Genomic DNA, 288,358 nt, shown 5'->3' with positions numbered 1-288,358 from the left:
AATGGCTGATTGCTGAGTCAGCTGCGCATTAGGCTGACGGTGCAAGCGGAGCAAGGCAGGGTGTGTGTGGGCGTGTGTAGGAGGCCGCTGTTTGTTATATTTGTCCGTTGGTGTGCGTGGGAGTTAGTCGGCGGCTGATTGAGCATTCATTAGGGGTGATGGATGTGTGTGTGTGTGAGCGGACAGATACATGTGTAGGCAGTGGCGAATGTGTGTGTGTGGGAGGAATTTTGTGGCGTTCGCAGAGGTTGTTAGTGTAGGTGGCTGTGGGCTGAGGAGCCAATATGGAAATTGCCTATAGATCATTTAATATTTTCTGCGTGCCCCACAAGTCGAAACAGATCATTCTGATGTACTCATTCACTGCCATTGACGGCCATAGAGGTCAAATATTCATTTGAACTATTTCTATTAGTTTAACATTTTTCCCACTTTTGTAAACAAAAGTATGAAAACCTATAATTTTTTAGAATTTAGAACAGATATAAATTTTTTGATTAATCATGAGTTAACTAGTGAAGTCATGCTATTAATTATGATTTTAAAAATTTAATCGCCTAACGCCCTTAATTTTTAATAATCTTTTCTTAAAAAAAAAAATTGTTATTACTTTTTTTAAATAAAAAAAGAAAGAAGAAAATATTTTTTTTAAATATGGCATTTTTCCTAATTAATCCCATGACTTTACTAGTTAACTCACGATTAATCACAAATTTGATATCCTTTCTAAATAAATAAATACATTCTAGCTTTTCATACTCTTGTTGACGTCTATAGCCGCCAATGGCAGTGAATGAGTTAGTATTGCATTTGTGGAATATGAGTTATTTTGATCTATCTCAGGGGGCGGTCATTTTGCTAAATTGCTGTCGACAGAAAATGACATCACAGTGCCTAAGGGCTCAAGTAACGACAATCACGGCTCACCTGTTTCTGGGTTTGGTCATGTGACATTTGTAAGCTGAGCTCTTAGGCACTACGATGTCATTTTCAGTCAACGGTAAGTGGCAAAATGGCCGCCCCCTGAGGTAGATCAAAACTGCTTAACTCATATTTGCCAAATGCAGTATTAAACAGAATGTCGTTTTTAGACTCGTGGGAGCGATTTGAACATATTTTTGTCAAGAAAATGCTTGACTTACTTCCCTTTTTTTACCTTTTGTAAAGTTAATCACAATTCCAGTAGATCTAATAATTCAGTGGTTTTCAAATGGGGGTACATGAAGGCATTCCAGGGGTACGCAAGATTTTAAAATACATTTGTAAAGCAGCATCCATGCAAAAATCCTTTAAACAAAATTATTAAATTATGTAAATATTTCAGGAAAATTTAAGTTCATATAATGATGCTATTCAATTTAATTGTCTTTGACGGTTCGACCCAAACTGTCATATGCCACCTAAGATCTCCTGTCAATTATTTGAAAATTGTATTTAAAATTGTATGAATTCTTTTTCAGAATAGATCTTTTACACTGATCCCGGAGGAGGATATTTTTCTTGGGTACAAATTTTTATTGGTAATTAAGTTCCTTTTACAGTATTTTTTTAGTCTTTTGATTTCCAAATAGTTCGAGAGACTACAGTGCAAAATGAAGTTCCAAAGTTTAATAAGTCAGACAATGATGTCACAGCACTCTTTTTTAAAGTTTTTTTTTTCAAACAAAAATGTTTTTCATTGGTTCGGGCGTACTTGGCTGAAAAAAGGTTGAGAACCCCTGCAATGATTAGCCTGGTGCATGTAAGTGTAATGGTCCCCCTATTTCTGTGTATTAATGTAAAACAATATGAATATTGATCAGGAGATATTTTGACCCAAGATGATCCATCCATGAAAATTTCATGCTCGCCCGTTTGTTTTTTCTCGCAACATGGTCTTCTTTCTTGAAGAAAGGTCGCAGGTTATTCCCATAAGTGGCTCTGTAGGAACAGCCACACTGTGACCTTCATCCCCGCATGCTCGGCCCATTAGTCCAATTTAATCAGTTGTCAAAACTCCAAATGCACTAAATCTAAGCCGTTTGGAGAGCGGTAGGTTAAAAGAAGGCGTGATGGATTCATCTCACCCTCCTGTTTTTAAATCTTATCCTTTTCACAGAAATTTGCGGAATAAACCTCCTCTATACGAGGAAGGATAAACTTCACCCCCTCGTCTCCCTAAGTGGGAGGATGGCTGTCGATGTGAAGCTATTCTGGCAAGCAGGCATGCCGCCGGCTGCACACACACGAGGCCTGCAGGCGTGGGAAAGACCCGACTGATTATAAGCAGCATTTGGTCCGGTTCTAACCTTTGCAGGCTTTGGCTCGGGTTAGAGCCCCCCCCCCCCCCCCCCCTCCCTCCGACTTGTTTTCCCTCATACTCCATGTGTGAGTGGAGGAGACACAGCCTCACAGGAGAGGAGGTTAGCCAGGGAGAGGCCCACAGCTGCGGCCGCAGGGTCCTGGCTTGTTTATTTTAGCAAGCCAAACCAAAATAAGCTCCGGCCAAGAGTTGCTCCTGAGGACTCGGGCCACTGCAGCACTTTTCGTCCCCAGTGACGGCAAAAAGGCTCTGATTGTGGATGCGGCACGGCAAAGTTCACAAAGTGTAACAGCTGCCTAATCTGTGGAGGAGGAAGTGAAGAGCAGATGTGGACATGTTGGATGGGTCATGTTCCCGCACCTATTCCCGTTGTACGCTTCATCACACGTGCTCAGCGGTCACTGAATGAGTTGCATTGTTTCATGTGACAGTGTTAGCTTGCCAAATGGAAACGCCTCAAGGAGGAGATACAGAAATATTGTTTTCCTTTTAATGCAAAAAGAAAGCGCTGTTGTAGGGTAAGACATTGCTCATCCTAAAACTGTACAGGCAATGTTAATTAAAATGTTTTTTCCCCCCACGATTGTTAGCTAAGCTAAGGCCGGTATATTTCAATGATTTGATTTATATAGAGTTCTCTGTATATTCCGAACATGCCCAATAATGTAGGGTGAACAGATTTCCAAAATGACAAAAACCGGGACACTACAATTTCACTGGAAATCAAATAATACAATACATTTTCACCAAAATCGATTTGAAACGAATTTAATCGCTAGTCAATCTGGTGACCGCTGGTTGTGTAATTGCTTTAGCTAATGCTAAATGCTATCTTGGTTGACAGTTCAAAGAACTCACCATTATTCATACTTTTCATAGGTTTCCACATACCCCTTGCAATGTCCTCACTTGCTAATCATTGCGGTTTAGTGCATTGAATGAGTTATTTCTATGTGAGTGGTCTGAACGCACCTCGAGTCAACTGACAAATTAACGCTGGTGGCTGACTTTCTTTTGCTTTTGCACACAGCTATCATTCATGGAATGCAGGCACTTTTTTTTTTTTATTGGATATAATTTTCTTCACAGTCCCATATTGTAGCATTGGAAACGCAATAAATACTCAGCTCATATTGGGTCTGACTACGTTTCCCATAATTCTTTAACACGTAAGCAGGAAGTAGTTCGAGTTCCGGTATGACGTGAATGTGAATGTAAATAGGAAGTAATTTAACAGTTATTTTCCTTTTTAATTGGGTTTATCTTATGAATCGCTATGACAACAGTCTGATTGACACACACATGGCTAAAACAATTAGCTTTCTGACTGAACTAAAAAAAAAAAAGAGGTTTGAATGTCAGTGTGAATGGTTGTTTGTTTTTGCTTGTATGTACACTATGTGTCCTGCGATTGGCCTGAATGAGTCCAGGTTGTACTAAGGATATAACGATAACGGCAGTATCGTGATATCACGATATCAAAACTGCCACAATATCGTCGTCGTCATGTCACGATATTAAAAGCAGCGCATCTTTTAAAAAAGGTCAAGTTGATTTACATTTGTGCAGTTCTAGCACCCTCTGGCGGATAGTTTTTTATTTAGTGCAGTTTAATTTTTACAAGGCATGTTTTGGCCCTTCTATGTTTAAAATCGGCTCTATCGTAGTATGCTTGTGAACCGAGTCAATTTGTGGTGAAACTGTGTGTGCATGCATTAGCAAGTAAGTGCCTCAATATTACATGCAATTGGAGATTGTAGGTTGTTTATATGCATTGCTGTTATTGTACAAAAGTACCATATTGTGTTTTTTTTTAACATGAGCAAAACATTTTTTTTTACAATATTATGACTTTTTTTTATATCGCCAACCTCCCCACAATATTGTGATTATTATCATATCATGACTTTTATATCCTATTGGATATTTGTTACATCCCTAGGTTGTACCCCAGCTCTCGCTCAAAGTCAGCCGGGATGGGCTCCAGCACTGCCGGGACATTTGGCTGTCTATTTTTCCTTTCACGACGTCATCCAATGAATGAGCTTCATCCTTTCCAGTAAGTGTTGCATAAAGAACAAAAAAAAAGCAAGACAGCCAGAATGACTTATGAATTTCATCATCAATGAATCTGATACTTGCTGAGTTGACGTCCTACAAGATTCGCTAAGAATGCATGACAGTTGTTTCGTGCACATTGAGATGCCTATTTTTTCATTTGACTTTATTTGATGTCCATGCTTTGTCTCATGATGCTAATGAGAGGTGTAGCCTCTCATTGAGCTATTAAAAGCTGGCGAGCCTAAAGGCACATTTGGAAGGCCCATAAAATGCGTAGGGTCACAAAAAAAGTCTTTGAGTTACCCACCTGTGCTGCTATCGCTCAGGTGATCTATATTGGGGGGGGGCCAACGGTCCTTTTCATATGCGGAATAACAATATCCCCATCCTGCTTTAGTCATAACATTGCTGCTGTCCCCCTCAATTTAAAAGGTCAGCAGCCTCAAAGGTGAGCAGGTGTGCCCCAGGCCTCGCTCAGCTGCCTGATTGACAACTGCCCGCCCACGTTCCCTCCAGCCGCCAATCAAGCCGCCTTGCCCGGGCCACCTCCTCTCTGCATGTCTGTTGCTGGCTGTAAAGTTGACAGCTGACTACTTGTCCCGCTTATCTTATTTTCCACACCCATCCCACCCACTCCTTCCCTGCCGTGAAAGTCAGCATCTTGCTTTTTTCTCTCTTTTGCCGTTTCAATCTTTGCTCAAGGTCTTACCTGCCGTAGCTTCTCCTTTTGACCTACGCACGGCCCCTGCAAGAGTAAACGCTTCCCAAGTCCTTCCGTCGGTCAGTCAGCACCTCGGGTAAAAGCCCACCAAGTGTTTTTGCGCCTTGTGGCTCTATGCGGCCCACAAGAGCGGACATGTGTCAGTGGATCCCACGGACAAAGCCGGTGCTGTTGCTGGGGTTAAAGGAGGGGCAGCTGTCCATCAGACATGCTCCACCCAAACATTGACCACCGCCACATACGACCCTCACGTCAACTTCTGGCTGATTGATAGCCTCGGTAGTGGTGGAGAGTCGCAGACTCCTGCTGGAAACGGTTGCTTTCTTAAACTGAATGGAATCGATACTCGACATGTTTTATTGTATTGATCTCTTTGGAAATGTCTGTACTGGTTATGTCTACCAGCAAACTGCCGCATGCTCCAATCCATTGCCCACCTGCAGGGGGCTCCTGATTCTTAACCATTACCCCCCCCCCCCCCACTTCTACTGAAATGAAAATGCAAAACTGCTCCATGAGATTCCTCGCTGTTATTTGCTGGCCTCCGCCTCCCCCAACCCAATCGCCCCTGACTCGTCATTCTGAAGTCTGACAGCAAGTGGGTGACTTTAGACAGGTCACATTGATCTCTGGGCAGGAAAGGAGTTGGCTTAACAATAGAGAACGTGTGTCTGTTGGAGGGCAAGCCTCAACTTGTCCGTCCATAACAACCAGCCGCCACAACAATCACCCCACCACTTTGGTGCATCCTTTGCTTACATATGTGACAGTTGTTCTGTATAGCGCCATTTTGATTTTGTGATGTCATTAACAAAGTATGTTACACTTCTACAGCTTCTTTGATACCATTAGAGGCATTGTAGCTCTTACCAAGTTGTTGATCAATTAAGTTGCCAGGTTACTGCACAGAAAATGTCCATATCTTTTAACCCTGTAAAGCCTGAACCATGAAGTATATGAGAGAAAATTCAGATTCTTTGTAAATAGAGTGTTTATTGGTCCTTTTGTAAGCGTATTGCATTCACATGAAAAAAAAACTGCATATATATATATATATATATATACTTTTTTTGGGGGGGGGTCGGGGGTATTTTTTTTGTTCTTTTTAGTATTTTTGCTGTTTTATTGAATATTTTCCCCCAATTTATCTGAGTATTATTTTCAGTGTTTTACAAAATATTTTATTCCCTGTTTTTCTGAATATTTTTTCTGAGTATTTTTTCCCTGTTTTATATTTTAAAAAAATACTCAGAAAAACAGAGCATCAGCCTGTTTTTCGGAGTATTTCAACAACAAAAATATATATATATATTTATTTATAATTTTTTATTGATTTGATTATTTGTTCCACCTGTTTTTCTGAATATTTTTTTATGACAGAAAAAAATATTCAGAAAAACAGAAGAAAATAATCTACACAAAAAAAAACAAAGCTCACCCAAAAATGTGCAAAAAGTTGTTTTTTTTTTTCAAATGAATGCGATACGCTTCCGTATTGAGCAAACAAACAAAAAAAGGTTGTTGTTTTTTTAAATCAACTTCCACATATGACTTTTGATTTGTGTCATATTTGATACATCCAGTCACAATGTTTTAAATTCGTACATTTATAACTGTCAAAAATATAATAATAAACAGACATATCAAACATATTAGTATTTCCAAAAATCTGAAAGAATTTCTCACTATTACTATTAATAAGTATAGGTGTCTCTCCTTTCTCAATTGGGGCAACGTTGCAAGGTCGCTGGAAAAGCCATCAGCCTGGTGATACTGCCCTCTAATGGATTAGCCGTGCAATGCATGCGTCAGATCATATACGTCAGGATTTTAACGGCAGAAAATATTATATTCATGAGGGCTTAAAATGTCTTGTATTTAATATGATACGTTTGGCGTTATAGGGTTACTTAGTATAATATTTACAGTAGAATACTAGTATACAGAACCAGTATGGTATTGTAGACAAACAGGTTTTGTGCATAGTTTTGAGAGATTCAAGGTGGCGACTTATACCGCCAGCCTTCAAACTTTGCATTGTTTACTCCTCCAGCTGACTCGAAGTGTGTGCCGTAAGTTGACCTGGAGGTCACCTACGGTTTATTATTCACGTCAGTCATCCGTCTTTGTGTAAATATCTTCTGTCATCCTCCCTTCCTTTCAAGAGGTCACTGTTATTTGATGACGTTCTTTCCTGCGTCACTCACGATGCTATGCGCTGAGGTGGTGGTGAGCGTGTGTGAAAACAACAGGAAGTGTTTGAGCACATCGTAGGAGGTGCTGATAGTGCCCTTAATACTGATGAATATGTCACCGTTCAGCACATACAACAACCTGTTGGGAACACAATATTATCAAATGTATTAACTTGCTATATATCTCTAACAAACTCCTTTTTGGCGAGTTTCAAAACGTCATGTGTTTACACAAATTAAACACACCCTGTCCACCTTGTGTTTTCAGCTTTGAAAAAAACGTGTCGTCTCCATCTGTGACCAGTGATAAGCAGAACGCATTAAGCAATCGTTGTCTGACACTCTCCTGCATTGAAGAGGCCAAAAAAGAAAAATCAATATTCTGTGTTGCTGAGTCACTATCTCCACAGTCAGAAGTGCCTCATTGTTCCAGGAGGATCGTGTGATCATCCGGTGATGCTAATTACCAGCCTGTCCGTTTTCAATACACAAAACAGTGAAATACTAATTGTTTGTTATTGACCCTGTTTAGATGTTGTGATTGGTTATATAAGAATGTTTTAGTCTTGTTTTTGTGACATAGTGGGGACAATATGTCGGTATTGAGTTGTGGGGCCCACCCGTCCTTGTGGGGCCATTTTGCTGCGCCCCACAAGTTTAGACCTCTTTTTGAGGGTCAAGACATGGTTTTAGAGCTTAGGTTTGAATTGGGTTATGATTGAGGTTAGGGTAAGGAATAGGGGTAGGCAATCATTTTTGGGGCTAGGAAATGCATCATGTCAATGAGATGGCCCCACAAATATAGTAAATCAAACTTGTGTGCGTGTGTGTTTGTACTATTTGAGTTGATCCTGTCTGTTAGCTGACAAATGTCCTGCATGGAAGTCTAGTATTTCAAGCTTGCTTGTGAGATATCACCTTGGAATTTACACATCTCATACATTTCATAAGTTCTTCTCCTGTTCTTAAAGATAGACTGGATCCGTGATCATCATAGATGGTAAGCATCAAGCTTGCTACTTCCTGTATAGGAACCCAGGGATGACAAACGGGTGGCGCTGTCCACTTCTCTCTTCCGTGGATAAACACGGAACTTTTACCTGCAAGAGAAAAATTCACATGATTCACCGCTTATGTGTCTGTAGAGGCTTTGATGGGTCTCACGTTGGGTCCGCCCCTCTACATCTTTGCTGTGACCTGCAGGGCTGCACTGAATAGCTTCCCCTGTCTGTGGTGCTTCCTCGGGGAAAACACACACATTCTTATTACAACAGGCTCTGTGTGAAGACATTCCCACCTGTGAGTTGGACGACTGTGAAATCAACGGGCGTAGGGGTATGTGAAATATCAAATGAGATTACCTCATAAAGGCAATTTGATTTCATTTTAAATTCATTGTAGTTTTTCTTGAAAAGTCACCCTTGAAAATGAATTTGTGTCCAACATTATTCTTCTCAGTCACCCAATGTGTAAATGGCAAGACTTTTATCAACCAATCAGAAGACAGAACAATGCAGATGTCACTCAAAGTCTTCTTAAAGGCCAAGTTTTGTGAATCTGATATCTAATTTGTTGTTTTTGATTTTTCGTTTTTGGGGGGGGGGGGGGGCAAAACAACATTGCTAATAGTGTTTATGGGTTATGGGCCAGCACTCCTCATTCAGAAGGTCATGGCAGACTACACTGAAATGGCTCACACAGAAACTGAAATCTGATTGGACCAAAAATAATAAAAAATATATAATAATAATAATAATAATAATAATAATAATAATCCAACATCCTTACTACTGGCAGCTGGGCATCTAAGACACACAATATGAAAAGAAAAAATAAATAAAATAAATTTGTATAATTTTTAAATAGTCAATAATGACTATTTCTTGCTGGTCCTCACTAGCACACCCCTGATGTAATGTAAATAAAGATATGCCTTTCTATTAAAGTGGAAATCAACCCCCATTTGTTTTTTTTGTTTTTTACATTAATATGTTCTATGCAGCCCCACTAGTCTAAATGCGGTATTCTGGTTAATATTGCGTGAGTTAAGAAGCAAAATCCAGCCGCTTTTATCCATTTTGCCACTTGCTGTCGACTGAAGATGACATTAATGTTGCTCAGGTCTCGGGTAACAACCAATCACAGCGCAGCTCCAGCAAACAGGTGAGCTGTGATTGGTCGTTGCCTGGGCCCTGAGCAACCATAATGTCATCTCCAGTCGACAGAAAGTGGCAAAATGGCCGCCCCTGAGATGGATAAAAACGGCCGGATTTTGCTTCATAACAAATGTAATATTATTCCGAATGTGAGGTCACATATAACATATTGTCGATAAATGTTTAAGGTTGAATTCCACTTTAAAGTTCTCTTTAACTCTAATTGACTCTCCAGAGCTAATTGATCGACTGTTGCACCTGAGCAGATGTGCCAGAAAAGAACAGTGCCTTTGATTTCAATCCACCATGAGCGTTTACAGCGTTACCCTGGCTGACACCCGTGAGCCTTCCATGGAAGTGGAGCAGTATGGAGAGCACATTAAGGCTTTCCTTAGTGTCTTAGTTGATAATACCGGCCGGACTAGCTTGGATTCCTCCATATCCCTAAAACAGCGACCGGAATAGCCAGGCTTTGATGGCTTGTAATTAATTACCAATTTAGAGAGTCCACAACTTTTTATTCAACTCTGGTGTAAGCTGTATGCTGCGATCCACTGTCAGTTTAGTACATCATCAACTCGTTTTTTTAGGTAAGTAAGAGAATGGTGCGGGGCCAATTAGGGAAAATAAGTGAAAGATAGACCAGCCAGCTTGGGTGATAAATCCTCAAATAAAATCCACATAATTAAGACTTTCTCATCCAGTGCTCTTAATTGGTCATTTCTCTTTGGTTTGCACTCCTCCGGTGTCTATAGTTCAATTATTTAAAAGATAGTGATTCTTTGCTTGGGTGAGTGAACTGCTCCATTGTGGCTGGGAGACTGATTACCATCGGCTCAGCAAGGGCTTTCGCAGCCACAGGCGCGGCTCGCGCAGAATGCCGCTCTCCCAAGGAGAGGTTAAGGAGAGGAGTCGGCGGCTCCCTGGGAGCGACAGACTTGCTCTTTGCCACCATGTCATCCATTCTGCGCCCTAATCGAGTTATCATATCAACAAATCTCCCATCAGGGGCACCGCAGCTGACAGTCTGAGAAAGACAATCCACAGGAGCAACAAATTTCCAGCAGCAGGGCATTGCTAAGAAGAGCCGAGGCACCTGTAAAGGTCTCCTCTCCTGCCCACGGACAAGGCACTCCCGCTGGGCATCACGCTGCTCTCTGGCCCCCGGTCAGCCGCAGAGCACAAGACCAGGCAAGCAGGAGCCATAGTTAATGTCGTTCACAAAAGGCTAGGGACACAATAGAAGCACTATATCACCAAGACTGTCAATACATTTAAACACAACCCACAAACAATTAGCTGAAAGGGCAACATAGCTCCATGGCCATAGGCGTCGGCTTTGCAGAGGACGGGAGACAAACTGTCCACCCACGCGCCAATGGCAGCTGGTGATTGTGCCAAGAGAATATGATCACAGACTCCCATAGATTACCACATGACCTCGAAGTGTGCCCTGCCAAAATGAAGCACATGCTAGGCCGGTCCTCTGGTCATGAGATTATGATTTATTTTTGTGTGTTTTTTTTTTCATTCGAAATTCTTTCATTTGTTGTTGTGGTCTCGAATGTAGTTTCCTTGTTGCATGATTTGCATTTTTGACAATATTAAAAACTCATTCACTCCCAGCCATTTTCACTGAAGCAACCCCCCTTTGCTCCCAGCTGTTTTACTGAATTTTGACTGATATTGCAAGGGCCACAAAATATTCTGTTCTATTGCTATAAAAACATGGAACCTACCCAAGGAAACATTACAGTCTCTTCTTTCATCAGGAAAAAAAAGTATATTTGTCTCTGTGTCCGTTTTGCAGCAATTAGCATTAGAATATAGCTAAGTTGCAAACACTGGCAAAAAGAGCTTTTTTGCAACATGGCCCTGGCTGATCTCTTATACTCTGCTGCCACCTGCTGGCCGTTTTTTTGTAATAACCACCATTGCTTTAAGCCACCTATTCCTGTCAGAAGCTGCATCAAAGCCTTGTTTGCTCTTGCATTAAAAAAACAACAAATAAAAAACATATAAATGCGTTTTTGGGAGTGAAGAACAAAGTATTAAAAGAACGTGTTTCCATGTTTTTGGGTTTGAATGAATTAAGCAGCTGGCAGCAGTAAATGAGCTTGCAACAACTTATTTACTCGGCATTTTCTTGCTATTCACAAATTAATCTGTACACACTATTTCAACTTTTATCAGTTTATTTTCTTCTTCTTTATTCTTGCTTCTGAACTTCTTCCTTTCCTTTTGTTGCCTGAAACCAACCAAGAACAATCTTTTATTTAGGTTAGCTTTTTAATTGCCCCAGTTTTGACACACTTTGACAAGGGTCAGTGAAATTATTTCCATAAGATATCAAGAAATCTTGTAAATTTCAGAAAAGTCCCATGGACTGTGACCTCTAGTGATGATCACTTTTCCAAAAGGATATCACATCTAATCATTTTACTTTTGCCAACGGACGGCTAGTTTTGAAACGCGTTTCAGATGAAAGAAGGCTTAACAAGTCAGCCAGATTTAAGGGCGGCCTCTTTGCATTCTCTTCCTCCAGCACCCTCCATAAATCATACATCTGCCCACCGCTGCACAGCTTGATCCCTTGGCCGGTAGCCAAGCCTGTGTCCGAACAAGGCCCTGACCCGTGAACCTTGGCCAGAGCTCTCAGGCCAATGGGGCGAGGCCATCAGAACTGCGACCCCAGCAGCCGGGGCTACCTGCTGCTCCGGCACAATGCGATTGGACACAGACATCAGAATGATGGAGTACGGGGAATTCTCCACGCTGACCATTCCGATGGCTGCTGACCGCTACAACGAAGCCATTTCACAATTCAAAAGGCTTGTGAAAAATATTATTGACTTTTCTTTTTTTTATAAGTTAGTTAAAATAGCCTAGTACTTAGCTAATGCTTTTCAGGAGAGGAAGAGGAATACTTTTTGCTATTCTTTTTGTCTTAGTCTTGCAGTTTGTGCAATAAATACACAGCTTATTTCCTGTATAATTATATACTATATTTGCTAAATTGCTAGCCACCACTTCATTTAAATATAATGGTTCGTTTTTTTGCCCGAGGTGTTGTCTTTTCGGGCACATTGTCTTAGGTGGTTAGCTCCTGCTGACATTTATTCCGTCTGTCTCCACCTCTGTTTTGTTAATGACACAAAGTTCACACTGGTAGCGTAATTCCCGACATTAGACCGAGATAAGAAAGACTCTGCAGGACGCTCACCCCATGAAGCCCCGGCCTGCTGTTTGCCTATCAAGAGAGACGGCGTGCCAGTGATTCCCTGCTTGGCTCTGTGTAAACTGAGGGCATACCTGGGTATTCACACACCTCCATCTAAAACACACACCTGAGTGACCTCCTCCATAGCAACACAATTACCATCCTCCATGAACCTGCCGAGTTAAACTCTTCGTGCAAACAAATTCACTTAACTGACAGGCAGCTTAGGCAAATGGTTTGTTTGGGCAGAGGGTTGAGTCGCTTTGGATTTTCAGAAAGGCTGAGTGAATTGTAGCTTGGGGCATTTGCATGACAGAACCATGTGAGAAAGAACCACCTGGGTACAGTTCACCTGAATTGATAGGGGAGATCGGGTTGAGAGTGCATTCAACTATATACATATATATATATATATATATATATATATATATATATATATATATATATATATATATATATATATATATATATATATATATACATATATATATATGCTTAAACTACACAGATGCAAACAATATTTTCAGATGGTGGTCACCAGTGTTGGGAATAACGGCGTTGGTGATTCCGTCCTTTTTTCATAAACTGAGTAATCTAACAAATTAAATTCCTCATATTTGAAACATCGTTATTGTACGTAAAATGCATTACGTTACAATTGATTTATTAGTTTCAAGGCTCAAAATAGGCTTACAGTAGGCACTGTCGTTGTCGCACCTCGTCACAATAAAGGAGTCTAGACAGTTGGAATGCGTAGCGATATTTATTTTGTAGGTGTCGAGGAAAGCGTGTCACAGCGTGTCTTCCTTCATAATGAACATGTTAGCATTGTTAGCAAGAGTCACGTCCCTAGCCTGCAACTGATTCGGGGTTAATTTTACAAGACTGACATTGGTCGAAATAACATTGTTAGAAATCTAAGATGAGGAGCGATTTACTGACAATCCTCTTCCACCAAAAACTATTGCGGATCTTTGTACCATGATGACTCTAAAGCAAAGTTAAGTCATAGCGATACACACTATTCGTGACACACTAGCCTAGTAGTGTCATTACCATAAAAGCGTCTGTGCAAGGACTGTCCGCATATGACATATATTAGGCTGTCATATGTGCCACAAATCACCATATATCCAATATATTTTTTTAAATACTAATAGTAATACTTTTTTATTTAAATGTATTTATGTATTTATTTATTTATTTATTTTTAATTCAGATTGCTGTAGTAATTCGCAGTGGTAGAACATAGTATGATATCTGTCATTATTGAGACAGACATTTGTGTGACATAAATACTCACAAAAATCAATGAAGACACCCTTTATAGCCTGGACATAAAGCAATTGTTTTTTTATTAAATAAATAAATTAATAAATAATAATAACATGTAAAAAAAAAACTACATTATTTGATATAAAACTTTTTTTTAAGTTGTGAAAATAGTAACTTAAAGTAATGATTACTTTTATTATGAAGTATTTCAATTACTAAATCAGTTACTTTTTTGAGCAAGTAAGGAGTAACTGTAACTAATTACTTAGACTGGTGGTCACTGGATTTATCACAGTCTTGACATGCACTCTGATTTCTTAATGTTATTTATTACTCCAGTCAAAACCACATATGTACTTTTAACTATTGCTTCATGCAGTACTTGGTAATAACTCATCTCCTCAAAACTTTACGAACTTAGTTGTTCAAATTTTTATTTCATTAATAAAAGCGCATACCCCTCTGACCTCAGGAGTGTGAAATCTAATCAGTCCCCAGCTTGACCACACTTTGAAATTATCTTTTGTGCTATTCTTAAAAAGCGCGAGAGTTGTCTTCAAAGCATTTTCAATGCGGGCCAGTAGATCCCATTACTCATCTCTAGAAAAGTCTGGCTCGGGGTCTTGACACTATGAAAGGGATTGTGGACATTCTGCCTCCTAAAAGTCTTTACCCAGCGAGGTGAACATAGAGGGGACGTGGGCGTGATATCGTCCTCTAAATGGGCCAAGCTGGACATACAATCCGATAGCAGCATCTGCCTGCTTTGTCAAACGAGAAGAACGAAGCACCAAATGCCCAACCGGACCAGATGTGGACAGAGATGGATGGTTGGGAGATCACAGGCTTCAACTTGGCCAGTGGTCATTTCTTATCTCGGACCCTTACTAGCCAATTGATTGGTCGTGGGCCGTCAAATGTCCTCAGGTCTCTAATTGTATTTCTCTCGCAGGTGGGATATGTAACGATGTCAATGTTACAGGTAAACATTCAGGCAACCAAAATTGTGTTTTCTCCAACATGCAGGCTTGGGATGTTTCAGACAAACATCATATGTGGTATTCTCTGAGCCGTGAAATGAAGCAGCCCAGGAGGATGTCGGCACTCCAGGGATCTAATTTGGTACTTGGGTATTTGCCATGGGGGGTGTGTGGGGGGGGGGGGGCAGTTCTTCCTGATCTCCTTCGGGTTCTAGCAGGTGTTTGAGTCAACCAGCAATTAGTCAACTTCATAGTTTAGCCAAACTAAGCCCACCGGAGCCTTACTTCTGTTCACAAGAAATCAAATGGAAAAGCCAGCAGGGACTCTCATTTTCAGGTTGGTTAACTTTATTGTTTCACTTTAGTTTTTGGGGATGTTAATAACATCCAAATCCCGACTTAGTCCCAAGGATCTTTTCATACAATGTCAACAAAAAGACTGGATCATGCATGTGCGGACAAATTGCTTCCCCGCGTGGCCAGTCAGCCAGTTGTGAGTCCTTTGGGGAGCGTTACGCCAGTTGATGCTCTAATGATGTGAAGGGCAACTATTTGACTCCAGCCCGACTCGTGTATATACTTTTGATCATCATTATACACTCAGTTCTTTAGTCAACGGCCATCTGTTGAAGAATCTTTCCTCCCTCACCTTTTAATCTTGGTTTCAGAATTGGTCCTCCTCTTGTCGGGGAGCTTTGAGCTCCGGGATGAGAGTGAAATTAATTGTGTGTTCAGCAGAGTGGAATTAATAGCTCGGACTGAAACCTGTTGCCAATGCTGGCTTAGCCCTTGCCGATCCTCCTGATCCTGCTTGTTACAGGAGCTTGGCCATTGTAGACGGTGAGATGATTGTGTGGTTTCAGCCTCTTGTCTCTGGTTCTTTTGTTTTGGAGGGAGCGCAGGGATCCCCCCTTTTGTCTGTGCTCATGTTCCTTTCAGGCAGTATCACAGCTGGCCCCTTTAATTCACTGAAGACACCGGGTGACCCTACCCCCCAGGAGGCTACTGTAAACACACCCACCCTCACATAAAAATGCTACCAACCATATCGACACATCATTAAAAGAAAAGGAAAAAAACGTCGTGGTGTTTTTAGCCAAAGACTGCAGTAGATTTTGACTTCAAACATTAAATATCCTTTATTTTACATTTCTTATATTGTATCACATTAATTAACGTAACTCCTTTGAGCGTTTCCAAATGTACACGGTTGTTCCTGGGAATCCCCTGCATGTGTTGTCGAGCCATCTGCCAACTCTAAAGACGCCGGCTCATTGAGTACCACAAATGGTACTAGTATACGGTCGAACAATTACCCTAAGCAGCCTGGTAATGGTTTTACAGTGTCTAGAGTGATGGCCTGCAAAATAAAACTACAGGATCCCCTCAAAAACCTTACATGGCTGTAAATATGTATTAACCAGAAAATAGGCCTTGTGAGGGATCATTTAGGAGAGACAAAGGCAGGCCTTCAGACAAAGAGACAAGTTATGGTAAGAAAGAGGGAATTCTACTTAGCTAATGAGTTTCCCTATAGAAATGTAAAGGATGGGGTTTTAGGAGGCGCGGATGGCCCCACTGGTCAAGCCTGACAGTTGCAGAGGTTCCGGCCACTTTCCGCAATAACCATTGTGGCCGTGGTCATTCTCTCGGCCCCAGTCATTGCTTTTATACATCGTTCAGAGAATAAAGTAATAAGCCACGGAATTCTCATTAACAAGAACGGAGTCTTCTTCAACTCACAAATAAAAATAAAAGATGAACTGTCGAATAGAAGCCAGTTGAGCTCCGGGTCCTTCAACGGCAAGGGCCATGTCACTGAGTGCCTACTTCAACTCATAAGAACGGTCATGAAGAGCAATTGACATAGGAACCCTTGTGTTCAAATGACTTCAAACATACAGATGAGTATTGCTCTTTGGTTAGCTTTGCCGAGTACCCGGCGATTCGATTCGTATCACGATTTATAGGTCGCGATTCGATTCGATGCCGATTAATCCCGATACGAATCTATGAATTTTTAAAACTCAAATTTAGAAAATACTTATCAGTAAACTTGTACATGTACACTGTAAGATTTGTACACTGAAAATGTGTTTTTATTTATCTGAATATTCAAGTTGCAGTCTGTTTTCATGTTTGAACATCATTGAAATCAAGTAAGTAAGTAAGATGTTTTGTTGAATATTCCCATAAAAAAAAAAATTATGTCGGCCGCATTTCGAATCTATTCGAGAATTACGCGCTGTAATATCGCGATATAATGCTGAATCGATTTTTTCTAACACCCCTAGTTAGCTTCATAGTCAACACTTTGTGGAAGCGATTTCTAGTTTAGGCTGTTTTGTATAGAACCTAAAGACAGTAACAAATAGTGATGGCAAAATGAAGCTTCATGAAGCACTTGTAATATTTTTTGACTCCCCTAGATGGTGCTCTTGATTTAAATATAAAGGCAAAGGAAATTGATTCCATTTCCACTGCATCTTTCAACCAAGAGTGGCATCTAGAGGAGTCAAAAAATATTACAAGTGCTTCATGAAGCTTCATTTTGCCATCACTAGTAACAAACATATATACCCTACTTCTCGGTTACTGTTTTTTTTTAAACCAAAGGCAATGGTTTACGTTTCATGGTGAAAAAAATGACTCGTGAATTCTGAGAACTTCACTATGCTATGGAAAGCAACAAATAAAGCACAAAGTTGAAGAATAGTGGAACTGTTGACTGATCCCTTAATTATCTCATCTAAATGGTTGAATTAAGGGGGTATCGGTGTTTTTGTGTTGGTAAAATGGAGACTTAGAGATTATAGCATCGATTGAAATGTAAAACAGCTTTCTCCATTACCCATAACCTCAGTGCGAACCTTGCCTGAAACAATGCACCGAGTTTCAAAGGCAGGCACATCTCGAACAGGAAAAGATAGAAAATAGTAAGGAATCGTTAAAGGTAAACGAACTGAATATGGTCAAATTTCAACAACAAAAACAATCATTTGAGGCTTAATTTCTGTGTTTTCTTAATAGAGGAAGGTCTTGGGATTGACTGCATCACTTAGAAGGTATTTTACTAGTAATTAAAAAAAAAAAAAAACATTTGTTATTGCAGACTTTGGCGACGTTTTTGTCTTTTTAGTGAAAGCCCACCCAACAGTGTTCTGCCATTTTGTTGGCTTGTGAAAGGCATCGAACAGAGCTTAGAGTAGCTTAGATATTTGCATGTTAATGTCTACAATTCATCCTGAAATTTAGAAGCCATATAATTAGAACTGATGAAACTGCTACCGTTCACTGTCCGTTTTCATGGAGGTCTTTGGACTGCTGTGAATGCAACGTGAACCGTTTCAGAACACACCTAATCTCATCTCGCTGCTTTCTTTCGGTAGTCTTGTGTTTTTGGCTGCCCCCCCCCCCCCCCTTAATTCCAGCCTTTAATCGCACACTGATTAGAGGTCACACAGGCTACAGCTTGCCCTTAACCCACTTGAGCACAACCCCGATCCCTCATTCAATCTGTTGCACTGGCAGTCCCGGTGTGATGGGCAGATGCTCCGCTCCATCCTCTCCGTCAACACACTCACTGCTTTCTCCGCCAGTCGGTGTCTCTCACAATAAGAAGCAGAGCTCTTTTGTTGAGGATGAGTTTAGACGGCGAGGACGAACTCGGGACATTTCAAAGGGGGTTGTCTGATCTTCGCTGGCTGTTCAAATTTCTGCTTTAAGGGTTGGCCGTGTGGGTCATAAAATGAGCTTCAACAAAATGTGTGATTTCTATTTTTACGTTGAGAACTGTTGCCGTTTGCTTCAAAGAGTTGAAACTGTAGCTCTCCGATCATGTGAAACTTTGTCAAGTAAAGGCATTGTCCTTGTAGTGCATATATAAATTAGAAATTAGGGGTGTCAGGCGATTTTTTTTTTATTGTAATTAATCGCATTACTTCAATAGTTAACTCACGATTAATCGCAAATTTAATATATTTTCTAAATGTACAATAAAATATTTTTTTCTAAGATTTCATACTAATGTAAAGATAAAAATGGAAATTATGCAGTAGTTAAAATAAATAGAGGTACTGTACTGTAAAAATACGAGTGTGATAATGATTTGTGTTAAGGGCATTTTTCTGCCACTAGATGGCATAACTGCATTTGTAAGAGGTTGGTGACAGCTCAATGCATTTTTCTTTTCATATTTCACATTTTTAAAATTGTAAAATACAACTTGACCCCAGTCTCCACAAATATATGCATTATTATTATTAAATGTATTGCTGCTCAATTTTGACGTGGAGGTGTCTGCTGCATTGCGGCTGGAATTCAAGGTCATTAATCACGCCTTAAAATAACTTTAAATTCACTCAAAATTAACGCACTCATTTTGACACCCCTCTTAGAAATATATATTGATTAAGATGCATTACATCCTCCATGTTTGACCAGGTGCACTGTTTGTTTTGGAAATTGCATGTTAGCTGAAAATGATTAGCAGAACACATTATGACTTCACTGCACATGTCACGTTACGAAAAGGTATCTGACTCATGCATGTCCTTTAGACCTGCGAGTGTAAAAGGCATTAACACCTCTTTAGTGCAGTCACACTCGATTATGCATATGGTAGCCTCACAAAGTAGACGCCGGGCATTCCCTGTTCACGGGGTGTCGATGCATCAGCTGACCTACATTACAACGTGACGTGACAAGCAGAGGCTTGTCTGCAATAAAGAGGATTGCTCCAGTCCTGTGACTGTCCCCTGGCGATGTTCCACTTGATGGTTTTGTTTGGTTTAGTTTAGTAGGCTTTCATGTGGCTTTGTGTTTTTGGGGCAAGGGTTTGATGGTTAGTATCGCCATTGATGGTTACACTGATGGTCAAGTCGTGGAAGCCATGACTAATGAGAAAGATGAAGCTGATTAGCAGATGTCCAACAACTAGTGGCAACTTCTTTTGTCCGTGGTTGGACTCAAAGCGTGACTATCCTGAGGGATGAGATTTTTTTTCTTCCCTTCTCCCAGACCTCTCAGAATTGTCACTAAAATATGTATTTTTCTGCATATGTTAACATGCAGTCAAGAACCCTTTCCTTCTTTTTTTTTTAAAGTATTGTTCATTCGGTAATGTCGGTAATGTCATCATCATTGCTCTTTTTTATTTTTTTTTGTTTTTTTAGTATGTGGGTGAGTATGTGTATGTGTATGGGGGGGGGGTGCGTGTGTGCGTGCGTGCGTGCGTGCGAGTGTGTGTGTATTCGTTAGTTCACCAAAAACCTATTAAAAAAATCCCATACCGTTCACCTAAACCGAACACCGCCGTCAGGAGACCCGAGGAAGGACCAAAGAAAACAAAGGAAAGTGAAATCCAGCACAGACCAGAACCCTTTCAAAACCCCAATACTGGCAATATTCGGGTTTTAAAAGGCCATGTAAACGCACACAAAAGCCCGGATATGCTCTTAGACCTCTATGTTACCCCTTTTCTAACCCGAATTTTGGAATTTGGAAACCCATGATTCTATTGAACACATTAGAATATGTTCTGTACATGCTCCATTGCAAGGAATCTTGGTCAGCGCAGGGGCCATTTTACGTTGCCACTCACTAAGCGAGCCTAACTTCAAGACAATGATTTCTCCACAATCAGGTTATTTTCTTGTCTCTGTGACGAAAATGGCTCCGTGTGTATATATTCGCACATATGCGTATGCGTTCATATAAGCAATATGGAAATTGGAGTGAGGAATAAATGGATTTTATTAGTTTTAGTTTTAGTTTTTTAAAGTTATTTTATTATTTTTATTTATTAATATTGCACTTTATTAGTGTGGTGAATGACTTAAATATAATGTATTTTTTTTTACTGTAGAAAGGTAGCAGCTTCAGACCCGCATTTTTGTTTGCCTGGCAAAATTTCCTTTTTTTTTTTTTAATTGTTAAAACTAATTTTGACTGTTTTCTCACATAAGAACAATATGGAACAAAATTGTGTGTGTGTGTGTGGGGGGGGGGTTATCTCGTGTTTTTAGTTGTCCTAATGGACGCCAGGATAATATGGCTGTTGTAAATTTACTAAGCTTACATGCAACATTTTTAACATGAACAATGTGCAAATCAACTTGCGATTGTGATTGGTTACTTAAGATCCAATCATGAACCAGAAGTGTTGACATAATCCAAATTATGCATTTTATTGGTTTAGACACGTGAACGGGTCCACTGGGACCATCTATGGGTCTGAAGGGGTTAAAAGCGGAAATGACGTCTATTTGCGGAATGATGTTATTGAGTAACTCTGTCCGTGCACGCATGTAAATGGATTATCCTGAATGTTTCAGAAACCGGAATTTTGACCTTTACCCAAATATGGTCTGTTCAGTTACTGATCAGAAAATTAGAATATCGAGGAAAAGTCCATTTATTTCAATAATTTGTTTCAAAAAGTGAAATGTGCATGTCGCATTAGTTCACCACTCACAAAGTGAAAGGATTTCAAGTCTTTATTTGTTTCAATTTTGATGATTATGCAGAATTGCACCATCATGGCGGCGTGGGATGGAGGCCATCATCAACAGTTTAGGTGTTATTGCAGTCCAAGTTTCTTTGATATCGGCCTTCAGATCGTCTGCATTTCAGATTTTCTGTTCCCTCGCCTTCCTCTTGACTAGACATCAATTTTCAATCAGGCGAGTTTGCTGTCCAATCAAGTACTGTTATTCCTTTGATCCTTCCTCTGGTCTCCTGACAACCTCACGACTCTAGCTGGATTCTGAAGTATTCGGTTTAAGTGAACGGTATGGGATTTTTAAATAGGTTTTAGGTGAATTAATGAGCACACACTCACACGCACGCACATACTCACGCACATACAAAAAAATGAAAAAAGAGAGAGAGAGAGCAAGTAAGATTTGGTTATTCCATGGCTGTTCGAACAGGTATTGGTAGTTTTGGCTTTGTGGGCAGGTGCCAAATCCTGCGGGAAAGTCAAATCATCACATCCGAAAAGCTTGTCGGTGTTCTATAATTTCCTGGTCGACAGCTCCGTTGAATGTGGTCTTGATGAAAGACAATGGAGCCACAACAGCAAAAATGGCTTCCGAAGGCATGACTAACTGTGGAAACTTCACACTGGACTGAAAGCAGTTTGACTTTTGTGCTTCTCCAGACACTGGCAGACTTTGATTTCCAACTGAAAAGCAAAATTGACTCCCAGAAATACTTCATGATGCTGGATGGTCTCTTTTTGTTTTTATGACAGGTGGTCTAATAAATGTGTTAAGCATGCTCTTAACTATGTTCTATTTCTGCGTTTGCCCGTAGCGGGGAAGTAAAATTGATCTAGAGCTGCTATGGTTATGGTTGGCCGTAAAGCGGACAAGTACGCCTCTAAGGTGCATCCAATCCGTACTACGGATGTGTAATGACTGTTTGATATCTGCATTTGCTTTTGGTTTAGCGTCTGATTACCGGCCACATTTGACCTCCTTTGCACTGTTATTCTCGTTATCCAATGATAATGCGCTATGACGGTAGTTTGGGTGTGTGGCGGGCGGTCTCATCGCAAGGATGGAGCTAAGTGTGCCATCGATCAGCCAGCCTTCCCCGGCTGTCTCCTAATGATGATATCATTGGAGCCAGACAAGCAGAATACACACAGACCCACACAAATCTTGGCGCCGGGCCTCAGGCTGCACAGGTGACTCACCGTGGCCCCGCTGGAAGTGTGTCATCTCAAGAGTCTGCCTGCGAGTGGCGTCAGTGTGTGCGTTTATGAGCGAGTGTTGTTGAAACGGACGGTGATTTAGCCAGTGACCCCCTGGAGTGCGCCTCTCTTATGAACTCATCTGTGACTCAACTAATAGCCAAACCTGCCACCGATTTAGCCGTGACCTCATCACCTCACAGCCGCACCGCAACTTTATGGACGTCACCGTCTGCATCACTCCGCTGGGGATAAGTGGATGTGTACATAACGTCGCCTTTAGTCATTTTCTCACCTCATCGCTGTAGGATCAGGTCCAGACATGGTCAAGTGAGTTGTGTTTACACAAAAGTAGCGCAAATCTTGATTTTGTCTCCCTGGCTGCTTTGGGAAAGGTATGTTGCTACAAATCACAACTTATATGATCAGACAGGTGCCCGGTGGGTCGGCGTCTTTTGGAGCCGATGCAGTGCTTTTTATTTATTTCTTCCCTCTATTTTAAGAGACTGGCCCACAATTTAAAGGGACTAGTACATTAATTCATTTGGAATATAGACAAACTGAACCAACATCAGTCAATATCAGCGGCAGAACTACTCTATGTGTTAGACAGCGGTGGTCAGGAGTCAGGCTGGGCCGGGCCAGGCCGGGCCGGGCCGAGCTGGCGGGCTTAAGTTGAAATGCCAGGGCCCATTTTTTTGTGCCGGTCAAAGATCACTTAAATAGTTTCTCAATTGGTCAGACGAGGTAGTGAAGTGAATTCGCATCAGATCCGATCGTTTTTTGGATCAGCAAAAAACAATAAAAAAATGTAAATAAAAAAAGATGAATCCAACTTTGTCATCTTTTATTTTATTAAACAATTTTGCCCAATAAAAATACCCCAAAAAGCATTCAACTCAAAATGTCAAATATGGCCGTTTAGAATTTTGGAAGACTTCTATTATTATTATTATTATTATTATTATTATTATTATTATTATTATTATTATTATTATTATTATTATTATTATTATTATTATTATTATTATTATTATTATTTTATACATGGGCCAAATAAAAAGGTACCCTGGGCAAAAGTGTTTTCTAAAATAAATGAAGACAAAGTTAACTAAAATATTCAAAAATCCTTGAGATTAAAAAAAATACCTCGAAGTGCAATTTAAGGCACACCCTTTTCCTTTAAACATGGAGAGTGAATTGCAAACTAGCCTATACCCACAGCTGGGCACTCATTGGTAGCAGCTAGCTAGTGGCTAGCTGCTGGACGCTAATAACGGAGACTTGTGACACAGCATACAGTGACAGCTAGCGGTTTCTTAGCATCATTAGCGATCGAATATGATTTGGGGATGGTGTTGCGTTGACGTTGGTAACAACTATGTAATGGCAATAAAAAGTGTGATAAGGAAAGTCGCAATGTCAAAAAGACAAGTCAAGCTAGCCATCATGCGGGCTAAAAGTTGTGTTATTTGGTTAGCTATATTTTGAAGTTAGCCTTAGCTTTGGCGGCGTGTTACGTTATGAGTATGTTACCTATGTTACGTCAGTTACCTTGATGTGGCTTGATGACAATTTTCACACCAAATAAATTGTTTCTTGAGAGAAATGTATTTATTTATTATTTTAGGTACCCGAATCACTCAAGGACTCGTTTCACCCCTAGTTGCCAAAATGCTCCCATACATGTGCCTTACAGGATCCACGAGGGTTTTCAAGTTCCTCTGCTGCTATTATAGTGAATGAGGACTGATCATGTTGCCTTCACGGGAAGATGCACAATTTTTAATTTTTTAATTTTAGTTTAAAGCGATGGAATGACACTGACGCTCGATTTCATTGCGGCACACAGAAGTGTCTTTTATGGCATCCGATCAACACAACATGAGAATAAAGTCGGTTAGGGTCAAAGCAGTTTTATCATCTCATGTGGCTGAACCTGCCCGCCTGCTGTTGGATGATGTTTATAGTTCTTATCAGGCTCCACAGCAGCCATGCATACTCGTGCGCGCACACACACACACACACACTCTTGTCTAAACATACAATGCTCTGCCCTCTTGATTGCTTTACTGGGAGAAACTGCACACAAACCAAACAAACATGCGCACAGACACACTCATTCTTAAGCACAGTTCCTGTGGCCTTGCAGTCTTTTCCCACACTGATAGCGATCTGGAGTATGCCATAAAACGCCGTCTTGGATCACGGGGCACAACAGAGGCACTCCTCTTGTCTCTTAGATCGCTCGCGGCTTGCACGCCTGATAAGGTGACCGTGGTGCTTTTCTTAACACTCGCATGCTGCACCTCCTTCTTGCTCATGCAGTCACATTGGCTTTTTTAGTCAGTATTTTATACAGTCTACCATAATAGAGGATATACTTTTGAAATTCACACCAAATGCTGTCTGCTATGCCAACTAACATGAATGGGGTGGGGATCTTTGAACGTCTCACGATTCGATTCGATTCCGATTTTTGGGTCTGCGATTCCATTCAGAATCGATTTTGGTTTTAGAACGATTTTTGATTCATAATGATTTGATTGACAATGATTTTTGCTTCAATCTATAGATGAGCAAGGAATTGTAATTATCTAGTCCAGTCTGACTCGCTAATGCTAATTAGCGCGCTACTCGCAGCACTTTTATCACTCAAAAGAACGGCTCCACGCTGCAAAAAAACAACTTTTATTGGAATAACTTGATCGTGACTTTTTCCTTCTACTCTCTAATTGTGGCTACAACTTAACAGTGTATTAGACCGCGTGGAACCACACTGCCCCTAAGTGGCCAAATCGGGTACAACATGAACAGCGCTCTAAATAAAGGCACACACAGACAAAGGCAAGACAGTATAAAATATTTTAAATAAAATAGATTTTGAGACATTTAAAATCGATTCTGAATCATACTAAATGAGAATCGCGATTCTTATGAGAATCGATTTTTTGGGCACACCCCTAATGAATAGTATAAAATTAGGCTTTGGGCCATAGTCTCCTTGACCTCACCGGCATATAAGAACCTCACCTGACTCCCACACATAGATAAGGTTAAATATCTGAGCTCTTTCTATGATGTCATGATTTAATGTCCAATTAAAAGAGACAGAGGAACCTGAGATAGTTTAAACTGTGCACTTCCGAATATTTACTAGTGTTCGGGCATGTCCAGCCTTTTGCCAAATATAAATCATCTGACCTCTGTTGAACCACACTGTGCCATAAAGCAAAGCCTCTTCGACAGGACCATTAAGTGGGCTTTAATGGAGCTCCGAAGGTTTATCCTTTATATGGTTGATTGTTTGAAGATGTATGTAAAATATGTCATGTCAAGGAAATAATAGTCGTCTCCAAGCAAAAGGAAAAGGCATGCTTTGTCTGTAAGTGGATGAAGGTGATCTGGCGCTTGGCTCGAACTGCTGTGTGTGTTTGTATGTGTCGGCATGTGATGGAGGGGGTTTGTCCTCAGAGGAGTTGAGGAAAGCATTCAAATTGTTGTTGTCAATATGTGATTCCTTGTACGGCTGGACGATTAATCGGAATGTAACTGTAGATTTTGATTTTGGCTTCTCGTGATCTTAAAAATGTTCGAATTGAAGAATAAAGAACAGTATGGTGCGTTTACAAGTTCCTGATGTTGTGAAAGTGACCCTGAATGCACCATGTGAATTGATTGTGATTTAGCTGTCGCTAAGCATCCTTTACGCTGTTTAACTCTTTCACTGCCATTGACGGCTATAAACGTCAAAAATTCATTTGAACTATTTCTATTAGTTTAACTTTTTTTTTCTTCACTTTTGTTAACAAGAGTATGAAAACCTAGCATTTTTTATTGTACATTTAGAACAAATATGAAACTTGTGATTAATCGCGAGTTAACTAGTGAAGTCATGTGATTCATTACGATTAAAAACTTTAATCGCCCGACGCCCCGAATTTTTAATAATCTTTTCTTTTCTTTTTGATTATATATTCACTGATAATATTCACTGCCATTGACGACTATAAAGGTCAAAAATTCATTTGAACTATTTATATTAGTTTAACATGTGATTAATTGTGAGTTAACTAGTAAAGTCATGCGATTAATTACAATATAAAAAATTAAAAAAAATCTAATTTATTTTCTCGTTTTCCTATCAAGTTATAAAGGGTGACACAAGAAAAATGGGAACTTTTAACAATCCAATAAAACCAAGAGTGATGGAAGAAAAATATTTTATTCATAGTAATTGAAACCTTAAAACATGCCATTTAAGAAACAATGTTGGAATACAAAGAGCATTTTTAAGATGTCGTGCCAGCACACGGTTGCTCGTGACATGGAATGAAATTAGAGCTGTCGATTAAATTTTTAAATCAGATTAATCACATCTTAGAATTTTGATGAATCACGATTAATCGCTTAATAAAAAAAATATTTTTAATCAACATTTTTTCCCTGCCAAATTTGAAGAGCACCAGGTTATGTGTTAATTATTTTGACATTTAACTCATTCACTGCCATTGTCGGCTATAGACTTCAAAAATTTATTTTAACTATTTCTATTAGTTTACATTTTTTTTACCACTTTTGTTAACAGAGTATGAAAACCTAGAATTTTTTTATTGTATTAGAACAGATATAAAATTTGTGATTAATCGTGAGTTAACTAGTGAAGTCATGCGATTAATTACGATAACATTTTTATTTAACTGACGCCCTTAATTTTTTACTAATCTTTTCTTTCAATAAATTAAAAAAACAAGATTATTAAAAATATATATTTTTATTTATTTAATTTTTTTAAAGAAAAGATTATTAAAAATTTAAAATTTGTCATCCTAATTAATCGCACGAATTCACTAGTTAAATCACGATTAATCACAAATTTGATATCTGTTCTAAATGTACAACAAAAAAAATCTAGGTTTTCATACTCTTGTTAACAAAAATGAAAAAAAATAGTTAAACTAATAGAAATTGTTCAAATGAATTTTTGACGTCTATAGCCGTCAATGGCAGTGAATGAGTTAATGTTACGAGGACGTCTTCAACATTTTTTGATCCACTGCACACGCTCATCCTCCTCTTTTTCTAATCAGTTAATTACATGCATAATTCAAAATGGGGAAAAAATGACCCCGATAGTTTGACATGAACAAATATTCAAAATGTGATACGTAAACATTCATTAAATGCTTACTTTAATGCATGCAATTATGTTTATTGCTCAAACACAACCTGTGCTACCTTTAACGTAACCATCTGCTGTCAGTTAAAGGATAGTGGTCAAAATTAATAGTGCGATTAATCTGCGTTAATTCATGATTAATGCGATAATTAATTAATCCCAAAGATCCCAGGTTACTTCAGTGAATCCCAAGACTTGTGAAAATAACCTGAGATAAAATAATTGATAAAGAAATAAGGGAGATGCTTAGTTACAGCTTGAATGTGTGCAAAGATGCAAGGCAGCAAAAGCGTGGATGCATGACTTTCACATGAAGTGTTCAAGAATAGTGTTCAACCTGCAGAGATGAGTATTGAAATCGATGAATAATCATAAACATAATCATGATTATTCTTTTTTTCCATAATTGTGTTGTTGACAAGATGATTCCGAGCTGGATACTCATATTTGACGTATCCGTATTACAGCCGTTGAGAGAGAGAGAGAGAGAGAGAGAGAGAGAGAGAGAGAGAGAGAGAGAGAGAGAGAGAGAGAGAGAGAGAGAGAGAGAGAGAGAGAGAGAGAGAGAGTGAACGTGCCTCGGCAGACATGTTTTATGACGTGGGTAGGCCGGCAGACGTGTGGCAGGTGGACGTGTATTTTTAGACCTTGGTGTAACGTATCATTGGGGAGGTGACAGAAACGGTCTGCTGGATTCTGCATAATTGTCGGTGTGCATATTTGTGACTTGGACAGAAATGTGTTGGATTTGCTCAAATCATTGTGATTCGTGATTGTTTTCTCTCTCTCTCTCCTGGAAACAGGAAAAACATCTTATGAAAAGCAAGCAAGCAGCATTTACACAAAGAGACGATGTCAATGTTTGTGGTGGAAAGGAGGAATGGGCCGCCTCCATGTCTCTTACGGCTGATTCTGACAAGCGCTTTGTGTAGTTTGGCCGAGTGTGTGTGTGTGTGTGTGTGTGTGTGAGCTTGTGTGTGTGTGTGTTGTGGAGAGTCTAATGTTGGCATAGAAACTGTCTGCAGGAAAAAGCAGTTCAGGCGGCGCTCCGCTGGCAGACGCTCTCCGCTCACTTCCTGTGTGCTGCGAGGCAGGCAGGCAGGCAGGCAGGCACACGCACAAACACGCGCGCGCACGCGCGCGTACGCGCGCGCACAAGGTTGGAGCGGGGCTGGACGCTCGCCTGGAGAGCGGTCAAACGGAATGAGAGAGCGAGGGAGGAGGGAGTTCAGCAGAGAGCAGCACTTTCCCACAGTCGAGGGATTTGACACATGGCTCTCACACATTCCTCAGCCCTGCGGCCGACCAAGCGGAGGCTCTCAGGGAAAAAGTAGGGAGGGAAGAGAGACGGGGAGGAGGAGGAGGAAGGTTCCACCCTTGGCACTTGAAAACAATATGGAGATAGCGTGCGCCTGTTTTTGTACATCTTCACATATATTTAACTGATTTTTTTTCTTTTTTTTTTACACATTCAATGAGAATCAGAGACAAGTGTGAGTAGAGAGATAAGGATCAGCAATATACAAGGTCAGACAAGCTTTGAGGAAAATGTTACTTTCAACACAGTAAGAGTGAGGAACTTTTAAAAAAAAATCTAACATTAGCGCATTAACATTGCATTGTTAAATGTGGTTTTAGTTGTTCAGGCAGCAATACAAGTCACTAAACCACATATGTCAACTCAGAAATGTAATATCTTCTATTCGATTCTGATTTGGCTACCATTGTTTGTGGCAGACGAATTAAGCAGAACATCAAATATACAAACCTCACATGACCAAACCCAGAAAACTGCCGATCCATGATTGTTGTTATCTCAGCCAATATGCACTGTGATGTCATTTTCAGTCACCAGTAAGGGGCAAAATGGCCGCCCCCTAAGGTAGATTAAAAATAAATGGATATTTTTTTCCGTTATTAACTTATTCACTGCCATTGACGCCTATAAACGTCAAAAATTAGTTTGAACTATTTCTATTAGTTTAATATTTTTTTCCACTTTTGTTAACAAGATTATGAAAACCTAGACATGACTTCAATAGTTAACTCATGATTGATCACAAATTTTATATCTGTTCTAAATGTACAATAATTGTTTTAGGTTTTCATACTATTGTTAACAAAAGTGGGGAAAAAATGTTAAACTAACAGAAATAGTTCAAATGATTTTTTGACGTCAATGGCAGTGAATGAGTTAATATTCTAAAAGCGCAATATTATTCAGAATGCTGTGTTTAGGCTGGTATAGGTCAATATATTGCAAAGACCATTTTTGGCTTAACTTCCCCTTTAAAAGACTTATGGCGTCCATTTTTCACTAATAAGTAAAATTGCAAAGCATTTTTTTTTTTTGCTCAAGAAAATAAAAGTGGCAGGTATTATTAATAAATCAATCCATTTTTGAGCAATCTGTGACAAACTAATTGTCCCTGGAACGCTCATTTTACATTGCCAAAATAAATTTGCTCATGTCTTGGGGTGACGTCAGCGACAGAACTGGATGCCAAATTCCTTGCATAGATGGCGTGGACAAAGGAATGTAGTGTGCAATAAAGTGTCAATATTTACTCATATTTGATATGTTTGAACGTGCCACGTCACATGACCCAACGCAGAAAACGGGTGAGCCGTGATTGGTTGTTACCTGAGCCCTCACAACTGTGATGTCAGTTGACAGTAGAAAGGTCAACTTTAACGAAACATTTTCTGACCCCATTTCAGATGGTGTACAATTGCTAATCAATTTGCCAAATGAGCGCAGAGGCAAATTCACATGTTGGGTTGAGATTTGTTATAAAACAGTCACACGACTTGATCCATTTTTCTCGTCTGTCCGTTGACTTAATCAAGCTCATTGTGTAAAAGAAGAAGCATGACATTCATATTTAAAAAGACGTCAGGTCACACCGAACTCCGTGAAATGTAGTACGGTATAATAATCCAGAACAGAGCGAAATCTGGAATGTGGTCTTGTGGTTGTGAATGTCACTGTGGGCTCATTGATGTGTGACCTGCGGGTCCGTCTTGTCGCTCTTCACCCTCAGCGCTTCCTTAAATAAATGTTCTGCTTGGCAGCGTTTTAAAAGGAAGCCAAGGTCAAGCCCTCCTTGACAGTTAGCACGTAGCGTGCCCCCAGACCACCCATATGATGGAGCGTGTGCATGTTGGTTCATGTGCGAGCACCCACACTTAAGACCTGACAAGACCGGCAAAAGGCTTGCCGAGTCGAGTTAAAAGTAATCAGACCCGGTCTTTTTTTTTTTTCCCCTTTTTTTTTTTTACTTGAGTGTCTCGCCACCGTGGACGTTACTAAATTGCCAATTAAAATGTCCCATCTCCTTCTTCCCACTTGGAAGCATGACATTTAGAACATTTTGTTTGCGTGTTAATTTACAAGGTATCCATAGAGAGAAGTTAACTCATTCGCTGCCATTGACGGCTATAGACGTCAACAATTCATTTAAACTATTTCTAGTAGTTTAACATTTTTGTTCCACTTTTGTTAACAAGAGTATGAAAACCTAGAAAAAAATATTGTACATTTAGAACAGATGTAAAATTTGTGATTAATCGTGAGTTAACTATTGAAGTCATGCGATTAATTACAATTAAACATTTTAACTGCCTGACGGGATTAAAAAAATTTTTTTTTTACATTTTTTTAATCGTAATTAATCGCATGACTTCACTAGTGAACTCTTGATTAATTACAAATGTTATATCTGTTCTAAATGTACAATTTTTTATTTTTTTTTAACACAGAAGCGTATTGGATTCAATGGAAGAAAAAACCCCTCCTGTTTTACTGACAAATTTTTGGGGAGAGTTTTTTTGAGTATTTTTTTTCTTTTTCTGTTTTTCTGAATATTTTTTTTTATCTGTTTTACAGAATTTATTTCTGTCCAAAAAATATATTCAGAAAAACAGGCTGAAAAAAATATTCAGAAAAATAGGAGGAAAATTACTTTAAAAAACTATTTAAAAAAAACAGGAAAAAAATTATTCCGAAAAACAGAGCTGGTGTTCTGTTTTTTGGAGTCTTTTTTTTTTTTTTTTTACCTCTGAACTTCAAGTGACTTGTTGTAGACTCGCTAATAGGACACTTTCCCGCATACATATGCAATAAGATGGTCATGTTTACTTACTGGCTCTCAATAAAGGAATGAATGTGTATACTGTATTGTGGTTTGTTATCTAATCTCTGAGGGAAAAAAACCCCTCTAAAAAAATATTCTGAAAAACGGAAAAAAAATATTCTGGAAAACAGAGGAAAATATTTTGGGGAAAATCAGAAAAAGAATTACTAAAAAAATAGGGAAAAAATATTCAATAAAACAGAAAAAAAATACTCCCAAAAAACAAATCTCCCCCCCCAAAATTAGTCAAGAAAAGAGGACTTGAAGAGGAAGTGAATGAAATACGTGAATGAAATACGCTTCCGTAGTTTTCATACTCTTGTTAACAAAAGTGGGGAATTTTTTTTTTAACTAATAGAAATAGTTCAAATGAATTTTTGACGTCTATAGCCGTCAATGGGAGTGAATGAGTTAAAGAATATGGTCAGTGTTGATAAAAAGAAAAAAACAACAACAAAGCTTTGCTGGAGGGAATCGATAGTGGGACAGAACTGCGCTGTTATTCCGCCCTGCATGCCTGTGACACCTTGACACTGCAACTTCCTGCTAATTAAGAGTCAGCAGTCATTTCCTCGTCAGCACATCCTCGTGTGTTCGTGGGTGCAATGTGTGCATGATGGCCCGAGAGGTCAGCTGGACTGATGAGCGGGGTGAACAGAAATAGGAAGGGATGGGTGGGAATGAACATGAGGCGTTTGTGTGTGATGGTAGGTGCGGTTCATCGGCCTCATGCCTCTTATCTTCTGCCAGTTGTTTTGCTTTCAATGGAGGCTCGAGGGAGGCGGCTGCTGAGGAGCTTAGTGTGCTCATTGAGGCAATTGTTGAATGATATCATCGATAGAGAAATGGCTAAATATTGGTGAATCGTCAAAATATGAGTTACAGAACATTTGGCTTTTTTTTTTTTACTATACAATACTTTGTTTTAAAGTATTTGTGAAGCTTCACAACTGAGTTACAAATCAGAAGAAAAAAAAATGGCAGAAGATTTTTTTTCTTTTTTTTTCACATCAATCTTGGGGAATGTTTCACTGTCATTAATAATAATAATAATAATAACAATAATAATAATAATAATAATAAGCGTTATTTGTACAGCACCTTTAAAACAAGTGTTTACAAGGTGCTTTGACAACCCCCCCCAAAAAAAATCCAGATCATAAAATGCAAACAACTATAAAAGAAAATAGACAAATCCTTACGTGCACGCACATAAATACATAAGAAGTAGAAAAACCCAGAGGCAAGGGTAATCCGAGGCATTACAGAAATCCCACGACCCAACTGAGACCAGGAGGTGGTATAGTGCAAGCGATATAAAACGAGTAATTCCAAAATGTCCATAAAAAATAAAATTTATTTAAAAAATTTAAAATATAAGTTAATAAGAACCACATGATTAAGAAACGACATAAAAAAACCCCATCAACAATTAAAAGCTAATCTATAAAAAAGAAAAGAAAAAAGTCTTAAGATTTAAAAGAGAGAACAGAATTAGCATTAATTACCTTTATCTTATGTTGTAATGTATTGTGCAATTGTAAATATCGGCCAATTAAATTGGCCGACTGATTAATTGGTCAAGCCCTAGTTGACACTAAATGTGAGGGATTATCCACCGCCACTTTTGGGTACTGACTGTTTGTTAAATTTTGACTTCTTGTAAAAAAGGTGTTAAAAACAAACAACAAAGTTCTCTTCTGATTGAAATGATGGTAGACATTTAATTCTTTAATCCACAAAGTCACAACTACCCATAAATAAAAATAACAACATAAACGTCAAAGTTCAAGACAGCACCTTCGAAATATATATGTTTTGCTTCTCCCAATCAGTAACACCTGCCCATGGCTCAGATAAGCAAACCAAAACACATTGCCCCCTAGTGGACGGAGGTAAATACAACTCAAACATGGGGTTCCTATCCTAAATTCATTAAAACAAAGTAAGAGCTGTCGCAGATCTTTGCCGTGTTGTTGTCATTCGTCTCCGACACAAAGTCAATGGAGGAGGTTGTGATCTAAAGCAGAACTTGTTGACACGAAAAGAAAAGGAGAACAGTATTTTTCATCGCAAACCGGTGTAACAAAGACAAGGATGGTGTCGAAATTAAACAGGCATGGGATCTTAGCGTCTGCCCATCAATTAAAGGTGGGTAACAAATAACAACACGCTACTTTTACTCTGTTACATTTACTTTATTACATTTTTGGATCGATAATGTGTACTTGTTTTATCACAATATACTTTTTACCTTTACTTGAGTTCTTTTTTTTTTAAACACTACTTTTACTCCATTACATTTTGTTTGCTACTTTTATTTGTGTTTATTATTTCTTGTGCGACCTATTTGTTTTGACTTATCTGAGAGCCTTTTTTTCCACCAATCCAATTGACCTCTGCTGATGGCTGACTGCATTTAACCAATCAAATTGAGCCACACGGTCACATGACTCATTTGAGTGAAGCCTTGCATGGTAAAAAGAGTGAAGGGTTTCCCTGGCATGCAACTTGCGGTCAGAAGAGATAAAACACTCAAAATCTGTTTACCTTACAGACCACAGGAAAAAAAAATGCTTTCATGTCATTTGTGTCTGCCTAAAAATGTCCACATTTCAGCCAACAAGAAGGCTAAAATACTGATTACAGTGGAACCTCAAGGTTCGAACGTCTCGGAACTCGTACAAATCGGATCTTCAATTTTCCCACGACAATTTTCTTGGCCATGGGCCCAAAGAAAGACAGCAGTGCCAGTCGCAGCCAAGAAAATCGTACAGTGCTACGAACCACAGTTGATTTAGGAAGGAGATGATCGCACCGACCGTGACTACTTCCGTGATTACTGCCACAAGGACCCCCCTTAGCTGTTCAACAACGTGCCTGACGATAAACAGCGCACAAGGACCCCTTAATAGTCTAACAATATGCCCAATGTAAAATACGCTAACTCAGCACTGAACATACATTAACACGGCATTTTTCATCCACTGATGCCGTCACACCACAACAAAAAAGGTAAGATATTTTTTATTATTTAAATACTGTACATGTTTTTTACATAAATAGAAATTAAAATGAGAATTTTTCATTTTTGGAGATTGGGAACGGATTAATTGCATTTACATTATTTCCTATGGGAAAAAAATGTTTCAGAGGTTGAACAATTTCGACTTTGAACACCTCACAGGAACGAATTGTGTTCAAACTCCGAGCTACCACTGTACTTATTTTTCTTACACAAATAAGTATTTGGAGGATTTTTTTTATTTTTATTTTTTATATTTTTTTTACTGAATACTTGTGTAATGTTATTCTAAGAGCAACAGGATTTGATTATGAGTTTTTGGCTACACTACCCACCTACGCTTTTACAGTAGTACCAAAGTGACAACTGCTTCCCACTCATGTCTGATTTTTTTCAAGGCAGACAAAATGATCTTTTGTCTCCAGATGACTTGGCGGCGAAAAAAAAAATATTTGGCCCATTTTCTCCATGAACAGATTGCCGCGCCATACCACACCGACGCACACACACGCACACGCACACACACGCGCACGCAAGTCCTCGTTTGGGGACGCGCATGACGAGCGCTTTGATGTTTCCTCCAGACGTTTTGTTCAGCATGGCAGACACCGAGTAGTACAAAAGCGTTGGGTGAGCCTGTGTGTGAAGGCAGCGGATTAGAGGCTTTCCAACCAAGCCTTTTTTTGATGTGAGGGCCCCAATTACCGCACGGGGGCCTCGAGGAAGAGGGGGACGCAATGGGGAGAGAGGGCTTTCGCGTTTGGGGATACTCAGAGTCCATCTATTGCGACAGCTGAGATGACCTCGCCTTTCACCCCTCCACTCTACATTACTCTTCTCCTTTTAATGAAAATGATTAAATATACGACTCAAATTGAACTCATGTAGATCAACATTGGAATAAAAATTGTCTATTGACGAGTTGTTGGCAGTCACCGTTGGCCTGCGGTGCTTCCATTGAAATGATTGAAGAGTTTTTGCCTTTAAGCGCAGTCCACGCGCCAAATTTTGATCGTATGAGAATAAAAGAGATGAAGGACAGGAATGAAACTGCTGTAATATTGCCCCGTCATTCAAGTTTGTATCTTAACGTAAGTAAATATTTAGCTTGTAAGCAGGGAAGAGGTTGTAGGTCTTGGTATGTACGACATCTTAGCTCATGTTTCCGTGTACATGTAATTGTGAGGTTTATGTTGTACAAGCAATGTGTGTTGTCACCACTGAATAAACTTAAAATATTTCCTTGTATTAGCTTTTTTTACACACAATAAATATCCTATCATTTATAAGGTCTCAATTATGAACAGAATTGTTGTGATTCAATGTGTGTCGTATATGTTTGTATCTTATGCCGTTTTTAATTGCCTCGCTTGTGTTTGCGGTGCGCTTAATTGCCTTGTTAACGTCTTCGAGCTGCGGTGCTTAAAATAGAGCGGTGCCGTTTACGACCCTCGCAGACATGAATTTTAGCTCTTATACATGCTACATTATATTTGTAATGAACGGAGAACGTGAAACAGGAAATGGAAATACAGAGCAGCCTTCCAAGCATGGAGTTCAAAACAAGATATAATTAAACATCAAATACACGAAACAGCTTGAGGAATTCTTAACATGGTAGATATTTCTAAATTACTTAAAGCCCTTTTCTATTGAATTTAATACTTTGCACTTCACTGAATTCCTTAAAAAGAAGTTGTAAAACCACATATTTTGATTGGACTTTTTTTTTCTGGCCTACTGGATTATTTGTTTAATCTTATTTATTGATTTTAATTTTTTATTTTATTGTGTGCTCAATGCAAAATGATTTTTAAGGGCAAATTGAAAAATATATAATTGCCATTAATTTTAGGGGTGTGCCAAAAAAATCAATTCTCATAAGAATCGCAATTCTCATTTAGTACGATTCAGAATCAATTTTATTTCAATTATTTTATACTGTCTTGCCTTTGTCTGTGTGTGCCTTTATTTGGAGCGCTGTTCATGTTGTAACCGATTTGGCCACTTAGGGGCAGTGTGATTCCACGCGGTCTAATATATTGTTAAGTTGTAACCACATCGGAGCAAAAAGTCATGAGCAAGTTATTCCAATAAAAGTTGTTGTTTTTTTGCAGTGTGGAGCCGCTCTTTTGAGTGATAAAAGTGCCGCGAGTAGCACGCTAATTGCTAGATCATTACAAGTCCTTGCACATCTATAAATTGAAGCAAAAATCATTGTCAATCACATCATTTTGAATCGAAAATCATTCTTAATCGAAAATCGATTCTGAATCGGATCGCAGGGCCACAAATCGGAATCGAATCGTGAGACATTCAAAGATTACCACCCCTAATTCATTTCATTCATTTTTAAGGAAATTTATTGTAGTTGGGATATATATATATATTTTTTAACGATTTGTCATTGTTTTTTGGGAAATGTTATGTATCATAAGTACTAATGGTAAAGGTACTTGGTATCGGTGAGTACTGAAGATTTGAGTATCAGTATCAGTCTAAAAAAAAGTGATATCGAACATCCCTAGTTGTGAGAATGTCACGCACGCGACGGGAGAATGGCCGTTTGCTTTTACCATGGAACCTTCAAATTTGAACACCTCAAACTCAAAACGTCCTGGAAAAATATGCCGTTAACACAAAATCCTGAGGTGGAACCGAGTTCAGCATTTCTCACTAGACTTACTAAATGGAAGTTATGCTAATAGTATGCTGACACTAAGCACATTACAATGATTCAACAACCTCCGAGTCATATCGTCATAAAATAAAAATAAATGTGTGAACTTACTTTTGCCCTTTTGTCCTGCACAGGATGCACATGATGCAACTTTCTGTGGACCATGTGACAATATTCCTTTTTTTTTCTTTTTTGAGAAGGTCAATGTGTTAGGGTAGCCACTGATTGGATAGCTACTCAATTAGTGTTGCGGAACGTCACATGACCAAACTTGGAAAATAGGTTAGTGGATTTCCTGTGTATGCTGCATTATAGAGATAGACCGATTTTTTTTTTAGTAGTCAAGGATGCCGATAACCGATATGTGGAGCCGATATTAATTTTCACTAAAAGGGGAACTATTGGCATAAAAACAAAAAACAAACTCCAGTTCATATTTGGGAGGGATTTTTAAAGCATATGTTTATTGAACAACTTTTAGGGTTCGTCAAATAATGGAGTTAAAAAAAAAATCTTTGTCAATAGACATATTTGTTTTAAAAAATCTAACAAAAAGTTCTGGGATTTATTGACCAACTTTTAGGGTTCGTCAAATAATGGAGTTAAAAAAAATAATCTTTGTCAATAGACATATTTGTTTTAAAAAATCTAACAAAAAGTTCTGGGATCTCTCTCTATTTTCAAAAGTTAAATAAAAAGGTAAACAATTGTTTGCTACAGTGAATAAAGTATTCCAAAATTTCAAAATATCTGAAGTATTTTTTATTTTTTTTATTATATTAGTTTTCAAACAAAAACAGAAGGTGCAGAGAGTTCCCAGGGTCAGCAGCATCTCTGAAAATTAAAAAAATAAATAATAATAATTACATTAGTTCCCTGAAGTTAACACTTTTTTAAAAATGGATCTATCATTGGCCATATGATTCTTCAAAATGACTAATGCCAATATTCGTCAAAATGCTGAATATCGGCCCGGCCGATAATTGGTTTATCCCTACTATGTTAACTAGCATAAAAATGGGTTGATGACATGATGATTTGAAACCCAAATTTGCTAAAAATGGTTCTTTCTTTTATTGCTGGTGTCTCCAAACAGAAGTTAAATACACAAAGTTGTCCAGGGCAATCACCGATCCTTTTAGTGTGTGTGACCCCCCCCCCCCCACCTCAAATTTTCCACTATTTTCCATGGAAAAACATCCCAATAAATAAATGTTACAGATTATGTTTAACATTTAAAGTTCAACTGTTCAATTTTGAATTCACAATAATCGTGCAAGCTTTGAATGACAACAACATTATTGCGGGTCACTTTGGAATCTTCAGAACTTCCCTAGACAACCAGTATAAAATTCAAATAAACTACCACACTTAGCATTATCAGAATGAGTGTTTTTTTCTCTCTCTCTACTATGTACACTTATTACAAATAAAACCCTGTTCGCGTAGCCTATTACAATTCATTGTTGGTTCGAGTGGGTGGCCCAGATGGCCGATGGTAACATTCTGTAGGATGGATGATGTCATAAACAAAGGCAAGACAGGAAGTAGATGACATGTACCCTAATGTATGGCCCTCCACGGTCAGCAGGGGTGAGGCTGGTCACAGAGGATGTGTTTGTGTCCGTATGTTTACGTGTATGGGGGGGGGGGGGGGGGGTTAGATGCGGGAGGGGCGGGCTACTGCGTGCCACTGAGGTCCTGTTTGCATCTGCTGAGAGGCCCGGAGAGGCAAGATCTTATCTGGCGCGTGCCTGTGCCGCTCTTTCCCACACTCTGCATGCTTCACTGCCAGGAGGGGGTTCGAGGTAGGAGGGGAGGGAGACTTATGATTATGGGTCCCGTCCTGTCAACTTTACGCTGTTTTGACTGCCATGACATAATGTGCTTCAATACAGTGACCCCACCCCCCCCTACCTCCACGCTCACACACACTCTCTTGCTTTCAGCTTCTTCTTTTTTTTCCTTCTTCAAAGGTTCCGCGCAGCAACAAGGGCCCCCTTTTCTGTGAATGTGGCATATTTGGCTTTTCATCAGACTCCCCCTTTTTTCTTTTGCTTAAAAGCTGCCCAAACTCTCCCTTTCCACTATGTTTTTCACTTTGATTTGCACCCCCCCCCCCTCTTCACTAAATCTCCTGCTATTACCACCTTAGCCTGCTTTTCTTCTCATGAATTAGAAGTGGTGGAACCTTACAGCACATATTGCATAGATTAAACGATGGCCTTGCTCTTGTCTGGTTCAATGACGCATTGACAGGGACACACAAAGACCGTCGATTACTTTACAGAACTAAAAATACTACTTTTTTTGTGAGTAGTTGAATTTTTTAAGTTGAGCTTGTTAGGTTTCGAATATTTCTGTTTCAAGCCTGATGTGGTAGAAGGCGCAATTTGTTTGAAAAATGTAAATGTGTATTGTCATCTCTTTTATATGATGGTGTATGAGGGCCACGTATAAATAGATATTTTTTCTTAGGGCGGGGCCAATATTCAGAGAAAAAAAAAAAAAAACTCATAAATTTGCGAGTTTATAAAGTGGCAGATTTGCGAGAAAATACACGTAGCGTAGCTATAGTCTAATCATGTGAGGATTCGTTGGTGGTTAATGGGACACTGTTTATAATTTCAAAAAGCAGGATGGAGACATATTAATTCTTAAATTTAAACTTTACTCGTCATTCACCCGCAGTTAGAGCGACAACACTTCCTGATCCCTTAACAGCTGACTAACGCTAACCAATCAGATGCTAGCATACTTAAGGTAAATGCTAGCGAATGACGGAGAGCAGCAGATTCGACACATCAACTTAGATAAATACCAAAATGTATGAACGTGTAAATATTAATTCTGAAAACATGAATTTACAAGTAAATATACATTTTACCAATTTAAATGCTTGATGATCGTCCGGGTGTGGACCTTCGCAAAGTGAGGCGTGTTTGTCGCTAGCCAGTGATCGTACACAACGCTTCAAAGAGCGAATGCTCAACATGATATGGTTAATTTCTGCTAAAGCAATTAATATCTCCTTATTTGGAAACGCGACCGAAAAGTATTAGCACAAACAGTTGAGTAGTACGGTACGTGTATTTCTTGTCACTTTCTGAGTTTTTTTCTCGCAAATCTGCCACTTTATAAACTCGAAAATTTGCGAGTTTTTTCTCAAAATATTGCCCCCGCCCTCTAAAAAAAAATACACTTTTATGCGGCCCTAATACACCGTAGTACTTAAAAGTAGACCTGAGGGGAATTTTTTTTTTGGTGTATCCCTCCTCGGGCTCGTACACGTTTAAATTTACTTAAGTACTCTATTTTACATTGTAACTTGTATATTCAGTACATTTGTCATGAGGCTATACAGTGTATAGCGAACACGCCCATGCTTAAATATCAGGCTTGTCTGATTCTGACAGCTGCCTACAAAATGGCAACACGACTCACTTTGCTTCACAACCATCCACTTGACAATCTCTGATCTAATGACTTAACTGCACGTGTGTGTGCGTGTGTTTTTGGCAGACATGCAGTAAATTCTAGCCGTGCTCATGTAGGTGACTATTGCATTGCAAACAACTTATTTTCTCTTTCTATATGTCTGGCATCACAACAGGATGAGTACTTTGGTTCAATTCTATTTTTATTTTGTTATACAGTGGATAGGTTTTACGCAGGTATCATGTTCCTTAAAGCTATAGAGATACTAAAGGTTTTATGATGGTGACAGTTTGAGTTGAGAACAAATGCATTTTCCAACATGCGTCATTGAAGGTTCCACTATATTTGTTTTGGCGTGTACATGTATGCAAACCTCAATTTGATCTCTCGACAGAATATTTTTGACAAATATTTGTGTAGATAGTCTCATTTTTGCATAACACAAAACTATTTTAACGGGGTTGGGTCTTCAGTGTAGACTTAGCATGATGAAGTGGGCGTGTGTGCGGTTGATGGCATATAAATAAATAATTAATAAAGGTTTTCGGTAAGGTGCAGGACTTACAGTGAATATAAAATGTCAAACTCCAAGTTAACTCTGCCAGCCCATTTAAAATAGATTTTTGACGTCTATAGTCTTCAATGGCACTGAATGAGTTAATTGTCAGCTTATGTGATAAAAAAAAAATTAGACCAAGCTAATAATTTCTAACTTTTCCCACCATTCGTCTAACATATAATCGGAACTCATTTTTTTCATCGCTGAAAAAAAAGGAAGTGTTTTTTAGAGTGGTAGTGTTAGCACAATTACCATAAAAGTAACTTAGTAACCTTATTGACTACTTGGTTTAAAAAAAAAAACACACACAACTTAATTATATTGCTGATGACTTGATTTTAAAAGCAGTGTAGCCACAGTTGCTGTACCTTAAAAAGTAATTTAGCTAATTTAATGATTACTTCATTTAAAAGTAACTTATTACTTTCCTGATTCATTGATTTTAAAAGCAGTGTTGTCACACTTACCTTAAAAAGTAACTTAGCTACTTTACTGATTACTTGATTTGTAAAGTATCTAAATTAGATTACACGTTACTTTAATTGTCATTCTGTATACAGTAGATGCATAAAAATAAAAACCACACCCAGTTTTGCCACTTAATTGGAAGATCTATTTTAACATTTAAGAATAAAGTGTATTTACAAATAAATTAAAGACTATCTGTCTGACATGTCAAAATAAAGAGTCTTTTATGAATTGAATTTAACATAAATGGGCTGCTTGTTTTTAACTAAAAAAAGGTTAGTTTTTCTTCTAGTCTTCACTTAACATAAATAAATTTTAAAATAAAATCTAAAATGAAGACAGTCTTTTTTATTAGACAGTGGGAAAGTGACTGTACTCCGATTACTTGACTGGAAAACGCTAGAGATGTCCGCAACTACTTTTTTACAGATTATGCAAGCATTTTGAAGTTACACAACACTTTGTGTGTGTTGCCAGCTTCACTGGAGCGGAGAAAGAACAAACAAGTGAGACAACGTGGTTGTAGTCTCCTTTTTATGTCACAAAAACCTGGTGAACAGGGGTGTGTTGACTTTTTATACCCACTGTAGCTAATTTTATAAAACAGTTCTTCCTTTCCTCAGTCTCTCCTTTGGTCTCTTGAGGTCTCCTTCATTTGTTGGAATTTAGATGTTTCTGGGGTTGGTGAAAGACTCTGGTTGGTAACCCGGTGGGTAATGTCTGGTCGGTGGTGGATTTCACTTTCCTTTCTTTTCTTTGATCCTTCCTCGGTTCTCCTGACAACCTCACGACTCTAGTTGGATTCTGAAGTATTCGGTTTAGGTGAACGGTATGGGATTTTTAATAGGTTTTAGGTGAACTAATGAGTACACGCTCACACACACGCACGCACACATGCACACACACATGCATACGCACAAACAAAATAAAAAAATAAAAATAAAAATATGACATGTCGAATCTGTAAAATTACAGAATGAACAATACTGAGCTCTCTCCAAAAAAAAGGGGGGGGAGGATTTTTTTAAGTAAAATCTCTGAATCTGATGTGTGTTTTGCAGCCGCCTCCACAACTGTAAAAAAAACAAAAAAAAACATATATATATATATATATATATATATATATATATATATATATATCGATGCATCCTCCGCCAGCAGGCTCCCAGCTGCTACTGTCTGAGAATGAGAGGCGGGAGGATGCGAGTGCAGTCAGGAGCGTGCATGGAAGAATGGAAGGAATGAGCATGTAGCGAAGGGCGCGATGAGGGAGAGGGCCTGATAGGAGACAAAATAGTCTCGGGCTGGCTGACTCACTCTCTCTGCACCTTTCCTCCCTTCCTCAGAGACAAGATAGATGCTCTGTCTCTGTCTCTCTCTCTCTCTCTCTCTCTCTCGCTTTCCCCTGGCTGCGCACAAACATGTACGTGCACAACACAACACACCCATGAGCGCACTCCTCTCAGCTTTCTGCCAAACCCTCCTGTGCCCCTGCTCATCTGCGTGGGGGGCCCTGCAGGCAGTCTGGGCCCTTACGTGCCCTGGCTCTACGCACACGCGCACACACATTCACGCAGAGGAGCTGATGTGTAAGACACGCTCTGATCCTGCATGCTGATGATGAAAGACAGGCAGCCGGGCTGCCAGAGGGTGGCACCTCAGAGAAGCCCGTTGATTCATGATCCCCCTCCTCCATCTTCATCACAATTGAGCAAATCATTTGAATTTCATCACTATCTCATTTGGGTTCCTGTATGATAGTTGAGGTCACCAATCAGGGTTGACAATTTGAGCTCGTTGCATGGAAACAAGTAGGAAGTTGTTCTGCGTTGCTGCGTGTGCTGCAGTACTTCATGTTTTTACCTGCATAGCCCCCAGCCTCACACCTGGCCTGGCAGCAGTTCTGGCCCCGCCCTTCCTCGACTGGTTCCTCCATTCAACACCCCCACCTTCCTGTCCGCCTCCTGACACTCATTAACAGGAAGGATGGTGCGAGACCCTTACTGTACTCAGAGGTTTGAATAAAAGCAGTATTTTTATGTGCATTTAACTCCCATAATGTTAAATGTAACCTAATCTCAACAGTTCCGAGTTCACTCTTGGGTAGAGTGAAATTACATCACCCATAGTGTTATTCTTTGACACATAAAAGTGAGCCTTTTACACTTTTAAGTCTTATCTACTTACACTCAAGAAATGCAAAATAAAACTGAATGGAAACACTGCAAATTTGAAAAAGGGCTCAAAATTCACAAAAAATTAGTTTTTACGCTTAGAGGGGGTGGATTTTGAAGCGTGTCAAAAAAAGGAAAATGCTAATTTTGGCGTTGGAAACAGGCAAGACCAGATACACGTCGCACGTTTTGACAGGATATTGCGTCACACGTATATTTGTAGTTCCAAAGCAATGGCGGACGATAAAGTCAGGTATGTTTGGGAGGACGACGAAACAGAAATCTTTTTGGAATTAATTAAAGAAGCCAATATTCATGCAATTTTAGCTGGAAAACAGCAAAAAAAACAACACTATGGTTTATCAAGAAGAAACTCATACGACGTCATCGCACGGCGCAGTCACTTCCTGGTCTTCTTCTTTTAAATTACTGGTGGATCCCATCTCTATGGTGTATACCGCCACCTACAGCCGCGGAGTCCCATCTCAATATTTGCAAAAGAAAAACAGACGGAAACGGGCATTCTGCGCATTTTCAGTAAATTTGCTTAAAAAAATTGAAACTACTTAATGGAAACCTGACTATTGTCAGTATTATTTCTCTTCATTTTTTGGTGTTTCACAGTTTTGTTGTTACTTTTGACCACAAAGTGTTATTTTCATTCCTTTTTGGGGGGGTTAATTTCTTAGTTTTAATGTTACCTCTTGACAAGTTCTTATTTTCCAACCGAAATGGAGACAGTGGGACTCAAACCTGCCACTTGGGGCGCAACAACACTAACAAGTACGCCACGAGATTGCCGCAAAATTCTTTCTCGTAGGCTCGCACGACTCCCGGTAAATACGAATTGCCGATACGGCAAAATATCCGCTTCATTTATTGTTTTACAGAAAAATAATGAACATAAATTACACTACTCATGAACATCCGGAAACTTTTTGTTTTATGTTTCACACGCTTTTTCTCCCTTAACTCATGAACAAAATAATTCATGAACTGCAAAATTTCATACATTATAAAACCGAATAATCCAGTTGTCCTTCAAATCCATCATAAAGACAGGGTGTAGCACCTGTGTGTGTGTGTGTGTGTGTGTGTGTGTCTGCTGCAGCTGGTGGAGGTGATGAAGGCACGAATTAGCCTGCGTAAGGGCGAGAGAAGCCCGATTATTCCGACTGATTGCACGCATACGCTTGCACACCAGCCTCGCAAACCAGAAGATCGCGTACTGTCTGTCACCGCCTCTCAGATCAGCGCTACCCGGAGCTTCCTCTAAATCTCCTCTCTAACATGAATTATGAACCGGCGCTTTGTGGGCCAGCTGTGGCTTCCACGGGGCAATTAACATTACTCAGAAAAAGAAGGGAGAATTTAGTGGGAAAGAAGTGGGAAGGGAACAGTCATCTCTGGTTTGAGCACCACGGAAATGAGTGCAAGATTGAAGTGAGGTGTACACTCAGTAAATACCATGTAAATAAACATGACATTGTGATTAACATTACATTTGTGAAATATAATGTTATGCAGCAAAATCCAGCCATTTTTAGCCATCCCAGCGGGCGGCCATTTTGCCACTTGCTGTCGACTGAAGATGACATCACAGTTGCTCAGGCTCAGGTAACTACCAATCACAGCTCACCTGTTTTCTGAAGCTGAGCTGTGATTGGTTGTTACCTGAGACCTGAGCAACTGTGATGTCATTTTCACTCAACAGCAAATGGCAAAATGGCCGCCTTCTGATACTGATAAAAACTGCTGGATTTTGCTGCTTAACTCATATCCTACTAACGCAATATTAACCAGAATAGCATATTTTGACTAGTGGAGCTGCATAAAACATATTATTCTCAATAATTTTTCGAGGGGTTGACTTCCCTTTTAATAATATGATATCTATTTTCATAGCCTGGCACCCATATGCTCGGTGCAAAAACGGGCACAACTTCATTTTGGTGCTGAGGCAAGACTCATCTGATCTGTTTGGAGCCATGTTGTGCCTTATTGGGCGTTCCGGCGCACGCAGCTGCCTGCCCCACGGCGCAGCTGCAAATTTGGTCACAAAAAGTTAGACTCGATTTTAGACTCACTAAAAGCAGGTCTAAATGGTAGCGCAAGTGGTGTAATGTGATTTTGGTGGATTTCATCGAGACGCAGGTAGACAGATTTGACGCTCCGTGGATGTGTGTAGTGAATGTTCATCTATTTTGACCACAAATATGACAACAACGTGGGGCAATCCCTTTGAATCATTGTCGAAAATGATTAATTTGACAAATTATTAGCATGATCATCTTAATAGCACCACCCTGACCGCACGGCACAACTATTTGATAATGAATACGTTTCTGGTGGTACTGTCTCAAAGTTTAAAATGACCATTCCAAACAGACAAGTAAAGCTGAGTTTGTAAAGTTGAAAAGCAACATAAGTGATGTAAAAACGGAACAAATTGAGATATCCTGTAACTATGCTGCACACTTTTCCCTGCATGCAGTTATTGACTTCCAATCTGGTTTTTGACCTTCAATAGGCCACTCAATCACTAATCTTTTCAACTCTAGCATGCCACCGTTTAAGATGTCTACTTGTTGCAATGTTATGTTTCTAAAAAGTTTGAACACGTCATCGTTTACAGCATCACTGTCCCGACCTTGCCCTTTGCCTCCTGCATAGCATTAAGATGTCTCCACTGCAGCATCCCACAGAGCCCAGGGCAAATCCTCTCAGTTGCTCCCGATCCGTTTGCAGCAAGGGGGCTGATTTTGAGATAAACCAAGGCAGGATGATTCCCAGGCAAAGCAGTCAAGTGGCTCATTTGACAGATGTTGTTATCCCTGCTGCATCGGCTCGGCCATTGTTTAATCCTGTTAAGTCACCTTGCTCCAGGACACGAGAGCAACTTCCTCAGTGATGCCCTTTCTTTGAACCCTGAACACGTCGATGGATCTTGCGAGAGGAGTTCCATATGTTCCATATGCATTTTATCTATGTTAACAGTGGTACTATAAACCTTTGGACTATGGGCGTGTTATTGGAAGCGTCCGCTGAATCATAATTTTTCAAAGTTGTGGTTTCAACCTCCTTTATTTTTCAAGACAGCAGCAAGAGAGCTGAAGACCATTTGCCACCTACAATCCATGTTGCATGTGCCACAGGCAAAGTAACAGAATACAAATAAGCAGAGGGCTGGATAGAGCAAGGACACGGAGTGCCTCTGTAAATAAGAATCACTCATAATTCTAAATATGTCCTTGGCATATTGCTTTCATAACTACTTTTGTTCGTCTTAACGTAAGTCCAAGAAACAGCTTGCGGACAGTGGCCAGTCTTCGGACAACCTTTTGTGCAGGAAATCTATGAAGGGAAACAAGTGGTTGATTGAATCATTGTTTTTAAATCGAACCAGCCAGCTGATCTTACAGTTGATAAGTAATATTTTGTAAATTCATGGTTCAGGGAATGATAAACAACGATGACTTACCTGACCTTTGAACATGTTCTCTTTGAAAACATCAACCTTGGCACAATCAGTTAACGTTACTTATGCCCACTTTGCATGTATTTGCATTTCTTCTTATCAATTGAAGGTGTAGGGTTGGGGTCTTGTACTGACACACGTGACTTTAACAACCGGGTATTGGTACGTTCACACGTAATCAATTCAATACACCTTTCACAATCTGAATACCGTATTGCCATTATTCGTCAGACCATGTCAATTAGTGCAAAAAACAAACAAAACATACAACATGTGCTTATTCGGGTTATTAAAAGCGTGAATAAGATCCCCGTGTTACCCATTTTCTGATCCAAATATTTCACCATATAGACATGCATCTGCGTACCTCCTTTGGTTTGCGTTCTGCACATGCTCTCCTCGCAAGGAATCTTGGTCTGAAAGGCAGCCATCTTACGTTGCCACTCACTAAGTGAGTCTACCGTTAATACATTCATTTCGCTGCGGCGTTTTCACATTATTTTCTGTGTCTACCGCTAAATTGCCACAGTGGGCAGATATACCCGAGGTACGCAAGCAGAGGTAAACAAATATGGCAACGCAGCACAGAACCATACTTTTGGAATAAGGAGGAAACATGAATATAATGTGTTTTATTGACCATACACTCTGAAAACAGTTGGGTGGAAAATATTTTGACCGATCCTCTACTTGGGTCGATTTGACCCAACTTTGAGTCAAGAAATGGGTCTTTCAGCGTAAAACAACTCATAAATATTGGTCAGATCATTTACTTGGGTCAAAAAATTGGGTAATTTTGTATAAAACAACTCAAAAAGTTGGGTCAAATTGACCCATAAAGTGGATCGGTCCATTTTTTATCCATAATTGGGTTACTTTTGGCCCAACTGTTTTTAGAGTGTACACTCTAAAAACAGCCCTCTGCTTTAGTGTACACTCTAAAAACAGCACTGTTTTTAGAGTGCACACTCTTAAAACAGTTGGGCCAAAAGTAACCCAATTATGGATAAAAAATGGACCGATCCACTTTATGGGTCAATTTGACCCAACTGTTTTTAGAGTGTACACTGTTTTTAGAGTATACACTCTAAAAACTACACTGTTTTTAGAGTGCACACTTAAAACATTTGAGCCAAAAGTAACCCAATTATGGATCAAAAATGGACCGATCCACTTTATGGGTCAATTCGACCCAACTTTCTGGGTTGTTTTATACAAAATGACCCATTTTTTTGGCCCAAGTAAAGGATCTGATCAATATTTATTAGTTGTTTTACGCTGAAAGACCCATTTCTTGACTCAAAGTTGGGTCAAATCAAACCAAGTAGAGGATTGGTCCGTTTGTGACCCGTCTGTTTTTAGAGTGTAGACATTTAAAAGCGGAAATGACATTTCTTAGCGTAATGGCGTCCGTGTACTGCGGTTTAGATCAGGATTTCTATTCGGGAGTAACTCTGTCTGCTCATGCATGTAAACGAGTTATCCGAATGTTTCAGAAACCGGAATTTTCCCGTAACCTGAATATTGGTGGCATGTAAATGTAGTCTGTGTTGATGCTGGAAGCGAAACTGATTGCTGAAACTAACGAGCTAACATGTCTGCCATTCTCGCACTTCTCCTGGTTGAAAGGTGACGCTCTCTGATGGCGAACAATGGAGTCTGAGATGGGTGTGGCTGCAAGAGGAGGGGAAGGGTGAGACAAGGACTTAACTAAACTGAATCTGGTTTGTTGGGGGTGTAGGAAGGTGAAACCTGCAATGCCCTGGTGATGAGGTCATACCGGTGTGCGTGTCTGTGTGTGTGCGCATTTGTACGAGGATTCATTTCTCAGTCCCTCGTGGCTCCATCAGTGTAGTTATGTCATGTGAAAGGATTACAAACACCATCCTGGTTGTGTGCAGACATTCTCGATTTCCTTGTCCAAACCTAAGGGCCACATTAAAGCCTCCGTTTTGAAATGTGGTCTCAAAATAAAGCACGTTTGAAGGCAGTGCGCTGCGATATTACCGCAGTTGGTTGAAAAATATTCCCCCACTTGGACAAGATGTAAATCAGTGCTACGCTTTGAAGCTCTTCCCATCCATTCCTCCCGGCCTCCCGCTCGTCTCCATTACTTATCGTCACTCGTAAGCATAAACATTGGGAGCCGAACCCCGCTGCTATCCCGCACCAAAACGGGGCCCCTCGTCGCGGCGCGCTGAAAACAGATCAACTTGGGGAAGCCGGGAGCATGAAAGGAGGGCGCTAACTACTGGGGGATCAACGCATTCCTGCTACTGCTGCTGCCACCCCTGCTGGCTGGTGGCAGTGCAGGGGAGCTCGCAGCCAGGAGCTTTGTTGCCACAAAGCAGGCGGCTGAATATTCCTGAGCTGGCTCAGATCTCACAGGCAGTGAGCAGCACTTGACCTTTGCGGCGCTAAAGGAATATGACAGCCGTGAAAGCGACTGAGAGAATAGCGAGAGGGCAAACGAAGGGGTGTGAGAGACTGAAGACAAAAGCCACGCAAAGTGCAGGCTGCCACCAAAACAGTTAGTTTGCAATCAACGTCAGTCATCAAACCCCCCACCCCCCGCCCCGTCCCCCCCTGTCGGGACAGTTTGATTTCCACTTTTCAAATAAGGCGTCTATTTTTGGCCTGATAACAGGGCAGGCTAAATTGAAATTGGCAGCTCGACATTCTACAAATAATAGTCATCTTTGCTGGAGATCATGTGAACAGCCCCTGCTTTCACTTTGCTCGAGCCCCCGCCCTCTTCTGTCGAAGACGAGAAAGAAGGAAATGAGGGAGGGAAAGAGAGAGAGAAAGGGCTAATCTTAGTGACAATTGGAGGAGGCTGAGAAGGCAAAAAAAGGTCCAAAATTGAAAGGAGGAGGGGGAGTAGTGCAACGGGGAAGAAAAAAAAAATCGTAATGTCCCAGTGATCAGGAGGAGGCCTTGAGGGGTGGTGGAATGGGGGTGCACCAGAGAGGTGAGGATAGAAAGACAAAAGGAGGGAAGGAGGGAATTTCTTTAATGTTTCTGGCAGCCGACCAGCTGAGGTCTCAAGGTTATCCTGGCTTTGCAAACTCCCACGGGAAAGGTGGAGTGCTGAGGGCCGCAATCGGGGGAGGGTGGGGTGAGGGGGGGCACTTGATGAGGGCTGGAGGTGAAAGAGAGGAGGGAGAGATCTCCAGGAAAGAGGCTAATGCTCACAGGGAGGGTAATCCTCAAGCCCTCTCGTCTGATAAGGTTGGCCTTGGACCAGGTAGGAGGAAGAAAAAAGGCTGCGGGGCCTCCCGTGGCTTCCTCGCAGACTGCGGCGCCCTGTGCTAGTTTAGCGCGGGAGGACGACTGTGAATTATTGTTCGAGCAATTAGCTGGATCACTCTTCAGTGATAACAGTCATACTTCACAGATTCCCATGTTGACTTGTGTTTTAGCATTCTTGCCTCCAGGGAGGTCAGAGGTCAGGGCCAATTGCTGTACCGAACAGCTGCTCTTGATGTAAGAAGACTTCCACTTCTTGCTTAAGGACACTTTTCAAGCCTAATTATATGCTGCTGACGTGATGATTTATTCATAAAGGGTGTCAAAATGAAATTCTATCGAAGAGCCAAGACTTTTGCTTTTTTTTTTACAGAGTGGTCCCGGGAAGTACAACCACAATCTGTTCCTTGACACTGGTTGATAATTTGTTCCTGAAGCCAAACTGTCTCCATCACTTTATTTATTGTACAGGCAATGTTTAAAGTCACATTTTAAGATTTGTAAAAGCCATTAACCAAACTAAACACTCTTTAATGATGAATGAGGAGGATAATAAACGCACCGTCACTGATGCGCCTCATTTTTCATTTTGAATCATAAGCTTGTCATAGAAGGATCAAATGAAATCAAGCATGAATGTCATGTAAAAACAAACTGCTGCTCCTTTCAGACAGCATCAACGGACTGACTCAAATTCAGAACACCTGCAATGGGGGAGTCATTTATTGACATTAATCTGTGAGTTACGGCTGGCTGGATGTATATACTGTATATATATATATATATGTCTATGCTGGATATACTACCCGGCCAATTGAGCAAAAAAAGGAAGTAGCAACCAACCAAAAGGAAATATAAATATCACAAGACCAGCACTGCAAACAGAACCAGTCAATACATAGTTGACACATGACCATTCAAATATATGTGTTTTTTAACTTAAGCAAAACAAATTGTGTATTTGTACTTCAACAAACTGCTGCACAACTTGTCTTACGCTTATGCTTATGCATTGCTTTTGACGCTGCTGCAATATTTGGCAGGAGGAAGTTCAGAAAGACATTAAGCAAAATCGCCTTTTTTTTAGGCTTTCAGGCCTGTATTCAAAATCAACACCTTTATGCAAATGTGACCCTTATTGTGACGTTATGAATGGTTGGGGGGGGGGGGGGATCAGTGAGTGCATGGGAAGAGATCTACATTGATGCTTTGAGTATTTGTTTACACTAAACGAGGCTTACCAGAGATAATGATTCATAGCATCAAGCTGTCAATGTGTGCATGTGTGTTTTACACACTGACCTGATGGTTACTGAATACAAAACTGTAGAGTCTGAATCTTTGGAATTTCTCTTTTTTCTAATCCGAGAACAGGCTTTAAAGTGGAAGTCAACCTTAAACATTTTGTGACAATATTATGTTATATGTGACCTCATTCTGATTAATATTACATTTGTGGAATATGAGTTATGCAGCAAAATCAAATCCAATCAGGGGGCGGCCATTTTGTCACTTGCTGTCGACTGAAGATGACATCACAGTTGCCGAGGGCTCGGGCAACGACCATTCACAGCTTACCTGTTTTATGAAGCTGGGCTGTGATAATATCAACCAGAATGCCATATTTTGACTCATGGGGTTGCATTGTCAATAAATTGTTTTGGGTTGACTTCTCATTTAAGACAAAACAAAGGTTTATTTAAAACAAGCTGTTATAGATTCTAACACCATATTACGCCCATAGATGCATATCTTAATAAATAAATCCAGTGGAACGGCCTAGGTTCAAGACATTTTACCAAATTCTGAATCATATGACTAGAAACACATCTTTTTTTCTTTTTCTTTTTATCAATCAATTGATGCTCATGGACTGAATTCCTGTAAGATACGCTGAGTTTTTGGCTGATGTCATTCAAACTCGGAACTCTGGAAGATTTTGACCATATTTGGAATTACACGACGTCGGGTGTGCGTGTGCGTGCGTGTGGGTGTGTGTGTGAGAGAGAGAGAGAGCGAGTGTAAGTCAGTGTAATGAGAAATATATTTCAGTGTTATTGATACATAAAGTGTCGCAAATGCGTCACTGTTAGCCTTTCGTCTTTTTTCCGGTTTGGCAGCGGTGCTTAGCTTGTATTTGCATGAGTGGCCCTTAGCCCCACCCACCCCACTACCTGCAGCACCAGCTCCAGCCGTATTCCCAGTGTACTCCAGCCTCAGGCATCCTAAGCACAGACCCAGGCCAGCTCGTGGGTCTTCTCCCCAACCGCTTCCTCTCCACTGCTGCTGGCTTTGACTCACCGTCACCCCTGACCTACAGTGTTAGGCTGCCTCCCCCACACATGCAAATGCCGCTCATCTCCTCCGTGAGGCATCAGAGGAAAGGCGAGCCTCTGATAGAGCTGGCGGGAAGGAAGAGAGATGTAGGAGTGACGTGGATGGAGGGAAGCTGTGGGGGCCGAACACGAGGAAAACAAAGCAACGGGGAGAGAGAGACCCCTAAAGGAAGTACAAACATCAGTGGCAGCCGCTTGGGGAGCCTCGAGCCCACAGCCCAGCGTTCAGGCCTTAAAACATTTTTCTGTGTTTTAGCCAGCCAAGTAAAGCCCCGATCCACTGACTGCAGGCTTGCAGTGACCTTCGCTGATCTCACTTTGTGCTCGAGTGCGAGAAAGCTATCATGAGTGCGTTCACTTTACTTGTTGTTTTCCTTGCTTGCAGGCTGCTCCGGGCACCTCTGTTTGTGTGTGCACGAGGAGAGGTAAGCGATGTGTGCAGCTGTATCTGGAGAGCTTCCAATACCCACCCCGCCAACCTCCTCTTCTCCTCGCTGCTCCGAGGATCTGTCAGTTCTCCTCTTGTCTATCTCTTTGTCGCTGCTTTCATCCTGCTCCCCGAGCCTTGGCTGGCCTCGCTAACAGCAGCGGAGCACAGGTTCTACTCCACTCCCACTAATAACACACAATCAAGCTGTGCTGGGATGTTGTGTATGAAGGTACACACCGTTCGCAGTCGGCGCACACCAACGCACGCTCTGTTTTGTCTACAGCTTTCAGAATTTAAGATGGAATGCAGTGGACTCTCAATGTTGTACTATAGCGGGATCAACATAAGTCTTACCGTAAAATCCCGTGTATAATAGGCACCGGTTAACAGTAATATGATCCCCTGATTTGCTTGAATCCTGTACACCGGCCACCTTTTTTTATTCGAGTGCTAAAAATGTTTTAATGACTTGAGTAATTCTGGGCCGCTGAGTCCGAAAATTACCGATTGGCTCTAGTTTTCGAGATATTGGTATTTTTGAAAATACACTTAAAGGGATACTTGACTCATTGAGCTATTTTCAGCAGTAAAAAGTTAATATTTTGTCTATAATTAATGTGGTAACTTCATTAATTTTCATGTACAATTAATACCTTTACAAAAAAAATTTGTACTTGCTGTCGACTGAAGATGGCATCACCTGTGCTGAGGAAGTAGGTAACGACCAATCATGACTCAGTTTACTGACCAAACCCAGAAAACAGGTGAGCCATGATTTGTCGTTACCTGCTTCCTCAGCACAGATGATGTCATCATCAGTCGACAGCAAGTACAAAAAATTGTTTGTAAAGGTATTAATTGTTCATGAAAAATAATGAAGTCATCAAATTAATTCTGGACAAAATATTACATTTTTACTGCTGAAAATAGCTCAATGGGTCAAGTATCCCTTTAGTGTCATTTATTCTCTAATAAAAGTGAAACAAGCGTGTTGTTTACTGCTAATATTACCAAATGTTCTGAAATGTTGCTTGATTTACACATAAAACATGATTTGCATATTAAATAATATTGTATGGACATGCTTAAAAAGACAGATGCAGCCTCAAAGTTGTAACGTAAAGAGAATGCCAATGTCAAAATTTGCATATTTTTAACACTTTTATTAAACAAAAATATATTGATTATCTAAAAAATTTGAGCAAATTCAGAAAAACAAATGGTGACATCAAAATAACCTAAAACCATTTAAACGTTTTTCAGTGTCAGAGTGAATAATATGAATGTGTAAAGATCCAAAAGTGCAAATGCTTTTAAATCCAGGTTAACAACTACCTTTAACTTTCCCAAACAAGTAATTAAGGTCGTTCAAAGTAATTTGTTTTCTTGGACTAAAATCCTAGATTTAAAGTTGACTAAAAATAGACTAAATAAAAACAGGATGAGGTTGACTGACTGTCTCATTATCATCATCAACCTTTTCGTTTAAATTTCAACTCTGCTTAGCAGCACACTGTTTTCCTCTCTTAGAAAGATTAGTAGACAAGATTTTTTAGACTAATAGACCAAGTGACGTCAGAACCACTGAAGTGATTTTGCCATCGTCAACAGCACTTTTGAGTAAGCCTGGTTTGTTTTAAAAGTGATGAGTAGAAACGGCAACTGTGTCAGACTGTTAGCATCAAAGTCCGCAGAGCTACTTCGACAACTCTTACCATCTTTCTTGCTAAGCGGCTAACAGCCGGCCGCTAATGCTCCAGTCGCTAACAGTGGAGTGGCAACAGGCGCCGTGTAATACAATGTCAACGTAATTAGGCAGGTTTTATTAGCAGGTTTTATTAGCACCCTTATTTAGCGATTGAACTTGATTTCAGGACGACGACGTGTTGTTGACGTTGGTGGCAACAGTTAGTGAGACGTCACAACGACAGTGACTCGCTGCCAAGTACAACTTGAAAATAAAAGCATCCAAAGGCACTAATGTTTGTGTATTACTGCATTTGGAAAGATTTTATTTTGACCACGTTAGATGTGTGTTCCATCATAGATAGCAAGAACTATTGTTGCTGGTCCTAGCTTGACTAGTTTGCCAGTGTACACGTGAGCAATTTTTTTAAACAAGGTACTTTATATCAAATAAATTTGCAACTTTAGACATAAAACTTCTTGTTGGAATGAAAGTACATATTTTTCTACAAAGAATGCGATAAATGTCTATAAAATGTTACTGTTTCTTTTTTATATACATATATATTTATTTATTTTAACGATGGGAAGATTTTGGATCACTTTATATGGAACAAATGTCTTATTCACGGAATGTTATGGTATGTAATCTTTGAGCTTAAAACATTAAGTGATAAGTGATGAGGATATCATTTGAACCTCTGGCGACTTCTTGAACATGCTTATCGCAAGTGTACTGGATTAGCCACTGTGTAAAGGCAGATGGTGTCAACGCAGTGCCTCTCTCAGTTGGGCCATGGCAGCCGCACAACACCCTACGGTTGGCTTTCATTCACTGCCCGTCTGTCCGCTTCCCGCCCGCTCCTCCTGCCAGCCTTAATGAGGCTTAAATGCTAGTGTAATAATCTGTGAAGTCACGCAGCAGTGTTACTGTCGTGGCACCGGAGCCGCCTTTTGGCAGCAAAACCTGGTCACTAATGGTTTACACATTAAGGAATGAGCAATGCACGGGCGAGGATGAGCCAAATTGTTTTGTGAGCCTGCTATCTCACACTTTCTCACGCACTCATCCCACAATTCCGCTGTCTAATGGTGTTATTGCAGTGTGTGAAGGTGCGTGGTTGTGAGGACCTTATAAAGATTGTTACCTTGGGAGTTGTGGAATAAGGAAAGGGGGGGGGGGGAGATTGGAGGGGGATTAAAAAAAAGAAAGTCAGAGGTTTGAGGGTAAGATGAAGAGGGATGAGTTTTGATCACAGGTAGAGTACTAAGCAGTGTAGACTTCTGCCGAGGCTGAACAATCCTAATTTTGGCTAGCACCGAGATATACAATTTAATTTCCTTCATTTTCCTTTGCCATTGAGATTGAGTACAGGTTATACAGCTACAGTAATCATCTTCTACATGGTAAACCTACAGTATTTGGTGAAGTTACCAAACTTGTTCTTGTCCCCTTAACAACACTTTACACAGGTCTGATTGGCTGGATCGGATCAGCCACTATTTTGCATTTTATGCTAAATCTCTGAGTGGCTGTAATTTCATAATTTGCCAATCGATCAATTGCATCATTTACGGGATCCACGAAATAAGTAAGACATTACAGCAGGCAAAATCTCGTTCTCTCCAGGCAAATCCTCTGTTGCCGTTCTGTATGTTTGAGCCTGAAAGCGAATCTATTTTTAACATTGTCACGTGAGCGAAACGTTTTTGCGCTAGCAGGCAGGAGTTCCACCTCTGCATCCTCAACCATCCAATTGCAAAGTAAAATTGTTCGCAATTCATAATAATAATCATAATTGTAAAAATGTTTTAAACATTTTATTTACATTTAAAAAAAAATACAGTATGTGTGTTATTGGATTTTAGCATCTCTTTAACTCAATGACTGCCAGCCTAGTTAAAATAGATTTTTGACGTCTATAGCCGTCAATGGCACTGAATGACTTAAGACCATGAATGGTGAATGTTGCTGTTATCACGCCTCCATCTAGCCGGAAGTTCCATTGAAGTTCTGGCTTTGCACATTCAATAAATCACAAATGCAACCATTAGGCAGGCATCTTGTTATATGGAAGTAAGCATGTTGTTGGCGTTGCAAAAACGTTCGCTAAATGAGGATGTGAATTATTCCCCGTAATTGCCCCATGTCATTGTGAGAACCAATTAAATGAATAATCCAAAATTGTTGACATTTTTTTTAACTCACTGATCGGCCCCAAAATCCTGATGTTGTAAAGCCTACTCTCAATTGACAGATGTCTTCTCCTAGCATATGCGGTTCCCACGGTTTCCATACGATGAAGAAGCCCTCTAGTAGTAACAGGTAACACTTGAGGGGACAGACAGCAGCCAGGTGCGGCCTGAAAAACCTCAGAAGGGGGCGGGCTGACGTAGTTCACCGCCGGAGACCTTTTTTGCAACATGAGCGTGAGAAAGTTATTCAGGCAGAGAGTGTCTCAGAACGCGCGCTCTGTCTGATCCACATGGCTTCATTTGTTTTGGGGGCCTTTGTGCAGGTGTGCGGTCTCCAACAATGAGACCTGCTGATGATGTGTTTGACAGAGGCGGCATTGTTGGGCATAAAAGATATGTTGGGTTTACAGCCGTTTTGGACACCTGGACATAAGACACGCAGCAATTCATATGCGTACTGTATGACACATGTCACTTCTGGTGTTTTCTGTAGCCTTTTTTTTAACGGCATCAGAGCCCAACGATAAGAACGAAGACGGTACTTTATTTTTATTTTTTCCTGTTCACATAGCCTCATCAAAGGCATCAGTGATGGTTTGCTTCATGTTACGAGCACTAATGCATTTGTTAAAGTGTTTTGTTTTGGGGGGGGGGGGGGGGGTTATTTCCGCAAGTCAACATCCATGCAGGCAGCACGGAGATCTACTGGGTGAGGTGCGCTGTAAAATTAAGAACAAGAAGAGGCAGAGATCGTCCCATGACTCTCAAGTCGTTCCCACAGAAGATACAATATATGTACACACACACACACACCGGTGTGTACATTATTGTTGTAGTCCCTACATATGTTTCTGCTCTGTGTGTGTGAAAGTATCTGTACTTGGATTTTTTACAATAAAAACATATGCTAATTTCTGTTATCCCATCTTTGTTTTTTTTTTGCATATGTTAGCATTAAGCTAACAGACATTCATTAGCTGAAGTTATAGGATGTGTTTGAACATGTGAGTGAATGTTTAATTCTAATAGTGTTTCTGTTCCCTCAAAGTGATCTCTTACAATAGTGTCCCATTTTTTGACATTGACAGAATGAGAACAAGTACTGAGGAATACTTATAGAAGTACAAACCCAATTCCAAAAAAGTTGGGACACTATACTAATTGTGAATAAAAACTGAATGCAATTATGTGGAAGTGACAAATTTCAATATTTTGTTCAGAATAGAACATAGATGGTCAAAAGTTTAAACTGAGAAAATGTATCATTTTAAGGGAAAAATATGTTGATTGTAAATGTCATGGTGCCAACAAATTAAAAAAAAAGTTGAGACAAGTAGCAATAAGCGGCTAAGTCAATTGCACTTAAAACAGCCGGAAGACCAGTTACCACTAATTAGTTCCATTGGCAACTTGATTGGAATATAAAAAGAGCTTCTCGGAGTGGCAGTGTCTCTCAGAAGCGAAGATGGGTAGAGAATCACCAATTCCTCCAATGTTGCGCAGAAAGATAATGGAGAAATATCAGAAAGGTGTTTGCCAGCGAAAAATTGCAAAAAGGTTGAAGTAATCGTCATCCACAGTGCAGAACATCATCCAAAGATTCAGAGAATCTGGAACAATCTCTGCGTGTCAGGGTCAAGGCCGAAAAATCCTACTGGATGCCCATGATCTTCGGGTTCTTAAACGGCAGGAATGCTTACTGTAAGGGAAATCACAGAAAGGGTTAAGCAATACTTCCAGAAAACATTGTGGGTGAACACAATCCACCGTGCCAGCCGGCGTTGCCAGATGAAACTCGACAGTACAAAGAAGAAGCCATTTCTAAAGCAGACCAAGAAGCGCGGGCGTTTCTCTGGGCCAGGGGTTATTTAAAACGGAGTGTGGCAAATTGGAAACCTGTTTTTTGGTCAGACCAATCACGATTGGAACTTCTTTGTGGAAAACTGGGGCGCTCTATCATACTGACTAAAGAGGACAAGGACAACCCAAGTTGTTATCAGCACTCAGTTTATAAGCCTGCATCTGTGATGGTATAGGGTTGCATGAGTGCGTATGGCGTGAGCAGCTTCCACATCTGGAAAGGCATCGTCAATGCAGAAAGGTAAATTCAGATTGGAGAACAACATATGCTCCCATCCCTCCAGGAATCATCACTTTCAGAGAAGATCTTGCATTTCTCAACACCATAAAGCCAGACCACATGCAGCACCAATTACAACATCATGGCTGCGTAGGAAAAGGATCCGGGTATTGAAACTTCTTTCACTTCTAGAGCACATATGGCGCATCATAAAGAGGAAGATGCAACAAAGAAAGCCCAAGACAGAGAGACGCGTGTTAGACAAGAATGGGACAGCATTCCTATTTCTAAACTTGAGAAACGTGTTTCCTCGATCCCCAGACGTTTGCAGACTGTTGTAAGAAGAAGAGGGGATGCCTCACAGTGGTGAAAATGGCCTTTTCTCATTTTAAACTTTTGACCTGTTCTCTATGTTCTATTCTGAATAAAATATTAAAATTTGGCACTTCCGCATAATTCTATTCAGTTTTTATTCACAATTTGTATAGTGTCCCAACTTTTTAGGAATTGGGTTTGTATGTTTTAATGAGAAGCTCGGTCATCCGGAAGGGACTCAGTGTCGAGCCGCTACTCCTCCGCGTTGAGAGGAACCAGTTGAGGTGGCTCAGGCATCTGGTTCGGATGCCTCCTGGACGCCTCCCTGGAGAAGTGTTCCGGGCATGTCCCACCGGCGGGAGACCCCGGGGACAACCCAGGACACGCTGGAGAAACTACGTCTCTCGGCTGGCCTGTCGGAGAGCTGGCTGAAGTGGCTGGGGAGAGGGAAGTCTGGGAGTCCCTGCTAAAGCTGCGGCACACGCGACACGACCACGGTTAAGCGGTAGATGATGGATGGATGTTTTAATATGTTTAACATATGTGAAAATTATTTTTATTATTTTTTTAATTATACGGAGTCACTCTCCTTGGTTTCTCTGTGCCCCACCATATCCTTTTTAATTATAGTTTATCAGCTTGCGTGCATGGGTGATGGGGGAAGCAGGCAGCATTTGTTTTTACCTTGAGTCTTTTAATTAATTACCCAGCACTTTGAGTTGCATTTTTAAGTATGAAAAGTGATATACAGTATAAATAAAGTTTGATTTGATTTGGAACTTATCCCCATGATGAATTGGAATTCACTATAAACCTTGATGGGCAATTTGCCTTTTCTGGAGATGTTTTCTAGGATTGTATTTAGCATAACCTATTTCATCAACAGGGTTGTATGAAACTTTTAATATCCACTTATTACAATGAAACAGTGATAATTTCGTCGACGAAAAATTGTCATCACATTTTTCAGACGAAAACTAAAATAGAAGCCATTCACGAGAACTAAAATTGACTGACAATTTCGTCAATGACTAAAACGAAAATGAAAACAACAGAGTGTCCATCTATCCAACCATTTTTTTTATTAGTACTTCATCATGAAACCTATCCAAGTAAATGTTTGAAACTGCCATTAGCGGGAACATATGACAAGCAACATTCACGTACACATCTACTAGTATGCCTCTACGGACATGCAATTACTTCAATGAACTGCATCTTTTTGAGATGTTGGAGGAAGATCATAGACTAGGAGAAAAACATGCACGAAAAAAAGAAGAATTTAACCCATAATCTCTTGATTAAGTGGTCAATCGTAAAGGGGATGTGTGGACGCCCATGCAGTCACGCCCTGAATAATCATGTAATGTGGCTGAACATGTTAAAATCACATCTTCAATTCAGATTTACGGTGTATGTATTCATTTAATCACTCAACAATAATTGCACAGACTTCTCTAGCTTCAAAAGTCTGGAATGATCCCCCCCCCCCCCCCTCTCAATGTTTGTGGTGGCAGAACAAACAGCGATAATTCACCCTATTAGCAGAGTGAATGTTAGTGCAGGGGCGATGCTGTCAGTTGTCCCCCTCCCCTACGCATGCACTCACAGCCCGTGTGCGCCTGCTGATCAAATCGGCGCGGCGGCGGGCCGGCCGTCGGCGACGCCCCGCGGACGGAGGCGGCAAGCCGGCGAGAGGCGCGCCTTCCCCCCGGTCGCCTGCGCGCCACGTGTCGCGGTCTCTGTGGCGAATGGAGGTGGGCTGAGGAAGGGAGCGGGGAGAAGAACCGTGTTTTCAGTCGTTTTTATTTCAGTGGAGATTATAATGTGCGCGTTTGGAGACAAAAGTACACGAAGGAACCCTGAGAACGCCGCCATAAAGATAAGCAAACGGAATTATTAGGAAGCCTGCCTTGACGGGTGGCTGTGTGCTGGCCACAGGCGGGGAGGAAGGCGGCATCTGCGAGCAACAAATCTCTCTGCTTGCTCTGGCTCGCATTCCGATAAGGAAGCCCGGGTCCAGCTCGCTCGGGAGGCGTGGTTTTCCCAGGCTTTTAAAACAGCAGCTGCTATTTACCTTCCCCTCTAATGTAAACCACCGCAGCCGACGCCGCCGCCCGCCACCGCTGCTGCCTCAGCCACGCACCCCACACCCTCTCTCACCTCTCCCCTCCTCGCCCCCCCCACCCCCCTCCTCACCTCACCTCCCTCCCCTCGTCTACGGCCCGGCGGCCAAATCTCCACTATAACCGTGCTCGTAAAAACAGCCTGGCACGTGCTCCACATAGACGACTCCACGCGTGATTAAATGACAAACATCTGTACAGGCGAGCTAGCACACTTGATTTGATTCCAGATCAGGAATAAAGAAAGCACTTGTTGTGCAGACCTGCTGATTTCACGTGTTCTTCACCTACAGAATAGACGCATTCTTTTCATTTTTAGGATGTCCTTGTTTGTTTGTCATCCTCCCGTTTTGTTATGTTCTCACATGGGGGGAAAATGACTATAGACTACACTCACGAACATCAAACAGACACCTACTTTCTTGGCAAATTGGCTTTTGATTTTATTTATAATGTAGCCTTATCCCAATATGGTAGCACGATAGATAGACCGATAGACCGATAGATAGATAGATAGATAGATAGATAGATAGATAGATAGATAGATAGATAGATAGATAGATAGATAGATAGATAGATAGATAGATAGATAGATAGATAGATAGATAGATAGATAGATAGATAGATAGATAGATAGATAGATAGATAGATAGATAGATAGATAGATAGATAGATAGATAGATAGATAGATAGACGGACGCGAGCATTTGTATTCTAAAATTAAAGACAATTAGTTTTCAATTGTTGAGTTGTGTTTGCAAATGGGGAAAAAACAACCTTTTCTGTTAAAAAGTTGGGAAAACGTAATGAATCTACTTTTTTGTATCATTTTTATTGCAGTTATCGATAGCCGTTTCACTTCGGTCGTGTTGCGTTTAAATGAGTTAGACAAAATACAACTTTTCAATGTGTTGGCAAGATGGTTGCCATTTTAATGGTTTGGCTGTGTTGCGTTTGGTTGGTTGCACAAATGACAACTTTCAATGTTTTTTTAAATGAGTTAGACAAAATACAACTTTTCAATGTGTTGACAAGATGGTTGCCATTTTAATGGTTTGGCTGTGTTGCGTTTGGTTGGTTGCACAAATGACAACTTTTCAATGTTTTTTTAAAAAGTACATTAAAATATATTTGTTAATCCCTTGATAAAAATGAAATACGTATCAAGTTTAGTTGAGCGTGTCGGCGTGTTTTCTAAAGTCAAGGTGCAAGTAACACGCAGCGTGGGTGCGTTCGCGTAAGTGTGCCGCAATTGTTTATCTTGCCGCTCCGGGAGCGAAAGGGTGCATCGCCGCTCGCGCCTGCTCCCGGTGCGGGTGCCCGCCGTGTGATGATTGAAGACTGGAAGGCGGTTTCCCGGCTGCGCCCTCAGCCCGGGCAGCGCGCCATTGGCCGCCAGCTGCGGGCCGCCACGCAGCCAATGGGAGGGCGCCGACCACGAGCCGTCCTCCCTCGGGCCGCGTGCGCCTCGTCCTGATTGGTGGGAAGTTAGTGTGGGAAAGAAAGTTTGGGAAGTTTCACACGAGCCGTTCGCGTGCGGGGCAAGATATAAATACACGCCACACGCAGACGCGCCGACACACACAGACTCACACTTCCAGCGGCACGTCGCCCTCTCGGATTCTAACTTGGTGCGGTGACGCGGGACTGTTTCCACCACTTCTTCTGGATCATATTTTGCTGCATTTTGAGGGATAATTGATTTTGCCATTAAGATGCCTTCCGACATGATGGAAAAATCGTCCTCTTCTCCGGTCGCTGCCACCCCGGCAAGCATGAACTCGACCCCCGATAAACCCAAAACAGCCTCCGAGCACAGAAAGGTGAGTTAAATGACACGAACCACTTCCATGTTGGGACACTTTAACGCGCCTTTTACGCGCGCGCGCTTTGACGTTTATTAACACCTCACTCGTTATTTTCTAAAGTCTTCCAAACCAATAATGGAGAAGCGGAGAAGAGCCCGAATCAACGAGAGTTTGGGCCAGCTGAAAACTCTCATCTTGGATGCGCTCAAAAAAGATGTAAGTTCTCGCACGTGAAGTCGATTTGGGAATAAATCTAAAAATAGCTGTCAAATGTGCGACTGGATTCTAACTGTGTGTTTGTTTCTCTTCTGCAGAGCTCTAGACACTCCAAGCTGGAGAAAGCAGACATCCTGGAGATGACAGTGAAACATCTACGGAACCTCCAGAGAGCTCAAATGACCGGTGAGTTTCGTTTCCAAGGCAGATGCACAGTCCCCAAAGATACATTTAAAAAAACACCCGGAGTTTAAATTAATCGTCGCCGTCTTTCTGCGCAGCTGCTCTCAACACCGACCCCACCGTGTTGGGCAAGTATCGCGCCGGTTTCAGCGAGTGCATGAACGAAGTCACCCGCTTTCTGTCCACCTGCGAGGGCGTCAACACGGAGGTCCGAACGCGGCTCCTCGGCCACCTCGCCAGCTGCATGACGCAGATCAACGCCATGAACTACCCCACCCAGCACCAGATCGCCTCCGCGGCCGGGCCGACGCACCCCTCGTTCGGCCAGCCCATGGTGCAAATCCCCGGGTCCGCTCCGCAGGTGCTGCCCATGAGCGGCGTGCCGTGTAAGGGAGCCCCCTCACCGGCCACTTTACCCAGTTCGGACGCCACCAAAGTGTACGGCGGCTTCCAGATTGTGCCTGCCACGGACGGACAGTTTGCCTTCCTTATACCCAACGCGGCGTTCGCCCCCAACGGTCCCGTCATTCCCGTGTACGCCAACAGCCCCGGGACGCCGGTTCCGGTGCCGGCTGCCGTCTCTCCCGGAGCTCCGTCGGGAAACGCGGACTCGGTGTGGCGACCCTGGTGAACGTAGCCAAGGAGCGTAAAGACTCTCAAATGACACTTATTAGTTCTTCTCTTTTGTTGCTCCATGTTATTTTTCTTTATCAAATGGAAAAAGAGTATGCACTATATTTGTACAGCTAACAAAGCGAGTAAAGTTCATATTGAAATGAGATTTGTATTGTGGAAGTCCGTTCACTGCATTTTTAAAAATATATATATACGGTTTTCTTTCCTACTTTTTTGAAGCCAAAGATGTTTAATGCGCTTATGCCGTTCTTCGTTTTGGAAGACAAATAAATTTGTTACTTCATGGACCTTGTTTGTTTTGAAGGTTATTTTTCTTACTTAAACAACATTATTAATCGTTCATTTGGAACTGACAGAAATGCTAATTTTGGTCAAATACTACACATTTACAAATGTGAGCTGCAGAGAAAATATTAATTAAATAATAAACAACTTTAGCACTCATATTTTGCACAATATCTTCACGAGGTGACGTTTTACTTTAGAACCAAACGGATGCTGACACAAAACCACACCAACTTAGTGAATGATCCAAATAAGAAAAGTCTTTGGAAATCTTAAAAGATCAGTCTGACTTTTGAGTGTGAGCCAGTTTGATACCTGAGATGTCTTTCAATGGTCACGTACGCCATCTAGCAGCGTAAATGCGCATTGCATCCTGGTTATTGTTGTTGGTCTTAGTGAGCTTCAAGTAGAGAGAGAGAGAGAGATGCGTTTTCTCCCTCTCTCTGGTTTTACACCGAGCAGCACAGTCACATCTGCCGCACGTTTTTGGGGTTCAAGGTTCGTCTCTGGACTTTTGTATGCTCTCCTTATGGTACTCTGTCTGGCTCCCTCTCAGATTGTCAAAACATGCATGTTTGGTTCATTGAAGACTCTAAACGTTAAATATGAATGTGAGTATGAATGTTACCTACTATTATCTGTTGATCAGTCTCTTAAGGTGCACTCCGCCTCTCACCCAGGCTCACACAAGACCTTAATGAGGACTGTGCTATAGAAAATGAATTGATTTTAAGTGGCTAAAGAACACTTAATGTTAATGCTCAAATCTTGGCAAGTGTCTTGATATGACAACATTTATCTGTCATGGTCAGATGACATCATTCTTTTCATTTCATGTTGATGGGGGTTTATTAGTTAATTGTACAATAGAGAATAGTGGTATTTTTGGAAATCGTTCCACAACAAAAGGGGTGTAAATGGGTTGCACAGTGAACTAGTGGTTAGCATGTCTTCCTCGCAGTTGCAAAGTTTACGGTTTGAAACTCGGCTCTGGCCATTCAGTGTGGAAATTTCATGTGCTTGCGTGGGGTTTCTTCATGTGGCCTGCCTTCCTCCCACAGTCCAAAAGCACACATGCTAAGTTAATTGAACTGAAGACTGTACATAGGTGTGAATGAGTGTGATTGTTATCTCAATGTGCTTTTCTGGCGGGTGACCTGCATGCTTTATATATATGCTGAAATCTTGGCCTATGACTTGATATGAAAACATTTTGCTGTCATGGTCAGATGACATAATTTTCAGTTCATGTTGATGGAGATGTATTAGCTAATAGTATATAATTGACGCTATGATGTGGATTTTTTTGCAGCAAAAGAAAAAAAGCTCATCGTCTTCCAAGACTTCAAATCTGTCTCCTCTGGATAGTCTATATGGAGAAAAGTACTTTTAATGTCATGAGATTGGCTTAAACTCATTATTCCTGATGTTTGTGGGGGGGGGGAAGTAGGGGAGGTCCTTTCTTTTTTGCTCCAGCAAGTTGTCAAAGTAAAGTCCACAAAGACATACTTGGATGGGTTTGGTTTGGAAGAACCCAATAGGACACCTTTGTGATGCGCCACAACAGTAAAAAGTTTGTAGGACTCAGAAATCTCTAGGACAGTGGTGTCCAAACTACGGCCTGGGGGCCATTTGCGGCCTACCATCCATTTTGCAGTGGTCTGCGGCATATGCTAAAAATGACATTTGACAAGAGGTTTGCGAGGTTTGTTGCAACAACAAAAAAATGGAGGTGGGCAGAGTGAGACGGGAGGGTGTTGAAAACATAGATGCCAATACTTGTAATAAATTGGTTTATATTTTCTATATAGGCAAATTTTAAATAAACTAGGGATGGGTGAGTCCCACTACCAGCTACTGGTATCAGCCACTCCAAAATCTCAAAAATCCTTAACAAATAGAAACAATATATAATTGCTTGATTGATTTCAATGTGTTTAAAAATGGCAATTCCATTTTTACGCGACCCTCCAATGAAAAAGTTTGGACACCCCTGCTCTAAAATGTCTTCCAAGATATGACTGAGAGGACTTTACAGTAAATGTTCTGACACGTTCACTTCCTGTCGGTCGGATGTGTCCCTATACTTTTGTGAGTGGCATTGAGCTAAGAGAACAAAGCGGCGAAATTGTACCACTTTTGGGCCGTTCCACTGTGATCCACCCGAATGTGAAGGCAGACAGAAGTATGAATTATGTTACTATGGCTATCCTATTAGAGAGGCATTCTTCAGCCTTCATGTGGCTGACAGCATCCTGACGTCGTATTGAATCAGAGCTGCGGCTGCTGCGTAATGCCAGGAGGTTTCATGTTTAACATCCAGCCATGTGGTAGCGCTCTGCTTTGCCCAGGTGTGTGTGCCCCCTCCAGCTATCCCAGTGTGGCCCTTCTTCTTTGAAGCCTGTTTGTGTGTGTGCGTGCAGGTGTTAGCAATTATCAACGCGCTAAGAGGCACAAAGTGTGGATAAGTGCCATCATTTTGAATTTCCATCACACCTTTATGCGGGAGGCCATGCATCCCTGTTTGATTGTAGCCATGTGTATGCGCTGGTGTCTTGTGCCGCGTTTGAGGACGTGCCTGGCCAAAGGGCACTGTGAGGAAGGCAGTGGGGAGTTAAGTGGAGGGTGGGGTGGGGTTGGGGGGGTGGTTTGAGCAACAGGCCTCCTGTGAGTGTGAGCATCTCCACACAGACACTGACACACATAACACGGCAAACACTGGCGAGTTAGAATTTCAGGGTTACATTTTTGGAAGTTGATTTTAACTCCTATAGTGTAATTGTAACATTAAATGGTGACCAGAGTAGGTGTTATTTTTATAGAGTTGATCACATAGTGTTAGATTAACTCTTTAGGGATGCAATCAGGGCTGGACTGGCCATCTGGCATAAAGGGCAGATGCCCGGTTGGCTGGCATCTTTTGGGGCCGATGCAGTGCTTTTAGTTATTATTTTCTTCCATTTTACCCTAAGAGTCTGGCCCACAATTTAGAGGGACTAGCCCATTAATCCATTTTGAATATAGACAGCAAACTGAATCAACATCAGTCAAAATATCAGTGGCACAACAATGTGTTAGACAGGTATGGTCAGGAGTCATTTTGGATAAAACAGCCCAGAAAGTTGGGTCAAATTGACCCATTAAGTTGATTGGTCCATTTTTGATCCATAATTGGGTTACTTTTGACCTAACTGTTTTTAGAGTGTGTGGGAAATAATTGGGGGTTTAAATTGACACTACGTTTTTTGACTCCCTCCCAGAGTTAAGTATTAACATTTCTAGTGTTGAAAGCAACTCGTTTTGAGTGTTAAAAAGTACAACACTAGATGGTGTAATATTTTAACACTACATACTTGTGCAGTGTAAAATCAAGACTGACCAATGTTGGCTACTAATTTTAAATTTCAACCAGTTTTTTTTAACTCCATCTCAGTGAAAAAAAACCCAACACTTTCAAAGGTGTTGTTTTAACTATATTTAGTGTGTACCAATGCAGACACTTTTGCAGTGTTAAATTCAACTCTATAGGTGTTGAATGGACACTGGCAATTTTGCTGTGTACGCACACACACACACATTCAAAACCGTTTCCCACTGCGGTCCAGCTGCGCTCAAACGCAGCAGCGTCGGGCTTCCTGCCCCATGAGCCCCGAGGCCACAGCTGGACGCAGGACGTCTGGGAGGCACGTGGTGTGACCCGAACAACACCCAGCTGCTGAGCCCTCCCACCCGCCTCTCTCAACATCTTCATGATTCCTTCCCGTCCGCAGAACAGCTTTATGAGCCTCTCCAATTACCCGGCGCAGTGGCCGAGCTGCCGCACTGACCGCACACATGTCACAACACGACCGGGGGGTTAGCCGCCATGCGTGTCCATTAACTTTTCCCACACTCCGCGTGCGTGCAGGGAGCAAAGGGAGAGGGGGGGGGGGGCAGTGGGGGGAAACTCCTCTGCTTCCTCTTTGGCTGCTAAGTGCTACCATATGGTTCTCTCTCTCGCTCGCTAACTCATGCTTAGGCTCCCTCTCTCGCTCTCTCTCTCTCTCTCTCTCTATTGGCCCGTCACTGGGGCTGTCTTTGATTGCGGCCCAGACAAGCGAGAGCTTTATGATTTAAGCCCTGGGCTTGCTGTACCAAGCCCTGGACTCATTTCGAAGACAAGCCCCCTTCCCCCCGCACTCTCCCTCCCTCCTCCTGCAGTTGCAGAGGAAGGCTGTTTTCTGGCAGGAAATGAATAGCTCCCAGATGAGCGCAGGAACCTGAGAGGTCGTGAGAAAGAGGCGAACCCCCACCCTCCGCAAGGCCCGGCCTGCTGCCAGCCGCCAGGGGAATGTGGGAGAGCGCCTCTCTGACACACGCATCAACCCCTCTGCCGTCCACCGCACCGCCTGACTGACTGGCTGGCTGCCTCCGCGCCGGGCCTCGCGCCCACAATAGACTCCAAGGCAGGCTGAGCGCCACCGAGGCCGGCCGGCCGGCAGCTCGGCTCGTCGGCCAGCCAGCCGGCGTGGAAAACTGTGGGAACGGGGAGACGGGAGTCAAAGCTGCGTGGGTGGAGGTGCAGGATCAGCGTTTCAATCCCGCCCCGTGGCGGAAAAGTCGAGTTAACGTTCGCCTCGCGTATGACCCCGCGTGCACACTTACACGGTCACTCACAAGCCTTCCTCCCACTCTCCCAAAGGCAAACACTCAGTCACTGGCGCAGGTGTTCCTTCTCAGGAGCAAAGGGTTTTTCCCTTCAACCTCCTCGTGTGCTAGACTAACATTTATCCCTCGTGATGTTGACACTGTTATGCTTGGATGTGCTATGATGTTTAGCTGCAGCTGTACGGGAATACTTTAGGCCAGGGTCTTTTTTTAAATCAGCTTTTCGCTTGACGTGTGGAGGTAAACTAATTGCACAGTCAGTGACTTTTGATTCTGCGACCAAATTTTCTGAAAATTTTAGTCATTTCGGACTATGGTGGCGAAAACAAGTCAGTTGGGATTTGCTCCACATCACCCACAACTTTAATTCATGTCCCCATTAAGCCATATAGAACAGTTTAGCTCAAAGTTGTAAAAAAAAAATTACCATTGGAGCTTATCACGTCTGACTCACAATTCACAACAAAACACAATAGTTTCTGGGTTCAAATTTCAATTCCAGTCTTCCTGTATATCCTTTGCATGTTTTCCTTACGCTTTCATGTTTCTTCTCCAGGTAGTCGTGCTTCCTCACACATTACAGAAATCATGTTCAATACTCTTTTTTTTTCAGACTGATACCAGTATGAGTACCAATACAGAGTACAGTTACCTCTAGTCATTTTGATATGTACATTTTCATTATGACAAAAACATTGTGAGCAAAGAACTTTCATTCTGACGCAGATGATGATTTGCCTATGTGTCAGTCTGCCGCAGTATAGCGCCAATTAGCGCAGTATTACCCGATACCCTATAACGGCAAACATATCATTAAAAAAAAAAAGAAGACATTTTGAGCCCTTTATTTCATGAGTATAGTATTTTTAAAACCCTGATGTATACGATCTGACACATGCATTGCACGGATAATCCAGTAGAGGGCAGCATCACCCAGCGGATGGCTTTTTCAGCAAGATCGCCCCAATTGAGAAAGGAGAGACACCTATACTTATTAATAGTGGTAAATGTTCTTTCTGATTTTTGGAAACACTAATATGTTTGATATGTCTGTTTATTGTTATATTTTAGGCACAAATTTAAAGCACTGTGACCGGATGTATCATATATGACACACATCGAAAGCCATATGTGGAAGTTGACTTTCAAAAGTTGTTTGTTCAAAAGGACCAATAAATACTCTATTTGTAAATAATCAGAATTTTCTCTCATGTATTTCATGGTTCACATGGTAAAAATAAGTCCGATATTGTCCCAATACTGATACCTGGTACTTGCTTATCCCGATTGAAGGTTCTAAATTGTCCATATATTTGTTAATACGAGTGTGGATGTTTGTTTGTATACGAAACATGTGCCTTGAGATTCTGTAGCGACCAGTCCAGGGTGTATTTTTCCTCTCACCCAAAGTTGGCTGGGGTAGGCTTCAGTTCAACCGCAATCCTAATAGGCACGCGCTATAGATAATTGATTGATCCAACCCTTGGTAGTAGTGAACAAAGCACACGCCAATCCCAAGATCATAACCCTCTGCAAGTTAATAGACTTGAACTTGGGGCTCAGCCATGTACCACAAACGTAACCACTGCGCCACCATGGCTGCCCTTTTATTATATACTCAGCCCCTTTTTTAAGTGTGCACTATGTTGGCTTTAGTATTTTAAGATTATGGGAAATTATGTTTATCGGTCTTGTGGGATGACGTTCTGCATGGTTGTTGGAGTATCAGAATTTTTAGAAGGATTTTGCGAGGTCTTTGTGAAGGCCTGCTGGCTCACAATCTTTGCTCCGCTTCAGGGCTCACTAACCTTTTTGAAACGGAGAGATACTTTTTGGTTACAGTTTAATATGTCTATGTCCACTAGGGCGCAGTCACGCTGGAACCGAAAGGGCCTTTCCCAAACTGTTCCCACAAAGAAGTCCAAAACTGTCTGGCCCAATGGATTGATCATGATTTACTGATTAAGAGGTTTTCCCTTACATGTATAATGTGCCTTTCAAATTAACGCTTGCATCCACCCAAAAAAAAGTTAATTCATGATGCTAACAATACCCTGTCCGTCTTCTCTTAGCAGCGGTCCGAATGACTCATTGCCTAAGTGCGTCTTTTTCCCACTACTCCCAGTCTCACACACACTCTTCCTTTGTCTCGCACACACATACGCTGTTTGTGCGACGCTCCTATGGTAACCTGTCGAGTCAGTAAACAGGGCAAGCTGTCTATACTCCAATCCCACAAGTCGGCTTGCCCATTTTCCTTGGCTCACCCTGCAAGGCGACAAAAAGCCCAGCAGAGGCTCCCACCACCAGCAGCCCATTCAAATGTCAGCCACCTCGTTTGAAGTCGCACACTGCTATGTAAATCCACTGTTTTTCTCACCAGCACAGCCGCTCACGCACTCGCACTTAGACGGAGGTGGTCATGTGACGTCCGCGGATTGCGTCTTTATAGTCAGCAGCCTTGACAAGTAGTGTGTATAGATTATCCCACCCTCCACCCCAGGTTCGTGCTGCGTAAACATGTCGATGCGGACATGGCAACTTGAGCAGATCACGACATGGCAACCATACCAAGCTGTCATTTACCAAGTTGGCACAGCCCCCAACTCTGAGCAGTGACAGTGATGACCCCATCACACTGCGCCTTTGTATGACCTGTCCTCTGGCAACTCTGAAACCCGGGGCCAATTGAGTGGGAGGGTCCCCTCTATACCTCCCCTCCGAGACCTTCACAACAAACAAATAACCAGGCAAATAAGTTCTCAGCATACCAACATCCAAACTGATGAGCTGAGCAACAGGAATTTGTTTGTGAAACAGGCTAGCTTTCATCATATTTAATGTCTCCTTTCTACAATCTGGCAATAACACACACACACACACGCACGCACACGCACGCACACACACGCATAAATAAACACATTTTGTGACCTATAGCATTAAATGGATACTTGACTCAATGAGCCATTTTCAGCAGTAAAAAGTTAATATTTTGTCCAGAATTTATTTGATAACATCATAATTTTTCATGTAAAATGAATACCTTTAAAAACTAGTTTTTACACTTGATTGAAGATGACATCACCTGTGCTGAGGAATGAGAATTTTTTTTTTAAAGGTATTAATTGCAAATGAAAAATAATGAAGTCATCAAATTCATTCTATACAAATGATTAACTTTTTACTGCTGAAAATGGCTCAATGAGTCAAGTAACCCTTTAATGAGGACAAGCGGTCTTGAAAAAGGATGGATGGATGGATGGATGGATGGATGGATGGATGGATGGATGGACGGACGGATGGACAGACAATTTGATATATTTTTTTTCACTTCACAAAAACTAAGAATATGTCATTTGCAGGTTGTCAGTTACATGCAAAAGAAACAAGGGGCACCAATGTAGCCTATCACTTAAATTTATAAAAATAAAAAAAATAAAAAATAAACTCATAAAAAGGACAATGAATAATAAATATACATAAGGGCAACAAAAGTTTGGTCACCACTGAGGCAAATAACCAGACGAGTCACCTCCCCAATACCAGATGTCCGTTGCAGTTCCGAGAATGACAAGTGGGAGGCAGCAAACTGTGGAAAAATACAATGACAAAGAACTAGAAGAAGCTAGGCTAACTGTTAGCTTACCTGGTAACTTCATTGTGGTTTTATACTCTTCTCCTTGACATTTTATTTTTGATGAAAGGCTTGGGAGACATGTTAAACACTCAACACTTTCAGTTGCTCTTCTGTGTGAGCTTCAGCTTCCGCCAGTCAACCTGCTGCTAGAAGTGGCAGCTAACGTCAGCCGTTGACTTCAATGTTGCGTCATCTCCGCCATCTAACATATTGAACTTTTGAATTTGGAGGTTGTGTTGTATTTCCCGTGTGTGAGTACTGCATGTGGACTCATGTGGGAGTACGTTAGGTCTGCCGAGGTCATGCGCGCTCTCCTGGCTGGCTTGACAGTAATGTTTTAAGTGTGTTTGGTGTTTGTTTGCACATACACGCAGGGCTGAGATCAATTACCATGGCCTAGGGGAGCAACACACTCAACTTACCGCGTTTGGCTGTATGATCTATGAAGCCTGCTCTCGCGTGGCCGCTTTTATTTCCCTCCGAGGGCCCCTTTGAGATGAAGGGAAAGGGAAAGCAGATTTTTCTCGTGAATACATCAGAAGGATCTGATGTTCGGCATTCTTCTTTTGGAAATGAGCTGGAACGCAGCCAGCGATGTCAGTAAATCAAAAACGAACTTGTAAAATCAGAATGGTGGTGTTTAAGGTGTAACGTCGACCGCCCACTCACGCACACACACACATCCATCCATCATCTACCGCTTATCCGGCGTCGGGTCGCGGGGGCAGCAGCTTTAGCAGGGAAGCCCAGACTTCCCTCTCCCCAGCCACTTCAGCCAGCTCCTCCGATGGGATCCCAAGGCGTTCCCAGGCCAGCCGGGAGACATAGTCTCTCCAGCGTGTCCTGGGTGGTCCCCGCAGCCTCCCGCCGGTGTTACATGCCCGGAAGACCTCTCCAGGGAGTTTTCAGGAGGCATCCGAACCAGATGCCCGAGCCACCTCAACTGGTTCCTCTCAACGCGGAAGAGTAGCGGCTCGACAGTTAATCCCTCCCGGATGAGCGAGCTTCTTACTCAATCTCTAAGGGAGATCCATGATCTTGGATTTGGAGGTGCTGATTTTCATCCCAACCGCTTCACACACGGCAGCGAAACCGCTCCAGTGAGAGTTGGAGATCACGGCTTGAAGAAGCCAACAGCACCACATCATCTGCAAAAAGCAGAGATGCAATGTTGAGGCCACCAAACCGGACCCCCTCAACACATCAGCTGCGCCTAGAAATTCTGTCCATAAAAGTTATGAACAGAAGAAGTGTGATCCCTCTATAGTTGGAACACACCCTCCGGTTCCCCTTCTTAAAAAGGGGGATCACCATCCCGGTCTGATCACACACACACAAAAATATGTAAATAATTCAACGATATGAAAACTTCAACCAGTACAGGGTGTACCCCGCCTACTGCCCGAAGCCAGCTGGGATAGTCTCCAGCAACCCCCGCGACCCTTGTGAGGACAAGCGGTACAGAAAATGGATGGATGGATGGATGGATATGAAAACTTGTCTCAATGGGAAGTGGTACTCTCAAAGATGTCTAAATACATAGTCCGACTTTGAGGTACCATCGTCCTCAATTGTCAGTTTCATCCAAAAATCCACTCGATGGTGTGCATCTTTTGTTTCACTTCTTGGCTTTACCGCTGTGTGGTTCACATCAGACATTTGTTGCATCACTCGAGTGTTCAGAGACTCAAAATGGAATTATCCCACCTCCTTTGGGTCCGTCCACGCAAACGCTGCCGAAAATGTGGCGCGGACCTGCGCTTAATCCTCTTTTAGGTGTCGGAGCCACAGTGGAGCTGGTCGTAGAGATACGACCACTGTGTGCAAGCTGCCGGTGCTCAGATTGTGTGAGGCTAAACAATATAGTCTGTCCGTGTCGTTTAGCATTCAGAAAAAAAGCTCAAGCGTGGCTTTATACTATCCTGTTTCTATTTTATGCCTCCCACCTCATGACTCTGTGTTGCCTCACCTTTGTGGTCTGTGTTTCCAAACACTCCCACAACACCCTGTTGTTACACTTTGCGTCAGAAACGTGTGTTGTGCTGCAAGCACAGTTTTTTTGGTAAATATAGGTCTCGTGAAATAAGCTCCAAGGTTTTAAAAAAAAGACACCAAGTGTGGGTAAAGAAAGCAGAAGAACAATGCTCTGCTGTGTGGTCAATTCTTTTCACTTTCTTTGCCATAAGTAAAATTGGAATCTTTCCTCCCTTTTCAAAATCAAAAGTAGTACACAGTTAAATAATTTGTGACATTTTAAGGTTTTTTTTGATAACAAAGAAATAAAATGTTTCCAACTTTCCTACTCAATTTTTTTTCTCTATCGTCCCTGCTGCCCGCCAGAAATGTTGCCTAAAAACATGGATTTTATAATTATGACAATTTTTGGGGGACAATATCATTCGTAAGATGAACTACAGGAAGTCCTCTTTATATACAGGAGTGACATGCCCAAATTTGTACGTAAACCGGAACGTGCCAAAGTCTATCACTAATCTAGTAAAGTAATAATTGCATGAAATATTTGTATGAAAATCACACCGTACAAGATGGCACACTTAGTTTTCGCCATAATTACAGTTTGTTTCCTATTTGTGACCAGCAAGTGTTTTTCACATGAATATTTGCCATAATAATGACTTGACAACATCATTTGCCTAGATTAATGCGAGGCTAGATTTTAAGTACAAATTCAGGGTATATTTCTACTGTAGGATCGGAATGTCATCGTGAACTGAGGACCCGCTGTAATACTGTATGCATGACCTGTGGTTGGCAATGGCGCTTGATAAAAGGAAACACATGCACACCAACTGCTTATCCTCAAGCGCTAAACCGCATGTTGAATGCTACTCGTGGTTTTTGTAATATGTGTTTGAGGAGTTTGCTAATTAATGTGACTCCACTTGTATACAGTGAACCACTGTTTACCACGGGATGTCAATTTGTAGTAAAGAGACCATGTAAAAACCTTGTTGTGTATACTTTCACCCTTCCTGCACACTGCAACCACAAAGTTTGAGCTTCTCTGCCAAGCCATTACAGTATAATGTACTGTAGCCGAACAAGCTAACACCTAATGTTAGGCTAACGTTTTCGCTAGCTAGCAACAATGTAACTTTTAATCAAACAAGCACCCATTGAAACAGGCTCGGGGACCTGACAGCACACTTTTAGTGGTGTAGCCCAGGGGTGCTCAAGTTCGGTCCTCGAGAGCCCCTTTCCAGCCTGTTTTCCATGTTTCTCTCCACTAACACACCTGATTCATAGTTATCAGGCTGGCTTGCTGATTAGCTGATCATTAGATTCAGCTGTGCTGCAGGAGGGAAACATGGAAAAACAGGCTGGATAGGGGCTCTCGAGGACCGAACTTGAGCACCCCTGGTGTAGCCTATATATTTAATTGCATAATTACTTATTAATTCTAATATCAATATCCACAATTATTCCTATTGATTGAAATCAATTTCAATTCAATTAAACTGAGTTTTAGTAAACTGAGATACATTTTAAATGGTGCAATAAAGCTGTGCTTAATTTTTAAACTGGATTAACTCAGTTTAAACCTAGTATCTACCTATCTTGTATCAGGCTAAAGATAATCTTAGATCAAATTAAACCTTAAAATGCAACCCAACATTAAATTTATTCCTAGTGCCTGTTCTCTCACTCTCTCACTTGCACATTTTCTATTATTATATAACTGACACATAAAACACAAGAAAGTGAAACTGTGTGTATGCAAACACCAGAATGGTTAACCAATCCATATGAATTTTGATTCACGAAGGTCTCCGGTCGTAATGTATCAAATGTGTTAGTGGAAATTAGCATGGATATTTCAATAATTCTAAACTGTCAGGCAACTGCCACTTACTTACATGGACAATGATAATTTCTGCATCATTAGTTGGGGATCTTCTCTGCCTCGTTTTCTTGCTCTTAATTACACTACATCTCTTCTATAGTAGACATCAGTGTGTGACGACATCACGCAACTCAAAATTTGAACATGCCACTTCCACATGCACGTCCAGACTAAACATTTCAACTGCATTTCCTCCGTTTTTACAAATTAGATGGAGACTATAATTTTTTTTTCTATTTTCAACCGTTTTCAGTGAAAGCAATCTTGTGCAAATGGATGCAAACTCGTGTGATTGTGATGAGCATGTGGCATCTTTTCTCCCATGCCAGCAGTTTCTGAGCGGTCCGGCTCGGCCCCCGAAGCCGTGCCTGTGCCTGACCCTCCACACGCGATATCAGAGTAATTGACAGTGACTGGAAATATGCGGCATCATTGAGCGGCGACCTGTGTGACTAACAGGGTTAGGGCCTCCCTCTTTGAGACTGACCCCTCCTCTGAAGCCATCAGTGATATTCAATTTGTGTTAAAGCTCCCTTTGAGGAGCCCCCAGGGGCCCGATTTGATTAACATATTTTATGGAGAACCCTCAGATGCCGGGTGTGTCTCGCTGCCTGTATTAATAATAGTCAGAAATCATTTCGGGTGACTCGGTGGCGACGGTGACAACCTGGCAGAGGTTTACGAACGCTTCTGTCGAGAAACTCAAGCGGGCAAAACTGAGGTTGATCCCGATTTGGCTGGCGCGCGACGACGCCGCTTCATTGGCGGCCGGACCGTGCCCGCTTGAGGCTAATCAGAAGTGATTCATGTCGGCGAGTCACAATACTGCAGAGAATTGAATTTGTTTCATCTACGCTTCTCTCCATCACTTATCAGCGGAATGAGCCACACTGCAAATAAATGGAGGCCAGACAATGGGCGCCGTTTGTAAGGGCACTTTTCCCACAGCCCTATCTGTCAGTGAAAGGGACACACACTGACACAAGGACAAAGCGGCAGACAGACGCACACTCAACCGCGACTTCCGAGAGCCTCTACTGTAAGGGCATTCCTGTTGGCCTCACGCCTCCGTTATTGTCTGCTGCAACCGTGCCGCTAACAAAAGACGCGTCCTCACGCTCTCGTTGCCTCAGCACCACACAGTAATAAAACGTAACCATGTTACCCCCGTAAAGGAGAACACTTTTTATAGCCGGTTGGTGGGATCTATATGTGTAAGGTGTCTCTTTCACTGTCTCTTGTTAAAAGCCCAAATTTATTCACTACTTGCTTCCGTTAAATCTCGGCTTTTGTCTCCGGAAAAATACTCAACCAATATTATTCAGATGAAGCAACTGTAAGATCTTTAAATTCCCTCACATGAAGGCAGACATAAAAGTGGCCTTGTGAAAAAGGAATGTATAGACACACATAGTATATGGGGAAGCAAGGGTAACATTTGAAAAGTTAAGGTTTGGCCCCTGGCCCGGAACGGTTTGAAAGACATTCATGACAAAAGCGAGCACAAGGAGAAAACGAGAACAGGTGCTACCATCCTGCATTGCCTCACTCCCGCTCCCAGACGTGAAATCAAACAGAGGGTTTTAGATTTCAGTGATAAAGAGCACAGGTTTGTTTGCTCTGTTTATCTGCAAGATGTGTGAAAAGATGCCCAACCTCCAACCCGTCACCAAGTCTGACTCTTGCTCATTAAATAAAGCATGCAGGAATTAGTTGTCTGGGAAGAACATACTAGTGAGAGACCTGTTTTTTATTGTTGTTGGTAGAGATCTATTTAATGACAGTCCTCTCTTACCCAGTCAGCAAACTTCCCCGTGACCTTGAACAGTATACGCAGTTTAGAGGATGGATAAATGTATGGATATTTGAAGACAGGAAATTAATTAAGAAAACAAAGTAATGTTGCCTTTTCCTGTTCCATGCTAAATCTGTATAACTTTTTTTTGCCGGAACAGCTCGGCATTTCAACTAGAGAGTTTGATATACTTTTTCTGTGGTTATTTGTATTTTGATGAATATTTCTTGGTAATGATGTCAGACAGAATGGGGTTTGAGAAAGGATAGACGGAAAGAAAAGCAAGAGAGCAGAGCAAAAACAACAGAGTCCAGAAGCATTGAACTGCCAATGTTGAGTCAACATTTTTGACCGGCATATTTTCAAACAAAAATATTTGATATTTAAATACGTTTGTAATATCAAATACCAGGGGTGGGAACTTCCGTCAATCATCAATTCCCATCAATAATTATGCCGACCTAAAATACATGGACGGCGGTCCTTCTCATTCCGTATACAGTTGTGCTTGAAAGTTTACATACTGTTGGGTATGTAAACTGTAAAGGTACACAAGTTAAATCAACACCAAAATTCTCTACTCATGTCAACTTCAACCTCTGAAAATATCAAAACAATTGCTACAGTATTTTGGAGTTTATGGGCATGAAACCTTTTGCTCACCATACAGTGCGCTCATAAGCTTTCAAGCACAACTTTATGTTCCTGAGGCGTTGCGTCATAAAGCATTCGTCAAAAATGCGAAAATACTCAGCGAAAGGCGGGCATCGTCACTGATGGGAATTCATGTTAAATACATTCAAATGTATTTGAAAGTGTGTTGGAACGTAAACTAAGAACTTACATTATGGGGAATAAATGAACGGAAATCATGCCCAGCAGACATAAAGCATTACAATTGACTTACCTAATTTTTGACCGTGTTGGTATAATGTTGGCCGAATGCTTTTTTTTTTTTTTTTACTTGTGCATGTGCAAAAAATTCAGTTTTGGTACTTAGCCTACAAGTAGTGATGGCAAAATGAAGCTTCATGAAGCATTTGCGATATTTTTTGACTCCTCTAGATGGCACTCATGATTCAAAGATGCAATGCAAATGTAATCCATTTTCATTGCACTTGCCTTTATCTTTAAACCAAGAGCACCATCTAGAGGAGTCAAAAATATCGCAAATGCTTCATGAAGCTTCATTTTGCCATCACTACCTACAAGTACGTCCAACCGTACTTGCAAATTGAAACGTAACCATGCCTGCAAATACGTTCAACTAGGGCTGTACACGGTGAGGCATAATATGGCGTTCACTCTCTAATTTATTAACACCGTTCATATCATTTCTTTTATTGACATTTTTGACTGGCAAATATGTTTGAACTTCAAAAGTATTTGCCAGTCAAAAATGTTTATTCCACTTTGGCAGTTCTGCGCTTCCGTAGATTAGCAACAGCACGTGACAACAACAGTATTACATCGGAGCTGGATTTCATTTGTATGTGGGCTGTCTAGCTATTGTATTGTTTATATTTATGGGTTAATGATAATAGTGACTTTATCGCTGCTTTAGCTTAAGCTAGCGATAAACTATGGTGCATTCCGACTTACCATACTTAAAAATGTGGGTTACATTACCACCGTAGGAATGAATGGAACCTTTGTAATATTTGTATTGTATTGGAACATACAGGTATTGCACCAGCATGAAGTAAATTGGAAAGAGAAAATGGAGTTGGTCCCATTCGGCTACTATAATAGCTTCCACTCTTCTGGCAACTTCACAATGTCACAGCCCAAAAGTATTTGGTGCGGTTGAGGTCAGGGCTCTCAGGTTCTTGTATACCAACTCATCTTAGCCGCCTTGCTTTGTGCAATAGAGATCCTGACGTCACTGAACACGCCCTGCGACAGGAAAGTATTGGCATCGTGTTAATAGGCTACAACGGCGTGGAGGGCGGAAACTAGCGTTTATCCGTCAACATTCCTCCCAAGAGCATTGACAGTCACTTTGATGAAAAGGACATGATATAGCGCGAGGTGGACATGTTGGATTGGCGATGAAGTGTCAGGAGTTTTTTTTTTTCAATTTGGTGATGCTGCTAACATGGAATGACCTCCTCTCTTCAAATCTGATCATACAAAGGCTTTACAAGTTTGTACAATCCAGATTTATGTGTGGTTAAAATGCCATCAAAGTTGGCAGTTTCAAGTCTTGGCAGTAGGGTGGCCACTTCCATAAGGTCAAAAAGGAGGACATATTTTAAAAAAAATTAATAAGTGTTCCCTCGCTATAACGCGGTTCACTTTTCACTGCCTTTTTTTTGTGTGTAAATTTGCATGCATTTTATTTTATTTTTTACAGTACCTGTTTTATGAAATGTATGAAGGTTTGAACATTGAGAATGTTTAAACAAGAGAGATATGTGAGAAAATGTAAATGTCTTGATGAGAAAAGTGTATAAACTGTATGGTGAGGGGTTTTAGAGCCTTAAAACATTTATAATAAATGTCAAATGTAAAACATAAAGCTATAATTACTTTACGGATTTCAATTATTCCGAGTATTTTTTGGAACCTAACCCCAGCGGGAAACGAGGGAACACTATATATCAGAATCAACAATAAAGTTCTGTATTGTTTATAGATCATGTTTGTGTAACTAAATGGTAAAAAAAAAATGTCACTAAAAAGTCCAACTTCTTTTTAACAATTTATTTTGTTTACAGTATCATGTTTTTAAGGCCGGGAGCGCTCCAGCACTCTTCTCCCTGTAATGGGTTAAAACACTAAGCAGTGACATGCTTCTGTAAAAGTGCAACGTGCCACAAAACATATCTTATTTTGAAGAGCAAATAACAAGGAAAAAATGTCTTCAATAATGACGCACCTGTTGCTCGCCTCTTGCTTTTAAGCTGACATTTTGACTGCTTTGCCCTGACTGCTCTCGTCCACATCACACCGGCAAAGCGTGCAGATACCATGAAACCAGTCTGGACAGCTTTTGGCCAGGAAGTTGTGCTCCTTCGTCCATTCAATGTTGAAAGATGTCCAGCGTTTTTTTGTTGTTGTTTTTTGCTTGCTAGCGGGCTACAGTCAAAGAACACGGGGATAAAATGACGTAATCAGATAGCCACACGTGGAGCTTTGTTTACATTTATTGAACCAATTATATAGAGATGTTCTCATTCTTGGCCACATAACTGAAAATTAGGACTGTCCGCCCTAAATCCAGACGTCTGGCCACCCTACTTGGCAGCGTTATTTAGGTACGTTAACAACTTAGCAGCTGCTAAATCGGCCCGTGGCTGCCGTCATTTATACCGTAAAAAGTCTTTTTTATGGTGTTGGTCAGTTATTAAGTTCAACTGTGTAATATAACTGTAGCAGCACAAATGAATGAAACAGATTATTTCCCCCACATTTTGCATGTGGTAACAATTAGCATCTGCTGATTTAGCCACCATGTACAAAGTGCAACAAAGTCCGCTTTTGGTAGCCTGGAGCATGCTCGATCCTTTTTTTTTGCCTCTTTTCGTTGTGGCAGCTGGTCCACAACAACTGTCAATCATTGTTCAAGTGTGGCGTTCAAGAGTGGTAGACGCGTTTTCTATGCTGCCAAAATGGTTGCACGAACGGCCATTTTGGGACGCGTGACGTCAACGCCAGGATCTCTATAGGGTGCAGACTTGATGGTTGCAGTTAAGTCACACTGTGCATCCCTCCTGTGTGCGAAACAATTTGTTCATTTGACCACATCTGTGTTTTGGGGAAATTGGTTTAGTTCTCGCCAACTTTGTTAATGAAGTTTACTGGAAATCTTTCTTCAGTGCGTCACTGTGGGCTGCACACAGGGAGAACAGTGAGACAATGAATAATGGTGAGCTAGAAAGAGAAAGTGAATGCAGGCGAACAGATTGAGGCAAAATAGTCTACTGGGGTCACATGGTGTTGACCTGAGTGAGCGTGTGTGTCATATCCTTATCTGACTGTGTAACCGTAGGCACACGATGACAGATGAATGAGGGGGGAGATGAGGATAGCAAATCAGGTAGTAAGCAGGCATGATGCTCCTGATGTGGGTTGTACATATGAGTGACGGTTATTAAATTGTGTGTGTTTGTTGGAGTTCTACTTGGGCGAGCTTGAAGAATGCCCATGTGGCGGTAAAAAAAATGGAGCCCCTTTCATCACGCGCAGCCCCTATCACTCCCATCTTCCGAGGGCCTTCCAGTTTATTCCCCCGCCTCATTTCCTTCATTATTTGCAGGAAACATTCTTTACAAGAAAGTGCTCACGCACTTGCCAGTTATTTTCAAATTCACCTCCACCGGACACCCCCTCCCATCCCCTGCTTTAACATTACAGCTGTCAGCGGCATTTCACTGACGCACTCGAGACCCCCGGCAGCAGGCAAGTCCTGCTGCTTTAAAGGCCAGCGGCTAATTAGGCCTAATGACTTCCATTTTGTCCTGGCCTTGCGTCACATCTTTGATGCCAAGCGCTTGGGGGGGAATACCGAACAATTTTCCCCATGGATTTCTTTGAAGGGATGGTGGGCGGGATAATAGAATTAAGTATTTTAGTTTGTTCCCATTGAGTGATAGGGGCATGATCTTGTATTCCTGACACAAGCACAGGAAATTGAAAGTTATTCACTGTCAATTTGTTGGTGTTGACTTTATCCTGGAAAGGTTCAATGTATGTACTATTGTAGTACATTGAAACCACTTTTATGTTATAGACCCCCCTGTGTGTATAGATGTGTTTGCAGTTTAACCCCTTCCACAATCCTTAAACACATTTGAACTGATTAAAACGTTTTTTAAAATTCATTCACTTGCACAAGTCTCCAAATAAGACGCAAAGCATGCTTGCTTGAAGTTATTTGTCACTCAAAGTTGCATTTTACCGTAAAATTGACACATGCAATTTAACATTGTATATTTAAATACCAAATAATTGAATAACAAAAGTCAGCTAGCTTAATGCTAACAAACAATGGCTTAACAGAAATGGGCATCACTGTCATAGTTTGTCTCATTTGCTACTTTAACACGCACGAAGCAGTATAAAACAAAAGAGAATTATGTTCAATATGTCAGATCTGAACTAGCATGCACAGGAGGAATTTTTGGTAGAGTAAAACATATGATAAGTTATCAAACATTACATACCTTCTATTGTACTCGTCTTACCATATTTGACTTACCGTGCTGAAGTTTTGGTAACTAGTACCCTGCAAATGATATGCACTATGCAAAAATAAAGTTTGAAGATCTGGTTAAATATAAAATAATACAACTACAAACTATGCATAAAACAATTGAGACATGATTTGCCTCCAGGAAATATCCCAAAAATGTTTGAAGAAAAAGTGGGTGACTATAATTTAAGGATGAATGGGAATTTTAAGCAAACAAGATTTCGTACCACATTGAAAAGCAGTTGCATATCAATCTAACAATTGATATTAAAGGTAGTAAAGTTCAAGTTAAAGAATCAAATATTTGGAAAATGCTTATCATTATAAATTTGATATTTTTGTACTCGCAAGAAGTACAACACATGTACATAAAGTGAGATTGATCTTTTTTAATCCAGAAGTTCGGTGATGATTGAAATTGTATGTATGAGATGGTATTGGCAAATGTGTATATGCTGTCACGTGAAGTGTGAGAATTAGGACCCAAACGCAGACAAGACACAGAAGTTGAAAAATAGATCATCTTTACATACAAAAATACAAAGTATCAACAGAGAGCACAGCTGGATTCCAATGGCAAAGAAATCTTAACTAAGAACCGTGATTGAGAGAGAAACCTTGGCGTACTGACAAAAGGGTTGTTCAGTAACTCTCGCTGGGGCAGTGAACAATTCTATATGACAAAATAAGAGTGACTAGGCAAACAAAAAGTGTCTAATACAGTATCATAGCAACTGCATAACAACTGATATCATCATAATAAGGGACATAATCAACTGCATAGCAACTACAAATATTACAAGGGACACAGCAAACATAACAACTACCTCATGACCCAACCCAAAACAGATCACAAATCAGAACACCTTCTTTGCCTTCTCTTATCTTTTGCCTACACTTTAACTTTCACTTGTATACTTACTACACTAAAGCTAATATATAAACCAAAATAAAATTCATGTAAAAAAACAAAACAATCCATCCATCCAGTTTCTCAACTGTGTGTATATATATATATATATATATATATATATATATATATATATATATATATATATATATATATATATATATATATATATATATATATAAAATGTACAATAGCATAATTATAAACAATAAAACAATCTAATTACAATGCAAAATTATTATTAAAATAAGATTAATATTTTTCTATTTCTATATGTGACCTATGATTGACCGGCGACCAGTCTGGCATGCAGTCTGCCTTTTTCCCAACGTCAACCTCGATAGGCACCATGTTGTGACCCTAAACTGGATAAGCACGATAGAAAATGAATGGATGATGGATGAATGGATGTGTATAAAAATGAAAATAAATAACATAAAATTTAAAATGTACATTTTTGAATTGACATTTTAATCTATGGAAGAGAATAGCGCATGATTTCCTCACGTGGTTTGATTCTTATTGCGTGGCATATTCTTACCTGGTTTCACTATCTTGCGCCATTTTCTGAGGTTAACAACATTACCACCATTTAAACTATCTCTTAATGTCACCCTTGACCCCCCCTGTGTCCCCTGAGGATTGGATGGATGCGGTTCACTGGTGGACTAAAGAGGTAGAGCCCTTTTAAACCTGTGGCCACGCACACACACTTCTCCCCAAGAGGGGAAGGTGGAGCCGAGGAAAGACGAGGCAAGAGGTAAAAGGTTGCTGGGTTTCAGGGTCCCCCTTCCAGCATCCCTCAAATGGGTTTATCTCTGCCAGGGAGGTGTCTTTTTGTGTTGAGGAGGGAGAGGATGCAGGCAGAGAAAATAAGATAGATGATGGATTCCGGGGAGGCGGGTGGGGGGTGTAAGGACCACCTGCGTCGCCTCTTTGCCGGGAGATTATGCGGGCACACAAAGCGGCACAGGGAGGAGGGCAGGGGCTTCGGGGGAGCCCGGCCTTGGGAGTGAACAGCGTGGAAAGTGGAGGTGATGTGTGCGCCAGGGGTCTGCCACATACTGTAACCACAAGCCTCCCCTTTACCTAACCTCTTCCACCCCCATGCCTGCTGCATCTGCATGTTGCTGCCTCCCATTCTGCAATGGCTTTTGGGTGCACAAAAAGCCTAAAGAAAAAGAAAAAGACACTTGCAGAGAGTTTGTTTCTTTTAGATGCTTACTCGGACATATCTCTCATCTCTCGCGATGTTATCGTGTGACATCATGCAGTGAGTTAGTGAACTTTCCTCAAGACTGAAGTGTATGACTTCTACTAATAATGTCTATGTATCAGTTTATTTTTAATACATATTTCTTGTGGTTTAAAAAAAAAAATCTATTTTGTTCCGTTTCCCATACTGATTTTGATGATCAGAACCAAGTCTGCCAATCTGAAAAATGTCGTACTTCCCCTAAAAGCTTCACATGTTGAAGTCATCTTACACAGGGTGTCCCCCAAAAACATTACTCAGTATTTAAAAGTGTATTCAAGGTTCTTTTGTCGCTGCGTCTTCAGGGTTGATCATCTTAACGATTAGTTCTCAATCCCATCAATCAATCTGCCGTAAAGAGGTTGTGCGTGTCGCCGGTGAGCTTCGGACTCAGCCATTCATCGTTGTAGCTCCACCCACCTCACCGCATACTTTGAAAATGGCTGCGAGCCGCAAGAGGACATCCAGTCTATGAAGTGAGGCTGGCTGAAGAGACTGATGAAGATGAGGATGAAGATGAGCTTGCACGTTCTCGACATTTGCTAGGCGACGAGCAGGGGAGCTGCTAGGATGGTCTTCCACATGCGTATTTTTTTTAAAGTGACAAACAGACGTTTGGCTTCGACTTTTCGAAAAGATCCCTGGATACACCTTTAATCATATATTTCATTTGGATTTTGGTGTTTGTTGACATAGATACATGTCTAATGAGACAAAGAGTGTAAAAGTTGTACTCTACTGTAAAAAACTAGTGTGATATTAATTTGTGTTAAGGTCATTTTTCTGCCACTAGATGGCATAATTGCATTTGTAAGACGTTGGTGAAAGCTCAGTGCATTTTTCTTTTCATATTAAGAGCTGACTAATCTTTAACATGAAGTCAATTGTGAAATTCTGCACATTTTTTAAATTTTAAAATACAACTTGACCCCAATCTCCACAAATATATGCATTATTATTAAATTTGTTACTCCTAATTGTTGACTGTAATTAATCATTCGTTAAAAAAATTAGTGGAGTTACAGGAACTTAAAAGTAACTCAAAACTTTTGACACCCATAATATATATATACAGTGTAAAGTCAGTGACTTTTTGCAGATGCTATTAACCTTTTTTTTTTAAGGAAGAGTGAAATTGCATTGTCAGCAAAAATGTTCTCACTAGACTGATGTGTTACTTGATCTGGCATTCAGTCACCTTCCTCATCCGTCAGTGTACTGTGTAAAGTTGATGCATTGTGGTTAAACCACCATGTCCCTCCTTCTCTGTGTTGGGTGCAGTCCCACAGCTGTGGCTCGTGGTCCCCAGAGTGATGTTACCATCAATGATCGGTCAGGCGCCTTTGTCTTCAGCACTGTCATTGGTCAAGATAAATGGCAGTCTCTGGTTAATTATTCCATAGCTGGACATTGGACTGCATCTGAACCTCAGCTAACCGCTAACTTCTCGATCAGCGTACAATGACTCCTTCTAGACGTCCCCATTTACTGCAGCCAGTCCTGCAGTCTAATAATTGACAAGTTGCTTTTGTCTTTCTGCTGATGCGGGCTATTAGCAGAGCAACATGAGCATCTTTGGCCAGGTCTGGGCCACGCCAATTCTGATGGAGCTTTTAGGTGAAAGTCCCCACCACCAACACCATTTTGTCGCTTTACATCGCCCTCCTCTGGGATCTGTGAGGAATCTGCTTTCCTCAGCAAATTGACAAGGTAGATAAGGAAACAGGTGAAAGAACAGAAAGGAGTGACCAGGCAAGCTGTGCTTGTCAAGTTATTGTTATTTGAATATTATTTTGACAATATCATGGTTAGGTTCTCAGGTAAGAATGTTAAAATGGCAGGTAAAACATTACCTGAGCTGTTAATAAAGGTTTTATAATGGCAACATCTAAACCTGGAAAACCTTACATTTATATGAGAATGTTTGTTTTAAAGTTAGTAAGGAGGGGCTTGTTGTCACATGGGTAGGTTGTCACATTGCAATTGTCTTCTTCACCAGAGGGCACATCAAAAAAGGTCAATACAAGTTTTCTTCTTTTGTCATGACTATAAAGAGAATAGCGCCTTGTAAACCGAGATCAGCAAAAAATGCAATATTTTTGCACAACCACAAGTAAAAAAATTTACCTTTATAGTATTTTGAAACAAGCGTTTTCCAGAGAAGAAAAAAAAATCCCAGCAGTGATACACATGGACTTGTTAGAAGAGAGATTAAGGCATCTTGTCATACCTCAGTCATTGTTCTGTTTTAAGTAAACTAATGTGAGTGTTCGTTGGTGGTTAATGGAACACTCTTTATAAGATGAGAAAGCCGGATGGAGACGGATTTCTTTTGGAACAGCGCTGTTTACTCGTCACACACGCAGCTACAGCGGCAACACTTACTGAGAACTCATCAGATAACCGATCAGGAGCTAGCAAACTTTAGGTACATGCAAGTGAATGAGAACAGCAGATTCAACACGTCAATTTAGCTACTTGTAAAAAAAATAATATATATTTTTTAATTTATAAATGTGTAAATAATAATTCTGGAAAAATAAATATAAGTAAATATATATTTTAACAAACTAACTTAAATCGAACTCATTTCTGAACCTTACATAACTTTAAACTACAGTAGAACTAGTATCACAAACATGGAAATTTAGGGTTAGTCATTTTGGGGTTAGTTGTCACGTGACCTATACAAAGAATGAACCGATGAGAAATGTACCCCCGCAAACTGGTTCAGTATGCTGGAATTGTCATTCAGATGATGAGCCTGACTAATGAAGAAATGTGTTTTTCAGGTTTATTTATTTATTTATTTTTGAGTGTTAAAATGGATCTTCCAGTTGTTATTGTCCGCATATCAGGTCTGGTTTAAGTTTCATGATGTTTTTTTTTTTTAATTAAATTTAATCTTGAATTTTCATGAGAAAAGGTATAACAGGCCATCTGAGGCTGCGCGTCATGGCCTACATTCCAGCAGTTTCTCAGGACTTTCATCCAGTGTTTGTTGTATAATATTTTCTGTTAAAGTTTGCTAAATATAAATGTTGAATGAAATTTCCATGTTTCATTGATGTATTTTTTTCAAACTCAAAGATAAACCTTTTCTTTGGTTGACTTCAATGCTCACTTTCAAGTGAAAAAAAAGTAGTTCAAAAAGGAGAATTGCAAAATCCAGTGTGACATCTTACCCCAATGAGTGAAACAACTTAGCCGATGGTGGGGCAACATGTCACATATTCACACTTTCTATTTGATTGTTTATAACTCACAAAATATGAAATATGAAAATAGCATGTATACAAAATGTTTACCTCAGAATGTGGTCTTTCATCTAGTACACATTTTGTTTATACATTATGTATTGATTCCACGAAATATAGGATTAGTGAGTACTGTGGTAAGTGTAAGTGTGACATCAAGCACCGCTCTCCCCTACAACTCGGAAGTCCAAGAGCATCATGGAATAGCTTGTTGTTGGAGAGACTTAATATTCCATTTCACGAGTAAGGCTGCAGTATATAGTATGTCCCACAAGGGGAAATGTCCAGTATGCACATGAAAAGCCAAAAAACAACAACAACCAAAAGCCTATGAAGGAGGCAGAAAATGTAATGACCCAGACCTACAATAACACATTTCCTAGGCTGTTAAAGCTTTGGATTTGGTCCAGGTTTGCTTCCCACAGACAAAATAGATATATCCTGTACTATCACTGCATACAGTTGCCAATAAAAAAATCAAATCAAATCAAAAACATTGACATTGACATGAATGTCTCTATGAACCAACACTAGAAACTGATGAATGCATAAGATGTTTACAGTCAAATACATTGTGCTTAAAAAGAAACTGTGATAAAGGTATGATTACGATCGGCTATATCTAATAATATTCGCAATGTTTGTGAATTTTACACGACATTTGCCAGTCACGCAACTTAGCCTTTAAAAAGTCCATCCATCCATCCATCCATCCATTTTCTGTACCGCTTGTCCTCACAAGGGTCACAGGGGTTGCTGGAGCCTATCCCAGCTGGCTTCGGGCAGTAGGCTGGGTACACCCTGAACTGGTTGCCAGCCAATCGCAGGGCACACAGAGACGAACAATCATACTCACAATCACACCTGTGGACAATTTGGAGTGTCCAATTCACCTGCCATGCATGTTTTTGGAATGTGGGAGGAAACCGGAGTACCCGGAGAAAACCCACGCAAGCACGGGGAGAACATGCAAACTCCACCCAGGAAGGCCGAAGCCCGGACTTGATCTCACAACCTTTGCACTGGGAGGCGGTCGTGCTAACCAGTCAGCCACCGTGCCGCCCCCTTTAAAAAGTCCTATAGTGTATTTCAGCTCCACATGTAATGTAATTACATATAATCCCCATTGAAGTGTGAGCATGAAAATGACCAAATTGGTTGTTAACACCACTGTGATGCCAGTAGATCTCCGTTCCTAATGCTCCGAGTGAGTTATCTTCATAGCATGTCCTCATTTTAGCTCGCATGCATGCATGTGTGTGTGTGTGTGTGTGTGTTGCTGTGACACTGACAAAGTGTGTGATCATAATGATGAGGATGCGCCCGCATTCCTCTCCCCAGCACGCTTCCCTCTCTTTCACATCGCCGCCACGCAGACCCCCTGCTGTCATGTAATAAATATTTAGGGCCATAATCGATTTGCAATGCTTGGGGAGCCGCTCTCATCATTTGGCCTATAAAGAAGAAGGCTTCCTGTGAATGTAGGCAAAGATGGGAGAACAGGGGGGCTATTAGGGGGAGAAAAGGAAAGTGGCTTCCCGCGGCGTAAATAGTATTCATGGATTGACAGAGTGGTCATGGGGGATAGACGAGGGTCCTCTGCTCTGTTGAGCCGAAGCGCCGTCATTCTCCGGCTGGCTTTTCTTCCCGCCGAGCCGCGCCGAGGGGCTCCTTTGTGGCCGAGCAGCAGGTAGCGCCGGAGTGGCAGGTCAACTGTTGGGCCAAGCCAGCAACCCCCTTCTCTTGCTGACTCCTGCTGAGTGTTGCTGTCAGCGCGCTGGGCACAAACGTGGGAGCAGGAAATTCTCCACTGGCCAACTTGTGACTCTTTAATTTGATTTTGTCTGTCTCTCTTTGGTGAAGTGGCACAATTTCTCCTTAGCATTTAAGAAATAATGACAATTTGATGGCCCTTTCAATCCACTGTCCTTTATAAACCATCAGCATATGCTAACACTTCTCCATTTTCAACAATTACCACCTTTTCTTTGCAGCGCTTTTCTCAGTGGGTGGCTAGCAGGGCCACCAGGGCTAGCCGGATAGTTTTGCCCACATAACTGGAAGCCTAATTGAATAACGCCCACAGCGTGGTGCCCAGCGTGAGTGTCACTCCCAGAGGGGAGCTTGACCGAAGGCCGCAGGTACCTTTCATTGGCGCCTGGCAGGCCAGCGCCTTTCTCTCAGTGTCCTGCTGCTCGAAATTTGTTATCCCCCTCGGAGTTTCTTTCTCGCCGGTGTCAGCCGCTGGGGCCCTGGCAAGGCGATTTGTTGATATGATAACTTGATTAGACCACAAGATGGATGATGCAGCGGCCGTCGGCAGCACCCGGGAAGGAAATCAGTCAGCCTGTTTGGATGCTGAGAATGAGACTTGTTGCTCTGCAGCCCCGAGTCAGCCGAACAACTTTTACTCAGATGTGTTTTTAATTCTCTCAATTAAAGTAAACCACAAGGTTTTCATTTAATTTGATCAGCCGCTTTCAGTCTTCAGGTTGAATTCTTTCTGTAACCAAGCTTGTAACTCAATTTTCATATGTCAAATCGAGTTTCCTCGAGGAAATGTATTAAAAATGCCATTAATTTGATCCAGCCCTCGCCACAAAAAAAAAAGCACCGCATAAAAAATTAACGCTGTACTGTCAAAAACATCCATTCATTATCTTAACTGCTTAACCTAACTAAGGCAATACTGAAAAACATAATAAAATAAAATATAAAGGAATACAGTAAAGTGTAATTACAGTGTGTCCCATAGTAGTTGGTTGTGTGCTTTTAAAGTGAGTGACATCAAGAGCGGTGACCACGTTGGCCGGTTAGCAGAGGTGAGCATTCCATCAATTTTGATGGAAAGCTTGTTAACAACAAACGCCCATTTTGTTGACAATGAATGATGACAAACTTTTAAAAAAAAATGACATGCTAAGCATTGACGAAAGGGGCTTTTCATCCGTCAATGTAGTATTGTAGACAAGACCACACCAACCGAGACCAAGACATTATCAAGACGAGAAACTCGTACACAAGGTAGGGTCAGTGACTACGTTTACATGCAGGCAATGAAACTTTTTTTTTCACAATGGCATGCGCAACAACACAAGAATTAGTCCCCTGGGTTAACCCCTTCATATCCTAAATTCTTGTACATATGAACGCATTTGGAATTCCTCGATTGAACGGGTGCGATGTTTTTCGTTGCGCGCATGCTCTATTCTTCTTCTTCGACATCTTTTCTTCTTTGCTTATTTGTGTTTGCAAGGAATCTTGGTCTTTGTAGTACAGGAGCGACTTGTATGCGCAGCGTTGTTCTCCGTCCCACTCGTTACACGGGCCTCGCTTGAATATATTGACTTTTCACGTTATTTTGTGTTTCTACCGGGACAATGCCACAGTTTGTGTCGATACACACATAGTAACAAGTCCGTGCTTCTGGCGTGTGACCCACCGGAAATACAAACAGGACAACGCATCAAAGAATCACACTTCTGGGGCGAGGAGGAAACCGACGTAAATGGCGCCTATGTACATAATGACGTCCGCTTGTCACGCTTCCGAACGGAGTATTCCAATCGAGCTCAAATAACCATGTATATGGGAATAAGTCTGTCCGCCACACATGTAAACGGGTTATCTGGAATGTTTCAGAAACTGGAATTCTGACCTTAGCCCGAATATTGACGGCATATAATCGTAGTCGGTGCCCCGCTGTAGTTTGTTCCCATTCACTGCCCAAGAATCCAATGCTCATGCTGTGTGCTATCTTTCTACAATGGTGTTTGCTGTCACGTAATGATGCTATTTCAACAACTGTTCACATGTAATCTCAAATTCTCCAGGGATTCATTAGCAGCCGTCGACCTGTTCCTCGCAGGCTCTCATCATCCTCGCTCGGGACGGGTAAAAACACTTGAGATCACACAATACTTTCTCTGTGTCTCATCCAGGTTATTGGTTACACGGAGCACTGGGGCCACTCAAGTCAATTAAGTTCACATCTCCACTTTGGCCAAACAAGGGATTGTAGCGATATGAGCAGCGCTAAAGACCAACAGTATCCTCCCCTTTCCAGCCCAGGCATTGAGGAGCAGAAGAAAGGACACCAAACAAAGGGCGGCTCCTCTGTGTCTCAATGACTCCTCTCTTTGTTGCCTCCTTCAGCTCCATAAAGGAAGAAGGACGCTCTTGTTTGCCCAGGAGGTGGTTTAATGGCTGCGCAAAGAACAATGATGCCACATTCAAGCCATGCAGAAGGGCTCATTATATCGGGCCGTCCCAAAGCGCGGGGTCTCCGAACGTTCCCACTGGAGCACTGCGTGAATGGTTGCGATGGGCGGATCGGGCCACGGAGGCCATGCAGGGGGGTAAAAAGGAGACCATTGAGGTGACAAGCAGGTTCCATCTGCCCCCAGTGCCTCCTCACCTTGTATCACGAGCGCTAGGGGCCTCCCCGTGCACAAAGGCTAAATTTAGTGTGTCGGGCCGGCTTAAAGCGCTCACTTTAGAAGAAACCATTGAGGCAAATATCAACACTGTAGACAACGCTGTGGAGCATTCAGCCTTTCCTGCCCCCTTCCCATTGACTGAGTTCCTTTTCCTTTCAGCCCTTTTCTCTATTGGGCTCCATTCACATTCCACTTCTCTCATCTCTCAAACTCTTCTATCGGGACCATTTTTCCCATACCTTGCAAAGGGGCGGACGACAAGAATTAAGTTAGTTCTGGCCCGGCCCAGTGGTTTTGTCCTTTCTGAACTGTGGCAGGTAACTGCAGCCGCCATGAGATGGATCATCAATCTTTGCTCAGTCCTCATCTCCAATGTTGGCATCAGGGATAACGAGAACGGTTTACCCTTAAGAGGCCCTTAGCACCCAAGACATTTTGAACAGAAACAGAAACACCAAAGTGCGCAAAACAAGCAGACTGACTATGTTTATATGCCGTCACTATCGGGTTAAGGTCAAAATTCTGGTTTCTGGAAACATTTGAGATGACCCGTTTACATGCATGAGCAGACAGAGTTACTCCCGTTTACATGGCAATTGGAATATCCCAATCTAAGACCAAGAACTGCAGAACACAAACCAATGTTCCGTTCAATGGAGTTAACTCAATTGCATTTATATTACCAAACGTTTGGATTAGAAAAGGGGTAACCCAGGAGTCTTATTCAGGTCATTCGGGTTTAAAAAACCTGAATAAGAGCGGAAGATTTGGGCTTTTGCTCATTTTTACATGACCTTTCATTCAGAGTTTCAAAGGGTTATTGACTGCTTGCAAACGTAGTCAATGATAACAAGTGAGAAGCTGCAATATCCCAAACCAGGAGTGCCTGATCAGTAAGTAATAGAGCAATTAAATCATAATCATGTTAATCAGATTATAGTGATTCTTGTTTTCCTTTTACACAAGGAATCCAGTCATGAATTAGAACGTCTTTCCAAGTAGTCATTATTAAGTCAGGGCTTTTACATTTGATCAGTGCTTGTTTTCAGTTATGGTTAACCAAAATGTTTGGTTGGTTTTGACTTCAGGAATGAGAGGCAGCTGTCTCTGAGGCTTAAGTGCAATAACCTCTCAACTCTTATCACAAACGACACATTTGGCTTTGAAATCTGTTGCTCGTCAATTTTTAGTCATGGGCCTTTAGCGATCCCAATGATGACTAAGCTGTCTGAAAAAAAATTCTCAGGACCCTTCGGGTTGAGGCCATGGGAACATCGTTTGCAAAGGAATGGATACAATAAGTCCATGTCTAAGATCATATGGCCCGGTCCTGATAAATGCTGGCTTTTTTGGGGGCCTGTTTGAGGCACAAGGCCTTCATGGTCACCACACTGCCCTTATGCTTATAGTCTCCTGGACCGCATCTCCCGGGCACCCCGCTGAGCAGCTAGCCGCTAGCAGCCGAGCTCCCACTGGGCAGGCTCAGCAGGAGCCGTGGGCGGCGGGCAGGCTCCCATGGGACCACGTGGCAGCCATTTTCCAGACTTTTGTTCGTCTGAGAGCGGGGTCTGTAACAAACCAATACGACTTGACTTGGGCATCTGCATGTCTTCCTACTTGGCCCAAGTATGAGAAGGAAGACGTCATGCACCAGATGCTTCCGCTCCCAGAATTGGTAGCGGGGTGCCAGGGGATTCCCGCTGGGCCCTCACAGTGGGAACATACATCTCGCCGCGGGGGAAGCCCGGCAGCCTTTAATGACGAGACGCATCAGTCTTCCTCTCAAGCACTGTCTGACATGCCCGAGTGTCTTGGTCATGGTGGCATATCCACGGCGAAAGAATGCATATGGCGGGGGTGCTTTATAAAGCCCTGTGGGACCCTGTGTTCAAGCTCAGCAGTGAGAGTATTAAAGATTGTTCAGCACAGTTGGTGCAGTTTGTTCGCCTTGCAGGAGGTTGTGATCTCGTTTGCCTGCTACCGACTTTACTCTTTTGCTTCTGAACACTAAAAATGTCATTCTAAATGAAAGGAAGGTGTTTTAACTTGCATGGTGGACTTGTGGTTAGCAGGCCTACCTCGCATTTCTGAGGTTTGGAGTTCGAATCTGAGCTATGGAATTCTTGTCTTGAGTTTGCATGTTTTTCTTGAAATTGGCTTTTTTTGACGCTCTCTCTTCGTGGCAGGTTTTCAAAAAGAAATGACTGGGACTGGGTAACAGGATATCTTTTCCTCGATTTGATTTCACTTCAGAATTACGTTTAGCTGTCACAAGCCTGAGCTGTTGGGGCCGCGCTAACACAGAATTTTCATTTTTGGCTCAATAGTAAAACATCCGCTTCATTTGCTGAGTCAAGCCCTTCTGAGCAAGCGACCGTGCCGAGCGGTCTTTTTCCTGAATGCCCAAGATGTTAACATTTCCAGAGAATTGGGAGACAATAGCTCAAAGGAAATTGAACATATAACAACCAGAATGTACAATTTACAATGAATACAGTATGCCGTATGTTTGGCGGTTTCAGCATGTGAACTCTGCCTATTGCCCAAAAGGGATCCAAACTTATTTTTTTGCTATTTCAGTGAAGATACCAGTAGAGGCTTTCCAAAAATGAGAGGAGCATATCAGAGGTGACTCGTATCTGCCTCTCTGGATCACATCTCCTTCCTTGTTTTGCTTAAGGAGGTCTTCATCACTGGAAGCGATCCACAGCTGAAGATTATATAACAACAAGTGGTTTACTTGTGGCGCTAAAGCACATCAGAACATGAGGAGGAGGAGGAGGAGGAGGGCACACAGTGAAGAGACCGTGGACAAGTCCAGAGGTGTTTTTGCATGAAAGCCTACCTCACATTCTTTGTCTCAGCTCTCCTTTGTTTTTCATGTGTTCCATGTGAAGAGCAAGCAGTGCTTGGCTTGCCTCAAGCCCGGAGGTAGACGTGAACAGTAGAGCCAGGCTGCCAAGTGATGAAAGACTCTGGCATCCAGGGACACCGTGGGCCTGGACCAAAAGCTCAGAGCAAGAGAGAAAATACTCGCTCTTAAACTTAATGCTTTTTTTCCTGCCGCGTTCATTCTCCGGCGCTTTTTTTTTTTGTATGTGTCCTTTTTCTATCACTGGTTTGAGCGATTGCTGCTTTATTTTTATTTTTTTGTGTGAGCGATTGTACCAGAGGCTTGGAGCAAGAGTTCCTCGTGGGAGATCTGTGGATGTGAATAGTGAGGAAGAGGAGCAGGAGGAGGAGAAGGCCAAAAAGATGCTATTGAGTTTTGGTGTGGGAGTGTGTATGTGTGGATGCGTTTTGAACGTGGGCGTGCAATTCTTTTTACTGGCAATCATTACCACCACAACCATCATCACCAGTATCCAGAGAAGAAATTATGAATTCTTTACTGACACTCGGTTGTAATCGTCCCATCCTGTCAAGTCCTTGCTAAGGGTTTACTGTATTGGTACATCTGGTCAATACCTCTACAAGAGGTGAATATGTAAGAACACCCCGCACCCAACTTCCAGCTTTTACAGCTTCCACTCCTCTCGGGAGACTTTCTACAATATGTTGTCGTGCGTGTCTATTTTCATCCAGAAAATAGACAAGCAGTGGAGTGAATGGATCGATGGATGGGGAAATAAAGTCAAGTCGCTCCTATATGTAGTTACCGGCACCTCATTTAACAGGTCAAATAAATCAGATGAACTCTGGATTTAAGAACAGCATTGCGAAGTCTAGAGGATTTATGTGAAAAATGTTAGCTAACTAGCTAGCTAGCTACTATTTGTCTGTTAAGAAAAGTTGCACGTTGTCTATTAAATGTAAATGTTACCTCCTTTCCCGATTGAGGAGCCCTCAGGTGTTTTTCTCAACTGTTTTCAATAATTAGCCACTGATCTATTACTGCAATCGCTAGCCGGGTTTACATGGAGCCATGTAATCCAATTCGAATGAATCCGAACGGTGAAACGGAATCAAAATAGTCCATATAAACACCTCAATCGGAATGAAAAGGCTGAATCCAATTGGAATTTCAATCGGAATGGCGAAGCTGCGTCGTTTCTGCCCATTAAGATGGCGGCGTCTTGATACGAACTCCTCTGCAAGGTTGAGAACTTATTTTAGCACTTGGAACTTTTTTTAATCAAGATTTAACTTCAATAAAAGTGATACAACGATACAACTATGTGCTAAATGAAAAATCAACTCCCATCTTGATAAATCACGTACTCGATGTCCGCGTGTCGCACAGCTGCTGCGGGGCTGATCAGATTAACGGAGCAGAAGACTGTAACAATCTGCAATGTGGCACCGCGCCACAGGGTGGCGCCTCTTTGTTTTTGTTGTGCATGTGCAGCGCTTTATCGTTTTGTGTTTGACGCTGTAGAAACATACGATTATTGTGACGCTTGGTGGCGCCGAGCACACTGTTTTTGTTTATTTTTCATAAAGTGAACCTGTGGACTTCCAGTTCTTTTGTTGCTCTCCCATTTTTTGCTGTCCTGTTGTGCCGTCCACGGTCGATCAGCCACCGTGTGTTACAAGACGTAAAGTAACATCACGTCACATCGTAACTATTTCAATCGGAATTACAAAAAAAGTGTGTAAACTGTGTATAAACATATTTGGAATAATCGCAACAAAATATTTGTGGCTAGAGAGCCCGGGTGATTAATTTACAATCACTATCAATAATTATTTTTTGAAGAATTGTACCATTTCAGGTGGTTAAAAAAAAGCTGAGCTAAATATAAAGTACTGAACATAAGCAACTCACTAATGTGGTCCAATCATTTTCTCACTTTTTGTTTCTACTGTGTGGGGTTTTGGTTTGATGAAATATTTGGAACGATAAGCAAATAGCACTTTTTGTGCCCACTTATTGTGTGCCTTTTTTTTTCCATTTAATTTGTCCCAGCCAGTCTACCTAATACGGCTTTAGACTGCAGTTAGTACTTGAAACAAGTAAATTTAATTCATGTAACGCCCATTGACAGCAGAGGTTCTATCAAGATATTTAAAACCGGCCCTAAAAAAAAAAGACACCAATTGAACCCCGCATGAGCTATACAATTGTATTACTATACCGCATTAAATATAGCCGATACAAAATTGTTTCAGTTGCAGTTGTTGACTGCACTTCTGGAACCCCAGGCATCTATTCGAGGTGAAAGTGTACTAGCTGTGTTGCAGTCTGTGGGACAGGGGGAGGAAAGAGAGAGGTTGGTGGCATGCATGGCAGCCGAACTAAGTCATGGGGCATGACATTAAAACACAACAACATAATTGTCCATCATCAGAGAGACAAGTCAAGTCCTTATGCAATAGAGGACTTGAATGAAAGTGACAAAAGCTACAAGCTTTATCGGAATTTGCCAAAGCTTTGTATGTTTGAGCTTTATTCCGGTTTGTGGCGACGATGTGCTCGAGACAATGCTGAATTCAAACACACAAGACCCAATCCCCCAATTCTCAGGTCAGGCTATGAGCGCCCTGCCAAGACTTTGCTTTCCTGACATAATCCCGTCTCATACGGCATGAAACTGTGATGCAAGGTGTCAGCAACACCATCAAGATTGTGTGTGCCCCCCCCCCCCCCCCTCCCCCCATTAAACAGTACAGCTTTTCCGAATTCCATCTAGGGGTGTAATCCACCATCTTCCACTGTTCTGTCTATTCATCACACTCCGTTTTTTCATACGGGTGTAAAGAAGCCAAGGTGAGGAAACTGCAGGAAAGATTTCACAGTGTCTATATCCGAAAGAGAACACACAATCAGAGAGGAGACTCGGAGGAGGAGTTGGATCAGAACTCAGCGTCTGCTTTTGTGTTCCTGCTGCTGGAGACGTGAACACCTATAGACACACGCATTCGGTCTGTGCGTTATGTGTGTGTGTGTGTGTGTGTGTGAGTCATCTTTGTTTGGATGCTTCCTTGCTCTCATGTAGTCCGCTGCCTTCGGTCATGCACACATTCTACCTTGTGTGTGGCGGGGGGGGAAGTCTTGGAAAAAGTCCAAAATCAAATCAATCTCACATGTGGAGGCCGAGTGCGTTGGCGGCGCTGATGTTGATAGAGACTGTGTATATGGATGTGTGTTTGCTTGGGTGTGTTTTTGTACCTTCAATTGGAGCCATGCTGCAGGGGATTAGGACTACGATGCAAAAAAAAAAAGAAAAAAGAAGAAAAATCTGACCTTTCCTCTGCAGCTAAACTTTTTTATTGTAGGTCCATGAGTCTTCAGGACTTCGGAATCAGAAATCTGGGCGGCAGTAGCTCATCTGTAAGGACTTTGGGGCCAGACGGGGCATGTGTGATGTCTGCTTGTGTGTGCGTGGTGCAACGAAAACACCATAACCAGGATTAAAGAAAGCAAAATAAAAAGAAATAGAAATACTGAAAGGACATAAATAATGTTTTTACTATTCCGTGTACAAGTAAGTTACAGCCACAATGAAAAGGGTAAAAAAGTATATGAGGGGGAGGGGGGGGGGGTTCTGCTTCACCAGAATGTATTTAATAATAACATGATAATACATGTGTAGTATGATGAACCAAACGTTTCCTATCATTGCAAAAATTTCACAAAAAAATTCAACCATTCTTCTTTACAAAATATTTTATTTTTAAATGTTGCCCTTGAGGTCATGTTCCTGCATCTCAGAGTTCAGGTCTCTGACTGGGCCACTCCAGAAGGTGAATTTTCTTCTTTTGAAACCATTTGATTGTTGATTTTCTTCTGTCCGATGGCCATCGGGACTTAAGTTGTCCTGTAAAACGTCATGATAAACTTGGGAATTCCTTTTTGTGTTGGTAATAGCAAAGCACCTTCAAACCATGACCCTTCGCCATCTTGTTTCTTGTCAAATAATCTAACTTTCATCTTGTCCTCACAATAGTTCGCCAGTAATTAACCTTGTAGCCTGATTTGAGGGGACAGCAATGACTTCATCCATTGACATATTCAGGCCCGGCCTGGGCCATCTGGCGGGGCGGGACAATTCCCGGTGGGCCGCCAGAGGGCACTATTTATTTCAAAATCACGCAGGCAGCAGTAGCCCACACATTCATTTTGAAATCAGTCCATAAATAAATCGTGTCCACATCATCATAATTAGACTGCCTCATTGTCAATCAACTGTAACACCAATGCTCCTTACAAAGGCCATTATATTACTTATAGCACCAAGGGGAAAGCCAAAAGGAAAAGAAGAAGAAGACTGACTGCCTGCCTGTGTGTCACCAAGTTCAAATTGTTCATCTATGAATAGAAACAATAAGACTGTAACAATATTAAACCTTGTCTGTACCAATGTTGTTTTAGTTAACGAAAACTAATGAAAAAACTAAAACTAAAATTTTAAAAACTATTTTGTTAACGAAATAAAATAAAAAGGAAAATGCTTTTTAAAAAACGAAAACTAACTGAAACTACATTTTATGTTTACAAAACTAACTAAAACTAACTCTAATTATAGCAAAAATGTAGCCTTTCGGGATTATTTTAAATGTGATTTTAAGTATATATTTTTTCAATATTAACTGGGATAAGGACATTTGAAAGTGTGTCACACAAAAGTGACGTAATCTAGCAGCAGCCAATAGAAAAGCACCTTCAAATGAGTCATATACTTTTTTTTTAAACTAAAACTAAGACTGAAAATAACTCAAACTAAACTAAAACTAAACATTTATTAAATAACAAAAACTAATAAAACTAACAGAACCACCCTGAAACCTAATAAAAATTAAGAAATAAAAATAAACTCTAACGAAAAATAAAAACTAACTAAAATGAAAATTTCAAAACTATAATAAACCTGATCTGTACAAAAATAACACATAAAAGAGTCAAAACACAATCATGAGTGTTACTAGTAACAGCAACAAAGCATGATGGGAAAGCCTCCTACGATTACCGTTGCGCTCTTCAAGTTAGCATCAGTCAGCTCAGTAGTGCACCAGAAGTGGTGAGAACACATTTCAAATTAAGAGTCCTTACAGGAAGTACAGTGTTAGCTGCCTTGAGCATCCTGGCTTAACTTCATTTAGTAAGTGTGTCTTGTGAAGTGTAAAATGTCGTATCCCTTTTAATGTACCGGTACATGTGAATATTGGTTCCTTTTTGCCCTTTTTGTTATTATTATTATTTTATTCTGTGACCTTTTCCAGCCTCATGCAAGTTAACACGTCGTAGTTGAAGATATTCTAAGTTTATTTTTTATTTTTATTGCAAGGCATGGTTAAAATCGGGCAATGCTTTTTGTGAATAGATAACTTAAAACTCGTGTAACCAGATGAACTCCATACAGTATATTTATTTTCATTTATTTTTTATTCCAATTCAGTCATCAATTCCAATTTTAGCAGCATCATTACGATAGATACCACAAAGTTAGCGAAGCAGTCAAAATACAGATCCTTTCTCACTTGTAGCCTCAAGTAAAATTTTGAGAAGTGCAAAAACATCTGAGCTATGCTCTCAAGCAAGACATAATTAATCGTTCACCTACCGCAGTCAACTGGCTCCAGGCCAAAATTCCTCGTTTGGTGGGCTTAATGCAAACCTTCCACGTGTTTGTGAGTGGAGTGTGTCTCTCCCTAATCACTTCTGACGAGGTGTGAGAATGGCTTCACATGAATAAAAAGCATTCAGCACATGAAAAAAAAAGGTGTCCTTTGTGCACCTTTACTTGTTAGTGGGGGTAAGCAGTATGTAAAAATTTAAAATAAATAAATAAAATCATAGCGTAGCCAAAAAGTACTGTATGTTATTTGTAATCTGGCAAAACCATTTTATTTGGAATAAATTCACATACTGTGTGTTAATAGCATTCAATTAAGTGTTAAAATGTCAGCGTTAAATTTCCGGGAGTTGATTTTCAATTAAATGGTGTCCCGAGTAGGTGTTATTTTACAGAGTTGATCGACTAGTGTTAGATTAACTCTGCAGAGATGTAATCAGGCTCCCCCTTCACACCTGCACTCCGCCCGGTTGAGAGAGATGAGTCAGCGCCATTGTCTTTCTCCTCGCTAATATCACTGGGAAACATTGATGATGATGAAAAAATATATATATTGTACCACATTGTCATATTGTGTAGCCTGCGCTTGAGGACTGGTTGTTGTTATTGTAAAGTCAATAAACTGTTATAAGTGGTGGAATTGTTAATTTTTCACTTCAACTACAAATGTGTTTTTTATGGAATGTAATAAAATATTATTACATAAAATAATTAAAATTCACACTAGCATTTTTTTTTACACTTTTTAACAGAATTAAAAAAAACATAAATTTGAAAAATACAACACTAGATGGTTTAATATTTTAATACTACATACTAGTGTAGAGTACAATCAACACTGATGTGACCAGTGTTCGCTTATGTTAAAATTAAACGACCATCAGAGCTGTTTTGACTCCATCTCAGTGTTAAAAAAAAAAGCATTTTTTAATTTTGTATGGACCATTACAGATTAAACACATATATGTGTTAAAATAATTATTAATTTAAACTCTATAGGTATTGAATTAACGCTTGCTTTGTAAGCTTGTAACCTGCTTGCAACATTAACTCATTCACTGACATTGACAGCTATAGACGTCAACAATTCATTTGAACTATTTCTATTAGTTTAGTTTTTTTAATTTTTGTTAACAAGAGTATGAAAACCTAGATTATTTTTGTACATTTAGAACAGATATAAAATTTGTGATTAATCGTGAGTTATCGGTCGATTAAAATTTATAATCGTAATTATTCGCATTACTTCACTAGTTAACTCACGATTAATCACACATTTTATATCTGTTCTAATACAATATAAAAAAAACACTAGGTTTTCATACTCTTGTTAACAAAAGTGGGAAAAAATGTTAAACTAATAGAAATAGTTCAAATAAATTTTTGACGTCTATAGCCGTCAATGGCAGTGAATGAGTTAATTTTGGATCCTAATAAAGACCCTGATTGCTTTTACTTTACATGTCCATAATATATCACAATGAATTGTATTATGACTGCTGGGATACATTGTGGTGGCAGTGTTGTTGTTGTTTTTGATCAAGTAATGTGGACAAAAAAAAGCGTGCGTTGTGGAGGTGTGTATCAGATGCAGACGTCAAAAACAAAACCAGGAAGAAAAAAAAAATTCAAAAGGCCGAGAGGCAGCCAGTAAACCCAGGCTGAAAAAATCCCAGTGCAGCCCGCCATGTGTGGCGGATGTTTTCCACACGCTGATCAGCCAGCTTGGCCACAGCTGTCCAAACCGCAGACCCCGGGAGAAGTGTGTGGGGGGGGGGGGGCAGCACAGGAGTGGGCTGGGGGCGGAGGGGCGGCGGGTTTGGCAAAGGTCAGACAGGCTGAGGCAGCCGGGAGTGTGGGAACTGTCCGGGAAGGCATGTGTGAAATGCTCCGAGATGAGGTATCATCTTACAGCCAAAACCACCTTAGGGAAAGTACGCTGCGCCTGCATGTGTAAGTGTTTTTGCGCGTATGCCTTGTGTGTGCATGCGTGTGCGCTCGCATTTGGGAGGGGGCTGCTTTTGGGAAATGACGCTGAGCGGGGAGGGGAAATGCTGTGAAAGATGAAAAGAAAAGGAAGTCATTTTATGAATGCTGAGAGACAAGCATTCACACTAACGCTGTAGTGTACCGTGTGGCAAAAGGTGTCATATATATATATATATATATATAATGTTATTTTTATTATTTGCATATCAACAGATTCCAGCTCAGTCTAAGATAAGGTGTCTTTTCTTTTTGTCTTTTTTCTTAATTGATTTAAATCACCATTGCTTTTGAAATGTTGAGTTCAGGGCAGTGCGGTGCACTAGTGGTGTATGTGTCTGCCTCACAAGGTCCTGCTCAATGGAGTTTTGCTTCATTGCAAAGGTAAAAAGAAAAAGAAAAAAAAAAATAATTTTATGAGGGGAAAAAATATTGTAATATTATTATCATGAGATTAAATTTCTAGTATTAAAAGAACATTTGGGGGAATTTTATGACAGTAAAATATGAAGATAACTTGAAGGATTGCAATCAAAGATGTTCGATACCACTTTCTTTCAATTCAAGTTTCAGTAGTCACAGATACCGATACAAAGTACAGATACCACTAGCACTTTAGACACTTAAACTTTCCCACCCCCAAAATATGACAGATAATTTTACAGAAATATATAAAATATAATCCAATTGTTGCATTTTTCCTTAAAATCACATGAAATTAATGGCACTTTTCTGTTTTTCTCATTCAAATATCAATTTCTTGATCGTTTAACAGCCACAAGAGGGTGTTACTCAAGTGTTACTATTAATTAGCATTAGGGGTGGGAATCTTTGAATGTCTCACGATTCAATCCGATTCCGATTTTTGGGTGTGCAATTCGATTCAGAATCGATTTACGATCAGCACCGATTTTTTATTCAAAATTATTTGATTCAAAATGATTTTTGCTTCAATTTATAGATGTTCAAGGAATCGTAATGATCTACTCCAGTCTGACTCGCTAATGCTAATTAGCGCTCTATCTAGTGCGGCACTTTTAGCACTCAAAAGCTCCACGCTGCAAAAAAAAACAACTTTTATTGGAATAACTTGATCGTCACTGTTTCCTTTTACTCTTTAATGTGGCTACAACTTAACAGTGTATGAGACCGCGTGGAACCGCACTGCCCCTAAGTGGCCAAATCGGGTACAACATGAACAGCGCTCCCAATAAAGGCACACACAAACAAAAGGGAAGACCGTATAAAATAATTTGAATAAAATCGATTTTGGGACATTTAAAATCTATTCTGAATGGTACTACAGGATAATCGCGATTTTTGGGGGCACACCCCTAATTAGCATGTTAGGCAGAACAGTGAGGTCGTGGTAAGCATGTCAAAAGGCTCTGAGTTCGCATTGTAGCTTTGTCCTTCCTGTGTAGATTTTGCAAGTTCTCCTTAATTACACTCCCGCATTCCCAAAATCATTGGACCCTAACCCTAACCGTGGCCCCAAACATTTTTGCACTGTCGGGATATTTTGTATTCAGCCTCTGTCAACTCATACACACGTCAAGTTATGGAGTACTTCATGTGTGTGCGTATGCATAATTTATGCCAATCTAAACTGCCTCACGTCTTAGAAATTAGCCCAATTGACTGTTATTATGGTTGCGGTTGGAGGTCACGTGCGGCGTGTGCTTCCCGACCCTGCGTTGTGCGTGCGCGTACTCCTTCGCATTTCTGGGGAAGCGGTCTTCCCAGTAATCCATGTTTGTCTGCTGCTGATGCTTTTAACGAGTCGCAGACATCCTCGCTTGAACTTTTTGTGCACTCAAACTTGCGATGCCTCGACATGTTATCTTCCTCCTTCCTGATCCACCTGAGGCCCACGCCTCACTAGCGCGGCTGTTCCATACATCATCCGAGCTTTCCGTGTGTACCTTAGTGTCATAACAGATAAGATATGTATGTGTTGCTAACCCCCACCTTTGTCTGCTCCTCCCGCTTCCATCTTTCTTATGGCCGACCCTTTGAAGACGCCTAATCCGCATTATTTGCTTTCCCAGGCTTGTGTCGGGTCCCGCTGTGAATTGACTGTGGAAAATACACTCCAGCGTGCCGGCCGCTCCCCGTGTCCTTGATTTATCCGAATAGGATGTGGCTGATGGGCGCACATAAAGCCGTCTGAATGGTGGGTAAATATGATCTCTCCGGCGCTCTTTTAGTGCGGAGGGCGACACTGCGGCTGCCGGTCAAAAAGCTTTATGTAGCCTGACGAGCATTCAGAGCGTTTTTCATTCAACGTCGCTACATTTGAGGTCTCCAAAGAGCACTTTTGCTCACAATGGGGCCCCACTTCATTACAGTAAATAACAGTGGCAGTCGCCGCATTGTCTCCATGGTGCACGTTGATTCAGCACGCTTTAAATGGGGGATTGTTTCAGCGCCAGTGCAGCTTCCTCTCCCAGGGGAGGAGGTGGGGGGGGGGGGGGTGAGTCATTTTTAACGAAGAAAGGTAAGTCCTGATGTGGACAAAAAAGGGAAGCGAGTGCATGAGATGAGTATGTTGTGTGCCAACGTACAGTCCAATGTTACAAAAACAATATATTTAACAACGGATAGAATTTATTTATTTATATATTTTGCAACGGGTGGCACCAAAGCCTCATCCCACTTCTTTGTCACAAAAGAAATTTTGAACATGAAAAAACATTAAAACTTTTTCGAGAAAAACGAACCCTGACGAGGAATCACTTTGAACATTTTTAAAAAAATTGCAAAAATCGCAACATGAAAACATCATTTAAACTGTTAAGATAACAATTAAAACTGTTTAAAGAATGTTGCAGCCTTGAAAAAAAAAAAGAGAATCGATTTTTTGGCACACCCCTGAAAAAAAAAAATGAACTTTAGCAAACCATTAAATTGTTTAAAGAATGTTTGGAGAATGTTACAGAATGTTGCAACCTTGAACGATTCCCAACAAGGAATCATTTAGAAAATGATCTAAAAATTCCTTGCGACATGAAAATATCATTTAAACTGTTTAGAGAAATTTTAGGGAATGTTTAGAGAATGTTTCAACCTTGAACAAATCTCGACGAAAAATCTTTTTTGAACTTGCGACATTAATTTGAAAAAAGTTTAAAGAATGTTTGGAGAGCGTTACAGAATGTTGAGATTTTGAACGAACACCAACAAGAAATCATCTTGATCATGTTCAAAGTTTCCTTGCTACATGAAAAAACAAAAGTTTAGAAAACCATTAAATTGTTTAAATGTTTGGAGAATGTTACGAACCCCAATGAGGAATCATTTTGAACATTTTCAAAAAATTTCTTGCGACATGAAAACATCATTTAATTAAACTGTTTAGATAACAATTAAAATTGCTTAGAGAATGTTTAGAGAAGATTTAGAGAATGTTGCGACCTTGAACGACCCGTGACGAGAAATCAACATTTGCTACCTTTGCAAATGTTGACCCCTCAGCGGGATACGGGCTTAAATGTTGAAGCTTTGTGAGTGAAATTCTTTCCCATTCTAGCTGGATGAACAACTTGAGTTGCTCAACAGTCTGGGGTCTCTGTTTTGCATTTCATAACATTTTCAACATAAGACGGGTCTGGACTGCAGGCAGGAGAGTACTGACACACTTTTACTACAAAGTCGCTGTTGTGGAACATCCAGAACGTGCTTTGGCATTGTCTTGCTGAAATAAACAGGGATGTCCCGGAAAAAGACACGGCTGGTTTAGCAGTGTACGCATATGTTGCTCGAAAACCTGTATGTGGGCACTAACACGCCCACATACCATCACATACGCAGACTTTTGAACATTGGCGCTGATAACAATCCGGATGGTCCTTTTCCTCTTTGGCCCATCCATCCATGATTTCCCAAAAACAATTTGAAATGTGGACTCATCAGACCACAGCATGCTTTTCCACTTTGCGTCAGTCCATTTCAGATGAGCTCAGGCCAAGAGAAGCCGGCAATGTTTCTCGATGATATACGGCCATGTGCAGAGATTTATCCAGATTGTCTAAATTTCTGAATTCCTTGCACTTTTATGTTGAGAAACTTTCTTAAACTGATGGATTAGTTAACCTCGCCCCATCCTTGTGAACAATTGAGCCTTTGGAGGTTGCTTCTTTTATACCCAATTATGACACTCGGCCAAAGTGATGTGGAAACGCTATAATAAATTGCACAATCCCTTTAAAAAGTTTCTTTTTTATGCTCATCCAACTAACTGTATGTGTCCTACTATTTACTGTTATTGACTGCTGTGGAAAATATCATTAAAAGAACCCAAGTGATGACATCAGACTCTTGCACAAGACAATCCAGTTGGACGTAACGATGGGCGTGTTCCTCGGACACTCGCCCTCATTCAGCGTTACGCTCCGGCCACCCTGCCTCAGTCACGCAAAGGCCGTCCGTGGGCGCCTGCCAAAACCTCAGCGGCCTCCGCAATGTGCCATTTTGTGTTCCCGGGGGCTTTCAGAGCTCCAGCCCGGCCCCCGCTCACTGTGTTTATGTCCTGCGTAATTGCAGACCTCATCCCGAGCGGGAGGCCGGCGTCTGTGGAAATAGCTGTGTGTTCACTTCAAGTGAGACCTCAATCACATCGACTCAAATCTCCCATAACCCCCCGCCTGGCGAGGCTGGCGGGCTCCGCCCCACCCCCACCCAGGCGGCCTGATTGGATCGAGGTGGAAGAACGGCGTGAGGTTTCACTGTGGCGGCCGCCTCTTGTCCACACGCACACACAATCCAAACATCATTTTTCTCAGCTGCTGTGGGGCCCACGCCGGGTCCCACACCTTGAGCACGCAGCCGTGAAATGGGGCCCGTGCGTGGGAGCTGTTGGCAAGCCGCTCGGAAAACAGCAACAGCACGCTGCTCGTTAGCGACGATGACGCCAGCCGTCCTCCGGGGAGCGTACCGCGCCGCCGCTGCCAGACAATGAAACCTTCACACACACACACACACATGATTGGATTTTGAATGTGACCTCAAACTGTACCACAACATCAGCAGTCATGACAACATCCGTCCGTCCGGCCAACCTACTGACCTTTCCCAGCCAGGGAGGCCTGGCCGCATACTTGCGTTGACCTCCAGCACGTCGCTCCCCTCCCACCCGCGTTCTCCTCCCCTGTCGGGAGGCAAGGGCAGATCAAGGAGTGGGTGGGGTGAGTCGTGGACGAGTGACAGGCGAGCATGAGGCGTGGGGGGAATTTTCGCAGCGCTAAATCCCTTCACATCCACCCTGGAATCAGGGAATTGGGCAGCCCACACAAACGCAGCCTCTGTGACACTCCCGGAATGCCGGGCCTCCCTCTCCCTTTTTTTTTTTCTTCTTCAGGTAATTACCACAGTGGTCACGGTGCTCAGAAAAGAGAGCATCACCCAGGGCGGCGGGATAGTGACAGGAGCTGAGGCAGCACTCCGCTTTGTGCTGGAAAAACACACCACCTTTGGTCTTTTGGTGGTTTTTGCCTGCCGACTTGAGTTATGTGTTGTATCAGGAATGGCCAACATTCCCATAGAATGAAAATGTTCTTCAACTTCTTACTTTGGCTAAAGCTCTGAGTTAAGAGTCAGCGTTAACACATAAGGTCAAAGTCAGCAAAGGCCCGAGTATTGAATGTTACTAAATGATTATTGTGTGGTATGAGGTGTGTTGAGAGTGATTTTTTTCCCTCCCATGTTCAATTTGCTCAGAAAATGGTCATAATGCCAATCATCAATAGCGGTTTCGAAATTAATTGATGAATTGACAACTTATCAATTATCAAATTAATTGACTCTAATAATCAAGTAATCATTTAGATCCCTCATGAAAGTAGACTGATTCCCTGATTATTTGATTTTACTTTGGAAAAAGGTGACCAAACCAGTGACTGGATCATTTCAATCCCTCACGTGTGATATTGCGCAATCGTTTAGTTGTTTTCAAAGTGGAAGTCAACCTTCATCATTTCTTGACAATACTATGTAATATGTGACCTCACTAGTCTAAACAATAACATTCTGATTAATATTACATTTGTGGAAAAAGAGTTAGGAACCAAAATCCAGCTGTGGCAATGTTGCTCAGGGCTCAGGCAACGACCAACCACAGCTCACCTGTTTTCTGAAGCTGAGCTGCGATTGGGTGTTTCCTGAGACCTGAGCAACATTGATGTCATCTTCAGTCGGCAGCAAGTGGCAAAATGGCCGCCCCCTGAGATGGACCAAAACGACTATTCCACTAACACAATATTAACCAAAATACCATATTTAGACCAGTGGGGCTGCATAGAACATATTATTGTCCAAAAGAAATTGGGTTGACTTCCCCTTTAATTACTAAAGAATACTAAATAAACGACAAGAATTGTTATCTTTTAATACATGAACCTAACACCCCCTCACATAATACCTCTTTGCCTTCAAGCCTATGACAAAATAAAAGCTATGTGATATTCCATCACCTGTGTCTGCCTAAATGTTTTCTTGGACCTCCACACAGTATGAGATATATGGTAAAAATAAAAATAAATAAATAAATAATGCACAGTATAGAGAGTGTAATGGTCCCGAATATGTTTTGCCTCCAGCAGTTTTGCAGTGCTCTTGAATAGTTTTGTTCTGGCGTGACTCACATGAGATTTCCATGCTTTGCATATCATATTCATTGATATAATATAAATAATTTTCCGCATGTTATGTCTCCCAACTGAGATTCACGCTCACCTATTTGCACAAACTGTTGCCTGTGTGTTGTTTTCTGAAGTAGACTTGCGCACATGTATGAGGTACAATACCTCGCAATTTTTAAAATCGGTTCCGATACTAAAAGTTTGGTATTGTTACATGATGAAAAAGGTGCTGTATTTTTGCCGTGGCTAAACGGAGCTTCAAGGGCACCGGGAGTGATGGCATATCTGATACATATCATGATATGGTCAAAGGTGTCGAGCCAAGGGATGGCGTCAGATTCCTGGAGGGCTACCCCGCCCTCCTTCCTTCCTCTTGTGCTCCCCGGTGCTTGTAATTGAAAATGTATTTATTGCAGGCCCAGAGGCTGGTCTAGAGAGAGGGAAGAGGGAGGCGCTGCAGCTTATGAAGATGTGGTTGAGGTGAGGGCCGCAGGGTTTGGCTGCTCTTCAGCGCCATCCACTCGCTCACTGACTCTTTTTCCTTCCTTTTTTTCTTTTTGGCTGTTCTCTTTGTTTGCTGACACACACAATATTCGATTTTTTATTTTTTTCAACTTGCACATCATTTCTTTCAGTCATTGCTATGTGTCTTGCCCTCTTGTCCATTGCATTCATTTCACTTCTTGGTATTCCTGGGGGTGCACAATGTTCATTTCAGATGCAAATACTGCAGTTTAACTTGTTGCAGCGCCGCCAAAAGACCAGACAGGACTCACAGAAGACAAAGAACTGACAAGGACTGGGGGGGGAAGCAGGGAACTAAATAGAAGAACTGAAGAGAAATACCTGGACAAGACGCAAGCGGCTGAGGAAGCTGATTGGAGGAGACAGGAAAACACAATAACTTAACGAGACACACCACAACACATTGGGCGCAAGGAAAACATGACAAAACAAAAACGGACCAAAAGCAAAAATCAACAAAAACACAGTTATGGTGCCAAAGAATCGGCCTATCAGAGACTACTATGACAAAAGGTGTAACCGAATAGTGTGTCAACAATCATTTTCTCATGGGCCTGGAAACCCACTACCAAAGTTGTTGTTCTCACAGGGTTGTCGGGTTAGTTGATCACCTCTTATTTTTTAAGTTATTGTACATTAAAAAAAAAAAAAACATAAAACCGGGAACATTTCATGTTTGGCAACTTTCCAACATGAATTAGTCATCATAACGCCATGATACTGACATTAACGTCTAACGTCAACTTGTATACAGTGCACGTATGTACAGTGCGTGATCGTGAAAGGGCGTGGCTATAGTCAGGGGTGTGGCTTTGTCAGGGGGGGTTGCAGGGGTGGATGAAGTGAGGCTTGAAAACTGTATACTCCACTTTTATGTGCATTTTTATGCACTGGTTCATTTTAAATGATCCAAAAATATATATACTACGCTATTTTCAGATTGCAACCCCAAAAATACAATTTGGAAAATAAATGTTCACGGAAAAACATACACACATCAGTAAATCTCACAAAACTTCACAGCCCCACACTGAAGTGATCCAGAGAAAAATCCATCCAGCATCACACATCATTTGGAGAGTTAAAGTGTTTCATTGATTTATTGGTTTACATTATTTCCACCTCATTAGTTAGGAGGTGTTTTTGTTATTATTTCTTGTCATATTATATTGTCAATGTCATAGTATTACTCTTACTTGTGTTTGACTCTTTTTTTTTTTTTACACACGGCTGATTGGTTTCTCACTGTTTGTTGTCATTGGTGTTTCTTAGGGTCACCAGATTTTCAAATGTAAAGACCGGGATGCAACCATTTAGCTAAAAATCTAATATACAATAAATTCTCACCAGGAACTATTTACGACAAATTTAATGGCTACTCAATCTGGTAGGCCTAACCATTGGTTGAGTTATTTATTTAGCTAATGCTAAATGCTATCTTGGTTGACAGTTCAACAGTGCTAAACAAGTCAATGCACTCAACTATTTTTGTTTAGTCCCGGTAGCAATTGGAAGCTGGCTGCGCCGGTTACCTTGCGCCGGTCCAGCTTTGTAATATTGGGAATATGCCGCCAGTTCTGCTTAGCGTTGGGTCTAACCTGCGATCGCAGCATTAGACTAGTAGGACTCGATTTCTCATTATTCTTCGACACGGAAGCAGAAAGTAGTTCCGGTATGATGAAAACACACTTGTTAGAGATTGGATGCAGATGAGAATGAGAACACAAACGTGAATGTGAAGGTAAATGGGAAAGAATTTAACAATTAAATAACTTTTTAATTGATATGCGCTATGTTTCGCTATGACAACTGCGTGATTGACATACAGATGGCCCAAAACCTGCGTAAAATTGCAATATAACAATCTGGTCAAATCTGCTGGGACTGATGACACAAGAGCCAAAACCAGGACATTAAGTCGCCCGTCTTTCTGCATCACAAAACAAGTTAGAACACCAGAAAGTAATGTTGTAAGATGGTGGCACCGGAATGAGGCTTGCCTTCTCGGTTATCACGTCCATGAATCCTCCGCCTCGCAGACACGGCGAGTGACACGCCGGCAATCATGGACTCTGTCAGCCGGGAATGAAAGTGAGAGTAGCGGAGTACCTTGACGGCACAATGGAGAAAAATAAACCTCTGCAAACGTGTGATTGGTGGCTGGCCCCGAGGAGGCATCTTGGCAGACGGCAGCATGACAATTGCACTTCTTAAATACTGTAAGATGGAGAGCCGTTAGCATTGTCTTCCCAGCAATTCTTTGACTTCCCTATGACCAATCCCAGTAACAGTCATTTGGCACACCAAAGTGGGCCGCCTCGCGCTTTAGAAGAGTCCGGCAAGGAGAAGATGTAATGCAGCTTTTTTATGCTCATTCTGAGCCTGTGATAGCTGCACTGGCAATGGATTTGTATCCCGGCTACACTGAAAGGCCCGCTCAATTGGATGGAGCTTTAAAGTGAAGCAAGAAAGCTCTGGAAAATCGGCCCTCAAAGGCACATTTCAACTGGAAAGCCTTCCTTTTAAGCTGTCACTCCTTGCTGCTCGACAATCCTATTATGGCACCAACTTATTGTAATTAAAAGGCTGAAGAGATACGCGGGCAAAACACCTCCATCTGACCATCTGAGACACAAAGAGCCGTGTTGTTGGCCGGCCAGTCAGATCGCCTTATTTGCGTTGACGTGGGATGTCGACAGAAGCCAGCTCTCCCTCTGTCCGGCCCGTCACTTAACAGACGTTTCTCCATCCTTTTCATCCGCGCTTCTCTTTGAGACGCCACACAAACGAGAGCCTTCAAAAGAGAATCACCTCATCAACTCTTTCGCTGTAGAAATTGCTCCTGAAACCCTCCTCCATATGCTGCTTTTTAATGTGCCTGATAGTAAGAGGATTGTGTCTCTTTCTTCTTTGCTCTCTCCACAAAGAGCCATTTTTGAAGGAGTTGACAGCCGGACGTTCTTAGATCTGCGCTCTTATTTGGCCACTCGTGTGACCGCAAGCTTTAACCAAACTGGAGAGGATGTCTGCTCAATCATTTATTACCTTTTTGACATGAAAATAATAGGAGCATTAAGATCAGGGCTTGTATTTAAGTATCTCTTAGATCTCCACTCTCCATGTCTTCTCTGTGGACTTGTCTTGTGTTACAAATGATGATGGTGCCGAGAGAGCCGCGCTGGCGACTGTCGAATTTGCGGATATACCTCCAGCAGCTGTGCTTCAGGCCCATCGCTTATGCTACGAGGAGGACCTGTCCGTATTGACACCCAGCAGCTGTGCCATGAATCACATTGAGAATTGTTCTTTGGAGAAATGTCCATATAGTCTTCCGTTCAAGAGGTTCACATACTACACACTATGTGGAACTAAAAAGCAGAAGGAAATATGGCGTTAGGATTTGTAGCATAGCATCTTTCATATTTTGGGGAAGACTTTCTACAAGATGTTGGATTTTGTCTGTGGAGATTTTTGTCCATCCTCTGAGGTTCTTTCACACAACACATAACCAAGCATGGTTTCATTGACAAGAATCGTCTTCAAACTTTTCCCACAAATTTGCAAGCATTAATTTTTCAAAGTGTCTTGATATATCCACCCATCTATTTTCCATGGCGCTTGTTCTAACAAGGGTGAGATATAGCCAGCTGACTTTGGGTGAGAGGCGAGGTACACTCAGTGCTAGTCACCCACCATTTGCAAGTTTCACATACACAAACAACGATTCACACCTAGTGACAATTTAGAGTCTTCAACAGAGCCCGCCCGACTTTAGCTTCTACCAAATGCAAAAGTGCAAATGTGAACTAAAAATAGTCATATGCATGTCAGATTCGGTTTTGGTTGATTCAGATTCAGATTTGGTTGCCTCAGCTTTTGTGTTCCAACATTACAACTCAGTTATACAGTAGGCAAGACGGCCAGTCAAAAAGTCAGTACAACAGCTACAACAATTAATTCCTAGGGCGAACTTAAGAATAAAAGACTATTAAGACATTGATGTCTAGGTGCGGTATTACTCGTTAGGCTTTTATTTTGAAGTGTGAACAACCGTTATGGCAGCTAACTTGACTTTGCTGTCTCTAGCCACTCACGCTAACGGCGGCGGTGTTAGAACACAGGGGCATTGCCGATGAGATCTCAGTCTCGTTGCGTAACGGCTTCGGCGATGTTCCGTCTACTCTCGCTCGTCAACAAAATAACTTACGAGGGCATCGAAAACGGCCATTCACCCTGGTCATCTAGTGAGCTTCACGCGCTGCTTGTTGTGTAGCTTGTTGTAATTAGAAAATGAAATAAAAACTGATGGGGAAAAAAATCTGTCAATTCAAAATGACACATATCCACATATTAACATTAAATCACTATGTCATCATTCACACAATAAAAAAAAAACATGTATCCAGACTCCATTGGTTTCATCTATATTTTTAAAGTGTGCTGACATTAGCAGAACCAGGGCAAATTCCTCTTCCCTCCACTGTGCAGGAAAGAATGTTGCAAAGAGGCTATGAGGACCACTGTTGGCATCGGCACAACTCTTTTTTCTTTTCTTTTTTAAAATAGTTTCTAGATTGGTTGGAAAAGTCACCAAATACATCAACATTATATTTAAGTTGACTTTCTGAAGGCTGCTTCTGTCATCTAGTGGAAGAGCATTTGATCGTTTGTGTGACTTTAGAGGCACACATTTCAGTATAAATAAAATGAAATGCTGTATTTGAAAGCCGATTGCCCTTCTTCCATCTGTCCCTTATCTGGGTCTCAGTGAGTAACGGTGACTGCCTGTTTTTGTCGACAGAGAGAGAGAGAGAGAGAGAGACATGGCCCATAACAATTAGGCATTAAGTAGACTACTGTTACATCTGCTTCAACCCAAAGTGCTTTGACAACGTCCATGACAACTGTAACATTCAGAAAGAATCTCACACATACAAGTACAAAGTAGAACGCTGGAGTTTTTAAAGCAGGCCAGTAGTGTGCAAACAGATGCCCTGTCACTGACACGCACACTCGCAATCCAACACATACTTTCTCAATCTGCCTCTCACTCCCACATTACATGGACCCTGACTGAGAGGCAGTCAATCTTCACTTGTGCTGACATTCACTTGTAGATGGCCAACATCCAGCTGAGCTGCTGAACATGTCACAGTGTGGTAACAAGCTGATATATAGACACATATTAACTATTTAATCGTCATCAATCAGGTTTTGAGTCTCCCCTGTGTCTTAATTCTTCATCTCATCCGGACATTTTGGATAATTTTATGCTTCCTGCTTTGTGGGAACAGTTTGGCAAAGTCCCTTTTCTGCTCCAAGCGAGGTCCTTAAAGGCATCCTTGGAGGAGTTTGGTATGGAACAACCACTGGAATGAAAGAGAAGAGCGTCCATATTTCCTTTAATTTTATCTTCCTATTTACTTGCGTAGGTAGGTTGGTACAGACTTACTTTCTTACTTACTTTCTTATGAGCGCATTGTTTGGTGAGAAAAAGCCTTAATGCCTATAAAATCCCAAATACCGATGCAATTGTTTTGATATTTTCAGAGGTTGAAGTTGACATAGGTAGAGATGTGAATTTTGGTGATAATTCATAGCATTTTTGTCATTAAGCGACATTTAGCTTTTGTACATTTAAGGCTGTGCTCATAATCTTACTTACCGGTGCTTACGTTTAATTAATTAATTTGTAGTGATTAATTTGCTCACTTAGCTACACAAACATATTATCTTATATCTTAATGGTCCCAAACCACTCTTACGACTTTTTTGTCTTCTCAAATAATAACTGACATAAAGTTAGTTTATCTGTTTTTGTGAATAAATGATTTTGAAATAAGAACAACTTGGAAGTCAACCAGCATCCAGTTGGTATTCCATCTTTGAGTTTCCACTGCATATCCAATAACTAAATACTTGTGCTCAACCCCAGCTGCAGTTACATTACAATTTAACTAAGTTCCAACTAACATTCTTTTGTCAATGTCTTTTAGTGGCCATGCCACCTTTTTATTAAGTTTATACTTAAATTGTAAGCAGGCAGCACAGCATTAAACATAGACTCTTCTTTGTTGCTTTCATTTATTTGTCAACCTTGTGAGTATAGTGAGAAGATACTTGTTTCTGTTTATTTTGAGGCCAGTGCTATAATGACAAGGGGTAGCACAGCGGACTAGTGGTTAGCTCATCTGCCTCAGAGGTGAGAGGGTCTGTGTTTGGGGCTTTCTGTGTGGAGTTTGGATGTTCTGTGTTTACCTCCCACATTCCAGAAATATAGGTTCAGTTCAATAATAAATTAATTGTCCATCAATGTGAATGGCACTGGCTGAGGACTAGTCCTGGGTGTACCCCACCCAGAAATAAACACACCATTTTGTTGTGTGCATGCCATGTAGATTACAGTATTGCCTTAGGATAGGAATTTAATTTGTTCAGTGACCACACTCAAAAATATTTGTAGCTCAAATTAGGGCCGCACGATATTGGCAAAACATGCAATATGCAATATGTGTGTTGAATATTGTGATATCAATATGAATAATATTTGACATATACCTAAAGAAACGGCATTTTTTATTTTATATATTGTTTTCAAACAGTTATTTTGTATTTGTAATGCACCTAGATACCGTTAACCTGTTGGACGGTAATGCTCATTTAAGGTTGCATCTGATTGATCAAAGTCAGATAAAAGCATACAATTCCAAAACTTATTACACCAAAAAATGAGGGTTTTTTTAAAGAAAAATACCGCTCAATATTATTGTATGTTATCAAAATATACAATAATAATTAAATACAAATTATTAAATAAATTAAATAAAAGACACAATTAAATAAAATGTAAAGACTTAAACAGCTTTCACTAAATTTTTTGCTTCACTTTCTTGGTAATTGTGCTGTTCCTTCTGGTGTGTGTACATAAAGACACAAAGTTTCACAAATTATACAGTAAGCTCTAGTATTATCATTACCCATTTCTAGCAAATGATTTAGAAAAAGATATGCCTATGAGTACTGTTTTACTGTCTGTCAACATGTGTTGCTCCACTAATGTGTTCGAATAACCATTGCATAAAAATTGACTGACCAAGGCACCACTGTCCTTCAAAGCTAATTGACACTTGGACCACCTGCAGGTGGGAAAAAGCTGTCCCTGTGCCCACACAATGATGAGTATGAACATAGCATCCTCATGCTGATGCTGAGCCTGATAAAAACAGCCTCAACACACACACACACACACACACACAAGGGCTGCTGTCTGCTTCTGGGAAAGCAAACAGAAGAAAAAAAGAGGCGTGCATTTGACTCACCTCAGGGTTCGTGTGTGTTTGTGGTCTGGAGTGTGCGTGAGAACATTCAAATGCTGCGTGTCCATGTGCAAAAGCGTGCCATGACTTTGAGGTAAAAAGGATGCTGTTCATTCTTTTTTGCAAGGAGGGAAGAAAGATGGCTGCCCATGAGGGGGGTTTTGATGGGCCCTGACGCTGTTTGTGCTTTACGGGCCAGCAGCTGCTCCAGGTGCCTGTCAGCCGGAAAACACGTGCGTCAAGGTGAGCTCTTGTGGTGTAGAAACAGTGCGTGTGCGTGGCCATGCTAAACCACAAGGTTGCCTGGAAAAGGAGGTGAGGGAGAGGTCGGCTGCTGCACACGCATTTATTGGCTTTTTATACATGTATGTAGTCTGCTGTTTACCGTCATAACAACCGCCTAATTTGTGTTGTTGCTTAAGTGAACTTTTATTGCAACATCTTGTCCCAGACTCAGGTCTGTTGTATTAGCACGCCATCCAACGATGTTTGATGTGGCGTTGAGCTCACGCACGCTGCGGTCTGACATTTTGCTCAATGGTTAAGTGTGTGCAGAGGGCCGACTTCCTCTGTGGGCGTGTGTGTGTCATATCCTCAGGGGGGTTATCAAATACAATACAGTGAGCCCCCATTTATCTCGGCGGATACGTTCCAGACCAACACACAAGACAGTAGATGGAAATCCGTGATATGAGAGACCATATGCACTTTTTTTTTTATATACAGACAGCAGTGCCTGTATATCAGTTTAACTCGTTATGTGACCATGCTCAAAACTCAAAACACTTGTATCGCAAATCATCTTTCCCCATTGAAAAAAATAGAAAAGCCATTAATCCGTTCCAGCCTCCCATAAAAAATTATGTATTTTCTAAAACATATTAAAGCAATACTTATAGGAACTTCCACCTTTTCCCCTGATGGTGAGTTTTTCCTTAGCCTGTGGTGGTTAAAGATCAGGGATCGTTAATATTTGTGAGTGTGTGAAGAAATTTGAGACTCTTTTGTGATTAGAGGGGAAGTCAACCCCCCCCCCCCCCCCCCCCCAAATGTTCTATTCCCCACTAGTCTAAATGCAGTATTCTGGTTAATATTGCATTAGTGGAATATGAGTCAGTTGTTTGTCTCTGTGTGCCCTGCGATTGGCTGGCAACCAGTTTAGGGTGTACCCCGCCTACTGCCCGAAGCCAGCTGGGATAGGCTCCAGCGACCCTTGTGAGGACAAGTGGTTAAGAAAATGGTTAGATGGATGGATGGAGGGAATATGAGTTAATTAAGCAGCAAATGTTGCCACTTGCTGTCGAGTGAAAATGACATCACAGTTGCACATGTCTCAGGTAACAACCAACCACAGCTCAGCTTCAGAAAACAGGTGAGCTGTGATTGGCCTTTTTTTCTGAAGCTGAGCTGCAATTGGTTACCTGAGACCTGCGCAACCGCGATGTTATTTTCACTCGACAGCAAGTGGCAAAATGGCCACCCCCTTAAATGGATAGCTAAAAAAAATAAACTCTCGTTGGTCACTCGTTTCTCAAGGCATCCTTGTATATAGTGTATGCACTGAAAAAATAAGAATTTATGTCAAATATTACAGAGCGGCTCACTGACAAGCAAAAGATGCTCACCAGCAGTATTCGCTCCCTCACTACCGCTTAAAGGAAGTCTTTTCTTATGCAATCCTTTCTCTCTTTTGAGCTTCGTCCTCCTTTTGCTTGTGAGAGCGGAAACAGGATGGGCCCACCTTTACACAAAACCATGTTCCTTCTTTTTCAGTATCAAGTGCCAGGAAATGAACACTGAATGAAGCTTTGTTAAGTTTGGATTTACACTTTTTGCATGGCTCAAGTGGCAAAGTTCTCTCAAATAATATAATTGGGATACAATATGAGTGACAAACGCATGTAATCAATAATTGTCATAGCAGAATCCAGCTTTTTCCAATATCGGATGTGTCACTTGTGGCATACATTGAAATTAACCCCAAAATTCTGATCTAGTCATTCATTTTGGAATTGTGCACTTGAAACTCCAATCCAATCGAAGGTCTAATACGATCCATTCCGAGACGATGGCCATTCTCTGATTTCTTCCCATAGCAAATTATAACTCAATCCGCTCTAGGGTCAAACTGTTGCCACCATAAAAACTTTATTGGCAATGTTTGACGTTCCTAACTGTCATACAGGTGTAACCACAGCTACTTGTAAAATGTAAATCCAATAAAACAAAAAAATGTCCAGTGAATTGAAGCCCAAAAAAAAGAAAACAAAAAATGTTGCCTTTTTTTTGTTTTTTTATATTCTTTTTAATTGTGTAATTATGAGCGCTTAGACTCGCACTCAAAATATTGATTTGCTATTCGAGTTGACGTTGGCGAGTGATTTGAGCGAAAACGTGTCACAGTCCAGCAGATGAAAGATCCAATTTCATTAAAATGGTAAATTTAAAGCATAATTGTAATTACATTGCACATGGGGTGCAGTGATTAAAAATATATAATGTGATATTTATTCAGCATGTGCTCAAATATGTTTGACATAAAGAAGAGTAAACACATACACACACACTCACACGCACGCACACATGCACATACACATTCTCACCCACATACAAAATAATAAAAATAATAAAATTAAAAATTAAAATAAAAAAGAGAGCAATGATGATGACATGTCAAATCGGTAAAATTACCGAATGAACAATACTGAGCTCTTTAAGAAAAATAAGAAAAAGGAAAAAAAGAAAAGAAAAAAAAGAAGAGTAAAGCCTTTTAACGGGGGTTTCCACAACTTAAGACCGCTTCGTCAGTCACATACATGTATTATTGTGTTAAACTATCAAGCCATCTTTGCTCAACAGCCGTATTAGTGGATTGAAGTGGAGGCTGTTCAAAGCTGTAAAGATGCTGAGTGTAGAAACGGAAACCTCCAGCTTCTCCGACACCCACGGAATGTCTTCTTTGATCCTAGTAATGAACGCGTCTATTTGTGTCGCCTCCAAAAACATCCAACGGGAAGCACGAGCTGGCCCCGGTCGTCTGTCGAGGCGGTAAATATTCAGGATGTGGTTTTAGTGGAGGAATTTCATCTGTGATGATACACTCGGCCACAGACTGTCTTTGTTTGTCATTAGCCTTTTTTTCCCCCCCTTTCATGTCATCAAATGATGTGAGGCTACTTCATCGCCACCAGAAATTCGATACTCAGTTAAAATAGCTTAATGATAACACAATATTTTCATAATCTGGAAAAAGAAACCAACGTCAAACGAGAGCAGTCAGTGGAGTGTAGAACTCCACTGAGGCCAAGTAATGATGACAGATAGTAGATTTCTCCCTCAGAACTAAGCAGCTAACGCAATACTGGATGTCAAAACTTGCTTGTAAAAGTGTTTGGGGAGTTGGAAGCAAGCCCTGCTCCAAATAGCAAGTCATTGACACCCCCAGCCAAATAATATTAAACACTGCTTTTTAATGGCAAAGCACTACCTTTCTCTTATTCGACTGGGCTATGGCCTGCCTAAATAAAGCCCCTCGAGTCATTTCAACATAGGTCGGTGGTACCAAGATGCCACAAGATGGCACCAATGTAATGTTTTTACAGTGCACATTTAGCTCTTTTTTCATTACCTATTCCAAAAGAAGCCTTCTCTACAACAGGTGTGAAGAGAAGAACAAACGCCTAAAGTTAGAATACTCACATTCAAAGGAGTAAAATTCCAGTATCATCATATACTGTACAATGCCACTTGTTATAAGTCGCATTTTAGGGTTCGGGTTACATAACAGTACCCATGGATTCATTTTGCGAAAATCTCAGCTCACCTGTTTTATGGGGTTTGGTCATGTGATGTTCACAAGCTGAGCATGTGGGTATACTGTGGTATTTAAAAAAAGAAAAAGTAGACTACTGTTTAAAAAAAAAAAGCCAAATTCCACACACAAAAAAGAAAATTGATGAAACAGCGAGGCAGTGAAAAGTGAACAGTGCTATAGCGAGGGAACACTGTAATTAATAATTTGGCTCCCAATACTGACCCCTAGGGGACACCACAAGTAATCAATCAGCACAAATTGCTTCCGCATATCCAAATAACTTGATACCATTTTTATATAACTTTGTAATATAGTCATACTTCGTGGTGTCAAATGCTTTTTTCAAGTCAATGAATATGCCAATTGCATGTTTTTGGGTTTGGGTTTGGTCATGTGATGTGACTGTGGTAGATTAAAAAATAATAATAAGTAGACTACTGTTAAAAAACAAAACAAAAGAAAATTTCCATTTAAAAAAAAAATCTATGCAACAGCGAGGCTGCGAAAACAAAACAGTGTTATAACGAGGGAACACTGTAATGAATAATTTGGGCCCCAATAACGGCCCCTGAGGGACACCACAAGTAATCAATCAGCACAAATTGCTTCCTTATATCCAAATAACTTGATACCAAATTTATATAACTTAGTTTAAAAAAATCATTATTAACGGTGTCAAGTCAATGAAAATGCCAATTGCATGTTGTTATCTCTCTAATTGATTCTATTATTACATGCGCTGTCGATCAATTACCCCTGAATCCATATTGACTTCCTGAGTGTAGATTACTTTACTAAAAATTAACCTAACCTTTTGTTGAACACATTTTCTAATATATTTGAGAATTGTGGAAGTGGACTTCAACTTTACTAAGAGCTGTATATTACGTGATGACACAAACGATGGCTTGTTTTTGCACATGGTTCCCTCCCCGTGTCCTCAGAAAGCATAATGATGAGCACCTGGACTCCCACACGCTCCCACTTAGGCCCAATTGATGCTAAACTGTTCAATTGGAGCGGTGGCTAACATTACTGCGGGGAAGTGGTGAATGAAGCCTTTTCACGACTGGATGCATCCGAGTACTGGAACTGAAAGATGAACAGATCCTTTATATACACATGAGAGGAGCGCACACGCTGGACGCAGTGCGGTTGAAAAATGGAAGGTTCTAATACACCCGCACGTGTGCGGACCACACACGCCGACGCGCACGCCGCATGTGTCCGCGTTCACCCCTCATCGTAACATCTAGCCTTCGCTCTCTCAATCCGGGCCACACTCCTCGTCGACTTTGATGGCGGCTTTATTTCTCGCCCGTGTACGACAATAATCTTCTTCACCCCTCCGGGGGAGGAAAGGCCCTGCTCTCGACGCTCCACTTTATCTGTTGCCCTCAAAATGTTTGAAAAGAGAGCAAATCCCTCTCGCATGCAACAGTGGAAACGGTCCTTTCTGTCCTTGGCGGACTCCGTGTCCGTCTTTCCATGCGCTCCTCACACATGTTGACACAGTTTGTTGCGGGTTAAGATGCCCTCTATAGCGCATTGTTCCCCTTGTAGCTTCTCTCTTATTGAGTTTTTCTTGCCTCGCTTGGTGAGCTGGAGAAGAGCGAAAGCACTGAAAGACCCCCGGGTAGCAGTCAGCACTCCAGGGGGGCTTTCTGCCCGCAGAGCCCTCGCCAAAAGGGCTTGATTGTGGCAGCCAGCGAGGGCTGCGTGCTGGGAGTATTGTCTTGCTGCATAGACTTACGTCATTCTCCGCAAAAAGGTCAAAGTTGATCCCCCAACTCCTCGCGGGGTTGCTCTGTACCTGTCTTCTTGCTTTTCGGCACAAATAAAGAAACACAGCACACTGCTAATCAGACGCTTAACATTGAGAGGTAGCAGAGCGGAGAGGCTAATTCAGTGCACTTCTCACAAATGACTAACTCAATTAATGGAGGGACTAACGAGCAGAGCGTGTGTACTTTGCCAGCTCTCAGCACTTGAGCGGGATTAAAATCTTGTGAAAACACACACGCACACACACACACACAAAAAAAAAAAGATTTGATGGCAACCCGTCATTGTTGATGCGGGTTTGTGAATCCCAAGTGTGTTTGTGTATGTGTGTGCAGGTGAAGATACAAGAGTTAGATAACTCAGATGGTGAAAGAGCTTGTCAAACATTTGCATCTCTGCTGAGCCAGACCTCACCCCCTATCTGCTTATCTGGACAGCCTTGTGCATGGAGGGAATGCTGGCTCGCATTCCCTCCACGCAGCATCAGCATAAACACACGAGTAGGACACAAGAACCGAAGAGAGACAAACATCTCGGAAATATTATTGAGGGATGTATAAATACAGATAGGCAAAAAAAGTCCATGCTAGCTTTCAACGTTTATATTTCATGGCCCGCATTTCAATTTTAAAAATGGAGAGTGAGCCAGATGTTTTATAGAAGAGGTTAAAAATGACATGCTTTTACAAAAAGTAAAACAAACTGACATGAAAAAGCAGGGGAGAAATCGTTGTATTCAAGTAAGGCGACCTAATCGAATGGCAACGTAAGATGTCCGCCAGGGGTTTAACTTCTCTTGACGTTGGTACTCCACTGATATACATTCAAAAAATATACATGCAACATTTCTGTTTTTGCTCCCCTTTTTTACGAGATGAACTCAAAGATCTGAAACTTTTTCTACATACACAATATCACCATTTCTCTCAAATATTGTTGACAAACCAGTCTAAATCTGTGATAGTGAGCACTTCTCCTTTGCCGAGATAGTCAGTACTGACTGCTTTTCTGAGTCCCCAGACACCCCCCCCTCCCCCAGTCCCCCCAATAAAACAAAACTGCACCTTTCAGAGTGCACTAATCATGGTGTCTAATCAGCATCTTGATATGGCACACCTGTGAGGTGGGATGGATTATCTTGCCAAGGAGTGACATTGCTCACGAAGAATATGTCACAGTACATTAACGAATTGGATTGCACGGTTTGTTTTGAAGCAGGCCGAACAGCGGTCAATGGCAGCTTGTCCAGACCCACTTTATTTCTTTCAAGTGGGTGTGGCTTGCCAGGTTTACAACTGATCACCACCTGGCGGTATGTTGGATCAGATGGTGAGGAAATTGTTCACATTCCTTAAAATTGGCCTTTCTCCATTTCCTAGGTGTTGTTTGACACAGGTTAAATCATTCCTATGTTCCTCCTTTGTTGGGTGGACTTCATCATTTTGAACATTCCTGACCGCACAAAGGCAACTAATGTCACCATAGCACCAGTGTGGTGTTTAGGACCATCAGAGATGGATGCTGTCAATGGTGATTTATGAGCATGACCTCACATTAACAGTACATGAGCCTCTTCAACTCTGACCCGTGTCGCCTCACACCACCACAGTGGGCCTTCAGTCAGCGCTGTCCCGTCTGCAAGATGCGCATTGTGCTGGGAAGGCCCATTGTGTGTATGCATGTGCATGTCTATGTAGCGCTAACTCATGTACATTTCTCATGCTAACATCGTGGCTATGTCCAGCGCCTGGGGATAGGAGTTTGGACTCACCCTTAGAGGGATCCCCCACATTGGGGGGGGGGGGGGGGGTCACTTCCTTTCAAACGTCCCTGGACGACCTTCCGAGTGTCCCGCTGTTAGAAATGTGTTGTCTCCGGGTGTCTTTTTAGAAGTGTCACCCTTTTCGAGCCCCTGATGGGACATTTGTTGATATGATAACTCGATTATGCTTCAAGACGGATGACATTTTGTCAGCGGTACACAGGAGGACAATTTGTCAGGATCCTCAAATTAGGGGGGGGGGGGGTCTTTGGAAAATTAGCACTGTTAGTAACACTTTCTTTTTTCACACAATGGCCAAAGAGATGAGCAATGGAATCTCTGAAGTTGAACACATTTCAACATTTTTAGCGCTCATATAAGTCTAAAAATAAGCGCTATGCAGCTAACGACCAATGATGACTCAGCTTGCAAAGGTTATATGACCAAATTCCGAAAACAATTGAGGCATCATTGGTCGTTACCCGAGTCCTGAGCAACTGTGATGTCATTTTCAGTCGACAGCAAGTGGTCAAATGGCCGCCTCCTGAGATGGATACAAACGAGTGGATTTTACTGATTAATTCATATTTCACAGAAGCAATGTTAAATATAATAACATATTTAGACTAGTGGGGATGCATTGAATATATTATTGTGAAGAAAATTTGGGGGTTGACTTCCCCCAATAAGGTAAAACTAGGGCAGCAATGTAGTCGTTAGCATGTCTGCCTTACAGTTCTAAGGTCACTTTCTGTGGTGATAACCAAAAATAAAGTAAAGTTAATCTTTTAAATATTCACTAAACTGACATCTCAATCCCAGTTTTATTGAGCTCCAAATTGTTAATCTATTATTTCTGGCCACAACTTTTTGGATACCTCTGACTATTTGGCTTCTGAACTGAAGGTTGCTCTTGTGATTTATGCATGTGTGCACCTGCACATCAAAATCCAGAATTCAATTAATACAACCAAGGTCTACCTTTCAAATGTGGCCTGATTTGCATCATAGAAAAGCCTGCTCAATAATTGACCCTGACGGCCAGGTGAACAAAAATGTTCATGCTGGAAACAAAGGGCGTCCCTCTGAGGCTTTACTGCTTGTTCAATGTCATCGTATACAATAGCAGAATGTGCTCCTTTTTTTTTTATGATTATATTATGCTTTGTTCTGTCAGCTGTCGATCACAACACATGACAACAGAAAGTGGGAAAAAGTTAATGACTGTATTTGAATGAAGCCATTGTAAAATTATCAGGGATTTTGTAGTTCCTTTTTTTAGATATAATAATAAAATGATAATAAGTTGCACTCAATAAAAAGTACTCACTTTGCATTTTGTTGATTCAGCATAAAAATGTTAACTCAGTCCATCATCACCTGACAAAATCATTAAAACTATTAAGTATTGTCACTTTTCAAACTTGAAGTTGGGCCAATTTGTTTCCCGCCAATGCCAGCATAAAATATTAAAAATATGTAATACGAGTACTGTGTATCATAAAAAAAAAAGAATTTGAATATTATATTTGTAATTACTAAAGTTAGTTGTACATAAGTAAAACATTATTGAGATAAAATCTTGAGTTTGAAGTATTTCAATTGCTGCCCCATTATGAAGGATAAATGCATATAATTTATAAATAGCTTTAATCCCAGAAAATGTCAACTGTAAGGCAGATGCACTGTGCACTCGACCACAGTGCTGCCAGTAATAATAGAAGCACTAAAAAAAAGAAAAGAAAGAAAGAAAGAGTGGGGGGTGGGGGGGGGTTAACACCCAAAACACAATTTTAGACTGATAAGTCGATGTTGACGTGAATGACAACCCCTCGTTTTCTTCTTAGGACTGTGCATCTTGTCGGCTCCATGACCTCTGACCAGGCATGGAATGCGGGTTTCATGTGATGTATTCAAAGTTTTGCCATCTGTGGCAAACCCCTTCTTCTAATCTAACCCCTTAATCTCACTGAGCCCTTGTGTCTTTTTAGTGGACACATGCTCTGTCCACCGGGACTGTGCATGAATTGGTGGTGACTCAAATATAAATGCGAATTGCCCGTTAAAAACAAATGTTGAATCCGAATTTTGATTCCAAAATGTGATTGTGAATGCATATTTGTCTAATTGTGTCCTGCGACTGGTAAATGTAAACCTTTCAGCCAGTACATTTAAACCTCCTTGTTTCATGATAAAGAAACACGATTTAAACGTGCATTAAGTAACATCATTGAAAGAGAAGCAAGATCAATTAAAAAATATATATTTAAAAAAAGACAGTCAGATAGATGGACGAATTGTGATGTGTGCTTCCTTTACTCCGCCATTAACAGGGATGTGCTGCCACCTAGCGAGTATCCAAGGAACGTCTAGCATATTAACCTTTTTTTCCACTCAAATTATTGCGCCTAGCGTCATCTAGAGGACGTTTTATGGTAACCCAAACACAATTTCGGTATTGCTTATATTACTTGTTTATATAGTGGTATATATTATATGGCACAAACTGTATATCCTTCTTCAGTACCTTTTTATGCATGTTAATCTCAAATGTATAATATTTTAAAATAAATTGGCAACACAGCTAATATTTATTATGTATGTTGACACTTTATTTAAAGAGGACATATTGTGAGGGGAAATTATTTTAATCATTTGTATACAAAAAGCTGTGTCTCTGGGGTGCTTGCCTCAGTTTTCAGATCAATACATATATGGCTGGGGGTTTATATACAGTATATTGATCACTTGCCAAAAATAGTGTGTAAAGTGTTTCGTAATTGTGGATCCTTTTTTGTGTGCATGTGACCCATGGGCCCAAATAACGCCATCAGTTTGCATAATATTAAACTCTAGTGTGAGTGTTGGTCTCTCTTTAATAGGTTGAAAATGTTTTGCTCATTTTTAACGACACTTTGCAACGAGGCGACACGATATGCAAGTGTTCATCGGGTGTGGCTTTCTGGTTTGGGACGTTTTGGTTTTGCTTTTTGTTTTGTGTGTTTACTGTTAAACAAATATCTCCTTTCAAGTTTCGGGGAAGTCATACCGAGGGAGACGAACTTCCTGGTGGCCGTTGAAGGAGCAACCACACCTGCCGCATTCTTTGATGGCAACTGGTAATTATTATATTGTGTGAGTCTTTGACTGACAAGTAAAAAACAAGGATTACAATTTTTGTATTATGATATTTTTGCTCCACAGTCTTGCCGATGAAGTTTCTTTCCAGGGCATATGGACATGAAAAAGGAAGGCATCCATACATGTATCCTCGCTCCTTCTGGTGTCATAGAGTAAAAAAGTGCACAATTTTACTTTGCTAACTCATTATGATCAGTGCTGGAGAACTTACTTCCAAAATATAGCACAGTTTAAGGAACAGCAAAAAATTAAATATATAGTGAAAAAAAAAATCTGATAAATTACCAATACAGTTGTACAGGTACAAAAGCTAAACGTCGAATAATGGCCGATATAAATAAAGATGACTTGACAAAAATGCTATGAATCATCACCAGAATGCACATGCACATTATGTCCACTTCAACTTCTGAAAATATCAAAACCATTGCCACCGTATTTTGGATTTTATGGGTATTTTACTCAAAATCCTCACCATTCAGTTGTGTTCAAAAGGCACAACTATGTCCTTTCCATTAAAAACAGGGTTTCCCCCCTGCCCGCTAAAAAAATGTTTCAATAAAGAACGGTTCGGTGAATGCAAAACTAGGAAACTGGTGGGGTTCGGCACTTCCAACAAATTTAAGAACCACTGCCCTAGGGTATGTGGCTTAGTACTAAGATGGTTTTATCATGCTGCCATTCATACCAAACAGTTGTTGTGTGTTTTTTTACCCACAACTATTCATCTGTTTCTATGACTGGTTCAAGAGACATTTTTTACCCTCAGATGTTTCGCTTAAACAAGGAGGTCAGTATATAAGCACAAGCACAACAGAGACTTTGGAAACAAACACAGCTCACTCAACTAATCAACGTTGGTCCAAAGGTTTGTGTTTGTTTAGGTGAGACCTGCAGGCTATTTATTCATCACTAGTGAGACTTTATGTGAAGTGTGCAATGGTATTTCTAGCTGACAGCACCTTTTTAATGAAGGAAAAGGCATTTGTGGATTAACGGATTAGGTACTTAGGAATGCTGCAGATTTTTTTCCTTTCTTTTTCTTTTTGTCATAATAGAATTTCAAGGGCGGCTTTGACTTCCCCCTGATGCATACAAGTAAGGCTCTTGAGTTAAAGTATTGCTTTGGTCTTGATTTTGTCTCTTCTTTCTTCTTTACTGCAAAGGCTGGCCTCTACAACCAAGGATGAAATGCAGGACGTTTCTCCATGCGGCTACTCAAAGGCAAAAAGTCAAGAGTGACCTTTGCCCCTTGAGATTTCATCATCCAAACTTTATATATTATTTCACCACAACATGCAAGTCTAATTGTGGTTTACACACGTTCACATAATTTGTCTTCAGTTACAAACAACATGTTTTTTCTCATCATTAAACCAATTGAGATCTGATTGTGTGGCATGTCATAGACTCATACATAGAAATCTTAACAATTGGGTGAGGCCATTGTTGCAATATGTCAGTGCGTCCGCCATATTGGAAGTGTCAGACAGCGGTAAGACACATTGATATAATTGGCACCAAAAACAACAACATATGTATATTTTAATGTAATTATTGTTTAATCCCTATGTTTAGATCTGTTGGATCTGTATAAGCTTCAAACCAACGCATGTATTTTTCTAATGTTTTCACAAGTGTTTATGCTGCCAAATTGAATATACCAATATACGTTACACTACTTGTGACAATATTAAAATGACATATTCATTCTGTGGCTATAAAAACTACATCATGAAATGTGTAAATATCCTGTATTGCGTTTTCATTTGACCGATTGTGAATTTGTGATTAGTAGTTTTTGTATTGATTTTAGTCAGTGATTATGATTAATCATTTTTATATTCAGTGTTTTAAAGCAACGTAACAGGGAAATCCTCCCCTTTGTGATTATGTTTCTCACTTAAAATATAAACCACTTTGACAGGTAAAATAATAGTCACAAAGTCAGCAAATTATTTTCGCAAAATCATGTTAGTATGGGTACGTATATACCAAAAAAATATATATTTTTTTTATTCAGTCTTAATCCCATGAGACCTGGCTTTGACAAACGGTTGGTACATATGTCTAGCGATGTTGAACGCTACACATTGCCACATCCAATACGGCGGTACCATCACTGTACGGTTTAACACTCAAGGCTTATGTTTATGTTTCTGTAGACATGCCTATGGTTCATTTCCGGGCCCTTCGAATTTTAAACGCCTACCCGGAGAAGTAACCAATAGAAATAGACTTAAGCTTCCGGGTTCCGCTCCTTAGCCGCGCCCACCGTGCGTGCCCCTGACAACAGTGCGAACGTGTCAACCCTGTACGCATGGCACGGAGGTGGCACTCAGCGCTTGCTTTTCCATTCTGGTTTGACCAGTCGCCCTGGTCAATAGCACGCAGGTAGCCATGTCGGAGGAGTGCGACTTTGAGAAGACGCTCGCCTCAATTGGAGGTAGAGAAAGGATCTATTTGGTGACCGATGCGGGAGAAAGAAATGTAGCGAACGAAAGCGACGCCGACGTGGTGCGCCAGTTCATCGACGATTTGTTCGGCGACCGACCGCCCTTTTCTACCCTCGCTGCGGGTGATCAGTGCCACGACAAGCCTCCCCAAGGTTTGGACTCTGGAGCCTGCCGGTGTAGCACTCCGACGACAGTTATGAGGCAGACGAGTCGCTCCAGCCGTCGGAGGACCATCGACTACCCCGCCATCATGCTCCTCTTTAGGCACACTTTCATCAGAAGTGAGGTGTGCGTGAAGAAAATCCTCAAGGACGTCAGGGCACGCACCAAAGGAGCCAGCGGCGCCTTGCCGGCCTTGATCGGATTAGTGCGTATCACCACCGGGGAGAGCGACGAGAGCCGCCGATGCCTACATCGCTTGGAGACGCTCATCCGCAAAGTGTTCCCGCAGCATCCAGCGAACACTGTCTGGGTGGGCTCGTTCGTCCCCGACACACCGAGTAGCGTGCTCGACATCAAAAAGAACGTCTGCAGAGTCATAGCTTGTGCTCAAACAGCGGGTGTGTGAACCAATTACAATTTGCTTTAATCACAAAAGCAAGCATTAAACACGTGTTCTTGGTTTTACTTTTAGTGGATCACATTAATGAATGGTCTGCTGCATCTGCCCCCCAGGCCTTGACTTTACACCGCTGTTTTAACAATAGTGGGGCATGCTGCATGAAAAACAAAATTGGTCAGGTACATATTGTGACTCTATTCAAATAGATCATGCACAAATTAAAAACTTGGGTAATAAACTCACTAATTTATAACTAAAAACGGTTGCCAAATCATCTACTGCATATCATTTTTTTAGGCCACTGTACTTCCTGGTACATAGTCATGGTAAACAGCATTGTCATTTCAAATATTAATTATATTAAAGCTCAAAAACGATATTGCAGGTGTGATCAATTTGTCCATGGTGTTACAATGTACACTGTTGTGAACAGTGCTCAACCAAATTCCCACGATATGCTCGGATACACTTTTAAAATTATGTAACATTTATTTGAGAGGCACAATATGGTTGTCTGCTTTTGCCATTTAGGTAGTAACAAATCCAGATTGTGAAATGTGAGCAAGTACAAACTTTGTTTCTACTCTCTGCATTGAACCCACCATGTTTGTTTTAAACTTCGGGGTCTTTAACCTGAAGCACAGCATGTAGCTTTGACCGCCCATTACAACAAGAGAATACTTATTTTTCCTCGTTGAAGGCTATTGTGTTGATTAAAGGGCCATCAGCCTTAAACTCAACTAATGAGTGCTAACACTGGGCAGACATAATGAAAGTAGGTCAAAGCATGACATTCACAAGACCACTCTGAAAAAAAGTCCAAGAACAAAAGGCGCTTTCAAAGCATTGAGGATAAATTGACAAGTTGTTAAATGCTCATTATTGCTTTCCAGATATTCCCCAGGATAGAGGGAACCCGCTTTTGTGGCCATTCCAGTATTTGTTCAGGCTTATTGGAGGAGGAGCCAGAGATGAAGCCAACAGTCCGGCGGCCAGCAATCGAAGAGGTTAGCGACAACATTGCGTCAATGACAGGAGTGAGCACTCCAACTCACACCATCTGTTTCGCAACCTTAATCCATTCGATCGCAACAACACTTTCGCTTCTAATTTTATTCCTGATTACACGCCATGGGTGAAAAGCAGGCAACACCCAGTTAAGACAACATGCTCGTCAGCCTGTGAGGACCAAGGAACACATAATATGTTTTTTTTCCTTGTTTTTTTTGACAGCTCTGAGGTGCTTCGATTTCCTGATTGTGGGTGGGAAATTCGTTAGCTTCCAGATCCAAATGCACCCCAGAAGGAGGCTGCAATGACTTAATCATTATGTGCAGTGTTTATTTACATTGTTTATTTGCATTCTATTACATTTTTACTATATGTTTTTATATTGTGCAATGTTATAGAGTGCTCTTATCTATATTGAAAATATTTATTTATTTATTTTTTGGGGGGGGTGAAACAGCTGAATGCCATTTTAACTTATTCACTGCCAATGACGGCTATAGACGTCAAAAATTCATTTGAACTATTTCTATTAGTTGAACATTTTTCCCCACTTTTGTCAACTAGTGTATGAAAAGCTATAATTTTGTATTGTACATTTAGAACAGATATAACATTTGTGATTAATTGTGAATTAACTACTGAAGTCATGCGATCACTTACGATTACAAATTTTAATCGCCTGATGTCCCTCATTTTTAATAATTTTTTCTTTTGTTTTTGTAAATTGCATCAGGCCATTAAATTTTTTTATATTAATTAATCGCTTGACTTCAATAGCTAACTCGCGATTAATCACAAATGTTATATCTGTTCTAAATGTACAATTTAAAAAAATCTAGGTTTTCATACTCTTGTTAACAAAAGTGGACAAAAAATGTTCAACTTATAGAAATAGTTCAAATGAATTTTTTATGTTTATAGCCGTCAATGGCAGTGAATGAGTCAACTTATTTCAATGAGGAAAGATGATTTGAGATACAAATGTTCTGAGTTAAGAGACATGTTCACAGAACAAATGACATTCTTATTTCAAAGGCACCAGTGTATTAACTTTAGTGACCTTCCCAGCAGTCAAATCCCTCCAGAGCAGAGATGTTCACTAGTGATGGCAAAATGAAGCTTCATGAAGCATTTGCGATATTTTTTGACTCCTCTAGATGGTGCTCTTGGTTTAAAGATAAAGGCAAGTGCAATGAAAATGGATTACATTTGCATTGCATCTTTGAATCATGAGTGCCATCTAGAGGAGTCAAAAAATATCGCAAATGCTTCATCAAGCTTCATTTTGCCATCACTAATGTTCACCCTCTACATCCAGACTGCAAATGATAAGCAAACAAGTATCAAAATAAGTTAATAACGGGAAAACAAGGGATTCACATTGAGTCATTTATCACAGCAAATTTGTTTTTCTCTTCTAGGTGACTCTAGAAGCGTAGAGGAGAGCATTCATTTGAAAATCAATTCCATGTCTGCTGGGCCTAATGAAGAATCAGTTGGAGCAGATGCCTGATGTCGCTGGATCAAGAGCCCAACTCTGGATAATGTTTAGGTCAAGAGCCTTCAGGTTGTCGCGGATGTCAATTTCTGGTGCTACAAGGTTCTGGTGCTGAGCCTGACAGAACTTATAATACAGACTTTGCCTTATGACATTTAATATCGTCTTGCACTACAAGGAGAACAATCAATTATTGTGCACACATTTATTACCAGTTGAGCTAAACGACTGTAACTTGTGCATTCCGAATTTTGGGTTAAACTTATTTGAATTACCGTATTTTATCTGAAAACTGGAATTAATACTGGCCTCCAAGATACAGTATCAACAATTAAATATTTTTTTCTGAACAGCTCATCTTCCTATCGGGCTGAATCTTCTTCTTTTTCACATTATTTTTTTTTAAACATGCTGTGTCTTAGATGTATGCTTTTGATGATTGTAAAAGTAAACAAATGTGCTCTATTGTTGTTTGTATTTATTAGGCTTATGGATTGCCCATGACACATTTGAATAAAAAATGTACACAATTTTGGATGTGTTGTATAAGACATTCACTTATAAGAACTGGTGCTTGGTAGTGATGGCAAAATGAAGCATTTGCGATATTTTTTGACTCCTCTAGATGGTGCTCTTGGTTTAAAGATAAAGGCAAGTGCAATGAAAATGGATTACATTTGCATTGCATCTTTGAATCATGAGTGCCATCTAGAGGAGTCAAAAAATATCGCAAATGCTTCATGAAGCTTCATTTTGCCATCACTAGTGTTTGGACTTTTTATGTCAAGATAAATTCCCTTGTAACCAGGGGCATCCGTTGCTAACATATTAAGTATTGTTTTAAAGAGTAGATCAGAATGTAGTGCTGAGCCATTAAGTCTTTTGTCACTTTTTATGATTGATCACTGATCCTCTACGGAAGGTTGTTTGAGTCCAAATTAAATAGTCAAGTAAAATGTGAAATAATTACGTAATTAAGTTGTGAATTATATTTAATATATATTTGATCATGTTTCATGACTTCTTACAGGATAGTTCATGAATTTTTTTCATAGCTCTTTTTTTTAATTCCATAGGAATTGTCATGATTGAGTGGCATTATTTTTTAGTTAATGGCATTTTTTATTTATTAACTTGACCATCAAATATTTATTGGCATTGGCATATTTCATATTTTAGTCCCTTAAAGAAGTAAATATTCGAAAGTCAGAGGTTTGATGAGGTGGTATGTGGGAGCCGTTATTTAATAAATAGCCTACATAATTGTGTGTATTATCTATATACTTAACATTATGTATTTATTAATTGCACATACAATTCAACATGATGCTCATACTTTGTTTTTGTTTTATTGCTTAATAAATTGAAATCAAGAGCCACACATTAAACAAACAAACATCACAGTTAACTTGCAAGTCATATACAACAATCTCACAATAACAGTAAAGGAAGAGGAAATAATAATAATAATAAATTGCCAGGGGTCTGAAACTAAGAAATATTAAAAACACCAAAATGAAAACACAATATCAAAGCATCTTTGTGCAGTTTGTCACTTTTTTGACTCGCGACTGCCACCTCTGGCCCAAAGCGTAACTACAGCATCTGTGGCAGGCTCGTTCATGGTGCACGTGCAAGTACGTGCACGATCTTAAAGCGACAGCCACTGTTGACAAACTAATACACGACTTCGAATGAAGTAAGAAAAACTCCGCCCCTCCCCTCATCAAAGAAACTGTGAGGGTCCGCACACTCTACTATAAAGGGAAGATAAAAGCTGACAGGTGCAGTCAGAGTAAAACAGTCAGGGCTCTTTGTACTCATCCGGGCATTAGTGGAGTATACATGATGTAGAAAAAGCTTTAATATTACCTTTTGAAACTGCACAATGCATCTTTAAGGTCTTGACAGCCTTCTTATTTTTAGAAGTAGAGATGGACTGTAAAAATGCTTCTATCTCTTTCAAAAACAGAAAAAAAATAGGTTTTGACTCTACAAATTTACACTTATGAATTATAAAACTTAGCAAAATATATTAAAAGTTTAATATAATTTTTCAAATGAATTGTCATAGTTCACCCCCCCCCCCTCCCAAAAAAAAAACATTAGGTAAGTAAAGCTCAAAATTACAAAAGATATTGTCCAAAAATAAATTTGCAAACATTTTGCCATTGCTTGCGAGAAAAGGTACATTTCCAAAACAGATGCACAAGAGTCTCTAATTGGGAGTATGATGCTCATACTGAAAGTTTTTTTTTTTAATACAAACAAAAATAGGTACAATCTCATTACAATAATTTTCCAAATTCACATAATGAGTACAATCAAACAAACAACCATATAGGGCATTTCCATTTCAAATAAAGGACAGAAAGGGCAATGAAAGAAAAAAAATCACAAGTACAGTCTTTCAATAAAAACAAAAACAGCGAATTATTTTAAGATTTCAATTCCTTTTTCCAATGAGCAATATTTGGTTTTGTTCTAAAGAAACAACATTTGTGTATATATTGTTTACCTAGTAAAATAATATTGTTCATTCATAAATCAAAATTATTATTTAAAAAATAACCATATTTAATATCCGTGATAGTAAGATTACTACCTATGTGTGTTCCTTTAGAACAAATCAAATGTTGAAAGTCAAGCCAACATTTTTTAACATACTCGCATTAAAAAGAAAAGATGATCCAAATCTTTATTTACACTTTCACAAAAAACACAATTTCTCACATCCATCTTAAATTTCTCCTTCAAAAGCTCTTTGTGGAGTAAATATTATTAAGAATTTTAAATGTAAGTTCCTTGGTTTCTGCTGGGACCGGAAATGTCAAATTTTACACTTTCACAAAAAACACAATTTCCCACATCCATCTTAAATTTCTCCTTCAAAAGCTCTTTGTGGAGTAAATATTATTAAGAATTTTAAATGTAAGTTCCTTGGTTTTTGCTGGGACCGGAAATGTCAAATATTTACATATAACCGCTTTTCCATCTTCTAATTTAAAGTCCTTAAGAATATAGTCACGTTTTAATGAACTAAACAAACAATTATATAGTTACTGGCTTCTATTACATTTGTTGTTGCATCTGTCGTCACAAAAATCAATACCATTAATGAATAGATGCCTTAAAGCTGCCGTGATTTTTGAATGTATTTTATCCTGTTTAACCATGTTTACCAGGGAGATAGAAAATTTATTTACAATTTGTTTGTTTTTATTTTGGGTACATCTAATTTGATAATTTCTCACAAAATACTGCATGTTGTAAAATATTACCTTCCTCATCCATAAATGGTCAACAGCCAATATTCCTCTGTAAAACCAATCAGAAATAAAAAATAGATCTTTTATTAACCAATATATACCTGTTATTCCATATAGGTGTATTGTGTGGTGTGAAGTTATGTTTGAATATGAGTTTCCAATACAGAAGAACCTGTTGATGAAAATCTGAGAGTTTAAGAGGAAGTTGTTTGAAGTCATAATCACATTTTAACAAAAAATCTATTCCACCTACTTTTTTTTAAAGACAAGGTTGGGTATGTGGGACCATATTATTTTTAGGTTGCTCATACTGAAAGGTGAAAACTGATTCACATTAGAGCCTTTGTGGAAAAGCCCGTGTTTTGTATAATTAAAATTTTCACTCTCCTTCATTTCTTCTACCTTTATCATTTCGCGTTAAAAATATTGCATATTCTAAGTTATTTTACCAGCGTGGATCGTTGAACAGATTACACATTAGTCACATTGCTTTTATAGTATTTTTTTTAATCAGGCTGTAACGAGGGCAGCTAACGTAGACGTCTAGCGTCGGGGACCTTCGGCTTTGTCAAAAAGAAGTTAGCAGCGGCTACCCTGAGTAGCACTGGTTTGCGTCTCCTGACAGTTTAACGTGGCTCAGTCATTAAAGTATCCACGCGTATCTACACCGTTGAACACTTAACCCGGGATAGAGGAGGGAATACAGGCTAGCCATGATAACATCTGCCGGTAAGTTGCGAGGACGGAAATAATTTTTGCTAGCCTCAAGTTTAGCTAGCTGCCATTGATTTAGCTGAGTCACACAGATGTACTGTATGCTGTCAGTTAGCGTTTAGCCTATAAGATCTTCCGAAAGCGTATTGTCAACAGTTTATATACGTAGTGCACCATGAAGGAAGAATAGTTACATTAAAATGTAACACCACGTGTTGGAAATACAACATAAAGGGATTTCTACTACGCAATGGTTATTTTGCCGTGACCGGCAACTCGCCACCTAGCCTAATAGCAAGTACAAATTCTGAGCCGGTGGATAAAAAATAACCTAAATAGCTAAAATTACCTGTTCACGACCAACCTACTATAATCACGGCTGTTGACGACAGATTTATAATTCCAATTACCCGATCAGCCGTTCATGGCAAAATAACGCGAGCAGGAGTGTTGCCGGTCACTGCCTTATAGAAATAGATTACTTTCTAAGTACATTTATTTTTGTTTAGTGAGAAACCCAATTGATACATAGAAAAACACCGTTGACTAAAAACGTGTAGTAACATATAACGTTTGACATAAACATACTATATATTTTTCCCTCTCCAGCCGGAATTATTTCCCTCCTTGATGAGGAGGAACCACAGCTCAAGGTAGGACACTTCACACAGCCCGGCTTTAAGCTGTTGCCTTCAAATAAACAAACCTGTTTAAGAAATTGATTTGAATTCTGTTGGCAGGTGTTTGCGCTGCAGAAGCTTGACTACCTTGTCAATGATTTCTGGGCTGAAATTTCTGGATCTGTTGACAAAATGTAAGTGGCACACTGAAAAACAGTTTTTGTTTTTAAAGAATATTTATTGCGATAATAAAATACAGGGCATCCTCAGTTGGTGATGGAATTGTGATGATAGTATACTGTTGCAACGTAACCTGAATTTATATGCAAAAGCATGCCATTGAAGTAGTAAAGCCATAATTTCAGTAAATATTTGTTTTGGAAGTAATTTTATTTATTTCCAAGTTTTTGAAGGCTTGTAATTCTGCTAAAGTCATAATTGCAGTATTTGTATAAAAGTAACACATTTGTTATAAGTATCAAACAATCATGTAACCATGAGATATTGTATTTTGAGATTATCATAACCCAAGGACACCCAGTGTGTATTTTAACCCAAAATTATTTGAAAATTATGTTATGTAAAGGCAAAAAAAAAGTGGTCAAACTAAATGCACGATACTTCATTCACATCATTGAGTGTGTAAACCAGTATGCTTCTGCAATCATATTTCTTTCTTTGTCTTACACATGCAGCGAGGTTCTATACGAAGATGAGACATTCCGAAACAGAGAGTTTGCTGCTCTGGTGGCCTCTAAGGTCTTTTATCATCTTGGAGCTTTTGAGGAATCTCTGAACTACGCACTTGGTGCTGGGGATCTTTTCAATGTCACTGATGACACTGAATATGTGGAGACCATCATTGGTGAGTGAGGAAAGATTATCACTACAGTATCTCTTCTGAAGATGTAATGATGAAGGTGACCCCTCCCCTCCCCACTCAATAATTCACTGTTACATCCTGCTAGCCAAATGCATCGATCATTACACAAAGTTGCGAGTGGAAAATGCTGAGATGCCTGAGGAGGAAGAAAGGAAAGTTATTGACCCTCGCCTTGAGGGCATCGTCAACAAGATGTTCCTGCGCTGCCTCAACGACCACAAGTACAAGCAGGCCATCGGCATTGCCTTGGAAACTCGCCGCCTTGACATGTTTGAGAAGACCATTTTAGAATCGGTAACGCCACTTCTTAACCCTTTGCAGCTCATATGAGAGATGTGATTTGTGTTAATGGCTGCTAAATGAAATATTTGTTTCCTATGTAGACTGATGTCAGTGGGCTTCTTGCCTACAGTCTGAAGGTGTGCATGTCCCTCATGCAAAACAAGAAGTTCCGCAATGAGGTGCTGCGGGTTCTGGTCAAGCTCTATATGAACCTGGAGAGGCCTGATTTCATCAATGTTTGTCAGGTAACTACCAATGTTATCTTTAGTGAATCTTGCAAAACTTGCTCACCTCATTCCGCTGCACATGGTTCAGCTCTAATCATTTATTTTCTTCTACTACACTAGTGCTTGATATTCCTGGATGACCCACAAGCTGTCAGCGACATTTTGGAAAAGTTAGTGAAGGAGGACAACCTGCTGATGGCCTACCAGATCTGTTTTGATCTATATGAGAGTGCCAGCCAGCAGTTCCTTTCCTCTGTCATCCAAAACCTGCGAACGGTCGGAACACCAATCCCAGCAGTTCCTGGTTCCACTAATACAGGCACAGTGTCCACTACAGATAAAGACAGGTGAGCATGAAGATAAACGAAACGGAGTTTGAATAAATATGAAAGACCCTCCTATCCCTATCATTATAATTAAATATAAATCACCTTGTTTAGGTACCTGTGTATATTAAGGGATAGTTCGGGTTTTTGGCATCCTCACCTAAAGTGGTGTGCAATCAGCACTGACTTACCACTGACAGCGTCCTGTGACACGAGATCTGGTCCGGTTTTGGTCGAGACGAAAGTAGTCCGGCAAGTTGCCTGGGGTCACAGAAAAAAAGCGGTTTTCTTTTAAAACAATTTGTGTTCAAAAGAGTGATAAATTTGCATCACAAAACTGCACATTAGAAAAAAAGTCAGACTCCATTACCGCTGGGCTCTATTTTTCTGTTCGTATCACTGACAGATGTGCGTTCCACCGTAATTATAACTTTGAAAACTCACGATAACATGTCTTAAACAATTTTCTTCCCCCAGTGATGCAATGGAGACAGATGACAAAGCTGGCAGCTCCCCTGCAGGAAAACCAGCAGAGGCGGTAAAGGATAATACTGCAGTGTTTGTTGTGTTTGTCTGTAGAGAAACCTGAAGTTGGCCATGAATTCATAATCTTTGCTTCGCATTACATTCATAGAAGGAAGAGCCCAAAGATCAGAATGCCAAGATGATCAAAATCCTCAGTGGGGAGATGGCCATCGAGTTGCACTTGCAGTTCCTAATTCGAAACAACAACACTGATCTGATGATTCTCAAAAACACAAAGGTAATGTGCGAGTCTGCAGCGCCTTTAACAAGTGCAAAATGAAAATAAACAAATGCATACTTTTGCCACTGTGATGTATGCAATTGTAATGATAATAATAATAATAATCTGTTCTTTTAAATATTGATTTATTTTTTATCAGTTCATTGTTGGAGCCCTGATGTGAACTTATAAATATCTCCAGAAGCACTCTTTTCAGTGCCCTAAAACAGACTTTGTGTGGACAAAATGCCAAAAAGAAATGCTTGTATCTGTGTGGATTTTGACATTTTAGCAAGAGTTGGTGGTTATGTGTTGTCTTATTTATTTTTTATTCTTTTTATACAATTCCCATTTCAAATCTCCCATCTCATTTTAGGATGCGGTCCGAAATTCAGTGTGCCACACAGCCACTGTCATAGCCAACTCTTTCATGCACACTGGCACCACAAGTGACCAATTCCTCAGGTCAGCATTTTATCCAAGGGGCAAAATGTTCTGTAAGAATTGTAACCACAAGTATTGATGTTTCTTGCTCATAATCATTTTTATTATTTTTTATTTTTTTTAAACAGAGAAAACCTTGAATGGCTTGCCAGAGCCACCAACTGGGCAAAATTCACAGCAACAGCAAGTCTTGGTGTCATTCACAAGGTAAAGCCAGTAAACACAATTTATTGACATCAATAGTGTTGTTTGTTGTTAAATTGTTGTCATTTCTTCTTTAGGGTCACGAAAAAGAGGCCCTTCAGTTAATGGCCACGTACTTGCCAAAGGACACCTCCCCTGGCTCTGCCTACCAGGAGGGCGGAGGTCTGTACGCTCTCGGCCTCATCCATGCCAATCATGGCGGAGACATCATTGATTACCTGCTCAGTCAGCTCAAAAACGCCAGCAATGATGTAAGTCGGACTCTATATGTTTGAACACGCAAATCCTGATGTGTAACTCGTGCTTCATCTTGTTTTTGTTTGAACAGATTGTTCGCCATGGGGGTGCTCTCGGTCTCGGACTGGCTGCTTTGGGAACAGCTAGACAGGATGTGTATGACCTCCTCAAGTCCAATCTGTATCAGGATGATGCTGTGACTGGTATGTGAAACCAACACAAGTGGTCATGTTTTGAGAAAAAAACAACCTGAGATGGACATCTGGCCTCTACTGGTTGTCTGATGACAATTATGTTGCGCATTGTTAGTATGTCCTAAAATAATTGTGCATGATTTTCATGCAACTGATGTGATTTACTGTACAGTCCTACCAAAAACGTTGTACATCAAGAGTTGGTTATCATGCGTGTCCTTGCAGGTGAGGCTGCTGGCTTGGCCCTGGGCCTTGTCATGCTGGGCTCCAAATCAGCTCAAGCCATCGAGGACATGGTGGGCTACGCGCAGGAGACCCAGCACGAGAAAATCTTGCGTGGCCTGGCCGTGGGAATTGCTATGGTCATGTATGGACGCATGGAGGAGGCCGATGCCCTCATTGAGAGTCTCTGCAGAGACAAGGTAAGGCTCACATAATGAAACTGTTGTATTTTCCGCATTAAAATAATTTTTTGTGTTTCTTGTGAAGTGTTTGTCACCATCTTGTATAAGCATCAAATTTGTAACTGCAAGTTCTCAGAGCAATGCTTTACTTTTCTAACTTTTAGGACCCCATCTTGCGGCGGTCTGGTATGTACACCGTAGGCATGGCTTACTGCGGCTCTGGGAACAACAAGGCCATACGCCGCCTGCTACATGTGGCTGTAAGTGTTTGTTGGTTCACTTCACAATGTTGAAACTCAGCTTCTCCCACCAGTCACAGCAATGCTACAAATCTGTCCTCTAGAGGGCATCATCTGCACGCTACTATCAATAGGAGGCCACTTATATTTTGTATGAGGATTCTTTGCAGGGCTAGCTGCTATTTTTGCATTAGTGGACTGAGATGTATGCTTCCTTTATCTGAAGGTGAGTGACGTAAACGATGACGTCAGGAGGGCAGCTGTTGAGTCCATTGGTTTCATCTTGTTCAGGTAAGGACCAGATTGAATAAATTATGATAATAGCTTTATGATTCAATCACATCTATCAGTGGTCCTTTTGTTTGCATTTCAGGGATTATGTATTTTATTTATCCTACATTTTTGTCATTGATTTTATAGAGCTTTTTTTTGTACTATAATGTTAATGTAGTCAATGTAAGTAAGGTCCCAAAACTGTTTGTACATTTTAAAATCTAGATATTATTATGAATATTATTATTATTCACTGAAATGCATTGGAAAGAGGAAAAATAATACTTTATTTTTGTAAACCCCCCAAAAAATTCACACAAAAAATGCTGATGAACATTCATTATGGATTTTCCACACAAAAAAAGACTTCTGTATGCTTAAAAGACAAACTGTGTGCGTCTAAATCAGCTCTTATTTTTCTAGAAAATAACACAAACTTGTCTGTGGGTTACTCATTAAATGTGATTTATCACAAAGTAAACAACAATGTTCATATTTAAGAATTAAATTTTGCTTTCTAAATTTAGTCTTACATAAACTTTAAAAGATAATAAGATTAGACAAATCGCTTGTGGATTGTGCCATTTACCCTTTTCAGGCTGACAGAAACATGACAGCCATGTATTCATACCCTTCGAAAAGCATGCGCCTTAAAGTGGATAGATTATTTTCATAGGGGTGACACGGATGATGCCTTAGGCATTATTGTGTTCTCATGTGCGCATTGTGAGCAAAAATCATTGGTGTTCTGACTGTCACACCATAGTCTACAGGCAGCACTTTACTCCAGAACAGCATATTTAGCTGAAACCCTCGGAAAAAGGGGCCTAAAGAAAAAATATAATTTCCACTTGAACAATTACATGTAGTTTTTTTGTTTTGTTTTATTTAAAAAAAAAAGGGGTTGAAATGTTTGACTGCTTTATTCATGAACTTTCTGCAATATGTTTAGTACTTATTGGTAGCTTTTCCCATCTTAACTTTGTACATTATGTTATCATCTGATCAGGAAAATCTTTTTAATCTAAATATAGATTTAGATTTTTAAATTCATGGATCTCATTATTTGGCAAGTCTTTTTCTCCTTTGAATTGACTGTTCTCAAAACAGCGTTGAATGTGGATGACAATGTGTGTATTGGAACACAACAATGCCCACGGTTTTGCTTGTTACTTTTGGAAGGGAGATTTATCTCTTTTTTTTCTTTTTTTTTAGGCTTAAGACGATGAATGTCAGAGTTGGTTATTTTGGGCAAGTTCTACTAAACACATCGTCTAGCCATCCGCCTATAGCCGTGTAACAAAACTAGAAAAGACAGAGCCATATTTCCAGCAACACCGAAGATGACGTGCAAAGAGCACACTGAGCCCCCCGACCTAAAGGTCGTCTTGTGCTTTGATGTGTGAAGAGTTTACTTAAGTATAAACTCTAATGCCAACAGTCTAGGCAAATGAAGACACACTTAAGTTTAACACATTTTATTCAGCATGTTTACGTGCTTAGTCATTTATTCCTTTCATATTTTATACAAAAAAACGTTTGAGCATGTCTACAATTTAGGAAGTACAAAATGTATCATCTCTAGAGATGTAGATTAGAAAGTAGCTATACGAGATGGTATTAGTGCACATTTGTAGTCCAAATTAAATGCATTTTGTTCTGTACTGCTGACAGAATGTAAACATTGCAAGAATCATAGGTTGAAAGAATTTATAGCTGAAGTGTTGACCTTGCAGTTAAATACTTGACATTAATTTGGTCTTTCTTGTTGTGTAGTGAATAATCTATATGATAACGCAAGATACAGACTTTTACAGTAGATTGTTAGCGGGGGGTTCTGAAAGGTAACAGTGGCCTGTTTTCCTATATTTCTTGTGTAAACACATTTTGGTGGTGGCAGAAGATGACAAAATGCATTATTTAGCAGTTTTGTACTGTAACAGTATAATTGTAGGGTCAACCCCAGTAGATGGGTCTAGTTTGATAGGAAAAAAAATACATTAAAAAATGCCTGTCAAACACAGTCCAATCAATCCAGCTTTTGAAATTGGTGGTGGTGCAACTATTCTGTCTTTTGAATTTGAAAAACTCGATGTTCTGCACGATCCAAACCACTTCCTGGTGCTTTCATGTTGATTGGATTGTTGTAACTTCATAGGCGGCTCACATGTTCTTCCTGCCTTGTGTCGTCCTCATCAGTAAAGCGCATCGGGTCTAACACAACACCGCTAGATGACTGAGTACGTAGTTGGCATCTAAGGGGAGTTGGGTGGCTTACTGTCCCAATGCCGTTCCTCATGCCCTTCTTCATGAACAGTTTGGAGTTTTCAGCCATGGAAGAACTGAATGAAATTCTCGTAAGAGTCAGAGTAACGTTTGAAGCCTTTGGATGTCTGTCCGGCCGATGATGTTTGCATGTCTTATAATTACAGGTAATGTAGCGTGTGAATGCCTCCCGAAACGTCTTGTTGAAAAGCGTGTACACCAGCGGGTTGATGCCCGACGATACGTAGCCCACCCACACAAAGATCTCCATCAGCCGGGAGATGATGTTGACATCGCAGCTGGTACATAGCACAGAGGTGACATTAGTGATGAAGAAGGGACACCACATGACCACAAACAGGAGGAAGACTATGCCCAGCACCTTAGAGGCGCGCTGCTCATTGCTTAGAGTCTGCATTGATTTCTTCCCCATGGTGGACATTCTGCGGAAGGGGATTTCATCAACGTTAGGAAGGCGTGCTGTGCCTATATTGGGGGTTTCTTGCATCTTAGAAAACCTGTCCAACATATGAAACTGATCAACTTGATTAGCAGTCTCAGGATGTTCCCTTTGGAATAATGTGGACACTGTCGGGTAACTGAAGCGCTGAAGCACCTTTGACCTGAGTAAATAAACCTTTTTGCGCAGCACGTGAACAGTAAGAAGGTAGATGACCATCATTATGATCAGTGGAACAAAGAATGCTGCCATGGAGCCAAACATGATGAATTCCCGGAAGGTGTCTGTTTTAAGCTGGCATGTGTGGTTGCTGTTGAAGGTGATGTTGTTTCTGGGTTGGTAGTTTTGGAGACCCTTGATTGGAATAGGGATTGCTATACCTGGAGAAGGAGATGAAAAATATATATTAGTCTTGCGACCCTCGCCAGTTTGTTTTCATATTATAGTAAGCCAGGGCCTCAGGGGTGCCAAAACGTTTTCCTCCGAGGCTCACAATAAAAAAATCGGAGGATGCTAGAGACACTTTGAAAAAAAAATGTATGTCAATTTTTCAATCACACCAAAATCAAGCAATTGCATAATCTTTATATATTCAACTGTTGTTTTGGGGGAAAACTGCTCCCTGAACAGCTTTCTACAAGGGAAATACTGTAGGTTTTGACCATATTTTGGGACGGTCGAGACACTAACCCACCAGAATATAGCAGCTCCTGCACTGAACAGCAGCTGAATTAAATATTTGCATTCAGAACAAAAACAGGAGCAATCTGTCGTAAGATTACTTTTATTAAAGCAGTTACTTGGCAATCATTCATATGATATTTTCACAATTTGGACCTTGACACAGAGCAGATTTTTGCTTATAAAAATTCATCAGTCTTGATGAAGAGAAATTGTATTTATTTAAATTGTAAATGTTTTATTTGCATTTTTAGAAAGGCCCTATTGTATATAAAACAAATTTATTAGCAGCAGATGTCATTTTTAGTATGTGTTGTAGGCCGCTTAAAAATGGATGGCCGGCCACAAATTTCCCCCAGATCATAGTTTGGACACCACTGTAGTAAGTAGTATGAAAGCACACGCCAGTGGTCATGGCCAACGAATCTGCATTAAACTGACATCCTTGACCCCATTGTTGGTAACATCGCAGATGTTTGATTTTATTTATTTTACTTGTGTTTTGCTGTTCCGGAATACGGTGCCTAACCCACACCGTGTTCCTCCCATTGCTGCAGAGAATGTAACTGTTTATATTGCATCTGCTTTTATTCCATCCGGCCTGTGTTTATGAGCCTATAAACCAGGTCTGCCATGGATCTTATGTCAAGAAATGTATTTCAAAACCTTGCCAGTGTTTGAAATTTGTCATTGTAAAGATGGCAACAGAGATGAGTGAAATGTGTGTGAAAGTGAAAGAAGCCTGTGAAGTGATATGCTTACAAATGGATACAAGCCACACCAGTGCTATCTTGACCATGGCCTTGGCTCTGGATTTGTACTGGCTGTGCTGTATGGGCTTCTTGATGGCAATGTAGCGATCCAGTGAGATGGCGCACAGGTGCATGATGGATGCAGTTGAAAACAACACGTCCAGGAAGAGCCAAATAGGGCAGATGAAATCTGGAAGGGGCCAATCAGAATCTAAAGAAATAGTAGAGAACAATGATTCACAACTGACAGTTATTGAAATTCCTATTGCAGCAGTTGGATTTCTGGCACATTTTGGGTTTCATGCAATGGTCTGGTCAGTGGGGAGCTCTATCACCCAGCAAGTGGTTAGAAGTCTCAATCTGAAGATCTCTTTGTTTATATATGTGAAGTTTTACTGGAAAGAGGAGTGGCCATAGGCTGTTGATAGCACTAAAAGCTCTTCATCAGTCCTGGAGAATTACCGTAATGTTTATTTTCACTTCCAGGCATTCATTTGGCACTTTATTCCAGCACCTTTTTACTTTTGAGAGAGACCCTTGGATTATTTTTGTGGGTTTGATCTTGGTTTGTGATAGAACCTTATTTTTTCATACAGATGGCATTTGTTCTTTGAAAGTTGTCCTACTACCCGAGTAAAGACTAATAACCAAAAGTACTGGATTCTGAATTTGTGTCTTTTAATAAGTCAATATGTTGAGGGAAAGTCGGGCACAAAGCTTAAAGTATCAGTTTCCTTCAGTTATTTGTTCACACACAGTTAATAATTTTATCTTAAGACTTCCCTAGTGAGTTAGCGACAATGACAAAATTGTACTATGCAAGTGAATAAATCTCCTGGAACTTTGTCTGAGTCTGGAAAGCTGAGTCTAAAATAAATGATATATACATATTTAACTTACTGTAGAGGACAGTTGCCAGTGCGATTGGCATCACCAGGAGTCCCACCAGTAAATCAGCCACAGCAAGTGACATCAGGAAGTAGTTGGTGGCATTCTGCAGTTTCCTCTCCAGTGATACCGCAAGGATAACTAAGATGTTTCCGCCAATGGTGGGAATGATGACCATAACAATAAGCAGGGCAGCCCACTTTAACTGAACCCCATAGGTTTCTGATAGCGAGCCGTCAGCTTCCAGTGGAGCCACATCTGACTGGGACATAGTGCTGTGAAGGTTCCAGGGGGCCTAATTGTGAGTTTGGGCTCTGATATTTGTGGTTTTGCAGACTCGGTCAGCATTGTCACTGGTAGCCACTGAGAAGGGCAAGTAGGTAGGCCAAAAAGCTCAGGGCCAGTGCACTGGATGTCCCATAACTTCAGAAAATATATTGTTATAACAAAAAATAATAAAATACAGGCAGTCTGCGGATGATTGTGGAAAAAATTCCAGTATTGTTAATCCATAGACATGAAGTATTTCCACAAGGAGACACCAGCTGGAGTCCTCATGTTCCTTCGTTTTCCCTGGCAGGTTATGCTATCCACTTTTTCCACCTGTAATGGCAAACAGATCCTTCATTGGAACAGAAATATATCATTTTCTCAGTAGTAATATGACAACAGATGATAGTTGCAAAAAAGTGAGATTTTAGATTTTTTTTTAGAAATTGTTGAAATTGTGAAAATTTAATTTTCTTACAACCAAATTCCAAATGCTAAAAAAAGTGGGCCTTAAAAAATTCTCTGAGAATGTCAGAATCAGTAAACTGGCTTATTAATTTAACTCTTCATTCTGTAAAGTGGTGAATTTAAAGAGAAAACATCCTTAAAAACACACTGAAAATGTCCTGCATAACCTTACAAATGCGTCTTACCTCTCCTGAGTGAGTTGCTCATAGATGTTTCAGCTCTTGAGGTTCCCTTCCCGAAAAGACTTGGAAGACAGCAACATTATATTTGTAGCCCTCCCAAGTGAGAACATGAGACAATTCTCTCCATGTCCATGATGGGCGATTGCTTTTCCGCCCAAAATGTCTGGCTATGCATCACCTCCCTCCATCAGAGCTTTCGAACTTTCAGATGTTGTGGCTTCTGCCTACCTCTTTCCTTCTCACTCTCCAGCCTCTAAAGAGCTTGCAATCACTCCTTCTTGCTCCCCTCTCACCCGCTCCCTCCCCTCAATGTTGGTGAGTCACACTGTGTGCATAACATATGAATGTCTTCACGGTGGCCACGTGCCAGTGGTTCCTGGGGGGTCATTTTCTTCAACTCAGTTGCCCCACTGTTTAGATTTGTCATTTTCTCTTCTGTCCTCCATTGGAAGTTACACAAACACTAGCAGTGTATAGACTGAACTGTTAATGCATTTACCGGTATATTTGTACACTTAAAATTCCGTTTTCACCGTTTTGATGATTGAAGCCACAAAGGTCTTTGCAGTCGCAGTCGATGTTAAAAGCAGATGTGAGGTATTGAAATATGTAAAAGACTTGACAGATGGTGGATGATTATATTGCGCACACGTAAATGTGAAAAACGTGACCAGTAAATGTGTATTCCCTTATATGTCCTTAAAGGGTAGTCTCCACTATCCGCTTTAGCCAAAATATTTTTCTTATACATGCAGAGCTTACCTATAAAAGTCATACTATATCACGTCTTGTTTATTACAACACTGTCCAGGTTTGTTCAGTCTGTATTTGAATGATAATGTGTCACAGCCAGGAAGCGTGTTAAAAGATCTTATCTGTGAAGTATTGCCCACAAACACATCGATCAGCTGTTTTCCCGCCACTTTGATTTACTGCGTGACGTTCCTTCCAAAGGCCCGAGAGCAAAGGGGCGATTACACCACAGCTGTATCAGCTGCTGCCACTCCTCTCGATACATTTGAGGCATGCGCGCCATGATTTAGTACTTAATTAAACAGGCCAATGATACATTCAGAGGACATCACAGGTGGTTTTGGAGGATGTCATCTGACGACCAGAATAGAATACTTTATCTCTCTAAATTAAATTAAAAGGCCATCTAGATCTGTTGTTGCGCGCCACGTGGATCAAGTTTGATCCTCTGGTGTGTTTGAACTCTTATCTTGAGTGTAGAAGCAGTTGCTAGCATGCACAAGAAGTATGTCTTTGTTAATGCTGGGCTTGACACACACACACAACAACCCAATGTCAATTAAATATAACCCCGGAATTGCCTTAGAGATCAATAAAGTAACTCCTCAACCATCTTCTGTTGCCTTCCACAACATGCAGTCAGGCAGGCCTGTTAAAATAAACGTGTTCAATATCTTGGAACAATGGAGAAACTTCATTGTCGAGCCTTTCGCCCCACTTAGGTGGGTGTGGCAATCAATGGTAGTTTAACCATTTTAGCTCTTATAAGTGTTACAGGATTTGCAAATCACATCACATTGTGTTTTTTCTTAACACCATACACAGTATTTCATTTTTCTTGCCGTCATGGTTGTGTACAGTAACAAATTCCTTCTTTTTGAAAGATGGCCCGAACAGACGTTCCCTAACACAGCTAGATCTACAGTCTGGCTGTGGCGGTTTGAGTTCGTCTGCCTCATTTGTTCAATCCCTAAAACACATTCTTTGGAACAAATCGTGTTGACAGACTTTTCATACAAAGCCTTCAACTTACATTTTGATAAATGTCAGTATGCAAACCAGCTTGTGACTGTTTGTGCCTCCACTACCACCATTATTTTTACTTGTCTTTTCAGAACTCCTGAGCAGTGTCCCAGTGTTGTGTCCCTTTTGTCAGAAAGCTACAATCCTCACGTTCGTTGTGGTGCTGCCATGGCTTTGGGCATCTGCTGTGCTGGAACAGGCAACAAGGTGAGATACCTTGTTAAGCTGGAAGCAAATACCGGTACATTTCCCACGTGAACAATTGAGGTTAAATTTAGGATCTGCAGGATACTGAAAATATGAGAAGTAGCAATGTCAACCCCCCAAAATTTCTTGACAATAATATGTTCTATGCAGCTCCACTAGTCTAAATATGGTATTTTGGTTAATATTGCGTTAGTGGAATGCGAGTTAAGCAGCAAAATCCAGCAGTTTTTATCTATATCAGAAGGCGGCCATTTTGCCACTTGCTGTCGAGTGAAAATGGCATCTCAGGTCTCAGCTAACAACCAATCACAGCTCAGCTTCAGAAAACGCTAGCAACTGTGATGTCATCTTCAGTCGACAGTAAGTGGCGAAATGGCCGACCCCTGAGATGGATAAAAATGGCTGGATTTTGCTGCGCAACTCATATTACACAAATGTAATATTACTCAGAATTTCATGTTTAGACTAGTGAAGTCACATATAACATCTTATTGTAAAGGAATGTTTAACATTGACTCCCCCTTTAACTCTAAATAGCAACAAAAGTTGTTGAATGAGTTGTCCACAGTTGTTATCAAAATAAATGCTTTACAATAACCTGATTATAATCAACCAACGTAATCGATGCCTTCGTTAGTATTAAAAGCAGCAGGACGAAGAAGCCTGGTTGAGTGTGTATACACGTCTACCCAAGCTTATTAGGCCCCTTATTGGGAGAGTGATGGTGTTGTGGCGAGAGAAGTAGGTCACCTATTTAAAGGAATCAATCATTTTGTTGTCATTTATACAACTTGTCCTTTGGAAGTTGTTGCTGCGACATTGTAGCCTTTGTGCAGAAAAAGGAGGGCCCTTGTTGATTATGTTAGCTAAGGGGAGGGGTTGGCTGCTTATTTTATACTGTTTAATAACCACTCCAAAAAATTCCATATTCATTTACAGTTTGCTGACTTCTTCCCTAAAGGGGGAACTAATTGCTTTTACACTCTCATCTTGACTGGACACAGCGGTCGCCTCCCTCCAAGCTTGTCCGTAAACGTTACAGCCCTGAACGCTCAATGATCTGCAGAGTGAGAACTAGAAAAATCATCTCTCGGTTTTAATAGGAGCAAATTGTGGAAGGCGGTCCTTGTTTTAACTGTCATACGGTCGTCCACGGCAACCAGATATGGAGGCCACTAATCTCATTAATTAGTATGGTCTTGTTTCCTCTGATAATAATGTTTGTCCTGCACACATGTTCCTCTTGTTGCAGTTACAAACATTGTGTCTATTTATAACATTTTTGGGGGGGGGGGGGTGAGAACATAAGCAAGTAAAATGTATTTTTTCTTTTTATTATAATTTTTTTGTTGTGACGGTTGTTTATGCAGGAGGCCATCAATCTGTTGGAGCCCATGACCAACGACCCAGTGAACTACGTGAGACAAGGTGCTCTCATCGCCTCCGCACTCATCATGATCCAGCAAACGGAAGTCACCTGCCCCAAGGTTTGTCTCGTCTGTTTCTTTGTCTTAGTAGACATCCCAGACTGCACTACACTGTTTTTCATGAAAAAAACATTCAGTTCAATCAGCAGTTGCAAACAGCCTTACTGTTATGTATGGAAGGATAGCAAAGAAGATGGTGTGAAAGCTCAGGGGTTGTGCTTCAAGCTTTAGGAAAAGCTGGAAAAGAACGCGTCCTAGCATAGCTTCACACACTTGCCCTGCAAGCACCTCATATATTGTCACAGACAGTTAAGAAATGCCAGACACCTTTTCAGAGACTCCTCAACTGTACCGCAAAACTTTTTTTTTTTTTTTTTTAAGCTAAGGTCTTATGCAGAATTGTGCAACAGTCTTTTTCCAAACAATGACATGTTTGGCAGCATTGCATCCATGACTGTTTATTTCAAGAGACTTTTTGTAATCTACAGATCGTCTCTAGTTTTACACAGCAGCTTTATGTCTCTTAAGGTATAGCCCAAAAAAAAAACATACTTTTGCCGTACTCTCTCACCATCGGGGGCGTGGAAATGCTGATGTTGCTTTTATATTTTTTGCACAGCATAGCCGTTCAACAGCCTTTTTCCAGCAAAGTCTGTCCCCTCATCTTTGTAAAGAACGAAGAGCTGATGCTTACAATGTTCAAGCAAACGCGTGACACTTGAATATTATTCATACCCATTTTTGCCTACAGGTGAATCAATTCAGACAGCTTTACGCAAAGGTCATCAACGACAAGCACGATGATGTTATGGCCAAATTCGGTGCCATCTTGGCCCAGGGAATCCTCGATGCAGGTCAGTGTATACCATATATATTATATTTAAAAATAGATTCACAATGCTGCCAGCAATGTTGAACTCCCAAAATGTTGGGCAATTTTGGATTTCAACCAAAGTTTTTTTTTTAATCAAAAATGTTTTTAATAAAAGAATACCAGCGATGCCAATTGAGAAAAAAATTAATCATAACCAGATAACTTGGTAACAATTCCAGCAATACTTACAAAACTGCTGTTTTTCAGATGTGCAACGTGTTAAGATTAAATTTTGAACCTTAGAAAATGCATGTCTTCTAAATAAAGATGCAAGAACAAAAAAGAAGAAGAAAATGTCTACACTAAAAACATTTGCAAAATGTTTCACTTATCAAACATTATCTTATACTTTATTAAGTGGCAAATTTGTGATTTTTCTTTTCTCGCAATATTACCCCTCCTTCTCTGGGGGGGAAAAAAAATGATACGTGGCCCTAATACGCCGTCATATCTTTATTTTTAATAATAATAAAAATAAAAATAAAAGTGCATCCTCAACGCAGGTCACCAGCAAAAAGCTTAACATCTCAAAATAACCCAGTTTTTAATTGGTCGCTTATTGGCCATGGGACTCTTAGGCCGATGCTGAAATGTACGTACCAAAATGCCAAATATCGGCCCCGATAATCAGCTCAGCCGATAATCGGTCCGTTGGTCTTGTGTGTAGTGGATCAAACTGGCAGATGGAAGATGATGTGAAAGCTGCAATCACGCTGTAACAAGCACTGTTAACATCAGATGGCGGTTTTGTACGAGCGTTTCCTAATTTGAGTTCCTTCAGGCAGGCAAGCAGCGCGCACGCCCGACCACCCGCGCACTGTGATTCTGGAGCAGATCACATTACGGTTCATTAGCGGCCGGCGTTTCGCGCGGCTCTGCTGCGCTCTCGGCCATATGGCCCGTCACTGTCCCGCTGCTAATTGTGTTTGTCTGATCGTCTCTGCCGTTTGTGTGCCTGCGCCGCTGCTTGTGGGCTCAAGCGCACAAAATGGCTTTACATGTGTGAGGTCCGAGCTTCGCAGCACACCCGGCGCAGAACGCACCAATTTTCTCATGTTTACGCAAAAGCCTTCAATGCACGCAGGCACAGGAGTGTTTTGCGTGCTACACAGTACACACTCTTCAGCAATTTCACTTTTATCAAACGTAGTGATGTCTCAGCCCTTCTGGTTGCTTTTAGCTGTTGACAATGGACAACAGCCAAGTCACAGATCAAACGTCATCATGCCATGATGACCTTGCGTGAGAGCATCCAGACGATCATTCCCTTCCCGCCGGGATCATTTTTCGTCCGTCTCCCTTGCATGGATTCGGCATGCTAGGCGTCGTGGCACCTGGAATTTAAACACATCCAGACAGGAAATACTTAAGCGCATATTTTCTTGTTTACTTCTTGGAACTTTTGAGGTGTGATGGGAATTGTATTGAATTTGTCAGGCGGAGGAGATGAGCTCAGTTTCATAATCACTTTGCCTCATTACCAAGGAAATGTCAGTCCCTGTTTCATGTTCTCCTCATTCCCCGTACATCTCACTTGTACGTCTTTACTCTCCCCGATGTCGTGCACCAATAGAAAGAAACCATTTATCCATTTGCACTTTCGAAACGGTGTATTTTGATGCTGGTTGTTGACTAAATAAACTAAAACCTTTAAGATCCAACGCAATCACTTCTGAGATGCTGTTTTTTTTTTTTTTTTTTGGATCATATTTTCCCACAGGAAAGAGAAAAAATAAGTTGACCTGTCTTATTAGTAAATTAGAGGCTGCACTCTATTTGGAATGACCTTCTTTCTGGGGAACTCGTTGGTCAAGTGTTCTTAACCTGTTGCCACATTTTGAAGAGTCTCTTGAGCAGCATTAATGGCAGTGTGACTGTCAGTAGATTGGAAGAGTTTCAACACTCACTCGAGTCAATCTGCCAGCTCTAATTTAGTTGATTGACCTCAGATAAGAGTGAGTTACCTCTATTGTTTCGGCTAATTTCATTTAAAATAGTATGACCCACTCCCTTGAACCATCATTTCTGTTCATCATGACATGACAACTTCATCCTGGTTCCCTCCCTATCCGTCCTTCCTGTCGCTGTCTTTGCCTCTGAACTTTTTCAAATCCACCCTATTGTCTGCCTCTGATAGTAGGAGGGCGTTCTGCTAAACATTTTTCATTAGGCCTTACATGAGCAGGATTTTTGGGGTCGATCAAAAAAAATAAAAATAAAATCACCAGCCACCGACCCGATCACACGATGCAGCAATATATCTATTCAAATAGCTTGTTTATTTACTATACAGTATTGTTTTTAATTAGGCTTTTAGGGGATCTGGATAGAAAAAATAAAACGCAATCACCAATACAATGAGATGAGGAAATGTATCTACTTCAGCCCTGCCATAATGAAAATGGCCATTGAAATGCATTGTAAAACATTTGAAACATTCTTTAAAAACACTGAAAGATTAAATGTAACATGTAATGTTTACATTTCCAACATATCCTGACATAAATGGAAAAAAAATGCATGAAGCTTGCCGGTCATTCGGGTGGCAAAAATATGCCAAATAAATATTCTTGCTATCTTGGTTCAACAGCTGTAAACAAACCAATGCACTTACTTACCAGCTACGCCAAAAAGCTTGTGCTCTTTTTGTCTCGTATTGGAAGCTTTTGTGTTACATTGTCTACTTTTGGCTGTAATCTAATTATTTCACAGATCTGATCAATGACGTCATAGATTGATCGTGCAAATTGCAGTCGATCACCGATTTTGCATCAAATGCAAAATACTGGCCGATATCTAGTCAGTCGATCAGATTGGTGTAAAGTGTATTTTTCACGCTGTTAAGATATCGTCCGTTTAAGAAGTCACTATTAAAACTCATTCGCTGCCATTGACGGCTACAGACGTAAAAAAAAATCATTAGAATTATTTCTATTTAACATTTTTCCCACTTTTGTTAACAAAAGTATAATAAAAAAAACTAGAATTTTTTTTATTCTTTATTTAGAACAGATATAAAATTTGCAATTAATCGGGAGTTAACTATTGAAGTCATGCGATTAGTTACAATTAAAAACATTTAATCGCCTGACAATTAAAAAATAAACGATTATATAAAAAAAATTGGGGCGTCAGGCAATTACATTTTCTTATCGTAATGACTTCACTAGTTAACTTATGATTAATCACAAATTTTATATTTTAATTTTTTATTTTATAAAGATTTAAAATGTGAAACTAATAGAAATAGTTCAAATGAATTTTTGACGTCTATAGCCGTGAATGGCATTAAATGAGTTAAGGCCAGTTGCCCGTCTTAAATCTTGGAGACGTTTCAACATATTAGAAATGGTCCTTCTCCAAATAACAACCGCTAATTTTTTCCCTTTTTTTCTTTCTTTTTTTAATATTCAGCATTTTTCTGATCTCATCCGAAAACGATTTATTTTTTAACTAGTAAGCAGACGCAACATGTAGATGAGGCACGTGTGATTTAATGCAGGATGTTACAGACAATGCATTCTTGGCTTTTGACTTTCCATTACAGTCTGTCTGTGTTGTCGACAAGCCACAAAGCGATCAATAGATCACTGGTCTCGACTTTAACCTCTCACCTGCTGTCTCTTGTGCCAAGTTTCAAAGGGTTTGGTCCATAGTCAGTCACGAATCACAATGCATCACGCTGATGAATGTTTTTTTTTTTTCTCTTCCTCATATGTTGTATGGCCTCTCCACATTCTGATGATGTAAGGGGAGATCATCCAACCGTTGTTAGCAAATGTTTGTGTTGTCACACTTTGTGTGTAAATGTGCCATCCTTGTGTTAACTGCTCATCACCAGCACTCTGACTTCAATTTTTCAATATTAAGCCGCTGTTACGGTGAGCTTCGCAGTCGTTTTCAAAAGAGTTCTCAGATGTTTTGCTCTGTCCACATAAACAATTGCAACACATTTAACTCATTCACTCGCAGCCATTTTCGCTGAAGCAATCCCCTTCGCTCCTGGCTGTTTTAATGGCTTTTGACAGATTTTACAAGGCCCGTAGAATATGTTGTTCTATTGCTATAAAAACATGGAACCTACCAAAAGAAAAATTTGAGTCTCTTCTTTCATCAGGAAAAAAAAAGTATATTTGTATCTGTTTCTGTTTTGCAGCAATTAGCATTACAATATAGCTAGCTAAAATTCATCATTATTCACAAATCTGTTGAAAACACTGGGGGAAAGAGTTTGTTGCAACATGACCCTGGTTGATCTCTTATACTCTGCTGCCACTTGCTGACCATTTTTCATAATAACTACCCCTGCTTCAACCATCCTCTTCAGTTCAGAGGCTGCATCAAAGCCGTCTGTATGCTCTGGCATATAAAAAAAAAGTATGAATTTGTTTTTGGGACCATAGCAATATTTAAAATAGAACGTTTTTATACGTTTTTGGGAACAAATGAGTTAATGTCCACTTGTTCAAATGATTGAGTGTTTGTTCCCATGACAACCGGGGCAGAATTAGAGCATGAGCGGCTACTGTGTTGACAAATCTGGTGTGACTTTTTGTAGCGTTATTGCTATGAGCTGTTCACCGCTCTGACTCCAGACCTGTTCAAAGCCACCACTGGCCAATTTAACCACACAAGTCCCCTTGAACGCAATCATTTGTCAAACTAGCAGTTGCTGTGTATCCAAGCATTGTGCCGTGTGTGTTGTAGGTGGCCGCAACGTGAGCATCTCGCTTCAGTCCAGGACCGGCCACACACACATGCCGTCAGTCGTGGGCCTGCTGGTCTTCACCCAGTTCTGGTTCTGGTTCCCCCTCTCCCATTTCCTGTCTTTGGCCTTCACACCCACCGCCATCATCGGCCTCAACAAGGACCTCAAGGTACTGACTCTGGACCACTGAAGATTTCAATATAGTCTTTACATTTTTGTTCCTGTTTCTCTTAGCAGCACCAAGTTGAAGATTATTCATCGTTTATTTCAAGATTCATAAATAACCCGAACCATGTTGAACTCAAGATGTTTGATTTTGTCCAACAGTCCTTAGAACAGGGTTTCCACTGGTCATGAACTCATTCACTGCCATTGACGGCTATAGACGTCAAAAATTAATTTGAACTATTTCTATTTAACATTTTTTCCACTTTTGTTAAAAAAAATTACTGTACATTTCGAACAGATATAAAAATGTGTGATCTACTATTGAAGTCATGCAGTTAATTACAATCAAAAAATGTAATCGCCTGACACGGTTTAAGAAAATAGAAAAGGTAGGATTATTAAAAATTAGGGGCGTCAGGCGATGACTTCACTAGTTAACTCATGATTAATCACTAATTTTATATCTGTTCTAAATGTACAATTGAAAACATTTCTAGGTTTTCATACTCTTGTTAACAAAAGTGAAATAAAGTTAAACTAATAGAAATAGTTCAAATGAATTTTTTTACATCTATAACCGTCAATGGCAGTGAATGAGTTAAAAATTTAAAAATCTTGCAAAAATTAACGCCTTAAATAAAAAAAAATTAAAACATTCCATGTCCAGAGGCATTAAAATTTTTAAATACAATTGATGAAAAAAAAACATTGTTGTTTATGCTTTATTTTACATACATAGTTGTGCAAAAAGAAGTCACTATAACGCAATTTTGCAATACTAAAAATGACAAAAATTTGTGGAGACTTGTGACTCGTAATTTACAATTAAAGAAATGGCCTAGAGTCCACAAGTTGCTATAGTTCCGAATGCCAATTGCTCTGAATTTGAAAAGAAAAAATGCGCTGTTCCTGTCACCAATGTCCAACATGAAACGCTAATGCCATCTAGTCTAGTCATCTATAATATTTGCGCCCTTGATCCTGTTCAGATGCCCAAGGTGCAGTATCGCTCCAACTGTAAACCTTCCACGTTCGCCTACCCGCCTGCTCTGGAGGTTCCCAAGGAGAAAGAGAAAGAGAAGGTGAGAAAGACACCAAGCGTCTCTTCGTCATACTTTGGCATGTTTGTGGCCTTTAAAACTCAATTTTCTTGAATTTATGGGAAAAAGAGAGATTCAAATAATTGATTCCTGGTTTTATGAATTAAAAAAATCAAATCAATTAAACACACCCCTACAAAAATATATGCAATGTGTGTTCCCGGCAGGTCTCCACTGCTGTTCTCTCCATCACAGCCAAAGCAAAGAAGAAAGAGAAGGAAAAGAAAGAAAAGGAGGAGGAGAAGATGGAAGTGGTCAGTGCTTAACTAAATCAATTCAACAATGATTTATTTTTATTATTTTTTTACTTGCCAACAAATGCCTGCAAAGTCAAAGAATCCCAAACTCACCGTGCTCGTCCGCGTGTCGCCACAGGAAGTGCAGGAGGGCGAGAAGGAGAAGGAGAAGGAAAAGGAGAAGGAGAAGGAGAAGAAGGATGAGGAGAAAGAGAAGGAGAAGAAGAAGGAGGCGGAGCCTAATTTCCAGATGCTGGAGAACCCGGCCAGGGTGATGCCGGCCCAGCTCAAAGTCCTCAACATGCCGGACACGTGCCGCTACCAGCCCTTCAAACAGGTTACACGCGCACACTAATCACTTGAATGGGGACAAAATAGTCAAAGAAAATGTTTTTATTTATTTATTCGGCCAATAAAAGAATGCCACTCAATTGTTCCTTCTCTAAACGCTTGAACCAATCGGCACGCAGCGCCATCCGACGAAGAGGAAGTCCTCTTTTGATTGGCCCGCTCTCCTTGTAAGGCTTTGTTTTGCCATTCGGAGGAAGTGAAGACTTTTATAGACCTGGCTGGACATCTGCTCCGTGTTCGCGACACTGCGAGATTAAACACGCGCGTCAGCTCTCATTCATGAAAACCACCATTTTGCATTCCAACAACTATATCACATAACTTAAGTCACCATTGGGCCAACGTTTCCAGGAAATCAATGAGGACGGGGAAGTTTGTCGCCAATGACACTTGTTCTGTGTGTTTAGCTGCACACGGGCGGCATCATCATCATGAAGGACACCAGCGAGGAAGAGGAGGAGTTGGTGGAGCCCGTCTCGGCTCATGGCCCCAAAATTGAGGAGGAGGAGCAAGAGCCTGAGCCTCCCGAGCCCTTCGAGTACATTGACGAGTAGATCGGGTACGGAAAAAGAATATATTAACTTTGGATCCATGCGGAGTTGATGTGTGGATTTACGTGTGTTTTTTCTTGTTTTTAGGCCTCAGAAGAGATGTTGTTCTTCTGATCGCTCACATTTTTGTTGGCCTCACTTTGTTCACTTTGTATTTTCTTGTGTCCATACAATAAAAAGGCATATACAGGGAGTGCAGAGTTATTATGCAAATGAGTACTTTGACCACATCATCCTCTTTATGCATGTTGTCCTACTCCAAGCGGTATCTACCAATTAAGCATATCAGTGATGTGCATCTCTGTAATGGGAAGGGGTGTGGTCTAATGACATTCACGCTCTCTATCAGGTGTGCGCAATTATTCGGTGCCTTCCTTTGGCAAAATGGGTCACAAAAGAGATTTGACGGACCGAAAAGTCAAAAATAGTGAGATGTCTTGCAGAGGGAGGCAGCACTCTTAAAATTGCCAAGCTTTTGAGGCGAGATCATCAAACAATCAAGAGTTTTATTCAAAATAGTCAACAGGGACGCAAAAAGCATGTTGGAAAGAAAAAAAAAAAGGCGTAAAATAACTGCCCGTGAAGATGCCACTTACCACCGGTTTTGCCATATTTTAGGGCTGCAACATCACTGGAGTGCCAAAAAGCACAAGGTGTGCAATACTCAGGGACATGGCCATGGTAAGGAAGGCTGAAAAACAATCACCACTGGTCTGGGTCAGTAAAGGGCAGAGAGGTCCACTCACACAAGACGCCAGCAAGGTGGAGGTGGGGTAATGGTATGGGCTGGTATCATCAAAGATGAGCTTGTGGGACCTTTTCGGGTTGATGCCAGTTTCCGTAAGGACACCTTCAAGCAGTGCTACAGGAAGAAAGCAGCATCGTTCAAGAAAAACATGATTTTCATGCAGGACAATGCATGAAACAAATTTTAAAAAGTATCCAAAGACGAAAAGTTATATTGGTCAATTTTATTTAATGTAAAAATATATATATTAAAAAGAATAAACACATTTTAAAAATAGACAAAGTTCCATTGGTCTATCCAACTGTCTAAGAAAATAAGTGTTTTTTTTCCCTTGAGCGCTCTTGCTCTTCCTTTTTAGTCAATCCAGCAGAGTCGACCCCACCATGTCAACAGACCAAAAACTATGCAGGAATTGATTCTATTTTCATCTCTATTTGCTTTCAACATGCCAAGTTTCCAGCCCCAGTTTGCTGGACGAGCGTGCTTTCATTTGTAATGTGGGGGAACATTAGAGACACAAGATGTTTCCTGTGTGACGCAGCACATTGTTCACTTTGGACCAAAGTGGGAAATTGGCCAGAATTTGTCAGGAGGGGATTTATAGTTTCGTCTTAATCCATGTCTTGTTGGCGCGAGTCGACAAAGACGCCGTTGCGTGACCGTTGGAAGGCGCGCTCGGATGAGTTCGGTGTTGACCAGATCGCCATCAAACATGCAAGTTCCTTCACCGTGGAAGCTTTTCCTTCTTCCCAGAAGAGCGGAAGCCACTGCGGCTCCTCGAGGCTCGCGGACACGGATCGCAGACTGCAGTAGGTGGTCCGATCCTTGGGCCAAGTTTTGCTTCGTGTTCCCTCATTCTTCTTTTTTGCCCGTCACGTCGTAGATGTGACAGATGGTGTCTTTCTCTGATGATTTGCCAGGACGCTCGAGTGCATATTCATCAGATAATCTCATTAAATGAATGTGTTTTTCCGCAATCATATGAAGTTTGTAGATGAAAACGTCACCACGTTTTTGGTGGTCAAATTTATACTAAAGTTGAACTTCATGACATCAACACCTTTCCTAATATAACTTTATTCTTTCAATATTAAGACTTAATCTTGTAAAAAAAAAAAAGTGTTTTTTTTGTTAAATTCCGTTTTTCAATGGAATATTCATAATTACCCCCCCCCCCCAATCTATTAAACTTAAAAAAAAATGCCTCATCCAACGCTTCTTGCAACTTTGTTTTTTTTACAAAAAACTTTTCACAAGATTAGTTGATATATATATATATATATTTTATACTTTTTCTGGAAAGTATAACCACTTCATTTGCATAAACTTATGACTTTCCCCCCAGTAATAATACAAAAATTAATAATTTTAAAATGTACAAATTATGACCATAAAAATTGCAAATGTTTTCCTCATTTCGACTTCAACCTTATGCAATTTGTGTACATGATCTCAACATAACTTATTTAAACTTTAATATCAACTTAAGTCAATATTACTCATTAAACTACGTTTTACCTTGTAATACTATATTTTTGTAATACTTTTTTTTTAAATGTAAAATTGGAACTTTTTTTTTAAATTTTGTTTCCTTTTAAAACAATTTTTTTTCTTCTTTTGATTTAATTTGATCATCTAAACTCATTGGTAAGAAAGCATGTTGTGCACATGCGAGAGAGGAGAACACTCATTGGTCCCCAAAAAATATTAAAGACCAAGTCGACAACACGGATTCAATCAAGTCTGAATAAAGTGTCCAATAAGAGATTTTGTCTGTGATGTGACGATGTCTCACTCGCCCGTGAAGATCGCTGACTCATCTGTGACACACACACACGAGCACTCGTTCCTAAACTTGTGCTTCTTGGTACTTGCGGCGTTCCAGGATCTGTTGAAAGTATCCCACAAGCAGGACCCCAGCAACTTTACTCATTCACTGCCATTGACGGCTATAGACGTCAAAAATTAATTTGAACTATTTCTATTAGTTTCACATTGTTTTCCACTTTTGTTAAGAAGAGTATGAAAACCTAGAAAATATTTTTTGGGGTACATTTAGAACAGATATAAAATGTGTGATTAATCTTGAGTTAACCCGTTGTCATGTGATTAATTACAATTAAAAAATGTAATCGCCTGATGCCCCTAATTTAAAAAAAAAAGAAAAGATTATTAAAAATTAGGGACGTCAGACAATTAAAATTTTTAATTGTAATTAATCGCATGACTTCAATAGTTAACTCACGATTAATCACAAATTTTCTATCTGTTCTAAACGTACAATTTTTTTATATTTTCATACTCTTGTTAACAAAAGTAGAAAAAAAGTGAAACTAATAGAAATGGTTCAAATGAATTGTTGACGTCTACAGCCGTCAATGGCAGTGAATGAGTTAACCAACTAACTAATGATGACTTTTATTCAACTTGTGTGCATTTAAATGCTGCTTCTGTGTGCTCATGCTTTATGTCCATGTTGAAGCAGAAGAAAACGTTTCCACCGTGAGCACCGTGAGGGTGTTAAACAGCTGCATGACACATCTGGAACAGTGGTAACACGCCAGCCCCCCCCCCCCCCCCCCCCCCCCCCTCCTAGACAGAATGCAAATGGCTGCAAGTTGAAATGATCCAGAAGGATCACATAATAATAATAATGTGAGGTGAAGTGCAAAAACAGTAAATGTCCTGTTCACTTGATTGTTTGCATTGTCAGCACGAAGCAGCTCTGCAAAGACTGAAATTTGACACTCGCCCCTTCCCCCCCCAACAAATTCTCGCCTCATCCTCGGCCATATTGTTGCGCACAAGTGTAACAATGAGTGTGCGTGCCGATTCACGGATGACAAGTGGAAGTTTGGAGGTCGGTCAGATGTGGAGGCCGACATGTTTTTATGGAGGGGAACGTCTCCTGTGGTGGCCCTTCAGTTCTCCACAGGCACGCACACCGCAAAATTCTGGAACACATATTCCTTATTCCGAAGGACATACGGTGTATATGAAAAGTCAACACACCCCTCTTGAAATGTGAGGTTTTAAGTGAGACCAGGACAAAAGTATTGCAGAACTTTTTCCAACGTTAATGTGACTTGTAAACTGTATCAAGAAAAGGGAGGAGAAAAAAAAGAAAGAAATGCACACACTCTCTTGTAACTGTAGTGTCAAGTTATCAACAGTATAAAAAAGGACTACATGAATAAAAGGGAGAGAATAAATCATTCAAGGACCAGCGAACAATTTCAAGGTTTATGTACAGTTTTTATCCCAACTTTTCATTTTACAAGAAGTGAAAGAACATTGAACACGACAAGGACACAAACATACATGAGACTTGCGCAAAAAGTAATAATGAGGATGGCTTTTGTTTCAATACTGTCACACGGGGAAAAGCGGTGATTTCTTTTTTTTTTCTCTCGTCAGACTTCACGTTGCAATGCAAAATGTTCACTTGAAAGTATATGGAGACGTTCTTTTCAACAAGTCAAATAAAACATTTTAAAAAAAACATTCAAATGCGTGGACTATTCATCACAATTTCAATTTAGGAAAATTTCAGTTGACAATCATAGAAGAGTTTACAATACAAATGAAGACTAAAAACAAAGTGAGTATACTAAACGATTATTTGACGTCTATAGCCGTCAATGGCAGTGAACGACGTCATAAGAGGATTCAAACGAACAGTCATGTCGAGAAGCTGGACGCTATTTTCAATGTTCATCCTCCATCAAAAGCAACATGGCCGACTGATTGCCTCACTGGCGTTGACCGCCGCACCAAATGCGTCCGTCAACATGTTTACAAACACATACATGACTGTACATACACGCACGTCTTACCTTGAGGTAAACACTGGTGGTCATGTAAGACAAATAAAGATTTGTGCAAATGAAAGTAATATGTTGATAAAAAAGGTCCAAATAGGGCCTCCCGATAAAAGAACGATCACATGACACGAAGGAGCTGAACTGGCTTCAACGACGCACCTTTCGCATGCTTGACTTGAGGTCGTCGTCCGACGTTGGTCCTTCACTTGAATGCGCCGCTTGTGTTGGCAAGCGGTGCACGGCCAAGTCAAAACAATAACATTTGATGTGAGAAATGGAGAAGTGACAGCGGCCCCCGCAGGTGCTCCTCGTCACGGCCTCTGGGGGTCGTAGTGCTGGTAGCGGTTCAGCTTCTCCGGGTCGTTGGAGGCCATGTGGGTGAAATCCCGGAAGATGTCCTGGTAGGTTTCATCTCCTGGGACAACAAAAACAAAATCATTGAATACAAAAAAATAATAGGGTAAATATAATAAAGTATAAATGATAAAGGATGCAAGGACAGCTGGATGGATGTATCTCAATAAATATGAATATACGTACATAAAAAAAGTGATAGATAAAAAGAATAACCAATACATAAACGAGTCTAGAAACATTAAAATTTGAACTAGACAAATGATCAAATGTATGGAAACACAATGACAAAAACCTTTAAAGGGAAGTCAATCCAAAAATATATAATTTATCAGTTTACTATGTTGTTTGTGCTCCCCACTAGTCGGCGGCTATTTTGCCACTTGGACTGAAAACGATATCACAGTTTCTCAGGTAACAACCAATCACCGCTCAGCTTCAGAAAACAGGTGAGCTGTGATTGGTCGTAAAGTCAGCCCTTAGCAACTGTGATGTCCTTTTCAGTCAACACGAAGTGGCAAAATGGCCGCCCACTGAGATGGATAAAAATGGCTGGTTTATGCGCAATATTATTTAGAACGCTGTGTTTAGACATGTGGGGCCGCATGGAACATATGACAGAACGATAGCTACATTTTTAGGCCTTCTTGAAATCTGTATTTCTGATTAATCTAGTGAAAAATGTTTAAGAAGCCCACCAGCGCCCTCCCTGGTGCAGTAAACTAGCAAACCTTTCGAACGTAAAAAAACAAACAAAATTCCCTCCAGACATAATTTGTAACCCTATATTGTGGTTGTGAAAGGACAAACAAAACTGAAACTGAAAAGGAAGTCAGCCATTTTGCTTTGCGACAGCCATTTTGAGCGAGTTCCAGAGTTGGCATTTTGACGATCCCCTATGAGGGAATTCACCAAAATGAGCAGCTGGAATGGAAATTTCAATCCTACCAAAAAAATAGTTGCTTACATTGTGAGCTTAACTATCACATCATAGCAGAAACGACATCATGAATTCACATGAGAAATGATCAGCCAGTCAGCAGAGGAGAATGGAAACAAAAGGGTGACATTTTCAAGAAGCAGAAGGCAAGAAAAAAGTCAGCCATACCTGTCGGAGCGCCGGCTGGACATACGAAAGAGAAACGAGGCCCGGAGAGACAAAAAGATGGCGCAGAAGAAGCAAGCAGACACTCACGCACACGCAAGTCTTATTGTTAGCAACTGTATTGTGTTTAAAGTGCAGCCTTGTATAGACAACAAATACAGTTGGGTCGAGAAAGAAGCAAACACAAAAAAAGGCACAAAATCTGGAGTGGGAATTTACAACAACCGAAACAACCAACAGCTCTTAATTTGACACTCATAAAAATATATATTTGTTAAAAAGCTACAATTTGCGAAGTTGTAATCATACAGGTTCAAATTTGTTGATTGCAAGCGTAAAAGAAATGATGAGGCGGCTTGTCTCTCTCTCATTCATCATCTGATTGGGCGACTGATGAGGACGCCCTCGCAAGAGCGAAAGTGAAAATAACGACGATGGCATCCAATCACTCGTTTGTTTTCCTCTCTCCGTGATTGCTGACTGCTCTTCAGGCGTGCAAGCGTCCGCAGTCAGTAATCAGCGCCTTCATCCCCACACTTCTTTTCAGTCTTGTCATAGGTCCAAAAAGTCATTATTCCAAAAGTGACAAATTATTACTTTTTACAACAACAAAAAACGCAGCGTGCAAAGGCATTCAACAGTCCAGCAGCTCCCCTAAAAAGCACTAGAGGGCGCTGCAGCGTCATAATCATTTAAAGGGCCAGCGTGTAGTGGGGGTCCTCTGTTGTACGGCAGTGAAAGCGCCTGAGACCATCACTAAGAGAACAGACCATACTGAGGTCAGGAACTATATAAAGAAAAAAAAATAGACACTTGTAGACTATATCTATAAATATAGAACTAGCAACGTAACAAGTGGCCACCATCTTTGTGGAATTTTCTTTAAAACAAACAAACAAACATGAAATGAGCACATTAAATGCCTCAAAAAAGTCAAATTTTCAAAGCTCTTGATGCATTGTAATCAGGTTAAAACGGCCTCTTCAACCAGACTTTGAATTAAGACAATTTTTTAAACATTTTATTATTTTTTTTTTGAAATCCTGTCACGTTACTACTAAAACAATAACACTGGGCTGCATCAAAAAATAAACAAAAATGACAATTTTTTTTGCAATTTTTTTTAACAACTGCAAACAAGGATGTTTGTATTTATTTATTTATTTTTAAACCACTTTTCCTCGCAGTTTGAAACGTTTATCAGGAGCTTTCAAGGAGCAGCTAAAGTTAAGATTATCCTCTACTGGTTGCCTATACAATCTGTTGTATGCATCCAAGACTTTCTGAAGTTTAGTTGGTATCTTAAGACATAAGCATTTTCGTTGAAACTGCAGCTACTGGCATGTAACCTTTTTTTTTTTCAGCTTTACTTTTATTTTATACTTTATAGAAAAGCTGAAAGATTTTATATTATATATTTTTTAAATGTCCCAAAATTCCCCCCCAAAAAGGGGAGCATATGGAGAAAAACTAATGAGACATTTGGATTCTACATGTGAACCTGCCCTAGAAAATGTTGTCAAATACTTTATGTTTTTGTCCTTTTTCAGACCAGTGTAATCAAGCGTGCCTTCTTGTGCCAAGTGACGACGTATTCTTACGCTAGCTCATTTCACGCCGTTCGTAACCTCAAGAACCGCCGTCAACAGAGAACCCCCTGTACATTTAAGAGACTGGGAGAGTTAACTCACACATTTGTGTTGTTTGACAAAAATGATTTAGAGAAAAGTAGGCCCATGTGTGAGTGAGCGAGGGCCACTACAGTACATCATCCTACACACGGCTTCTTTAATCAAAGTGCTTGTGCGCTGTCCAAATATTTGGAGCTGCATGGAGCAGCAACACCAGATGAAAATGTGGTACGTTTTTACAACTCAGTCACTTATCTACACAATTCCAAAGCTCATTATTTGCACTGATTTGCATGAAAACCCCAACAACATTCGCGACCATCACAAGTCATTTTACAATTCTGGATTTCCTGCCTTTACATTACAAATCCTCCAGGCTTTCGACACCGTCATAACATCAAGTTAATTATCAGTAAAACTTTGGTCCGACTACACCATCTTTCTGTTCAAACCTGAGCATAAAAGATTTGTGTATGGCCATTTGAAGGGTGTACACTACAGATTGCCTGGAAATAAAATAAGACATCAAGATTGTTGCAGTTCAACATCAAAACAGAAAGATGCTTCATGGTTGGACATTCAACAACAAAGTGGCGTTGGAAGTTTAAAAGAGACAGTTCAGTGATTGCAGAAACACTAGTAGCCAGGTAATTCGGCTGAATTCACACTTAAAATAATAATAATAATAATGCCCTAGTATAGAGCAGAATCACACTACTTCATAAACTAGAGTTATTTGAAATGAATATATATTGCCAAACAGGCATAATTTGCCCTCACATTAAGATGAGCATGTCTAATATTGTGGTAGAGACCTAGCAGAAAATGGAATGTAGTATTTAAGTGTGTTGAAAAAAATGAAAATCTTTGAATTTAAAGGGAGGATTGCAGCCTCTACCTAATATTCTAGAGCAACTTTTCATCGTGTGCCATCAGTCAATATTTCAGCACGAGTCCTATGTTGAAACAGAATACTGCAGCAGGGCCCAAAGTCGAAATAGCACTGCACCCAACACTGACGCATCCCAGGGTGTTGCTGGTCGCTGACAGAGTTGGGCTCAGATCCTTTTCCCACTAAACTGGAAGCGCCTTCAAAAAAAAGCTTCCAATTTGTAAGAACTGAACAACACAAAACTCTGTTGATAATGTGCCTCCTGTACAAACTGCCCCCTTGTACCCCCCCCCCCCCTATTATTGCCCATTAGGTGTCATCCAGCTGCAGACTGATAAACTCCTGCATACACTTCCTGTACTGCATCTCAGTGGGACTGTTGGCGTTATATTGACCTGACTGGCTGTAGGGTCCCTCTGCCTCGCGCATCTCCTCGTTCATCTTGGCCAGTCGCAGCCTGGAGAGAGGAAACCAAATGACATCAGAAAGATTCCTATCAGTGATCAGACACAACATCTTTACAGATGAGAGATGATTCTGACTGGCCACTCAGACGAATGTGATCTTGTAGTGACACCTTGTGGTAGAATCTCCTTTATTCACACAGAAAATATAAAATAAGCATGAAGGACGATGGGTCGGTCATCTGCATCCATTTTCTATATTGCTTGTCCTCATTGTGTTTGCAGATGAGCTGGAATCTTTCCAATCTCTTTTATAGACAACAAGCATTCACACCTATGACAATGTAGAGTTCCAAAGTAATGTGCAAACTCTACATAGATTCAATCATCAGAAGTGTGAAGAAGATGTCACATCTCATTACAATGCTAGAGCAACCAGCAAAAAATGTGTGCTGACTTAAACAAAATAGATAAGATGTTTACTAAGACGAAGCTCGGAGAGAATTGGTGAACAAAAGATTAAGATAGTGATGATACTCACAATGTAACAATGTCTGCATTGGCCGCATCCACCGCGACGGTCAACGGCGTCTTCTCCTCGATGTCTGCAGCATTTTGATTGGCTCCTCTTTTCAAGAACAAACACACTTGCCTGAAAGTGAGACAAGTTGAATGTATGGTGTGCCAAAGTATTAGTAGTAGTTTAGGAGTCAAAGAGTGCCGATAACCAACCCTGTGTGTCCCAGCATGGTGGCGTGGTGCAGAGGTCCTCGACCTTGAGCATCCTGCTGATTCACATTGGCCGCGTTTTGGAGCAGAAACTCGCAGGTCACCAATGAGCCCTGGAAAGAAACATCAGTGACTGAAATCAGAATTAAAAAGTGACACCCAGAAATGTCTGCGCATGCATGGGAATGTTTAGCCAGCTAATGAGCTGACGCTGAGGTTAGCTTAGCGCTAGCTAACTCGCACGATAGGACACAGATGGATATAAAACTTAACCAAAAGTGAAAAAACCCTGGGTTCCGCCATTAGTCAGTGTAAGGCAAGAGATCCTGGAGGTTAAAGTACCGGTAAGTCATTTTAAACTAAAAAGGAAAACCTTCCCATGGCTGAAAACACTTAGCTCGCGTACGGTCTGACAGCAGCATTGGCCGCATATTTTGTTACACTGAGATATGTAAAAAAATAAATAAATACATAAATACATAAAAAGTGAATACGAGACTTGGTAAAGCGCTTTGGACAACAAGCGCTATATATTATACTGTAAGTGCACTCCATTTTACTATTGTGATCAAATTAGATTTGTGATTTTTTAGACTATCATGCGTCTTTCGTCAAACGTACAATAAGTAACCCATTCGAATTGATTTGAGATTCGCAGCTTTAACGGTAAATGAATAGCGAATGCGGATTTTGGCTGCGAGTCCGAGCTCTAAAACACACACACGATTTATTTTTACAAATTGAGATTTGAGTTGTATTTCAATGAGCTGATGAAGCTTACCCCCCGCACGGCCATGATGAGCGGTGTCCTCTTGTCGCTTTCCGTGTTGACCCAGTTGACTTGGGCTCCATGTGCCAGGGCCTCAGCCATATCAGGTAGACTGCGGGCATAAGAAGCCCAGTAGAGCTGAAGACCTGAACTGTATTCCTTGGGCTCGTAGAACACCGTCTCCTTGCAAGGCGATGGTGGAGGCAGGGTGGCTGGCATGGGCATGGGCGGAGTCTCAGCAACATCTTAATAATAAAGACAAAATATTTACATTCTTTTAAAACTGAATGAATCATAGCATCTTAATTTAAGACATTTCCACAACCTGAGAGTAAACATATTTTTGAAGCAAAAATGTAGGGGATTTAGAATTTAAAAAAACTTTTTTTTTTAGAAACATTTTATTATTAAATACAGTTTAAGCAATCAATTTTCTATCGTTTCCCCATTAAGGAGGCTAAGGAGTTGGAGAATATTCCAGTTGACTTTGGGCGAGGGGCAGAGTAAACCCTGAATTGGTAGCCAGTCAAATGGAGGGTCCACATGGCCAATGGCAGACATACCGGTACAACCATTCACACTCACATTCACACCTACGTACAATTTTGAGCCTTCAATCAACCTAACATAGATGCTTTTGCTACATGAGATCATATTGCACAATTCAAAGAAAAGGTATTATAAAAGTTGTTGTTTTTTTAATAAAAAAGCTAGACCACATATAAATGTTTTTGTTCTCTTAAATGCCCATGTTTGTGTGATTATGGCTTTAGTTTAGGTTAGAATTAATGGACTATGAGAAGTCTGACCGCATGTTTTTTACCTGCATCTGCCAAACTACTATTAGAGGGAGTGGTGGCCAGCATTTCCCTGCTGCCATCAGCACTCTGCTGGATTCCACTGTCTGCACTCTTGACTGCGGAGAAAAAAAAAGACCATCAATGAGGAACACAGATGTAAAACAACCTGAAAAATTATGTTTGATTGACTTATTTTAGTAAGTTCAATTTTAGATACCATATTTAATTTTTTTTCTGTCTTTTTTAAAGACTTTTGAGTATTTTCAACAAAATTATTATTATTATTATTATTATTATTAACTCATTCACTCCCAGCTATTTTGCGTTCTATTGCTATAAAAACATGGAACCCACCAAAAGAAAGATTCGTCTCTTCTTTCATCAGGAAAAAATGTATATTTCTATCTGTTTCCGTTTTACAGCAATAAGCATTAGAATGTATCTAAGTTTCATCATTATTCACAAATCTGCTTAGAACTGCGGGTAAATCAGCTTATTTTCAACATGGCCCTGGTTGATATCTTTGGCTCTGCTGCCACCTGCTGGCTGTTTTTGTAATAATTACCATTGCTTTAACCATTTTGTGCTGCATCAAAGCCTTCTGTATGCTCTAGCATAAAAAAACTTAAATACATCTTTGGGACATTTAAAACATTTTAAAAAGTACTTATTTATAAGTTTTTGGGAGCTAATGAGTTAATGATATTAGACATTTGTGATTTTATGTGTTAATTTAACACTGATTTTACTATCACTGTAAGGTGATCTTGTGTTATTATAGGTCCATGAACAAAACAATAATAATAATTATTGATATTAACATTGTTTACATATAAAGACAGGATGCATGAGGACAGATCCCCCAAACCAAGTTTCTACATGACAACATGAAGACATTGTATATCAATCAGGGAACCACAACAGTGTTGTGAGCATCATTCCCTCCCCAAGGAAAAAGACAACACGGAATAATTCTCTTCACACAAAGAATTCCTCTTGTTAGTAGGGTCTGGATGAGGAAGGAGAAGGCGAGAGGATGAAAGGTTGTTAGGATCACAGCCTCCAATTAGCAAGAGCCAAATGGACAAATGGGATGGAGAAGCAGGCCAAACATTAACATTGAATACTTACTGCTCCTGAGCTTGGAGGAGTTGTCAAAGTAGGAGAAGAGCGAATGAAGCTCGTCAGGACAGAAGAGAGAGTCCCGCCGGGCCTCCGAGCCACTGGCGACAGCTACGCAAGGGATGATGGGATTTGGGGAATGGAATATTGAGTAGCACAGGGTTTGAAAGGCAGGGTGGGTGGGTTCGGCGATTTAAGGTAGGCGGGGGGAGCAGGTATTAGTCCAGTAGCAAAGAACAGCCAGGGGAGGAGAGAAAGTGTGACAAAGAGTGAAAGAAAGAGTGAAGGCAGAAATAAGTTACAGTAGTTGCTTGGCTGACACTGGAGGAGGCAGACTACAAGAGGCAATGGGAGGCAAACAGAGCTTAGACATATGCTGTTCACAGAGAACATACACTATGCCAAAAGGCCTGTTCACAACAGTGCAAAAAACACATTAAGCGCAAGGGAATAGGACAGGCTGCGATGAGGGAAGGAAGAGTGACTCTTAATCTTAAAATGATGTGCTAATGTCATCATCTCGATCACCCGCAGACCTCACGACAATCAATTTCTGCATTAATACAACTATCATTGTTGGCCAAGGGTGCATCATTCCACTGACCTGACTGTCCAGAGGTGTTGGAACCAGGTCGAAGTTTGGGGGTGGGTGGCGGCGGTCTCGGTGGCAGGTGCTCGGTGCTGCTGCTAAGTTTCTTCTCCTGTTTGCTGAGGGACACCACCTTGCTCCGAAGCTCCTCATCAGACGGCCTGCGCACAAACCTGCGATCCACATACTTGGCTTTGATGTAGGCCTCTACCTCATGTCTGGTCAAATAAAAAGGAGAAAAGAAAATTCATAAATCAAAAGCATTAAGTAGTATTAAGTTGTATTTGAAAACTGATTGATACATATTGCCTGATACCAAATGCAAAACTGTAATGTCGGATAATACATCCCAATATATGATAGCAATCATGTAAATATCCCCTAATGGGCTTTGACTGGTCTATGGTTGATATCTCATTGGATACATATGCCTTGCTTAGGGGCAATGTCTTGACTGACACACCTTCTACAGTTGATAAATACATGATAAGAATTAGTCAAGTCAAAAGCCTGCATACTCAGTCAGAGAATTAGTACGGAATAGGATTATCTTTCTTCTTGTTAAAAATTATACCTTGGATCTCCTGGCTGTGGTTTTCTTGCTTCCAGCTCCTCTCGCCGAGCCTCATATATCTGGTTAATAACTCCATTGCCAAGTTCACACATTAGCTGTGAAAGATGGGTTAAAAGAGAGGGGGAGTGAGAGCACTTTTTGGTTGAATAGATCCTACACTTGTTAAGCACCATGAAATAAGAAAGAAAGAATGCTTAGTTGAAATTTAATTAAAGGTAGTTAATGTAAAGGAACAGTGTACATTAGAAGGGCCTTGTGCATTTGTTTATGAACATTAATGCTCTTCACCTTAAGCAGTTCTGGCTCCCATGAATCCAAAGTTAGCGACCGGACCTTTGAGAAATGAACGCCCAGACTTCTGCAGATAGAACGAAGAAGAAAAATAAATAAATCACACAATGTTGATTACAACTGGCCAGGAAAGTACATGCTGTTCAATGCGTTGCGAAGGTATTAAACAATATAGCTATTTTAATCTCCTAAAAATACTGTATTGGATGCTTAAAATACTGATCATGATGATTCCATTAGTAATCATTAAAATAAGGTAGGGAGGGGCTTTGTGCATATTGCATATTTTTGGTATGATGAATAACTGAGATTTTGATTTGGTGTTATTAACTCCAGATAGTACACTAGATGTTACATTTCTATGTTTGCAAGTTATTTGAATTTAATGATAAAATAAAAACCTGAATATTCTTCTAAGTAAGATTATGTTTTATAAACTCCCTCAAAAGGAGATTGCAATGTTTTCACAAAGATATCACGAATGATTTCAAGTTTATACAACCCGATATTTTTTTACCTGTGAATTCCAGAGCATTGGATACAAAGGGTGATGCCGAGATTGATGCTAGCCCAGCGTGGATCAGGCTGGCCGCAGTCACAGCAACAAGCGTTGCCCGGAATGGCAATGACTTTCTGCAGGGCGCTCTCTCCTTTTAGTGATCTCTCCTTGGACTCCCCACTAGAGTCTAAACTCCCTGTTGATGTGGAAGACTTCCTGTCCAGCTTCTGTGGTGGTAACACAGCAAAGAAACACTCATGGTTTGTTGAGATGGTCCTTGACGAATTATGACACTTCAAGATTGTCAGTGCCCAAATGAACACAAGTACAGATTACAAGTCATTACTGCTGATATTATTCCATCACATTTTCCCCTCAAGTCATGTTTGTTGTAGTTTCTTCAAAAGTGATGGTTTTGGAGAAAGGAGGATTCTGCCTAACACCAGCCATATGTGTTCTAAAAATGTAAATCTTCCTTCCAGCCAGTCAGCCTTGGCACAATTTTCTTTTCTTTTTTTACCTCAGCCTCATCTCCCTTGTCACGGAAGGCAGTGGCGATGCTGTTCTGGACTGCTTTGATCCACGCCTGTCGCAACTTCTCAGAGTCGGCTTGCATCATACAGCTCCTGTTGAGAAAAACAAGAGTCACACAACTGCTGCCTGCTTAATATGCACAAACATGTGGCTCAGTGTGTGTATGCCCGGTCTACTTTTGCATATTCCTGTGCTCATTAAAACTGACAGTGACAAGTAGGGCTTAAAAAAATAATGTGGCTGCAGTGCTGCACTATAGACTGATTTGTTTGTGTGCAGTGCATTCATATGTGCACTTACTTGGTGGGTGACACCACCTCGAAACAGAAGCGTCTCTCTAAATCTTCACAGTGTTTGACTGTGCATAGCCTCAGGTCTTCTACGACCACTGTCGGGTTGTCCTGGGGCAAATAAAGAAAACAGTAGGTATTGCAAATTCAAATATCTTTCTTTAGAATTGTTAAGTGTGCCTGGTTGAACAAAGAAAGGTAACATGCAGCCATTCAACCATGCGTCAGGTGAGAGGTAGAATTCAAAATTATATGCTATTCCCTTTCACAATAAACCTTAACGGATGACAAATGTATCCCTTGAATGGTCACGCAAATGATCAGTCTGGAATTGCAGATAGCATATATTTAATGCTGAAACATTCTATTATACACTCGAAATAAGCAACAGGCATGCATGTCTACTAGTTGAGGTTGGCGTCCTGGGAATCACTTGACATACCTTGAATTTCTTCTGGTAAACCAGCTGATTGTTTTGGATGGAGAACCATCGTCTGCAAAGGGATGACAGATTGTTAGCAGGGGAATTCCATACCGTTGTTAGGCTTACTCTGTTTTAAAAGACAATTGCAAATTCATTCATACTTTGGAATTCAAAATAAATGGTGTGGTGAGGCGTCATTATCATATCCATGCCACTCAAACAAATGCCAATATAAATATATCATATCAATGTTTTATATATATTTTCAATTATAAAGAGAGGTCCAAATCAAGCTTTGACTCACAACACTAGTCTCAAATTGTTCATGAGTCCATATTCATACTCTCTGAAGTGGTCGTCTCATACCTATTCCATGTCTTGAAGGCATTGCTGGCCCTCTTAAAAAGATAACCCTCCATGGCGATGCCATTATCTGCGTCCACGTTGTATTCCAACTTGGTGTCGTCATTTGAGAAGTCCTGCACGTGGAGGGAAACGTTGGAAAGGAAGTGATGAATGAAAAGCAGGACAAAGTAAGAAAACAAAACAAGACACGTAATCGTTGCGAAAACATTGGTGTGACTGACTGCTTTCTAAAGAGATGAGTGAGCCTGTGTCTTGTCAAGATGCCTTTCAGAGAGGCCTCAGTGGTTGTTTGGTTTGGTGATAAACAAAATATTTACTCAAATCTACCCATTTTCCAATAGTGTTGTCAAACAAACTGATGTGTTGTCATGGGACCTCCACTGTGTTCGTATGCTACCTCAGTGATCTATTGTTACACTGCATGTGATAAAATCCCTCCAGATTCAACCGCTTCAAATGACACTGAACACTGGGATGCATGCATTGTGTGCAAGTACGTGTATCCTTGAGGACTCAGCTTACATCAAAGGCAAGTGATCTGTCAACCAATTACAGCTATGGTAAGCTACACTTCATGGACAAAAGTAACCCTGGCCGTGACATCCACCAGTGATAGAGTTGGTCTGCAGCATCCACTCCCAACTATACTATTGTTGGAGAAATTATGTCAAGAATTTTTTCCAATGTCCATTCACCCAAAATAACTTTTAAGAGGTCACTGGAAAAAAATGATTGGCCTGCATTCCTGTTAATTGAATTGAAGCTTTATCCGAAGACTCGATTCAGAAAAAATATTTATTCTGACAATTATTATACAAATAATCAGGGATCTGACAAAGATACGTTTTTGATTTAAGCGTCACTAATGCATATCATCAATACTCTCATCTGAAATTGAGTCCATTCTTTATCCCAAACAGTGAGCATTGGTTCATGCTGTAGTCTTGAGTTCCATGAAAGTAATCCGAGAAAGAGCCTAAATGTTATTAGAACCCTCAACCCAGTCAAGCCACCATTGCATAACACACGCAGAGGTGAATATCATGGTCATTATGACAAACACTAGGACAACTGGGGTTTATTTTTGGGTGCACATCAAAGGTCCTGAAAAGGAAAGTAATGGTGAAAGTCCTACATACATTCAACCTGTCACCATTTGATTAAAAGGGACACAATTACTTTGCTGGTGGACCATTACAGAAGGGTAAAGTTAGGCTGAATGAGGAGACTGCTCAAAAATAACTCAGGTCTGAGCCGTGTACACACACACACACTTATACATGGACACTACTAATTATTGAGACCAAAGAATAAATGCATCCAATGACATGGCTTCACACCAAAATGCCAAAACAATGAGACATCACAAGAAAACATGCTGCAAAATGAAGACATCTACATGAAGCAGTCCTAAATGAAAGGGAAGTCGTGGGTGCAATCAGGTACACAAACACTGCAATGCAGTCCTGGTTGGTTAGTGCGGCAAAGACGAGATGGTGACATGTTGGGTTAGAAGATGTAAACCAAACAGAAATCAATGCAGTGATACTACGTACGGATGACCTCCAAGCACAAAAGTTTCGGTGGTCTGAGTCGTACTCCGTCACCTCCTAAATGTCACACAGCAAAAAGAAAAGAAACGTGTGCTTCTTGGCCCTGATAAAGATACGAAGATAGAATAGAAAACCGAAGCTGAATGAAATACATACATTTTAACAGTTTTAACAGTTATGGGCACAGGCTCAACATAAAATATGAACAGAGATGCACACAAATGCACACCGCAGGCTTTCTCACCAGATACCAAACATAGTGGAAACGACTAAAAATCTTCATTTTCGTCAATCCTGTCAAGTGCAGACAATCTTTTGCGATTCCCTTATAAAGGTCAAGAAGTCTTCTGTATCAAAAGCTTGAAGTGTAGCATCTCTAAGCAGCATGCCCATTTCCTAAACAAATGCAACTAACTCCTCCTCTGGCTGTGTGTGTGTGTGTTTCTGTCAAAACTCTGTCACAGCCACTGCTACTGCTCCTCCTCTGGAGGCTTCTGAAGGTCACCTGTGTGCCTGTTTGTGTGTGTGTCGGACATCCAATATTAAAGGAGACCGTGCTAAATAGCTCAGTCATCAAACATTTATATGCTATTTAGGTTACAAGCCACACACTCTTCCACACTTTCCAAGCTGTGCCCTCATGAAAGCAACCATGCTCTTTCCCATGTGACCATAGTGTCATGGGTGAGTAATGCACACAGTGGGAATGATTCACAAAATAGTGGATGTCTCCTCTAAAGGACTTCTGAGTATTGAAATGTCCAGAAATGAAATCAAATCATATGGTTACAGATGACTATAACATATCCCAACAGGTATCCTCTGTTTAATCTGTATCATAAAGGTTTTCAGGTTCCAATAATAACATCATCTTAAATGAAACTGTTAATGCCCAAAGTCAATTCATTCTATGAAGAAAAAATGTCATAACATAACTCGTCAATCAGTTTTGGTGATCGTGTGAGAAAATTGCTAAATAAAATGCTTGTGTTCTACAAAGCCCTTAACGTTAGGTAGGCGTTTCTAGTTTTTTGTCCTTTGTCCAAGAAACAAATTGTAGGCATGGAAAGGGAGTCAAAGTGGGGAAAAATGTGACCAAACATTGCTTACCTGTAAAGCAGCCTGAAGTGAGTAGAAGATAAATTGAGAAAAAGAGGATCAGACAATTTGTTAGGAGGGTATAGACACAGTGTTGGCAGACAGACAACATTTAAAACAGGAGGAAGAGGAGATGTGTTAATGTACTGACATGAACTGGCATGGGAAGAAAGAGTGGATATGCAAACAACACAACTAGTGAGCCAAGACGACAGAAACGGAATACGATGAAAATGTGAACATATGCAAAATATATACTGTACCTACCGACCTACCAACTTACCTCGACACAAACATATAACCAAAATAATCCACTAACAGACAAATACAGTAGTAATATATTTTTTGTGTGTATTTTTTTGTATTTTCAGTGCTACCACATACATAATTACTATATAACCCACTTAACTGATATGCCTGCCGTTCAGTGTATCGGTGTGTCGTTGAGATCATCATGAGTTATCACATTACATACACCTGACCTGAGGGTGACGTACTACTTCAATTACCTCAGTGTACGGTCAGTGGTTGACATCTTGTCTTAGACAACTTACATTTTCCTTGCATTGAAAATAACTTTTAAGTAAATACACACATATAAATGCATACACAAGGCCAGCAAGATTACAGGTTTCTGGTGGTTTTACATCACTGAAACCATTAAAACCCAGGCTAAGAATAGTAAAGAGTACGTCAAGCAAAGTCTATTCATGCTTATTTGTGGGCAGGGGCCATGTTACTGAAGTAGGGCATCATTCCTAACGGAGCACGTTTCATTGATGGTGCAATTATTTGACTGCTATTTGAATGACTTTGTCCTAAAATGGAATGAAATCAGGAGCATATTTTACACAAAAGTGTACCTTTTGCTGGATGGTGGAGTGTTTTTGCTCCATGTCCCGCTTCTCTTTGGCAGCATCCACCACCAGCTGGTCCAACTGCAGAGGATAACAGATTAGTCAGGTATGCTAAACCACCTGATCAAAGTCAATCTCTAAAACAATCAATATGAGATTTTACAAAAACTATTATTTGTAACAGATAATTTCTAATGCTTAATACGAAAATGGTTAAACAATTGTAATGGAAAACAGATGCATCATATTCTCGTTACAGATTTTAGGTTAGAACATAAATTAGATAAAATAATCCTTTTCCAACAAGCAAAACTGTCATCAGCAAAGGATTAATCTTGTGTGAAATCAGGTGGGAAATGAATGATAGAAAAAAAAAAGATTCTTCGAAGAGAGAGGAAAGCAACAAATGCCTGCTGTCATAGGGGATGCCACAAATATGCCAGTTTGCCTCAAGGCGTTGCGTTTCAAGTCTATTCATAATTTGTTGCCACAATGCGACCTAAATCAGAAAGCAAGACAAAAGCATCATTCTCTCACGACAGGTCAATAAGTAAAGAGGGCAAAATGAAGAGGTGAGAAGGACTCACATTAATGCTGACACAAAATATTTTAAAGCAACATTTATGTGAATAATTTTGAAGTGTTGTGACATGAAAATTACTTATTTGCACACAAAATCCACTTTAGAAATATAGGAGAAGGGAACAACCATTTCATTTCCGGAAGGAGCATTTTATATACTTTAATACTATGACAAATCCATTATATCATAACATATGTTATTTTAGAGGAAGATATTAAAACCATATAACTATCTGTGTAACAGAAAATAAAATAAAATGGTTTTTTTTTGGGGGGGGGGGGGGGGGCTTTGGCTTTAGTGTTGTTTGGGCAGGAAATGGGTGGACGGCAGAGCAAGAGTATGATAGCATCAGATGGGAAATATTTTCCCGCTGTCACAACCATAACAACAAGTCCAGTCCAGTCCAGTCCAGATAATCTATCTGCATACATTTTATTCAATTGCATGTAGAGCTCCACGCACACTTTCAGAGATTGACTCACCGTAACAACAATGTTTCATGTCTGCAAAGCATTCTCATTGTAATGACAGAATTGAACTCATATCCCGACATCTGTACATACATATGATAAGTATTACCGCTTTTGCTATACTAAGATAGCAGATATATTTACATGTCTCATTTCCTCACCTATCCACAATAATATATCAAATGGAAGCAGTAGCAATATTTGATGTTTTTAGTGAAATTTTGAATTTCCTGCCCTTAGTCATCATACATTGACAACAGACCTGTTGACAGCTCCTCCACACCTCCCTGCACAGGCGCTCCACTTTCTTCAGCTTCATGATAGAAAGCCAGTTAATCCTCTTGTCCTTGCTTCTAACTGTTTGGATGCTGATTCTCCCCTCTTCTCACTTTCACACAGATCTAAGATCGGTGTGTATGCAGGCCTCCACAATCACTCAACAGGGTTAGGCTTCATGGTTGAATTTTTCCTCTCCCAATTTTCCTCTTCTGTCCTTTGACGGTTGAAGCCACGCGTTTCCATATGTGCCTCTTCCTTCTCCGTCGATCACTATGGAAGATTACACTCCGCCTCTCATCCTGTCCTAACTATGAATCAACAAAAGCTTCTTTTTTTCTTGTGAAGGATGGTGCCAATTTCAGCACGAGAGCTAAAAACAGCACTTGTCTCACCACTCCAGTTTAGAGGAATGCTGTTTGAACTGTTCACAATTCAATTTCACTCACAAATGAGCCTTCTCTCTTGTTGCCACAGAAACACAATTTGGTCCGTGCTTCTTTAAAAACAAAAAGTACTCCATTCCTTGTAATGTATCATTCTTAGGTTTCTCCATCGCATTCTCTCAGCTGACTCGAAACTCGAGTGAGACTGACGGTGGGAAAACCTTCGAGCTGCCTTCTTCCTCATTCTACTGAGATCACCATCTCAAAGTCACACACGGGTGAAGAGGGAGGGCTGTTTATCATAGGACGCACATAGATTCACTTTACAGAGAAATATTAATTCCAATAATGCCACTATAAACTAGGGGCCTCTTATTTTAGAGAACTCAAATACAGTCTCTGCTTTAGACAAAATCTAAATGAGCCCATGAAGAGAAATGCTGTTATAATAAACTACACATTTCCTCTCATACATAATAATGACTGTTTATCCACCACACGGTATTGGTATGTAAACATTTTTACAGTTAGTCAGCTGCTTCTGCTTCACTCAGGATATCTCCAAGTTTGTATGTGATCTGTTGTCCACACTGTTGATATACCTTTATCAGTAGTACATTAAACTGGCAAGAATATTTGCACAAACTTAAGATAAACAACAATATAAATCATGTTACAATTTTCATACATTATCCTCTGCATTTAACATACAGGAAAAGCGGTGGCGGCGGGACAACTTGTGGATAGTGGTGTCCTGATCGATCGTCCACCAATCGTTTTTTTGGGACAATTTCCCAGGAAATGCACCTGATCGGGATTAGTCGATCAATGCCTTTCAATGATCACAAAAACTGTTCACCCGCAGCCAAATAGACTAGCCTGTGTGCAGTGTAGCATCCTCTTCCCCTTTCCTTCACACTGTATGCTACACACCAGACCAAAAAGTGAATCATAATATATGTTTGTGTCACAATCTTGTTTTGTTGTCACCCGTTGCTGTTTTTCTTTCAGTTGCAGTTTTACTTGAAGTGTGACGGAGGCGGAGTCTCCTGCGTCACACCTGCTGGGCATTTTGGCGCAGGACACACAGGAGGAAGATGGCAAGTTATTTTTGGTTGCTTGCTTGTCGCCAGTACGTCGGCATTTGCATACTCTCGTGCTTGTTCCCGCGTTGTCTTGTTCAGCCAGTAAGTACTACTGTGATTTTCAGTTATTGGTTTCCTTACACTGTGTGTGTATTTTTGTTCTCTGTTTTGGTCTGTTCCTGTTATCCTTCACCCGTGGTAGTCTATCCACATTGCTTAGTTGTTTGACAGTGTTTTTGTTTTCATGTCAATCTTTTGTCACATTGATTTTTGTTTGATTGGGTTTATTCACGTTATCGTACTATTCTTTTTCTGTTCAATAAACTCTGTGAAACTTGTTCTAATTGTTTGGGTCTGCTTTTGGATTCCACAACGCCTGACAGCTTGTGCATTTTCTGCACTGTCAATTTGAAATAATGTCCTGTTTTTTTTTATAAAAATAAAAAGAAGGAAATTTGTGTAGAATTTTTTTTATCGGATTCATCAATGAATTGAGAAAAATAAGTGACAGAATCATTATTGAAGTAATTATTAGTGAGCAGTTCTAAAATTGAAAAATGTGCAGCCAGTCCATGTGATCAGAATCAGTATTGGTCGATCTCGCTTATGGATGATCGGAACCTGCAGCATAAAACCTCTACCACACAGTACACGGAGAGGAGGGGGGAGGAAGTTGGGACTTTCAAAGAGGCCAACCATGCTCAAAAATTAAATACACATCACTTTGACAGGTTGCTTCTGCACAAAAGTATACCTGTATCTCATTTTGTAACAATTTTAAAGGGGAAGTCAACCGTAAACATTTATTGACAATAAAATGTTACATGTCACCTCACTAGTCTAAACATGACATTCTGATTGATATGACAATTGTGGAATATGAATTATGCAGCAAAAATCACGCAATTTTTATCCATCTCAGGGTGTGGCCATTTTGCCACTTGCTATCGACTGAAGATGACATCACAGTTGCTCAGGCTCAGGTAACGACCAATCACAGCTCACCTGTTTTCTGAAGCTGAGCTGTGATTGGTAGTTACCTGGGACCTGAGCAACTGTGATGTCATGGATAAAAATGGTTGGGTTTGCTGCTTAACTCATATTCCACTAACGCAATATTAACCAGAGTACCGTATTTAGACTAATGGGGCTGCATAGAACATATCACTGTCAATAATTTTTTGGGGGTTCACTTCCCCTTTAAGGTTTAGGTTGGTAAGTTAAGGCCCACTAATATTGTATGAATGTTTGATATCGCTGGCGTCGTGCCAAAACCTCATAAGTAACAATTTAGTAAATTTTATATTTTTTCAAAAATCTATACTATTACTTACCCCACGTGTAGATCTTATTTTTACAAATTGCTTACCAATCTAAGGTTCTGAAAATGGCTTGCTCTTTTTGATGCAATGTTAATGGTTGAACAAACATGCAGTTTTGGGGGCCTACTGAAAAATGATGATTTTGGAGATACAATGTTTCGGCCCGACGCCAGCGATATGCATGTAAGCGCGTGCATGTACTTCTTGTATGCTGTACCTGTCCTCCGAGCTGTTTCATTAGTGGTTGTAACTCACTGAAGAGGTCATACCCTTGGTGGAAAAATGTCAGGTGGGCATACATGAAGGACAGCATCTATGGCGAGGACAGACATTATTCATTGAGCAAAACCAGCGGAGTCACACTGGATTGTGAAACAGTGGAGGATATTGTACTTACAGATTTTAGGATTTCTGATCTTCTCTTGGACTGTAGCACATTAATCTGCAAAAATAAATAAAATATATTGAGCCATTTGGGCGATTGTGAATATAATGTGGTAGGTGAAAAGTAAAACATTTACTGAACCAGTTTCTTGTACTGACACCAGGGGGAGCTCTGTATGACAGCAGATGATACTGGTGTCACCACAGCTTCTAATTCTTGCCTCTAGCTTTGTCTCAATTGTATTATATTGCTTTCCAACACTACCACAATTAATTTCATAGCAGTCAATAATTAAAGGGGTTCACTTCATGATGTGATGTCATGTTGCATATTTTTATGTCCAACAACAGAAAAATGTCATTAAAGTGCTTCGGCTTTCAACTTCTCTCTTTGCCTGGTCATCCATCGACTTGACTTGTATGTCACTTTACATTGTAAAATGTATAATTACACTAAATGCAACAAAAACAGCAGAAAAGCTACATTCCTGGTCTTAGCTGTTTCCTACAAGACCCATAAGCGGAACATTTCTTTCTGCTGTGCAAGCAGCTTGCCACATAGATTTCCAATATGCAGACAAGAAGGCAAGAAAAACAGAGCTAAGCTTTTGTCTTCTAAAAGAAATTGTGCAATGAACCACAGGAGCAGACTACCAAACCTATTTTGCGCATCTGCATTTTTGGCTTCTGTTTCTTGCCTTTGAGGTTGTTTATGTTAGTCTTACACATGCCAGATTTAAACTCATTCTATTGCTCACTTTTTCTCTTTTACATATTCTTAATTTATTTAATTTCTCTGACATATGAATAATTAATTGTAAGTATGCATCCATCTCCACAACATATCTGAAGTACGATTCCTTCACTAGTAATGTTACCACTACAACTTTAAATGAATCCCGGTCATGTGGTAGTGTATTACTTTGTATTTAGTGGGATCAAACACATCTGAGGTTCATTCTTCCATGTACCACATCAGCATGTTAAACCATGACTCAGCAAATTAGGCTTTCAGTTCAAACCCAAGAGTGCTAGTACAGCATTTCAGAACTCCTGGTTGAGATTGAGAAAATATGCATGCTTCTACTTATTTTTGTCCTTCTGAAAAAAAAATCGCTTCAGAGCGAATTTTTAATAAGCTCCTCAAAAAGATTTATTAATAAATGAACTACAATGATGTAATGATTATTAAATAAACTGAAAGAAGAAACTTAAGAACATCGGCCAACTTAAAAAGCCAGTACTTTTTAATGACGTTCTACCATATGCTGACTGACATGGCTTTCAACACAAAATAACGCCTAATAAAATATGGCAGATTATATTTGACGCTTATGCCTGGCAGAGAAAAGCCTTGTACCATAACACTTGATTTCCTGTCACCAAATATTTATAATACATTTTAGATACATTAATATGCTACCCTACCTGTAAAACGTAGTCGAGGACGATGTGTCGGAAGCACTTGCGCGTGGCGGTAAGGATGTTAGTAGCCTCTTCCACTTCGTGCTGCTTGTTGCGAGGAGCCTGGGCATTTTTGATCAGTGCTGTGTCTTTTTCTTCACTCACCTTGTCAAATTGCTTCTTGGCTTCTTTAAACTTACGTAGGTCACTGGATATTGGATAGGGTGGACAGACAGGTAGAGTTTTAGGTGATTTTTGCCAAGGAGTCTCGAAAGACCATGGTAGGTGAAAGTGAAACTCGAAAAGAAGCCAAGTTGTCATTGATTTTGAGCCAACGGTTAAATTTCTTTAAATTAAAAATCCACACAGACGCCAGTCTTTCATTATGCTAATGAAGCTGTGTGCTTGAGAGTGTCCTGCTGTGCACACACATGAAATATTCTTGTGTCCCACATTTGTTCTCTCATGTCGTTAGGCTCAGAGAGATTAAGTCATATTTGAATGCTGTGCGGCACTGGGTAATATTTATGGAGAAACACTTTCCCTGCTCTATCTGAGAAGCATTGTGACTACTGATGTGGGTGTTAAGTCCTGGCGAGCCAGGGGCAAAAAAATCCTAAAAATCTAATTAAGCAGGGTTAAAATCCCACTGCTTCTTCAAAGCACAAGCCCACCTGGAGCGCTATATTTGGAAATAAGTCTCCATAAAAAAACATTTAAATAATTTTGCATCCACTTTAAAAGTATACGTTCTATCTTCCCTCTCATGTAATGTATCTGACTTGGCTTCAGAATGGAATGTAGTAGCACTTTCTTACATAAATCATCAGTCTTATAATACTCACTCTTTAACAAATGTTTGAAGCTGGGTCTTGATTGATCTCTGGGCCTGATCGAATAGTATCTGCACAATAAGAAGAAAAATAATTTCGTTTAGATGAACAACTGTTGTATGAAACAAGAGAAAAGGTTATCCAAGACAAAGACACAGTCACAAAGACCAAGTGCTTTCATTTGGCAGGTGACAAGAAGATGTTTGGCAAGGAGCGATCCGCTGATCGATCGGCCACCGATCATGATCAGCTGATTTCTGTGGAAATTGACATTGGTCGAGCAAAGTCATATCGCCAATGACTTCAGATGTCTATTTAGCACAAGCAGTTGCAATTGTTTGTCCACTTTTATCAAAGCAACGGCAAGTAAAACAAGCTACTGCACATCATTTTAAAACAAGTCCTCCCATCGCAGACCAGCTCTTGTTGGAAGCCGCCATCTTCAAGTGTGTAAACAACAACGTCACATGTACGTCAAGATAGAACATGCAGACTGGATTGGCTATCCCGGATTGAAACATATGCATGTCTGTCTGGACTGGCGAAAGGAATAGACAACCCCTGTGAAGTGTGAACCCAGATGAAATTCAATTCGGATTCACTGTGTTTACTCCGATGGATGCGTTAACATGATGGCGAATTTTCATTCTGTTTGGTCATTCGGTTTTATTGTAATCTGAACACAAGGCTCAATGTAAACCATAGAGATTATCTTTGTGTTTAAAACAATGACCAACATTTTCCAGAATCTAACATATTGCAGACCAAACCACCAACAAAATCATAATTTATGTTTGTGCATTTTTCTGCACTGACAATTTGGAATTATGTTAATTTTTTAAATAATAGTGAAAAGGAAATTATTTTGATTTGTATATGATTCATCAATTACTAAAATTAAAATACACAACAGATTTATTAATTACTAAAATAATTGTTAGTTACTGCTCCAAAATAATTCAAATCTTTACAGCTAATCCATGTAATCGGTATCGGACGATCAGCATAAAAAACTGATCGGAACACTACCATTGGCAAGTCAAGTCACTTGTGTATGACTTGTCAAACATGATTTTTTGTTCACTGTAACACTGCTTGCTTGTTTCTGCAATTCAGTCGTATATACATTACTTACTACTAGTACTATGCTGCAAAGATTTCTCACGAGCACTTCACTCTTATTATGGATTCTATGCGATTTGCAAAGCAGAGGACAATGCGAGCAGTGTGGCTAGGAGAGGCTACCACTGGCAAACAGAGCACTGTTTCAAATCATGTGCTTAAAAGATCGCTGAGTGGCAACAACCACTCTTGAGAATCAGCTGACGTGACCAGCGTTTCCTCAACACTCATTCTCATGCTCAGCTGCAAATAGTTGAACAGTCTTAATGAATTGGGCTAACTTTTTGAAAATATACCACAGTGTTGAATAATTGCTGAATACTCGGTACTCATTTCTACAATACACTTAAGCCTTACTTCCTTCCTTTCTACTTGGGCAGCAGGAAACAATTGTTGTAGTAGAGATGCAGCTATGAGACTTGTGTTTTATCACAGGGAATTCAAACACTGAAAACACATCCCGATTCACGTGGATGGAACCTACCGTGTGATAGTTGATCATCTCCTGCAGGCTTTCAGCAAACTTTGAAAGACTGGACTGAGGAGAGAAAAGAGGGACAAACATCAGTTGGGAAAAAAAAAAGTCAGTCAAAATCAGTTATAGAGGATGCAAAAAGCAATAATACATTGCCAATTTTAACTCATTAATATTTCTCAATCAAATGCAAACTTGTGATACACAAGAAATGACACCAAGATAAATCAATAAAACGTTTTCCAGCATTGGTGTTCTATAACCTGTACAACTCAATTGGTATGTATATATATTTTTTTAATCGACAAGAGAAGTACAATAAACTCAAATAATGTGATTGCATAAGTGTGCCCACCCTTTTCTAACAGGGATGTGCCTGTGTTCAGAATTAACCAATTACATTCAAACTCAAGTTAAATGAGAGTACACACACAACTACCAGCATTTCTTGCAGAGGTCTAAAGGTTGCATACTAACACAGACTGCTATGATATGAAAAGTGAGATCAAGAAATATTTTCATAATTTCATGTATAGGGGTGTGTAGACTTTTTTTGTCTAATGTATAAGCAGTGGCTGTCATTTGTTTCGTACTGTAATTTGTGAATAGCCCACCACAGTGGCTTTCAAATGAATTGCACTTGCAGCCCTTGAGGCTGCTACTTTTTAATAGAAGACAACAAACTCACAGCATTCAGGCAAATAAAACGTTATGTCATGTTTTTGACTCAAACAAGTAACAAAAATAATAGGAAAATAAAATATCAACCTTAGATGAGCAAGTTACATTCGTTTAAATACAGCTTCATTTTGAAAACACAAAGGAAGCATGAGTCACATTTGTATTTACCTCGATGACTTCATCTTTGGTAGATTGCAGGGCAAGCTCCCGGATCCCATTGACAAACTGTTTGTTGGCAGCATTGTAAGCTTTCCCAGCATCTATCATCCCGATGCACAACTTCACCAGCTACAGAAAGATAACATCAAGAAAGCAGGTATTTAGGAATTTTATTATGTGGTGCAGTATGAGTCCAAAACATTGTTAGCTTCTTTGTACAAAACGTGTTTCCCTTCTGAGTCACTGGGGGGGATACAGAGATAACTTCAGGTTATGTAAACATAAACAGAGCTTGGCTATACACCATTCTCTCCCACAGAGATGTCTGAGCCAAAATGCAGCAAACAAAAAAAGCAACCTCGATTGTGAACATCTGGAAAAAAAACATTCATCAATTTTCTGTACAATTAACCAAAAAAAATGGCCCACTCTCCATTTCTATAAACACATGATGTATTAAATTGTTATATAATTTCAGGACATTTTCTTCCCGTTTGTTAACTTGGGTATATCCATCCATTTTCTACTGCTTATCCTGTTTAGGGTCAAGGTGAAGCTGGAGCCTGTCCAAGCTAACTGGACTGGACTGATCGCCAGTTAATCACAGGGCACATACAAAAGCATAGAGGCACGGGAAGCATATGCAAACTCCACTCTGGAGCCCGGTTTCAAAAGTGATCGGTTTCAAGCTCCGAAACCGCGCCATCATGTGAACAAACGGCTTAAACGGTAAGAAACTTGTGAGGATACATTGAAACTGGCTTTCGTGTGGACGGGGGGCCTGAGTTGCATATTTTGCACAAGCTGGAGTCATAAGTGCTCGTTAACTAGTCATTGGCCGTAGAAAACCTTGTTAAAGGAAGCTGATAAGAACTGTCAAAACAATGAAAGCAACTGCATCAACATATTCACAGCTAGACACACTGACGAGTTGCATCACTATGGGAAGGGGTTAAGAATAAACAGAAGAGCCACCAGGGAGAACATTTAAGTGCCTCGGGAGATTTCACTAACAATTATGGGAATGTAATCCTTTTGTATTGTCTTGTGTTAAGTGTGTTACTACATGTCATGTGAGGCTGTTTAAAGCCTCCACCCATCAACACATACACGCACACACGGTCGCGCACTCACACACAACTGCTAAAAGACACTCCCACTCCCCAGTAGATCCTTCCTCTTTATAGGAAGAAGGGAAGTGAAGGCTGGACTGAGTCACAGAGGTGGAGTTTTGAGGAGGGTGAGGACAAGTCTAGGAACAATGAACACCAATAGGTCGTTCCCTCACTTGGTAAACAGAAGCTCTGTTGCTTCGACAACAAATTGGGTTGTATGGGGATTGACAGGACTAGAGGTGCAACGATTAATTCATTAAATCGACAACTAATCAATGATGTAATGAATAATTATCTTTAGTAATGGATTTAAACGTTTAGATTCCTTATTTAATTTACAATTGTTTAAATCCTCAGAATTTCAGCCTCTCAACATAAACTATTCTTAGTTAATTTGGTTAGATGATCAGACAAAGCAGAACAAGATTTTTGATTATTTGTGAACCTACTTCTTAAGTGCAACATCTAAATATAGTGAACCTCCGCTATTTCACCGTTCATCATTCACAACCCCGCTGTAATGGAGATTTTGATCCATTTTTGTGGGTTTTTATAGTATACAAGCAAGTCCAAATTTAGAGCTGCCTGAACTTGGACTTTATACGCATCATTCTTTCTACAAGACTATGACTTAAGTCTATATTAATAAAACTGCCAGTACATTAAAATCACTTGACGAAGCAATTGGTGTCATTTGCAGGACCAATACTTCATCTACAGTATTATTGGGAAATCGCAACAATTTGAAATATGAAGTATTTTACATGAAAAAGTGTAGATTTCCTGAAACATAAGCGCGTGTCATTTTACAGTTGATAGTATCAACAATTTGGAATATCACATTTACACGATAGCCACTGAGATTGCAATTGTTAATTCATATTTTTCTTGGCTGGTACTCACTTTGTCGAGCTTCGATTCCAACTCGCACACATCCCCCTCCACTTCTTCTATCGTAGCTCTGCAGAGGAAAAACACAACATTTGAAAATAACTGTTGGCTTGGATCAATACTTACTGATCAGATGTAATACATCGCTGAAATGTTAAAAACTGTCATGTGAAAATTATTATGAAACTGTCCTACTGTATACTAATTTTGCTGTTCTTTACTTGGTTTGTTAGTTGTTAATATGCATTATTGTACTACTTAAGGTACAGCATAGTTTAGGAAAAGCAAAGGGTCAGCGATGGTCCTCTCTAATGACGGAAAAGCAGTATTTGAGAAAGTGATTCAGTCAAACTGGGCAGACTGAAGGAGATGGATTAAGAGCAACACCCTACTGTAATAGCAGTGGGACATTTGCCAAACTTCCTCCAGCTGTTTGTCAGCAAAAGCCCCCAACATCATCTGGCATTATGGCAGAACTAGGGCTGCCCGTATTAGTCAACTAGTCACGACTACATTGACGATCAAAATCTTTGACAAATTCTGTACATAAACAATTCATCGACTATTAAATTGTTTTTTTGGTGCTTTGTTTTGCTCTCGAAACTGCCTCGTCTCCCGTTTCTCCCACCGGTTGTACTGTACATCGGTCCATGACGCACATGTGCAGTACTATAGTGGTAATCCGGGTCATCCGTAATGCAAACGGAAGCATTGTGGGTAATGCAGCGTCATGGCAGGGAGCATTTCACCAAAAATACATAATATGCTGCAAACCTGCATTTCATAGCAGCATGGCGAGGATACTCAATCATCTAAAAAGGAAGTACGATGTGGCAGATGCCGGATTCACAGGGACAGTCATGTCTGGAAGCTAGCCTGAGCACACACAGGTTAGCATATTCCTCAAAACTGCAACAAACTTTTGGTGTAAACAAAATATAACCGTGCGTCTCCTCTAGCCTCAAGATCCACAGGTGAGTGACGGCAATCTAACGTTACATGCGGTATATCTGGCCGCGACACTTTTTTTAATATTTATTTTTTTATTACATTTTTTTGAAAACTTCTTGGGTGGTGGCCAGTTTACTGGGGTGGTCCAGCTAAGTATTAACATGGTGTGGGAATCACTGATCAGTCAATGCTTGAATGTGACCGATGAAATCCTTGTGAGAATGCACGATTGCTTTATTGGCAGTGTAAAAGAGCCTATAATGAACTCAGTGATAGTAAATGTTATATTGTATTAACGTAATGAACTGTAAACTACACTTGGATGGAGCAATCAACTGTGTCACATATACTAGACTCAAGACAAAATACAACACCAATCAGCGCAGACCTAATAAATACTTTAGACTTTCACAATAGAACATTTAGTGAATAACGTCATCAAATATTAAAGAGGGACCAGTATGATTATTTTTTTTTTTACATATAGTGTATTCTCGAAACAGTTGAGAAAACACATGCGTATCACATCTTTTCAAAGTGGCATCAATAAGCTTGCATCTGCGGAGAGCCCACATGCTGCTGTCAAGGAGGCTGGGTGATGCAGGTATTTTGCAAAAATCATCTGACATCTGGCTCCAGCAAAGCCATAAAAGAATTTTTATTAAAAAACAAACAAAAAAAGTTAAAAAAAATAAAAGTAATGGAAGCTGCCACAATGCACACAAGCACAAATCACTTTCTTCTAATTACACCACAACAATTAACTATATTAGATTTTGATATATATGTGGGGCTACTTTTCTAGTTTAGAAATGTCATAGGTGAACCTGACACAAATTCCCAGCAGTACTGGTTTAGTGTAAGCAAACTACACAGAATACTGTCTTCTGTCTACCACACTCTAACTTTTCTGTATGAGACAAAACAAACATAAGAACCAAGAATGTGGTAAAAAAAAATAAAAAATAAACACTGGGTAGTGAGGGTGATGCTAGGGTTAGATAAAGGCTGAGGTGTTGTTTGATGTAGATCTAAAGGGGTAAAAAAAAAAAAAAGGCTTTTTAAACCACATTAGCAAGGAAAACTGCCTATTCAGCACTCTAGGAATGTTTAGGTCCCTGATCTCACTGAAGAGGTATTTCTTCAGCCTTCACAGCAAGGATGGTCTTTCTTAAAACTGAGATGCATACGCAATTTAGACAAAAAAAATCTTAAAAACTGGTCCAAGTGTGTCTTGTTCTGACTGCGGCATTGTTTTTTAGTTTCCAACGATGCTATTTGAAGTGGAAAACTAACCAACCCAAAATCAGGCAGGTAGAAAAACGAAGAAAAAAAAATGTTCTTGCTTCAATATAAAAGTGACAGACAAGTGAATTTGTCTCAGTATCATCATTGTTTAATTCACTGGTGAGTTACATATCATATATATTTTTAAGGAAGATATGTCCTCTCTTTTGACGTTGTGAGCCCCCACCCCCCCTAGATAATTCTGTGTTTTATTAAATACAGAAAAAAAACAAGGAACAAAAAAAGAATATATTATTGTATATCTGTTTTATGTGAAGGCCTGCTCCAGAATAGTAATGCCACATGTGCTTCGGTTTGTGCTGCCATGTTTAGAGCGCAAATGTTTGTAGGGCAGCCAGTAAAATTGAGTCATCCTCTTGGATTACGGGTAACTCACCAGGGCTTAATTTTCTATGACCAACCAGCATAAACAAAAGTAACAGCAGAGACTACGTTTATGTCAGTACTCAATGACCCTGAAAACACGAATAAGACCCCCGGGCTTACTCCTTTTCTAATCCGAATATTTGATCATATAAACGTGTATCATTATAACGCCCCTGAACAAAACAACCGTTTGTGTTCTACTCATGACAGGGCCTGTGGCAAAAAAAAATCAACATGATAACTTCAAACTTGGTTTATGTGGATAGAAATGTGAAGAATGGGGTGAGTTGCAATGCTATGACGGAGATCCTGTAATTGTTTGAAAGTGGAGTTCTTTGGAGAGGCGTCCTGCTGTTGTAGAACACACCAATGGAGACTAACAACTTCAACAAAATGAAATCATGATTTAAAGATGAACATTTACACATGCTGCTGCTGCTGCCGCGCGATTCTATTTGCTCTTAAAAGTGTGTCAACATTTAGAGCAGTCTGATGATATTGAAGGCTCGTTTTCCCTTCAAGGTGCGCAGTGACACCGTAGCACGAAACCTGCCAGACAGACCCCACTGTTAATCGCCATTATAAACGCCAATCAAAAGGAAATGACCCGAAGCTTGATTAAATCATACAACAACATGGCCAGCATGCTAACATGCACACAGCTTGCCTCCCAAGAGACGCTCATCTCGGCAATCTGAGCACTGCTCACCGGGTGCAGCAAGTTTAGTGCCTGTGATCTGCTGACTCGTCAGCTGCCAGTGACTCAGGGGAAAGCGGGAACTTTGGACCAATTCCTTCATATAACAAAAGTCGTCCAAGCTCCAAATAAGCAAGGAAAGGGAAGCCAATCATTGACTACTGATATAATAATAACATGCTAATCCGCATGCAAAAAAACAAAACTGTAATTTTGTGTAAGGAGTTTTGATGCTCATCATATCCAGGACAGCAAAGCATGCACGTACATACTGTATAGCCTACTTTGTGCGTCTCATAATTCGAGGAAAATAAAAATACAGCTTGGTTTATGAACATGGACAGCTCCAAGGGCAAAATGAGGATGAGTGCAAAAAGAAAAGAAATGATTGAGCCAAATGACCACTTGAAAACAAGCCTTTCTCTTTGGGGACTCCATATTCTCGGGCGCAAAAGTTGAAAGCAAACACTAAAATGAAAACAGATGTCGAGTGAATGAAAGCTCCTCCACTCTGCTGGTGTATGCCGGATCATGTTTTCATCCATTCTCTCCTGTTTTATCCTCTCTGGCCAAACACAAGCCGTTGAGTGGGGGTAATGTAAAAATAAAAAATATATACATCTGAGTGAAACGTGGTCAAATGGAAAACGGTTTGGAAATCATCTGTGATTCACCCGAACACGTGATAAGCCTGCAGTGGCGTGAGCAAAGCCAAGTGATGACTTGACTGCACAGCTAAAGGTCACCTAAGACCAAATCATGGATGAATGTGGTTATGACTGCATAGGAATAGCATTCTGGGAAATACCTTATTACCATGACATTGAAGTTACAGACTGGATAGTGTTGACAACTTTGTTGACATTTACATGAATGAGATCAGGCTTTCTCCCAGCATTTTATCAGCCCGGTGGCCCACCAGGCTTTCCTTGCCCCCACACCGGGCTAAGTGGAATGGATTGTACACGACTTTTTATTCAACTGTACTATTAACAACTGCACTTTCACACACGTACAATACGGAAGAAGTATCTCACATATTGTTTCAGTGGTATACATTTACGGGTATCAATTCATCACTGGTTATCAATATCGGTCTCTGATAAACATTGACCCAGCTTGACCTGACTGCTTGTCGAGCTTTGAGTTATCAAAACGTCACTGATGACAAGATCAAACCGTCACTGATGACAAGATCAAACCGTCAACGATTCAGCGTTTCATGTTCTACAGCCAAAAAAAGAAGAACGTAACCATGCTGTAAATTTGTTTTGTTTTTTTAATATACATAATTACTGTTCTTGAATATTTTTGTTGCTGACAACCTCCACACATAACAGTGACTATGAGTGGGATGAATATCTACTGTGCCAGTCAATTTACAGTGTGTGTGCCCCTAAATATTTCTACTGTCTTGCGTCTTTAAAATTTGAGGGTAGGGGCCACTATGCTTCTAGTAAAAAAAGAAAAGGAAAAAAAGCTAGCCTGGAGCTTTGACAAGCACAAGAGCTCAAGCCATGCATTTGTATATATAGATCTTTAAAAAAATAAAAAAATAAAAAACATCCAACCCCTTAAATTCTCAACAAATGAGTCTTTCACATCTGTTCCTCATTTGTATGAGAAGAGAGGATGTTGCAGCAGCACAACAGGAGGAGGGCGAGAAAGGAACGCAAGAGGCGCTTTCTCGGGTTGTCTGGGAAGTGCAAAATGAGAGCAAATAAATAAGGAAGTTTGGCGCTAAAATTTGCAATTTAAAACAAACTTCACAGGCTTGATAGCATTGAAAAAAACTTTGGCTGCAGCCAGTGAACATAACCCAACTTTCACATAGAAAAAAAAAAACCAGCTCACTGGTGCTGTGAAGTGTGCCCAGTCATCATGCAAAGGTCACACCCTGATCAAATCGGGTGACATCATACACGATGAGTGACATAAAGACATGAATGGTGAATTGTGGGAATTTCAGAGGCAAAAGGGAGCTCACACGCACATGTGGTTTCTATTCATTAGTGTGGTTGACTGCATAATTTCCTGATATGTCTTTTATCACTAGGGATAGATTGATGTTTATTTTCAGGGCCGATAGGATACTGATTATTAGTAATCAAAAAGGCCGATAACCGATATTCAATTGCAGTAAAAGGGAAAATATTCATGTCAATATTTTGAATAATACGATGCCAACACTTCATTTAGATACCTTTAAAAATGTTTATAGAGCGTTTCAGATTTTCATCATGTTAATGCAACACTAAGGAACTTTTCAACCTTCATAAAATATTTTCATAACTCTTCTAATGAAACATTGACTTACGTCTAGTTGAATGGTACCTTTGCCATTGCCTGAGGGGATCTATATTGCTTTTACTGGCACAAAGCAACCTTGTCAAGTTGTGGACTCCTTTACAGCATACATCAATTCCCCCATTTAACCATTTGTTACAAAGAAGGAAGTCAATTTGAACGTCTACACGCGACGTGATTACTGCTTTCATGGAAGAAGCAGCAAAACAACCCAAAAATTTTGACTGAGGAGACAAAACAAAAAGGACAAAAGGCAGTCAAGGTTCAACATTGGCCGGGCTTTCACTCACTGAAGTGAGCTCAAATCCGATGTTGTGCACTGGTCCTCATGGGAAATGTGGTCTTCCTTCAGGCAAACCACTACCGCTTTTGTCCATATGGCGCCACCATAATCAACAAAAACTGAAAATTATTTTGTGTTGCTTTAAAGAATCTTTTTCTTTTTATCTTAGGCAATTGACATCTTTGTTTTTAGAATTCTAACAAAAAGAAATGGGTACTCCCAGGCACAGCAACATATCTCAGAAAGTTTCATTAATACTCTAAACAATGTTTTCTACAGTAAACCATTTTCCAACATTTTAATATAACTGAAATGTTAATGCTTTACTTAGCTTTATTTTAAGTTCAAACACAAACAAGAAGTGCAGGGAGTTCTCAGGCTCAGCATAATCTCTTCGAAAGTTAACTGAAAATGTCAATCAATAAATAATTCCCTGAGATTTACCCAATTTTAAGATGATCTGTTATTGGCCAGCAGATATACAAAAATAAAAATAAAAGCTAAGGGATCAGTTATTACTAGTTAATCTGTTTGACAATACAATATATTGCTCAGTGAGTTTCTCTGCCTGCTCGACTGGCTTCAGCTTTCTTCGGAGACCGAAATAGCAATGTGGCAGTGGTCAAACAGCTTTCCGTTTACTGCTGAGAACATAACGTTTATTTCAAATACACACTGGGGAAAAATGGACATACAGAATACGCGCGCATACACAGTCAAGTTGTCATCGGCTCACCTGAACCGCGGGGAGTCCTTCAAACATTCCTCGAAATCCACAGTGATCTTCATTTTTGCCGTGTACACGTCAACCGAAACACCTTAGCGCTATTTGATTGCGAAGACAGTAATCCAGGGTGAGTCTTTGCTGCTAATTAGCTTGTTTGCTAACGTTACTGTCCGACCAGCTGTCTCCCTCCCGTCCGTCAGTCCGTCAAGGCTCCGCTAGCCAGCTAGCCTCAAAAGGCCAGTAGCTATGTTTCACAAGTCGCGACAAATGTAACCATAAAACGAGTGGAAGTGGACTGCGATAAAGCCGAGGCCGAACGCGACTATTTCGGACACGACAGTCGGTCACGGGAACGGAAAGTGTCGCCCTGTAGCTCGCTCATGGCAGCCAGTGGGAGAGAAGCTTTTCTTCGTCCACGCACATACACATACTATGGACTCGTACGTAGATCGTTTGTCAAAACGCATGCGCGGATACACAGTGCGCATGTTTAAATTTTACATTCAAATTATCGGGACGCCATTCACTATATATATATATATATATATATATATATATATATATATATATAAATCCAACATATTAACAACCTGTCAAATTAGGTCACACACATTATTTGCATTATTTTATTTGTGTGTGTGTAAACGGTTGCTTAAAAAAACTCACACAAATAACAAACGTGTTAACAGCACTGTAATAGCAATCACATTTTGCTTATTATATATAAAACTACATATTTTCGAAACACGCAACACATTCCACACACACATAAGAGTGAGTTGTTACTCTCAGTATTTATCATCTTTGCACCCAGTGATAGGCTTCCTGATCCGTTGGAATTACTGTTGATGATTCCCGGGACAAACAAGCTCTTTCTACTCGATTGAATCCATTTAAAGGATTGTCGGCATGTATGTCGCTTGAAGCACTGAATGCAATCTGATAATTTCACAGACTTTGAGACCTGTTTATTTATTGCATAAAAGGGGAGTTTCGTAGTAAATCTCAAACTACTAGAGCGAATGGAGAATAATCCTAGCATGAACTCGGTCGTGGCTTTTATCCTATTAGTTGCTAGAAGTCCAAGGGAACAAATCCAATATTCTGTTGAATAGTGCCACCTACTGTCGGGTAGATAAATTACACGTGTCCAGTAGTCACTGCACGCCCACAATACTGTAGAAAGAATAATTTTGAATTGTTGTGCAAGGGCGTTTCTAGTCAGTTTTTGGCTAGAACAATTTAAAAACCCTTACCCTTGAATTGATTACGAGCACCCCTAAAATGCAAGAGATTATTTGTAGTCGTTTTCTTAACTGTATATCCTATAAATAGAGAAGTGTAGTAGAATCGAGAAGTGTGTTAACAGTACTTTGAAATGTAGTGTTTTAACAAAATTACATCAATTATGTTGTTAAGGAAAGTTAGCTGACGTTTTTTTCTAGCTAGAAACAAGTGGTCAGATTCAGCACCACTATCTGTTGGAATTGGAATGGGTGAAGTAAGCAGTGTCCTGTGCATGTGTTAATATTAAAGCTAATGTGCTACTGAAAAGATAACTAATTGGATGCCCATGACCCAAAAACTTTTTTCTTTCTTTCATAAATGTGGTAATTAAATTAAAATGTTCAAAAAGGTTACATTTATCTTGCTTAGCCGGAAGCTTAGCCTCCGTAAACCTCAGACCCTAGAACCGCCCTTGCCATGCAGCCAGATCCTTTCCAATGTCACAGCAGTTTCCATTTCCAGTTCCATGCTTATTGTCACTTTTTGTCTCCCTGGTACCATTCTTTGAGGTCATAATAAAAAACACAAAAGCCGAAGAAAAAACAAAAGTGGACTGAAGCATTTCCTGTTGTCCTGTGTGTCATTACACATGATTTAAGGTCTAGTGGTACAACTTCTGGGGTGTTTTACTTTTGTGATAAAGAACAAACAAAATAGTTGACATCCACAACTGATACCAGGCCTTATTTCAGTGTATCCCAATACCAATATATGCTACTCTCTTTACAATCAGGAATGGAATGGCTAGAAATTAGAAGAATAGAAAATTGCCATTCATTTTATGTAATTTTAAGGAAAAATGCTATATTGGGATTCATAGATCTTTCTTTAAAATTGTATCCTTTTTGGGGGGAACAGGATTTTGTTTAATCAAGTACTAGTGTACTTAGTATCAATATCAATAATACTCAAAACAGAGTTGAGTAAAAAAAAAAAAAAGTAGTATCAAACATCCTTAGTTTCCAGACCTACTCAGGGAAGTTCTGATCATCATTACAACACAAGGTACGAAGTATAAACAAGCCAAACAGTGGAGAAAATGAGACAAGAAATTAACATGATACCCGGCTTGTTCATACTTAATGGTGAATAAGCATTTGACTCAACTATGAGGTGAGCATGGCAATAAAAAAATGTCAGGTATCTTCTTTTTTTGTGGCACAGAGTCCAGTTTGTGCAATTGGTCGACGGGTTGCTCCATCAGAAATGGAAAATGCAAAATTTAAAATGACACGTGAAACTGCAAAGGTGAGTTTGCAGAAGTCAGGATATTCCGTATCTTATTTCCATAACACAATGCTCAGCACATTAACAGTCACAACAAGAATTTAATGGGTCAACAACAAAAATAAGAATATAACAAGACACGTTCAAGGCTTCTCCATATTTGTGTTGTCAACCTTTCCCTCAATATTTTTAAATGATTAACTTGACATATTAGAACCCATATTATAGCCAACATTTATTAATTTAATCAGTAGCATATTATTTTCCTCCTGCTTGATCATTATTCATTAGCAAAGCACAAAATGAACTAGGCCATTCGTTGTATGTTCCTCGTTAGAATTTACAGTTAAATTCCGTATGCGGTAGCTTAGCCATTATGGAAAGTCAAAATTATCAAAGCGCAGTCAACATTGGTTGTATTTAAGTTGACAAAGGAGCCCCGTGAAAGACATCTGACTGTCCGATGGACATGCGCGAGTCCACTGTTTGTGTGACTCAATACTGTTCTGTCCTTGAATGTTAGATAACATTATTACTCCACCCAAGAACAACAGGGAGCTGGGGCCTGGATCAGTCGTCTTTTACACTCATCACCTTGAGGCGGAGGGAAGAAAATAAACATTACATGGAAAAGTGCTTCTTTAACGAAAACCGCCATGGTAAATCTTTCAGTGTTTGGAAAATGTCACTCAAGAGGATAAAGATATTGTTAAAATTATACGTGAGGTTTGGGGCTTTGTAAAGAGCCAAAAATCAAGTGGGGAAAAAAAATCTGTGCTTGTTGATTGAAGAAAAAGTCCACTTTCGAGCACTGCAGCATCCACAAATGCCTAGCAATTATCGGCATCAAACTAAAACTGTCATCGATATAAAGCCAACCAGAGCAGTGAGTCACCAAATCAAAGTCCATCTGAAGTGCATCCGGTACAAGCACAGTCATCAGAAGGTGTTTCCCTTTGCTTGACCTTCCAGCACTAGGGCCTGCAGCGAGGGAATTACCAGCTATTTTCCTCAAAGGCCTTCAATTCCTTTTACACTCATTCTATTCAGTGCGTGCCAGTTCAGTGAGGAGGGTACATGGGAACCGTCAAGGCATCGGGGGAGGACATTTCCACTAGGTTTCAGGTTCTATTTCACTTCTTGGAACAGTGGAGACAGGTGAATGGAAGGTTACTGGCTGTTTAGAGACGTTAGATGGGTGAAGCAGGGTCTGTTGATTGGCCTGACATTGAAAACACGCGGCGCAGTGATGTACGTCGTCTGTCAGCATGGGGAGCCGGACACACGTACTGGAGCAGGAAGAGACACGTCATCTACGAGTCCAGAGAATCAGCTGGAGGGAACAAGACAAACATTTACATTACTAATCCTGCTCTACAGCGCCAGCTCTATTCAGTCTCTACTGGTTGATTTTAATACTGAAGGAAGCAGCAGAAAGCACATCGCAATACTGAAAGCATCTAACAGGCTAAGTGAATACAGTTTGACTGAAAGAGCTCAATAAAACCTTTAAGCCAACCCAAATGAATTAATTGACCTTCCTGTGGCGGGTCAACACTGATCTCCTCAGCCTCCTCGGTTTCATCCCTCATCTCCTCATCTTCGTCCTCCTCGAGCTCGCTAGCGATGAGCTGCCGAGCCAGTTTGATGTTGAGGCCCTCGTTGTAGTGCTTCTTCCGCATCATTTGAAAATGTTTCCTTTTGGCTGGAGAGGAAAACAATGTATTATTTTTTCTTTTTTAAGTCAGCACATTCATCTGGACATGAGTTCCGCCTAATAAAAGTATGACCATCTCAATAACGACTATCGACGTCAATAACGAGGTCGAGCAGATGTCTTGGCTCACCTTGTTCCTCGGGGGACAACTCCTCTTCTTCTTCTTCACTACTTTCCACTTCCTCCTCCTCTTCTTCCTCCTCTTTCATAAATCGAGGTTCTGAGCCTTCTGCTGCTTTCAGCCTTGGCAAAAAGAGTAGAAGGTTCTTTAGTTTATTACCTTTAGAGATTCCATCACACCAAAAAACAACTTTGTCTGTTGTTCAATTGTGAATATCTGGTCAACTTTCAAACAGGCCGTATTTGGAGCGAGAGCAGATGGAGAGAACGACGAGGATGAGATCAGGGGGAGGAGAAAGCGGGTGCAGAGAGAGAGAGAGGAGAAGAAGTGAGCACTCGAGCATGAAGCAAAAATAACAGGTTTTCATTGCCGTCTCTCACACACAACTGCAGACGACAAAATGAATAATGGCCTATGGCTGAGCGGATGGTAGTGAATGGCCGTGGGGGAAGAACCCATTCATCGTACTACAACAAAACTGGCCTGATTCAGCTTGTCAGCTTAAATATGATGTTCACACAAGACAAGATAATAAAATAATGTATTTTGGGGTAAGATACATCAACTTAAAAAAAAAAGTATACATTTGTTGGATGAGTGGGTGGACATGGAGGAAAAGAGCAGCTGATATCTAGAGGCCTCAAGAGGAAACAAACAAAAGGAGGCTAATTGGCTTGCTAGCCTGGAGCTAACTGCCGTCCTCACTGAAGCCTGTCTCATTCCAGCATCAATGCACTTCCATTAGACAGCAGGAAAAAAACATTTCTCCCCCAACACACGCAACATATAATCCAGCAAGGCTAAAGAAGTAAGGATTGCTCATGATAAAGAGTTCAAGTTTTTACATTTGTACTGGGGTGGTTATTTATTTGCTCCTATGGAAATAATTGAACAGCAGTCCAAAACCAAAGGAGAAGCATTTCCTCACTACAGGATGATGTCTCACCAACAGGAATGCCTTCTAATGTCTGTCCAGAAAAGAAAAGATATTGTATTGTGCCCAGTTATTACTGTCGGGCCTATTCTTTCCCAGCTGTAAAAGCTTGGAAGTTAGTCAACAGCTGTTGACTGCCCTCGAATGGTGCCATTTTTGCCCCTAAAATTGGAGACAGTGAAAGTACATTTTTCATCTACTCATACATTTGCAACCAGCAATAAAAAATAAAAAAAAATCTATAGTTTGTGTTACTAACAAACTTTCTTTCCACACTTCAAAGACCTTCTATTGAAAAAAGCAATGTCTAAATGAAATTGGTTAATAATCATAAAATTTTTCTAACACTGCTTTGCGAAAACATTCTTTTCAGATTTTTTTTTTTATTATTATTTTTTTTTACAAACTTAGGCTTCAAACAAAGGTATGAAATTGGATTTTTGTGAAGAATCAACACCAAGTCGGACACAAGTGGAACGAATTTTATACTACATTTTAAACTTTTTTTTTTTTAAACAATTAACTGAAAAGTAGGGTGTGAGAAATTATTCACCCCTTTCCTCTCAGTGCAGCCAACGGACTCCAGATGTTCCCTGAAGATTTCTGAATGATCCAAAGTTGACCTGAATGACTGACGATGATAAACAAAGTCCACTAGGGGTGTGCCAAAAAACTTGATTCTCATAAGAATGGCGATTCTCATTTAGTACGATTCAGAATTTATTTTAAATGTCCGAAAATCGATTTTATTTAAATCATTTTATACTGTCTTGCCCTTGTGTGCCTTTACTCGGAGCGCTGTTCACGTTGTACCTGATTTGGCCACATGGGGGCAGTGTGGAACCGCATGTTCTGATACACTGTTAAGTTGTAGCCACATTAGAGAGTAGAAGTTAAAGTCATGATCAAGACATGCCAATAAAAGTTTTTTTGCAGCGTGGGGAGAGCATATGCCGGTGTGTTTTTAATAAGATGCTTCTCTGTATACATGCCTGAAGTGTTTTGTATGAATAGCCGTCTTTTGAGTGATCGTCGCGCGCTAATTAGCATTAGCGAGTCAGACTGGAGTTGATCATGACGATTCTTTTTACATCAATGAATTGAAGCAGAAATCATTGTCAATCAAATGATTCTTAATCAAAAATCTATTCTGAATTGAATCACAGACCCAAAAATAGGAATCAAATCGTGAGACAGTCAAAGAATCCCATCCGTAGAGTCCCTACAGTACATAATCGAGGAAGCAGTTGGACAGAGAAAAGTGGGTGAATAATTTCTCATGCCCTACTTTTTAGTAATTTATTTGTAAAAAGAAGTTTAAAATATCTTCTATCACAATTGTGTCCCACATACTTTCACAAGTGTATTACCTTTGCCAGATCCAAGTTATTTATGTGTCCACTGTGGGTTTTCTTTCATTAACAGTGTGTAACTCGCCTTTTTTTTCTCTTCCTAATTCACTTTGACCTTGTCACTTTTGTCATTCATTGCATGCTCATTAGATTCTTACTTTGATGTCAGGTCATCCACAGGGAGTGCACTTCGACCTTCTGAGTCACTCAAGGCCCCCTCATCCTCGTCGTCCCCAACCATTCTAAAAAATAAAACACTTTTTAAATTCCTTGCTTGACAGGCATGGCAAGTGAAAAGGATGTCATGTGATCTTCCCTTAATCATTCTGACGCATTCCTAAACCTTTCTACACTGGAATTGATTCGGGCTGTGAACATTCTGTCAACTTTTTTTCAATTAAATATTATATTGGATAAAGGCGGACCTGTTATAAGGTGTGCTGGGCTCGTCTATCTTCATCAGACCATAATCTTTGTCTGCTGGATGGTATGTGGCCAGGATATTCATCTCATCCCACTTCTGGCTTTTCTTTCTGTTAAAAAAAAAAGAAAAGAGAAAGAAGTAAATTATAGAAGAGTGCATTTTGACCACGACGCACCACTACCATCCTCAATCCCAAAAGATCTTTCCAGGAGCGAAAGCATCCACATTTAAACTGGGGCTGAACATGTCCCAGTTTTCACTTTTGACTGCATTCTTTTGGGAACACTCAAGGCCAAATACATGAAAAATATCACAAGCATCAATTTCTCAATCAGTGCGAGAAATAATGTATGGTTTTGTGCAAGTCAGTTCATTCCTGCTCTATAATGTATAAAAAAAACCTGCCTAACCAAGGGGGGTGGACAACCAACCACAGCTACAGATAAATATAGGGTCGTATCCTGATGCCCGATGACTTTACCCGAAGGTGCTCTACATTTGGCGACATTTCGCTTGGAGACAACTCATTAAATAAAGTGAGTCATGAAAGAGAGCTGAGCAGAGCGATCAGGTGACAGAGTGGTAGGGCAGTGAGGAAAGGTGCTCCCCCCTACTGACTCCTGTGAACCGAACCCATCAACAACAGCAGTGGGCATTGGGTTTACTACGGCGATAGCAGCTGATCAAAACATACAAGGAAGCAAACAAGAATCAAGCAGCATAAATAAATACTAAATAGTTTTCACTAAGGATGGCCATAAATCAGATTTGTTGATTGAGTTAATAATTGACATAAGTGAAACAAAAATAACCTCATTCATCTAGGGACCAAAGTTGGCCATGTCCTGTGCCAATTAAGCTCGTTTCAAATCTGATTGGGATTTTTTGTTGTTGTTTCCATTTAGTATGCAAGAGAATGCGAGAAATAATTCTCAGCTCCTGATGAATGATCAAGTTAATCATACACACGGTAATATCGGCAAGCCGTCCATTTATTGCACTCTTTGGACTTGAGGATTTGCGTCCTTGTTTAAACCGTACACAGGAATGTTGCATTGTTTAAATGGGGACAGCTGACGGGATGATTGGTGGCTTACCCAGGATATCCTTTGGTTGTAGAATGAGAAGAGAATAGGGATTTGCTCCATGACTGACACATAAGCAGGGAAATGTGTTTAAGCTGTTGGAAAACTAAATGAGCGTAAAAGACGGTCATTGTTGAGACAAACTGGGGAAAGCTCATGTTATTGGGTATTGTGAAAAACATGTTTCCTTGTTTTAATGGTGAGAGGCCATCAGGATCTGGTGCACAAAATGACAAATTAGTAAGATACCCAAGATAGCATTAGCTAATATCTTGTTTGTTTTTACATGCATGCTCACGTTTTGCTTTTTCTCTGGGGTTTTTGCGCCACTTATTGGACAAAAAACAAAGAGCCGTCAAAGCTGGTATAACAATATTTTAGCAAACTCAATTTACACTTATGTTTCCATCGTTTCTATGGGAAAACAGTTACATAACAGATTTGGTTCAACCATGGTGCTCAGCGTTGGTGCTGGGCTCCACTCCAGGAAGCTTCTACATTTTTTCCCCCCCCTTTACCTCTTCGCTCACTTACAGAGGCTATTTTTGGGATCAACACAGAAAAAGCTAGATTCACTGCCGGTAATAGAATTCACTAATAGCTGTCATCTCTGGCCTAATTTTACAGAGTGCTGCTCTGACATTACTAGCTCATGTCTAGAGCTGCTGGGTAGGTTAGCAGAGGGACAATGGCTGATACTCACTAATCACAAAATGACTGATAGAGCGATAAGACCAGTGTGGCTACTGCGGGAGCCCATTCCTGGTAGTCTTGATTTTGTCTAGTCTTGATCCTTACACAATTTGGTAAATAATTGCAAAAGCACATAGAAAGGATTTGAAAATTATGTGATGACGATTCAGATCCACAAGTATATTCTATACCTCCAAAATTGTGCTGTGTGGAGAATTTTAGGACAGGCCTTTTAATGTCCATTTGGGCCAATTTCATCCATCAATGAAGTAAGATGAATTTTTGAAAAACAAGAAAAGTAATTTAAAATTCAAAACAGGGTAGACATGTTTGTTCCTTGTATGTATTTTTGGCAGAGGAACGATAAAAGTCTAGGGATTAAAAATTTTTAAATAAGCAAACTTTAGTACAAATGCTGGCTTCCAACAATTCTCCCCTGGAGATGGTATAACACCAAAGTTTTGTGACGGGTGATTGGTGGGCCGGGCTGAAAGGTAGACTTGATACAGTATATACTGCATGTTGCAAGTTTTTTTTTTTTTTAACCTCAGTGTTATTCATTTGCCCGCCTTTCCAAGCCAACATCTCATCATCGCTCTCCTTTTTTTAAATATACAGTATATATAAATTAAAAATTGTTACATGTGTAGTATTGCTCTGCAGTGCTCATTTAAGACCTAACATTACAAGCAATGTTTTTTTTTTTTAAATACATATAGACATCAGACTGTATGGACAGTATTGGATTAGTATTTCAATGAAATAGCAAATGTGATTTAGGTTGCAAAATAAGTCATGTTAAATAATAGATTCTGTGTCCATTAGTAGCTCAGTTGCCAAGACAAGTGAGAAGGGGGTAACATGATAAGTCATTGTGATAGTAAGTCAAGTCATTGTGACAATATGGGAGCTCAAACTAAATCAATTATTGGGCCATAAACGTGACAGACCGCTGATAACTTTTGTGTAAATATCAAGTTTGATTGGTGGCTCATTGTGTGCATTTGTCATCCATTTAACAGGTGGAATGTTGAATTATATACTTAAGAATCGTTGCAATTCATGAATGTAACCCAGCTCGCACAAACCATACAGACACGAAATAAGTCAGTGTTGCGACTGTCGCGGTCGTAAAGTTACGCTAGTCTGCGCTAACAAGCGTGGTTGTCGTCAAGCTAGCTGCTTTTACATACACACACCCGACCGACGGCTACAGGCAACACTCACTGCTGGTCTTCATCTGAAAGTCCGGGACTTTGTTCGGGTTTATCTGCCAGAAAGTCGCCAGGCGCTGGTTGAACGCTGGCGGCGTTATTCTTGTTTTTCAGGATGCCTTTTATCGGCCGCGGAGCTGCCATTCCTTCTCGCACGCTGGCTGTCAAAGCGGGCTCGCGCAGGTGTTGCTCCCCGACTGCTTTTCCCAAGTCGATTTCTTCCTCTCAGTATTCAAAAGGGGGGTCAAACATGCTCGCTTTGATACCTCAACGGTCTTCGGTACGTTCAGGAAAAACCTGGATAGGATACACGGAGCGCGAGTACATTTCTGCTCTGTTGGTTTACGACTGACGGGGTGTAACTGTGCTGAGAGCGGGTCTACTCGAGACATTACATCGCGATAGTTTGAAAACGCGACTGCCGTGTAACGTTTAAGTACCTCGGACTTTTCCAAGCTATTTAATATTACATCTTTGTCAACCGCCGAGTGCCGTTGTTTCTCATTTTAGAAAACAACCCTGCACCACAATAAAATTCTCACTCCTTTCGCAAATCGGAAAAGTTTTTTTATTTACTGCCTGACTCTTGAAGTACGAATTTTGTGACATTTGGTGGGGGCTGCGGGGGAGGGGTAATAATAATCACACATTCATACATACATACATACATATATACATACAATGTATGTTTTATGCAGGGCTCCAGACATTTTGACCCTATTTGAGACCACTACATTTGTTAAATATTATTATTGTATTTTAAAAAATAATTACTGTTGAATATTTTCCATTGCTGTCAAACTTCTGCTTCACACCTCAGCCCCTTTATCAGTAATATAGTGAAATATTGAATAATGTTAACTTTGTACGTCAATTCAATTGTGCACCCATAAATCTTCTACTTGCGCCGCTAATATTTTAGGTTAGGAGCTACTGTGCTCCTTTAAAAAAAAGGGTCAATTTATCTGTAATTTAATTTTCGTTTTGTAAAACAAGTATTTAGTTTGACTAGGCAAAACTGAATTACTAATATCAATTATCTGGTATTTCAAGTATTCAGAGTTACATTACAGATATTCAGCCATCCATTTTCCAAACCACTTATTCCAAAACTCAAACTGCAGTATTAAATGTAATTATGACTAGTCAGAAATATGTTTGTATGTCCACAATATCTCCTCCGTGAGTCATCACCTTATTGTGGTAGAGGGGTTTGCGTGTCCCAATGAGCCTAGGAGCTATGTTGTCTGGGGCTTCATGCCCCTGGTAGGGTCACCCATGGCAAACAGGTCCTAGGTGAGGGACCAGACATAGCATGGCTCAAAAGACATGTTAATTCTGGATCGCGGTTTCCCTTGCCCGGACGCGGGTCACCGGGGCCCCCCTCTGGATCCAGGCCTGGAGGCGGGGTTTGAAGGCGAGCTTATGGTGGCCGGGCCTATACCCATGGGGCCTGGCTGGGCACAGCCCGAAAAGGCAACATGGGCTCACCACCTGTGGGAGGGGCGAAAGGAGGGGCTCAGTGTCGAGCAGCTACTCCGCCGCGTTGAGAGGAACCAGTTGAGATGGCTCAGGCATCTGGTTCGGATGCCTCCTGGACGCCTCCCTGGAGAGGTGTTTCGAGCATGTCCCACCGGCAGGAGGCCCCGGGGATAACACAGGACACACTGGAGAGACTATGTCTCTCGGCTGGCCTGGGAACGCCTTGGGATCCCGTCGGAGGAGCTGTTTGAAGTGGCTGGGGAGAGGGAAATCTGGGGTTCCCTGCTAAAGCTGCTGCCCCCGCGACCCGACCCCGGATAAGCGGTAGATGATGGATGGATGGATGTCCACAATATTACGTCCAGATAGTCAAAAATGTAATTCGCTTGCCATAGATTACACCCGGTACTGATCAAAAGTCAGTCACAGAGAACTTAAACTCAGGAACTGTCAGTACCAGGAATTCAAAGTTCTCTGGCTTTTTTGCGGCAAAGCCACTATAGAGACAGGCAACCATTCACACTCACGCTGGGAAATGAACCCACAATACTTGCACAGAAATCAGGAAAATGAACCACAACACTGCCATGATTTATTTGTGAACAGTGTAATTAAGAAACATAACTTTATTGTTGCCAGAAAAATTGTATGATAGTCTAGTGATTATAAATAACAAATGCAGATGGACAGAATATCAATTGGTCTTAACTCTAAAGTAAAATAGCAAAGGCAAAAAGAACAAAGACCATTCATTCATGCCAGCCCTCACTCGTCAAAATGTGATCACGTTAATTATTTTCACTATGACCTACCCCATAGTCCTCCTTACTGTGTCTCAGAGTAAAGGCAGTGGCTTCCCATGGCGAAGTCTAAGGTAACATTCTCATTTTTCCGAAGGATTTCTTAATCAACCAACCACTATGGTTCAAGCAGGTGGGGAGGCAGATGGATTATTCACTGTTCCTACAATACAGCTGATCGCAGCAGAATCAAGTTGTGCTTTGGATGTGCTTCCTGGCAAGTGTTCGAGCGATGCTCAGTTGCTTCAACCAAGGCTTCTCTGTGAAAGCACTGCATGAAAGGGAAAACATCAATTACAGTCAATAAAATATATATTGGTATCACTGATTTACCATTAAATTATTAATTACAATAGCACTTGCTGATCCAGTTTTTTTTGTGATCTATATTGAAGCAGGATTTTTGATCTGCCTTCTCACCGCAAGCTTATTTTGTTCCTACATCTCAAAACATTCTTGGACTTATTTAATGTAATCAAAATAAGATGATCAATAGTTCATTTTGTAGTCTAAATGTCAGCATTGGTCCGAAAATAAATTCACTCAGATAGGCGGAACGATCAAATGTTTTTACCACTAGGTGGCAGAAGGTACATCTAAACCTGAGTATCCACTTTTTGTGACATTTACAGATATTTTCTTTTGTAAAATGTGTACCTTGTAGGTGGATAAAGGTGGGGTAAATGCTGCTGAGATATAAAGTAGGAAAGATAGAAACCTGGCGACTGTCAAGCAGTATACTGCATTTTCTCTGATGGTTCGGTGTCTGGACTGCAAAGGCGTGTTGAAGAAGCAGTTGGAGGGTGGTGATGCACCAAAGAATGCTTGCAATGGAATGTGTTTTCCGGTAAGAGGTGGGAGTGAGCACTGGCCGCCGCATAGGCCACCGGGTCCTTCACTGGCGTCACCATCATGTCTGCCCATGATCTGACTGTGTTTGTTCTGAATTTCTTTGTTAAAGGCAGCAGGTTTCATTTGCAGCTTGCCATGAAGATGTGGCAACGCCCTGTTGGTGGAAAACAGTAAGTTGCTTGTAGTTTGTTTGGTCTTCGCTCTCCTCGGTTTGGAGGACATTTTCGGCCGGGTGAAGCCGTCTACCAACAGCACTTTGCTATTTAAATTGTACTGGTAGTGCCTTGAAGCCATCCTTTGCTGCGCTAAACGTAGCCAGCGCCTCATCTGAAGGTAGACACGCATGGGCAGGGATATATTTGCCAAAGACGCTACTGAACATAGCTTCTTTGTTAAGTAACAAACACATGATCTATGTCCATGCCGAATGGCAATTTTCAAAGGGTCCAGTCCATCTGCGTCCCAGCAAGCCAAGGTCATAATATTCTTGGTGACAAAGAGCTTTAGGATGAGGAGCTGACTGCTCTGTGCAGCGACATGGATGGGGCATCTTCTGGCATCCCTGTGTGCAGTCTGGTGGCACCACTGGCGGTATGGATGGACCCCTACTGGCTCATCAGCATGCGCACCCCTGCGCAACAGCCAATCTGCCAGATCCAGGTGGCCAAAAGAGGCCGCGATGTAGAGCGCTACCCGCAGCTGAAACCTGCAAACATTTGAGAAAAAAAGTTCATGTGGACTTACAGTAAGGTTTTTAATAAATGTTCTAATCTGTGACATGCATGATTGTGGACCTCTGACCTCATGACAGGCCTCTCATCTGACAAATGATGCTGGACTGTTGCTGTGTAGCCAAGGAGGCAACCTTGGAGGTACTCAACCCACCCATCCCAGGTATCCAATCGAAGATTTGCACCTAAGACAGAAACAATGCAGGAATTTATTCATTTATTTATTTCAGAGGTGTCAAAATTAGTGTGTTAATTCTTACTTGCGACTAATGACTGTCCCCTACTTGGAAAGCCTGTACTGGGGGAATTCCAGTCGCAACACAGCAGACACGTCCATGTCAAAATTTTGCAGTAATAAATTTAATAATAATGCATATATTTGTGGAGACTGGGGTCAAGTTGTATTTTACAATTTGGAAAAAAAATTGCAGAATTTCCCAAGTTACTTCATAATAAAGATTTAATATGAAGAAAAAAAATGCACTGAGCTGTCACCAACGTCTTACAAATGCATGTATGCCATCTAGTGGCAGATAATGACCTCAACACAGATCAATATCACACTCGTTTTTACAATACATTACATATTTTTAATTTTAACTCAATTTTATGAATTATTATGAAAATACTGTATTATCAATGACTAAAAGATGTAGCCGTATTTCTATTAGTTTTTTTAAATTCCACTATTATGTTAACAAGAGTATGAAAGATTTTTTTTATTATACATTTAGAACAGATATAAAATGTGCATTTAATCATGAGTTAACTATTGAAGTCATGCGATTATTTATGATATTAAAAAGATAATCGTCTGACACCCTAATTTATTCATTTATTTATTTATTTTTATATTTTTTATTCATCTATACACAAAAAATGACATTGTCTCTATGAAACTTTGTTTTTGAAACTTTTCAACATTCTGTTGCAGATTTCAAGAATACATTTTTTTGTATTGCTTAAGTCCCATTGAAAGGGTTCTCCCTCTCCCAGCAAGTGGTATAGTCCACCCATTCCTAACATCTGTGGAAGTACTCCATGAACCAGGAAGTGGATGCTTTCTGGAGCGCTTTACCCATTCCAATGGCATAGTCTTGCAGGGTCTTGCAGTCATATAGTTGAATTCCAGCAGCTGTAGTAAGTCTGAAGGCACTGACAGGAAGTCCACTGTGTGCAGACACTACAGTTTTCAATTGGGCCACTGACATCTTTTGGAGAGACTTATTTTCCATAATTGGCAACATTTGTCCTGTCACAGCATTGAAGATGTAAACCAAAGGTCTCTGATAAATCTGAAGAAACAAAAGAGAAAGAGGAAAAAATTTTTTTTTTACCTTAACCTTTCACACTACAAAGAAACACTTATATTGCTTATTTATGGGTAATTGTTACAATAAAGCAGGCTAATGGTATAAGAGAATCTGAGAATAAGCTAAAGGGGGAAAAAAGGCCAATTGAGAGGACGTTCATTAAAGTGAACAATGGATAATGCACAATCACGGCAAATGTAAGGATACCAGTAAAACCCAAGTATATTAATGGGGGCAGCCATAAAAAACGGTTAGACGCAAACATGTAAAGCACTACAATGACCTTTCATGCCAGATACACCTGTACTCCACTTTCTCTGACTGTAAGCCAGTCATATTTACTGCACACTTCCATCACAGTTCCCTAACTTCTGCCTAAACTCTGAATACCTTTACGAGGCCTTTTATGGTGCTGCCGCTCCGAATGCCCACGTCACACAGAGCCCAACAATCTTGGAGCGCTGCACCACCATAGCTCAGTTCCAGGTATTGGTTGTCATTGGATATTTGCACAAGAAAAGACTCCTACAGAAGAGATCAAGAACATTTCTAATCACCAAAAAGCAAATCACTCATTTACTACTTATGTACTTTTGAGATTGCAGCTTTAATATAGAGTGCTTTTCAATGTTTTCATTAAAAACAATGTAAATATGCGTCATTATGAAGACAATTACCTGTACCATCCGTTTAATGGCCCTCACAGTCAGACATGGAGCGACGTCAAAAGACTCCCAAGAGTCCTCGAAGCAGACCGAGATCCTCATGGTTCGAACGTCCCCCTGTCTGATGTTCGTGCTCCCCTGTGTCCCTCTGATGAGACCAAAGTGAGTGGGGGCTGCAGGGTGGAGTCACTGTCAAGTGGGCTAACAGAATAATCTGCTAAATGAAATAGGTCAGTTTAATGCTTTAAATACAAAATGCACCCGCTTTCAGATCATTCAACAAATCTGTTATTTTGTATAAAGTCAACATGACTGACAAAATTTTCAGGCTATCTTTAGCTATACTACATACTATTTAGGCTATCAAGGTGTGTTTGGTTTAGTCTCTTATTTTATGATATAACAATAAAAGCACATGCATGGAGTCCAGTCTGAAAGTTCAGGTGGTGAAGAAGATCTCATCAATGAAGTGTTCACGAGAATATCGAAAGTTCTACACATTTTTAAGCATTTTGTTTGTTTTAGTATTTTGCTGTAAATGAAAGATTGTAGGCTAATCATATAGTTTTATGTGGTTAAAATAAGATCAAGAGCTGTATCGTATGATAGCCCATGGGCCATTTAATACACTCTTGACAAGGATAAACACTGACCCTGACGTCCTATGTTTTCAATGTCAATAAGATTTAAACTTTCACATTTCTCATCTTCAGGCAACCTTTGAGTCTGTGAACATATAAAATACTACAATTCCAAATTGTAAAATACATTTTTGTAATGCTCTTAAAGCTTTTGTCCATATTTCAATCACAACATTGTTTTATTTCAAATGAATTGTGGATGTGTTGTTAAAAAAAAGCACTAACTGTACCTACAAAGTTTATTTGATGTGTTCATTTGTTTGGCGGGGGGGGGGGGGGGGGGTACAGCCATCTGACGTCAACTCCTTTCTTTGCCACAATAGTGAGAAAGAAAAGAACTGTTTAATGCTTTCGCTCTGTATTGAAGCAAAGCCACATTTGTTTGAGTGTCCTTTCAATAAAGTTTTACCGGGAAATGACTCTTTTGCATGTGACTTTTGAAGCTTTATGTTCTTTGCTACACTGAGGAAAATATACAAGTTTAACTCTTAATAAAGACACTCAATGCCAACAGTACACAAGACAGAAGTTAGACACAATCCATTCATCTATTTTCTTTAGCGCTTATCCTCAACAGGGTGGCAGGTAAACTGGGATATAACCCAGATGACTCTTGAGTGAGAGGCAGGAGTTCTGTAAGGGGTGCTTTGGGAGTACGGGGTACCGGTAAGACCGGAGTCCGAGTTTGATCCGCATTCCGCATTGCCGGCAATAAGTCTGATTCGTTTCAAGTGAGGGTTGGACTCCGCCAAGGCTGCCCTTTGTCACTGATTCTGATTATAACCTTTATGGAGAAAATTTTGAAGTTCAGGTGAGATTTTGAGGGGATCCGATTTGGTGGCCTGTCTCTTCTTATAGATGATGTGGTACTGTTGGTTTCTTGAAGTTATAATCTCCAACTCTCACAGGAGCGGTTCACAGTACAGTGTCAAGCGGTTGGAATAAAAATCTGCACCTCCAAAAACTGAGACTAAGAAAGGGTGGCATGCCCTCCCTGGGTCTGGGATGAGATACTGCCTCAAGTGGAGGAGTTTAAGTATCTTGGGGTCTTTTTCACGAGTGGGGAAAGAATGGAGGGGAAGATCAACAGGTGAAATGGTGCACTGAAAATGGATCGATGGATGAATTCACTAGTTGTGCATGTGTTTGGAGTCGGAAAAAATATAGACAATAATTTAGAAAGATAAACATGGTCTTCAGATAAAACATTCCTCTCTCTCTGTCTCTTTCTCTCTATATATATTATATATATATATATATATATATATATATATATATATATATATATATATATATATATATAGCCTTACTACACATGGTCTGTTTTAAAATAAAAGCTTTACTACTATTCATGAACATTTACAAAAAAATAATAAAATAATCAACCTTACAATTGTTTTTGTTTTTTAAGAAAAACAAAACAAAACACCTGACTCAGGGAATTTGAGACGGTCAGTTGTCATTGCTGCACTGCTAATGTGAAGGATATGTGGTTTGTGTCAAATCTGTGTGCTCTCTGGGGGCCCTTGTTGGCTAATGGGCCCCAAGCAATTGCCTGTCTTGCCGAATGGCAAGCTAGGCTTATGCTGCATAAGAAATGAATGTACTGTATGTATGATATTCCGTCAAAATGCTGTTTTGGAGCGTCACGTGTAACGTGTTTACGTCTGGAATCATTTCCGGAAAGGAAGTTGATTGACAGTTACTTTGCCCAATCAGAGCGTCGGAGTGCGCGTGTGGCGGAAGTTTGTACTCTCACAAGAAGCAAGAAGATAGCTGACTTGGATTTAGCAGTTTGGCCCCAACGTTTGAACAGCATGACGTGCAGCTGCGATCGATGTCGGTGCACTCAGTCGTTCACATGACTTGCAGAGTCGTATAACTATGTCCCTGCCTGGACGATCAATTGGTTAAGAAAAAGTACCGCGGAAAAATCAAGGTAAAGACCCTTGTCCGGCTATAGCTAACCCGCGTTAGCATGTTTCTAGCTCTGGTAACAATTAAATGACGCTCTCTCTTTTTTTAAATTGCACTATTCACATTTAATGCGCCCTGCCATTTATTTGTGTGTACCAACCGATAATATAAGCAGCATAGCCTATCATTATCGGCTTCACACGGCTTGTCATTTATTTACACATAATCGTTTTGTTAGTGGGCGTCTGAGATTTGTTTGTCAACATATTCACCTCACAAAAATTGAGGTTCTGATTTGAACCTTTTGCACGTTTTGTCATTTCTAACAAATCACGGTTATAACATACTGTATTTTATAATGGCAAGTCATTTGATTTTTAGTCACCTGCTCACTGCTGTCATGTGGAGCGAAGCTTTCGCTTCCCTTTTATTTTTCCTTTTAAATGGGCAAGCATTTTGTGGCACCAAATTGCGAACATTAATTCTTTAATTTCAGTCAGGATTGCGTCTGCACGTTGTTTGATTTCTGTATTACTATAATTGTTTGCAATAATGTGGTCTGTCGAGTAGCATAAGATATCGTGTATTGCTACAATAATAACATTCAAAATAGTTGTGTATCGTTGTGAGGATCATTATCATAGGCTGGGTGATATGACTTCAGAATACAATTTCCGAGATGATTTTTTTTCCACCGAGATGATTTTTTTTCCAATTGTAATATTTTCCCCCATATTTTGGCTCTCAAATTAGCAAATGATAATGACATTCTTTGTTAAGTTATGCTTTTTGTTTCCCCCTTCTGGAATTTGCTTTATCTCTCCTAATACCAAACATGCCTTGAAAATTAAATTGACAAACAATTGAAATTCATTCTTTTTTCCCTTTACAGATATTGTTGGGAAAAAAGTTCCTCCACTTGGAAAAATATCTATTTTGTCACAACATGTAAGTAAACACTATCCTTAATACACTAAATTTCAAACTGCATTGCCTGTCCATGTGGTGGTTATTGAAGACTGAAAAGTAATCCCGCACTGCCTGCTGCCCTCGCATTATTTTTTTCCTCATGTACTTGTCGAGGCAAGGTGTCATTGGCAAAATATTTGTAGCTTAGAAGCACATAAAAGTTTTCAACATGTCAATAAATCACTGCATGTGCAACATAAATGGGCATGATGATAAATGGACATGATGTCACTAGCACTGTACAGCAACCCCCCTTTTCATGTTCTATTGACATTTAAAAAAATGATTTCACTCATGATGTTTCACACCAGGAATCCCCTTGTTTCTTTAAGATGCTAAAAGGGTAAGAAAAGTTGCTAGTGACCAATTTGTTATGTTGCCAACTGACTGTTGTTAGTATAAAGTAGTGTAATATGTCATCTGGGACATTCTTTAAACTAGAGAAAGCCGCTAAAAAAAATTAGGAGGGGCAGGTGAGCATTACAGGTGGAGTATTTAAAGAGAGATGTTTTAATTTTCTGTATCATATGATATAGAGTATGCCCGTATCATGCGTTTGGATTTTGTTTCCTGAAACCGTCTGATGAAACAGTTATTCAGTTATTGTCCACAAAAGTATTATATCCTATATAATTTAGCAACATGAGAAACACAGGCATTTGTAGGAAAACTAAGACTTAAAACTTAAAACAAGAAAAACAAAATCTGACTGTCATATAAGATTTCATTTTAAAACTGGGTTATTTTGGCTCTGCTGCACTTTTTATTCTTCCAATTGCCGTTTTTAATGACAAAAATAACAAAATCCCTATATCCTTTGTGTTCCATCCCACTGCTGCTAAAGATGTTTCTACCATACAGTTCAAGTGCTGTTCAGCTCATCAAACTGACACAATAAATAAAAGAAAACAGACAAAACCCAGCATTTGATCTTCTTTCTGCTTGATATTGTGTTGAAGATAAGATTAGTTTTGAAATGTGTTGTTCCCCTTCCCCTTGGTGTTGGCAACCTAAGCAGAAAGTGGTGTGTTATTCTGTTGGTTCCCTATTTTGATGCCTTTTTTTAACATTTGACAAAAAACAGTAAAAACTGGGCGTGTGCGACCCCAGGGAACATAATTTTTAAAAAAAAAAAAAATTAGAATAGTGTAATTGCACATCAACTACAGTAGGTGGCAATTTTGGGAACATATATTGTGTAGACCTAATAAAAGTCATAATCAAAACTCAGGACTCTGTGTGAAAACATAACATCATAACATTACTAAATATTTTATAGTATATTAACCTACTTTTTAACCTTACAAGCCACTCCTCCTGGCTGTCATGCACCATAACTTTTTTTTTTTTTTTGCATGTATAATTTTCTCTCCAGAGTCCAGACACTTACTAATTTGCCTTCTATTTTGCTGTTCTAAGTTGGATACGCTCTGTTTTAACACAGTTCCAGACAGTAATCTGTGAAAAGTGGACTCCATCAGTCACCCAAGTACATCATTCCGGTGTTAAACGCGCTGTGTCAAGCCTAGCTTAGTTTATTTTAGCAATTAGCAGAACTTTGTTTTTTCTCGTCATCCCTTTGTAATGATAGGTCAGAAATTTAGCTTGTTTACCGCGATGATTACTGACTTTAGAGTGACACTGCAACGTGTTTATCCAGCTGAAGGTCGTTGCTATTAGCTACGGCATACATAGCACAGAGCTCCTCTCAACCTCTGACGACCCGTGGTAGGCAACATGAGCCCGGTGAAGCTTTTTGGGACCGTCCCCACAGATTAGAAAATGTGTAATGTAATGTGTTTTGATAGGGCGCAAAATGCAAATTGCGTTAAAAAAAAAGCCTAGCAAACCGCGATGCGAAACCCCTTATTTCGAACCTTGTACAGTATCTGTGTTTGATTTGTGGATTGTTGCTCATCTGTTAGTTATTAGCAAGTTAATACATTTTTTGTGTTACATTTTTTAAGTTTTTATTACACAGTAGCTTTTGTGACCTTTCTTTTTTCTTTTTTTTAATCTTGCACTCGACAAAAATCTAGTATTAAATAAAGAAAGCATACGAAAACTAATAGACACGAAACTAAAGCTAAGTATTTGGGGAAAAAAGATGAAAAATAGCAAACCTGTTTTAGCAACTCATTAAAACTAGCTGATTTTAAATTTGCTTTAAAAAATTTAACTTTGCTCTTAAATGAAAAACAAGAAACGAAAACCCCAAACAATCATAACGTTGGTTCATGGTGGATCCACAGGTTAATTGTACTTTCTGCCATCTAGTGAAAGAACATTTAATTGTTATGTTACTGACATGTGAACTAAAATGCATTATTTGTAGTATTTTCTGCGGCATATCACCACAAACAAATTGAGAGCTACGGTCAATTTTCTGTAATACACAATTGACTAACCAATCCCTCAAAACTGATATAATTGATTAGCAATGATCATGCCCTCTGTATCTGTAGTTCTTACCTTTTACTGTTTTGTGTTTTTTCTAGTTGCGACAACATCACGCTGTATTATAGTGTGTTTATGAGTGCACGGTGCAGCAGCTGAGCAACGTGATGCCAAGATGCTGCTGTCCCTGGGAATGCTGATGCTGTCGGCCACGCAGATCTACACCATCTTCACCGTCCAGCTCTTTGCTTTCCTCAACCTGCTGCCTGTGGAAGCCGACATCGCAGCTGTGAGTAACTCTCAATACGAATGGCTGACGTTAGTGATGATTTATCCACAGCCTTTTTTTGTATAACATATCTGTCTTACATCAGTGTCCTAAACAATACATTCTTATTTTTTGGCATCTTTCAGTATTCATTTGACAACAAAACTAAGAATTTTGATGATCTCCCATCGAGGTTTGGGTACCGACTACCTAGCGATGGATTGAAGGTGAGTCTGGAAACTGTTTTTTTGCAGCATTTTTACTATTTTGGAAATGGAATGATGCCTGCAGCAGTGCCTCTTGCATCACAAGGCAACACAAGACTGAGGATTCCCCTCAGGGCAACAGGCGGCCAAACAAAACCTTCTCTGTTTTCACTTACACAACTGCTGCTGTGTACGCTTGCCACCCGTTTCCAAAACAACACCACAAGTGTCAACCCACAGAACGCTGTGCTCCGCTCGTTAGTGCAGGGGATCAAAAAATAAAAAGTGGCTGAAATTAACTTTCAAAAGATGGTGATAGAGGTTTTGCATTGGCCAGTAATTGTAAGCAGAAACTTGTGAAACACGTCATTAAATATGATTTTAACAGGCAGCGGCACAGTGGGGCATGTGACTGGCTTGTTGGCATAACAGTTATAGGATGTGGGTTCAAATGTCTTTGTGTTTGCGTGTGTTTGTCTCTGGGAACTCTCGTTTTTCACCCACATAACAACATGCATGGTATGTTATTTGAAGACTTAAAATTGGCCATAGGTGTGACCGTCAATGGTTATCTAGACATACTCTGTGATTGACAGAGTCAATTAAAAAAATATATATATATTAATGTAAATATACATTTTTTAAATGTATAATTTTTACACTACCTGAAGTGGTAAAGTCGGGTGGGAAATGCTCGAGCTCATCTGTGACCTTGAACATAATAAGCCAGGGTGGTTGTTTTGTTTTTTAAAAGGGGAAGTCTACCCAAAAATGTTCTATGCAGCTGTCTAAACATAGTATTCTGATTAATATTGCGTTTGTGGAGTATGAGTTAAGCAACAAAATCCACCCGTTTTTATCCATCTCAGGGGGCGGCCATTTTGCCACATGCTGTCAACTGAAAATGACATCACAGAAGCTCATGGCTCACGTATTTTCTGAAGCTGAGCTGTGATTTTTGGGGTCGACTTCTACTTTAAATGAATGAGATTACAAAAAAAGAAATTGATGTGATAATAAAATAAACCTAAAAATAAAAAAATAATAAAAAAATGTAGCCACATTTTTTTTCAAGATAAATAAACAATTATTAAAAAAAACAAAAACATAAATAAATACATTTGAAGTACATTTTTAGGAAAGTTATTTTAAAATGGGACAAAGGCCTTTTCACACTGCAATTCACACAATGTAGTGCATCAACCAAACCATCCTCCGTGCATGTGCCCCAGTGCACAAAATGGGCACCTTCCCCCGTGAGCAGTGCGCTGTGGTGACATCTCGCTGCATCAAATGGGAGTGATTTCAGAGTGACAACAAGAGGTTTTGGTGGAGCTGTACATGGAAAACAGCAAGGAGAAAATGCTGTCTGTATTGTGCTCTCAGCCTCTTTTATACAGAGACCTCACATCAGAGCTGCAGCAGAAGGTCCCTCATTAAGAGGAACTCCACGTTTTATACAGAGCTCTGCAAAGGAGCAGGTTTGCTGCAACTGTAGATTTTACACAGCAACAGGCAACGCTGTCAAGATTGCATCACCGTTTGTGTCTAATGTGAACTATCAATACACATCTGTGAAGGCGCGCCATTGATGCTGAAAGGTCCCCACACAGATTTCGTAGCAACATGTACTGGCATCCATGCAATGTTTTTTTCAGGGACATCCCTTCTTATGACACCATAGCAATTCCAAGCCAAATTAAATTAATCAGTTTGAACACTAAAATTCTTGTCTTTGTTGTTGACAAGTTGAAAAGTATTTGCAAATCATTGTATTCTGTTTATTTACATTCCATCTTGATTCGGACTGGCACAGTAAATTAGCTTCACCCTGTCATGTGGGGTGGAATTGCAATCACAAACACATTTATAAAAATAGATAGCTAATTATTTACTTGGTTGTTTAATTTCACACTTTGTGGGTGGGCACTGAACATTAGTATTAGTATTCAAGCTTCAGGCTATATTTCAAAACATTTTACTGTATTTCATAATGTCCCCTTTAAACACTATAAGATAGAATGTATTTGTATTGGCTGTCATTTTATTTTGTGTTGACCTTTTTTTATTATTATTTATTTTATTTTATTGTGTGTGTGTTGATTAGGGGAGATTTCACAAGTGTTTCTTCTTTCTGTCCCCTTTCATTTTTTCTTTTCTTTTAAAGAATGAAATAGATTTTTTGAATTGAATTGAAATGGAACATTTTTAGTCAGACTCACACTCACCTCTCTTGTCACTGAATGTAGTTACGTTTCCACATTATATGCTTTCACACTTATATTCTCATATTCATCCAGCAAAATGTCTAATTATATGTGTAAAAGTGGCGTATTTACATGCACATGAATGTGGGTTTGAATTTTTCCCCATCCTGTGACGTTTTTTCCCATAATGCACCAAGGCTCCCCTCCGTCATTTCCTTACTTACATCCTGTATATCCTTATTTGGCCAACAGCGGGCCCTTCAGCACATTACCGTTTCCTCCTACTGTAGAGCCTTATTTGTCCTACAGAGGGTGCACTTGCTCCGGTTTCCACAGTTAGTAGGCCAGTAGTACAGTGACGTCAGGGAGCGCCAGCGTAAGAGGCAGCCAGTGGTGAGGGTGGCCAGGGTGCTTGGTAATTACTCACATCCGGGGCTTGATGTGCAGTTTACACAAGAAAAATGTAACTCTGGTAAATTGTTGTGAAGTAAGTGTGTGTGTGTGGGGGGGGGGGGGGGGGGTGTTTGTGAGAGGGAGAGAGAGGAAGCGCTGTACTGCTGACTATATACATAGTGGTTTTTGAGCCGTTATCTTGAAGTGTGCTCGACTTACCCCACTTCCTGTTGAAACAGCATCTGACACTTATTATATACTTTCCTGGCGTGGCTCTTTCATAAGTGAGAGGTCCTTTTTTTATTTTTTAGGAAGGACGAGTTCAGTGGAACAACTTGTGAGCCCTGACAATCATGCATCCATTTTACATAGCACTTGTCCTCATTAGCGTTGCAGGTGAGCTTCAGCCTTTTCCAGCTGACTTTGGGCAAGAGGTCGCGAGTCTATCATAAGGCACCTATCGACAAACACAACCTTCTACTCTCACATTCACATTTATGGACAATTTAGTCTTCAGTGAACCTAAACAACATGCATGTGGGAGGGAGCCGGAGTAACGGGTAACAGCCAACACAAGCAGTGAGAACATGAAAGGATTTGAACTCAGAACCTCTCAAACGTGAGACAGAAATGGTAACCACCGTATGACTCAAATTAAAACAATTTGAAAGGAAGTCTGTTACAATGTATTGTGATCATCTATAACCCTGCATTTTTGATGTGATGCCACAGAAACTAATGATGTCATCCACCCCCACAGGGTTTCCTGATTGGCGCTCGACCGGCAAATGCATGCGAGCCCATCGAGCCCCCGCCCAGGGACAACTTGACGGGTGCCTTCGTTGTCCTTATCAAACGCTTTGACTGCAACTTTGATATAAAGGTTTGTCCTTCGTAACCGCTTCGACAGGATGTGCCTGTGTGAAATACAATGGTACCTTGACTTAAGAGTAGATGCTGAGCAATATGGCAAAAACATTTATCCCATTTTTTGCCCCCCATTTCCGATTTATATTTGTGGTTATTTTGTTTGCATTGGAACACATTCAATAGACTAATACTGCAACATGTGCAGTCATTGCACTCAGTGGTTCTTAACCTGGGTTCGGCGGAGGTCAAGACACACACCCGACTCAAATGATTCATGATGATATGCCCTGCTAGGCCATCATTGGCTGCAGGTGATACATTGCTTGGTCTATCTGTGCTGCAGGGAATTTGACGCGCTCAGTCGTCGACTTGTGACTGTTGTGATGGTACGTCATGTGATTTCTTTATTGTAATCCCTAGTCGAACGAATATGTGCATTATGAATTCATGTATGGTGTTCCACAGGGTTCAATTCTAGGGCCTCTCCTTTTTTTTCCCATTGTATCTGCTGCTCCTGGGTTCCATCTTAAGAAAACAGCAGTAGAAGTGTTACATAAATATAGAGTTGAGCTGAGTGATAGGAGACATTATCCTACCTGCATGATTTGCAATGCCAAGTTGAGCAAATCTAGTCCAACATAACTAGCTAACTAGCAAAACTAAAGGAGCACTTTCTTAAGACGCATGGAGATGAGGAATACAATAAGACAACACTTTAAGAATTCAAAGTGAAGAGAGCCAGATTCGATGAAAAGGCTACTCTCCCTGTTAATTTAATTTGAAAACAATCCTTTTTCTTTCTTTTTTTTTAATAAAGAAGGGTTTCGGTGAATGCGCGTAAGAAATCGGTGAGGTTCAGTACCTCCAACAAAGTTAAGAACCACTGCAACCATTTTGTGTTGTGACTGAAAAGCAAATGCTTAAAAAAAAAAAAAACGTTATTTCAACATCCGTGATGTTCCGCTTGTTAGTACTCAGTTTTGAGGTTTAGCTTGTCTGAAACGATAGCACGAAAACAGGAAGTGGGCTTTTTTTTTTCTCTCAACCTGCCATTCTCCATATGCGCCTCTGCCTTTTGTTTCTTTGCTCTGACAGCGAAAACAACTTCAAATAATTTTTATTTGTCTCATTTCAGAAAATTATAAAGATGCTATTGAGAATGGTTTTGATCAAATAAATACATAGAACAATTGAACACAAACACAACTGAAAATGTTATATACAGTCTATTCAGTATAAAAAACACTTTGGCCCACCAATAGATGTGTTGTTTTAACATCATATAAGGCTATTAAGTTTATCATAAACCTTTACCAAGGCTAAATGCAAAGTTAAAAAAATAATAATCTTTGAGCTGTGTAGGTATTTTAGTTTGTTTGTCCGAATTCAGCTCCACAGACAAAATATAATGTCTTCATTTAATTGCTGTGGCAACTATGTAATTCGCTATACAAACGGTGCCTCGTCGAGCGGAACCAATCGCAACAAGAACGCTTATCGCAAAAAATAAATAAATCACACAAACACACACGCCTGTTGGGCAATGTGATGAGATTTATGTGGTTATATTATGGCCGACCTAATGAATGAGCAGGCACTCCACAGACCCAATTATTTGTATACAAGCAATTAAAAAGTCAGCTTTCTATAATACGTTATGTCCTTTCCCCGCTTTGTGTTAATCACGCTGTGTCAAAAGCGATGTGAGAGGAATGGAGAAGCAGGAGATGTGATTTAAAATGAGATGGAGAAAGGGAAGAGGAGGTGTTAGTAATTGTTTCGAGGCGAGCAAAGCATGCTGCATTTTGGCAGCCTCTCCTCATCAGTCACTTCGGCGGCGTCTACTCTTCATTTGCACCTTCTTGGATGAGCGTCATCCATCCTCCCATCAGATCAGTCTGTCCTTTTTTTCCAGCCGAGCCTGTTTGCCCGTTTCACTCTTTTCGTCTTTTGCGACTGAACAAACCAGCCATACAGCCTTATAAGGTCTTACTGCATGCTTTTTGTTGTTTTTTTTTTGCCTGTGAGGACATTTATTGTTCCAAACCATTTACTCAAGGCAGGGCCACCCCCACCCTCACCAGACTAGTCTTGCACACTCGCAACACACACAAACATGTGAAAGTCAGGGTATAGCTAAAATGGCTTCACATTCCTAAATTCCGTCTATGACCAAGACCTACCTGAAACACAGACACACCAGATTCCATGCCTCAGATCTGATTTGCACAGACATACGCCTTGATCGTTGTCACTGCAGCCCTTTACTGAGATTAGTGCTTTTACCTCTATTCATAGTCTAATTTTATATTTTTTAGGGATGTAACGATGCCTTTTTCTTTCTTTCAGTATTTACAGTACATTTGAGAACTCGCCGATACAGAGTGCCAATACTTGATAATGTCATTTTCTTGTAATGTTGATGAAAATGTGTTTTATTTATTTCAATAAAATATTGTTAAAGGCCTGTGCCTGGACTCGTAGCCCAAATCCGCGCTCCCGTTCGTTTACTGTGGTTACTAAGTGTACTTTTGCCGAAAAACATATGTCCCAACAAATGGAAAATTTAATTTGATCATAATGGCAAATAAAGTGCACATTTCTAGTGCTTTATCTACACCATATTTTGTCCAAGGCGCTTTACCAATGCTCATATCGGAGTATACCGATGCGCTAACAGTCACACCAATGCATTAACATTTTAGTTAAAATAGCTTACTTTAACCTCCAGGATCCTTCGCTGTACACTGTCGATCAGCAGAACCCAGGGTATTCGTCCATCCATCCATTTCTTTGAACCACTTAATGTTTTGGACCAAATTTAAATCCATCCGCTTGATGACTTGTTTGTAGCTAGCGCTAAGCTAAAAGCCTTTTATATGCTGCTGTGACGGCGTTAGAGGCCAGCAATGAAGTAATGATGTTATGCAACAGGTACCTGATTTTTTTATTATTTTTTTATGAAGTGTGAGCAGTAAATTCTTTTTTTAAATTTTATTTATCCGAACATAGCCTAGCTGGGCTTCGTTGACTGCTTAACAGTTGATTGTAATGCTCGATAGCTAGCTAACAAAACATTATTGGTTCCAAAGGCAGCGGGCTTTTACTTTCCTCCCACATATATACGTCACATACACGTGAGACATGTTTGTTTATGTGTAGCCATCACTGTGACAACAAACACGACAATGCTGTGACGGAATGTGACTCAACTCTGGAACTACTCATTCAAAGTTCGTTTTTTAACGGCCAATTTGCTGCTCAATTTGAGTCACCACCGATTCGTGCACAACCCTGTTAAAAACACAAACTTATTGGACATGGCACAAGTTATACTCAAATTTCAAACTGCTTTTACAGTACTGTACACACAAACAAATATTGGGATCTATTAGTATTCTTACTTATATTTTAACATTTTATCTTTGATCTTATTATGGCCAGCACTTACTTTAGAGTATATATTTTTTGCCCTATAAAATCTAGTTGAGCTGCGTTCAATTGGTCTTCCACACGCAGAATCCTATTCCGTTTTCCTGTGATGAACAGTAGATGTACTTCTCCTGCTGCGTGCACGTAGACCTCAAGGAGGCAGTGTGGGGCATATGTTGATACAAAGATTTGATGAACGCTTCTGTAATATAGCTTGTCTTTTACAAAGAATAAAGACTACATGCCTCTAAATGTAGTCATATTTCATCTTTCCGTGTGGTAGAATATGCTATTTGTTACCCGACCTGCGGCATTTTGTGTGCGAGCATTTGTATGCATGTGTCAGCATTCAACATGCCACCCCTATGTTATTTCCAAATAGCCTCCCCCTAATACCGTACATTAGCTGTTAGCATCCAATGAGTCAACATCATAATGGATCTGATGCCGTAATGGACATTAAAAGAGACTCGTGCCCACTTAACCTTCTGTGAAGAGTGAGCACTTCAACATATTTGTGTGGGGGTTTGTGCATTTTGAGGTCAAAGGGGTCAAACTTCGAGAAAATGAATTTGAGAGGGGGAGAGAGAGGTGGCATTCCTCCTGATTCCTTTTTAGAAAACAAATCTCCAGAGAAAGAGGGGTTGCACTTCCTGTGTACTGAGATTTTTTCTGTATCTATTTGGGGGAGGCGGGGCAGCACATGGCATCAGTGACCTCTATGCAGGAGAGGGGGGTTGAACAGGAAACTTGATACCCCTCCACCCCACCCCCTTCCCATAGCTTCCTTTCTTCCTTCCTTCATTGTCAGATTCTTTGCAGACTGGCTGTGTGTTTGTTCCCCTTGCATGCATTTTCAAGTCTATACACATTGAGACATAATGTTCTAGTTATGTAACATGGACAAGCCGGGGCCAAAAGTTTTGACACACAGTTTGCTGGTATTGGACCAGATCCGCTTGAGAAAATCGTAAATGTTGAACCTGTTCGGTATTTCCGATTGAAAATTCTTGCGCGTGGTCAGTAGCGAGTTTAGCCAGGCCGAGTGACTCAGCAATTGTGACGTGAAACGGAATTGTAGCCAATTAGGACGCAACCTGAAGCTTGCGCTGTTGCCAGACACAAATAGAGGCGCAACTGGTTGTGTTTTGTGTTTGTATAACACGTCTCACAAGTCATTCAAGACAATGAAAATGACAAGAGTTTGAAAATGCGATATCATTATCCTTTAAGCTAACAGTTAGCCTAGCTCGTATTTCTTCTATTACTGTTTTTATCAGAGGTGGGCGCTTCAAGGGTTAACCCCCTAACCGAAACAATCTGAAAGGTTCATCAGAGAAAATGACTTCCTCACAGTCCTCAGCAGTCCAATCCCTCTCTACCTTTTGTAAAATGGCAGTCTGTTCCGGGAAAGAAGTGACTTGTTTGTTCCCCTTCTTGACACCAGGCCATCCTTCAAGTCTTCTTACTGTGGGCGCAGATGCACTCGCACCTGCCTCCTGCCATTTCTGAACAAGCTCGGCACAATCTTGGAGCTGAATCACCTGATAGGTTCTAAATTTTATTGGGAACTTCTCACGTTGGGATTCTCCCCTTAAAGTTGTTGACGATGCAACAAATAGTGGATTTAAAGGTGACTTGTTTGTTAATGTTCAATGGATACAAAATATAATATAGTCAATACAGTGAAAGACATCTCTCTTTCTTTCTCTCTCATCGTCGCTTACCGTTAAAGGGGTCACATCCAGCGAAGTAATGAACAAATCAATCATACAGCTAGCTATTTTTCTTTATTCTGGAAAAAAACGTTGGTTTTCATTACATGAAGTCATGTAGTCATCTCTCCATACAGCAAGTTTCAACATGAGAATCTGCACATTGAAATGGTGTCTGCAGGGCAACAAAAAAGTACTTCGGTATATCTTTGCTTTGGGAGTGGCAGTGTTACTTCCTCTTCATTTTTTTTTTTTATCAGCAGATCAAACATTGCTTAAACGCTTCGGCTGACTAAGGTGTGGCCGACGGTCCATTTTTCAGCTCTAGTTAAGTAAGTAGAAACCATATGAATCCGCTTTAAGTTAACATTTGTAATCTCACTTTTTCTAATGTTTTAATTTTTATTTTATTTTTACCTCATCTTACTAGAAGGAAGTTGTGTTGCCCTGACCTCACCACCCTGGAGCTATGCACGATAACAAGCACACACATACAGACCTCGCTTTTATTAACACGATGATCGAGCTTCCTGCACGCGCTCACGCGGTCTCATGACTGCGTATGACTATAGCTGACTGGATGTATGACTCGTGAATGTCTGTGGGTGCTGATTCTCAAAGCTGGCTGGATTTGTCTCGCCATGTGTTGTGGCAATAAACAAGCACAGTTTGGTCCCATGGGTTTGCACACACACACACACACACACACACACACACAAAGTCATTTGCTTTAACTACATACATTGCTGAACTGATCATGACTAGAGCAGTGAAAAATAATTTGATTCGGGGTGTCAAAATTAGTGCATGAATTTTGAGTTAATTTAAAGTTCTTTTTTTAGTTCCGCAAATTATTATTTTTTTTAAGCACGCGATTACTTACTTTGAACGCCTGTAGAGGGAATTCCAGTCGCAACGCAGCAGACGTGTCCATGTAAAAATTTAGCAGTAATACATTTAATAATAATGCATATAATTGTGGAGACTGCGGTCAAGTTGTATTTTACAATTTAAAAAATGTGCGGAATTTCACAAGTTACTTCATGTTAAAGACTAGATAGCTCCCAGCCATTTTCACTGACGTAACCCCCTTCGCTCCCGGCTGGTTTACTGGGTTTTGACTGATTTTGCAAGGCCCACAGAATGCTATAAAAACATGGAACCTACCAAAAGAAAGATTAGTTTCTTCCTTCATTTTCATTAAATCGCCTTCATTCAATTTTATACTTCTATTTGTTTCCGTTTTGCAGCAATTAGCATTAGAATACAGCTCAGTTTCATCATTATTCACAAATCTATTTAGAATTGTGAGTAAATTAGCTTTTTTTCAACATGGCCCTGGTTGATCTCTTCTGCTCTGCTGCCAGCTGCTGGCCGTTTGTGTAATAACTACCATTTCTACAACCGTTCTTTGCAGTTCAGAGGCTGCATCAAAGCCTTCTGTATGCTCTAGCATAAAAAAAACATTACAAAAATGTATAAATACGTCTTTGGGACACTTAAAACATTTAAAATAGAACTTATTTGTACGTTTTAATAATAATAATAATGCATTCGATTTATATAGCGCTTTTTTGGACACTCAAAGACACTTCACAGTGGTTGCATTATTCATGCACTCACACTGTGGTGGTGGTAAGCTAATTAAGTAGCCACAGCTGCCGTAGGGCAGGCTGACTGAAGCGTGGCTGGCAGTGTGCGCCTACTGCCCCTCCGACCACCACCAAACATTCGCACCTTCCATACACCAGTGTGAGTAGCACTGGAGGCAATGTGTGTGAAGTGCTTTGCCCAAGGACACAACGAAACATGACTTGGGGAGAGCGGGGTTCGAACATTCTGGTTACTAAAACGACCGTCTCTACACCTTGAGCCACAGCCGCCACATTTTGGGGAGCAAATGAGTTAATATGAAAAGAAAAATGCACTGAGCTGTCACCAATGTCTTACCAATGCAATTATGCCATCTAGTGGCAGAAAAATGACCAACACAAATCAATATCACGCTCTTTTTTTTTTCTTTTTTTTTTACAGTACAGTAAATCTTTTTCATTTTAACTAAATGTTATGAATTATGAAATTACTGTATCAATAACTAAAAGATCCAGCCATTAGTATAAAAAAAATCCGCTTATGTTAAGAGTATCAAACTTAAAAAATATATATATTTTTATTAGTTAAAAAAAAATTCCACTTTTGTTGACAAGAGAATAAAAATCTAGAAAAAAAATGATTGTACATTTAGAACAGATGTAAAAATTGTAATTAATCGTGAGTTAACTAGTGAAGTCATGCGATTAACTAATTCACTGCCATTGACGGCTATAGAAGTCAAAAATTCATTTGAACTATTTCTATTAGTTCAAATGTTTTTCCACTTTTGTTAACAAGAGTATGAAAACCTAGAACAAATGTTTTATTGTTCATTTAGAACAGATATAAAATTTGTGATTAATCGTGAGTTAACTATTGAAGTCATGCGATTAACTCTTTGACTGCCATAAACGTTATAAAACGTTTAGCATAAACCTAGGGAAGGGCGCCGAGGACGTTAAAAGACGTCCCCTATGTTTTTTTTGTTTTTTTTTGAAAACGGGTGCAGGAAAGCCTTGGGCAGCTGTGCTGAAAGTATCAGGCAGATCTGATTAGTAAAAGACTCGTTTTGGCCCCTAGAGGGCAGCGATGACTCTCTTTGCACAAGGTTGGATGGGCCGCCCACCGTGGGCGTCAGTAGAAGACGTGAGGCGGAGCTAGAGTGTTGAGGAGACATGGCTGAATAAGCCACAATGGCGGGACCAAGCAACCGGTTGCAAGCAGCTCACGCTTGAGCATTTTTTTCAAAGACGGAAAGCATCAATCAATACTAAAAAGCGCATTGATGTCGACGATGATGATGACTCCGAGCTTGACGCCAAAGTTGGAAGCCTTGACGCGACTGTTATGATCACGTAGTAAGCCTCACCGGCTAAGCGCGGCTAGCGCGGCTAGCGCTGCTAAGGCCGGAAAACGCGCACAATAGCCGACCGGGTACTTCTACACACTCGGACATTCGATCGGGCGATGGAGAGTTGGCATCGACCAATGCAGATTGATGATGATGATGATGATGACTCCGAGCTTGACGCCAAAGTTGGAAGCCTTGACGCGACTGTTATGATCACGTAGTAAGCCTCACCGGCTAAGCACGGCTAGCGCGGCTACCGCTGCTAAGGCCGGAAAACGCGACCGGACATTCGATCGGACAATGAAGAGTACCCCGAGTCCAATGCATATTCATCGGAGGAGCGGGTACAGTCTGATCACGGAGAAGACACTGTTTCTGGACTACGATGCCACCATGAATGGAGTGGATAAAATGGATCAAAACATCTCTTATAACCCGGTGTAGCAACTGAAGGACACGAGGAAGCGAGACGTAACGAAACCGTAGCATGATCCTGATATTAGACTTGATGGCAACACACACTGCAGTATATACTTGCTATTCCCCGGAAAAAACGGCCTGCAAGAAAGTGGAGCACGCGAAGAGGCAATCTGTTGTGCAAATGCTGTTGCGTCTTCTTGCACGCAGGAGAGTGTTACAAAAAGAAAAACTGTCGTTGAAACATCCACATATTTGTAAATAGCACCACAGTTGCACACATTTGTAAATAGTTTGCCAAATTGTTGTCAAATTGTTACACTGTTGAATGTAAATAAACGTATTTTGCTATCAAAAAACACTTTTTCATTCTTGGTGGTAGTGTTTTATAGAAGTAAAGCACTATTTAGGTGTTTGTGGCATCATTCATGGACAAAAAGAAGTGTCAAATTCACTAGAATGCATGAAATAATATCGTTTCACTAAAAGCTTGATTTCTCCGTATTTTGGTCCAAAACAGACGAAATTGGGTCAAACTAACCATTTTCTATTGTTGATTACTAAAGAACGGAATAAGGTAGAAACAAACTTTTTTTTTTCTGATGAAAGATGAAAGTCCAATCTTTCATTTGGTGTTTCCATAGTCCAAACAGAACATTTTCTGTGGACCTTGAAAGATCAGTCAAAATGCTTAAATCGGCTGGCACTGACGGCATCCCTTTTCTGAAAACGTCTGGCAGTCAAAGAGTTAATTACGTTTAAAAAATGTAATAGCCCGACACCCCTAATTTTTATTATTATTTTTTATTAAATGTGTGGCATGAGATCAAAATTTCTGTGGAATATTAAAGCAGTACAACTGATACCACCTTTACATGTAGATAAGTGTATAGAGCATGGAGCCAGTACTGCAAATGTTGTGCACGTGTATTTTGGACAGCCCTGAGTATGATGCGTCGTGCCAAATCTGATAAATGAACGATCCGTTTCGACACGCAATATGATAACGGATACGATTGTCTCTCTCCCTAAAGACAAGTGTGAAAGAGCAAGAAGATAATGACGCCAGGCACATTAAAACAGCAAACAAAAGTCTCACGCAATAAAATAACTTTGCATCTGTGCAGGATTATCAGTGAACTGGACGCCCCCCTGCAATTTGCAGGTTTGTGAACCCTCTATCTAATCAGTCGTCCGGACCTTGGAGCTACAAACCTTAGCGAGATTCCTCCGAATGTACCCAAGGCGAGGGTGTGGAGTGGGGGTTGGGTGCTTAGGAGGAAGATGAAGGAGGGGATGGTAAGGAGGGAGGCAAGGAATAAAGGGCGGCTGGGAAGACATAAAGAGATGGTAAGAAAAGATGAGAAGATATAATCATTAATTAATATATTAAAGGAGCCCAAAAAAGAAAATACACATATTAAAGATGATTACCTGCTTTGTTGTGATTTATTTACACGAGTAACTTGGAAAAAATATTTCTCATTCTTTGCATTTTTGAAGTGTGATGTTCAGACGTCAATTTTGTCAACACGTTCAGCAGGACCAGAAACATACTACATTCAGGTGTGTTGGAGGAGGGAAATCGCTAAAACATACAGGACTGCGGCCCTCTGGGACCAGACTTGAGCACCCCTGAATTAAAGGAAGCATTCACACTAGCACCATTAGGTCTGTTGTAATAAAATTTAAGTTATTAGCATGAAGCTTGTTGATAACTTGACTTTTAACCAAATCAATTGGTCAATGTCAGAGTTGTCCGATAAGCGGAAGAAGATGAATGGATGGATATTTTTGTACCGGGTCATGTTTTTTTTTTTAATGCTCTTTCACTTGCTACCTTCCTGTTTGCATTCTTGGTATCAGTCAGAAAAGAGTGATGTCGTATGGTGTGCTGGATTATTTAATTATGTATTTACTTTTTGAACTCATTCACTGCCATTGACAGCTATAGACTTAAAACAAATCATTTGAACTATTTCTATTAGTTAAATTTTTTTTCCATTTTTGTTAACAAGATTATGAAAACCTATACTTTTTTGGGTACATTTAGAACAGATATACAATTTGTGATTAATCGTGAGTAGTGAAGTCATGCGATTAATTATGATTACAAATTTTAATCGCCTGATGCCTCTAACTTTTAATCATCTTTTCTTCTTTAAAAAAACAAAACATTTTTTTTGTTTAAATTTATAATAATCTTCTTCTTTTTTTTAAAGAAAAGATTATTAAAAATTAGGGGCGCCAAGCGATTACAATTTTTAATCGTAATACATTTTTTAACATTTTATATTTGTACTAAAACAATAAAAAAAATTATAGGTTTTCATACTCTTGCTAACAAAAGTGGAAAAAATTAAAAACTAATAGAAATAGTTCAAATTAATTTTTGACGACTATAGCCGTCAATGGCAGTGAATGAGTTAATTATACCTTATGAAAAGAAACCAAACTGTGTGGAAAAATACATTTGGATGTTGCAAAATGATGTGTGTGCGCACCTATTTGCGTGAGCACAACAGCATCTTGGTGCATCCACTGTAAATATAACACAGCGTAGATCCATACCAGATATATTGAAAGAATGTGAGCGGAATAAGAAATGGGGAAGGATTTTGATGCTATGGCATAACAAAACAGAGCATCGGGCAACCTGCTTTAACTGCTGCATCAGGGAAGAGATCATGTTGAGAGGGGGAATCGGCGGTTATCGTTGACACGCAAGCACACACATACTTTGTGTTGATGTAGCAATGATCAATGTTGCCATCAGTGGTCTATTTCTACACAAGTGTTGCTTTAGAAGAGTGGAAAGGCAGTTACACTGCAAGATGGCGTATTTTTCTTCTTTCTTATCCCATACATCTGTCTCACTAGGTTGGTCACTCGTCAATCCACGGCTCTAGACTAACTTGTTGCACCGCAGTTTTACAAGTTTCATCTTAATTTTTTTGTGACATCATCAGTGTATGCGATATTGTGTAGCCTAATCCCTCTGAGTTATTGTCATATTTAGGCGGGTTAACCGAGTTACACTCTTTGAAATATGATCGTTTCGCTTCCTGTTGACGTATTTTCGCAGCGTAGTCCAAAAACTTCAAAGTCCCCGACGACTACTTATAGACTTTGGCCAACACACACACACTAAGACAACAAAAGGTGTGTGCTGTGAAAGTGACAACAGGGCCATTATGTCTTTTCGAGTAGCGAGGGGGGATCGATACAGTTTGAGGTGATATCAATAAGATCGATTCCCAAACTTAGAGCATTCATACTGCTGGGACTTTAGTCATTTGAGGCACTGTATTTGCAGGATCGTACCACGAAGGAATTTGGTCCTGGTATCGATTAGCAGCCTCGCACCAGGACCACACAGGCAGCTGAGCGGCTTTCAGCAGCAATAAAAGTTATTACAACAGTTAAATATTGACATGTAGTCAGTTTGTGGTGGCCCACCATAGGTAAATGTTAATGCTCTAATGTTAATGACGTCATTGATCAATCGGCAAAGTAACTCATTCACTGCCATAAATTCATTTAAAAAAAAGATTGTTAAAAATTCGGGGCGTCAGGACGATTACATTTTTTTAATCGTAATTAACTCATTCACTGCCATTGACGGCTATAGACGTCAAAAATTAATTTAAACTATTTCTATTAGTTTCACTTCACACACCCCCCACACTTTTGTTAACAAGAGTATGAAAACCTAGATTTTTTTTTATTGTACATGTAGAACAGATATAAAATTTGTGATTAATTGTGACTTAACTATTGAAGTAATGCGATTAATTACAATTACAAATTTTAATTGTCTGACGCCCTTAATTTTTAATAATCTGTTTTTTTTTTAAATTAGGGGCATCAGGCGATTAACATTTTTTTATTGTAATTAATCACATAACTTCTCTAGTTAACTCACGATTAATCACAAAGGTTATATTTGTTCTAAATGTACAATAAAACATTTGTTCTAGGTTTTCATACTCTTGTTAACAAAAGTGGAAAAACATTTTAACTAATAGAAATAGTTCAAATAAATTTTTGACTTCTATAGCCGTCAATGGCAGTGAATGAGTTAATCACATGACTTCACTAGTTAACTCACGATTAATAAACATTTTTACATCTGTTCTAAATGTACAATAAAAAAAATTCTAGATTTGTATTCTCTTGTCAACAAAAGTGGATTTTTTTTTAAACTAATAGAAATAATTAAAGTGAATTTTTGATGTTTATAGCCGTCAATGGCATTGAATTAGTTAAAGACAAAAATGTGATCCTGATGCATCAAATTTGCAGAAAATCTGTATGAAAAGGGGATCTTGTATCAAGATGTGGGAAGAGACCAACGTATTGTTTGTATCGTGCAAGGCACATTCTTATTGCACAATTTGTACTGCGTCTGGGCATGCTTGACACCTTAAAGCCTCTTCGTTTCATAGTGTGAGCACTGCGATCACTTCTGATCCAAACACAAAAGGTGGGCCTCGAATCAGAACAAATTTTCACTCAGAAGTTGTTTAATAAATATGATTGTTTCTCCCAGCACTTAATAAAGCCACTTTGCATATTGTAAACCTGACAAACCTGAAAAACTCAAAGATTGTCTGTACGCACAAGTGTTTAAGCGACGAAAGATTTTTTTTTTTTTTTGTAGTGATGTGATGAAAGTCAAGTCACTTTATCAATGATGTCCCCAACCTTTTTTTTTTTTCACATAAAGTTTCACAAAAAGGGATATTTGAACAGACCAAAATGTAAGCAAATAAACAATTTCCTGTTGTTGGATTTAGGCCTCTTGGGCACACATAATTAGATAAGTGTTTTGAGCTAGGCCGTTGTATAGCTGTGAATGTTTATTCTTGCTAAGGCTTCCTTATCTAATTACACTCTTGCACACCTACATCGGTTCGTGGTAGTTTATGCCGCTGTCCTGCGTGAGCGTAGCTCAAGACAGAATAAGAACATGAATCGTTTTGGACACATTAGACCGTCTTCTGCACCTGTGTAGTGGAAAGGCTCCGCATGGGTGGATCTTCTTGGTGTCATTAAATAGTTCAACTGGGTAGTTAATGTTAGTAAAGTATTGCTGCTCCGCAGAGTGATTAGTTGTCAACTAGTCAACTGATTGTTCAGTCCTACAAAGTTAGGAAAGTTGAGGTGATACATTGTTGTATTATGATTAGTCTCAGGCACGTACTGGTAATTGTCGCACCCAAGAGACACTTGGACGTGGAGGTTTGACTTCAAGCGTCATGACCCTTTGTGCCAATCTATCGTTGAGGCGCACCATCAACACAGTAAAGCGCTGATTTTGTTGTTGCTCCCTGACCTGACCTGACCGTGATCTGATGAAAGCCAGAGGTCCCTCACCCCCTAACCAGACTCCTTCTGCTATTTTGCCAACATATGCTATTTTCGTGACGAGTATCGTGTTCCTGTGAGCACTGTGAGAACGTAATGTTTTTTTGCGCCTTGTGAGAAACCTCCAATCAGCCTGAATGGGGTGTCGCCCTCCAAACAGATGAAAGTCTCATAAATGTCCCATAGAGTTCAGCAGGGTCAAATGGAAAAATGGACACATTTGGTGCACACTTATAGTGAAAAAGTAGTTACGATGGTGTCATTGGCTAGACTGTTTTTCTTTGAAGTAAAAATGTCACTTTTCTCACTTTTCTTTGAAAGCAGTGAGTGTACTGTAATTCCTACATTAATGGTAACTTTAGACGCCTTACTTTTGACCCGCCTTCTTAAGTAAAATGTGTGTCTTAGCTTGTCTCTAATGTAAAGTACATTGATGAAGAATTGTATAGGCCCGAATGTAGCAATGAATAACTGCTAGGGAAAGTCGTCCTTCAATCGAACCTTATAAGGTATGTCTTATGTGCAGTATGACAGTGTTTAGAAATGTACAAGAATTGAATGTCTTCTCAGTTGGTGGGTTTCAACAAACACATTAATGTGTGCTAACTTTACACGAGTAATGATTGTGTATGGAAAGAGAGACTCGTCTGCAAGTGTAAGCGCAGCAATGCAGAAATGCGTGAGTTTCAAGTCCCACGCGCACATTTTTTCCCTCGGTGAAGTTCCACTTCTCTTTTTCTCATTCTCTCACTTCTGCTCTCCTTTTTTTGAGCCCTCCCTCTTCCAGTCTCAGGAATGTATCAAATGTCCATATCTCTGCAGAGGATGAATTCGTCTTGCACAGAGTGCACAAATGGCGCTCGTGTCATCTAACGACTCTAGAAAACAATACGCCATGCAAATGAGCATTCTCTGTCGGTGTTTAATCGAAGCTGATTTCATCTTTATGCAGTCTATGAATTGACACAACGCTTGCTGGAGTCGGCTCTCCTTTTCAAAACACAGACACACGCATCCAGAATTGCGCATGTGTGTCCCTCATCCAGACAGCATGCACACAGTGGCCATTGATACATCCAAACAATACACCTTCATAGCCCAACACATGCAGTCACATTGGCCCGACTTCCATACACACTGTCTCACATATGCGTGCACGCTCTTTGAATTACAATGACATGGCGCAGACACTAGACAGGACTGTTCTGCCTAAGCGTCCACGCATGTCTTCGTGCACACGCGCGCAGAGTCATTTTACATACAGAGGTTTGAGCTAGATTTTCCATTAAAAAAAAAATAAAAAATAATGCAGCAGATGACAATCGGCACTGTCTGATGACAACATTGTATGTCGCGTATCTGCTTTTTCTCCGTCTGTCTGAATGAGGATGTGACTATTGCTTACAGAAGTTGTATAGGGCTATGGTCACCTGGGGGGACATGTGTGTCATCTGCATGTTTGCGATCATCTATTTTCTATTATCTGAGCAAATGGATGGATGTGGATGTAAAACAGAAGAGGTCCCAGGATGGAGCCATGAGGAACCCCACATGTAATTTTAATCCGCTCAGATTGTTTAAAGTTCCTTCCCTTTATATTATGATGCAAAACAAGCAAGAACTGTACCAGATAGTCTCATCCAATTTTCTAGCCGATCAAGTAATATACATCATGGTCGACAGTGTCAAATGCAGCGCTGAGGTCCGAAAACACTAACACTGAAGATCTGCTATTATCTGTGTTTAAGCGAATGGCATTACGTATTTTGACTAAAGCGGTCTGAGTGCTGTGATGTGGTCTAAAACCTGACTGGAAGACGTTGTAGCAACGAGTAACTGTTAAAAAAAATAATTGAGCTGTTGAGACAGCCTTTTACTTCAACATAGTAATGCCGATCGGATCTTGTTCTAACGGTCTTTGCTTCTTTTCGCTCGCATTCAATACAAATAAATGAGGGAGATGTGGAAAATGACGATCACATACCATTTCAAAGGAAAGTTCTTCAGTCAATCAAGATACTTGGTGTTATAAATCATCAGAATGTTTAATCGCGCAGTTTTACAGTACAACAGTCCTCAAGAAACACCCTCGCTCGGCGTCAATGCAAGAACACAAATAATTCCAAGATTATTTTGTCACATCCTATTTCCTTCTCAGCATCTGCTGTCAGCGGGCCGCTATAACAATAGCTAAACCGGATACCGCCGCTTCTGTCCTGAATCGGAGCCCCGCACATGGGAGAGATCGTCATTGCGGTTTCATTCATTCAGTTTCCTGCACATCCATGACGCAGCAAACATTGCCACCGCTGGGAAGATCCCCCGCCGCTACCCTTTCCCCTCCGCATCCTTTTTGAAAATGCGTGTTTTTCTTAACCGCATAAGTCACTGTGGAAATTCAGTCAACAACTTACACAGCCATTTTGTAATGAAAGTATTGGGACATGAGGGGAAACCTTATTGTGTAGCGGTTTTGGCAATTCTTCCAGAATTGATGTTAGTCCTTCGAGAGGATTTCCCCTTTATAATCTCTATTTTAGTTCAAGTTATGTTCATGTTTTTCTTTAATTTAACTCTTGTATGGGCGTTATGGATAGATGTATAGATCGATGTACAGACACGCGTCTGCGGCCGAGGCAAGCTCATGTATTTTTAGCTTGACTGCACATGTTGAGGTCCTGTTTTTTCCTTGTGTATCAAAGATCATCCATAGTTTTTCTTTCATGAATGTCTCCTGGGGGTTTTAGAGGGACGTGTATGGGCAAGTTGACTGTTAATTGTATCGGAAGAAGTGCTCCGGGCGTTGGGTGTGTGTGAACCAAACATGTTGTTTCTTGTACGGACTCTCGGGGAATGGGCTCCCTGAGTTTTGTCAAATCCTGTACTTTGACAGGACATATAACAGGTTTTGACCTGTTATCTTTGACTTCACTACCTGTTTGACTACGTTTTGTAATAGAATATTTGCAGTACATCTAGAAAGTATAGATTGATTGAAGGGATTGTTTTGGCTAGGTAATGACCGATGTCTGGTTTCCGCCAAACATGTTGTCTGGCATTTACACCGAAGAGTTCATTCTTCATCTCAATTTTATCGCTCATGGTCAGAGAGTATTTCTGATGTCTTTGGTCAAACTCCATGTGGCCTTTATAGCTTAATTTTGCAAAGTCTGTGAATAATTACGTACGTGGGAATTTTGTTGTGTAGAATGGCTGTATGAATGAATTTGGCAATAAGGCTCGAACATAAAAAAAAAATGAGGGTGTTAAAGTGGAAGTCAACCGTAAACATTTAAACTAGTGCTGTCAAAGTTAAAGCGTTAACTGGTTAATTAATGCAATATTTTTTTGTGATTAATCTTAAATTAATGCAGATAAATCGCACTATTAATTTTGCCCATAGATTATCCTTTAGTGTGACAGCGAATGTTTAAGGTAGCACAAGTTGTGTTTTAGCAATAAACATAATTACATGCATTAAAGTAAAGCATTTAATAAATGTTCACGTATCACATTTAGAATATTTGCTCATGTCAAAATATTGGGGTCATTTTTTTAGAGGAGGATGAGCGAGTGCAGTGATTCAAAAAATGTTGAAGACGTCCTCATAACACTAAATGTCAAAAGAATGAACACAACCAGTGCTCTTCAAATTTGGCGGGGAAAAAATGTTGATAAAAAAGGCTTTTTTTATTAAGCGATTAATTCTGATTAAAATTCTAAAATGTGATTAAAAAATGTTATCGTTTGACATTCCAATCTGATTGAGTTACGTGGAAAAATCCAGCCATTTTTATCCATCTCAGGGGGCGGCCATTTTGTCACTTGTTGTCGACTGAAGATGACATCACAGTTGCTCAGGGCACAGCTCTCCTGTTTTCTGAAGCTGAGCTGTGATTGGTTGTTACCTGAGCAACTGTGATGTCATTTTTACTCAGCAGCAAGTCACAAAATGGCCGCCTTCTGATATTGATTAAAAAGTGCTGGATTTAATTGCTTAATTCATATTCCACTAACGCAATATTGTCAAGAATATTTTTTTGGGGGGGCGGGGTTTGACTTCCCCTCTAAGGACTGTGATTACTTTCTAGATAAACTTACTGTCGATGTATCTTATCAGTTAACCAGGATGCAAATGTTGTCTTCTGCCAGGTCCTCAATGCACAGAAAGCTGGCTACAAGGCAGCCATTGTTCACAATGTGGACTCGGACGACTTGATCAGCATGGGATCCAATGATCGTAAGTTTACTCGCGCCGTCTCCATACATTAGCACTCCGCATCCACCACAGCTACTTGCTTACCAAGCCCCGAGGACATTTTAGTTGAGGAATCCTTGTCAAGTCCTAAGATGTTTCCCGGAATGTTGCGATGCCCCGCAGCGGCTGAGCACAGCCCATTTTAATCACGTGATAGTATCTGTCCCCTGTCCTCACTTGAAAGCGGCGCAGCGTAGTCATGAATCATGGTGGAGGTGCTTTTGTTTTTCTCTCTCAAATGCGGCACACGCTCTGTTGCAGACCTGCCGGGCATGTTTCTTCTTGTACCTGCGTGGCGTCGTCCCCCCCCCCCCCCCCTTTTTTTTTCACGCCTGCCTGATAGCTCCTGGTGTTTTCTGATTGCGAAGCTCCTGTAATTGCTGCAAATTCATGCACAGTAGCTGGTCAGATGTGCAGAAGCCAAAGATGACACGGTTAATTACAGCTCATCCCTTCCTTTACATGCTGTTCACTTTGCCTGCCGCCACCAAGTTAGTTTTATTTGAATTATGATCAAAATGTATAACATTCGAGAATTCAACATGAGCTATAAAGGATAACTCTTCAATTTAGGTTTTATTTCTGATTTGACTGAGTTTCTTCTAGGCAATATACAATCCTCTGCACATTTTCAAGATGAAAATGGTGATTGTGTTAGCTGATGCTAAATGCTATCTTGGTTGAGCGCTAAACAAGACAATGCACTCACCATTATCCAACCTTTTCGGCAACTATTGGAAGCCGTCTGAACCGTTTACCTTGCGTCCGTCCCGCATTGTAACGTTGGAAATATGCTGCTAGAAAAGCTCAGCTTGCATTGGCGACCGCAGCGTTAGGCAAATAGGACGACATTACCCATGAGCCTTAAGACACGAAAACAGGAAGTAGTTTTAGTTCTGGTATGACAAAAACACATCTGCTAGCGATTAGATATTAATGAGAACATAAACGTGAGAGTGCGTTTAATTGTTTTATCGTCTGAATCGCTGTGACAGCTGTGTGATTGACAAACAGTCATTTCTGGACTATAAGCCGCTACTTTTTTCACAATGCCGGGATGGGATCTGCATAAAAGTGGGACAAAACAACGGGGCTGGCAAAATCCGCCGGGACACAAGGCGTTTAAAACCCAGGACTTTTCCCAGTTAAACCAGGACGTCTGGTCAGTCACCCTACTCTCTGGAGACACATGTGGCTCTCTGGTCCCTCTGCTGTGGTTTCCTGTGTATCTCTCTAAAAAAAATGTCAAAATTAATGTTTTGTAACATATTTATTTGTATTTTTTAGATAAAAGTTCCTTCAAATGAATTAATGCTTTAGATAAAAAATGAATACAGTAATTTCTGGACCTGACCGCACCTGACTATAAGCCGCGCTAGCTAAATTTGGGGAATACTCGAGTTTGTTACACATATAAGCCGCACCCGACTGTAAGCCGCAGATGTTCCCGCTACTTTCTGTCCAAAATGTTCAAAAAGTGACCATAAAATGTGCATTAAGGGAGAGGAAAAGTGAAAAATTACCATAAAATGTCCAGGAAATTGCCAAAAATATCAGACAATTGAATAAAAAGGCAGAAAATAAAATGTTCAAAAAGTAACTTAAAAGGTCCAAAAACAAAAGAAAGAGAAAATTATTTAACATTTTGGGGGGAAATTGCCAATAAAAATAAAATAATCATAATCATTACTATTATTGTTATTATGACATTTTTTGAATGATTTCTTTAAAATAATACATTTTAAAGAAATCATTCAAAAAATGTCATAAAACAAAAGAAGAAATCCAAACATTACCATAAAATGTCCACAAAATTGCCAAAGTGTCAGAAAATTGCTAGCAATAAAGCAGAAAAAAATCCAAAGAAAGGAAGAGAGGCAGAAAATTACCATAATAATATGTCTATAAAATTGTCAAATATTGACAAAAAGGCAGAAAAGTCTAAATTCTTGGAAAAACTAAGAATGACAAAAATTTAAAAATGAATGACAAAAGGTAGAAGAAAATGAATGTCAAAGCATTGGATGCTGCATCATTTTGTGTTATGGTGCAGCTCTGTCTTGGGCCCTCAGTACACCATTAGGATAACACTAACAAACTGTTTTGTGACTCCAGGCAGATTTTTTTTGTTTTTTATTTGGGCTAAATTTGGACGGCCAAGCTGAGCTATCAGTTTGCCATAAAACACTGGCATGTGGTCACTCTGGTGTCAATTCAATGTATGGAGTTTGCCATGTACCGTTGATGTGTTTTTTTTCTTTCCATTTCTTGTTTTTAGTGGATATAATCAAGCAGATTGATATTCCCTCTGTTTTTGTGAGCGAAGAGACGGCCAACTCTTTGAAAGAGGACTACCTGTTTGACAAAGGGTAAGTTGATGTTCATTGGATCACACAAAAGGCATAGTAACTGTTGTTGATGGCTCTCACGCTTCGAATTTGTAACCGGTGTTTTAGGGGTCGTGTGACCCTCATGCCAGACTTCAGCCTGCCTCTTGAGTACTACTTGATCCCCTTCCTCATCATCGTTGGAATCTGCCTCATCCTCATTGTTGTCTTCATGGTAAGTATCTTGTTCAGGTTCCAAGTTGGGATAAAGGAAGTGCAATTTAATTCCCTCATTCACTGCCAACCATTTTCACACTCATTGTCACTAAAAGCTGGTGATATGCAAATAACCTGAAGTAACGTTCCCATGAGGAGACTTATGATCTCATTGTTCCTAGATCACAAAATTTGTCCAAGACCGCCACAGGGCTCGGAGGAGCCGCCTGCGCAAAGATCAGTTAAAGAAACTTCCCATCCACAAGTACAAAAAAGGTAAGTTACCTCTTCTATTCTTTTTCCTGTAAGTATTGTAATGAATGATTGATTGATTTTTATTTATTTTTTTACTGCATGCGCTTTCTCACGGTTTGACGCAGATGAGCGTGATCACCAATGCACACTGACACATCATGCTTCCACATAATCGGATTATTATCGTCTCAAAACGTTTTTTTTCTTTGAAAGCTCTCCCTGGGTGATCAGAGGTGGACACATGACTGATGGTTAAGAATGTGTTGTCAGGCCAAAATGGGAGCAAAGTGGAGTTGTTTGGCGACACATAGGTTTGACTTTTTCCGATGTGGGACGCTCGTCGGGGTTCTGCGCGGGTAAACGCCGATCAGGTTTGATGTGTCAGCTGTGTAAACAGACGTCATAGCAAACATACCAGCCAGGCTGTGCGTAATTTGACAATCAAGCAAAAACAATAACCGGCACATGGCAGTGTGTGGTGTATCGCAGTACTTGTAAACAAGAAAGACGACTTCTTGCCTCATTCTTTAGGGCATTCCTTTGTCCAAATCATTTCTTGAGACTGGTGAATGTCACAGAAATCCATTTTAAAGCACACTTAAGTTTGCATAATTTAGTCGAATGTGGTTTAGGTTGTAAGGTTGTTTTTGTGCTCTCCGTTGCAAGTGACTGACAATAGCGTATTACAGTCAAGGATCTTGTTACATAAGTCGTTAGCCTAATAACATAATTGCCATACTGTTACCAAATCTGTGAAAATACTTTCAAATATGACTTACACGCCGACCAAGGCCACAACACAATGGAAAGGCAATAAAATCATGTTGTCCATGGAAAAAAAAAAGTCTTCAAGTTTCCTTGACACATAATCCGTAAATCCGCCGTTCAAATGTATTTAAAAGGCCACTGGCGCAATAAGCAATGTCTTTCCTTGGGAATAAATAAATAAATTGTTGAGCGAAGATAAAGTAGATTTAGGTACTACTTACAATCTGCAAACTCTGTAAAAAATAAAATAAAATAAAATAAAATTCTGACTTTAATCACTGAATTCTGACTTTAAAGTGAAAATTCTAAGAATGAAGTCAGAATTCTAAGATTGTCAGAATTCTCAATTTAAAGTCAGAATTCTGACTTTAAAATGAGAATTCTGAGAATAAAGTGAGAATCCTGCCAAACTTTGTTTTCTCTCTTCACTGGCCCTAATCCTCTTCCGTAGGATTTTTTCAACCAGAAATCTAGAATCCTCTTCCGTAGGATTTTTTCAACCAGAAATCTAGAAAATATTTACTGAACTGAACCACTTGTTGCAAATGAGGTGATTGAAAGTTACGCTCATCTGAATTTCACGCAACAGATGAGAAACTTCTGTAATCAGGATATTAATTTGCAATCTTGAATTTTGCTCATGTATTTAAATAGAATCCCCGACTACAATAGTCCCTGCTGGGGATCTTTTAAAAGTGAATCGCATAATGAGGCGTTCCATCGTAAATCTGCAATTCAGGAGGTTGTGAGCCACACTGTTCTTTCCCATGCTAGCCAAATACAACATGTGCTGCTTAGATTGATATTATGGCACGTCATATGTGCTCAGCGAGTATCCTGCATCAGTCTGCTGGGCGATGGGGAATTGTTTTCTCTCTCTCTCTCTCTCTCTCTCTCTCTCTCGCTCGCTCGCTCTCTGCGGTCTTGCCAGCTGAGTCACAGTATTGGTTGACAGGGAGGAGACAGCAATTGCGAGGCTAATCACATTTAAAGCAGGCTTGCAAATGATGACTTAAGAGGATGTAGGGGGTCCACAAATGAGCAATGTGATGGAATGTATTAGTTAGTGTTTATTTGATGAAGACCGCTAAAAGAGCCGGCTAGTTGAAAAAGCTAAAATCCGCATACTGACTGAAAGAGGCAATGTCATTGAATTATTAAATGAGTGACTTTATATTACATTTGAATGAGCTGTTTTTATGTCCGTTTTTGTAATTTGTTAGAACTATCATGTGAGACAAAAAGTTTGCGGTCTCTGGCCCCATCTTGTACCTCCAATTTGATGTCTAATTATGGCGTCGAGGAAGGTTTAGTAGTTCAAATATTTACATATGTCATTGTGTCATGAAACATGAAACGATAAAGCCACACATTTGTTTGCATTGTTGTTGGAATCTGGTTGACTGGTTTATGTTTACGCCACAGTTGGTTGGTAGAATTTTGTGAACTTGTCATAGTGAATGCTTAAACGACTTGAAGTCAAAGTGTTTAGTAAGTTAACAACTCTAATTGAGTTAGATACAGTTTTTTTTTCTCCACGTTTTTCAAAGTGGTTCTGCTCTACTACCAAGCTAAGAGTCGTGGCTTATGTTAGCTTCTTTACAGCGCTAATGCTAGCTCAGTAGTGCTAGCGCTACTATTTTGAAGAGCCTGATGTGTGACTATCACGGGCTGTTAAGAATTTGGATGTTCCATTGAATAACACTCCTGTAGGTTCAATAAAACAAGAGGGGAATAGGATTAGCATGCTAGGCTAGGCAAAATGGCCAACATTTCTAAAAATGGTGTATAGACCAAAGAGGGCGTACAGTGAAGTGCAATCGGCGCACAATGAGACATACGATCTGTGTCAGTACATGCGATGATGTAACCGCAGCTGCCGCGCCTGTCAACGTCGCTCTGCCATTTGATCATCTTTTGGTTCCAGTGATTGCGGAGTCTTGCGTCATCCTGATCCCGGCTCACCTTCGGTGTCGGCCCAACGACTTCTGTCTAGCGAGAGCTCTGGTGGCACATATTTGGAGGCCGCGGTGTTTCACGGCGGGGCACAGGGGCGGCTCACTGCACACTTTGGGTTGTTTCTGGCAGCTTCTCTTCCACCGAGTCTCGCTGCTCGCACGCTTGGTCTGGAGTTGCGCGGGACAGCGTGGCTCCTCTGAAAGGCGAGAACGCCGCTGCTAGGCTAGCTTATGAATACAAAATGAAAAAGGAGGGGACGTGAGTTGCGATGATGACTCGTATGTGGTTTGATTAGTCTGTTTTCAGGAATGCTGGGAATTTTTTTTGATGGGGCCCACAATGTGTTTTAAGAGTGCACCGAGAGGGAAGGACAACTTTTTGGGAGATTTATAATACATTAATATATGGGGGAAATAACATAAGGGAGAAGGAAAATGTACAATTCAAGGACAAGTGAGGCTCATGGCTTGTATTTTGTGTTACAGCACATACAGCGTAAAATTCCATCCCTGTCTAAAAAGGCATCCGACCAGTTTGTCAAGTCTTTAGAAAGCCTGCGCAGGTCTCACAAATGTCAACTTTCTGTATTTGTCTTTGGTTGGTTATGTTTACAGATGAGGGGGAAAAAGGCAATGCTTGCTCAAGACGTGCATCGATAATTAAATCCACAACCTTAGACAAGAAAGCAATTAACGATGAATAATTTTCTTGGATCAAGATATTTGCTAATATAAATAGAAAAGCTAGTGAATACATGCATTTATTTAAATTTGTTTGTTTGTTATGTTTGACAGTTCGACATTACCTTTGTTAGGAAAATAATACATTTATTGGGAAGAGGTCTTTATTTACGGAAGCGTATTGCATTCACTTGGAAGAATTTTTTTCCCCTGTTTTTCTGACTAATTTTTGGGGACTTTTATTATTTATTTATTTTTCTGTTTTTCTGAATATTTTGTTCTGTCATAAAAAATTTAATAAATGAAAAACCGGGGAAAATATTCAGGAAAACAGGAGGAAAAATTACTCACAAAAACAGGGAAAAATATTTAAGAAAAAGAACAGGGAACAAAAGTTATTCTGGAAAAACGGAGTGACAGCTTGTGTTTTTCTGAGTGACTCATTCCCGCATACCTCCAACGTACCTTCAACTATATAGACTTACTGGCTCAGTTAAGTAAGGTAAGGCATGTACCGTAATTAGTAACACACAAACTAATGATAATTTTTTTTATGCTGTTTTACTGTATACTATCATTCCAATGTAAGATAGGTTTATCATTTTTTGGATCATGTAAGTACACAAACATGTCAATCGATCGGCATGATTTTAGTAAGCTAACAGTTAAGTTTCTACGGAAGCGTATTGCATTGCGGGAAAGTGTCCGCCATTAGCGAGTCTGCAACAAGTCACTCGGTGTTCAGAGGTAAAAAATAAATGAATAAATAAATTGAATGAGTTTATTTTTTTATATCCCCCCCCCCCTCTTTTTCAGAATATTTTTTTTATGACAGGAAAAAAAATATTCAGTAAAACAGACAAAAAAAATCGGACAAACAGCAAAAATAAATTAATAACAATGCTTGATTCAAATCAGTGACTGGCCGTGCATAATAGCTGCACGTAACTGTGATCTGCATACTCTGCACGTTAATTCATCAGACACACTATTTCGGTGCTGCTCTTCTGGTTAGCAAAGTGGTTCAAAATGGGCTCCACAGTTGCCACCTGTTTGTATCCTTTGGGGATAAAGGCGCCAATTTCGAGTGCAAGCAAAGATTAAATGAGACCTGGCGTCTGTTGGAGTGGAGGTTACAGTTTTCGGGAACGTGGTATGGTATTTACTTTTGCTTCGCTCCCAAATAAGCACCTCGCCTCAAGTACTAAGTAGACGCTTCCCGGGGGTGGGAGAAATGGATCTTTCAATTGGCTGGGAACGAAGCATTAAACCATCCCTTGAATGAATTTGAAGTATTATTCAATATTATACAAGAATGTTTGCACAAAATAAATGCCTGATAACTTCAGCAAATAACTGAGCCCTACATGAGGTTGTGCTTGTCCACAAAGAAAGTGAATGGGTTCTTACTAGGTGGGTTTCCAAAGAAACTGAATGGAAACGCCAGAAATCCAAGAGAAAAAAGGGGCCCGAAATTCGCAAAAAAAAAACGTTTTTACACTTGGTTTTTTAAGCGTATCGAAAAAAGTAAAATGCGCATTTTGACGATAAGACCGGATATACGTCGCACGTTCCGACTGATACTACGTCACACGTACGTTTGTAGTCACAATGAATGGAGGATGATAAAGTAAGATATGTTTGGGGAAACAAAGAAACACGATTATTTTTATAATTAATTAAAGAAAAAAAACATTAATGCAATTTTAGATGGCTTTATTAACATCAGCTCTCAATGTAACGACACACTTCACTTACATGCGTGAGGGAAGCAAACAAGACAAACTACTTCCGTTCAGTCCGTCGAAACCAACATTCCCACCTGGAACTCCCCATTGTCCCAAAGTTCCGTCACTACAACGTCATCTCGCGGCGCATATTCACAAAAGAAGAGCGGATGGAAACGGGCATAAGTCGCATGTTCGTTTTGCGCATTATCACAAAATTCGCATAGAAATTTCGAAACATTTGTATGGAAACCTGACTACTGCTGCACTCTTTTGTTTTCCTCTCATGAGGAAATGAAACTGAAACACGTAAAACAAACTAAACCGTTAATTTACAGCCAAGATCCAGTCTCGTGGTTCGTTTTATTTGTATTTTATTGAACCGTCACATACACGATCCAAACTTAAGTCCTGATTGGTCGGTTTATAGTTTTGAAAAGTTGAAGTTCAGCTGCTGACAGCGGGTGAGAAAAGGAGGGGGAGGAAGGGGGGCGGTGTTGGACTTGACTGGGCGTCCATATAAGGTCACATGCGGCCCTGGCGTAGACACGAGAGGAAAACATGCTCACTTGGAGCTTACGTAAACACGGCAGCTCACAAGGGTCCGCCCTCGCTCAAGCCCAGGCCTGGAAGAAACGGAGGTGGGGGGGGGGTGGGGGTGGGGGTGGGAGTGAGGAATTTGAAAAGGGAGTGCGTTGATAAATTCCTCAACTCACATCATCGGCAAGATGGATGTTGGGACTTGTTTGGAAAAGTCATACCATGATTGTGAGAAGAGTGATAAACTTTGTTTGTAGGAATGGTGTGGAATTATTTTTGCTTCAAAACTTTATTGTCAAACACTCAAATGGGTTTAAAATGAGGAGATTGTGTATTTTGGATCATAAGCAGATCCTTTCTCCGTACTTTTTGGTTGTGATAGACTGTTGTTGTTTTTTTTCCAAGGCTGATACAGACTGATTATTAGTAGTCAATGAGACCGATAACCGATATTTCAAGCCAATATTCATTTGCAGCAAAAAGATATAGAAATATTAGTGTCAAAAAACAACAACTTTTTCTTTTAATTTTAAACATAAAGAATTGACATCTTTGTTTAAAAATTATTATTATTTTAATTGCATGGAGCTTTCAGGATCATCAGCACGTGTTAAACTAAATTAAAAACTAAGCAAGTAAATAGTTCCCTAAGTTTTCTATTGTAAATAAAGTTTTTGAAAAATATCAACATAATTTCTTAATTAATTTATTTTTGAAAATAAAAAGCGTAGGGAGTTCCCAGTGTCAGCATAATTTTTTATAAAATGGAAATTAAAATTAAATGTATTTATTTTTTGCAGACCGACAAGTCTAAATATGCTATTCTGGTAAAAATTGTGCCAAATCCAGACATTTTTATCCATCTTACTGTCAACTAAAGACGGCATCAATTTGCTAAGGTCTCAGGTAACAACCAATCACAGCTCCGCTTCATAAAACAGGTGAGCTTTGATTGGTCGTTGCCTGAGCAACTGTGACGTCATCTTCAGTCGACAGCAAGTGGCAAAATGGCCGCCCCGAGATGGATAAAAACAGAGTTTTTCTTCCTAACTCTTATTCCACAAATGTAATATTAATCAGAATGTCATGTTTAGACTAGTGAGGTCACGTATAGCATTTTATTATCAAGAAATGTTTAAGGTTGACTTCCACTTTTAAAAAAGAAAAAAAAAATGTCCTTGCCATCTCATTGAGGGACAAATGCATGCGAATGTAGCTCGTAAAAAAGGCAGATATTTGGCATTTTGATAAATTTCGGAATCAGCCCGGCCGATAATCGGTCAATCTCTACTTTTTGGCCTTTCCATCCCTTTGGCAATGGTTCATCTTGATCTCATTAGTCCATCAAATTTTGGTCCAAACCGTTTATGGCTCATCGCTGTACTTCTTTGCAAAATCCAAAGTGGCCTTCCAGTTCTTTTTGCCGATGAGTAGTTTGGATCTGGCGATATGTCCTGTATATTCCTTTTATTGATGTCCGCCAAAAACAGAAAGGCAATGTGCTTTGTTTCTCAGGAGACATCTACGACGTGTGCGCCATCTGCCTGGACGAGTACGAAGAAGGAGACAAACTGCGGGTGCTGCCATGTTCTCACGGTGAGTCCAGTCAGCTGAAAGAGTCAATTGGCCAATAAAGACACCCTAACGAGCGCTTGTCCCCACAGCCTACCACAGCAAGTGCGTGGACCCCTGGCTGACCAAAACCAAGAAGACCTGTCCGGTATGCAAGCAGAAGGTGGTCCCCTCGCAGGACGACTCCGACTCGGAGGAGAGCAGCGACGAGGAGAACGACGAGGCGTCGGAAAACACCCCGCTGCTGCGCTCGCTTGCCTCCACCAGCGCACACTCCTTCGGCACCATGACGGCGGCGTCTCGCTCCGACCGCGAGTCCTCCTCCTCCTCTTCCTCCTCCAACGACGAGTACGGCCAGCTGGATGATAGCAGCGAGGAGGAGGGGGTCGCCGTGGAGACGGTGGTGGTCCAGATGCAGCGGTCAAGCCCGCAAGGCCACGAGCACGACCTGATTCAAGCTTGACTCGTCGCTGGGGACCGTTCGAACCTGCTGCTTATAATCTCCCTACGTATTCCTATGTACATACGCAAGCTGGCAAAATGAAGCAATGAAGCGTTGAAGGCTACTGCACTACTGTATAAGAGTCACTATACAAGACACACTCCTAAGGGCCAAGACAATGTCCAGATGAGCACTGTGTAAATACACACATCACAATATGTCAAAAATGTGCTTTTCTGTCATCCTTTTTTATTGTACATACACACGGATGCACCTTTAACTGCTATGCAGCCGCTTTTTTTTTTCTTTACAAGTAGCACGTGTTAAAAAAAAAAAAAAAAGCTCTACACAGCAGTTTCAGGCCCTCTGGAAAAAAAAACATTCATGTTGAAGAATAAAGTTTTAATCGTTAAGAAAATGTATCATTTCATACTTATTGTAATGCTGTGGCGGGGGGTGGGGGTGTCACATTTCCCTCCATAATCAGGCATTTGCAGAGCTTGCTGATGAGCTTGAGGACTCGGGCCCTCGAGGACCGCGTTTGGACACCACCGCTTTACAGTCAGTCTTGCTTTGAAAATTGCTGCAGTATTGCCTTTTCGCTGTCAGTTAGCAAATTCAGTTCCAATAAACAATTCCATTAGCAAGTCATGTATCCAAAATGTGATATTTTAGAAGTGTTTTTTAATCACAAGGAAACAGCTGTGAAAACTAACCCACTTAAGTGTATGAGAGCATTGAAAAAGTCACATTTTGTTTGCATACGTTTAAACGCAAGAACAAGACAGGAAACGTTTTTCTGGTTGAATAAATTTATTTTTGATCTGTCTGTAAACAAGGTGATAAATCAAAATATGGCATTCTTGGCTGTATGCATATGAAATTCAATGCAACGACAGACTATCCCAGAAAACTAAAGTGAGAACAGAAATCAGCAAGAAGGACTTGGAAACAGATTTGGTGACAACGCAAGGCCTGAACAGTGGAGCTTAAGAAAAAGAAAAAAAAAATCATAATCAACTTATGGGTGGGATAAAAATCCTCTTCCAAGAGCAACAGACCTCTACGTTATGGCACAGGATTACATGTTTAGATAAACATGACATGTTTGCTTGCGTCCAACCCGTCTCCCAAAGCTTTATTTATCAGTTGGACGTTACAGTTGTCGGTTCTGAGCTCAATGGATGATGAAAGAAGGCAATTCGTTCCACTCGATCCATGCTAACCTCTCCTGCCACTCAACCGGTTTCAAAAGCTGAACGTTTAACTACACTTGGTCCTATCTGGGCAAACAAAGAACATACTCCAGGCGGTTAGAAAGCGAAGCCATAACTCCTGTCCAACAAAACGTGAACCTTACATAAAACAAGTTAGAGGAAGTGGCAAAAGGAAAAAAAACGTAAGAAGTGCCTGAGCTGGTAACTGTGGAATGTCCATTGATTTTTGGTGCGTCAACAGGAACAGGAACACTCCGCTTGATGACCATTGACCGAACCCAACGACTGCACCTCGACAAGCGTGCGCAAGCGCGGAGGCCAGTCGAGTGTTCCGTTGGCAGGGACGGGAAGACGGCGAGCAGATGATCGTGCCGCCGTCGAGAAAAGGGTGGAAGACGTGTCAAGCTACTGCTTCAGCGTCGGCTGCTCTCGAAGGGAGCGCATACGTCATGGGACTTATCGTGTCAATGGAACATCAAGTGTTTGGCTTTCATTCTGCTGGTCTTACTCAAATTATGTCCTTTACCGTGCGCTCTGGATCAACTGAAAGGGCTGAGGTGGGGTTGGGGGGGGGCTGAAGAACATTAACAAGCAACAAGGACAGGAAGTATGAAATGCAACAGGGTGGTAGGTAGACAGGTAGCTGGTTGGGTGGGTGGGTGCACCGCCTGGCACAGGACACTTTAGTAGCCAGCGTTCCTCAGGTATAGGGCCATTTCATATACTATCTTGTTGAGTATTCCTCCGTGGACTCCTTCCTTGCCCTTGACAAGAACCATTGCTGCGGCACAAAAAAACAAAAACAAAAAACAGAAACAAAGACATGAAATGAATTTCAAATAGTTGCAAGACGAGCACTGCAGTAAGTCTCTTTGGGTGACGTTCGTTATTTAGCACATGAAGCTCGTGCAAAAGTAAGAGCCTGACTCCCCAACTCAACTATTTACAAACGGGGGTAAACCATTTTTGGGGGACGTGGTCCTCGAATGAGCACCAGAGGCGGTCGTTTGGTGCAAGGTTTATCCGCTAATGTGCAGATGAGGTCGTTTTAAAACAACCATTGCTGCACACAAAGTGCTGGACGTGGAGTGACGAGTAAAACTAAAATGAATACCAAAATTAATACAAGCAAATAACATTAATAAATTCAAATTGCTGTTTGCAAACGTGTCTCCATTTGTTCCATCAAATTTCTTCTTCTCTTTCTTACGTGACATTGAAGAGCACATTTTTCCCCCCACACTGTATTTACACTTGTTAACTGCATAATGTGATATAAAAAAATACACGCACCCTCAAAATGCCATTTTCACTCTTTAACAAAACTGTTCCATATTAACTCATTCACTGCCATTGACGGCTATAGACGTCAAATTCATTTGAACCATTTATTAGTTTAACATTTTTTTCCACTTGGTTAAGAGTATGAAAACCTAGAATTTTTTTAATTGTATATTTAGAACGGATATAAAATCGTGCGTTTACTAGTAAAGTCATGCGACAAATTCTAATCGCCTAACGCCCCGCATTTTTAGTAAAAAAAAAATTAAATCTTTTTTTTTTATAAAAATGAAGAAACTATTTAAAAAATTGGGGCGTCAGGTGTTTTTTTTTTTTACTGTAATTGATCGCATAACTTCACTAGTTAACTCACGATAAAAAATTTTTTTATATGTGTTCTAAATTTGCAATAAAATTTGGACTTTCCAATTGTTTCAACCTGATGTTCAATCTGAACCATTACATTTGATATGAAATAACAGGTGTAGGTTTATAAATTCAATGCATTGTTCTTTCTATATATATTTTTTTATCAATTGTGTAGTCAAAACTTAATTAAAAAGAGTTTTTGGTCAATTCATGTAGGTGCAAAAGTAAGTGAACCCTGAGCTGCATTGCTTAAAACAAGCAGTCAAGTAGGACAAATTGGTCGCTAAACTAACCACTGAAATGGACCAATGAAATGAGGTTTAGCGGAAAAAAAAAATTGTGCATCACTGACTGAAACCACGTCACTTCAGTCGCACCTATGTGAACCCATACAGGTCAGTCATGCTGAGAGGAAGAGAAATCTCAGGGGACCTCAGGAAGTGGGTAGTGACAGCACATCTGTCTGGGGAAAGCTATAAAGGCATCTAAAAAAAATATATAATTAGCTTCATCATTCCACTGTGAAGCAGATCATCTGCAGCTAGAGAACACCGAAAATGACTACAATCCAGCCTAGAAGTGGACGACCTTCTACAATATCAGCAAGACAAATGATCATTTAGGTGAACGCCAAGGGGACACGTGCATGCTTCAACGATCAGAAGAAAAGTCAATCGACAAGGCTTTCATGGAAGGCTTGCTGCTCACAAAAAAAAAAAAAATCAAAGCTGCCCATCTCAACTTTGCCAGCGAGTACCTGGACATCACTGAAGCTTTTTGAAAGTCCCTTCTGTGGACAGATTATTCCAAAATTGAACTTTTTGGTCAACTAAAACGGTCATGTTTGGTGAAAAGTCAACACTGCATACTAGCAAAACAACAGAGGAATATTGTGAAATCCTGGATCATAATCTGAAGCCGGCCTTTGCTAAATTACTGCCTGGTAGAAGATGGATCATGCAGAAGAACAACAAGATTCATGTTCTGAATGTGCCCAGTTAAAATTCTCTCCCTCTCCCTCTGGTTTTGTGCCAACGGTTTTCGGTTCGGTATGCAGTGACTTAAAAAAAAAATGTCTTGGAGTTAAGTAAAAGTGTATACTATTCACAGCTAATTATTATGATTGTATTATCATTTAAATGATTATTCAATTTATGCCAGTGGCATATAGTGGGCAGGCATAACATAAGTGTTCTTTAATTGGTTGGCAAAAGGTAAAACCAACCTGTGTGTATCCGTCTGTTGCCGCTCGTACAACAGACTAATAAACATGGTTACCTGCAAATTTGTCAGCTTTGTGTTCAACTACACAAGCCCAGATTTCACACCAAATATATTTGTGACTAAACAGAGTTAAGATAATTATTTTAGCATGCAAACTTTTTATTTGTGTTTGCTGGTTTACCGCGAGGTTTTTCTTCACTTAATAAGTGCCTTAAAGCACCACATGTTAAAAAATATTTAAAAAAAAGAAGAAGAAGCTTTTCCTGGTTGATTTTTATTCTTGATTGATTTTTTTACTCTGATTTTAAATTTGACCGTTTTATTTACTGTGTGCTTCCATTGCTTTTACTGTTGCCTGTACTGTATATAATATAATTTTTTTTAAAACACTGGCTCAAACACTGATCTTAGAATTACTCTCAGATCAGATTATAATTATACTATTATAATTGTAAAATGAAATTAATAAATAACACGCATTTGATGAACATAAGACTGAGATGTGTCATAAGTCGTCTAACATTGATAGAGCAGGGGTGGCGAGATTCTGCAGGTTTTGGATATTTCCCTTCTAGGAAAACCTTTGCCACCACTGGGATAGAGTAGTATGTCATGTATATTATTACTTTGTCTACATGATGTGTGAATGAGCTCCGCCGATGTTCAAAGTAAAATGCAACCTCATCTCTTTCTTCACATCCTAAAAGCCACCACACTGGATTTCAAAGGAAACGGACAAGATACGCTTACTTGCAGACTTCGGATTTTAGAGATTTACGGTGTGATCTATATGTCAGAGCAACTGTCCGAATGCAATCTGGCAACTAGCATTAGACCAAAGGACACTATGATGGTTTTCCCAAAGGACACTATGATGGTTTTCCATTTCAAATCCGAGCACGTACCTTTGGCTGCTTTGCCTATGGAAATGTTGGATGTGGGCACTCCTTCTGCAGTAGCTTTTGTTCGGACGTCCATTGTCCATACGTTTTCCTTGAACAGTTCATCTCTGAGCACGGAGCATTTGTCCGGTCCTATGACCAGGCCTTGGGTGAAGAAATCGGCATGGTCCTTTTCTGTAACCAATTTTGCAATTTGATCCTTCTGCAAAAGATACACGTGACAGTGATGGGTCAGGACACAAATAACACAACAAAGACCAAAAAAAACAAAAACAAAAACATTACACTAGATATGCTCTTCATCTTATCAATGATACAGAAATTTTGAGGTTACAAATAGCATGCAGTAAACTAATATGCAGAGTAAGAATACATGACCGTGTGGCATTCGTGCTGGGCGATATGACAATATTATCGTGAAGATGATAAAAAATGATCATGTCATTTTCTTCGTGTCTATTGGTATTTTGTACTTACGCCAAACAAAATAACTGACAAAAGCATTCATTTGCATGCTTATTTCACACAGCTGTCCCTAGGTGGCAGCCTGAACAACACAACAGTGAATCATGATACATAGTGGTCATACATTAGAAGTTTACGGTTCCAACTGTCATCCACCCAGCCATCCATTATTTGAACTGCTTAGAGTCAATGAAAATGAATAGAAAACAGTGGGTAAATGCAAATAACGAATCCTACTACTTTGAAAAACTAAAACAACAAACCCGTAATTATTAATAACTGTATAAAAAAAAAGCCACCTCAAAGAATACTGGGTACTCCTTCGCTCCTTTCAGCCAACACATCGCTTGAAATAATCAGTTTCACATAGTTTGCGTGTTTACATGATGTGCATTTTTAGCCTCATTAAAACAAGGACTTAAGTTTTTCCTGAAATTGAACGGCGGGGGCAGCCGCACAAGCTTTGCCGGGATGTTTACATTACAAGCGGGTACTCAAGTTCAGATGAAATCGGTTCTACTAGCATAGCAACAAGCTTTGGCTGGCTAATACTGCACATAAACACATTGCGCTTTTGCTCCTAAAGTTGGTCACGATAGCCTCCATGGCAGTGTGTAAAAGTTGCGAAATCCGACATTCTCACAAAGTGATTATGAGGAGTGATCAACAAGCGAGAAAGACGGAGATGCTAACCGGCTAACGTTATCGTGGACGTGGCATTAAGTGGTTACAAGATCGATGACACTTTTCACAAAAGCATCGTTGGAAACGCGTTAAAGTGGAGCATGTCCAACTTTCAACAGCAAAATAGCAGGCAATTGAATGAGTATCTGGAGAGATAAAACTAATGCTACACACACTTAGCAAATTTATGCTATACATTTCAGTAAACAGGCAGTGACGCGATTGTTACGGCGCAGCGTTTGTCAGCCCAGGAGGAGGATGAAACGTTTTTAAATGATAAGAGTCAGAAAATGGATGGATATAATGTGAATACATTTAATATGACGAAATGTTATTTGTTTTCACGACGCAGTTGAGTTTTGTTTTTGGCTTTTGAAATATACGCAATAAATGTTCTCAAAATTACATCACACCGTAGAGCTAATAGTTTTATTATTTGAACTATTTTTAATAATTAAATTATTTTAAGAACAATAATTTCTGTCTGAACATTTTTTTATCCCTCTTATTTAGATGAATAAATTTTGTGATAAACATGTCACTGTGCCGCTTCTGTTTGCATGTGATCATTTTATATAGCAGCACTACTAATGGATCCATTTCTCATTTGATACACATCTGTTTAATGTCACTTGCCCACGGGGAGGGGCCGCCACATTGCTGAGGAGTGTCCCACATTGTCCCTCAGAAATGGCCGATAATGGTATCGGTCACCACCGCGAGTACTGATACCTTAGAATAAGACTGGTATTGGCACCGAAACCTGGTATCAGTAGTCACCCATCATAGTCAGGATGGTACCTAGTACCACCTCTGCCTCAATTTGAATTTGGAACCGGCATGCCATAGCAGGACTTCGACAATGATGCAGCATATAAAACAGAAAGCACCCATATGCAAAGACAGAGTCTGAGTTGACATGCGACTAGGAGTGCAACGGTTTCAGATTTTGGTGTACAATTATTGCCTAAGGGAAAAAAACGCAGTTGTATGTTTTTTGCAGTTATTCTTGTAGACAAAAATAAATAAATCACATCAGCATTCTGACGACATTAAGAGAGTCGTTGCTCGCTTTACTTTCTTCAGCTCGCTATTATCTTCTTTTGTTCGGCGTAGGCTTCGGCCCACAGTAGCCGTTTTGTTTGTCTCGAAGGCGAGATGGAACCACCAACGTCTGCTGGTATTATTCTAGCGAGTCGTTACAATACGCTGGCCTTAGTTTTCAGTGCTGAAAAAAAAAAAAAATTTGGGGGGGGGGGGGGGGCGTGATTAATAGATGTGACAAGAGGGCCATGCCTTAACTGTACTCAGGGTTTTTACTGCGCTCAAAATTTAGAGGCGGCTACCTCCAGCTCATTTTTGGGACACCTCCAGCCAGCGACTGATATCGGTCAACACAGCACTCCAGTTGTGTTGAATGAACACGGCAGCAACGTATTTGAACTGCAGTTGCAGAGTTGTACCGCTAAGGAGGCACTATATTAACAGCAGTGTGCCAGAAACACCTGAAACAACCACCAAAGAAGAAACTGATTACGGAGCAACTCCATTGCACACGCTTATAATCTGATTTCAAGCAAGGCACAGGCACCCTGCAGCCATCACAAAAGTCATAAAAATACAGAACAAGGAGTCCTCAAAATACGGCAGGGTTCCGTACCTACGCTGGCGATTTGATCCGTAATCACGATTCGATGCCGATTAATCCCGACACGAATCTATAAATTGATAATTGCGCTTTTTTAAAAACTCAAATTTAGAAAATACTCATCAGTAAACGTGTACATATACACCGTAAGATTTGTATGAAAATGTATTTATCTGAAACTAAAGCTTATAACTGAGCCACTGTATTTAACAAACGGGCTGAAGTCTGTTTCATGTTTGAACTGCACTGAAATGAAATATTAAGGCTTAAGGCTCCATTTAAGTGTGATCCCTAACCTCAAGACGTTTTGTTGAATATTTCCATCAAAAATTTATATTTAAACATCGATTCGAGAACTGTGGACTGCAATATAGATTTTTTTTAACACCCCTACTGGCGATGTAACCCGAATTTCGACTTAAGTCAGATTTCACCATTAAAGTCTATATTTACACAGGGTTCTTCCAGGAATCACCAAGTTAAATGTTAGACTTTTTTTTAAAATACCTTTCCCACACCATGTTAATACTTGGGCGGGTGTTGTGAACGCCTGTTTAAGTGCACGGCAATGAATAACGAGAGTACCGCGAGTTAAATAGTTGAATTATAAAGTACAACTGAACTCACTATTTTACTCCAGTTGGCATTTTAAAACACATGGTAGAATGCTTCTTATCGTATTTTAGCGTTTGTTTTTAGCATGCATACGGCAAGTATGGTACGGTGCGCTCGTTGCAGCTGCAGTTACCTACAGTTAGCCACCAGAAGCCCTGCGTGTGTGTCGGTCTGTGTGTGAGTCCGTGGCGAGGACGTGTGGGAATTGGAAAAAACAAGGCAAACTGTCAGTGCAAGATATGAAGTGTAAAATTACAATTTTTTTGCAGCGTACTCTCAGCAGACAGCCTCCCGCAACAAGGAGAGTTCACACCGCGACATTGCTTGCTCAGCTACAAGCTGCTAAGTACCAGACAGTCTTGGTGGACAAGTAAAAGCAAGTTACCTTGTCGTTTTGTTATTAGCCATTAGCCACGGGCTCACGGTTAGCTTAATGTACCTGTGTTATTGCTGCTTCAAGCTGTGCCTCTGTCAGAGTGTGTGTTTAGTAACATCAGGGGTCATTTGCAAGCCAAGATTCACAGGAACACATACACATATACACATACATATATACATATATACACATATATACATACACACACATATATACATACATATATATATACACGTGTATATATATATGTATGTGTATACACGTATACACGTGTATACACATACATATATATACACACGTATACACATATATACACACGTATACACACGTATACACACGTATACACACGTATACACACGTATACACACGTATACACACGTATACACACGTATACACACGTATACACACGTATACACACACGTATATACACGTATACACACACGTATACACACGTATACACACGTATACACACGTATACACACGTATACACACGTATATACACGTATACACACGTATACACACGTATACACACGTATACACACGTATACACACGTATATACACGTATACACACGTATACACACGTATACACACGTATACACACGTATACACACGTATACACACGTATACACACGTATACACACGTATACACACGTATACACACGTATACACACGTATACACACGTATACACACGTATACACACGTATACACACGTATACACACGTATACACACGTATACACACGTATACACACGTATACACACGTATACACACGTATATACACGTATACACACGTATACACACGTATACACACGTATATACACGTATACACACGTATATACACGTATACACACGTATATACACGTATACACACGTATATACACGTATACACACGTATATACACGTATACACACGTATATACACGTATACACACGTATATACACGTATACACACGTATACACACGTATACACACGTATACACACGTATACACACGTATATACACGTATACACACGTATATACACGTATACACACGTATATACACGTATACACACGTATATACACGTATACACACGTATACACACGTATACACACGTATATACACGTATACACACGTATACACACGTATACACATGTATATACACATGTATATACATGTATATACACATGTATATACACATATATATACACATGTATATACACATATATATACACATGTATATACACGTATACACATATATATACACGTATACACATATATATACACGTATACACATATATATACACGTATACACATATATATACACGTATACACATATATATACACGTATACACATATATATACACGTATACACATATATATACACGTATACACATATATATACACGTATACACATATATATACACGTATACACATATATATACACGTATACACATATATACACGTATACATATATATACACGTATACATATATATACACGTATACATATATATACACGTATACATATATATACACGTATACATATATATACACGTATACATATATATACACGTATACATATATATACATGTATATACACGTATACATATATATACACGTATATACATGTATACATATATATACACGTACACACACACACACACACACACACACACACACACACACACACACACACACACACACACACACACACACACACACACACACACACACACACACACACACACACACACACACACACACACACACACACACACACACACACACACACACACACACACACACACAAGCTTTGCTGGGATGCTTATGTTACCTACAAGCGGGGGTACGCAAGTCGAGGCGAGATCGGCTGGCTATTACTGCATATAAACACGTTGCGGTTCCGCTCCTAAATTAGTAATCACAGCCTCAATCGAAGTTCTCACGAACAGATTACGAGGCGTGATTAGCGAAGATCGATTACACTTTTTACAAAGTTGTCGCTGGTACCGCGTTAAAGCGGAGCGTGTCCAACTTTTAATAGCAAAACAGCAGGCCTTTTAATGAGTCTCTGGAGAGAGAAAAGTAATGTTACACACTTAGCAAAATTATGTGATTGTTACGGCGTCCCGTACGTCAACCGACGGGAAAAAGATGAAACGTACAGGATTGATAAGAGATTCAGAAAATGGATATACCAAAGTGAATAACTTTCATATCACTAAACAGTATTTGTTTTCGCACTGCAGTCCTGAGCTTTGATTTTGACTTTTGAAATCTGCACAATAAAAATGTTTTTAAAACGACATTACAGTAGAGCTCATCGTTTATTGATTTTTTTTTTCTGACTGAAACATTTTTCATATCTGAGAACGGAGTTTCGATTACTTTGTATGTCTAGTACATGTAAAGAAATTGACAAAGTTGACTGACTTGACTTTTGATAACCCGTATTTGGATTCACAAATACATTTGTGAAAATATGTCAATGGTTACTGTGACCCTTGTAAACATTTGATAATCTTATATAGCAGCATTACTGGATGCATTTCTGTTTTGATACAGATCTGTTTCATGTCACTTCATATGTATCCCAAAATACATGATCTACAAGGTGATAAGTATCCCGATATTTAACATTACTTTACTTGTTTTATTATAACAGTCATATGTATACCTAAATATGTTTATTATGCTGGATGGCAAAAAAATATTTTGTTAGCGGCTTTTCTGGTTTACCACCAAGTGGCATGGCTGATGTAAATGTGCACGCACTGCATAGCAAGGAGTAGCTTTCACAGACACCGGGAAACTTAATGAATAGGCATGAGTCGATTTAAGCAAACAAATCAAAGTATTAAAATTATAGCTCTAAAATTTGCTTATTTTAAATGTTTGGGAAAATATAAACTGCAGTTTTTTCATGTAACATATTCTATTTATAGTTTTTAAACAAAATATAGGAAAATTGGTACATTAAGAAATATGTACGTTAAGGTTATAAGTAAATAAATATTGATATTCTTCCTCTGTTTTAATTTTTCTTAGCGAGACACTGACTGTTTATATGCAGGCAAGAACCCTTTTAAAACCCGAACATTGGCAATATTCAGGTTTTGAAAGGACATGTAAACACGCGCAATAACCGGATCATGTTCTTATAAACCCGAATAACACCCTTGGGTTACTAGGTGTGTGCAAAATAAATAAATAAATTCTCATAAGAATCGCAATCCTCATTTAGTACGATTTTATCTAAATTATTTCAAACCGACTTGCCTCCGTCTGTGCCTTTATTTGGATCGCTGTTTATGTTGTACCCGGTTTGGCCACTGAGGGGCAGTGTGGTTTCATGCGGTCTAATACACTGTTAAGTTGTAGCCACATTAGAGAGTAGAAGGAAAAAGTCGCGATCAAGTTATTCCAATAAATGTTTTTTTTCAGCGTGGAGCCGTTTTTGAGTGATAAAAGTGGCGCGAGTAGCGCGCTAATTAGCATTAGCAAGTCAGACTGGCGTAGATAATTGCAATTCCTTGCACATCTATGGATTGAAGCAAAAATCTGTGTCAATCAAATCATTTTGAATCAAAAATCGTTCCGAATCGAAGAACGATTCTGAATCTAATCGGCCCAGAAATCGGAATAGAATCGTGAGGCATTCAAAGATTCCCACCCCTATGGGTTACCCCTTTCATAACCGGAATACTGGTTCATATAAACGCAAGCAGAATACCTCGAATCAACGGGGCATTGCTTTTCATTGTGCGCATGCTCACAACCTCCTCTTCGTCTACTTTTTCTTTTCTTCGCTTATTTGTACTCGCAAGGAATCTTGGTCTTTGTATTAACGACTTTTATGCACAGCGCCGTCCTACACGGACGGGCGTTGCTTGAATACACAGATTTCTTTTAAATTTCTCTGAGGCGTTTTCACTTTATATTGTGCCTCTAGGGCAAAAATGCAAGTTTGTGACACGTTTAGCAGTGTTTCCCACACCATGTTACTACTTGGGCTGGCCACCCAAGAAGTTCTCAAGAAAATTTGGTAAAAATATAATCAAAATAAAAAAACATGTTGCGACCAGATATACCACACGCAACGCTAGTTCGCAGTCACTTGAAGCTAGAGGAGAAAAAAAAAAAATCTGATTTCACAAAACCTGTGGTGTGAATGTAGCCTACGGCACTCATGTCTCTTTCCTCGCTCAACAACTCCCCCATGCTACTCCTTCACGTGCACCAATTGAGGGCAATTAACGTCAAAGACTCTGCTGTTTTTTTGTTTTTAGGTCCAATGCAAGCTGCAAAGACATAGTCTCCTCTGCTCCCACTTCTCCTGCGCAACTTAAACCAAACCAGTTGCGAGGATGTGGTTAGGGCTGGGCGATATAAACGGTATATTCAATATAAGATATTAATTTTGCCAAAGGTAGATATTTTGACTCTACCGTCTTACCGCAATAGCGCATGATGTCATCGTATTTCCTTCCCCACCTTGTACACGGCCAGCTTTCACTCATGCGACTGTTGACTTCCAACATCAACACAACGCCACCAGCAAATATATTTAATTGCCAATTAAGGACGCTAAGAAAGTTAGGCTGTTAATTAGTCTGTCATGTATGATACGACACAAGTCTGCGGCATTCCCAACTAGCCACCAACGGGAGCGTAAACAAATGACAGCATTCGGTGAGCCAAATTGCAGCTGCATTCAAATACTGTCGGACATCTCAAACTCAGACAGAAAAAAAGTCTATCAATGCATTAACCGTTAATAATTGCAATTATCTAAGCAATGTAAGCTTTTTATCAATCTATAAAAGATGGCATACATTAACTCTTTGACCGCCATAAACGTTATAAATCGTTTAGCATAAACCTACGGAAGGGCGGCGAGGACGTTAAAAGACGTTCACTATGGGGTTTTTTTTTTTTTGGGAAACGGGTGGAGGAAAGCCTTGGGCAGCTGTGCTGAAAGTATCAGGCAGATCTGGTTAGTATAAGGACTCGTTTTGGCCCCTAGATGGCAGCGATGACTCTTTGCACAAGGTTGGATGGGCCGCCCACCGTGGGCGTCAGTAGAAGACGTGAGGCGGAGCTAGAGTGTTGAGGAGACAATGGCTGATGAAGCCACAATGGCTGACCAAGCAACCGGTTGCAAGCAGCTCACGCTTGAGCATTTTTTTCAATGACGGAAAGCATCGATCAATACTAAAAAGCGCATCGATGTCGACGATGATGATGACTCAGAGCTTGACGCCAAAGTTGGAAGCCTTGACGCGACCGTTATGATCACGTAGTAAGCCTTACCGGCTAAGCGCGGCTAGCGCTGCTAAGGCCGGAAAACGCGCACAATAACCGACCGGGTACTTCTACACAATCGGACATTCGATCGGGCGATGGAGAGTTGGCATCGACCAATGCAGATTGATGATGATGATGATGGTGAATCCCGAGGTTGACGCCACAGTTGGACGCCACAGTTGGACGCGGCCTTTATTCTCACGTCATAAAGCATCACCGGCTAGCTCTGCTAACGCCGGAGCTTTCACATGCGGACATTTTGTCGGACAATGAAGAGTACCCAGAGTCCAATGCATATTCATCGGAGGAGCGGGTACAGTCTGATCACGGAGAAGACACTGGTTCTGGACTACGATGCCACCATGAATGGAGTGGATAAGATGGATCAGAACATCTACCACTCGGTATAGCAACTGAAGGACATGAGGAAGCCAGACGTAACACCACCGTAACGTAACCGTAGCATGATCCTGATATTAGGCTTGATGGCAACACACACTGCAGTATATACTTGCTATTCCCCGGAAAAAACGGCCTGCAAGAAAGTGGAGCTTTTGCACGCGAAGAGGCAATCTGTTGTGCAAATGCTGTTGCGTCTCCTTGCACGCAGGGGAGAAAAAACTAAAAGAAAAACTGTCGTTGAAACATCCACATATTTGTAAATAGCACCACAGTTGCACACATTTGTAAATAGTTTGCCAAATTGTTGTCAAATTGTTACACTGTTGAATGTAAATAAACGTATTTTGCTATCAAAAAACACTTTTTCATTCTTGGTGGTAGTGTTTTATAGAAGTAAAGCACTATTTAGGTGTTTGTGGCATCATTCATGGACAAAAATAAGTGTAAAATTCACTAGAATGCATGAAATAATATCGTTTCACTAAAAGCTTGATTTCTCCGTATTTGAGTCCAAAACAAGCGAAATCGGGTGAAACTAACCATTTTCTATTGTTGATTACTAAAGAACGGAATAAGGTAGAAACAAACTTTTTTTTCTGATGAAAGATGAAAGTCCAATCTTTCATTTGGTAGTACGTGTGTTTCCATAGTCCAAACAGAACATTTTCTGTGGACCTTGAAAGATCAGTCAAAATGCTTAAATCGGCTGGCACTGACGGCATCCCTTTTCTGAAAACGTCTGGCAGTCAAAGAGTTAAGAATGATGATTTTATTTTTACTTAATAAATAAAAAACACTTAATTCTATATCGTGATATACACCGTTACCGTGAAGGGATGCTGTTTATACCATAGTATGAATTTTGGGCCATATCGCTCAGCCCAAGTTTCAAATTTGAGCTTGTGTATCCCGCCTCAAGCCAGCTGGGCTAAGCGCCGCCAGCATACCTGCAACCCTTGTGCAGAAAATGGGTAGAAAGATTGGAGAAGAGCCTCCACACAAGCTTAAAAAGAAGCCGCGCAGCTCGAGTCTACCAGCAGAAGTGCAGAGTCATAGGGCAGCGCCGCACACTACATGTTTGGTGCATTCAGGAAGCGGAAGTGCCACAGTTCGCCAGCCTCGCGACAGGCTTCGAGGCGGGGCCCTGTTCACTCGACAAACGTCAGCTGCTAGTCCAAATCTGTCCTTTTGCTCCTAAGCAGTAAAACGAATCCACCCAAAAGGCATTGTGTCTCACGCCCCGACTCTAATGTTGGCAGTATGCCTTATAAAAACTGGTCAAATATCACGTTACTTGTACATTGTGTTCAATTGAAACAACTGCGTCGAATGGGAAAACTAATCCACACTATTAAACGTTTTTTTTTTCCTCCGTAGCTCAAAGACGCACGCAATTGACAAAATGAAGAGCCGTGCTAAGCCAATGGAACTTTGCAAGTCACCCGGTGGCCAAAACGTAGCTTAAATAAGAAATGTTTCCACACAAGAAAAAAAAGTCTTTAACTGTCGAAATCAGTTTGCGTGAACGAATAAAAAACAGGAGGAGCGCCCTCTGGGACGGTAGATAGACTTCGACCAGACGAGACGCAAAAACTGGAACATTCGATAACTTCGAAAGTGTTCACAAGATCATTGTTTCACTAGATGTTACATTAATACACCATTAAGATGTAATTAAGACACCATTTTTCCACCACCCAACTCGTTAAAAGTCAGCACAATGAATGGAATCCGGTCATGCCTGTAGGCTACCGGCTAAAGAGCGCGGTTCCAAGCACTAAATGGCTGACGCCTCCGCTAGCTCGTCGCCACGTTGGCATAATTAGTCATGTTTAGGGTTAATACTTGCCGGTTAATCTGATTTGCAAGGCAATTTACGTCAGACGTAACAATAAAAGTGGGTTGAGAGACAGAAAGACAAAGCATTGGACGCCATGTGTACCACACTGGCCAACTAGGCCTGCTCCGAAGAAAAGCACACGCGCAGCTGTGCAGTGTACACGTTTCCCCAATCACATGGGCTCAAACAGTAAGCGCGAAAAGATGAGAATGAGCATACTAACCGTGATACCAGCAAAGTTGCCGCCGCTAAATGACGCCCAGACCGTCTTGTCATCGATCCCAACGACAGCCGCGTCTGTGCAGTTGCCAGCAGCCATCATATTTTGCACGTAGCCTAGCCAGCTCATGTTTTCTGACGATAGGTCTAAGATAATAAAAAAAAAAAGGGAAGCTTAAAAAAAGGTTTTTTACAAAAGCCTCTCGAGCAACGAAGGAAGCGAGAGAATTGCTGTAGTTGCCAGTAGCTTAATGGCTTCTTTCAGTCTCCGGCTTTCTTCAGCTCTCACCACCCAAAAGAAGCCAAAGAACGGAGACGAAGGCTTGGGTGTAGTCCTGATTAAATCACTCCGCGAGGGTGGTGATTGGCCCGCTGCTTCATTGCGTAATATAGCGCCCGGCCCGGCGGATGAATACATTCGTACACGACCTACTTTGCCGTTTGTTTCTTCACTTTTCAGTGTTTTTTTTTTTTTACCGAAGACAAATGACGTCTTCATTTGTATTCACACAAACTACCATATGCAACTGGGTTTAAGTGTATGCAAATGTCAATTTTCAACATGTTTGTGCTGGTCGCAAGTCCAGTCAGAACCAGCTACCCCGACTCCACGTTAAAAGTGAATTTAAGTTAACATTGAATCAATGCAACTGTCGTCTTTTTGAACGTCGCCATCTCTACCTATTTACAAAATAGCAGGAATTCTATCAATGTACGTCGTTCGTTACTCGTTGTAAGCATTGTTGGTGGAGCCCCGGAATGTGGTTACATTGCCACCAATGTGCTGATGTAAGTTTGATTTCAACTATCAACGTGCTCTCAATAAACTCTTTCATGTCTCTGATGTTAACTAGTACCTCTGTGATGTGTTTCTACAGGTTACATGTTGGACTGCTGGACTGACTGTTGGACAGCTCAACAGGTCGGTCCACAACTACAGTAACAGTAGGCCTATTATAATTAAGGATACTAATGGGCTCTTCGCACAAATACGCTACTTCCTGAACTCAATGGACTAGATGCCACGGATTTCCGACTTCCGTAAAACACACAACAATAATGTTTAATGTTACTGTTGGCCGTGTCCCAATACTGGCTTTCCACCTCCACGCACTTCCTACAAAAGTGTGACGTGTAACATTTTAAACGCTCGTCTTCTCTCATTGATCACCTATCTTGAAAAAGCCTCATGCATTAAATCATATTAATGACAACTAATGTAGACAAATACTGCACACACATCATCGTGCCGTGCAACAAACGCGCCTACAGTAATTTCACCTGCCCGTCGGCACAAAATTCATTGCAGTGTAAAAGGCTACATAAAACTATTCGTGCGAGTATTGGGTGAAAACCCGGAAGTCGGAAGTCCCGACTCCTCCGTGGCATATAGTCCATAGCACTCCTTCATTTCCTGATTTTCATGAGTGGACAAGATGATTAATCCAGGTGTGCCTGACCTCACTAACCACACGACGGCAATGGCCAGACACGCACAAACTGATTAATACAGTATTAATCAGTTTGTCCACTGATGAAAGACAGGAAACAAAGGAATGGTGTTACATTCAGGAAGTAGTCGAGCTGGGCAAAGAGCCCATGACTTGAGTTTTCATGATATTTATTTCATGCACTGTCTGCCACTATGGATTTGAAATGAAACAATATGTGATTAGCGTTTACACATTCATCTTTTATAAGGCATCAGGAAGTAACGTACAAGTAGGCTTACATTTAGCCTACTTAAAAGGACAGTGTGTAGAATTTAGCGCCATCTATAGGGTGGGATAACATTTTTAATTGCCTACTATTGTTTCAATAAAATGAAAAAAAAGTTCTGTCACATCAATATACATTTAAAAAATATATATATAATGGGAGGTCAAGTAGTCGCTAATTATGTTACATAGATCGCACCGCGCTGTACTGGAGGCTGGCATGTTTCACCATGCATCTTTCTGTTATGCATACCCAGAGAAATACTTGGTGGTAGGTCTGCAAAGTGTGGTCTCTCTGGCTACGTTCACACTGCAGGCAAATGCCACCCAAATGAGTTTTTTTTTTCCCCCTAAATTATTTTTTTTGGTCAGTCTAAACGTCTCAATTCTGATTTTTTCAAATCCTACCTGGGTCACCTTCATATGTGGTCCTAGATCGGATATATATCCGAATTTTTGCAATGCAACCTCAGTCTGAATGGCCATGTTGTATATCCAATCTATACGTCATCAAAACTCCAATATACGCTCTGCGTGTACGGGAGAGTACTCGGTTGACGTACTTGAATCTGCTGTGACTCTGTTTTGAGTAACAATTATGACTTTACTTGTATATTGGACTTTAATTTAATCCCACTGGATTACACATGAAGCATAAAGTTGACATTTGTGGTTATAGTAGTAATTTAGCCATGCAGAAAGTTCAGTTATTACACAGTAAATTCTAAAGAGTAAATTTGACTCTATTTGAGTGTGAAGAAATAGACTCCGTTTTAGACTAATATTTACACTTGGACGAGAGTAAAATAAAGAATTGAGAGAAAAAAAGTCACTCAAGGGTTGGGGAATGAACTCGCGACCTTCAGCTTGGGATACTGCCACACTACCACCTGAGTTATGCTCCTCCAATTGTTTGCATATATCCAAGACAAGGCCAAACACATCGTTTTTGGTCTCTTGGATTTATGAAGATTCCAACTGAAACGAGCGATATACTGACACACAGCAGGAGCTGGGTAGCTCAGGGAGTAGATCAGCTGTCTCCCAAGCTGAAGGTCGTGTGTTCGTTCCTCAACCCTTGAGTGACTTTTGTTATTTTTTCCTATTCTTTATTTTACTGTCTTCCAAGTGTAAGTATTACTCCGTTTGCTGTTTCCCCCGGCGTCGGCGCTACCTGGTTTCGTCACAGTTGCATATCACTAGCCTGGAACTTGTGGCTTTGCCATAGCGTGAGTCTGGTCAACCGCCCTATCAGTTGCATTTCTGAGTCGGGGCAAACCTGAGCTAACAGACAGTGGACTGAACCAATGAGCAAAGAGAGGACGTGACGTCAGAAAAGCGACTCGTTGAAGTCTTTTATTTATTTATTTATTTATTTATTGCAGAGTAAAAATAAAACATGGTTACTAGCCTAAGAGAGACAGTAGTGAGTGACATCGCTGCGGGAAAAACTTGATGACTGAAGACGACGCCACTTTCTTTTTGAAGCACATCACGCCCTAAACACAATGTTGCTCTGTGGTGGTTCGGATCGGTGGAAATCAACGGGCTCGGTACAAGGTGTAGTGTCCGGAGTTTGTTAACATTGCTCCTCTGTAGATATGAGATGATTAAAAAGATGACCCACGCCCCCCCCCCCCGATTTTGTTGTAAATGTAATTACAATGTATACATAATAAATTAAATGTATAACGTTTAAACATAAATGTACGAGTTTTATTCATAGTTGTCTTAGAACCCCCAGAAGCAGACATTTGATGCAAAAGGTTTTTCATTATGCTGACTGATGATGTGAAGTGTCTGAATGTAATTTTACAGTTTGGAAATACAGCCTACAAGATGTCCAACAACAACAAAAAAATGTTGTATTGCAGGAACCAGATTATGTCCATCATTGTGCAGCAAGATAATAAAGAATAAAAGTGTCTTCAAAATGGAGGATTCCTTTAAAGGTTATGAAAGGAACTTCAAGCTTTGTCTTTTCGTCTCCTGAAGGGCGGGGCACACCTAAGCACCTTGTACGAGCGTGTTGCATGCTAAATGGAATGCAGCATTCGACTGTGTACTTTTAGTTTAATTTCAAGGTGTATAAAACAGGTTTGAAAGCAAATCAAAATTTTGTTTGTAGCTTATCACAATCACATTATGGAACTCTAGCTTCCTGTAATTTACGGTGCATGTGAAAGTTAACATTCAAAGCATTAACATTTGATAAACCTGCAAGTTCCTCTTAACTCCTTTCTCTTCCTTATCCTTTGGCATTCTTGCGGCAGAAGTGTGATCTGTGAACTGGGCAAAGTGGTGGGAGCACATTACATGTTAGGTGTTTAATTCAGGGATTGAGTATGATAAATGTAATTGCAAAATGTTGCGGAGAATCAACATGGCAAGCCTGAACAGCCTGTGACAGCATGAAAACAAGGCCACGCATACTTCACATCCCCAAACGGGTGGTGAATAGTTCAGCTGATAAATTCTTACCCTTGTTCAGGCTTGTTTAGGGAAGAAAAAGAGATTCTTGAGGGACAACATATTCAAACTTCTTCTACTAAAGGTGAAATCCTACAAAGCTAATTATTTAAATTTCAGACTTTAAGCCATAAAAAAAAGAAAAGAGAAGCTATTTGTAACTATAACATTGATTTTCTTATTTTTGTTGAAACATTTTTTTCTGAGTGGGGCTTATTCATTCACTTAGCATTTTAGTGCTAACCGGGCCTGGTGGGCCGGCGTCTTTTAATAATAATAATAATAATAATAATAATAATAATAATGCATTGGATTTATATAGCGCTTTTCTGGACGCTCAAAGATGCTTTACAGAGGAATGGATACATTATTCATGAACTCACACATTCACACTGTGGTGGCGGGAAGCTAATTAAGTAGCCACAGCTGTCCTGGGGCAGGCTGACGGAAGCGTGGCTGCCAGTGTGCGCCTACAGCCCCTCCGACCATCACCAAACATTCGCACCTTCCATACACCAGTGTGAGTAGCACTGGAGACGATGCAGTGCTTTTTATTTATTATTTTCCTCTATTTTACCCCAAGAGACTGGGCCACAATTTGGAGGGACTAGTCCATTAATTCATTTGGAATATAGACAAACTGAACCAACATCAGTCAATATCAGCGGCAGAACTACTCTATGTGTTAAGACAGCGGTGGTGATGAGTCGGGCCAGGCCGGCGGGCTTAAGTACCAGGGCCCTTTTTTTTGTACAACTAAATAACAATTAAGCAAAATCATGTAAGAGGGATTCTTCTCACCGACCTTTTTGAAAGTGATTCAGTTAGGTCTGGTCTTTGTTTTCCAAAATAAAAGTAGATGTTTGCAAATGTCTTATTGGATTAAACACAAAATAATCAGTCTGATTTCACAAAGACCTACAAAAATCTGAGGAGAATTAATGCTAGGAGGCTGATGTCAGAGGACTTGGAGAAGTTCAAGTGAAACAATGATTACTCGATTATTAAAATGGTTGTCTATTAATTTGATAACCGATTAGTTGTCAATTAATTAATTAATTTTGAGAAATCTACTTAGCATGCTGTTCAGTAGTGGATTGTCAATGGAGTGCATGAGAGCTCCATTGGTTCACCACTTTACTTGAAGACACAATTAAAACATTTAAAAAGGTGATTCAAGTGGCCTTTATCTATTTTTAGATGAGCAACGTAACTAGTGTAGTTAATGATGAGTAAAGTTGTTTTATTGTGCTCCATTGTCCGGTTTCATGATGCATTTTCTGGTCTGGGGTGCACAAATCATTGCCCGTTGACTCATGCTAAAAGTTTGAAATACACAGTTAGCTCTTCAATGCAATACATAGGACGTAGGTGGGGAGCAATATTCCAGATCCCTTAACTGTCTTAAGTTTGAAGTAGAGCATCACTCTTATGATAAAAAAACACACACACACAAAACCGCACGTTTATATATTTCTGAGAGAAGTAAAGAAATTGTCACACCCTCCTGGAGTGCATTCAATATTGAGTAGCAAGAGGGGAAGCGGAAGCATGTTGTTCCTCTTTGTTTCTTAGCAAATGTCTCCTCTTGACTCACAAGGCCGTGCTCAGAAAACACACAAAGAAAATCTATAACGCAAAGAATTTCACGCGTTTCTTTCTACTGGGCAAGGATGAACACTGTGTCTCTATCTGTACAAGATGTGTGTCGAGTGTCCTTTCAGAATTTTTCTTCTATGGGTTCACAAATCTCTGTGCTTAAGGGCTACATTAAATATTTTAAGTGGTCGGATGGGTCAAGTCATTTGGAGATGAGTTAAAAAAAAAAAAGGTAAAATGTTAATGTAAATATAATGTTTAAACAAATCAATATATTAATATATCAATTGTATTAACTGCTGAAGGCAGCTGACTTGGCAAAAGGCAAAGTCCACCCTTGACTTGTCCACAATCAATCCCAGGTCTTACTAAAGACATGCTGTATTTGAGGAAAGTGCATGGCAAACATGTGACTGGTCTGAGATCAAGGACTCCATTGATTATGTATGGATGTCACCCACACAAAATTATCTCTAAATAGCACGTTATTCCTCATTGACTGAAAGTCAACACATAAACAAGGTGAATTTTCTCTTCTTGCATTAACAAGCCGTGTTACAAATTTGAGAAGTATTTACAGGCATCTTTCCACTTCCTGTTTCTTCTCCAGTTCAGAGGCCTCTTGATTGTGAGAAACAGGAAATGCACCGGTATCACGTTCACGCATCGTGTTGACATTTTTGTGAGTGACATCTACGTTTGACAGCGAAGCTCGTTGTTGTTGTCCTGCTTCACATCTAGTTCGCCTCACACTGACAGCATTGTATGATAATGTTGAGGCAGGAGAGAAAGGCTGCAGTGTTCCTGGCCGATGAATAGTCATGATTCACAGAGTAGGATGAAGTGAGTTCTTCTCTAGATGGACATTCTTATGGCGCTTCGCTCATCATGCTCTCTTTCACGGCTTCATTGAAACTGGCGGTTAATTTCTCGCTTATCTTTCTTTTGGGGTTTTCTGCAAAGGTGGCGCATATAATTAAAAAAACATTTTTTTTAAATGGCTGTCACCTGCCTACTTTGGTTTCTTTAACGGATGTGGTAAAAGAGAGCATATCCTGTGCAACTTCTCATTTTTTCCCTTTCAGCTTAGTCTGAATTCAAAGTTTGGACTCAAGGCAGTAATATGGCTATTTTTGTCATAGAAACAAGTACAGAACTATATTTATTTGCCAAATTAAGTAGCACGGTGGTACAAGTGCTTAGCACGACTCCCTCACAATTGTGATGTTTGGGTTTTGAACCTCAGTTACAGAAAAATTTGCAATTTTTCAGAATGTGCCAACCCATAGGTCTATGTCCCCATAAAAAAAAAATCTGTCCTGATCCAGTAATTGTCATTGCTGTATTCTGAACTCTGTTGTGTTTGCAATATTAAATGCTTTGTGCTTATTTTAAACACTGTAATACCCTTCAAAATGTGTAATGGTTAATCATAAGGGTCAAATGCATTTCATAATTCCACTTTGATGTAGTAATGTAGTTAAAGAGATGATTGAAACAAAAAAAAAAATGCAATAATTGCAAGATATTCAATGGGGGGAGATCAAATTCCAAACTTCCCTATGCCCGACATGCACTTTATAATAACAGTAAATGAAGACAATATGGGTGTTTGTTTGTTTTTGCACACACCCAAATATCAATGGAAGAAGGCAAATTTACCTGAAAATATGAGCAAAAAGATTTCAATACACACGCTGCAATATTTATCATATCATAGCCCCTTAAACGTGGGACATTGTGCTTTAAATGATAAAACACACGTGACTGCGTCTTGCCTGCGTGTGTCCTGTATGTATGTAAGAAGAAACAAGTGTACTGAAGTGTACTTCCAGACACGATTAACAAAGTGCTGCAGCTAGTCCTGTCTGCCAGTAGATGGAGCGCTTCACTTTTTTTTTTTTTACCAACTGTCCTGTGTGTGACGCAAAGTTGCGTTTTTGTAAAAATAAATAAATAAATAAATATATATATATATATATATATATATATATATATATATATATATATATATATATATATATATATATATATATATATATATATATATATATATATATTAAATCTTTACAGAATAGAAATACAGTATTTAGATTCCAGAATTTGATGATTCGTTGATAATTAATTCAAATGGTTCATGTGGCACCTGATGAGTCATTCAGTTGTTTTTGTCTTCTGCTTTGGAGATGACCTCGTGTCCAAAAGTCAAAGTATTCAGCACCTGGTTGTTCTTTGGAGCACCACACCCAGACTTATATAGAGTCACACAAGACATACAGTCAGCACTCAGCACTCAGCTCCAAAAATATTGGGACATCGATCCATTTATCATATTTTGGGCTTTAAATGTCACAAAAAATGCATTAGAAATGAAACGAACCAGATTTGCTTTAAATAGGAATTCATACATTCTGTATTAATTTGAGGTTGTTTACATTCAGGTGAACTGTAGGAATTACAACAGTTCATAGACCGATGTGCCTTCCACTTTAAAGCAACAAAAACGAATGGGACAACTGGCTGTTTGCTGTTCTATGGTCAGACTCAGCATGCATGGCTGTGCTTCTATGGGGCCCGGACCGCTTTTCTTTGTTTTAAAGGCTCTCCACATGCTCTCCAGTTTGACATGGAGAAACAAAAACATTCACAATTAAAATAAATGAATAAAATAAAAAAAATAAGTGAAACATCTTTGATAGTTTCAATCGAAACATGACACAATTATCTTAACTGTTAAGGCTGATATTTTCTAGACTGTGCTTGCACACTAAAATTGCCTATAAGCGTCTTTATCATGGCTGCTTTACTGGGCGCAAGGCTATTCTGCTGCTTAACTTAACGTCTGGTGACACCTTGTGGCCGTAATTGTCAACAGCGTCTTTGTCTGTTTTTTTGGTGCATGAAAAAATTATACGAGAATGATGCAAACATGCAACTATAGTATTTTGTTTCTCAGTTGTGAGAGTGAACACTGAATTTTTCTTCAGGGTTTAAAATTAGTATAACACAAGTGAAATATGACAAATTATGAGCAATTTTGCATTGCACCTCCTCCAACATTGAAATGCATAATTCATATGACTGGATATCAGCATTTTCCACAGTCTTTAAATATACAAATAAAATAGGGTGCTTATAGGTCATTTCATCTAACTTGATCAATTCTGAAGATGTGTAAAAAAACAACAACAACAATAAAATTTAACATTTTTATAATGTCGCCTTGGTGATCTATGGGTAAATATTTCCCATGCTGAAACAGCAATGCTTAAAGTCCTACTGTATTTTCAAAAAGTTATTGATGATTAAAAATGTAGGCATTAATTGTAAAGGCAATCCTTATTTACAGCACAAATGTTAATGGTAAAGACAAAAAAACAAAAAATTCTGTGATGATGGCTAAGGAAACACAAACTTGTCACTGAGCCACTAAAGCTACCCAATGGTCAAATTGACCTCTGAGATTAGTTGAAAACATGCCACAATCTACCCAGACCATGGCAATTAAGAGAAAAAACATGGGGAACAGTGAAGATTTTGGATTGTGGTATACACAATACACACATTTATTTTCTATAATGATTGTCCTCAATAGGTTCACAGATTAGCTGGAGCCTATCCCACCTGACTTGGAGCAAGAGCCAGGTTACCTTGGACTAGTCACCGGTATATCGATGGGCAAAATAATTAGCATTTTGCACCCATGAGTTCCTGGGGTAAACCCACACAATCATGGGGAGAACATGTAAACACCTAAATCTAGATCTCCAATCAGTGAGTCAGATGTCGACACCTTCTTAAAATAAACACATAAGACTTTTTTTCACAGATTTTTCAGGAAACACAAAAAATGGAACCATTTGCGTCATGAGCAGATGATTTAGGCAAGAAATAATAATTTTTGCAAAAAAATTACATAGTTTTTTTTTTTTAAAGAGGGTGACAATGTACTGACAATACCGCGCCATAGTGTCTCACAATCAATCCCTGCAACACAGGAACACAACAGTGTTATATATCCCCCACCACCACCAATAAAAGGCTAGGTTCACCAGTTGAGGCTTGGATTCAGGGGGGTTCTAAAGCTCGAGGAGACAATTCCAGTTTTAAAATCCATTACATCTGAATTATTGCCACACGGACTTCCTCAGCCCAGTGTTAGAAGTCATTTTGTAAGACACAAATCAGGGTATTCAAAGAGGCTCACAGGATTAAATGTTTTAAGTCAACAGACAAGGTTTGGTACCACTTGGTGTAGTAAACCACACTGACTGGATTGTATTGTTATAACTAGAAGCCATGGAAAATGACATTCTGTAAACATGGCAATTACAGGCAGAATGTAATGATGTAATGTGTGGTAGTTGTGTGCCATATGAACGCATCTAATATCTGATCAGTCCTGCAGTTAGATTACAAAAACAAAAACTGCATATTAAAATTCTCTCTGACTGTTTTTTTTTAATTAAAAATGTATTATACTGAATTCATCTCCAAAGGCAAGTTCTAATTTCACTCTCAGCAGGATATGAACAACTGGCCCTTGACCTCAGCTACTTAACATACGGAACCCCATAAACAACAAATTATGTGATTCAGTGCAACACAGTAGTACTTCACAATTCCAATGGCATTTTAGCTAAGTTTCTCATTTGGCATATGCATAATTTCTGCATGTCATCAAACAAACAAGCAAACCAACCAACAAATACATTCATACATAAATAAATACAATGGAAAACCTTTACAATTGACAGCGAATAGAGATGGGGATTTAAATACTACACCAAATGTAAAAGGATTGCACTTGGCCTAAAGGTGTAGAAATATCAAATCAAATAAAATTATATTTATATAGTACTTTTTAAAATGATAAAAATGCAACTCAAAGTGCCGTGCAATTAAAACATCCATAGTTCATCATAAAAAGAAAACCCAATTGATTCACATTCACTATTTTGAAACTAGACAATACATAGAAATAAAATACACAAGAAGGATAGAAAATGTAAGTGCTTCTAAAATATATTAGAGAAATAAATAACAAACTTTACCATACAGTATCCTCCCCAAAATAGGGAGGACCTGTAACGATTGTGTGCATCTTTTTAATTTGTAATTTAAAAAACTTTTTTTTTTTTTTTTTGCAGATTGCAATAGGACAATACGGCATGACAGCCGAAGCGTCCTCTGTTAGCACCACTAGTAAACAAACACTTCTGTTATTTGACCAAGACAAAGCGATTGAGAAAAAGGGGTCATTGGCATGAATGAGTTATTTTCTTTTTGCATTGTGGTACGGTAAAAATCTTCTCTACCGCCATAGGATGGATGAGTGAATGTCAGTCAAAAAGAATATACTACATGAAGTAAAATGCATACAGGGGAGACCCAACGGCAGTCGAAATTAACTTTATTTAAAAAATAAAGTAGTGAAAATTCAAATATAGTTAGCATTAACATAACCTTAAGGATATTATACTGCCATCATTTCTAAATCAGACTTTCCCGCCATTGAATGGTTGTTTTGGTGACTGATGCTGTTTGACTTAAAAATCAGTGAGGCTTTGGTTGATGGACTAATTCTCTGTTATCTAACTAAGAAAGCTATGATCGCTTGCGCGTGACTTTTCTGTTGCTTGGATTATTGGCACAGACATGCTCTTTTGACTGTGAAATGGATAGCATGCTGTAAAGCAACCAAACATTTTATACATGCCTGTGAGAAAACATCTTCCACAAACATATTGCTGGAGGATAGTTGCCAGTTTGCCTCTTTAGAAGTGTCTGCTCCACTAGGTCTTAGGTCTTGGGTATTGTACATACAAAAAAGTCTTCAGACTTGAGTTTGGTTGAGCAACTTCAAGCTATCTGGTGAACAGGACTGGAGACGACAACATGAAGTATTGGGTGCAAACATGCATTGACAGAAAGCTCCTATAGACATGGCAGGCATCGCCATGGCTTGTGTTTGTTTTGCCGGATGTACTCCGCTACACACATATGGGAGATTCTCTACCACCACTTCAAAAAGATGGAACACTCATATTAACTTGCATGTAATGATGTTAACTAAACATGAATAGAACACAGACAGCAAGGTTATGAATGAATTATTGTATTTAGCTAGTTGTAATTAAGATGTCTACAAGGACTATTACAATGTGGTCAAAATGCCACAGTAGTGTGTTAGATAATCCAACTTCATGGTGTTAAAAGGCTAATTGATAAAGAGACAATTGTTAAGTCATGTCAACGCAGACGTCAACAGTCTGAGGCCGAGAAACAAGTAATACTTCACCACATTTTTGCTGTCAAAACAGGTTGAACAAAAGGATTCTGTTCAGCTAATATCTTGCAAGTCCACATTTCCCTCCTCCTTATTCCCAGTAAAAAACTTGTTTAGACTCTCCAATCTGCAGAATTACATCATAGAGGAGCTTAAAATCAAAGCGATCCAAAGAGGAAACAGCTCAAACAGTTTTTCTAGATTTAGTCTCGTATTGTTGCACCATGACTTTAAACATTCCTGTGAAAACATTACATTGTGGGTGTGTTGCCATTCGCTAGTCCTATTGTTTCTATGCCTGAATACACACACATACTCATCATAAAAATGTAGCAGAATAAATAATGAAACTTTAAAGTGGCCCAAAAATTTGCACACATTCAATAAAATAATAGTTCCCTAAAATGTGTTTTCTTTATTTCATTTTTTTTTTTATGTGACATGCTACTCTGCTAACTACAATGCGTGTAATAAGTGGTTAGATTATACTACATCAAATTAAAAAAACAACAACAACAACATGATTTTATTGTCCACAACAAGTAATTTGATTAAAACGAGTCATTTTGTTCATGTACTGTATATTCAATCGAATGCTAATTCAGAAAATGGCCGGATGGATATTAAATATGTATATGTGTGTGCGTGTGTATATACGATATATCCCAGAAGCTGATGTCCATCCTGTCATTATGGGGTAGATTCCCCTTTCAAAAAACAGAAAAAAATAATCTCTGATGTTTTCAGTGACATTACTACCAATCATTTTGTCTTTCTCAACATAGGCTGAAAAGAAACATTTAAAATATTTATTTAATAATTTTCATCTTAATATGTGTGTAGTAGTATTCTTATGGTATGTCCTCATAGTATGAGCATTTAGCATCCACACAGTGATCGTGAAATATCTACTGAGTTTAAAAACATTTCAAAAATGTACATTATAGTATATTTGTTAAACAATATGCAGTCAGTTTGCTAGGTGAGTCATGTTGCTAAGCGAGGGCCCACACTCATAAAATGCTAACATTGTCCAAAAATGCCCACCCTGCCTGTGTATCCTGTCAGCAAGTTCACCTAAACGATGATGAAGATGATGATGATGATGATTATTATTAGCAGTACTAACTTAACTGTTTCATGTTGCTAAGATCCACACTCTTAAAATTACATTAGCCAAAAATGTCAATAAGTCCTCCAACAATAACGAGTCTACCCTGCCATCGTTCATCCTGTCAGCAAGCTCACCTCAATGATGATGATCATTATTATTAGTAGCAGTAGGATTGAAAGACCATTAATTGACAATAATATTATTATTAATAATAATAATAATGATAATGATGATGATAAGTCTATGTAGGCTGGCCCAGGTCGGACAAGCTGGTGCTCTTGCTGGCTATGAGTCATTGAAGATAATAAAAACACCGTCACACATTGCACCTGTTGACCATGTTGATGTTTGACAGGAATGCTAGGCAACAGTGTATTGTTTTCAGACCATTTTCAGTGGGTTTTGTCTCTTTTGAGATTTAAGAGGTAAAGCCTTGAAAGTTAAAAGTTCATGATAACCATCGCACACAGTTTTATGTAATAGCTGCACATTGTTCTGAAAACTGAAAGAATTTGTGAGGTTGTCAAAAACGATCCGAGGGAACACGTCAGTGTTGAACAAAATATACACCTGATGATCTCCCAAAATACACCAGACTTTAACTAAGCCTGTTTTCGGAATCATGTGTATTCAGAGCTTATGCGAACAGAGACGCACCTTGACGCATGTATGCAATGGTGATTTCATTTTTACCGACTTGATTTGTGGTCAGACACTGGGAAATGAATCATGGTCAAGAAAAACCTGTCACTCGGAAACATGTCCAAACCACCACATTCAATGCCCACATGCATTTTTTTCCATTATTTAGAGTTTTACTGGTCAAGCCCATGTACACTTTCCTCCAGGTAAGCCCTTTTTAGCGAGTGCTGAGTGATGTTTGGTCACTTTGTTTATTGATCGTGCACCAACGCTGCTTTGCTAAAAGCCATAGGTCTCCCAAGTTGGGGCTGCTGGAAGTGACCACTGGCCCGGACCCTCAGGCCCCAAAATACAGACAGCACAACGTTTGTCTTGTTTCTGCGGCGGTGTGCTGAAAGTGGTCGGCATTTCGGCTTGTAACGTGCTGCAGCACAGCCTGGTAGTCTTCAGCTTCGGAGCAGGATAAATAAACACACGCAGCTATACAAACACTTGGTCTGGAGCATGGAAAGGCAAAGGCAAGCAGGGAGCATAAATATATATGGAATGACTGATATGATGTTGCAATATTGCCTTTTCCAGCATTTTATATGTTCGTATAGAAGCTATTTGCTCATTTGTAGACAGCTGGGGCCAGAAAAATTAAGATGATATTGATATAATGCTGTTTTTGTAAGACACCACAATGGGCTAAAAATAATAGGGATTTGAAGAATTAGTAGTACTTTCTGAGGCACTGACCTACGTGGACAACCTAAATTCCAATATTTGTTCCATTAAATTGTATTCATTTATTCCCTTAATTTCACAGCGTTTCTATTGGCTGCACTGCTTCCAAATGTGATTGCGATTTTTTGTTTGTTTGTACAATCAGATCAGTCTTTATGTGTTGTCATTGCAATCTAATCTGCCCAAGGCCTTCGGAATCAGTAGTGCTGGTTGTCGTTGATGACATCACCATTTTTCCATCCTCTGATTGGTTGGTCAGAGCAAAACTTGTTGCGGCCAACTTTAAATGGCAAAACAGGTCTGTAGCGAATTTCATACTTAAAGGAGTATTCAAGGATTTTGTCATCCTACCAGCTCACCTGCTCGTTCGGGCGAAACGCCTCTCAAATGTCGCTAACGTGCAAGCTCATCATCATCATCTTCATCAGTCTCTGCAGCCGGCCACACTTAATCGACTGATATCCTCCTGTGGCTCTCAGCTATTTTCAAACTACGCGATGAGCTCGGTGGCGCTACAACAATGAATGGCTGAATCCAAAGCTGTACGGCTACATGCTACAAACACTCGAACTGTGCATGCGCAGCGAGCACGCACGACGTTGTTATGGCAGATTGATTGACAGGATCTAGAAACAATCATTAAGACGACCCACCCAGAAGACGCAGCGACCAAAACAACAACAACTGGAATACACCTTTAACTCATTTGCCCCCCAAAACATATAAATACTTTCCATTTTAAATATTACCATGCTCCCAAAGACGTATGCGTTTTTTGTTTTTTTGCTAAATCTTTTTTTAATGCGAGAGCATAGAGAAGGCTTTGACGCCGCCTCTGAACTGAAGAGAATGGTTGAAGCAATGGTAGTTATCACAAAAACGGCCAGCAGGTGGCAACAGAGTATAAGAGATCAACCAGGGCCAGATTTGTGAATAATGATGAAACTTAGCTATATATTCTAATGCTAATTGCTGCAAAACGGAAATAGATAGAAATATACTCTTTTTCCTGATGAAAGAAGAGACTCTAATCTTACTTTTGGTAGGTTCCATGTTTTTATAGCAATAGAACACAATATTCTGTGGGCCTTGCAAAATCCGTAAAAATCCAGATAAACAGCTGGGAGCGAAGGGGGTTGCTTCAGTGAAAATGGCTGGGAATGAATGAGTTAATAATCAGCGTCTCTGGTGAGTAAGATTTTTTTATCTGAATATTTTATGTTTTCGTCATTTATATCGTCGCTACTATGTGAACATAGTGAACCCCTTTTTTGTACGTTTTTGTGATGAAACTGAATGCAGACATCCCAAAAATGTAAAAAGAAAAAAAAATGGACATGCTGGTAAATGTTTTTCACATAGCAGCGACGATCTGCTATTACAGTATACTGTTTTTGTTTATTAATGGTTTCTTTAATTGAGATGTTAAGAGTTGTGATGTCTCTTTTTATTTCACTTTCATTGATATCTCCTTGGATATTATGAGCTTCCAAGATGTGTATTGAGTTGTTTTCCATCTCCAATATCTCTTCAACAGAATGATTTTTTTTCAGACAGACCTTGTGAGTTGGCACCCGCACATTATGTAACCATGTAATTTGAAGATTAGCGAGTCATGGTGGGGGAATAATACTGTATGGCATAACAGTTTCTCACCAGACTACAGTATGTCCTTGTATCCATATAACACTTGTTCTCATCAGGGTCACGGGTGAGTTAGAACCCAAGTGACTGGTTGCCAGCCAATCATAGGGCACATATAGACAAACATTCATGATCACATTCACACCTCTGTACAATTAAGTCTCATATTAACCTAACATGCATGTTTTGGGGATGTGCATGGAAGCCAGAGCAGCCAGAGAAAAACAACACAAGCATGGGGGAGAACATGCAAACTCCAGACAGGAAGAAAGGAGGTGAGATTTGAACCACACATCCACCTCACAGACTCAGCCCAAAAATATGAATAATATCACAGTTATCAAATGGATATATAGCTTGGTTAATAAGAAAACAGTAAAATAGTTAAAAGCTTAAGATATTTTAAGCAAATCATATCACATAATTGATCAGAACCCTGTGAAACAAGAGACGGAGCGTATAAAAACATAACCTTTGTAGTGGGGATAAACTGCAAATTAATTTACCACCATCACTAAGGAGAGAATCAACAGTGTGACCCTTTCCTTTTTTGCCCCTAATGTCATGCCCCCATCCTGTGACAAAATGTTCTGTGGTTAAGTGTTACACAATAAAGTAGCAGCAGTAAACACAATGTTGCTTAAATGACTATTTAAAAAATTATAGAAATAAGGCCACCCTGTTGAATGCAATCTTCCCTGCGGTGAGTATGACGTTGAAAACATAGTGTGCCCCGATAACAGCACCGTCATATGGTGATGTTCTTAACCGGTTGCGAAAGATGATGGTGACTCAGTGCAGTCACATGTTAAGTATTGATTGTGAAATCATCCCAGGATGATGTCACAGTCGCTTGATCAGAGGCCCATGCTCGACTTCCTGCCTTTTTTTTTTAGTCTTGGAATGGAAGGCATGCCTCGAGGCTTGTGTATAGTGTTCTTGTAATTTAACAATCAAATACTGTATGAGAGTGTCTATTACTGTCAGTGGTCACATAGCTGCAATCTTACAAATGTAACTGTGCATCAGGAGCATTATTCTCAACAAAACTTATATAAATCTAAAATGATGCCCATAAAATACTGTTTAAAAAAACACACACACACATGCATTTTTCTCAACACCCTGAAGTGTTTCATTTTGTGCTCTCTTTCAAGGAGAACCATATGAGCCATATGTATGAACATTTTCCTGACCACTAGCCAAACACTATTGCTGAAGTCACTCCACTAACTGGTTCACACAGGAATATACTAGTAGGGAGTCCATTTTATTTTCTAGTACCTACAGTGGGGATTTAACCGACTTAATCAACTGCTACATCATTGTAAATTCAGCGTGTACTCTTGGCCAAAAATGCTAACAAGCATTGGTTTGTAACACTGTTATGGTAGATGCTGGACAACTTGTAGTGTCCATACGTAAATAATGACCAATATCTGTGTAAATGCATATTAGCTTGTGGTTAATATGGAATTAGGGTCAGGGCTGTTCGCCATTGCTCTATGAATCTGCACATTTTAGCTCAATACCTGTTTACAAATGGTTCACCTTAGTTATGTTGTCAGTATAACAAACAAGGAAAAAAGACATACAGGTAAAGATCCCAAAACATACGTAAAAGAAAAAACATAGACAAAAAGTTTACACTCATCGACCTTTACCCCTTTTAAATTCTCTCCACACCCATCGGGAATGAGACCTAGTTACTTTCCATTAGAAAGCAAATACTGCAGACTACCAGGTGGAATGCAATATTGGGATACCACAATAAATGATATAAAGAAAATGGGCCTATCTGAAAACCACTGTTTCCATTTATATATATTCATATCTAGACAGACAGACAGACGGACAGACAGGTACAATAATGAAGGTGATGGCATGTAGTTGACCGGTTAGCACATCGGAATCAAGTTCTGAGGTTAGGTGCTCAAATCCAGGGTCTGGTCTTCCTTTATGGAGTTTGCGTGTTCTCTTGTGCTTGTGGGGTTTCTCCTGGCACTCTGGCTTTCTTCTGTGTTTCAAAAGCATGCATTTAAGACTCTAAATTGCCCATAAGTGTGAACGGTTGTTTGTCATTGTGTCCTGAGATTTGCTGGCGACCAGTCCAGGATGTCCACCGCCTCTTGCTAAAAAATCAGATGGGATAAGCTCCCGTTCACACTTGACCCTATAGGAAAAGTGAAAATTGGTGGATGGACAATGAAGGTGCAATTTTATTAATTTGCAT

At 40.1% G+C, this 288,358-nt stretch overlaps 9 protein-coding genes across 20 annotated transcripts; 4 read left to right on the top strand and 5 right to left on the bottom strand.

The window, feature by feature from the left end:
• The first annotated feature begins 63,729 nt into the window (after positions 1-63,729).
• hes1 (hes family bHLH transcription factor 1) lies at positions 63,730-65,294 on the top strand. The gene is made up of 4 exons (XM_086089149.1): positions 63,730-63,987; positions 64,093-64,188; positions 64,287-64,374; positions 64,470-65,294. Exons 1-4 carry the CDS (start codon positions 63,880-63,882, stop codon positions 65,000-65,002), a joined length of 825 nt encoding a protein of 274 aa, XP_085945275.1. The 5' UTR covers positions 63,730-63,879; the 3' UTR covers positions 65,003-65,294.
• A 54,018-nt stretch (positions 65,295-119,312) lies between these two features.
• On the top strand, positions 119,313-135,836 carry LOC147165764 (uncharacterized protein C2orf72 homolog). Of its 8 annotated transcripts, none has more exons than XM_086090091.1 (5): positions 119,313-119,518; positions 129,669-129,755; positions 129,841-132,793; positions 133,689-133,802; positions 135,228-135,836. In XM_086090091.1, the coding sequence occupies exons 3-5, from the start codon at positions 132,178-132,180 to the stop codon at positions 135,317-135,319; spliced, it is 822 nt and encodes a 273-aa protein (XP_085946217.1). In that variant the 5' UTR covers positions 119,313-119,518; positions 129,669-129,755; positions 129,841-132,177; the 3' UTR covers positions 135,320-135,836. The 8 variants fall into 8 exon arrangements, with proteins under 8 accessions (XP_085946217.1, XP_085946218.1, XP_085946221.1 ...); XM_086090092.1 differs by lacking the exon at positions 119,313-119,518 and adding an exon at positions 129,411-129,601; XM_086090095.1 differs by lacking the exon at positions 119,313-119,518 and having other exon boundaries at positions 129,411-129,755; positions 129,841-129,901; positions 130,944-132,793.
• A 3,289-nt stretch (positions 135,837-139,125) lies between these two features.
• psmd1 (proteasome 26S subunit, non-ATPase 1) lies at positions 139,126-161,922 on the top strand. The gene is made up of 25 exons (XM_086089695.1): positions 139,126-139,302; positions 139,897-139,940; positions 140,028-140,101; positions 140,603-140,772; positions 140,876-141,084; positions 141,174-141,317; positions 141,420-141,646; positions 142,103-142,163; positions 142,260-142,388; positions 142,747-142,835; positions 142,943-143,021; positions 143,096-143,269; positions 143,347-143,458; positions 143,675-143,871; positions 144,018-144,113; positions 144,319-144,383; positions 152,200-152,314; positions 153,685-153,801; positions 154,493-154,595; positions 159,323-159,492; positions 160,481-160,573; positions 160,759-160,845; positions 160,967-161,164; positions 161,586-161,737; positions 161,817-161,922. The coding sequence occupies exons 1-24, from the start codon at positions 139,287-139,289 to the stop codon at positions 161,730-161,732; spliced, it is 2,916 nt and encodes a 971-aa protein (XP_085945821.1). The 5' UTR covers positions 139,126-139,286; the 3' UTR covers positions 161,733-161,737; positions 161,817-161,922.
• Positions 145,828-150,568, bottom strand: htr2b (5-hydroxytryptamine (serotonin) receptor 2B, G protein-coupled). Its single transcript, XM_086089701.1, has 4 exons — positions 150,335-150,568; positions 149,424-150,014; positions 148,534-148,734; positions 145,828-147,470 (listed from the first exon to the last, which is right to left on the bottom strand). Exons 2-4 carry the CDS (start codon positions 149,680-149,682, stop codon positions 146,518-146,520), a joined length of 1,413 nt encoding a protein of 470 aa, XP_085945827.1. The 5' UTR covers positions 149,683-150,014; positions 150,335-150,568; the 3' UTR covers positions 145,828-146,517.
• Positions 161,923-165,692: 3,770 nt separating the features above from the next.
• Positions 165,693-199,449, bottom strand: LOC147165761 (arf-GAP with coiled-coil, ANK repeat and PH domain-containing protein 2-like). 5 transcript variants are annotated; one of them, XR_015096516.1, is made up of 26 exons: positions 199,017-199,449; positions 192,381-192,438; positions 190,372-190,491; positions 189,532-189,585; positions 187,938-187,996; positions 187,117-187,300; positions 185,702-185,746; positions 185,522-185,617; positions 181,189-181,263; positions 180,338-180,349; positions 179,231-179,284; positions 177,675-177,787; positions 177,327-177,378; positions 176,895-176,995; positions 176,581-176,686; positions 176,079-176,287; positions 175,559-175,628; positions 175,271-175,365; positions 174,712-174,914; positions 174,117-174,218; positions 173,009-173,101; positions 172,198-172,430; positions 171,420-171,529; positions 171,229-171,339; positions 167,764-170,740; positions 165,693-166,716 (listed from the first exon to the last, which is right to left on the bottom strand). XR_015096516.1 is itself a non-coding variant. In XM_086089696.1 (26 exons), exons 1-26 carry the CDS (start codon positions 199,067-199,069, stop codon positions 166,613-166,615), a joined length of 2,574 nt encoding a protein of 857 aa, XP_085945822.1. In that variant the 5' UTR covers positions 199,070-199,449; the 3' UTR covers positions 165,693-166,612. The 5 variants fall into 5 exon arrangements, 4 of the variants coding, with proteins under 4 accessions (XP_085945822.1, XP_085945826.1, XP_085945824.1 ...); XM_086089696.1 differs by having other exon boundaries at positions 170,679-170,740; XM_086089700.1 differs by lacking the exon at positions 174,117-174,218 and having other exon boundaries at positions 170,679-170,740.
• A 2,153-nt stretch (positions 199,450-201,602) lies between these two features.
• On the bottom strand, positions 201,603-209,443 carry ppp1r2 (protein phosphatase 1, regulatory (inhibitor) subunit 2). Its single transcript, XM_086090267.1, has 6 exons — positions 209,075-209,443; positions 206,071-206,178; positions 205,804-205,887; positions 203,369-203,481; positions 203,059-203,226; positions 201,603-202,854 (listed from the first exon to the last, which is right to left on the bottom strand). Exons 1-6 carry the CDS (start codon positions 209,203-209,205, stop codon positions 202,835-202,837), a joined length of 624 nt encoding a protein of 207 aa, XP_085946393.1. The 5' UTR covers positions 209,206-209,443; the 3' UTR covers positions 201,603-202,834.
• Positions 209,444-210,393: 950 nt separating this feature from the next.
• On the bottom strand, positions 210,394-215,013 carry LOC147165759 (protein ANKUB1-like). Its single transcript, XM_086089523.1, has 7 exons — positions 214,917-215,013; positions 214,630-214,764; positions 214,005-214,221; positions 212,997-213,111; positions 212,001-212,901; positions 210,553-210,555; positions 210,394-210,459 (listed from the first exon to the last, which is right to left on the bottom strand). Exons 1-7 carry the CDS (start codon positions 215,004-215,006, stop codon positions 210,394-210,396), a joined length of 1,527 nt encoding a protein of 508 aa, XP_085945649.1. The 5' UTR covers positions 215,007-215,013.
• A 2,262-nt stretch (positions 215,014-217,275) lies between these two features.
• On the top strand, positions 217,276-253,814 carry rnf13 (ring finger protein 13). Its single transcript, XM_086088555.1, has 11 exons — positions 217,276-217,484; positions 218,355-218,410; positions 220,930-221,117; positions 221,243-221,323; positions 224,663-224,785; positions 242,803-242,890; positions 245,187-245,277; positions 245,365-245,470; positions 245,634-245,727; positions 252,896-252,976; positions 253,045-253,814. Exons 3-11 carry the CDS (start codon positions 221,004-221,006, stop codon positions 253,413-253,415), a joined length of 1,149 nt encoding a protein of 382 aa, XP_085944681.1. The 5' UTR covers positions 217,276-217,484; positions 218,355-218,410; positions 220,930-221,003; the 3' UTR covers positions 253,416-253,814.
• Positions 253,815-254,188: 374 nt separating this feature from the next.
• On the bottom strand, positions 254,189-270,249 carry LOC147165757 (profilin-1-like). The gene is made up of 3 exons (XM_086088556.1): positions 269,926-270,249; positions 258,391-258,589; positions 254,189-255,392 (listed from the first exon to the last, which is right to left on the bottom strand). The coding sequence occupies exons 1-3, from the start codon at positions 270,049-270,051 to the stop codon at positions 255,295-255,297; spliced, it is 423 nt and encodes a 140-aa protein (XP_085944682.1). The 5' UTR covers positions 270,052-270,249; the 3' UTR covers positions 254,189-255,294.
• Positions 270,250-288,358: the final 18,109 nt, after the last annotated feature.

Source organism: Leptonotus elevatus, chromosome 11, assembly GCF_054856555.1.
Source record: "Leptonotus elevatus isolate MCC_2025b chromosome 11, RoL_Lele_1.0, whole genome shotgun sequence".
NCBI classification, from domain to species: domain Eukaryota; kingdom Metazoa; phylum Chordata; class Actinopteri; order Syngnathiformes; family Syngnathidae; genus Leptonotus; species Leptonotus elevatus.
The sequence above is the reverse complement of the archived record's forward strand: the minus strand, read 5'-3'. Positions and strand labels throughout refer to the sequence as shown.

Coding starts and splice junctions, on each gene's coding strand:
- LOC147165761 (XM_086089696.1), bottom strand. CDS start 199,069: ATGAAGATCACTGTGGATTTCGAGGAATGTTTGAAGGACTCCCCGCGG. Junction 192,439..199,016: donor AAGGACTCCCCGCGGTTCAG/GTGAGCCGATGA, acceptor TTTCCTCTGCAG/AGCTACGATAGAAGAAGTGG. Junction 176,687..176,894: donor GAGGTGGTGTCACCCACCAA/GTAAGTGCACAT, acceptor TTTTCTCAACAG/GAGCTGTATGATGCAAGCCG.
- LOC147165757 (XM_086088556.1), bottom strand. CDS start 270,051: ATGAGCTGGCTAGGCTACGTGCAAAATATGATGGCTGCTGGCAACTGC. Junction 258,590..269,925: donor GCAACTTTGCTGGTATCACG/GTTAGTATGCTC, acceptor TATCTTTTGCAG/AAGGATCAAATTGCAAAATT. Junction 255,393..258,390: donor CATAGGCAAAGCAGCCAAAG/GTACGTGCTCGG, acceptor TTTGTGCCGCAG/CAATGGTTCTTGTCAAGGGC.
- rnf13 (XM_086088555.1), top strand. CDS start 221,004: ATGCTGCTGTCCCTGGGAATGCTGATGCTGTCGGCCACGCAGATCTAC. Junction 245,278..245,364: donor GACTACCTGTTTGACAAAGG/GTAAGTTGATGT, acceptor CCGGTGTTTTAG/GGGTCGTGTGACCCTCATGC. Junction 252,977..253,044: donor GGTGCTGCCATGTTCTCACG/GTGAGTCCAGTC, acceptor TTGTCCCCACAG/CCTACCACAGCAAGTGCGTG.
- LOC147165759 (XM_086089523.1), bottom strand. CDS start 215,006: ATGAGGATCTCGGTCTGCTTCGAGGACTCTTGGGAGTCTTTTGACGTC. Junction 214,222..214,629: donor CCATAAAAGGCCTCGTAAAG/GTATTCAGAGTT, acceptor TTGTTTCTTCAG/ATTTATCAGAGACCTTTGGT. Junction 213,112..214,004: donor AGACTATGCCATTGGAATGG/GTAAAGCGCTCC, acceptor TTTCTGTCTTAG/GTGCAAATCTTCGATTGGAT.
- LOC147165764 (XM_086090091.1), top strand. CDS start 132,178: ATGTCGGAGGAGTGCGACTTTGAGAAGACGCTCGCCTCAATTGGAGGT. Junction 132,794..133,688: donor AGCTTGTGCTCAAACAGCGG/GTGTGTGAACCA, acceptor ATTGCTTTCCAG/ATATTCCCCAGGATAGAGGG. Junction 133,803..135,227: donor GGCGGCCAGCAATCGAAGAG/GTTAGCGACAAC, acceptor TTTCTCTTCTAG/GTGACTCTAGAAGCGTAGAG.
- hes1 (XM_086089149.1), top strand. CDS start 63,880: ATGCCTTCCGACATGATGGAAAAATCGTCCTCTTCTCCGGTCGCTGCC. Junction 63,988..64,092: donor CAGCCTCCGAGCACAGAAAG/GTGAGTTAAATG, acceptor TATTTTCTAAAG/TCTTCCAAACCAATAATGGA. Junction 64,375..64,469: donor CCAGAGAGCTCAAATGACCG/GTGAGTTTCGTT, acceptor CTTTCTGCGCAG/CTGCTCTCAACACCGACCCC.
- htr2b (XM_086089701.1), bottom strand. CDS start 149,682: ATGTCCCAGTCAGATGTGGCTCCACTGGAAGCTGACGGCTCGCTATCA. Junction 148,735..149,423: donor ACTGGCAACTGTCCTCTACA/GTAAGTTAAATA, acceptor CTATTTCTTTAG/ATTCTGATTGGCCCCTTCCA. Junction 147,471..148,533: donor GGTGTGGCTTGTATCCATTT/GTAAGCATATCA, acceptor CTCCTTCTCCAG/GTATAGCAATCCCTATTCCA.
- psmd1 (XM_086089695.1), top strand. Junction 141,318..141,419: donor ATTTCATCAATGTTTGTCAG/GTAACTACCAAT, acceptor CTACTACACTAG/TGCTTGATATTCCTGGATGA. Junction 143,459..143,674: donor TCAGGATGATGCTGTGACTG/GTATGTGAAACC, acceptor GTGTCCTTGCAG/GTGAGGCTGCTGGCTTGGCC.
- ppp1r2 (XM_086090267.1), bottom strand. CDS start 209,205: ATGGCAGCTCCGCGGCCGATAAAAGGCATCCTGAAAAACAAGAATAAC. Junction 206,179..209,074: donor CTTTCAGATGAAGACCAGCA/GTGAGTGTTGCC, acceptor TTTTTTTAACAG/AAAGAAAAGCCAGAAGTGGG. Junction 205,888..206,070: donor CCCAGCACACCTTATAACAG/GTCCGCCTTTAT, acceptor TTTATTTTTTAG/AATGGTTGGGGACGACGAGG.